The sequence below is a fragment of the Synchiropus splendidus genome, chromosome 5, assembly GCF_027744825.2.
Source record: "Synchiropus splendidus isolate RoL2022-P1 chromosome 5, RoL_Sspl_1.0, whole genome shotgun sequence".
In the NCBI taxonomy this organism is placed as follows: Eukaryota; Metazoa; Chordata; class Actinopteri; order Syngnathiformes; family Callionymidae; genus Synchiropus; species Synchiropus splendidus.
Window position 1 is genome coordinate 11499965 of NC_071338.1, and position 259831 is coordinate 11759795.

General features: G+C 42.9%; 6 protein-coding genes across 12 annotated transcripts; 1 reads left to right on the forward strand and 5 right to left on the reverse strand.

Annotated features, from left to right (window-relative positions):
• Positions 1-13637: 13637 nt before the first annotated feature.
• On the reverse strand, positions 13638-29225 carry LOC128759085 (ubiquitin carboxyl-terminal hydrolase 31-like). The gene is made up of 16 exons (XM_053865752.1): positions 27971-29225; positions 25706-25843; positions 25540-25628; positions 24004-24096; positions 23645-23780; positions 22060-22210; positions 21734-21917; positions 21548-21659; positions 21387-21481; positions 21079-21156; positions 20878-21007; positions 19594-19713; positions 19300-19525; positions 18788-18946; positions 18574-18726; positions 13638-18013 (listed from the first exon to the last, which is right to left on the reverse strand). Exons 1-16 carry the CDS (start codon positions 28511-28513, stop codon positions 16539-16541), a joined length of 3882 nt encoding a protein of 1293 aa, XP_053721727.1. The 5' UTR covers positions 28514-29225; the 3' UTR covers positions 13638-16538.
• A 329-nt stretch (positions 29226-29554) lies between these two features.
• Positions 29555-36027, reverse strand: cog7 (component of oligomeric golgi complex 7). Its single transcript, XM_053865753.1, has 17 exons — positions 35600-36027; positions 35108-35256; positions 34839-34955; positions 34584-34752; positions 34238-34320; positions 34023-34145; positions 33756-33954; positions 33559-33686; positions 33314-33468; positions 32230-32346; positions 32085-32150; positions 31822-32008; positions 31198-31338; positions 31032-31115; positions 30794-30908; positions 30580-30723; positions 29555-30504 (listed from the first exon to the last, which is right to left on the reverse strand). Exons 1-17 carry the CDS (start codon positions 35760-35762, stop codon positions 30338-30340), a joined length of 2307 nt encoding a protein of 768 aa, XP_053721728.1. The 5' UTR covers positions 35763-36027; the 3' UTR covers positions 29555-30337.
• A 777-nt stretch (positions 36028-36804) lies between these two features.
• On the reverse strand, positions 36805-39206 carry LOC128759320 (putative protein MSS51 homolog, mitochondrial). Its single transcript, XM_053866195.1, has 7 exons — positions 39190-39206; positions 38427-38576; positions 38126-38250; positions 37496-38056; positions 37104-37197; positions 36910-37009; positions 36805-36849 (listed from the first exon to the last, which is right to left on the reverse strand). Exons 1-7 carry the CDS (start codon positions 39204-39206, stop codon positions 36805-36807), a joined length of 1092 nt encoding a protein of 363 aa, XP_053722170.1.
• Positions 39207-41041: 1835 nt separating this feature from the next.
• Positions 41042-50471, reverse strand: LOC128759299 (putative protein MSS51 homolog, mitochondrial). The gene is made up of 7 exons (XM_053866171.1): positions 50334-50471; positions 49238-49411; positions 48917-49066; positions 46648-46772; positions 46017-46580; positions 41647-41740; positions 41042-41321 (listed from the first exon to the last, which is right to left on the reverse strand). The coding sequence occupies exons 2-7, from the start codon at positions 49393-49395 to the stop codon at positions 41120-41122; spliced, it is 1293 nt and encodes a 430-aa protein (XP_053722146.1). The 5' UTR covers positions 49396-49411; positions 50334-50471; the 3' UTR covers positions 41042-41119.
• An 837-nt stretch (positions 50472-51308) lies between these two features.
• Positions 51309-96069, reverse strand: capn15 (calpain 15). 3 transcript variants are annotated; one of them, XM_053865235.1, is made up of 13 exons: positions 95938-96069; positions 95410-95529; positions 73427-75095; positions 65258-65466; positions 63910-64093; positions 62574-62797; positions 62074-62199; positions 60700-60852; positions 56637-56798; positions 56317-56552; positions 55899-56068; positions 54735-54913; positions 51309-54125 (listed from the first exon to the last, which is right to left on the reverse strand). In XM_053865235.1, the coding sequence occupies exons 3-13, from the start codon at positions 75071-75073 to the stop codon at positions 53948-53950; spliced, it is 3468 nt and encodes a 1155-aa protein (XP_053721210.1). In that variant the 5' UTR covers positions 75074-75095; positions 95410-95529; positions 95938-96069; the 3' UTR covers positions 51309-53947. The 3 variants fall into 3 exon arrangements, with proteins under 3 accessions (XP_053721210.1, XP_053721211.1, XP_053721209.1); XM_053865236.1 differs by lacking the exons at positions 95410-95529; positions 95938-96069 and adding an exon at positions 95020-95299; XM_053865234.1 differs by lacking the exons at positions 95410-95529; positions 95938-96069 and adding an exon at positions 90486-92376.
• A 1333-nt stretch (positions 96070-97402) lies between these two features.
• On the forward strand, positions 97403-239194 carry LOC128758571 (ankyrin repeat and fibronectin type-III domain-containing protein 1). Of its 5 annotated transcripts, XM_053864653.1 has the most exons (24): positions 97403-97593; positions 101792-101866; positions 127211-127392; positions 136910-137148; positions 186625-186656; positions 200038-200160; positions 215476-215695; positions 215922-216129; positions 220906-221103; positions 222793-222906; positions 224494-224591; positions 225372-225462; positions 227982-228089; positions 231159-231258; positions 231785-231917; positions 232194-232313; positions 232593-232808; positions 233502-233668; positions 233735-233885; positions 234567-234735; positions 234815-234981; positions 235072-235279; positions 235350-236083; positions 236685-239194. In XM_053864653.1, the coding sequence occupies exons 2-24, from the start codon at positions 101850-101852 to the stop codon at positions 236982-236984; spliced, it is 4095 nt and encodes a 1364-aa protein (XP_053720628.1). In that variant the 5' UTR covers positions 97403-97593; positions 101792-101849; the 3' UTR covers positions 236985-239194. The 5 variants fall into 5 exon arrangements, with proteins under 5 accessions (XP_053720628.1, XP_053720627.1, XP_053720631.1 ...); XM_053864652.1 differs by lacking the exons at positions 97403-97593; positions 101792-101866 and adding an exon at positions 118073-118587; XM_053864656.1 differs by lacking the exons at positions 97403-97593; positions 101792-101866 and adding an exon at positions 118553-118614.
• Positions 239195-259831: the final 20637 nt, after the last annotated feature.

Here is a 259831-nt window from a genome sequence, read left to right on the forward strand (position 1 = left end):
GCTGAACCGGAAATCAGAACTGCGCAAGTAAAGACAGCAGAACTCAGTGGTATGATACATGCAGGTAGTTTAAAAAAGAACAACAAACAGAAATGAATGAATCACACATTTTATGTCTGTTGTAAATGTAACTTAAAGAGATATATTACCAGCACAAGAGTGGCGTTTATTGTTCACCATCTTATGCTTTTAGCATGTCTTTGAGCCTGGTCAGAGCCTGTGAGGTTATTCTGAAGAATGATCTGTTACTGCATGTTGGGTTGGTGCAGTAAGCTAATGTTTGCATGAGGAATGGATCAATGTTGATGACAGCGTCTTTTAAGCTGCCTCAACAAAATACTAAATCTGTCATTAGTTTGCCATTAATCACGAGAAAACTCAGCTTCAGAGCCATTAATTGAAATAAAATAAATGAATCGATCGACAGTTATTAACATTAGATTTATATATATTTTTACATCTGATTAATCATGATTGACCTCCAGCATAAACTCACACTTGAAAGCTGCAGAAAATGAACACAGCTTTGAAGGCACAAGAGAAACGGATCAAGGAAAACCATATCTTCCAGTTACTTTGTCTCTGCGCTTGTCATTAAATGTGTATTTGTTACGTACACTTGTTGTCCGAATCTGAAACTTTGTGTCCTCTAACTTGGAGGGAAATATATAAAATATCTCAGTAAATAATACAAAAAAAAGCTGAAGCAACTTCACCGCAGGCTGAGGAGACACAGAATAGATGGAACTGACTGTCAAAGTCAAGCATGTTCTGCCAAGACATTGGGGACTGAGTTGAGGTGTGTGTTGTTGCACTCATCTTTGAGGAGGGAGGCATCGACACTCCGACAAATACCTGTCCAAAAAATATTCATTTCACATTTTTAAGAAATACAATGGAGGCCAAGGTTTTTCCATTGTCCTCGTCCATCCTTGGTCTGCCCCATGTTCACGTCCTCCTGGCTGACAGTGTCCTTTCTCCCTCTTGGCCACAGCTTTACGAAGAAGCTGCTTCAGTCCACCTCTATGTGATGAGATGAACAGGTTGATAAATAGTCTTTGGGACTTGCTTTTTAAAATGGTTTTCCGATGCACCTGAGAGGCGCAGCATTACCCAAATCCTTCTTCAGACACTCTTGTCGATATGTTTTACGATCCTGTTTCCACTCCGCAGACATGCTAAAATATAATATGTACCTTGGCTCTACTTAAGATGCAGGGAATGGAAATAGCTCATATTCACACGGCAGCGCTCCCTCTTTGTATGGGATGTTCACAGGAGAGAATGAGGCTTGGTGGCAGTGGAGCGAGACAGTCGCTGACACTGCAGAGGCGCAGACTCAGCTCCTCATGCTTCAGAATAGTTAAACTTGTGCGGCCGACAGGGTGTCCCAGCGGTTGAAATCACCAGTGGCTTCCGAGCCAAATTAAAACCAAGTGCTGACAACCTTGGCCGCTCTCACAACGCTAAGATACATGTTGTACAACTATTTGCAGAGCGCTGATAGAAGGGAACTGCAGTCTGCGGGGATGACACTTAATGAGGGCGTGAATGGGATGTGCTCTAGTTGGAGAGCCAAGGAGGACACTGAACTTTAGGTGTAAATGAGGAGCATACTTCAGCATGGTCCATTGTGTAGAATGCATGCGTATATTTTTCATAACTTAAAGTATAAACTGTCCTACATGACATGAATTTGGTGGTGTTTTGAGAAGACGTGTAAAGTATGCCAGTCTTGAAAAATGGAACAGCTGAATTCTACGGCTACCTGCAGTGCTATTGACCGGTCTGTGAGCAATGATATTTTAAATGCTCAAAAAAGTATTGAATTATTTGGAGTGGATTTCATGAATGGAGTGACATCATTTTTAGTGTAAACAAGTGGCTTCTACTCCTCTCTTCTAGTGGTGGCAAGATTTGGATGGATGGATCTTTTTAGTCAGCAACAATGGAGGAAAAAGTCATTAACAATTGCTGTTTTTAGCATGAAAAACATCAACCTGATGCTTCACCGTTATTAAATGAGCTGTTTTTAATTTTTCTCCCCCGAGGTGCAATTCTTTCCATCAGATCCATGAAAGGCCTAATGAGCCAGTGTTGTTGGGTGCCATCTCCTTGTGGTTCCACAAGCTTGTCAGACAAGAGAGCGACTGAGGAGAAGCTAAAGTGAGGTGGGGAGCTGATGAGTTCCGAGCAGTAGTCAGACCTCAGCATCTCCCTCGCCAGGAGATGTCTTCTAATTAGGGTGTGTGCCTCGTGTCTCACTGAAGGGAATAACAAGGCCCATCCCCAGGAGCCACACATCCACAGCACACCCGCATATACACATGAGCAAGCCCTGTTTTTTGTGGCACCTACATTTTCTTTTTGCTACGACCACAAATGAAGGATCATTCCGATCACACGGGACTGTGACATGTTATGAATCACAGCAGTTCAAAATTATCATGAGTCACTCTTCTACACACTGACATGGATTTAATGTCCGATCAATCTTGTTCTCCTCCAACGGCTGGATGAGAGACAGGCCACACCATGAACTGGTCGCGCGCCCATTTAGACAAACATCCAGAGACACACACACTTAGACTTTGATTTCCTTTATTGTCATCGCACAAGAAAACACAGGAGTGAGACCTTGGCAACAAAATGTCGTTGCTTGGCTTCTGGTTCCAATATTAATACTTGCATAATAATAACATTGTAATAATAATATGTACAATAAATATGAGTGCAAAACTAATACTACAAAGTGCAAAAGTAAGTGTAAGTACGCAAAGTAAAGTAAAGGGCGAAAGAGAAAACCGAATGACCTGTATGCACACACAATATCTGAATGTTTAAGGACTCTGGGAGGAAACCAAAGTGCTTAGGGAAATCCACTTGCCCATGCTGGAGATGAACCGATGGTCTGTGTTGTGATGGCTCTGTTCTGTCAGATTTAGTATTAACTAGTGGAAACCTGTGCTGAAAATAGAGCTGCAGGAGCAGGAGATCCTGTCGGAACAGTCTGCATTCATTTGTGTCGCTTCTGCCTCCACATTGCAGCTGATCATGTTGAGTGATTCATTCACATACTGCACACCTCAAGTTCACAATATCTGCGTTTGAAATACACACACGACCACTCACCTGCTGTGATTCAGGCTCCTGTGACTGATGTCTGTCAATCCTTGCCTCAATTTTTGTAACTCAGCTATGAAATAAAACAAATCAAAAACGCTGTATTAAACAACAACTAAAACAGCAGACATTTAAGAATAGTTAGGAGGCAGAGATAGAGCCTCAAAAAAAAAAAAAAATAAATAAATATATATATATATAAAATTGCACTGCAAAATCTACTGATCCAAACTCCAGTCCAGTAGGTGGAGATAATGTGCTTTCAAGACGGTTGGCCCCTGCAGGATTGCAGAATACCACTCGCCCATAAAAGCAGGTGTTGCAGCAGTACAGTAGCTTGACACTGGTGATGAGGAAGCGCAGCAGTGAGACCATTCACATTAACACACAGTAATGAGGAGCAAAACATAGGTCCATGTCACTCACAGCCAAGCGATGGGGATCGCTTTTCAAAAAAGGCGCAGAGGTCAGCGAAAAGTCTGTGAGCCACAGAAACAAGTCTTTCAATTTGGCGACACAGCTTCATCTGATGTTTGCCACAGAGGCCTATTCAGCAGGGCAAACATGAAGAGCCACATTTACTGTAAGAAATGTCAGGCTGCCTTCAAGCAAATGGCCGCAGCTTACATTGGTTGTAGAGCTGTTTTAAAGGAAAGTATGGGTGAAATCATTTGTTTGGTGCTTGTATCTTCAGATGTTCCCTTTCAAAGGTGGTCATTTAAAATGTTCAAACAATGAACATGGTTGTTGCAAATGCCTCCTCACCACGCGTCGGCTGCTGCTCTCCTCTCCTTTTTCACGGCACACAATGTTCTCGCTCACTAAATGTCTTCTCACTGAATCCATTTGCAGAGTTTAAATCTGGAATTAGATGCGTTTGTTGACTCTGCTGGCCACCTTTTCTATACTGTGAGTTAATGAGGGGTTTTTGTGATGTAGGGATTGTCAAAAAACATACTCTGCCCACACGCATAATTCGAAAAAGGCCTTTTTGTCGACATAATGGTGATTTGACTGTGAAAAAGTGGTGGCTTCTAACAGCAAACAGCAAAACTAGAGGTTTTTCACATCTGTCAAAGTATTATTATATTTACAACTCCTCTTCATGAGGAACTGAGTATCTTTTAAAATAATATTGGTATGTGTCTGTTTGCACAAAACTCTCTATGACGTGTCCTGCCCTGGCTGCATGCTTGGCTGTTTAGAGATGAAAACACACAGAGCTCCTGCATTGATGGGCCAGAGAACGGTGAGCCGATGACATCATCATCGGAGGGAGACGTCAACATTTGAGTCATGCATGAGTCAGGTGAGTTGGAATTGGAGATTAGTTGCTGTGTAAGCATGAAACACTTGCTGAAGAAGTCTTGAAAAAAGCATCTAGATTAGATCACTGGGATGTTTACATGACTGTGGCATGTGCCAAGGAGAGTTAAGTGCAGGATCCAGTTCCTGAACCCATACCTGCCAACTGTTTTCCCCGTATCCTATATGGTTTTTTTTTTTTACAATTTCAAATCATGTACGCCGTATAACAACTTTAAGAACAAACAACAAAAGAATTCACTCGTCTGACTGGTAACTGACGACGGTCATCGCATCATACCAGCAAAACTTATCCTCAATCTCATATTTATTTTTCTCGTTGCTTGCGGCTTTGAAGATCGGTGTGTTGCGTGTGTATGCGCGTTGCACTGAAGGTTGTTTTGAACTGTGTTGCAAGAGGAATCATTCAGAGAAAAATCATAGAAGTAAGCACGGAAGAATCAGAATTACCACCTAGTAAGAAGAGAAGAGTACGAGGAAGAATTATTCATTTTAAAACATGCTGCACATGGTAAATGTAATGAAAAAGCTTTTATATATGTTATCTTTGTTATCATTTTCCAGTACATTGTCTGTCTTGTTGTGATGTAAATAGTAATAATAAAATATTAAAATGCGCCACGATTGTGTTTGTAAGGTTTCTTTTCAATTTATAAGGGGAATTGCACCACTTTATAAGGGAAGTTATTGGCAGAGGTTGGCAGGTGTGTGAACCTGTCACATGGTACAGCCGGGTGTGAGGCTCCATCGCCGCGTGCTTCTCAAACCTACCTGCCAAATTCTCGCTACACTGGACACAGAGGGCACGTTACTACAGATCTTCCAGCTCAAGGAGATGATCTGTTGTGGCTGTCATGCTGCTTGTGGTCTGTTGTGTGTGAGGACACATATTAAAGTAACTTGAATGGCATGCATGCTGATCGGACCAAAGACTCTGAAGCTGTTTCAGTTGTCTACTGTTACACCCTTATTTCAGAGGTGTCTGGTAGTGTAGATAAAACAAAGGTGAAGATGAGCTGCTTGCCAGAGGTCTGCGCTCTTTGTGTGCTTTGCTAACGTTCTGGACAGCAGAGACAGCCAATGGCATAAGGAGACAATAGACTATTCTAAAATAATGCCGCGCAGCATTTTAAGCCATATTACCACACAAAACTCACGCCGTGGAGGATGGTCCAACCTCCCCAGGCGGAGTGTGTCTCAAGCTGGATGTCAGATGCTGCAGACAGCTGCGCTCATCACGGCTCTTATGAATACATTACCTTTTATGTTTGTCCAAACACTAATTTATCTTCCTCGCAAAATCAAACGGGACAGACAATCTGTCAGCGTTGCTGAGGAAGATTGCAACTTCCAGGCTTTGCGCTGCACAAATAACAGCCGACAAAATAGCAGCGGATACATCAGCCGGTTGATAACTGGAGCCGTATTTTTGACAGCGTGTCTACAGATGTGTACGTCTTTGTTTGTCTGTCTGCTCCCACTTTTTATGTGTGGAGCAGAGATGGCTTCTGAAATATCAAAGTGTGTTATTTGCCTCCGTGAAACCCCTCAACATCAAAGACTTCTCCTCACTCCCCCTAGAAAACCAAGAACCTCCTGTTTTTTTTTCTTCTCCAGCGCCGCTTCTGCTGTCTTCTATCAGCGCGTTGCTCAAAAGGCGAAAGCGTCTAATGATACGCGATTCGTGATGGAAATTCTCCTGCCAACTAAATCTGTGGAAAAAAATTATAATAAATCAACAACCGAAGGTTTTGGGCCGATGATTGACACCCCGGCGTCTCTTTATTATTCCTGTGATGTTGGTCCAGGCTTGCCGTTGCCAGAAAGGGTGGCCTCACACTTTGGCTGATGCAGCAAATCTGGTGATGTTCGCCCTGCTGGCTGCCAACCACCTGGCTGCAGCAAGAAGCACAATCACGCTCTCAGTCAATCACCGCTCACACACACACGACGGTGTGGGACGAGTGTGAGGGGAGGCATGGCTGACATGTGCTGGCTGTGCGTCCAACTTTGTTACCTCGCGCAAGAATCCTGATGAGTCTGCTCTCCTGGCCCGACTCACTCACTGCTGCGCTTATGAGAGAGGAATAAATGAGCTGCATGAGGGAGCAGAAGAGAAGGTAGACATTTGCACAATATAAACCAGACAACGTCCAGCTACAAGTGAGCACATACCGTATGTCGTGACGGACAAAGGTCACGGCAGACGTGGGCACGGAACCTCCTCATTGTTGTCTTCCTCTGCTTGCTTCCATTTCTTCTCTTGCATTTCTAAATGACTCCTAACCAAAACTCACTATCCTCAAACCAGACCAACTGACTAGTGTCTTAGAATCAGTATAAACCGGCAGACGTCTCCATAGACCCGCACTCTCCTTTTCACCTCTCTCCATTACTCTGTGTGACTGATCCCGACGACCTGAGCTCATCTGTTTCTTCTCCTCCCTGCATCTTGACCAGCCTCCCTCCCTCTCTCCCACTTACACACGCCTTCTGTTTTAGTTCTTCATTGCAGTTTCTCCTCCACCTCCCATGACAAATGACTATATCATCAGCAAACATCATGCTCCATGGAGACTCCTCCCTGACCGTGTCTGTCAGTCTGTCCACAACAGCTGAAAACAAAGACTTGATCTCTGATGTCATCAGTCCTACAACACCTCGCTACTGTCTCACTGTCCTGACACACGTCTTGCACATGAAGGCAACATTTAAAAGGCAATAAAACTTAAAACTTTTTTTTTTTTAAAAGTCACATATATTGACCTGTCAATAACCGTTGTGTTGTGTTCCTTGAGTAAGAAGCCACTAAATGTGTTCATTCTAAAGTGTCTCTGTAGTTAGTTTCAAAACACGTGTGTCCGTGTCTCATTGCAGGAAGAGACACTTTAATCTCTGATCCGCAGGAGAAGGAAAAAAAAAGAAAGAAAAATCTGAGACAGTTTCCCACCACTGCTCTGGAAATAAAACATGTATGTACATTAGCCGCACTTTGCATCACACCGAACAGATAAATATTAATAAAGCTGGACAGAGTTAAAATATGCTCATAAAATAATGCTGAGAGGACAAAGGTTTTATCATTTTAAGCAAATCCTGGGCAGAAGAGATACAGTAAATGGGAGGGCTACACGCCACACATGCACCTGACACAAGCATAAAACCAGGTGTGATTTATACTGAGAAGCTACATATGGTAAGGTGAACATAAAACAAATTTGTGCAATCATAAGACAATATAATGTCTTCAGATCACATAGTTTTTGGTGCACTTCAAAGTATTGATGGCTTCAAAATTGACAGTACAGGAGGCACAAGCTGAGCCGCTCTAACACGGCATCCATTCAAACAAGAGAATGACACTTGAATTCCAGACTGAACTGACAATTGTTTCTCCTCTGTGATTACGTTATGTCGGTGGTGGTTATTTAGCTACTGATCGTATTGGTCAATGATCAGATTATGATATATTACACACTAAACATAACTTGCCCGAGCAGGTTTCACCACACACATTTGTCACTTTGTAACACAAAAATGTCGCGTGTTTGTGGCCGCCTTAGCTGCGGAGGTATGTTTGCTGTAGTGCACAAATAAAGACTTCTGAACTTTGAAAAATGGAGCTGTTTCCGGAAGATCCTGCAGAGCAGAATCAAAGATGCAAGCTCATGTTTGGCATCTAACTTTGCAGTATTTTGTGGAGCTCATTCTCAGCTTCAGAGCAGAGAACATGCTTCTCAGCGCCGAAAGGGACCATTGAAGTGGATTTTGTACTCAGTTACTATGCCAGAGGAACGGCCTCTACGGTAGGTCACGACCCCAGCGTGCTTGTTTGGTTTATCTAGCTGTATTTCCTTTAGCTCACAAAAGTTACATCCTTACAGAGCGACATTCTTATTCTCTTTTAGTTTTGCAAAAATAATCTTTTAATTAACCATGACCCACATTAGCTATTTACGGCATCGTGAGTCTGCGCATGTGGATCTCCAAAACAAGGTTTTGTAAAGCCGGCACTTTGTTTGATGGTTACTCTTTGTTTTCTCACACATCACCTGGGGAGGTGGACTCAGTGGATGGCTGCTGGGGTTCAAAATGAATTCAGACGATGATAAATAATTAAACTGCTGTTTTGTTTGGAGCTATCTTTTGTTTCTTGAAGGAATTAGACCCAACTTCAGAGAAGTTGGCAACTGGAAAGGTTACATTTAATTTGTCTCATGGCGGCATTCACTCGCTAGGTTTGCTCGCCGAAAACAGAAGCGAAAATGGTTTGACTGTTATACATAACGGGTGTCACGCAGAGTCTCTGATTTGGTCCTGGAAGAGGTTGATGCAGATTGGATCCCACTGTAGCTACGGCCATTTCCTTAAACCCCTAGTGTATATACGGTGACATTCCTATGAAACACTCTGGATGTCGACTCCAGAAGCCGTATGTCAGTGAAAGCAAATATCAGAATTTGACTCTGTAAGTGCAGGTAAATAACTCTCTTTCAAAAGATGTGCTGAATTCCTTGACATGAACCCACATTGATTTTACACTCTGCATGGATCCACTTGAGACGCAGTTCAAGTGCACTCGGTGTGCAGCGACGTGACGGCAATGTCTGTAGAAGTTTCATTGAGATCCGGCAAACATGAAAGACTCAACGAATTACCTTAAATCATCCTGACCACAGATGGAATCAGAATCCAAGTACAAGTGCACCTGATACTGGTATTTGTCCATCACATGGCTGCCTCCACTGAAGGGGACCAGGACCTACAGTCAGGCCAGTGCACACCTATGGAAATGCAGACTCAGCAATAAGACATACTGTCACTGACTGTCATCAGGTGAAGGTTTGAGGCCTGTGGACCACATCTGTGTGGCAACACCAATTCCATTACTTTTATAGCAGCTATAAAATATAAAAAAGAACTACAATTCACAGCAGTACATAATACAAACAAATAAAAAAGGTGTTTTTTAAGCAAAATGCTACACATATACGGGACAGAAAAACTCAAAGGCTCTATTACTGTGTAACAGCGACAGCAGGGCTGCACAGAGACTGCTGATGTAGAGATGAATGTCACAAGCACAAATATATTCTCCATAGGTAGATATATATCAGAACACTCTGGGAATGCTTTGTGTGTACTCTTCTCAGAGTAGTATAAGGTCTCAGACCAATGCTGACAATACAATGTCACTGTTTGGTTCGAGGTTCCAAATATAGTTATTTAATTTAAGGGTTCCCCATTGTGCGTAATTTCTTCTCATCAGTTATCAATCCCACCTTTGAATAGAGGAGCATCACATCAAAAACATTTTTAAATGTTTGGCACTTCCGAGTTATATCAAGTTTACAAGAGGACTGGACCCTCCTTGAACATACAGAGAAAAGAAATCCATAGCTTTGAAATGTGTACAGTAACGTGTCTCTGACATTTACTGGGAATAGATCAGAGGATCAGGTGAAATCTGGGTTTCAGTACAGACGAGCAGCAGACATTGAAACAGCAGAATGGAAATATCCAGATAACTTTGTATCATGAACAAATGCAAGTTCTATTTGGAAGAAACAGCACTCTACCAAGTGCAGGGTGGGGGAGCATCTCCCAAAGTAATACAAGACTACTGCTTCTGCTGCAGAAAAGTTGTCAGGTTTAGAGCCAGAAACGGACTGAGATCGTGTGGATCATCTCCAAAGACTGTTTCAACTAACACCTGATGAGGAGGAGCAGAGAAGAAGAGGGGTGGTCTACCAACCACATGCTAGAACCAGACTGAGACCAATGTACGCTGCAATAGTGGCAGTGAAGTGGACTGGAACCCAGGTGCAGCGATATCATCACTCAGGAGTGATGCACAATTGAGTGCATGCACAAAGACAAGAGAGGTATGTATCAACTAGTCTAAGTTCAGGGAAGAACATGGCGTAATGTCCTGACTATTAGCCACTACTTTGTTCTCACTGTATGAACCCTGTGGCCAGTACAACGACGCAGCTAATCCATGGATTTTACAGGCTGAAGAGCGTCATGCTGCCAAAATATTGAGACGCGTTGCATCAAATGCAGGTGTTATATTTCCCATAAAGTGCTCAAAATGCACTGTTTTCACCCACGTGTCCGCAGCTCCTCCAACAGAGCCGATGTCCTGGAGGACTGGAGACGAGAAGCAGCAGCTGAGACCGGCTGTGGTGTTGGAACTTTAGACACACGGGTGAAATTTTGAGCTCCTTAATGTCAATAAAAAATGTGAGGAGTTCATGATTCAAGTTCAGTTTGTTTCATGAGTCACTCTCCATGCTGGACCCTGTTTTCAAAGCTACTTTATGCATTATTAAGCACCACTGACTGGTCTACAGTGCAGACAGCACCACTGCACCCACGGCTTATAGACCGGTGTGACTTATTTATGAAGATCTATTTTCCTTTTTTTTTAAAAAATGGGGGTGCAGCTTATATTCCAGAATGTATGGCATGTCATCATGGAGTGGCGCTAGCATGTTCCTGTTCAGCAAAACTGAATCCAGATCCAGGACGAGTCTCTGAAAAACCTCCTGCGGGCTTGTTTTTGATAACTTAACTATTCAGAAATAAATAGTTTGTTCTTTCATGCTTCAATACAAGTTGAGGTGACACTTCATCTTGCGAAGGCTGCAGATGACTCTTGACTCAATAGGGCCCTTTTAATGACACACGGTGATGTAGTTTGTTGTATTTAAAATGATTGGACATTGTCCTAGAATCACTGCAGCAATTCATCACGCAGGTGTTCCTGCTGGAGGAAACTAAAATGGTCCTCGCAGGCACGTTCAGACTGCTCTGGTGTTTAGTTGTTTCGTGGCACCACTCACTGCTTGAGGTTATATAATTCCACTATAGATGCCCTGCGCGACACGTCATGTATATTGCATTGACTAAAAAGCAGCGTTGCCTCTCCACGGCTGCACTCAGCGCGCACGCTTCATCTCCAATTAAAAAGGAGCTAAAGTATCACGTCACTGTACTCAAGAGAAGGGTTGAATAATTCAATTTGTTTTTCATCTGAAAGAGCCAAGTGAAAAAAAGGGCCCTACATCAAGAATGCATGTTGCCGCGGTGTAATGCTACATAATGGAGAAGGCTGAGTTGGAAATGAGGGAGAATATGTTGTAAGAGCGGATGACAATGTTCGCAAAGACAGAAATCAGAGCCGCGCACACGATTCAGGAGGAAGCGATGAGTTTTCTCGCCTGGCTGCTTCACAGAGGGAAGCTGTTCTTCACACGAATCGTTTCTGTTCAGTGAATGGATTAAGAGGAGAAGGTCCAACGGCAATAGAAGTTATGGAAGAAGTCAGCAGGAAAGAGACCTGCGCTGGACAATGAGTGACCTCCGAGTCACCCGCGAACTGTCCTCTTCACAGCTATTCACACCTGGTCATTGACGGGGCAGCAGTCTTGAAGGGGTCCTGACTTCCTCCAACACAGGAGTCTGATCTTGGAGGAGAATCAAAATGATTTTAGGAGGACAGCGACTGGTGGCACTGGTGCACCAGCCCTTTTCCCCGCAGCACTCCAGAGCCACGCTGAGCAGCAGTCAAACGGCTCCTCCGTCCTCTAGCATCCGACGCCATTTTTAATGCCACAAGTTTTAATGCCTTTTATTAGGATATTTTGGGATTGTCCTATGCATAATAAGGCTAGTTAATTAGCATGAAATTTTGAATGAGCTCACGATAAAATGCTTTTAATTCAAAAGATTTTCACCAGACACCAAACATCAGGTTCCACATAATGTGCTGCGACCACGATGAAACAGTATCACTTCATATAAACCTGCTCTCGATCTGTCGAAAGTAATGTTGAATCAATGTGCACACCATATCTTTGTCGCCACGGACACCTTAGATTATTTCAGTGACTCAATTGAATCTTACAAAAATAAATTTGTATCGTATAGTTGTATATCATTGTAATATCACTACGCTACAACTACAACAGTCGGCCAGTAAGGGAAATTGTTGTGATTCTTTTCCCCCCTAAGAGCAGGCAATGATAAAAGAACATTTGATATGGGTTAGTAGTAGAGCTACTGAGAGAACTAAACAATAAACAACAAAAATGTAGAAATGTGGAAAGGACAAAACTGAAGTTTGGTGTCTAAATACATCATTGACAGGAGGATGAAAAAAGAATGTTGAGGTGTAGTTTTTCGTATTTCAACATCATGTTTGATAGGAGCTCAACCGGAGCCACCACAGAGTTGGTGATCTGAAGCCCTGTCTATCAATCCCTTTCATCACTGATGCGTCCTCTGAATTCTGTTGACAGTGTTGGGGTGAGACGTCCTCCTCTCGAACACCCTCCGCGCCGCGTTTCAGTAAAGTCTGACCACTGAGCAGATCATGGCAGTGCAACTGATGCTGTACGCACATGTGAGGAATGCGTATGATCCATAGTGACATGAATTGATCGATTTACTGGAACAGCAAAAGAATACAATGACAAAAGTGATAACCAAATTTCGACCCGTCGCCTCCTTCCATCATCGCACCAGAGAAGGCCTCCGTCTCTGGCGCGAGGGTTGGACTTGACCCCTGGAGGGACTGATCAATAACCTTTGACTGCCTGGCTCCGCAGCGTCTCGGGAGCCGAAGATAAACATGTTAACTCATTCACCATGTTTAGTCCATGCGCTCCAGAGTGCAGGTCATGGTGTGTGTTCATAAATCCTCATAAGGCTGAGGTCCTGCTAATGTTGTTGCCCTGGAACTGATACAATTGGCAAGATTATTATTGATCTCAGCGTCTGGCTTCAATATCTGTGCCGGCGTGTGATTCTTCAAATGACATTCAGACATGCTTATTAATTCAGAGGAACGCTCGGAGCGAGACGCTGCACCTCGGTGTTTATCCGCCGCGGCCTCTGTTCAAATGTCATCACTCCTCAGCGCAAGAGGCGCCAAGTGAGAGGGTGTGACTTCCCAAACCGATGGCTCTTACACCAAATTACCAGCGGAGAGAGAGAGACAAAGAGGCCAAATAAACTCTTAATATTCGCTGCCCTGGGCCAAACTAATAAAGCGGCAATTGAATCAGCCCTAAATAAAGGATGGTGCTCCAGTTTAATAACACATCGGACAGCGTTACACGTGACGCGACCATACATCTCAATAAGGCCCAGAGTTCACACGGAAGGGCATTTTTCTGAACCAAATTGATGTTGAGCGATTCCCAAATCTGAAAGTTGGGGCTCCGCGGAGGCGTCCAGGTTAACGTTGAGCGCCACCAAGTGGAGAGCAGGGGCATGGACGGAGGTGATGACAAACCCGCACGAGCCAACGATTGTGTTGACGATATGTTGTTTATTGACGAGAGGTGACTGATCAATCCATCCGTTCATGACTGACATCAAAAGTACCATTTAAAAAAGTGAAGCGCTTCTGGCAATTGGACATTCAAATCACCACAAATACTGCAACAAATACTGCATGTTATCGAAGAGCACAGATGTAACACACTGTCGCCAGCAGGCACTTCGCACTCGCCGTCGATTTTAGTCTGGTATGAGAGTCAGGAGACCAGCTAACTCCGGCATAAAAAGAACAAAAAATGTAGCATGAGTTTATTGTTTTAATTGTTCAAAGAAGTGTATATTGCTATTTTGTGCATACTATATGGTGTGAACAAAACATAATGTGGCACAAAAAATATTTTATTCACAAAATCCCAATTCTAACGCTATAAATAAAATAGTTTTAACATATTTGCAGAATAGACATTTTTTAAATAAATAAAAGAATATTAACATTAAAATTAAACACCCGTAAAACAAATTTATTATATTTGTAAACAATTTAACTGAACATATTTAACTAATTTTGATGCACATGGCGGTACAAATATAATTTGTACAATATAAAGAGTAATGTTTGAGCACTATACATGGATCAGATGGTTTTTTTTTATTATTATTTCTGTTTGACACTTAATAAAATAAAATGGAACTTTCTTTTCTATCATTGTTTATACATTAAATTGTTTTTACATGATTCAGTTTTCTGAATGATATTAACATCAAACACATACATGATATGATGTTGCACTCAAAATTGTTCCAACTTCTGTTTTTAAATTTGCTCATTGTAAATACTTTGTGTAAATACTTGACATATAATGCATATTACTTGGTAATACTACAACCTAAAACGGCATTTGTGACTTTGGATGATCCCACCAGCCTTTGGTTCCATTTCTCGGCCATTTAAGTTTCAAGTTCCTGAGCATTTTTGTGCTTGCTTAAAACAGTTCTCTGAAGCACTCCAAAATGCACTGATATACGAACTTAAAACTTTACTTTTTAAAGTTTAGACTGAAAGAATGTCAAGTTGAATGTGTAGTATCCAGAGTAAATGTTCTAAATTTAATTTTCAGGATGTATTCACTGGCCCTGACACTTTTTCACTTGACATCTCCATTGTTTTTGTGACAACACGGGAGCGTGCACCACCTGAGGATCTTTCTCATGACTTGACTCTATTAAGCTCATAATGCGTTTGAACTGTGAGAGAGAAACTAACTTTCCTCTCACTCCTACAATCACAAGGGCTTGTCACGCACGCTGGCATGTTAAAAACGTAGGTTGAACTCCACAAACATGCTCCGCTGAACCAAAACATTCACGCCAAGAGAGACAAAGACCCGGACGTTACATGTCGCTTCTGTCCACACCGGCTACCAGGACCGTAACAAACAAGGCATTTTGTTTCCGAAAGAATAGCGAAAGCCTCCTTTGAGCACTGAAAATTCAAATCCTTCATCAAAATGTGATAAACCGCAACCTTTTTGTTGTCATTAACGTCAGCATGCTTCCAACAAAGACACAAGCCAGGGGACACTTGCATGTGAGGTGATTTACTTGGAGACGGTGGCTGAGCAGATTCATTCATACAAAATGTCTATCTAAAGGAATGTGCAAAGAAAGCTGGACATACAGCCGTAACTAAAGAATGCCTGGACATGCTCTCAGATGCTGGCATTTTGGAAAAATATACAGATAGAAATATATACACATCCAACGACAGCATACCTAGTGTGGGCATTAGCAAGGATTTGCTTGCATAGTTAGGTGCATGCATAAGCAACTGATCATGCAACACTTGCTGATTAGAACAGTGAGAGTTTTCAATCCAAGTCGGTGTGTTTGGTTGAGATTGTGAGGCGACAGAGTGACCCGCTGCGTGAGACTGGAACTCAAATGCACCAGGTAGGTGTTGGGCAAACATTCCCGCCGTGCCTTTGTGTCAAGCCTGCACAGCGACCCCCGCGTGGGTCAGCTAGGAATGTTTTGGTGTGTCTGGCAGTCGGAAGGTGACACGTGACACGTTTGTCTGACATGATTGAAGAGAAACACAAACATTTAAAAACCAGTACAAAGCGTCTCCGGACGTGGCGCACCAACATGCTTCTTCGCTCCGCTTCCCCTCTGTGAATTTGGCTGCACGAAAGCACGCCTCGAACCACAACATCGAGGAGCGTATGTAAACAGCAGTTCAGGTTAGATAGGCGTCATCGTGTTTGACTTGGAATCACATTTTCAGTGCTTAGTAAATATTAAAATTGAATTATAAATCCCGTTATACAATTTAGAGTAAATACTATGATTATCTGAGGCACTGATGTTGGTTGTGGACATATGGCTCTCTATAGTGAAGAGCTTGTAAGTCAAGGATTTTGGAAATACACTACAGCGTCCGTGCGTTTCAAAAAAAACCAACAAATCGCCAGACACTTTCCTTTGGAGTATTTTTGTCGGACATCCGTCTTGTGCCACCTCAAATCCCTCCTTTCTGAGATTCCTTCTTCACAAATATGCTACAGACGGAACAAGGCATTCGTTTCAATACATGTGCAGCTCATGCTTACGTATAATACAGTAATATTCCTCAAAATCAATGCAATCCATACAAAGTGCTTTGTTAAAATTCATTCCTAAACAACATGTCACAATGGCAGCTGGTATTGCGTCACCAGTGAGGGGCTACAGGGGCTTTAAAGGTCTTCTTAAAGCACCTTGGAGCTGCACCATCGAGAGAGATTGTAGCCTGCAGGGCTTCACTTGGACCTCTGGCTAGTTTGTGTGGAGTTGATGGGGATCTTTCGGGACTGCATTGTCTTTTTCACAGGTTCCTTCTTCGAGAGGTCTTTAGACGACGGCTGAGCGGGAGTTTCCGCGCCAGACTGTTTGGATTTTGTGGAGGGCAGCAGGGAATGTTTTGCTGCCGAGGACGCCTTCGACGACTCCTTGTCTTTGGCTGCGGTCACGTTGTTTGGAGTCTCTGAACCTTGACCCTTTTTGTTCGGCCCGTCTCGTCCTAAATCAGCGGAGGTTTCGTCAGCAGTTCCCTTCGCCTCCGCTTTCCCGCTGTCTGAAGACTTGCGGGCATCTTTGGGCCTCAGAGCAGTCTTGAAGAAGGACAAACCTTTGTCCTCTGTCTTGCTGCTCCCTCGAAGTCCCTTTGAAGGCGGAGCACCATTTGTAGAGGAAACGCCTACACTTGAGGACCTCAGACTGGTCATGGAGGAGCTGCTGCTGGAGCTGCGACCCGGTGGCCGGTTCTCCACCGCGCGCCCGTTCCTGGCCTCAGCCCGACTGGCAGCACTGGTCCTGGACGGTGGAACAGACTGGTTGATCTTCTTCTCTGCCAGCGCAGTTGTCCGCGAGGCTTCCCGGCTAGCGCTCCTCTCTGCTAATCTAGTCCTTCCTGAGGCGGAGCCTTTCTCTCCGCCCCTCGGTGACGTCTTCCTCTGCGAGGTTTGCGACCCAGGAGACCCGCTCTTTCGCTGCTGTCCACACTCCTGCGTTTGGCCTTTTTTGGAGGGAGTTGCTGCCCGCGAGGATCCAGCTTTGCCACTTTTGGCAGAGCCATTGGTTTTGTCTTTTGGGTTTGAGCTCCCACTTTTGTTCTGCGATCTGGACGGCGACTTGGTGACTGGTGGGGGCGCCGGAGACAGAGAGCTGGATGACGTGGAGGAGGTGGCAGGACGTTTCTTGGGACTCCTTTCACTTTCAAGACCCGACTTCCCGGAGCTCCTTTTGACACCAGTGCTCTCTGTTGAGTCATTTCTCTGCTTCGGTTCTTTCCCGCTGACAGAGTGTCGAGGGCTGACTTGTTCAGCACCACTAACTACATTGTTGTTATCCCCCGGCTGGAGGGAGCTTCGCGCCTCTGCTTGTGACACGGCTTTGGAGTGAACCTGCTCTATCAGCCTCTTACTGCCAGGATTATTCTCAGAAGCTGCAAGGGATGATTTAACGCCAGGAAATCTCTCTGGCTTAGGTGACCCACTGAAGCAAGAGGATGACAGCTTGGTGTCCACCACCTCCCCTATCATCTCCAGAGTCGGGGAGGAGGAGTGGGACTCCAGGGAGAAGCGTGACGGCGAGTTAGAGCGGAGCTGGAGCTTAGCAGAGTGGGACCAGGAGGGCTTGCTGCCATTTTCGCTGAGAACAAGGGGACTCGCGATGGAAGATCTGGAGGAGAACGTCTGTCTCTGCATCCCTCTCACTGCAGGTCGACTCACTAAACCTGCAAGAAACAAATTGGCAGAACATGAAACTGGACTTTAAGAACCATGATGATCAGTGCTCGGGTTAGTGTGGACCCTTTGGACCCCATTAGAAACCATTTAATGAAGTGTGTTTGGAGATGCAAAACACAATATGAGTCAAATTTGTAGAACTTTGCCTTGACAAAAAAATATTTTTTTAAGTAGAATAACTGTCTGTTACTAAGTGAGAAACCGTTAATTCAAGAACTACTTTTATTTTAAAAAGTAAATGATTTGCATTAGCAAGTATTAGTGTTATTCATGATAATACAATGGCAGAGCGACAGCAATACTGGCCCTCCAACTGCGAGTACTCCATCCATCAGTGCAATGTCATTTCCTCACCTTCAACAACTTGTATTATACCGTGTTGTATACCAAGGCAAAAAATATAAAAAATATAAGACCCAATCCATCCTGCTCTTCAATATTTCGGGATCATTATGTGTCTACTTGGTGTCTTAAACCAAACGTCAAATGAACATTGACAACACAGTTTGTCAACATAGTCAGGCAGAGCTAAAATCTAGCGCCTTACCGTCATCTTCGCTTCTCTCGCCTGCAAACTCTGCAGACTCAGAAAGAGAGGCCAGAGATGTGCGTCGGGACGATCCGGAGGACGCCTGGCTCGGTGGCCGACTCCCCATGAGACGACTGATCCAGTGCTCACACAGGGACGAGCTCGTAGATCCTAAAGCAGCACGAGAGCGTCACAGTCCCCAACACACAAGGAGACGTCCAGCCGTCCTTACCTCCCACAGAACTGTTGGCAGACCAGGATGGAATGGTGGCACGCCGCTGGTAAAACAGGATGTAAGCAGTCTGCTTGCAGACCTCATCCTCGGATATCGGCTGGACGTCGCTGTCATCAAAGCAGTACCACTGACCGTCGATGGAGTTCTTGCACTGAGCTGGAAGACGGGTGAGAATAGGAGCTGTCAATCAATCAGCCCACTCAACTCCTTATTAAATACATATCTGCAGATGACTTCCAGAAACTACTGCGACAAAACCTCATTTATAGCGTGGAAATCATTCCTGATCTGAAGTAGCTGCTGATGCAGGAGACATAAAGGGTTACACACTGCCCTCTAGTGGAAGCATTTGGCTACTGCTTTCAAGTGGGTTTCATTGTCATCCCCCACTGGTATCCAAGGTGATGCATACTCTACTCGCTGCGCTATATTCTGGAATTACAGTTACTGGAAGGCCAATGATATGAATGAAGTTGTCCCTCAGTGTTTCCTCCAGCTCATGAAATCACCTGTGTAGTGTCCTCCCTGCATCGTCCCATGGTGATTGCACACTGCATACAGGTCGTAGAGGTAGTCCTCGGGGTCACGTCCCAAGCCATAAGGTCGTCTCCATGGCGACCAGTGGGAGGGCAGACTCCAGCTGCTCTGGCTCCTCTTCACCATATGTGGCGCCATGTCCATGCCAGTCAGCGGGAACTTCACCATGTTCTGCATTTTCATCCGCCGGTCGCCGTCCTGGTGGAAGCAAAGACGTCAGTCTCACCACATCCCACCACTGGCATGTCAAGAACTTGCACCCGCACTTGTCTGAAACGTTTCAGGTGAAGGATGAGGATATCAGGGAGGGTCCACAGGCTGAGTTTGATGCTTCCCTGCTGCAGCTGCTTACAGTGAGGACATCGCCAAGCATCATCAGGAGCGAGCTGGAAAGAGAGGCGCAAAATGGAGACTTCCAAAATGTGACCTTTTATGCCTAACTTTGCTGTTGGAAAAGGCTTATTTTAGTGTATATCACTTTCACTTAAGCAGCATTTTCTGCTGCATCAGAAATGGTAAAGACATGGCTGGATGTACAAGAGAAATCAGAGAGGAAAAATATTTCTCAACATTTATATTCTGTATGTTACAGTGAGATGTTGCAATTTCACATGATTCATACCTCTTCAATAATTAATCTAAAAGCTTTATTGTCTATGACAGACACTGCTTATATTGTCCTTGCATGTCTCCACTGATATTTTGTCCATTGATCGGCAACAATGAGCCCCACTCATCCTGGGTGGAGGGTCTTCTTGCCATCTCCCTGGTCCTCAGCCAGGACACCCCACCGTCCATTTCTTCACCACTTTCATTTGTTTTGGGTCATTTCAATGCCAAAAAGTCCACTGGTTGCCAAGGCAAAGATTCTCTACAGACTGCTTCATGTTGTTGAGAATATTGATGTATTCCTCTTCTTCCATTACTGTGACTAGATTCCCTGGACAAACACCTCCAAAGCTTTAGGTTCCCACAGTGGTCCAGGTGTTCTTTGGGTTTAAGGTTTTTTAACAAACAAATGAAATTATTGAAGTCATTGTCTGAACTGAATCAGAACTGGGAGTCTTGATGACCGTCAGCAAAACCAAAGCAAGTTTTTGCGTGTTATCAGCAGAAGTGGCACCTCATTGGTCAGCGAGCAGAGAACCCAGCTGTGTGTCGTGTCAATTGGACACGGCACCCTTGAGACATTGGCACAGCTGAGCCCAGATACACCAGAATGGCAGTGGGGGTAGGAACCTTACTGTTGTTCACCTCCCTGACCGTCCTCCTGGCCAGCCTCGGACCACGTCATGTGACATTTAAGATCTAGCATTTTTATTAATACTAAACACAGAGCCTTCCTGACTTGTGAGCTGTTAAGTGACTTGAAAAACATTAAGTAAATGAAGACAAAATTTGCCAGAAATATGTCACATTTGGGGCTTGAATATTCATAATTCAGGTGATTCCAGATTTTTACGATGATGACATGACAGCGTCAAATACAAGCTCAAATTCAGTCTGAAAATTCATGGCTGAATACATTCAGACCTCTGGCGGGGACCCACCTGCTCCTCTTTGGTGTAGAGTTGGAAACACTGGGCGAGCGAGCAGTTCTGAGGCTGGAGGTGCTGCTCCTTCACCTGCCGCACACTTTCAGCATCTGGGATGTACTCATCCTCCGTTCTTTTGAACAGACTGTGTGGGAGGGGGGGTGGGAATCTTGTCACTCAGGGAAGATCCAGCCAAGACTAAACTTGATCACTTACTAGTCCTTCGTTTCTTTGTCCCACTCAACGACGATCTTGACATGAGGCGGACCTCCCGGGCCACAGGACTTGAATGCTCTAGAACAGTAAAGGTCACAATAGTGACTCCACTCAATATGAATAAAACAGACCAAAATAAAAAAAAAAAAGCAGGAATTGAATTTTCTTGAAGGTTGTGAGAAGTGAGCGCAATTCTGACTGTTCAATTTGACTTCCAACAGACATAGTTCCACATACGTCTGTAACCTTGTTGCAGTCGCATAATAGAGCATTAGAAGCGCCGCGCTGCACTGCCCTCTTGTGGTTACCTCTCAACAGACGGGTGGCAGAGGGGCTGCTCCTCCTGAGGCAGCAGATAGGTAATTCCCACGACACCAACCACTCGCAAAGTGAAGGGCCCGACCTGATGAGGAGAAACGTAGAGCCGTCCTTAACCCGGTCGATCTGAATGAGGAGACAGAGGTCGTACCTGGACCAGGACTCCGGGTCGCAGGAGATGTTGCATCTTCTCCAGGATTTCTTTCTGCAGAACATCCCACGTCACCGTGCGCTCCAGATACAAAATGAAAGGATTGCCAAACCTACAAAAGCAAAGAAAGATTAGCAACAGAATCTAAAGTTTGCATTGCCTTTTAAAACCCATCCCACTGTGCACCTGCGTCCCTGCTGCCCTGCGCAGGCTCGGTTACACACCAACACAACTATCTTCTCCGTCTGCTCGCTGTTTTTGTTGGGACTTTGAGGAGGGGTGGTTGTAGGCTCCTGTAATTGTGTGGCAATCCTGTTGTTGTCTGTGCCATACTTTAAGTTGTTCTGGTTTAGATTGGCAAGTGGACTCGCTGTAATAGAAAGAGAAAAAACACGCGAGATGGTGAAACACTTGTGTACAACTCTATGCCGCTGAATACTATTCCTGCTGTAATTCAATCTGAGCGCCTTATAAAGTGAAGGGCTAAACTAATAACAGGGAGGAAGTTGTACCGCCTCGCTTGGAACGGATCTGGTCGGGTCTGAAAAGCTCAGGCGTCTCGAAGGCAAAGATGGAGTCGCTCTCCTGGATGATTTCAAGATCGTCATCGTCGTCACAGAAGGAGCGATGGAATCCGTCGTAGTACATCTCGGTGAGGGCGATCTGCGTCACGACCAAACATTGGAGACTAGAATTCAGTCAGTGGCACACTGCATGGATAACACTGAGGTACTGAGGAAGAAGTCCAGCCTATCAACTGACCAGCAGGAGCCTACGGCGACAGTCTATGTGAACACTTCAATACATTACATGGGATGAACAAGGTATAAACTAACATAACTACATGGTGGCCACTGCAAGACTATATAATAATAATATAAATAAATAAATAATAACAATAAAAAATACTTCAGAAGTATGCACTTTCCTTATTTATTATTATTATTATTATCATTATATTATTCCTTTATTTATTATTTCATTTGGAACCATAATGCACTGATTTTTGAGGAGGTTTGAGGATATTTTGGTGATTTTTTCCTAACGCTGTTTTTGTTTGGCCTCTACGTTCACCTGATTTGACAGCACCAGACTGGAAAGATTGAATTCATGCAAATATACCGCAAACAATTCAAGAACTTGAGGGGAACATTTGAGTGTAAATCCAACGGCAGGACCTAAATCGATCATATAACATGCGGTGGAAGGAGCCTGTGTTTGCGAGCTCAAACTTAGTGATCATTTCAGGGATGTTTTTCACACATCAAACTGAAAGAAAAATCATGATATTTAAAAATAAAATAAGAAAAATTAAAAAGGCATATGCTTGTACAAGTTGCTTTGGAACACTATCATAGGTTAAAACTACTTTACAAAAATGCAATGTTAAAAATATAGAAACTGAGAAGACAGTTAAAGGAATACAAAATGTAACATAAATACTTGTAAACTGAAGATTGGAAAATAGTGGAATCATTTGGCTCATAGTTCCACATGGTTTATACTTAATAGAGAAATAAAAAAATGATCTGGTGCTGGTTCTCTTCCTAACCCAGCTCCCAGGCAGACTGAGAGCACTCGAGCTGAACTCATCCCTGTATTTCCTGCATCTTATTATTAGCCATTGCCTCTGCATTTTTTCAGTTTCATCATTATCATTCCCTCCAACTCTTCTTGCATCTTGTCTCTGAGTACACCAGTTTTCACTGGACTTTGGAGGTCCTCTCAGTGGAATTATTAAAATGCAGATAACACAGAACGGTGCCAGATTATGACATTGCACAACCAGAATGAAAAACAGGTCTAAACAGAATAGGTCCAAACACAGATTGATATCATGGGTTTGTGCATATTTCATCTTAAACTGAGACAGGATGCAGAAGTCGTGTTTAGACATGAAAGATTGGTTTCAAACTATTCACATCATAAATCAATGGATTTGTAGTTGATCATTGCAGTCATGGTTTCAATGGCCTGAAGTAAAAGGATTGAAGGTTCTGCCAAGTTAAATCAAAACTGAATAATAATCCAACGATATGAATGTGTTGCCTTGAAACATTTTAATATCCAGTTGTTCCTGTGTTACAGAACTCGCACCTGTTCGGCAGGGATTTTGGTCTCCTGGGCCACAGCTTGTCTGAGCCTGGACACGGTACCAGAGAGGGGCACGGCCACACCGACCCTCATGCAGTTGGAGCACTTCCCCTGGTACACCACCGTCACATACAAGGGTCTGATGGGGAAAAAAAAAATAGATTTCAATGAAATGTGTTCCCAAACTCCACTGGAGTTACGTTTCAAAGACGGACAGCTCGTTCTAATTTTAGCCTGCAGCAGTCAGATCTGTCAGGACGTTGGTTTGATGCAGACAGGATCTTCTAGAAAGCAGAGCAACTTCTGTTTTGGAATATATCCTTTCTGGCCCAACAGGAAGATGAAAAGGAGAAGGCGCCTACCGTGTGTGAGGTACCGGGATTGGCAGTGAGATGCAGAGAAAAGGGTCAAAGGTGTTACTCTGTTTCTGGCAGTGAGGGCAGGTCAGCGACGACCTGCAGAAGAACACGTTCCAGCATCACAAATCACAGTCGTCATTGCCACACAGGGCAGACTGAGGAATGAAGACAGAAACACTCATTTGTCAAACATCACCCCACTCCCCCCGTTTCTCTGTCGGATCGCTTCTTTATCGGAAGCTTCTCATGGCTTTTTCTTCTTGCACGTTGCACTTCCGGATACAAGAGTCTAACGTCTTGTACGTGCACATTCAATGTGAGAAGTCATCCGAGCATCGGCTTGTACAGAGTGAGAACAGGAGTCGTGAGCCGCGATCTCCGATTCACTCGGACAGTATGAGCTCAATACCACGATTGAGAAAATCACAGTATCTGCCAGGCTCTAACCTGCATTGTTCGTCCTCTCTGGTCTGCCCTCTTCATACCATTCTCTAGTAACATGCATGAACCTCGCTCTTCCTCTACTCCTTCTACCTGGTGCCTCCATCCCAAACATTCCTCGTCCACCGTGTTCCCTGTCTCCCCCCTCCTCTATATTTAATATATAACCCTAAACTCACTGTTAGTGCAGGTCTGATTTAAGCAAGTATGCGACTCTATTATGTTATTTAGAACATGGTGCATGACTGTGTTGGTCTACCTAAACTGAGACTGTCTTGTTTTTGTAATGAGCTGTTTTTTATTTCTGGATAGAACTCAGAACTGCAAGACAAAAGTCAAATGTTTTCAATCAAACTTGATGGACTGCGGCCCCTAAAATAGAACAGAATAAAATAGTTTATACAACTGCTACCTTTTGGTGAACTGAACAGATGACGTTTACTAAATGTCATCTAATGCTTTTGTCGCTTACGAAAAAGAAGATATGGTGATGGTACTGTCAATTATTTCTCAAAAAAATAATCAAAATAGCTAATAAAGAAAATTAACCCCATCAACCAAATGATAGATATAATAGAAGATTACAGTACATATACAGAATAACAGACCTGGGCTTGAGCATCCCATGTTAAGTCTGAGAGACACCATGAAGAAATATGTTTCTAACTAACAGTGCTGCTTGTTAATAATTTCATGCTGTAGTTTTTAAATATTATTCATTATTATTTCCATTATTCATATGCTTGGTTGAAAATGCACACTCCTCTTTGACAAAGATCTTCATGTGAGTTTTAAGAATGTAATAGAAAAGACAATACACAGAACAGCATTATTTAATAACTAATGTTTGCTATCTAGTAGCAGAATCATAATCGCCAAAATACTTTTAAATCAAATATAATCTTGTAAAATACTATCAAGTTAAAAATATATTTTATATTTTTTCACTCCTGTCTTGTCTCGCCTCTGGTGTTTGGTGGATTTTGTTCTAAATAATTGTGTATCCTTTATTTGCAATGGTGTTATTTGACAGTACAAACATGTGGCAGTTGCTTTGACATCACCCAAAAGTGGCACTGTTCTGAATCAAAATCTCACCTGTATTGGGCCTGAAACAGCTCCTGTACAAAAGAGCCAGGTGCTGGTAGTGGAGACCCTTCAGGTGGGTTTTCTTCTTCCACTGGCGGCTGCAACATCAACACGGCAACATTATAAAAAAGTCGACCTATATATCTATGTAATATTGCAATGTCCCACTGGATACCTTCCTTGGAGGTCTGATGTCTGGGTGGATGATGTTGTTGAGGTCTTCGTGGACTCTATCCAGCAGCCAGAGGAGGAATTCCTGGGCATCATGTTGGGAGTTCCCCTTGAACTGAAGTGCACTCCTGGACACCACATTCTGCGAGGAAGCATAAGGAGAAGTCAGGTTTCTTGATGATACAGGACGGCAAAGAGCATCCTTCCCTCTTCTCAACCTGCCATTAAATATTCATGACAGCTGACCAGGATGATGATCAGCACAATTTGAAAGGTCAGCAGCGGGGTGGGTGATGGGGAGCGGTGGGACGCACTTTATGACAAGGACACGGGTTGAAAACAAACAAGACGACATCAACAAGGTTTACGGATGAGAATCATCCAGACTGGCAGCTATAAAGTCACCTCTGCTCGCTGGAGATCACATGTCGGCATCGTGTACGTTCTTCGAATGAGTAATGAGGCATCGCTCTGGAGCCACTACCAGGACTCTCTTGAGAAGAGAGCGCCTCCCGTTAAGTACTGGTACCATGCTTTCAAGGGTTCCATTCCAAAAATACTCATTCAGCTCAATGTGGCCTGGGGACAGTGCCACCTCAATCGTAGTCAACCCAGCGAGTACAGTCATGAAAAGTCATATAGATAAATCTGAATCACTATCAGTAGGACGAAGACTTGCAAAGACAGGCCAAATACAAAAAAAAATACAACCACAAAAGGAAGTTCTGGTGAGCCAGCAGCAACATGACAAACACTGTCCAAAGATCAAAGGAACTCCAGCGTGTTTATGTGTTTGACACTTCGCTGACTTGTTTTGCTCACAGATGACCGTTTTCACCTCTGGGACATTGTCAAAACATGTCAAGAAAATGTGCTCTCTCTTGACAAGCTTTAAAACTGTACATGCTTTTTGGAGGGAACAGGGAAAGCTCCGACAGTTTCCGTTTATGTCACCAGACATGCCATGACTTCCCATTCAGTGGGCACACCGACAGTACAGGCCAACAAAGGACGCCATCCCGACGTCGTCATCTGCTCCAAATACCATACAATTCCTCCTTCCGAAAAGTACTGGCTGTACTGTGGGTCCACTGAATACAGAACTAACGATTGGTTCGTTCCAATGATATCGTTTTGGTTCTGGATTTATTTTGTAAGATTCACTATTTTCTTCAGCAGAAATAAATACATGAGTAAGTCTACATGACTAATAGACTAAAGATCTATATTTTGTTTCAGTGTGTCTGTCGAACTCTTGGTCTTGGACTTGACTGTATGACTCGGTTTAGTTGGTCTCAACAACAACACGAGTCGATGGTGAGGGAAGACGAGGCGAACACCTCTGCAAAAGCAAACCGATCCTTTGCAACAAACAACATTTCTACTGTAGTAAATGGAGGCTTTTCAGAAGAAGCAGCCGCTGTTATTATAACAGATCTTCGAGAGTGCCTCCATTTTTGACTCTGAGTGTGGTCAGAAACAAGAAACCGCCATGTTCGTGTCCTGATGAAACGTGAGCCACTAATACAGAAACCATTAAAAGTCCAGTTGCTGGCATGGTGGAGTGAAAATGATGGGAGAATAATCCATTTACAAAAGTAAAATCATCCAGACACATGGCAGAACATGTAAATACATTTGGGAAATGTATCATTTGACTTTTAAAAAAAGCAAAATGAACATCAACTTTCATTTGGTAACATTTATAAACCATAGAGTTTGTTTAAAGATCACACCTTCAGTCAGATTTTTTTTTTTTTTTTTTACAAAAAAGCATCTATTTATATTCCACTTTTGGAGCGAGTCGAACTTAAATATCAGACAAAAACTCAAGGACGAAAATAGACTTGTGAATGTGACGATGTTGGACTTCTTGAAGGAGCATCAAATGCACGGCAACAGGGGACGATGCTTGGACAAACAACGTGGGACAGTAAGTGCTCTAGGTCCATGAGGCAAGGTTGTTTATGAGCATCACCACATGCTTTTGCACTGTAAACACGAGCAGTGCAACTTTCTATGCTTTGAACTTGTGATGTCATCCATGAAGCAAGTGCAGAATCTTTCATTTCTATCCATCACACCCACAGAGTGCAGCTTAATTCTGAGACTTTGATGTCACATCTAACATGAAATTTCCACATGAAAAAGAGCTGTTTAAATGCATCTTCAGATTTGGATCAACATGACCTGGTTTTCGTGTTTTAAAATCGGTTTGTGCACTATTCAACCACTCTTCCGATGGCAGTGTATTGAAGTTTGTCAATACCTTGAAGTCCCTGCTGTGCTGAGGGGTGTACTCAAAGGTCCACAGAGCTCGCACCAGGCCGGACAGTTGCTCGGTCACCTCTCCAGCATCCTGCTGCTGAGCCCCCTTCTTCTGGAGCGGCAGCACCCCGTTGGTCTTGGCCTTGTCCCCGCTGTTGGTGCTGGCCTCCCCGCCTCCTCGGAACTGCTCCAGGGCCAGGTACTCGGCGAACAGCTCGGTGTTACTCAGACACTGCAGGATCGCGTTCATGAAGCAGGTGTTGCCGTGGTTCTTGAGCCCGGCGACCCCCGGGACCTTGTCGCCGAACGGGAACCCCCCGCAGTCGCTGTCGTCGGAGGGCAGAGAACCTCCGATGGTGTTGGGGATCGAGGTCCCGTCGTCCGTCTCGTCGTCGGCGGCCTGTTCGTCGGTGCCGAAGTGGGAGAGCGTGGAGAGGGTCCGCAGAACTCGGTTCATGAAGCTGCCCACGGAGCGGACCGAGCTCCGCCGGAACAGCTTCTTGCTGAAGGATTTCTTCTCCTTGTTGCTGACAACTTTGGACATGGTGGCGGTGCTGATGGTCGACTTCCTCAGGAGGACGGAGTCAAGGCCCGAGTTGGCTGCACGGAAGCATCGCTGTCACGGCTCTGCCTTCGCGGTGGGACACTGCGGAGCGTTGCATAAACAGCCGCGGCGGAGAGTCTCCTCCGGGCAGCTGCCCGCGACCACCATCTCTAGCAGTGACTCACCAGCGACGCTCGCATTGTGTGGAGCACAGTAACACGGGAATCATGTCACTTTCCTGGTGATGTTCCTCATCATTAATTCAACGAAAGCTCCACCCTTCCACACACAAGTCCATGGTCCCTCGGAGCCGTGGGAAATGAGAACAGACTGGCTGCGTTTATTCAACGGAGAGATGCTGTTCCTAAATCGCCTCCACGGTGGAAGCTGGAGCTCCGCCGAGCTGAGGAACCCCACGAGCGGAGCGGCTCACCCCGCCGCCCCCTCTCGCTCGGCGACTGCGGAGCATCTCTTCTCCCGCCAAGTCCGTCGGTCTCGTCGCGGTCCAAGACACGAAGAAGGCTCGCGCAGGTGCGACGGATCTATCTAATTCAGCCTCCGGGTTGGATTTAGCTCAAGGCCGAATGTGCCGTCTCCATCTGTGGGCAGCGATACTGCGGGCAGGGCGGTGACGGCTGACGTCAAGCCCAAACACTGGTCCATGTTGCGAGCTGGAGGCATGTGATGCTGCTGGATGCTGCTCTGGTGCTGTCTCTGACCAGCATGGGCTCCGACCACCAATCAGAGACCGTGTTGACGGAAGGTCGAGATGGCTGTGAAATGAAGAATATTTTTGTCACTTCTATTGTCAACTGCCGACCTACTTCCACTACTGCATTATAACACGCATTTTCTCTTCAATATCCGTCTACCAAATAAACCGTGAGCTATATGGAAAATTAATGTTACGAAATGTATTTTAAAAACTACAATATCATGTTAAAAAAAGGGGGAAAAAGATAATTAGACCACCATTAATTGTTTGACTTAAAAAAGTACATTTTAATGAGATGTTTGTTATTTTACAAATTTGAATAAAACACTGACCTGTTACATTAAGCATGTCAAGTTTTAGACTGGTTCTACTTTTCTTTCTTCTTGTTTTTGAAGTGTTGATCCATGAAATGAAATCCTAACAATGTCACAAGATTAATCCAAATTAAAGTTCACACATCAGATTGATGATTACTTGGTTTTAGGTTGGTGCCCCAAAAAATTAGCCCAAAATAAAACGTCCAGATTTGATGATATTATATCAGCGGTATAAGTTACAAAAAGCCAAAAGAAAATGCAGTCTTTTGACTGAAATATATAAGTGTATATGGTTTGAAAAAAAGAATAAGGCAGGAAATCACTCACCATATGACAGGAATTAGGTCACGGTGCTGACCACAAAAAAAAACAACAGAATACAAAGAACATCCCTCATCCTTTTGTTGATATCCAGTCCAAGAGCAAAAGTCTTCATCAATTACAGATAAGTTATATATAGGTGCAGAATAAACTTGAAGAGACACAATACAATTCTTTTGAGAAAAAAAACACAAAAGAAAAAACTAAACTGAATCTGTTTAATTAAAATATACAGTTTGGTATTGGTCATGAGCACGATACATGATAAAGAAGTGTTGGGAGACAGAGTATTGAACTTCAAGGCCTCATCATCTGTGGTTCCTTTTCTTCCAAACTCAAGTGTTAAAAAAATAACTGACCCTGATTAGAGATGAATACACCCCCATAAATGCCATTCCAAGAGTATCCACTGATTGACTCCAACACTGTTACAGACATGAGATGTGACGGCAAAGTTAACAAAGTTGTTTGTTAGTAGTCGATGCCTCGCAGGGCAGCAATGGTGGAGGCCAGTCGCCGTGGCAACGGTTTAGCGGTTTGTCTGTAGTCTTCTGGTTTGACGCGTAACAACGTGACGATCTGCTGGAGGTTGCGAGAAGGCTGCAGGCCCAGAGCGTCCATCACATTACTGAGGTAATCTGCAAACAAATCGAGACAGGTTGTCAGGAATTTGCGACTTCATTTGCCTCAGTGAACTGCAGTTGCTCACTCACCAATGTCAGTGGCCAGTTGTTTGGTGGAATGAGTGTTCAGCTGTGGGATGAGCAGGATGGCGTCGCAGTACGTCTGCATGGTTGCGCGCGCGATGGAGCCAAGCCAGTAGTCGGCCGTGTTGTCCAGCTCAGGAAGGTCATCGCCTGTGTAGATTTCAGTTTTGGCTGGTGAGAAATCTCCTCAGGTGTGTGGAGAAACAGTGTTAGCGGCGACCTTGTTCAGGAGGAAAAGGCAGTTTCCCAGCATGAAGAGCCATTTCCAGAGCCGGATCTTCCTGTGCAACAAATGGCTCCAGGTGAAGAGGCAGGGACATCAGGTACTGACCGATCTGAAAAAAACACACAGACACACACACACACATATACATAAACATACCATGTAAAAAGGTAGATTTAATGAAAAATTAAAAAGAACTTTACTCAGTATTCACTGAAACTCAAACTTAGCGCACATTTGTGATGTATTCTTGTGGTGACAAGCTGAAGTTCGGCAGGTCGTCTGTGTAGCCTTCTCCCAGAGCAGCAGACTCTTTGCTCTGCGAACACACAAACAATGTTTTTCACATGCAAACAGCAATCAAACCGTAGGTGTTGGTAATCACTCTCATGCGGAGTCACCTCTATTTTGGAGACGAGACAGAGTTGATGTTTGATCTGGAGGAAAACCGAATCGAAGGCCAGCTGGTTGGCCTGCTGGTTCAGTCTGGTCAGAGCTGATCTGGGTTCAGCCAACAAACTGGAGTTACCAGTGCCCTTTTCCTGCAAGGCAACACACACAGTTGAAGCATGTGGATCTCTGGAGAGTTGATCCAACAACTGATGGAAACTTGGGTTGCTACAGAGCCGACAATAATGACAATTACAGTGTTACGATCGGTTAGCAGATCAGATAAGGTTAATGATACAAACTGTCCACTTCAATGCAAAGAGTTTATTTACTGTCATGATGAGTCAAGAACGTCCTATATTTGATTTGATAAAAATTGAAAGGTTTCTTTCCCTTGTTACTTTTGTAAGTACTGAAACGCAACCAAACGCAGAAGCGCCACAATAAATAAACGAAGGCCTGTAAGCCTCAGGGTTTCGCCTTGGGGTGTTTAACACCTCTCTGAATTATACACATTTCGCCCTAGACTGAGCAGTTTCCCACTGAAGCATTACTCACAGTGTTGTATGACAATTGTAGTGTAGGTACAATGATGTGGCTAATTTGATACAAACCCAACAAGGTCAAACCTTCACCTTCAATGAGTAAAGCACCTCCATCAGGCTGTTATACTCAGCCATACTGCCTCTCTGAAGATAGTTGTATTCCTGCAACGGATTTTTGGTGGCGCTCTTTCTCTCTGAAGAGCTGACCTCCTGGATTCCCGCCAGGCTGCGGGGGCTGTACGACTCTGACAAGTATTTTCCGGCCGAGCCCAGAATCCTTTTTGATAAAACAACAGACCATGTGAGGTGAACTGCATTCAATTCATTCTCATCACGCTTAATAGTTTACTTACTTGTTGGACAGCTGCTGCTCGAACGCTCCACATTGTCTCAGCAGCTCACCACAGGTGGCTATAATTCTGCAAATCATGAAGGTTGGCCAAGATGTTACATTCACTACACCTCCAACTGAACATCCCGACACCAGCAGCAGTTCACCTGACTGAGTTCTGGAAAGCCGTCCAGTCCTCTTGGAAAACACCTGCGCTGCTGTTGTCCTCCAGTTTGCATTTCTTTCTGATGGACTGCAGTGTGGTTGAGAAGTCAGACACGTACCTGGGAATAACAATAGAATACTTTAATAAAACAAGTAGAGCCACCACAGATAACTTTCATGAGACCTTTAAAGGGATAAATATTCGCATGATGCCTCATCTTGATGTAATCCAAGGAATTAAACATATATGCATCAATCCAAGGCATGGATTGAACTTAAAACTTGACTGACACGTTGTATACATGTGCAACCCTGTTGCACCCAGAAGAAGATCACATCTTCTGTCTGTCTCAGAGTGATGCAGAAGCAGTGATTTAATGCATTTTGAAGTCTCTTAACCTCTCCCTCTTGTCAGTGAGGTTCAGAGGTGACAGTCAATGACAAGTCTGACTTAACAACAATAGATCTGCGACAGGCACAAGTCTGCTTATGAAACACAGATGAACAGAGACCGAAGTAGAGTCTCTTCACAACCCTTTTGATCCAAGCCTCTTATTTTCAAAAAGTAGCCACGTGTGCTGTGCAGGTGTGACTGGATGCAAATGTTTTTCCAACATCTGTGATCAGATGTGAGTGTATTTTGGGGCTGCAACTAATGATTATTTTGGTAGTGAACTAGTCAACGGCTACCATAACAATTAGTAGTGTTATATGCTGTTTGGAAAATTTACATTTTATTTTACACTATTTCACTTCAAAAATTTGTTAGGTCTCAGTGGTCCCTGATCCTCAGCCATCTCTTCTCTTATGGTGGATTGTGCTACGAGAATGATGACATGTCGACTAGTCGACAAATTAACCTGTCGACTACTGATTTAATAGTCGACTTTGTCGACCAGTCGTTGCAGCCCTAGTGTATTTACACATGATGTGGCTACAGACACTAGATAAATATAGCGAATAACGCAGGGAAGTGGTGTAATTCAAACATACACTGCCCTCTATGTCACATGGTGTGAGGCAACTGACTTCCTCAAATATTTGAGTGCTGCTTCAAGTGTCTGTAAAGGAGGGAGCATTATTTACTTGGTGAACAGCGCTTTCAAAGCTTTGAGGAGGCCACAGACAGCCAGTCCATCTGTCAGTTTGACGCAGCGGTCCACAGCAGCCCCAGCCAGGCCGAACAATTTACCCACAGAATGGCTCAGCTCCTCGACACAGTCCATTACCTCTCCGTGCTCCTAAAACAGTAAGATGAATGGATTGTGACAGAGTAAGTACAAACAATAGCAGAATAAATGGAGAAGAAAGGTGTTTACAAATTGTCTTACCAGAGGTATGGCACTGATCTGTATGAGGAGGTGCGCCTCCTCGAGATCCCCATACTGTAATAAATACGGTTTATAGGGATCGTACAGAGCGCACACAAGCTCATTCACCTTCAGCAGGTTATTCTCACCTGAAGCAAAATCACAGACAAAATCAGAGAACCAGCCAAGTGAGCTCAAAATGCTCTTTTTGTACAGACCCAGATGAGGGGTCAGAGCGGCGTCCAAACTGCGCCCGAAGGTTAACGCAGTTTGGTAAATCTCCAGCAGAGTGTCCAGTCTCTGTTCCTGAGGCGCTCGCTCCATGGCTGTGCTCAAGCACACAGGAATGGATGGCACCATGGCCCCCAGGGTCTGTATCAGCAATACTGTCACCACCTCGTAAGGATTCCTGAACACCTGCAGCACCAACGTAAATAATGACGCCGTGGAACTAATACAACAACTAGTCATATCTAAGTATTTACCTGGCTGCTCCACTGGAGCTGTGAGTGCCATGTGGAGAGCAACGTGTCGTAGAATTCTGCCAGCTGCTGATTCAGACTGAGCTCACTCTGCGACAGATCCTGCCACATACCAACTAACTGGCCCTGGAGACGCACAGTTCATGAACAGGTGAGATGAAGACTGTACACAACAGACGTGCTACAAGAATGTTATTTAAAGCTAATCGACAACAAACCTTATGACACTTGTAGTAATAGGCGAGGAGCTGTGGCATTCTGTCAATTTCAGTGAAGACTTTGACAAACAGTTTTGCTTGGTCTATGAACAAACATAACACAAAAAAGAAAAATGATGAGGGATCTAAACCAAGATTAAAATGAACCATCCTCACAGAAAACTCAATTACAAGTGCCACCACAGTGAACGTTCCCCCAAGTTTAAAGAACCTACAATTCCATACAACTAAGCAAATAAGAATGGGGCAAGTGGGGCAACTTTTGCTTTGTAAAGAGACATATCGTCAATAAATACTTTAAATTCTAGACGCTCAACAACACAAGATAGCAAAATGGGATGCTCACCAATGGACATGGAATTAAATGTGGCCACTATCTGAGGACTGGCGAGGGCTTCAAGCCTGTTTTTCAGAGCTTCAAGATGAACACACTTCTCAGAGTAGTCAGGTGTGTCTACCAGCATCGCCAGACTGTTCTGCATGCTGGTCAGCTTTGAGGATATAATTGTAAAGTCCTAGAACGGAAAGGGAACATGAAGTCATGTAAATACCTGCAGAAATGTATGTTACTAAATTGCAACAGACAAAAAGTAAAACTTACCTGCGTTTTAAAAGTGTCCTCAATGTCTGCACTGAGTGTGCTCCATTTGTCGGCCTCCTGCAGAGCTTCCGCTGCGAGCTGCATTCGACTCTTTACTTGATCGATTTCCACCAAGACCTGAATGCGGCAACCACACAAAGCATCATTTCAGAACTAAAGTAATATAAAAAGATAGCGGAAATGTTGCTGTCCAATAACAATCGGCACAATGTAAACTAAATTACATTATGGACATTTTTCATAGTTACACTGATGTTTGGTTGACAAACCTGCATGGATCTCACTGTGTCCTGTTCAAACTTCTTGATGTCTTCCTTGACCAGAATCATCTGCTCTTTAAGAAAGGAGGCTTCCTGTTTCAAAGCCTCAACATCCCGCAGAACTCGAGGCATATTTTGAAGAGCCTGATTACTGGTCTCTGACAAGAGGGGGGGAAAAAACAATAGTTGGTAACACTTCAAATTAACTTTGGGATTTAACCACCTTCTAATTTACAAACCTCCCAACAAAGAAAACATCAAATCTCTCCATTTGAGAGAGATATATGTATGTCATATTCGTTCCATATCCAAAGGCGCATACTCTTTCAACGAAAAGGTGTATCATATTAATACTGTTACTACGGTCTTTTTTACTTGATACTTTTCTGCATACGTTAGACGTTGCCAGGGCGACGACGATTGATACAGTACCTTCAAATGCTTGTGTTTCACCTAGTGTCCCATAGAATACTTTCAAAGACACGTTGACGTTTCACTCACCCTCAATTGTATTATTTACTTCCTGGATGAAGAGCTGTAGCTTCATCACCAGAGTAGCTGCGTGTGTGTCCGCTTTCGCCTCGGCATCCTTCTGCACCCTGAAGGCGCCATTCACCCAGTCTTTCACATCGAAATCATCGTCCAGGAACTTCGAGAAATCCATTTGGAGGCCGTGTTACGTTCAAACAAACTTGCGGCGTCTATGTCATCGAGCCATTGCTAATTCTTCCCCATCAACGGCTTCGATATGAACATAAAATAAATTGCCCAAGAAAAAGAAATAATCATCACAACTAAATAGAGCTCTAGCAAAGCAACCGCTTCCTCCAGAGTTGTTCTTAAACGTCAACAGGATTTAAAAGAAGCAAGAAAAAGGGCATAATTCCTCTGCTATCTGCTCGTCTACCCCGGCGACGGCTGACAACAACTTCCGCATTGAGCCCTTCTGTTTACCTTCCCCCGGAAACACGCTGCTGCTCGGTAGTTCCTGCGATGCGACTATCTGAAATATTCATTCATTACAGTTAATTACGAAATTGAACCTGAATGGTTTTAACGAGAACGTGGTGTGCGTCACGTTAACAATGGTCATAATCTAGAAATGATTAGTAAAATTATTATGGTGTTTTTACCCGCTCATCATTTCCATTTGATAACAAAAAAGCAAAATAAAAAAACAAGTAAATACATAAAATAAAATAGTTACAATAATAGATTTTTTTTTTAAAACTATGATCCCTGCCAGTTGGAGAAAAGGAAATATTATGCCAACCAGCAAGATAAAATCCCTGAGTCAGTAGGACGCCAATCCCTCTTTCCCATTGGACTCACACTGAGAAAACACTGACTTTTGAAATATGCTTGTGACACCGTTATGCATGCATAAAATATATTTGAGAGATGGATGGAAAATAGTGGACCTACATATTATTTAGTACTCGCATTAGTGTCTTCTAGTTTTGTTATGGCTCACTCAAAGCCACAACTCAATGGATGTGTGAAGCTAAATGAACCATGGAGACTTGAGTTGTGCATGTTTCAGTCATGACATACATTCAAAGGTAGTACAGCATTGACATTTGTTTTGACAGAATTGAAAAGTTCTTGACAGCATCTTACAAAGGTTAGGCTTTGTTTCATCATAAAAAAAGCAAAAAGACATTTTTTTCCCCCCTTATTTAGAGTGACTCTTGTCGCAGAACATTTCAGGATTCATCTGGCTCCTCAAACTCAACAGTCTCTAGTAGACCCTGAAAACAGAAATAGTGGGAGTTGCTGTAGACTGGAGGCTGATTCGGTCCTGATCCCACCACTTCTGGTTTCAAAGATGCAAAAGGGTTGATTCCACTTCCCTTCATGTCCATCTCCAACTCCAGCAGAATCTGCAGGGAGTAGGTCATCTCTGTCTCGCTGTTGGGGAGAGTGAAGCACACTTGAATAACTCACAGCTTAAGGAACGAAACACTCCAATTGGTTCACGTCACTTTGAGTCTGCATCTCTTACCTGAGCGCGGTAAACATGGAAGGAATCTCATAATCTCTCAGCAGCAGAAGAGTGGGAAGCCAGCCCTCCTCCAGCCCTTGACTGGCATCAAAACCTTGAAAATGAAATGAAGCAGAATAAAAATTATTGATGAGCCAGCATTATTGAGCACATCGGTTAGAACAGCAACGGCAGTTTTCGGCGGATGACGGATGGTTGGGTAAACCCCTTTTCACTCTTTTCTGTGGGTGATAAAACACTGGCTGAGGTAAAATCAATTCCAAGAGAAGTAAAAGCAGTTTCCGCTCACAGCGCACACAGTTCTCACACAGGGCAAAAGTCATTATCATCCATATACTAGCTATTTGGGGGGAAAAAAATGGATGGCCAGGAAGACTGGCGCAGGTTCTCACCGGGATGAAATCCGACCACCAGGTCTGGTTTTGCAGCTTCCTCTTTCTCAACCAGCTCCTCCCAGAACTGGTGATACAGCCCTCTGTAGGAGCTCATGTAGACCCTCTGTTTGGGACCAAATGCTCTCAGAGGGGGTCTGCAGATTGGCCCGTCCACGATCTCTGGTCCCACCATCACTATCTCTATGCCCTGATGTCCAGGGAACATGTTGTTCAGCTCATCGTAGTCTGCCAGTCTGGCTCCAAGGGTCTCACTGTGTCCTGCTCCCACCAGGTGGATGGTGAGGGGCTTCTTGGAGGGGTTCAGGCCAAACAGCCTCAACCCGCAGGCGATTGTGAGCGGCCTTGAGAAGAACTCGCTACAAACCCTCCAGAGAGACTCCTTCAGGTCCTTATCTTCAGGCCGTGGTCTGCCAGCATCAGTCCACAGGTTCTTTGTGTTGTCTGCATCCAGGATGGGTTGGAGACGATCTGTGAGGTCCCCCTGCATGGCTAGCCAGTCCTCCCAGTTCTTCACTTCTGACTGAGGTCGGGACCACTTCTCAGTGGGGAACGGAAGGTCTCCTGGAAATGTGCTATAAAATTAAGGTCGGTAAAACTATGTTTTTACCTATGCAATTTTGTTTTTACCTTTGAAAACAAGCCACTCCACAACTCTGTCAAGAGCTGCCAGGCGAAGTTGTGGGCAGAATCTCTTGTGCTTTGGCCAGTCATTCTTCTGACATTCTCTGCAGCAGTAGTAGACATTCAGACACCTGCAGACAGAGACGCCAGCAAGGAGCCATTATCATCTCAGTCAAGGAGAGAAGGCTTTCAGTTGAAGAAATGCTCTTAAATAACACCAATATAATAGAGGAATGGCAATAATTCAATAAAAAAACAAAATTCTTTTTAAATATAGAATGAAATAAATGGATTAGATGTTCTTTACCTAGAACATCGCTTCAGGCTTCTGGGGTCTGGAAGCTGATTTGGCTTCTTCTCACAATAAGCACAGAGTTTAAAAGAATCCTCCATCTTCTCAAACATCTCCTTTTGGGAGTGAAAGGCTGTGAGCTTGTTTTTGGTGGCAGACGGGGCTCTAGAATGAAAGGGAAAAAACAGTTATGAACTTTCTAAAATTCTCACACCGTTAAGTTATGAGTCTTTGATTCTAGCATTTATCCTTAAAGCTCATGACGGCTCTGCCCTTGCCTCGTGTGCATAAGGACCATACAAGCAGTGGAATAACTCCATATTTTTGACATGTTAATGCTGCCATATAAACTCCATGAATGGCTTGTCTTATTGACTTCACACACTTTCATGGATGTTTCACTCTAACATGTGAGTCTCTTCAGCACAGTTAACACAGACAGCAAAGACACCACTGATCTATTTCTGGCTCAGGTCATCTGCAGCAGCTGAAGGGGGCATTAAAGGCACAGCGTGTCCATAGTCACTCCACTCTACATTAGAACATGTGACAAATTACAGGTTCGAACGTGAGACGGTACAGAATTTAAGCTGAAGCCGAAAATTGAGCAGCAATCTCTTTCAAGGTTCGAACAAAATACAGTAATACAAAATACACATTCAGTTCTCTTTCTGCTGTTCAGATCAAGCTAAATATGTTCAGATCAAGACCTTAACATGCAAACAAGTTAACATGAACTTTCCAAACTAAAAAGGCTGTTATTGGAAGACGCACTTACCTCTGGGTCTCTGTCATCTTGAAGGTTAAGCCAGTCAAAGACAGAGCTGTACTTCTGCTGCTCCTCTGGTTTGTTACGTGAGTGTGTTTCGGGGGCTGCTCCCAGCTTTTACCCACCTGTGCCTCTCCTTCTAGAACGGTCTGACATCTCTAGACTGTTCCTGGACCAGGCAGAGAAGTGGAAACCTGTGAGTTGTACAAAGATTTTTGAAAGAAAATCGGTACATTTGATCACAAGCACAATAGCATCAAACATATCCAAATGCACATTGTCTGATTTCTTAGAACAGAGCTGTAAAACAATAACATAAAGTCAAACATAAAAAAATGTGATTTAAACCTTGCTAACTTATGCTACCTTCAACAGTTGTTGTGCAGCATGGGACCGATGGTGGGACAGGCTCAATGATAATAGTCACTATGAACTTACAATTACATTTGAATGAGAATATCATTCTCATTGTAATGATAATCATCAAAAATAATGAGTGTGTGTGCGTGTACATGTTAATCTTTGATAAGGCGCAGACTTGTGAGGATATTTTGGCCGGTCCACATAAGGTTTTGAGGGTTAAAACTTCAAAATAACTAGCTCATTCTAATTCTATTTCAGTTAGGTTTAGGGTGAGAGAGGTTGGGGAAAGCATTGAGAGGCAATGAGAGGTCCTCACTAAGACAGATATACCAACGTGTGTGTGGGTGTGTGTATGTTTGTGTACGTCTATCCTAGTGTAATTTTGAGGTAAACACCCCCTTGTGGGACCCTTGGGGTTTGTTGGGCCCTTTTGCAGGACCCACAAGTTTAAGTCTCAATTGGAGGATGAAGACTTCAGAATAACTGGGTCATTATAACTGGGTTTCAGTTTGGTTCAGAGGCCTGGTTAAGGTTTGTCATTTGTTTTGGATGGTCAGGTTCAAGGTGAGAGGCTGGGGAAAGCTTAATGTCAATGAGAGAAAGCCAAGAACATGTGTGGGAGCTTGTAAAGCTGTACCTATACACCACCATGTGGGTACCTTTTGCCAGTCCCTATGAGATTACGCCTAAATTTGAGGATTAAAACTTCAAAACTGGGTCATTATGATTGAATTTAAGTTTGGTTTAGGTCCTGGTTAAGGTTAGCCATTTGTTTTGGATGGTCAGGTTCAGGGTGAGAGGCTGGGGAAAGTCAGAAAGTCAATGAAATGAGCCAACAAAACATGACAAAAAAAAACTACATGTGTGTGCATGTGTCCGAACCGTGCCTGAATTGATTTAATATGAATATTTTTGGGAATGAAGGCGAGTGCTTCAATGACAGAAAGCAAATGATTGGTGAACTGCACTTACTATTATTTTTACATTTTTCCAGTCAGCACAACATGAACGGAAAAGAAGGTTAGTGTTTCACAGAATTATAACCAGTTCAGGAAAATTATAAATTTTTGTATTATGAAAGTTAACAGCGTAATCTTACTCCAGTGAGACAAGTTCCCACTGTCACCTTCTCCTTATCAAATTCAACCAACAATTACTGCGTTTCAAAATTGCTTTAAAAAACCTCCAACTCGTGTGAGGGTCTGCAGTTCTTCCTAATCAATGAGCGGCAAAGCTGTTCTAAAAATAGACATTGTATTTGTCTCCATTTCTCCCTCAGTCCTTCCCTCTCTGCTGCTCATCTGCATCACAGAAACACCCGGTTCTAAGTAAAACCACATCACAGTTATGGAACAGATGATTTCTGATACTGTTTTAATACACATTTGCACATGGAATTTCATCGAACAATAGTTTCGGCTAGACTGATGTGGACATACAGTATATGCAGTTGGCAACACAATCCTAAATAAAACTCAGACAGCAGTGATGTCAAATGTCCTTTGGAGAGTGGACGTAGACTCATTCATGAGGCCTCCATGTTGACAAGACCTAAATACTTGACGACAGCAGACCCTCAAAGATCTGAACCCTCGAACTCCTGACGCGGCAACAGTCCTTGGAAACGGATGTAGTGGGAGTTGCAGTAGACCGGGGCTTTGTTGGGACAGCTCTGCACCTGCTCCGGCTTCTGCGACGTGAATGGGTTGCGACCACTGTCCTGGATGTGCATCTCTAGCTCCAGAAGGATCTGCAGCGAGTACTGGAGCTCCATCTCGCTGTTGAAGCAAAAATGTTGATGAGATGGTGCTGGGTGTTCGCGTCATGAACGTCTTTCTAGTAGCTGTTTAATAGTATTGCGACGGGTCCCACTCATTCGTGGTCAGACCATGATATTGTCATTCATTTCAACGCACAAGATGGACGGTAGTCTAACTACGTGGTGACCCCAGTTTTAACACCAAAAATGGCTTTTCAACTGGTTTCTTCCCTTTTGACTGACTTACCAGAAACATGGAAACAAACTGAAGAAAAGCTAAGAATAAAGCAGCTATTTGTCAGCAGGAGATTCTCTAGATTTGCAAGTTTTGAAAAACTTTTTACCTGTAGACAGTGAAGAATGAAGGGATGCTGAAGTCTCTGAGCAGAAGAAGTGTCGGCAGCCATCCCTCTACCAGCCCCTGGTTAGCATGGAAACCTGCCAAGAAGACACAGTTAAAGGCTTGTTCCTCATCCAAAGGGTTTGTGCTGCAGAAACATCCAGTCAATCCTTTCAAAACAGAAGACATTCTGACCCCGACTGACGCTCACAAAAACACCATATTAATGTTGGGAGATGCTCCGTGATCCATCCTGTATTTTTTTTTTTTTGTATCAAACCATTTCGCAGCTATAAGCATCAGAAGAAGGAATCTTAATCATTTAATAATCATCATTTTAATCATCTCAAAATTTTAAAATATTGTATCTGCCACCAGGGGGCAGCAGACACCGACACCGCGGTGTGGCTGGACGACAAACGCCTCACACCTCTCTTTACACATGAAGCAGAGAAATGGAGTTCAGAGCAGGTCAGGTTTGTCAAAATCTGCTGGATCTAGAAAGTAAATGTCAAGGTCTGTTTGCATCTCCACGGGAAAAGGAGAAAACATTCATGCCCAGATGGTTTCAATGTTGTGAAACGTTGCACTGTGGCATTAGTTTATAGTAGAATACATTCAAATTTGGTTGTGTCAGATTTCAAGTTGACAGGTTGAGTTTTCACGGTCGTCCTGCAGCACATTCCCTAGGAAAATACTGAAATTAGATACAGTTATTATTATTATTATTATTATATAAGAAGAAGAATATTGGGGATTTGTTCATCCCCAAAATTGTGACCGAAAATAGTATTCAGACTGACAACATCACTTCATTCTCACACATCAATTTAAGTTAAGAAATAAGCTTAGCTATTAGCTATATAGCTATATAGCTAACTGTATAGCTACTATTATTATAATCATTATTAAACTTAAAAAAAGATAAAAGAATAAAAAAAAAAACTAATTCACTCCACTCTTTTTCTCTTTTCAACCTGAGAGGTGTCTTCTTCTGACTTTAACTAAAAGCACTACATTGACATGATTCTAGGTTCCAAATGACTCTCAACAGCAATAGATTAGATTAGATGCCCTTTGGGTTTACAGTATATTCCCTTGATTCACTGTACCAGACACAGAACACGCATGACAGATTTGGTCAAGTGACGCCATTGTTTAAATGAAGTTTTGAACAAATAGAGCCTCCAGAAGTGTTACCTCAGGCAGGCTGGATGACAGTGAAACGGGGTCATTGCAGCCTACTGTACGAACTGGGAGGCCCAGGGAGAGCCCCATATGAATGTGTGCTTGCTACTATGAAAACAGCTATTCAGTGGACTGATAACAGCCATATCGACTGTTCAGGGTGTGTCACGTCTCCTGTCAGCCATCTGGAAGCAGTACCGCCGCTTCAGTGACGTCTGGTGTCACAGCCATGTGTCTGCGCGCCACAGCAAAGACCGTGGCCTCACGGTGTCAACATGTCGTGCAGTTCACTTACGACTCATTTTCAAAAGGAGGTAATGAGAAAAATGCAGACTCAAGGTCACTTGGATACGTCACTTTAATAGGGAACTAGGAACTGGCGGAGTGAAGCATTGTGTAGTATAAGATCTCATCGCTGGTCATCATGTCATTACGTTTGATACAACTTAAAACATCTATGCCCCCCTCCACTGCCCTTATCCTAGTTGCTTAGTATATTTATTTAGTTTCGCCTTCCCTCACAACAGTCACATTTTGTATCGTGGCCCCTTACTATTGCCTCATCCCACTGGAAAGCATCTTAAAAGCACCAGAAATGAGCATGTGGTCAATAGTCAAGTCAAGGCCAAGGCTGACAGGTGAACAGACACTGGCTGTTAATATCAAAGAATGTGTGCGTACACGCTGCATTAATCATTAATATTGAGCACACATAAGTCATAAATCATGAAAACCACATTTAAAAAATGCTGTTTAAATGACATTATCTGATGAAACCTGCCTCCTCCAGGATGTTGATGTAACAAAAGCTCATTCTTCTCCTGGGACGCGGCACCACTTACCACCATAACACAGTCTCTCTAAATGAGTCCGTTGAATGACACAGACAGTAAAAAGCACTTACTGAGCTGTCGCTTCGTCACACTGCAAACAAAGAGACAGCGAGGTCTCTTTCCTCAGCGGCACACAAGTTTATGCTCAATTTGTCTGATTCAATCATGTCAGCGACACAACTCTCCCGACGGTGTTTGAAGTCTAATATAGAAATGCTTTACATATATATATATATATATATATATATATATATACTCAGATTCACAGGGAGCAAAACAAAAGCATCAACAGGCAAACTTGCACAGATTGGGATGAATTATTCAGGCCTGTTATAACACAAGTCGCCCTTCAACTAGAGGAGTCTGAGGGTCAAGCTGGGCAAAACAATAAATCCACCCTGCAGCTCTCAGATCAGTTATGAGACCAGGAGTCAGGTTTTCCCCGGCGAAGGATTAATAACAGGTTCATAAGTGTTGAGGTTAAACCACCAGTGTGAGCTGAAAACAGAAAATGCTATAAAGGTCTAAATGTTTCAGCTGTTCAGTGGCGTGTGTGTGTCAGGTGCGTGTGAGTCCAGGCGTAAGGCCTGTGACACAGCCACACAGATGGTGTCATGTTATCGCCTCCTCGTCGCACTTATACATGGAATCCAAGCGCAGAAAGGGAGGATTTGTGTTGAATAATAGATGCCAGTATATGAGCGGGCCCGAGGTAACACTTCTCGTGACGATGAAACATTTACCAGAGAGCAAGCTCTTAAGCAGTTAGGCCTTCAGGAGATAAGGTGACAAAGCGACTCCACAGTTTGACTGTTAATGACCGCAGCGCCACTTGGCACCACATGTTCGATTCAGTTCCACAGAAGGTAATGGAGTCTCTTCTGGGTTTGTGGGTGAGTGAGGAGGTTTGGAGCGCACAAATCGGTATAATATGAATATGACGCAAAAAAGATTATTCCAACCTGAAAATGGACCCAAAACAGTCAAGATTATTCAAAGTTACTAACACCACTATAAGCTGGTACAGAGTTTGTGAAAGGCGATGACGTACAATTCAGTCTTTTACGAACATAAGTATGAAGACGTAACCTTTGTGACGTGGCTAAAGATGTTACACTGACGGATGGAAAAGAGATGCAAGGCCTGTACAACATCAGAGATTGCTCCGACGTTACTTGACTGAAATGTTCACGGTAGCGTAAGGTTAGAATAGCAGGGCTGACGACTGACCATGCTACGTTCTATGAAGATGGAGATGGGAGCCACTTCCATAACCAAGAGGCACATGCATACTTTTGTGACGACATAAATCGGTCGATTCTTGAAAACAAATTCATTTAAGTCCCTCAACTTATCCTATCCCTTACACATAGTGGGCAGGTTACCAGCCCATTTCCACAAAGAAAAAACAAGGGTCAACCTAAAGCCAGCTGGATTTGAACCAATGACCTTTGCTGAAGGCAGTTGGTCTTTGCATTCAGTTTCCACTATTCAAATCACAAATGACGTCGACAGTGAAGTCCACGGGGACTTCGCGGTCAAGTCTCTCAGAGAGAGCCATAAAAGCAGCTCAAAAACAAAACAGAGAAAAGGTAAAGCCCATTCTTCTTTATCATCACGTCCTCTGATTATCTGAATATCTGCTCTCTAGTGCCTCCATCATACCTTGGGTCCTGCTCGCCTCCTACTCATAACGCTGCGGCCTGCCAGACTCGTCAAAACGCAGCCAGGTGTCTTGGCAGTTTAGCGTCAGGATGACGGATTCCAGTATATTTAGCTCCAATGGGCCTTGTAACGATCACCGCTCCCGGGGTTATGAGTGCACCTGGGCCAGAGCTTTACTGCTGCTTTGGAGGTTATAAGGTCGGGGAGCAGATTCGGGTTGCCACTTGAGCCACATAAGCTCCAAGAGCTGTTTTAATGAGCTGGCACTCATAGTTTGGGCGAGTCTCATAGCTGTTGCCACAATGATATAGACGTCGCAGTGGGCTATTGTTTGCTGCAAATATTGCAAAGCTGAAATTCATATGGTCTCTGACTTCCGAGAGAAAAAGCGGTTTCATAAATTCTCATCTTTCAGATCCCTCAGCCTCAACTGTTCTCATTTATCACGCAAATCCCCATTAAATGTCGGACCTGCTGCAAATAACCAGCTCAAATCCGGTGAGTTATGTGTCTGTGCTCCACTCCCTAATTTGCCTGCATGCGGAGAGAGGAGGCTATAAAGCAGCCCTAAAAGCTGAGCGGCGACTATTTATATACTGATCATTGATGATATCTGCAAGGTGATTTTTTTGGTTTTCAGGTGAACTGCAAGCATCTGTCTAATACTGTCTTACTTTCCAGAACATACCTGGATGGAAGCCAACCACCAGGTCCGGTTTGGCTGCTTCCTCTTTCTCCACCAGCTCCTCCCAGAATTGATGGTAGAGACCCTTGTAGGCACTGATGAAGACCTTCTGTCTTGGGCCAAAGGCTCTCAGAGGCGGCCTCATGATGGGCCCATCCACCACTTCTGGTCCAACCATAACAATCTCTATGCCCTGATGTCCAGGAAACATGTTGTTCAGTTCGTCATAGTCGGTCAATCTGGCGCCCATGGTCTCGTTGTGCGACGCCCCTGCTATGTGAATCGTGAGCGGCTTGGCGTATGGGTCCAGATTGTACTGCTGGATGGCCATTCCAACCGTGAGGACTCGAGATAGGAACTCACTCTGGATTCGCCACAATGACTGCTGGAGGTCAGCGTCATCAGGCCTGGGTCTGCTGGCATTCGCCCACAGCGCTTCCATGTTGGCTCCCGACAAAATGGCCAGCAGACGGGGAGTGAGGTCCCCTTGCATTGGAAGCCAGTCGTCCCAAGTCTTTATCTGATCCGCCGGCTTGGACCACTTGTCTGTGTGAAGCGGAAGATCTCCTGTTTGGTCAGATGAAAATATTAGTCGTCTATCTTTCAGCACACTCTGTCTGCTCCACTAACCCACCAGTAAACATCAGCCACTCCACCAGCCTGTCAATGGCCACCAGGCGGAGCATCTTGCAGAACTTTTTATGTTGTGGCCAGTTGCCCCTTTGACAGTCCTTCGTGCAGTAGTAGACATTAAGGCACCTGAAAGACGACAGTGTGAGGACCTACAAGAGTGAAACACAAGACCTACGGAATGGATGCCTCAAAGTTCAAATGTTATTGAGCATGATATAGGCTGCGATGTCCAACAGCTTTATTTAACACCAAACACTAAACAACATCGTCTGCCACTTATTTTCTGATTTCCATGTAAACAACCCTCAAATAGCTTCTAGCATTCCTGCAGAGCACTCTTCAATATCTGACCTCAAAGGTCAGGAGCTCACTTGACTCTAGAAATATTTTGGATCTCGTGGATGCAGGAATTTACGACGTATTGTGTGACCTGCTGAATGAATGCGGGTTTTGTGGTGAGATAATGTGTAAGACTGCGGGCCTGATGGCGGCTGTCAGCTGGAGGTTCAGGGGGGACTGTAATGCTTTACACTGCAGTCATTTGCAGCTTTAAAGGCTTCAGTATTTACACTCAAACCATCAGCAGCTGCTGAGTGCTGTCACTGCGTGTATTAAATGTACTAATCCAGCCAGAGGAGGCTTACCGCGCAGGAATACTATGGTGAAATAGAGAGGAGTCTGAGCATACCAATCATCTGACACTGTTTTGGATCTATAGGTGTAGTAGTAGTTTGTGCAGGGTGAAAGGCTTTATGCATTAAAAAACATTTCTTGGAGCCAGTATCGCTGGTATGGAGGTAATACAAAGTAGTTCTGCAAGAATATTGATCTTGTATGCCAGTCCGCTGATCACCCATGGTATAAACAAAAACATATGGAGAGGCCTCTTCTCAGCTATTATGGCCCTTGAGTTGTGATATTTTCATAGCAGAACATAAGACTCATCTTTTTAGTCTTGCTTTTATATAAACTATATTACTTTTATTACATAATTTCTGCAGGTTTTATGGTGTTTTTGAGACTGAAACTGTAATGCATGAATATATTATCTGTCTGTATTTACAAATTATTTTTCCCATATGCATGCTTTTATGTTTTCTTTCTTTCTTTTCCATCTTTTCAATTACCCCTGGCCGTTTCCCCATGAAGGGGCCATTCAACCCAATGTCTGGTCATTCGCAATGTCTCATTATGCACTGCAACAGTTGAAACTGACAAAATATGCATTTGTCTTTTAGATTTCCATTCATTAACTGATAAGATGTTTTGTGTTTCTTTACCACCAGGGTGGGTGAACTCAAATGATCGCCATAAAATGTGATTATTTCATAACTATTTCAAATAGTCTCTCATAGTGTTAGACCATGAGAGAACTACAGAGCAAGGTTTAATGTGTTTATTTATTGTAACTAAAAGATTGGTGTTACAAATTTAATGTGCAACATTGGAAATATGAACATTTTGACCAGACTCCAACGGTCAATATTGTGGCGACATTTTTCCGTAAATATGATACTAATAATGATACTATCCCAATCCCAATCCTTGATCCCCGAGGAGTATAATATGACAGTTATTTTAATGTAGAAAGGCTGTTCCTCAACTCACAGTAAAGCCTTCTGTAAATGAAGAAAACAAGATGTATATTCATGGACCACGGTTTTAACTAGAAACATATTTACTTCGAGTAAACTACCAACAAACGAGAAAAAAAAGGCTAACCTCTAATCTCATCTCAAACAATGCTGTAAAGAAAAAGTGGAAACTCTGCTTGTCCAAACTCATCTTGTCACATCAGATCGGAGTCATATCCACACAACATTTCTCCAAATGAGTCTGCCCAAACAACTGTCGCTACCAGTCACTCTCCAGGGAGAGGGAGTGACAGCTGAGGATTTCTGACAAATCCATGCCATCAGAACAGCGAGAAACAAGCCCAGAGAACTTAGAGCACAACAATACGATTGTCAGTGTCGTAACGTTATTACACTGCAGGAAGCTGCCGTTAATAGGCGGCATTTGACTGACAGATGGGAGGTTTAGCTATATTTGCACCGGGCTATTGTCCGTGCCCGCAGAGCTGTCCACACCAGGGCTGCTTATCATGCGGTCCCAGATATAAAAGCAACTGGAGGCCTCAGACTTGACAGCAAATGGGCAGCGATGCAAAAACGATAGCCTGGCAGGGCTCTGTTGCTACAAATATGTCATCAACGATTACCGCTAATCGCTTCTTATTATTAAAGGAGGTGAGAGTGTGAGAGCCTCACTTGACACAGCGCTTCAAAGTCTGACCCTCGCTGAGATGCTCCGGGAGTTTGTTACAGCCAGTGCAGAACTTGAAGGTCTCCTCCATCCTCTGGAACATCTCCTTGTAGTTTCGGAAGGCGATACCCTGGCTTTTCCCCTCAATGGCCGCTCTGTTGGGAACAGTTTGCATTAAAAGCAGCGGTTAGGAAACGGAGGATGGTTGCAGAAGGTCACTTGTTGAGTTGATTATACAGTATATCGAGATTTTATGGAGTACAACTCAATACTGGCCTGTTTAAAAATGTATGTGTACGAGTGAGATAGAGATCAGAGAAGTCGACCTGTATTGTCCATAGTCCTTCATGTTGAGCTTGTTGAGAATCACTTTGGAAAGTCCAGGGACGTTTGAATCCAGAGAGAAGAAGCCGGACTGGTCAGAGAAGACACTGTCAGTCCCTGGAGCGTAGGACTGTGGGAGCGCCGGGATCTGGGAAGCCATATTTCAGCTTTGCTTTCTGTCAGAAGCGAGAATGGAAACCGGATGCAGCTTTCAATGTAAAGACTTGATGATAAAAGGTTATGGGGCTGATGCTGACGCCAATGCAAATTGATTGATGTCTCCGAATGGGCTTTCCCATTCATCGTCCAAGGGTTTCAGAAACGTGGGACTAAAAATAGGGGTTTTGTCATGGGTAGAAGTATACTACATCCCTCAGACTCTGATCTATTTTAGGTGTTTTCACAGCCCAGAATTCATAGACGCCTAAAGAACCAGGATCACTGTGTGCTTTTCAAAGACATCCCGATGACAGAAGCCCCCACAAGAGGAGGCCCAAGCAAATCTCAAGCTAGCTCCACCGCACATTAAAATGCGTGACCGCGTCGCATGCCCTTGACGAGAAACCATCTGTCACAACAAACCTGCTTTGTCTGACAAGCGAGGAGAGTAATGTGATCATATAGCGTGGACGACACTTGGTCATCCATCGTCTCACATAGCTCAGACTGCAGGTTTCACCAGGTGACTCGCTCTGCCGTCATATCATGTCTCTGGAACATTAAAGGTCCTCACAGTAGCTGACACAAGACTGCCTTCACTGGCTGCCGCTGTGCAACTGTTCCAACAGGCCACATTTAAGGAACTTTATCTTTGCAATTTCATACTGAGTGAATGATTTGGCCTTATCAACTTAACAGGCAAAATTGAAAAGCCTGTGTCTAATGAGTTCCTTCCTCCGTACCAGCAGAGCACCACAGGGGATTGGAAATGAAGAGATTACGCACCAGAGGCTATTTTTTAAGTGCGACTGTCACACTGCATTCATCCACCACAGAGTCTGGTGCTGAATCGACACGTTGTTATCACGTTGATTTCCTGATCCTTAGAGGGAAGACGACCCAAGGACAACAGCAACAGATATCTTAAAGCAACCATACCTTTCAGTTCCACTTGAACAGACCTTCTCTTCAAGTTGTGCTTCTGAGGTCTGGAAAGCAGTGAGTGACAGCTCCTTGTGCACGGTGTCACTATCTTTCGGAGCCTTCACGTCGTCTCGTCGGGGGTCGTAGAAATGTCCCCACTTTTAGAGCAAGGTGGGGGAAGGCTGGCTCTCAGAGGTTCAGAGGGGGAAGTTGGAATGGGCACAGACTGGAGAGCAGGCTTGGCTGGTAGGATGGAGGGGGCCATACAAGATAGGAGGGGGTGACAGCAGGCTGGGACAATTTTTAGCAAGGAAGGGTGAAGAAGGGAAAGGGGTTGGAACTCAAGACAGGGAGGGGTCATAAGAGGGGCACCAACACTGTCAGATCTGCCTTAAGATATTGTTGACTTTCTTCACCCTTTAATATAATCTACGATTAACGTTAGAAATACAATTTAAGAGTTCATTTAAATCTTGCTTGCCTATCTACATAAATGTACGAGATTAAATTTTATTTATTTTTAATCTAATTTTTATTTTATTTTATTTTTTTTAGGTTCTCAGTGGCCAAGGTGAGTCTATTGTTCCTTGAGGCATTTATGGTTGTCGAGTCCGTGCAGAGGAGGGAATATTTGGTGCATAGTGAAGAAGGGAGTTCTTTCAACACTCTCCTTTGATGCCATCAAAGCAGAGTTGCAGGGGTTGGGTGTGATGTCTGTGTCAATGAAAGCTTACGTATATGACCCAAGAATAAGAAGGCTTTTGTTTTATAGATGAGAGACGTGGCAGTGTGGTCATCAAATCTCTTGGACTCTGCTTTGTTGACCCCAAAGAGATTTTTTTTCAGTTGTTTTTTCAAAAAAAGGCAGTTTTCATCACATCACTGGACGCAACATTTTTGAAAATATATTCTTGTCAACATAACATGCTTTGGAAAATGAATGGACAAAAAAAGTCATGGCTTAATTGCAAAAGGTTTTATTTGGTCCATAGGAGCCTGAGATTTAAAAATTAAAACATACATATCTGTACACATATATTCACCCCACTCCCCCCAAAAAGATCAATAAAATATATCACATTCGTCAGAACAATTTTCAGTATTAGGCGTCTCTCAGAAGATTCTTAGTCATTTTATTATTATTAATTGTGAATTAAAAAAAGTCCCCGTTTTCAGCTTGCCGCCACAACTTCGACCCATTAGTTGACGCAGATTTGAAGACTGTACAATTAAATAGGAGCAGACCGGACGAAGGACCAAAAACAAAAATGCTGGTCTGTTGGTTGAGTGGCTTGTATTTGACTTCGGCCTCTTCAGCAGCAGGTGGCGCTCTGTAGCACGAGGAGGAACAGCAGGAGGTTGGCAAAGCAAAAGGAGCCAAAGTGACATTTATGACAGAGAAAATCAGAACAGCGAGTTTCAGTGCAAGTTCATGTCATGTCTACGGTGTTGCCCCACATTTCACATAAATCACATTCTCTCACCTGTCAATCACCAGACAGCAGGAGCAAAATTAAATAACTTCACAGCGTCAGTGACACACTCGCAATGACAGCGGTCATCTTCTTTGGAAAACATATATACAGCTTCCCTCACCGAAGAACACGGTCATCTGTTCAGGTGACGCGAGAATGACGTGACGGTGACAGCCAGCAGATGTCAATCACCCGCGCCGCAGACACTGACAAGCAGCAGCCAGGAGGCGACTCATGTTCTTGTTTGACTGTGGCAGAGCTGAGGCGACAGTCAACTCATTAGGGAGCTCGACGGCAAAAATAAGCAATTTGTGAAACATTGTGTCGCACTTTTCAAGTTGTTTTCTGCTACATAAAAGTGAGATGACTTTGAATATCTTCAATCTCTTATTATATGGCTGCGTTGCCATGGTGAAGCCTGAATGAATGCAACAGCAGCATGAGCACGAAAGAGATCTCAAAAGCTACACAAAAAGAATCCTGTCAGAGCGCTGAAGGCAACATAGCTGAGCTGTCAGAGAACTCGGTGTGGCAGCGTGAATCACTGGTCCCATCTGCCACTTGTTGGAGAAGTAGACATTTACTGTGACGCAGTGGCACTGATGTGCTGTTGGTGTCTTTCAGAGAAAGGAAACTGGGCAGAACTGACCTCCAACAACCCGCCTGCACACTATATTATCCAACTTGCTGTCCTGTGAACACCTATGTACTGGTATCGCAACCAAAGCAAGCAGCTGCAGAGCAGAAGTCATGGCTTCCACAAGGCCAGAGATCACACTCAAAACCAGCAAAAACAGTGCAGGGAGACAAAGGCTGTGCCTGTTGATACTTCATTGTAATGCTAAGCAACTTGTAAATAACCGGCACTTTGATTTCACATCGGATTAAAAATAAAAATTAAAAAATATTTTGACATCAGGGAACATTGAGCATTAAATTGTAAAAATCTCATGTTTGGATTAGAATCGTCTTTAATGTTATAGTAGCAATTATCTGATTAAATGTTAAAAGAATATGTAGACATTTAAAATCATTTAAGATTTTAAACTTGCAGTTATCATCCTTTATTTTCATATTTGCACTCCACCGTTACTACCTAATAATGGCTGAAAAAAGAAGAATACGGAACAAGATGTGCTTTAAAATGTCATTCGTTACTTGGACGTGTTGTGGTGTTTTTCATAACAATTTGACTTCTTATTATTCATTCATCTGTGGTGTTTCCAAAGCAAACCTCAAAGTGTCACTTAGAATGTGTGTTATCTGTGTTTATGAAAAGAATTTTGGTCTGATTCATTTCGTGCTGAGGGGGGGCGGGTCATCAAGTTTAAAGTCTGCCACAGGCGACTCCAGAACATACAGCGATACCAAACTGAAAACTCAATCTCAAAGTTGCAGAGAGATTGGTTTGAAGATAGGAGGGACACAGACACGGTCTTACGGGTAAAAGCACGACTTCAAAGTGTCTTCCGTGGGTTCTACCCTTTGCTGATATTCCATGGCAGGGCTGGGGGTTTGGTCCTGAGCTGAGGTGTCAAGATGGCGAGCATATGAGGGAGCTACATGACAGAATGGATGTATAATGGCTGTTGTTCTGACTTTAAACATGCGACAAGTACGGTAGTAAACAATAAAAAGACTTGGTACCGTAAGGTAGATGTAAATGTGTGTTGCGATGAATGGTTTGGCTCTTTTCGTACCGCTGGGATGCACACACGGCCCCGGAACACTTCAAGACAACATGGCTGGGAAAGTGTCTGTGTCAAGTGCTTGGCTCAAAGTTTGTGGCTCAGTAGTTACAGCACTCCACCCTGACGTTGCTGCAGGTCATGGGTGTCACCCAAAATTCTGTTCAACACAGATTCAAGAGTTAAACGGCTCTTTGCAGAAGCCTGGGGCTTGTGGTTGAGTCGCTGACTCTCAGTGCAGCTTTCCTCCCTCATCCCATTCTGACATGGCACATCCACTTGGCAAAGAAGTGAAGGCGTTTAGGCAAAATGTTGGAGCGTCAGAAAGGAGTAGGACTTTGGGGGCGTTACATTCAGGTGTGATGAAAAAAAACACACACACTTCTCCTTTCGTTTCTGTTAATGCCACGTGCCATTCGCCTGATGTTCCAGTGTTCTGACGTGTGGGACAGTCAAAGGACGGTGGTCATAGTGGCCGGGGCCGGTGCAGGCCATCAATGTCCGGGGTCAGCTGAGGGCTGTGTGTGGCTTTGGTAGGGGTCCAGTCGCCCAGAGAAGCTTGAGCAGCCTTGCGGTGAGCAAGCCGGTGGGTGATGGAGAAACCAGCATTTCCTTCGAGCTGTGACAGCACAACCAGCACTTGCCTGCAGGTGGAGACAGAGGAAATTAAATGTCAGGAAAGGCAGGACAACACGTGGAGACTTGATTCGTGGACAGGGTCTTGTTGATATTAACAACACATCATAGAACAATCTTGAAGTGTGGGCATATTTACTCCTGAAAATGAACAGATATTTGGTGTCGTGAAAATGTGTTGTACCTGACATAAGCATATCCAATTCAGGAGTTCAAGGCGTTGTTTTCAGCAACTAGCTTCACCGTTTATTACTTGACTTGCTTTAATTTGAGTTTAAAGAGAAACTGAACATGCATAGCTTATGTTATCTAGAAAATCAAAACACTACTGCGAAGCAGAGAACCAAGTGTTGGCTGATAGCAAAACACCTGACCTGAATCACACTTGATATGTTTGATATAAGTTTGTTATGGTTACTATTGTGACAAGGGTAACAAAACTACATTTAACATTTGGTAATTAAACTGGTTTTGCTACTAAAACTGTTATCGTTTCTCAGTTTCCGCTGAACAGTGGAACAAACTAAAGTAATGGAAAGATAGTTCCTTCAGATTCGTTGGAACCTCATCATCTCTCTTTCTCTTCTCTTTCTCCTTCAACACAGGACAGATCGTACCTGTGCAGAGGTGGCACGCTGTCGATGGTCTTGAGGCTTCCTCGGGTGGAAACCACATTGAAGCTGTCAGTGCAGTCGCAGGAAACGTGGAGGTAGTACTTGGGATGGCGGTTCTCCACCACCACGATCAGCCCCGCCCAGCCGTGAGTCAAGTAGTAGCATGTCATGCCTTCACGGCCCTGGGGAGGAAACAAGAAAAAAAAAACAGTGAATCACCAGAACACACTTGCTTTAGTCATGCAGGTTAATCCAAGCAGAATTGATTCAGAATATATGACTCATTTTTAATGACGCGAGTGCTCATAACGCCCATGTGAATAATAAACCCTTTGTTTCTAGGACCAAACACACATGAAACAAACACTTTAAATGGGAATTTTGCTCAATTATTCAATAAATAGACACAGAAGAAAACTGTATGTAACTTGTAACCTGAAAAATCAGTCAGCTACACAGCCATGGCGTCTACTATTTTTTAAAGTTTTGTAGAATTGACTGATGTGTCGGATGACTGAAATCACCTTTTTATTCTAAATGCAGCGTGTAATGTGTAATGCCCAACAGGGACTGAAGATTGACCTCCTTGGTCGCCTCCTATTGGTCCCGTCAGAATTAAACTTTAACGTTCCAGCAACACATTCACGATAACTTCCTTCAAATTTAAATAGGTGAACCAATGATCACACACAGCTTTCTTCCCACACTGTAAAAAAAATTGCATTTATATGTGCAGCCTCTTGAAGTGCCATGTTTAAAATACACAGAGGGTAAATGAAATAAACATTACAGTTTTATTGCCATCCTGCAAAGTATATTGATGGTTAATCTACTACAGAACAGGTGGTTGGTTCCTGTTGACCAGTGATCCCTAGCCCGATTAAAAAGTGTTACATAATGTGTTGCAGGTAGGCAAAAGGTGAGCAAGGACGATATGCTTCAGTGCGTCTGAATAAACAAGTCCAGGAATATTTGTGTTTCTTTAACCAACAAAGAAACAACAATAGAGCTCTTTCACTGCCATCGTCAGATTGACTTAAAAATGAAAGTCTCTCAAATAAAAACCACGTTCGGGAGTCCTCACAGATAAGGAATGGGCAACTGAATCGAATACATTTTAAAAGAGAGCGCTTTCGAAACTAAGGGACATGATAAAGAAAGTTTCACCTCATGTCGTTCTCCTTTGTTTTCAGTCAGGAGGATGATAGCGTCGGCCAGTGTGGTAGGGGTCGCTTCCACCTGCTCCACCATCACTTGTCTGGAGCTGTAGATGGCCAGGATGTAGCCGGGAAAATCCTGACTGGGCCGCCGTGCTGCTCCACTGGTAGGACTGGATACTGGACGGAGAAGAAATAAATGTGGATTTAAACAGGAACAAAAGAAAGGAGTGAGCTGCAGGATGGTGTGAGAGTGTAAAGACATAAGCTTATGTAGAAGATGAAAATATCTGCCTCAATACAAGTGATTTCTGGGACAAAAAAGCAGGCAGAGAAGAACAGGAATAATTTCCATCTGGCCGGGGCAGCGGTGAAAAACTTGGCTGTTTGCTGCATCACCAAAAAGTCTAAGTGGACGAGGATCTTACTAGGTGTGGGTGGACCTCCAGTCCCGCTGACGTTCATCTGCCAGTGGTTGAAGGCACAGCAGACGACGGCGTACTCCCCTGGTTCCAGCATCACATCGCAACCCACAAACTTCTTCACTGCACGCTTGCTGTGAGCCAACAGGCGACCCAGGGTCAGTTTGTTACTGCTGCCAAACGAGGCTCGAAAAACCATGATGCACAGGTCCAGCAGGTGACTGTCTGCTGTGTCGGAGCGTCTGTGGAAGCAAGCGAGATGAATGAGTCAGCACAAAAATAGAGGCGCAGAACTGCACTTAGTGTCGTGTGGTGATGATAATTACCTGCTCCCCTCCTGGAAGAGGGCAAATTCTAATGCTGTCCTTTCCAGAACGGTGAGAGCCGTGACAGTGACCGGACCGCTGGCTTTACTAGGGAAGCAGCCCTGCAGTCGGACCTCCTGCCAGTCATGGTGGATCTTACAGATGTCCACTGAGTCAAAGTACCTGTGGGATGAAAAGAGTTCAGATTCTGTCGCAGATGGATCATAAATATCTATCAAATAAAAAAAAAAACTGTCTCAATCTCACTTACTGTCGACATGACAACCAGGTATAAGTAAGTACATGGAATGTGCCGTGTTTGTAATATATTGGCTACATGACTTTTCAATCTGTACGCTTCATTTATAGCATCTTTCTAACCTTTAAATTATTTTTTTCAGGAGAAAGAATGGTGAAAGCAACAACACAGAAGTCACAAGGTTGTTTTTTTGTATTTGAGTTGCATTGTCATTTCTTTAAAAATATTAACTTCAAAAATATAAGATTAATGTATTCCAAGAATTAATCCTAAACCTGTACGCAGTTGTTAACTGCAGAAGTTCATATTGGCACTTGCTGTTGTTTTTGCAGCATTATTTTACATACACTTTTCCCCCTGTATGGCTTAGGTTCATCTAACTTAATTTTCACTTCATTTCACTTCCAATTTTTTTCTTTTCATTTTGTTCTGCTTTTTAAATCACATTCCTTCAACAAGTGATGTTTGTAGGCAGTATTTCTTGTCCCTCAGAATAGATGGCTACAAGATATATATATTTTTAAATACCTTGTAATTCAGTGCCTTAATGTGACATTACACATTTTCCCCATAGTTCGGTTGCAAAGATATTCCACTATGATTTGTATTGAGGCAATCTAGACAAACAATATATAAAATGAAATACTATCAACACATTTTTGGCATCTGATGTCTTGGCGTTACTGCACCTTTTCTATTTTTTTCTATTTCTATCTGTCGGTGGGCTTGAAGGGCGGTCAGTGGAAATTGAAGTGCCTCACTTGTACGTTCTCCTCATGCTCGTTTCTCCAGCAAAGCATTACATATGTTTCAGGTTTGTACGTCACATCATATCAAATGTGGCTTCTAGGAGTAAACCGTGGTAAATATAGAAAACGAAAGAACAGTTTGAACCCTTAATCTCTGCTGCCATAAGTTAAGCAATGTCAAGACCATGTGGAAATAACAGTCAGACACGAGTCGGGCCCTTGAGGATGAAGAGGAGTAGAACCATTACTTACAAACAAAAGACCGACGTCTTCAAAGAAGAGAAAAGTCCCAGAGGGACATACATCGCTTTTCCTCTGTTCTTTTCTGTTTCATCACTGTCTGAACCTTTTTGACAACCATCTTACATCTCACTGTTGTTGTCCTGACAATCAGGCAGATGGAGGAGAAGAAAGAGCCATGTGTGCTGAAGGTCTTCGACAAAACAGTTATCTCTGGATAGAAATACGTCTGCTGTTTATCACTCCTCTTGTTATCTTATGGCCAATATCTGTTATGCTTCTGCACTTGCAATCCACACTACTCTACTAAGTGTATATTCGACAACACTAGGAAGACAAATGCGCTTCTCACTGGAGAAAAACATATTCCTGGAGTTACTCAGGAGACACCAGTGTCAGGACTTATTACAGCTCTAATTCTACCTGACAGGAGAGCCATAAATAAAAGACGCAGAGGCACATATTTACATAATTTATGTTTGGGTGAACCTTCACACCTGATTGATTTTGCAACACTGACCATCAGTCAGAAGGTGGGTAGCGAGGGAGGAAAAAAAACAAGTCAATACAGTTAACAAAAGCAGCTGCCCCATCTTAATGTATTAAAGAATTCCGTTTTCATGATTTTATTTAGAGACACTGTCAGCAGTCATTGCTTTGTCTTCTCGCCACTTGTTCTCACAAAAAATAAAATTAGGGCTGCCACAGATGACAGTTTCAAGAGTCGACTATTCTATCGACTACCCTAAGAACTAGTCGAATGCGGAAGTGAAGCCCGTGGGCACGGAATTTACAATTTAAACAGATCTAAATGGTCTCTGAGGAGACTTCGCCGACATGCTGCCGTAACACTAGTGGGTGGCATGATGCAGATAGAATGTTGGACGATTAACTTGAGAATAAATGTATGAACTTGCATTTTGTTTTGAGTAAGACGGATCCAAAAAGCACCCAAGAAAAGTCTGCTGAGGTCACGTGTGGCTCCGAGCTCTTCTGCATGCATACAGACCCGACCATCACAACCAAAGTTTTAGCTTCTCAAATGCAACACTACTGTCATTAAATCAGTCAAATATATGTTGTTGCTGAAACACAAACAGTACATCTGCTTATCAGCAGTTGTACAGCTCATAATTATTATCATTACTTCAGCATATGTGTAATTGGAAGTTGACCTCTTCAGATAAAATAATAGTCAAAGCTATTTTCACAACTTTTAATATTCTCACAACTTTGGATGTTGGACATCCACTTAACAATCTGAACATACCGTTATAGAAAGCTAAATCAGACAGACAATATGTACGGAAAAGTAATAAAATTCAAAGTAACTGTGTAATGGCATAAGTACACAGGTACTGGACAGTATTCAAATGTAAGTACTCCTACACCACTCGTTTTGTTGGCACATCCCTAGTTCCTATGCTTTAGATGTTTCAGACAAGGGCCGCAGACATTTTTCTGTTTCCGTTAGTTGCCGGTAAATCCCACACACAGACTCGCACGTGTCCGTTTTCCATCACAAAAACGAATGCATCTGCGACTAATTTTCTCTGTGATTTGATGATGTGTACTTCTGAATAAGATGTGCGAAAATCTGGTCAATGGAAATCACAAATTTGACCAAACACCACAGTTAAAATAGTGACCGTAACAAAATTGTCAAACAGCTACACAATTCTATCAACCTGGTCGACACCACAAAACCGAATCAAAAGACAAAATACAATATAGTAATAAAAACAATGAACAAAAAAATTTATTAATCTCAAGTTTAGGAAGAAAAACTAGATGGCCAAAACCTAATAATTCGATTATGTCGCAATTTAAATTCATAATCAGTTTACAAAACCAAAAATAACAATGAAAAGTGGATAAATACTACGACATGGTCAAAGGCCTGTAAAACATCCCCCTGAGCCTCAGGAGAAAAATCTCCACTAGGGGCCAACATTCCGCAACAATGCACCCAACTCAGAGCACCAACCCATAAAGCACAACCTCAAATGAAACAACAGTAAAGCAAAACAATCACTAACTTTGCCCTTCCACTCGAGTCATAATCCCATGAATGTATTAATCATAAAACACCACAACATGGCAATCCCTCAACAACAATCTACAATGGGAAAACACTAGTGTCATAATCTGGCAACACAATCCCACAATGACTTCAAACCATCTTCAGACAAAACACCATCATCAAATGAACTGCATCAGACAAACAACACAGTAAGAAAAGATCACCACTGCAGTCGATGACAAGATCACAAATGACATTAAAGGGGCACAGACATGGAAGAAAACCAAAATAGGGCCATGGCATCACAATTTGATAAATAATCCCCAAAAGGCTGAGAACAGTTTAAGACAACAACAGAATGACATAATCTGAGCAAAATCTTTTGACACAACAGAATCCCTAGACAATTTCACAACATCCTTATCAGAAACATAATATAGTCAAAATAGGAAGAAAAGGCAATTTCACAAAACAACCCAATCTGAACAGCTAGAAAAAAACAAACAAAAAAAAATGTTAAAATGCCAGCTCTGTTTGTGACGCGGCTCGTGAAAACAAACACACCCGACCAACTTTGGTGTCCAGATGGTCAGTGAGCTGTGAGATTACAAAACAATGGATCATCTTCAGCCCAAAATGAGCTCATACCAGGAGTGTTGTAAATCGTGTTGGGAGTCAATCTGTGCTCAGCAAAGGGATGGCACCTCAGTTAATCAGTCTTAGATGGAAGTCAGCAGCTAGTTGAGTGACAGCAGCCCTCAGATTATGAGAGATTATACATAAGAGAGTCATTGACACGTAATTGAGGCTTACTTTATGAAGTCAGTGTACTCCATCCAAAAGACCCCCTCACTGCTCCCGTGTGCCATCAGCTCGTGGCGCAGATGCTGAGGCCAGTCTGTCCACTCGTCCGACCAGCTGCCGTTCCATGAGAAGCGACCCCAAGGGTTACGTAGTCTCAACAACCTGAAAGGGCAGACAAACAGTTTCCAAGTGAACCTACATTGATTTTAAATAGCATCAGCCCTTAAACACAAAGGGAGTCTCTTCTCCTTAGCAGCCCTATTAACGCATGCCTCACTGTGAGCGGGTCATGTCAGTCCAGTGTCAGACTGTGGTCCGGTTCTTCCACTCCAATTGCTTAACAGCAGAGAATTAAAGCGACTGTGGGCCTCTCCATCAAATGACATGGGGGATTTACAGAGACTTTCAACTTCCTCTCACAGGTGGGAAGGAAGAATAGTTAGTGTGTGAAATGACATCAAAGTAATCCCACTCAAGTGGCGACGCGCCAGTGTTGGCTATCAGAAATCGGATCCGTCTCTTACTGGTGTATTTTTCAAGTGTCAGCTTTAAACTTAAGGACCTAAAATGCATGTTTTAGCTCTGCATTTAAAGAGTTTTAAAGAATACCTCTAAATGTTTCACACAGCAGAGCGTGAGGTGAGACATTCAATCGATTCATGGATTTGGAACGCATAAAAAGCACCATACAACTATGTGATCTGAGCTACAGTATGTACTTTAAAGGTTCAAGGTTCTTGCTGGAACATGCGCAATTATTAAAAAAAAACACTTCATACAGAATTGTATACAGATTCCCATGAGTGCGACTTGTTGAGATATGATAATGCACAGCACCTCACTGCTACGCACCATCGGAAAAGAAACCAATTGCCAAATTTCAAGCTGTATCCACATAAGTCTTTGTTAGCAATCCGCCGTAGCATTGTGTGTCCTGAGGACACATGCACCATTTGGACATCACACACCACACAATGACAATTTGACGATAGTTCAATAAAATAAAAGCAAACTACGTTTTGTCCAGGAAAAGGCCTAGGTCTCGGACAACACCATCGTATCACTGCCTCATATTGTATAATCCTAGTTTAGAAATAACAACGTCAGGGATCTCCCTGGAATGTTTGTACATCTTCCTCCTTAATGTTCTGACATTGCAACACTTCACTACAGGTTGACAAAAAAAGCTAAAAACTCCCGCTTGGGGAGAAATCCCAGCGTACCACTGTTTTATAGTAGCATTGTCATTTCTTGACCAGCATATTTTGATCAACGATTATTCCCAAAGTTCAATTTAGGGCTGCTCACCTTAACTTAATTTAAGATTAAATGGAGCTCAATCCAAAATATTGCCAGAAAACACCAAAACATATTCACTCATACCTGTAACCTTGTACGTCCCGCACATCCAGGATGGAGTAGGCATGCCGGGGTCGCAGACCAAGAGACTCGTAGACAACATCGTCCACCTTCATATTCCCTCCTCCACATGAAGCACCCATCAAGAACCTGGAAGAAGAAAAAGGGCTTTAGGGGTTCATCATCTTATTGAATTTCTCAGCTGAATACTTAATAATAAAATTGAAAGGCAGATGGATCCACAGTGGAGCCAGTGATCACTTCACCTGTTTGGGTTGCTGTGAGCTGTCGAGTGCTGCTTTGATACTTGCATATGAAAGGGCTTATCAGAACGCCTCTTTTATTAGCGACATGCATTTCAAATTCATCGCAGTTGTAGCTTTGAAAGAGCTCATTGTCATTTCCCACTGATGTTTCAAATTCGTCGTTTGATCTTTACAAGTGTTTGTTTAAATATTCTTTTAGATGACAGGTCGGGTAATAATAGAAACACAAGTAGCCGTCAGGTAGGCTTCATGTCTTACCCAGCTTCTTTTGAGCTGAGCATCTTTGCCCAGATCAGGTCTGTGTCGATGGGCTCCTCTCGAGGGTTGGTGGAGCTGACCTGTAGCATCAGGGAATCGCACGGGGCCCCCGTCAGCGTGGCCAAGCCCTCAATGGCACGCCCTGCCTGCAGGGCAAAGTAGGAGCCGTGGAGTTTTGCCAAGGCTTTCTCGATCAGCGCCACCCACAGCTGCTTCCTTTGGGCCTGAAGCACAGGAGGAGGATTTCTGTGTCAATAGCAGTACGTTTGTTGAAAGAGAATCGTTAGTGCCAGGATGTTCTGATGTCGGCTTTTGAGCTGCTGATAAGGTGCGGAACTAAATACTTGCTCTAACTCATCTGCTGATTACAGCACTGTCTCATAACTGTCCAAATGGGCAAAAAACAGACTAGCTTTAACAAAGATGCAAATCAGTGCTCTGTAATGACTAATACACATATGAAGAGGTACTTTATTTATGGTAATAAATGTCATCATCACTATTTAAATGCTTTACAAGGGAAGCCAGACAAAATGCAGACCCAAAATAACAACCCAAAAACCAGAAAAGGTCAGTTTTGCATAATGCAGGTCTGTGGTCAACAAATTACTTAGAATCATGAAAGAAAACCGGCTTTCAGGAAGGCAGATTTGCAGATTCTTAACAACAATCTAAATAAAAAATGGGCGCAAGGATGAGCCTGCGTCCACAGAAAAACTCACAAAATGGCTGATGTTATATCACATTGACTGAGTAAGTACTCAGTACTCACATATCGTAACAGCAGGCAAAAGTGACAATGACAAGGCAGATTTGAAAAGTGTGCTGAAGCTACAGGATAAAGGAGGACTACCTCCCAAGCACATCCTGTTTCTTTCCTGTACTGTGTGATTAGCATAATTCGACTCAATGTCTCCATTAATTAAGAGTTAAATAATTAGATTTTGACATGCACTGCTTTCATTCTCTGTCAGGTCTTAAGAGACAAGCGGGTAACGGATCAGGAGAAATGAACTAATACTGATTCGAAGGAGATGCTGTTTCAGCTATGTAATAATGTGATATTATTATAAAGAATCGACTGAATTCCATTATCACGGTCCACTGCGCAGAAAGGAGTTCACGCCTCAAGAGCCATAGTCATGCTTGGTGGGCCACACGGACGACTCTACTGTATTTATTCTGCTGGAATTAAATGTATACATTGTGTGGTGGCTTGCAGCTCATATATGTCAGATGCTCACATATTTATTAACTGACGTACGGGCGCTGTCTATTCACATTTGCCATGTCCTTAAGAGATTTTTTTTTCTCTGTTTTTAGTGTCCTGTCCCACCTGAGAGAAAAGGAGGTAACCATAGTCATCACATGGCAACATGTCATCCACCAGCACCGTGGTCCAGGTGCCATCTTTACATAAGCGGACCTGGTAGGCTCCCTCTGTGCAGATGGTTCTGGTGATCATCACTCTTTCCACTAACTCTGGACGCTCAGCCAGCACCGCTAATGCACTCAAGAACCTAGGAAACAGGAAAATGGGTCAATAAAAAAAAAAAAGAGTAGAAATGGTCAAACCTAAATGAGGATTTAGAAACCATCAAACTCATCGCAAATAACAGCGACAGACCTGATAAACATTACAACAGAGGTAAAATATGAGCACAAATCTTCAGCAATAAACTATAAATGTTATGTAATGCTTTAGCTCTTCATTTAATCAATGACGTTTTAGTGAGTTGTAACTCAAATGACGGTGCAGCTATTAGCTGGAAGTAGCTGCTGTCTTGAGTGAAATAAAATAATGAAGTGGATGCCAACCGAAACTAAAACAAAGATATTCAAAATGTGATTTCCTCATGAGAAAAGGCTTTTTTAAAATGAGAGAAACTCAATTTTAAATCACAAACATGAATGGGAACATCTCAGTAGTCTTAGATTTGAGGCAATACTCGTCACAATATATATATGTATATATATATTGTCTAAGTCTAACCTTGTTTATGTTCCTGATTTCATGTGTCATTGCGTGACACATGAAACAAGTGCCAAAAGAAATGTGCTAAACAAGAATATTCACATGAGAGTAAGGGAGAAAGAAAGAGGGCTGACACTGGAGAGAAAGATTTAGGTTACATCCTGTCATGAGCGGGAGAATTTGGCACAAGGGAGGTTACTCCTGATAAGAAATGTGTGCTTGCCACGGAGAAAAACGTGAACTGGGAGTGTGTGAATGTCGGCACTGTCTTGTTTGTGTGCAAAGACACTGTGGATGCCAACACAAAGACACACACCCCGAGGACACAGAACAAGGGCAAAGAGATAAAGGATGAGTCCGGAACTACACCCCCAAGAATAATCTTCCTGTCAGGTGCAGCGGTACATGTGTCCCCTTTTTGCACTTTCATTCACTGTTCATCTTCTGTTCTGTTTGCATCCTCCTATTCTTCACTTTCTTTTTCTCCTTTAACACTAGTCCTCTGCTTCTAGCTTTCGCCTTTATTTTCCTTAAGCAGAAACAAGCTGAATCATGGTAAGTACTTAGTCTCTTCTACAAAGGATTCACCGTAAGACGTCCCAATTCCCTGTTTAGGCTTAGCAAATGGTCAATGAGATTCTTGCCACTGTCATTACGTCATGTGTTTGTCAGTTGGTGGATGTATAGGTGATCTGTTCTGACAGCTCACCAGCAGTTTCCCAGCAGTCCTTGCAGGATGTCAGAGGGTCGTGGCGTGCGGAAGACAGACCACTTGACGCCTCGGTCTTTGAAATTGCTGCAGTTGATCTCGTGCGGCCGAAGCCATTTTTTAATGCGTTGTTGGACACTGTCGCCCTCTGGAAAGCCAACTGAGCGAGGTCCGGGTGGAAAACTGTCGTCCACGAAGTTCACAGAGTTCTGAACAAAGATAGGAGAAATTAGAGTGAAGCAGAGATGGATCACAATGTTTTCATTTCATTCAAATGTTGTCATTAAAAATAGGTCACACTGAAACACATACAGCATTTTTGCGCTATCAACAAACAGGACATATGATAGTCCTCTGTCACAACAAATTCACAAAAACATTTTATACAGCGACTGGTGGTTAATGGTAAAGGATGGGGAGCTGCGAGCTCTGTGGCATGTTAATGGCATTTCTCATTTTGTAGCGCAAGTCCATTTTCTAGTTGTTCTTTTGTGTATAAGAAGACAATATACATTTATATGCACCCCTACATGCCAACAAAAGGAGTTCTTTTGACAAGTCCCTTCGTTTAGGTGTCCTTACTTTACCTTAAAATGTCAATTCAAATTAGTACTATTTGTTACAACAACAAATGTGCATGGAACACTTATCTGTATCTGCATTCAACTCTTGCCTCAGTGGTATATAAATGAAAAATTATATTCGGCCAAGAAAACAATCAGACGTTAAAGATACATACTGTAAAAGATATATCATTACATGGTCCACTGTGCATATTAATACTGACAAGTCAAACTTTCAGACATCTTATTTCAGACATCAGCAGTTGCATTTTAATTTCCATTTATGATGGTTAAAAACAAAACATTTTACCAAAACAAACATCCCAATAGTCACACAATTAACATGTTAATTGCACATCCAAGTGCATTTAAGGTCTAGGAGGAATTTTGTACAACCTCTGATCAGGAAGGAAGTCTATGACAGTAAAAAGTCATTGTTTTGGAAGTCACAAATAACCCTCAAGACTTTTCCCTCAAGTCCAGAGTCAAGCCTCAACTCTTTTGTCACTTCCATGACCCACCATTAACGTTTGAAGTTGTTACACTCAAAACTTCTACAGTTATATACAGTACTCAGGTCATGTACGTGTGGAAGGTCTGTAACCATCAAAACAAGAACATTTTTCAAACACAATTGAATACAGTCAAACAGAATTATGAGAACACGAAATACAAAACGAACAGGGTTGTGTATTTCCTGACTGTGCCTGATGCAGCTATACATTTTCCCAAAGTCTGTCAGCCACTTGTGCACAATAGAGACATGACTGAAAGGCAGTCAGTAGTTTTTTTAGCAACACCTTTAGTACAATTTCTGCTGACTGTTGTTTGACATCTAACTAACTTTCCCAGCAATTGTTGGATGCCAGGCCAGTAGTTGTTGCTGAAATACACTCACAAAGGCCGCGTTGTGCACAAGTATAGGACGTCTGCTGCATAGTGGAACAACAGAGTGCGGAAAAAGAGGTTAGTGTGGACTGATGTCGATGTTGAGCTATTATTATGAGTCACACTGAACTGCAAAGGTAGGGACATGACAGAGCGTACAGGGATGTCAAAAGTTTTTGTTTGTTTTGTTTGCTTTAACCGTGTCTGTACCACACTGTGATTGATAGCTGCTCATTGTATAATAAAAAAGTAGCTCAAGATTTTGACTTACAATCAGACAGATGTTGCCAAATCATCACTACTCCCTGTACTCCGCTCTTATTGTTGTGAAGTGACGACTTTCTGTAGAGCACGCTGAGATAGACAGGAATGATTCCGTGTCAACGTGGCCAGGGTTTGGGGAAAAGTCAGGAATAACTGATGTTTAAGTCCAAGTCCATAAGCATTTTGTCAAGTTGAGTCTAAATTCAGCAAATAGATGACTTGGGGTCTTTATCAAGTCCACATCTTCAGCATTACGTAATAATCCCACAGCCAATGAAATTCATAAACAAACTAAGAAACAAAAAAAGTAAGGTAACTGACAATCTTATTCATTTTAGTATGTGGCATGGTCAGGAAAATATAACTGCGCTGCAGCATTTGGAACCTGCACACTGTATCTGAGAGGGTCATTCATTTTCAGTAACTGGAGTACACACAGGTAGCATTATGCACTAAATCCGGAAATACATCCCTGCCCAACCACAGGCCAACCCTTAACACAGGGAAATGTTGCATTAAGTATGACTTAAAACGAACTAACAAGATGTTACTGTGGACATCGATTTCAGTTATCCATGAAGACCCTTTTTATTAGATTCTATTAGACAGCCTTTATTAGCCCCACTGTGGGAAAAATTATCAGGATGAAAAAACAAAAGTTGCAAATCACTCGAATAATGTAATGTACATTACACAAGCCATGAACGTCAGAATAATTCTGTACTTTTGTCACACCAGAAGACCCATCTAGTTTCCCAGGAAAGGCAGATAAGTGTTATCGCAGAATAAATTCTAATTTCCTCCAGTGCAAATGTTGGAAGTTCAGTTTGTTTTTAGAAACCATGCCTTCCCAACCCCCCAAGTGCACTCTATGAACCAGCCAATCTGGGGGAAAGCACAGAAACTGCACATCTGACAAGCGCAACAGGAGTCTAAATGTGTTGCCATGTGAAAGCCCAGAGACAGTACACTGACAAATCAATTCCAAAAATTGAATGCACCACATTGTGACATAGTTGCTCTACATTGGCAAGGTTCACTAATGGATTTAGGAAACGTGTTCTCAGGTGCTAGCATCATTACTGTGCTGATAACCTGAGCACAGTGGAACGCTATCAGCTCATCTTAAACGCTTCTGTACAAACCTGAGAGGACAAACCGCCACACATGCAGGAATATCTAGTTTCCAACTTGCGGTGTCAGATTTGGACCCAGGCTGTTGTGCTGCCAGACAGGATGTGAGCGCCCCGCTGGTGGCTCACAGTGAAGCCAATTGATTAGTCGCCATCTCCCACAATCCAATTTTGCTACTTCGATTCAGCATGAGCTACCAGACACAATCACTTCAACTGTTCCTCCACGCCATCGCCATCCACTGTAGAGTGTTTATGGATTGTTTATCTGGCGTCTACGTGAGCCTCGTCCTAGCTTTTACGACACTGACTTGTGAAAGTGTGAATTTACTGTACCAAAAGGAACAAAACACTCAAAATTAATGAGCCAGTGCCACATTTTAGTGCACTGCAGTGAAATAAAATGAAACATTATATGATAAGTGACCAAGGGACAAGACCCAGGTTCAGGGAGTCAGAATAATGAAGTCCAAATTGCTCCTTAAGGAGATGAACTTTAGCAGTAATAACTCGTCTCCAAGGATGAGTATGACTGTAAAATATACGTAAAGCAAACGCTTTCCTCAGCTTCTCTATAGCAGTGCTTAAAGAGGCTTTCTTGCCATTTTTTTGTCATCAGTGATCAGATCTCATATACTCATAGAGCAACTCAGCTTCGAAATAAAAAATAGTAATATGTGCATTTACCAAGTTATATCTATATTCAGTTTACAAAATGGCTGCATCATTTGAAAATTTAAAGGTTCCCGATATTACATGAGGAAAGAATGGAAGAATAAGATTTTTATACTACTTAGATTATAACTATCCAGTGAGATACTGATACAATGAATGTGTGGTGAAAAATATGCAAAATAGGAGCACAACAATCAAATAATCTTAAAAGAAAGGAAATAAAAACAAAGTGAGTGAGGAAAAATATAACATTATGAGTAATCTAATCAAACAATATATTAAAATTGAACAGTCAAAATCATTATTGAGCACTAATGATTTCTACTGTTGCATGGTCAGACTGTACTGTACATACAGTTTCTTCTGATTTTGATATTCCGATGAAAGCCAATGACAGCTCCAATCAAGGACTCAAAACGTTTTGACGCTTCAACCCCTGACACCTACATTTCTTTCAGCCACAGACAGGTTCTTGCTGTCTTGACTGATATCATAATGGAAACAATAGAGGTGATGGGTATGAAAGGGTTAAACAGACCTTTGCAATATTTTCTATGATAATATCATCAAAATATTACACCGTAAGCCAATACAGTAGGTTTACAGAACTCAATATCACCACTTTTTCACATCAATAATTTTGACAAGAGTGAAAAAAGATTTTAGTGGAACTCATCATGACCCATATTTTGGGTCACAAGTGCATGAAGAATGATGGTGTCTGTCACTGAGCACTGTGGTGGGTGAGACAGGATCTTTTATAGTGATGAGAGCTTTGCAAATGTCCTTCTGTCCCTCACTACCTCTGGTCGGTCAAATGACCAAACAAGGACAGAATCAGCCTTTTGATCAATTCATTGTCCACTGTTGTGAAGCAGCTACTCCAGTGGGCCTACAGAGAAAACGTCTGATGCTATCACACGCTCATAAAATGTCCTCTGGAGCGTCCCCTGGGCTTAGAAGGACCTGAATCTCAAATAAATTTGTAATCTGGTCTTTCTCATGAAGAACCTTATTTATAGCCAGAGAACATCTCAGCAATGGTTTAAATAGCTAGTCAAACAAAACCGTAGCAATTATCATTTTGAACCAGAAAACGCCTTGAATGATGAATACATTTCAAATGAACACATTTAAAAAGCAGAGCACACATTTATTGTACAATGATGAGTGAACTTTGTTCCAGCTTTAACACACCTTCAAAGGGACTACTCCTAAAGTGAGCCTAAATAGCATTCAGTCTTGTGTTAAAAATACATTAGTACATTTTGGATATGTCAAGACACAATATTTAGTGACTGCTTCTCAGAAGGGAATCACACTGCTGTGTTGTGACACTCACTTGAACATCTACCGACCCATAGGTTGACTTCTCAACTCTTGCTGCAAGTCAAAACTCCAGTTCAGCATCAAACAAAGAATCTCTGGTGTTTTTTTTTTGCTTCTCACACAAGAGTGGCAGAACTTTTTTTATACTACTATATGTTGACAACCTATTTATCCACTAAAGAAGCTGTGATAAGAGACCACCGTGCTGCCGTTCTCACTGCAGCTGTCATTAAATTCAAAACAAAAGTATCAAACAGCAGCACTACTGCCACACACTGAATCCTTGTCACGGCAGGGAGTCCCATGCATGAGAAAAAAAACAAACACAAAATATCATTCAAAATGTCAACAGAACGGAAGCAAGACGAGTAGCACCAATTGTGCACAATGAATATTAATGATATTTCACTGTGGTGACTTTTTTTCACTTCAAAAGAGGTCCTGATGCACAAATAGAAAACTAGAAAAGCACTGAGGCAGCGCATCCCTCTGCCAAGGAGCTTGTTTCACATGACTTCATAAAAACAGTATGCAGTCAATAAAACAACTTTCATGATTCAACATTGCTGGTACCAACACCAAGGTTCTAACACAATAACTCCAAAACATGATGTTGAACGAACAAAAACAACACATTTTGTCAGCACAGACACACAATTTATTTTAGAGTGTTAATTCTATGCAGTGTTTCATACCCTCAGGCTTTTGGATAGTTCCTAAAAAGAAAACTTTCAAGAGTGCTCTACGTATCTGATTGAAGAGTGGCAAGTGTTTTTGAATGGTGTCTTTTTTTAAACATTTTGAATGTGATTTTGTTTTTTGGGGGGTGTTTTTTTAATGAGTGGGGTTGTGAGTCGGGTTATAAGGAACCCAGAATTCTTGTTTTTGATCATCCTTGAAACAAGCAATTAAAACATTGTCTGGTCTAGATACAAATAAATTGAAATTAATTTGTAACAGAAATATCTACTGACACATACAAATGTCTTCTTATGACATCTGTTTATATTATATGCTTGGATATAATATAGTATATATAGTTTGTTCTCCTAGATCCCATTAAATTCCATTTAGTTCCTATAATTCCAATTATTCTCAGGATAGTGTCCAAAATGGAATATTCGCAAAAATCCCATCGAAATTTAACAGATTCTTTTCAGATATTTACCGGATATTTTCCACCCATTTGCAACACTAGTCAGGAGCCACACATTTGACTGAGGAAAAACTTCCAAACCTTCCCAAATACACATGGAACCACAGAACCCCACAAAAAATCTAGTCACTTCTAAGTTCCTGAATCTTGAAAAAACATTCATCCAAACAGCGAAAAGGTAACCTCTGTCACTCCCAGGCAGGGAAAATTAGTAGCATCAGATATAGACAGACACAAATAACACTAAGTATGTAACTCTAAACAGCGTCACCCAAGAAGCTAGTACATTACGGCCAAACCTTAGAACCATGCACTGTGATGTAAAATGGTCCATGTCCTATCAGAACGGTTCATTGGAAGATAGGGCAATGGACCAACAATGGCTAATTGGCACACCTGGGGATCATAAAGTGAACAGTGTGGGAAAGGCCAAAATGTAGCCAACTGTGATGCACTGGGGGCAACACCAATAGGGTTAGGCTGCTAATGGACCCATCCATTTCCATAGTTGGACAAGCTGCAAAGAATCCTACACACTGTGGAAACTAAACTTAAGATTATGTCCGAGACTATGTAAATATTTTCATTTTATTATACCATTATAACATATTCCTTCAGATGTCAAGCTCGTGTACCATAAATATGTAATGGATGGATTGATATGTAAAGGATGAAGAAAACATTTCAGAAGAAATAAAATACATAAAATATACAGTACATTTTCGGTCACCTTTTTCTTTGGTTCAAAGGGAATTGCTATGATGCCAGATAAAAATCCACAATAATTGTGTACTGAAAGTGCCCTCTCCCTATCTAAACTCCTACCATCCTAAATGAACTACTGCAGTCACTGTTGACGATGATTACACTCACCATAGGGAAGACCATCATATCTGTGTCACCCTGCAGCCCCGTTTTAAAAATAGATCACCATCCCCGTGTTGACCTTTGCATTTGGACGCATGCACGCAAATAAACTTGCACGTTCTCACTCCCACACAAGAGCATTTAGGGCACAAGGGGAGGGTTGGATGATGGTGGGATAGACGAGATAGAGTCATGAAAAATAAGATAGTATGAAGTAGAAAAGGCCAAGAGAAAAATTCATGACAATAAATGTAAAAATGGAACTGGAAAAACATTACAGTACATTTGGCCTCTCACATCCTTTCATTAATTCCTGTTTTGTTTCCTCCAGAACTAACCTTGTTACCAAGCTCCAAGCAGCGAGCCTGTGGCTTTCAAAGAACACACATTAATAATGCAATTAAGAGCTTTAATCCAGGGATTGTAAACATGCAACGCAGTGTAGCAGTGCATGTGAAGCCAGCATTTCAGTCAAAAGATTCCGAGCTAAACCTTACGTGGCACCTTACAACACAGATTTAATGATTTCTGATTTAAAAAAAGAGTCAAAAAAGATCTCACTGAGTAGCAAATAATTTTAAGGGCTGGAATACACTGAATTGCAGAGCAATGACATGGTTCCACTGTCTTCAGTGCATTTGGGGAGTATTCACAACCGTCAGTGTCAGGTTACTGATACAAAACGTTCTTTCAGGAGAGATCAGGGATAATAAAATGCCTAATGTTTAACCAGAATTAACCAAAAAACAAGTTTTCTGAATTATATTTATCAAGAGTGGGAAAACACAGTTGTTTAATAGGCTCACTTTCAAATTCAGTGGCCACAGCCCCTGATGCCAGAGCAAGTGTAGAAGGCTTTTAATGGCCTTAAATCAGAGATTGTGGAATCAGGGAGCACAGCCGATGCCATTAAAAAAATAGGCAGAGGAAGGGAAGAGTGCACTGGAAGCCACTGTGCACCCCGTGGTGCTGAACAGATTGAAGACTTCACAGAAAACGAAACTAAAAAATATCAAACTGAAAACATTATGGATGCTGATAGTCTAGAGTTTCCCGCGACTGATGTTGACTGTGCTTGAAGTTTGCTGAGACTTAAGAAGTTATTTCTTCATAAACGAATGTAAACGCAAGACAATGAAAAATTCAAACTTCTTCAGAATGATTAGTATTCTAGCAGTGGAGAACTTCTCTCTACACAAAGCTTCAAGTTCACAGAAGCCAAAGACAGAAAGAGTAGTTCAAGACCAAAGTGGCCAGAAAAGTTGAAACGTTAGAAAAAAGAAATGCTTTATACCTCTCTGCAGAAGCTGACAATGTTCTCCCAAAGCTCCTTGGCTACACCCTCGTCATCTCGTCGACGGGCCTCCACGTGCATGCTTTCTCTTCTCTTCAGAGGCTTCACCACCTTGCGAAGGGTGAGGTACCGCTGGGGTGTGTGGCATGCGGCACAGTTCTTGGCCTTTATTTCATTGATCAATGTACATGCTGGACAATTCCAGTGTCCAACATGCTCCTGAAGGCTAGTCGAGATTGACGTGGAAGAGGAGGAACTAGGTGCAGTTACTGCACAGGATGAGGAGGGAAATGCTCTTCCTTGTTTCCTTGTTTTATGTCCTGAGGATGACAACGTAGAGGAAGGAGTACAGGAGCACGAAGACCCGGGCCCAGATGGAAGGCCACAATGCGCACAACAGCGGGACAGGGGCGTCTGCTGCTCTTGAAAACCATGCAGCTTAGAGGAGCCACAGGCCGAGCACTTTGGGGCGCCTGTTGGGTTGCGCAATGTGCACTTGGAGCAGGCCCACGTGCTGAAGTCTGGGCTTGAGGGGCTGGCTGGAGTGAAGCGTACCGTCTCACAGCCCACAAGATCAATAAGGTCAGCACCACTTCGCGAGGATCGACAGCTCTCACACTTAGATGAGTTTCCTGTGAGAGCCGATGAGCAACCGGGACATTTCCATGTAGGCTCAGTGGAGGAACTAGCAGGAACGTGATGGTTGTGACGGTGATGTTGAGAGTCCTCCTCCTCTAATATAGGGAGGCGCTTACTAGGGTATGAGGGTTCCTGGGGTTGGGCATGTTTGGGCTTGGCTGGTCGCTGTGGGCCAGCTTGAGGAGGCACAACACAGATGGTTGATGGGGAAGTAGGACTTGGGGTGTTTGTACCCACATTAGGTGGGCGTCCGGGTGGTGGCACCTCTCTTCTACTACGGGGAACAGGGTTGTTTTGGAGGGAGGAAAAGGGAGAAAAGGCAGACGAGGTCTGAGAAGACACATGGGGTGGCTCCTGGGGGTCAGTGGGTGGGGCGGGAGGAGATTCATCTGTTAGATCTATGACTAGTGGGGCAGTTCCAGCTGTGCTAACAGGAAAAGCTAGCTCTGGCGTACGGACCTCAGGGACCACTAGGGCCTCTGGGGGGATTTTAGGTAGAGAAAGTTTCCTTGGCCCACCACAGGCAGAGCAGGACAGAGCCACCGGTGTGTTGAGAAGTGTGCAGCGTGGGCAAGCCCAGCCAGAATGCTGTCCTTCTAAGCTGGCCACTTCCCCATTGCTCTCAGAACGCCGCAAAACTTCCTCCTTAGCAGGATGCTGTCCTTGCGGTTCTAGTTGTACTGCTGATTTGACAGTTGGTGTCGATAGTTCTGCAGGAGCAGGTGGGAGACCGTTGGCTGTGGCAGCGATGGTGGTGGTGGGCTGTGTGTGAGTGGCGGGAGATGGTCCGAAACCACAAACAGAGCAGGCTCCAGATCCCTGGGGGTTGTTGAGGGTACAGCGAGGACAAGCCCACCGGTGCTCCTCGGTGCTGCTCAGCCGAAGGATCTGGTTGAGGTCAGGTTTCTGTCGAGGTGCTTCACAGATTGAACAACGTGGGGCCGCTCCCGCATTTAAAAAGGTGCAGCGTCCACATGACCACTCAGTGCCTCGCACTGCTGCTGCCATGGAGCCCGGAGAATGGGAGTGGCTGGGAAAGAGAAAACAGTGAGTCAGAATTAACAGAGTTGATTCATTTGTCATACTACAGAGAGGGTCAGTTGACATGGTGCGTTTCCTTAAAGACTTATTAATGACACACACCTCAGGTTATTACAGCAATTTAACAGTTATGGTGTCATACAGTAACTTCATTCACTGATAGCACCATTATTGCTGTGATGGGGGAACCATTCGTATTTCTGTCAGAGTAAAAGGAAGCAATATTTACAAACAAGAACATTTGTTTAATTCAGAATGATGGGTCACCTGAACATTTTAAGTAATACATATTACAATACATATTACAGTATTTTAGTATTAGCTTATTATTCAACCTTTGTAGCAAATTCTGTGAAGAAAGATAAGAAGAACTCCCCCATGGCCTGTAACATAAACTGTTAAATTCAGATAAGTAGAGACATATTAGAATTCTAATCCAAACAGGAATATGTATTAAGGAATAAATATTGAATCAAAATAGGTCAATCACAGATTAACAGCACACATCACAGTAGAGGAAATGGCCAAACAATTCTCTCCTCACATCGACAGTATACTAGATATGAGAAATGCATAAACATAGTGGACACTGAATGAGCAAAGGAAGACCAAATTGGAATAGAAAAATAGTGCGTGAGAGAGAAAGACTAGTGAGTGGAGGGGGGAATCAAATCTCTCTCCTGGGGATACTGAAGGCAGTAAATCTATAGAAAATGGCCACATGATTAGAGCCAAGAAGACAGCAAGAGGAGAGTGGAGGAGGAGAGGAAACGGATTTCCTCCCAATAACAAAGTGTAGTGGATGGACAAATTCAAATCTAAAACCATTAAATTTAGTCATGCATGGATGCAACATGGGTAGTAGATTGGTGAGACCAGAAGCCATGTCAGTTCCATGCTGGATTGAGTTTCTTAACCAACTTGACATGCGTGGTGGCTCTTACGACTAGCATATTTGAATGCCACACTGGCCAATGTTTTCAGTAGTTCAAGAACAGCCTCTGTCAATACATATTTATCACAACCTACTGAAAGTGGTGGGAGCAGAGAAGACAGTGGAGAGCAATAAGGAACTCAGGACACCATCTGTGGAGTGGAATTTCTTTGGCAAATTGTTTGGCATGCACATAATTATCAACAGCAGATGCTTATATTTTAGCAGCTTGACATTATCGGCATGGTGAGACACCCTTCGAACATAAGTGGAGACTGGAAGAAGAAGTGGTGAAATCCATGTGTGTTAAGGCAAACTGTTAATGTCACTGCCACTCAAGCTGTTCATGTGTGAAGACAGAAAAGGTAGCATGGGGATGGTAGGGTGCGGAGAGTGCTCACTGTCCTCTGCTTTGGCCAGATATTTACTTTTGATGAGAGGACTGTTCGGCATGGGGCATTTAAATGGCATATGAACAGAGCAAAAAATAATAAACAACACCAATAAATGTAACACTATTTTAGATCAAATTTAAATTAAACTGTCAAAGGCCTTCAAAAGACCTGTCAACATAAGAGGAAACTCTGGTTTAGGGTGGCGGCATGAAAAAAAAAATTCTGTCACTTATAAAATTAGGTCACCAAAAATAAGTTCTGATAAGTCTTCTGCACTGTTGCACTGAGTCCAAGCCATCTTATTGTCCTCATTTGAAGACCATTAAACCTTTTGAAAGCACACAAATCTCAGAAACCCATGGGGACCTCTTAGAGACGCACTCACAAAAGCAAGGTTGGAGGAGCAGCAGCGCAGCAGGGGAAGGACACATCTTGCTGCTGGCTCTCCGTGTGCTCTTGTCAGTATGCAGGCATGCAGCTCTATCTATATGTAGACTCTGCAGTTACTTGTTATATCTTGAACTTTTTAGTGACTTTGTGTGCAAGCTCAGTCCTGGGACGACAGATTGAAAAGGTGGAAGATTCTTTGGTTTAGTTCGATGGCCGTGAGAAGCACTGCCTAGAATTCCTAAATATGAAATATCCTCCAGTGATAAGAAAAGTACAGAAAAACACTTGCACTTTTTTTTATTTTTGTGTGTGCAGTCAGAGGTGAATGAGTCAAGTAATAAATGAAATTCAGATATTTATACAAATGTAATTGATTAAACAAATGGCTGCAAGCAAGTATGAATAATTACTGTTAATTTATTGTTAATTATTGAAGGTCAGAGCACAGAAGACAAAGTCAAATAGTTTGAAGTGCCTGCAGGCAAATGATATTGCCACATATATTGGAAGACATGTTTTAATTATTTCACACTTAATGCGTTAAAAAGCAATAGACAATTAGTTTAAACCTTTTTATAGGCCAAGAATATCTCAAGACACATGGTCACTGCCAACCCTGCTGGGAAATGTCCTCCCACAGTGAATATGAACATGCTCTGATAGGTTTTTACATTTGACACTTTTATCTACACCACCCTTAGCTCTTCAAACTCTTCCAGGCAATCTGAGCTGTAGAACAACAACCAGGTAGACAACAAGTGTCAACACCTCATCCTTAATGGCAGGTTCTCACCAATGGCCATTTTTATAGCTGTCAGGCACCTTTCATCTCAGACGAGAGAGCAAAACAATAGTGTCTGCCACGTGAAGGCTCTTTCAAAGCAGTTGATTCAGGGCTGGCTAAAGACAGCAATTGCACATTCATTATGTGTCATGAAAAAGGACAAAATATACTGAGATACAGTCACAATCAATCAAACAAAAGTGGAAGGGAGATGTAGCTATGTTGTTTATTTGATAAGAGCCATTGATGTCGGATCACTCACGAAACAGTAAAAGACGTCACAGTCAAACATTTGCATGAACCTCAACACAGCAACAATCGATCCACTTTCTTAATGTTGGCTATTCTAACCACACACAACCTAGGACATCTCAGTATGGAGGAATGTACCTTTAATACTTCAGTGACAAGTGAAAAAGCAAGTTGTTTACAAAATAAATAAATCTTACACTAGTTCCTTTAAATGCTTGCTGTACATAGTTTCAATTTAGGGCGCTAGCACATTTATTCACACACATTGAATGCTATAATGAATATAATATTTTCACTATTATTCACTCAAAACTATTTCAATAATCATATGACAATGGAGTTAACACGTTTGTAGATGTAACTCACATCAAGGTTTAACTGTGCTGCCTGTCCTCTTCTTTATATTTGAATTCCAGACACCATTTTGAATGGGACAGCTAGAGCTAGATGGAAAACACGAACTTGACCTTGTCTAGAAAGGTGTGACCACATCAAAACTGCACATGCGCACACCACTTTCAGTTCAACAGCAAGTGATTATGGGACTGTCACATAAAGGGATGTTGTCTGTTGTGGGGTCTAGGTGTGCACACAAACACTTGAATGTATGCACGCACACACTTATTGTCCTTGGGCCTGTGTTCAGTCAAGCGGCTCCAAAAGTGCCCACTTCAGCTCCTCAGTGTCGCAGACCTGGGCGGCCTGCCAATGGCTTACAGTGGAGAGGGAGTCAAAGAGGGACTTTACCGACAGAAAGCCCATCTTTCTGATAAGCAGAATTTCAACACAGAAGTCTATGATGTTCTTCGTCATGGTCTGAATTGACCAATCGCTTGATAGAACTCAAAAAAACAGCCCGATAAGGTGAAATAATGAAAGTGAATTACTGGTTTCAGACCAGCCCTACATAATCTCCGAATTAAAGTATCCTTTAAAAAATCCCTGTATCAAAAAGCTAATCAGGCCCAAATGCCGAAAATTGTCAACAATCCTTACAAGATACAAGATTCCTGGATCCATGCGGTGATCCAATCACTCCCAAAATTTAATCACTTGTTCCGTGACCCATTTCATACATTTTCCGGAGACTGGAGAATCAAAATCCATACATAACTTTCCAAATTATTTTGAACGCACACAGACAGAAAACAGATGCACCAATGCCATCGAAAGCTGAAATGAACCGATGGAACTACAGTAAAAGCCACCCACACGCTATATGGAGTGGACATAAACACACATGGCTGACTGCGGGAACCATCCATCTCCATGCTATTACTGATGCGGCCATACTGAAACTACAGTACGCTAGACTGCCAGTAACTGTTTTAATTTACTGTGTTAATGAACCATAAACAACTCCGGTCATCCACATAGAAACATTTGCCACCTCAGACAGCGCTCAACAAACGTACGTCAATCTCCGTAACATGAGCACCTCCGTAACACACCATGCGCTGTCATGGAAAGTACATAAAGAAGATTGTAGGAAAAAAAGATGCTGCTGTGTCCACCCCTGGCAGTTTCTGATGTTGAAGAAGGTTGAAAGCATCTTCTTGGCGTGTTGCTGTGGGCTTTTCGAGAATCGTGTGTTGTGGGAGTGCACTCATTTGTTAGCACTTGTGAGCTCTACATTGAATGTAACACACTGACATCACCCTTCCACACAAAAACTGAAGTAAAGATGGCGTGGCAAGGACAAGCATTGAGGAAGTGTGTCAAGTCTGAAATTGTGTGTGAAATGGGAGAATTTCCGCTTGGATATGAAGACAAACGCATGCCTGTGTATACAGTATTGAATCCGCATCAGTCGATACCTCCGTCAGCCCACGTATCAATATCAGGCCCTTAAAGTAGGATTGGTGCATGTCTAAAAATAACGCTATAATTCTGTTGAGTAGTGTTGAATGTGTGGCTTCTTAATTAAGACAGGGACCCTCGTTTGCTGTTAAGATCAATGTGTTCTGGAAAAAGTCAGCGCTGTGGAGTGAAGAAGATGAAAGTAAAAATATGACGTCAGCCAAGCTGTTATCAGCTCAGTCAGGTATGGTTGGACACTTTTAACACCGTGTGGTTTGGCAACTTGTCTGTGAAGTTAGTAGGCCATCCACTGTGAAATAACATTTGAGACATTCTAAAGAAACTTATCTTTCAATCACCAAGTCACTGCTAATACGGTTAGCAATCTCGCATATATTTGATGACTTATGCACATCAATATCGCTCCTCTAAGGATGGAGACTTGGCTGATAGGTCACCTATAATTATATGAAAGTGTCTACAATGTGACACACACAACAAAGTTCATTTAGAGTCAGGTAAAAAGCTAAGCTCATATGTTATTCAGGCTTAGTAATGATTTTCAAACAAACTTTTCAGCTTGTGGGGTAATACTTGATTATTTAATTATATTAAATATTATTTTTTGTTGTGTTTCTGTAATTGTTCATTTACAAACAAAAAAAATATATATTTTTGTCTGAATACTCAATTAATTACAAAAAATATTCGACAGAATACTCTTGAATTATTATATAATTATTATTTATAATTTATAATTATTATTATGCGGCTCCAGTTTTTTTTTTTTTTTTTTTTATGAGACTGATAAACATCTCCTGAATCAGTGTTGGCTTGTTATTATCTGCAACGAGCTTAATGAAACTGTTGTGAACTTGTTTGCAATAGCACGCCCAGATAAACCTCATTCTGAAGTAATTGAAGCAAACATGAAAACACATTCTCTCACTTTGATGTGAAAAGTGCAATGAACATTTATATTTTTGAGTGTTAACCAAATTTCTGTGAATAAGAGAACACTTTAAACATTTCCATTAGTTTGAAAAAATGTAAAGGAAATAAATTAATTACATTATTTCTCTTTGTTTTTTTGTTTACGTCACCAGTGAGATGTCAAGAAATTAAAAAGAAAAGATGAGAATTGAATTGTTGCCCCTCAATCATAATTAAATTGTGAGGTGCCTTAAAATGCCCAGCCCTAACGACTTCTGTACTACAAAAGAAGATGCCTTTGTTTGGTTTTGTTCTGTTTGTTTTAATGCTTGTAATGGATTTCACTGCTAAATTAGTTAAACGTCACAACAACGCTGTGTGAAATAATAATATAGAAACAGAAAATGTGGACAATGCGGACATATTTTCACAACATTTTCCAGGCTGGGTTCATTCACGAGGTCCCTCTTTTTCTGGACATGTCATTTAACAATAAAAATGTGGGGATAAATGCTAAAAAATAAAAATAAAAAGAATAAGTAAACTAGACAAGTAAACTAACCAACTAACAGTCTCTGCTTTACAATCTCTACACTCCTGAAAAACAGCGTGGGTAGTTATCCAATCATTCAAGTTAATGTTCTTGCTTTAATGGTGAAAATGAATGTGGAACAGTCATCCCCCAATTGTTTTTGTTGATACTAATAACCAAACTCATGAAGACACACATGAACTATTAAACTACCGTAACATGACACTGCAGTAATTACATTTGTGTATCATTAAGGCAGCAGCTTTGTCAAAAACTGTCTTGACTACATTCACAAAACAGGCAACAGATTGAAAATAAAACACAAAATCACCTCCTTCGACACAAAGCTACAAACACTCTGGCCTGCTCTCTTGTTCCATAACACCGCCTTACACAGCCACAACGTAACCCCAAATGAAACTGACAGAGCAAAGTCTGTCAGGTTACCAAGACAGCAAGGTTCTACACCGTGCCCCAGTTTCAAGCCTCATGGAAGATATCGGGGAACAATCCCTGATCTGGCCACGCAAAAGCTCTGAAAGAACGTGAGTCACCCTTGGCTGCTGGCTTGGAGCCCGTCCACATAGAAAACACTGGAAGATCAAGTGAGCCGAGTCTCGCCAGCATTGCCCTGTCTTGCTGTGAGACATTTGGCCTTTGTGGATCAGCCATTAGCACTGCCTCTCCAAGTTTGGCCCTCGGCCCAGGCCCTGAGGGAAGAGCGTGGCATCGTGAGCTGTATCAGAATGCACCACCGTGTCTCGTCTGATATCACACACTGATAATTAATTAAAGGGAACAAACACACAACCCCAGGCACAAAGGAGATGATCTTGATCTGGCTAAGGTGAAAAAACAAGTGTGCTCCTTTTAGATGTCATGGAACTGATAAAGAAGAAGTAAACATGTGGACCCACATAAAGCAGCTGAAGAATCGTACATGTTATTTACACTAAACAAGTCCTCTGGTTAGAGTAGGGATCAGTGACATGCACTTTAAACAGCTAACTGTAATAAGGTGTCAACTATCAATCTTCAATGGCACTAAACAACCCTGCCTTTATCATGTGGCCATCATGAGGCTAGAATCGTGCATGGAAGAAAATGCAGCATTATGACACCAGAACAGTCCAATAATATTTATCGTATGATGTCAACAGGCCAATGAATGATGATAGACTTAAATTTAAAGATAATCTCCGACATCTGCCAGCAGCACGACTGGAGGAATTATCCAGGATTAAAGATAAACCAGATGAAGATGCATTCATAATTCCAGTAACTGCAACATTAACCTATTCAAAGTCATGCTTTTCAGCTTCAGTAGTACATTTTGTGTGGCGGTATTTTAACATATTTGACTGTAACATGAGTCCGATTCATCTTTCCAAGACAAATCACTGTTCAAACTTCAACAAACTTCACAAGTTTCTGAATTAAAAATATCTATGAATGATTGAAGCTTGAACTTATTAGAAGAGCAGTTTGCAATCCTGCACTATGCCAACGCACAATGCCAGATGGCCTTGATCCAACCCAGTTGATAATAAATGTAAGAGGCTTCACTAATGACCACAGCTGACAGCATCCCAGCACCCACACTTACGAGCATTTGTTCAACAACAAGACACACTACTACGGTGCAACAACAAAACACAAGTATTATGAGCATAAGTGCTGCCTCAGGAATTGAATGACCATAAGGACGAGGGATGGAACAATGTGAAACACAACATTGGAATAATTATAAGTCATGCAAAATAGTGCTGCAATTTGTATTTCCTGAAAAATACAAATGATGAGTATCGATTTATTTTCCACTTCCACTTGCTGCTGATGTCGCTGGTGTGGGTGCACAAGGTTATCCCTACATCCTACTGCGTTGGACACCCATTTAAAGGAGTGTCCGAAGACCAACGGCTTAATATAAAGTCCGAAATATCTTAGAATGTTACAATGTTTGCACTTAGTCAACCAATGTATTCCCTAGGAATTGTGTTTAATTTAACATGTATTTAACACATCATAGTATTATCACAAATGAACCAAAGTTTCAAACAACATTCAGCAAACATTCAAATGTGCAACTTTTCCGTGAAGCATACGAACTTCACCATGCTTTGGCAGAAGAGCTTGAAAGTCAAAGAAGCAAAAGATCATTTGAAAACATTTCCCAAGACTGGTGCCTTTCTCCAACAAGACCATCTGACTTTATATGCTGTGAGTACTTCATTACTCAGAAAATACTTTCCCTGGGGTGCATGGCAGAAGACATAATTATGGCAATGTTTGAATAATATTAGTATGTATTTTGAGCATATAATTCAGGACAATTTAGATCAGCTCGACCTGAATGATCACAGAGCTTATGATGAGGGACTAATGACAATGTACAGAAGCACAGAAGACAAGCAATGCAGGAAAAAAAACACCCAGTATGCAGACACGCGAACACTACCGATGAAAGGAAGAAGAAAGGGAAAGGATATTTGTTGACCTCTAGCCATGCCCCCAGTGAATATTTCAGGACCAGAGCTCATTTTTGACGAGTGAATCTGTCAGCGGTGGAGACAGCATCAAATTTTCGAGTCTCGAAACGGAAGAAAATGTCTGCCTGGGTTTATGCGTGCTTCAGTAACGTAAAGCAATGTGAGTGCAGGCAGGAAGTTGACAGGAAGCTTCAGAATCAGATAGGAAGAGGGGAGGACAAGGCAGTGTAAGTGCTGCTGCCACTGCGATAATCTAAGAAACCTGCAGGCACCAAAACCTGGAGGGAAGGAACTCTGCTGACACTGCACTGCCCTCAGCAAGAAGGGAACTTTAAAACAGCACAAGTGTGTGATATTCTTAGTGTGGCCATGACGGTATTAGCTTGTGTGCCCCAACAACTGTCAAAAAACTGTTTCAGTTATCAGCAGCGTATCTTCATCATACACTCAGTGATATGCTTCAGCAACGTTAACAACTGTTGCCCTATCTAGAGCCCACAGGAATTAGGCTACAGATCATATGCCGCACATTTCCATGGCAATCACGGCTGCTTTGGCCACTTAACACTAGTTCTAAAAGAGAATGCTTTATAAGGCAAAGCCTGCAAGCTAAATCTATGTCAGATGCATTGTAGACTGACCTGAAGCGGCCTTGTCTTCATCAGACAGCAGGCATTAGCTTAGGAGGACGTGCTGAAATAATTCAGACATAAACACGGGCAGCAAGCTTGCTGGTTGGATCCAAGTGGGCCGGTTTTAATCCAATTAAAGAGAGAAAGTCAGTGGAAAAGAGCGAGGATGAATGCAATCATCCATCATGCTTGGACAGTAAGAGACACAGGGATCGACTCGGGAACCTGAGGGACTGGATGCAAGGACTCGGGCTTCCAAGGCCATTTGCAGGAAAATACAGTGAAACAAAAATCATTATCCATTCATACCTCAGTCACACTGGTGGTGGTGAGTAGGGTTGTCAATGGGTGTGTTAATTCAATCCCAACACACACACAAACAATGATAGGAGCTTTTTTCATCAGTATCGAATATACATGTTGATTTTACGCCACACCAACAGAGGCAGTCTACACAGGTGCACACAGGACTATTTGTGTCAAAGAAGACACCAATCACAAAAATGATTGTTGTTGTGGCCCAAATTGTTACCAAAATACTCAAAACTATCCATGGTAGTCAGAACACATTCCCATGGCACATTAAGTTGCTAGTTTGAGTCCCGCATAAGTTGCATTTTATGGCAATCCATTTCAAAGTATCAAAAGAATAAGTCTAGTTAGGGTGTTTTTTTATGACCAAGACTTTTTTCTCAAAGCAGCTCCATGGGGGCACTTTTCTATTAAGGGAAAGAAAAGTGCTCAAGCACCACAAGGGTTCCCCACCACCAGCCAAGCAGAATCACGCACTAACAGGAGGAAAAGAACTTTTACTACAAACCTAAACAAAAAGTAGAATATCTATCAGAGGTTATGGCCATGATGGAAACTGGCACTCCCACAAAGTGAATGCAGCGAATGACAACAAACGTTGTTCTTCTTATTTCTGTTCTCCAAAATAGTTATTGATAAAAATTTGTTTTTGTTTTCTTTGTATCAAATTGGAAATGAAAGTTGGTATCACAACCTAGTGGTCAGCTACATTTTCAGCCACAAAAGAAGCATTGATGTTAGTATGCATGGAACAGACCCTTCGACCCACACCATGATCATTCATACAAATTCACATGAGGCAAGAGGGGGAAGGTGTTTTGCCCAACACGATAACTGGGATGGAACAGGATTCAAACCACCAACCCTCCCGATAAACATGAAGATGCAGGCTTCAAAAGGATAGCTACAGAGCAAGGACCGCAGATTTGTATGATGTTTAAGACAGTCGACAGATGCTTTTTGATAGGTTACAGCTTGTGTTGGTGGACCATGATAACATTTAACAAATGGATGCATCAATGCCCAGTTGTAATACGCATTAAGCAAATGGGTGATTATAGCCACATTAGATAAAATGTCACAGGATCCATGAGCAACTTCACTCCTTATTTCTAATAAATGGCTCCATTTCTTCCACGATTTAAAACTGATGTTCCTGCAAATAAACACTTGCTAAAGTCAACAAGCCACTACTCTGTGAAAATAAAATAAAATTACCCCAAGGACAGGACTTTCGGTGCAGTCTGTGTAAAAGAAAACCAGCACAGAAACCCTGAGTGATATATTATACAACAAACAGAGAAAACGACTGGGGTTACACTGAGCTCTTGAAGCTGCGTTGGTTCTATATTTCATGCTCTGTCACAGATTGGAAAAGCTTGCCTAACATTGTTAGGATCACACCACACTGTGGGTGAGAAAGAGAAAGGGAGTGGTGCTACAAATGAGGGCAAAATGCAAGTCTCATTTCACCATGTTTCGAGAATTCCATTGTCAGAGTCACAGTGGGACTCCCGCTCTCCTGTGGAGTAATGAGTCTTCGTACGGCTTTTTTGTAAATATGATCAGCCAACAAAATGGCTGCACTTTTTGCTGCTGCAGAAATTTGAAAATTATGAATCTGAGATATGAGGAACACAATTGCTAGTAATTGTAAGACATTATGTTCTTTCAGCAGGAGGCACACCAGGACTAAAATAGAGTGCTACCAATGCAAAGTTTTTAGGTCCCAAATAATGATGCTAATTAGTATTAGCCAACACTCATCAATATCACTCAAATTCTTTCAAGACACACAGAGGGCAGCCGTTTCTACTGTACTATAACCACCTGCAAAGAGAAAGTCATGACCCGGCAGTCACATGGACAGACAAAGAGCAAGTGCATGCCAAGCTTTGACTTCAAGTAAGAAGGATCAAGGAAGACGAAAGCTTAACTGGAGACTGATACTGAATAAATAATTAGATGTCTTGTGGGGAAATGTGATCGGTCTCTGGGAAAATCAATAACAACCAGACCATGATGCCCTGAGTGACTAAGCAACAACCTCAACACACTACAGACGGTCGATAGCACTTGACTTATTCCGGTAAGAATGACCTTAGAAATATAAAAGACAGACTTCTCAAAGATTTCTATGACCACATTTTGAAGGTCCTTAAACACCATGAATGTCAGGCAAAATAGCTGAATTCATGGTGAGCACCTTACATCCGACGGAGGAACTATTCACGGCGCTGACAGCAATGGGTGAAAGGATGGATTATCATCAATGTTGGAAATCTTTATTTCCAAAGCATGTCCAGCCACAGCTAGGTTGCTAAGTAAGAGTCGACCTTGATCAATTACACAGCTCCTGCAAGCTCTGAAGAAATCAGGACACCAAGTGACTAAATCAAAACAGGCAGCACAATAGCTTGTTCAGAAGGTGAGACCATTCATTGAAAAATCTAAGCTAAGCAAACTGAGACATGTTCTCACACAGTTATCTTGACAAATTCACCAACAAAAAATGTGTGTCACACAACGTCTTGGTATGGTGAGTGCAACTTCTCAAAGACATTGTAACTGATGTACAACACCTGGCACGTTTTAACCTAGTTTTGTACATGGTATGTCCGTTACTTAGATTTAGATTTAGATTACATTACAACCTCCTTCATACCCAGCAGTCAGTAGTAACTAAATGAGATGAGTAAAGAAGGCAATCTGGGACGACAAATGGATTTGTGGACAGAGGTCAGCGATTGCCTGTCCCCTCAAATAACATGAAGTGAAACTTGTTGAGTGGACAAATTTTAGGATTGACTCAATAAAAAGTAACAGCAGCGCAAGTAATAGATAATAGATGGAGCTGCTTTTTGCTTGAAATAGCATGATAATTGACCAGATATATTATTTCAGTTAAGTTTATAACCCGTAGTCCAGTATGAATGCCAACCCATGGATGAATTTTGACAGTGAATATACAGTTGTACTTTATTTACTCTGCTTTACTCTACCACCAATTACCTTTAAACAACAATCATTACCACATCTGCACATCACACACACACAGGTAGATATACTGTATAGGCAGATAGCTGCAATGAAAATGTTAAACTCTGCATGGAGATAAGTATGAATTAGCTTAACAACAAATATTGAGCTCATCCCACTAGAATGGATCCAATACCAGTACCCTGATATCCACAGTACGGATACTTGGATCCATCTGTCCACCCCATAACCAGAAAGTGTTATTTGGATAACAGCTATTCAAATGGTTTAAAACAATAGGTGTCCATGGGCATATTTATCAATTAATGGAATGACCTGTAATCTCCAGGCAATACAGGAGATTCCCATGCCGGACAGACTTAATGGAATGAAGTCCCTTTATTAACGCACTCTTTCAACCGGCCTAACCAAATCAATGTCCGTCCGGCTGCTTGATAGAAATCATGACAGTATAACACACTCCAATTAGCCCAGGGCCAGTTTTCATTGAACTCGCAGTGGTCAGATCAATCTATCTCTGGGCAGTTTAGTCTCTCCTGCTGCCCAGATGCGCTCAGAGGTTGCAATGCGCAGGATTTGGTTTGATAAATCCAGCTTATGCCAGATTTAAAGAGCATAACCAGTATTAAAGAAAACATGATTTGATAAGCCTTTATGAAATACTGGCCTTGTGAACTCACAAAATGACTACTGCAACCGGTCCTGATATGACGGCACCAACAACCAGTCCGTCACTCACCACAGATATTCTGTTTTATTTTTACTATGTGACAAACAACATAACAAAAGAGACTGTACTTGTTGTACTTGTTCCCAGTGTAATACAGTATACATAATTACATGTTCATATGAGCAGAAATGACAGCTGCTTAGCGCACTGAGGGCAGCAATGTCAGTAAAGTGGAAAGTAGTTAGAAGGGAGTCAATGTATGCTATGGTTGCTATGAGATATGCTAAGGTTTTTCTGTACAATGCAGTGATTCCGTCAACACACGCAGCCAATCAATAGGTGATAGAGAAAAAAATGAAGCCAAGGGGGAAGTTTTGGCATTTACTGAATTGGTGACAATAAAAATGCCAGTTAATAGTAATCTCTCTCCAGTCTGCAGCCGTCCTCACTCTCTTCATATGTCGTCGGGAATGTGCGACTTAAGTTCAACAAGCAATGGACTTCAGTCACTATGAGGATTCTTTTGCGATTTTTCAGTAAAAAAAAACATGCAGAAAACTGTGATGTTCATGTCCACATCATGATGCACGTGTTATCCGTTTGTTTTGATGATTTTTAGATTACATTAGATGACCTTTATTTGTCTCACAGTGGGGAAATTCCACTTAGTTTAAATGCGTTTTATCATGTGAAAACTCATCTTTAAGAAGAGATTATTTTTCTGAAGGCGTTTAGGCTCTCATTTAAGCCGTGGTGGTGCAACCAGGGTTTTAGCTAGGGGGGCGTCTGGACTGCATAACATGAAAAATGGATGCCTAGTTTTTCACAGCAGGACACCTGAAATGTCCGATTATTAGTGTCTGTTTACTGCCCTACTCGTAGTATCATCATCATCCGTTAGTGATGCGATGTCAGACACTGATGACAAGAGGAAACGCAATTAGATTCCACACTTTAAACAATCGTTTACAAATCAAACTCATAGCTTTTCAATCTTTTTCTTTTGGGACAAAGCGGTTCACTGGGTGGCACTGTCACTGTGTGTGTGTGGGTGTGTGCTTGTGTGTGAAAGTTTAGAAAATCATCACAAATACACAGCTGCTACATCGGAATGCTTATCTCACATTAATATATAACAGAAGATAAATAGAGCTGTGGACACGATAGCTCGGAGTAAGGGAAAGAATCACTACAAAACTATGAATTTTCCTGTAATTAATCATGGTCAGCCAAGTAAAATAACTGCCCAAGAGACCCATGCATTTGAGTGTTATTGTGGCAACAGCTCATTGTTATTGATACAGATGTTCGTTTTTATGAAAAGTTGTTTCGTACAAATATATATTTACAGCTTCTTTTTACAAAGCAAGTTGTCATGTCAGTCAACAGAAAGTTGTTAGGTCAGTCGTTGACATGGGTTGGGAGGGGAATGGGTTGGGCAAGGGGTTATGGGCTCCTCGCTATAAGCCTGCGGTGCATCACACTTGTTTATATGTAGCACAAACCCTGCAATGCATTTTTTATATACTATAATGTACCCAAGCAAACATTATAGTGTTATACTTCCTTCCATTATGGTGCTTTAACTAGCGCTAGTGAACCCGGAAGGTAACCCCAGTGATAAACAAGGGAACACTGTATACGTAAACCAGTAGGGAGTGCCAGGATCTCAGATATACATCAGCATATGCAGAGATTGCCCAGGCTAAACTCTAAATTTTCCTAGTGAAATTTGTGGCAGTGGTGTTATGCTTGTTCTGGGTACCCCCGCATTTAACACTGTATAAATCCAGAAACCAGTGTACTGTAGCAAACATAGAAATGAAACACCCTCCCTACTTTTTATGCAAAGCTGCCAATTCTAATCGTGTGTATAATGCACAACATGGTGATATTGTCTTTCACTGTGAAACATACTGCTTTTGTTGAGTGCACTAAATCTGTCTGCAAAAATATGGTACATTTATGATACAATGTTCAATTGAGAATAACATATACTTTGTTATGCTTTTGCCAAATAAATAAATAACAAAAGTTTGACTTTAAACAGAAATTTTCTAAAAAGCCAATCAATGGAAGCAAAATTTGCTCAATGTGTCACCAGGGATGAGAACGCAGATTATTTTGTCTGCTGTGTAAACAGCTTCAAAAGCCAAAGTAATGGAACACCACCACAACCAAACCCTAGTCAGCCAGACCTGACTTGTGCCACATGCGCACTCGACAGAAAGGTTTGGGGCGAGTGTTGGCACTTACCTGCGCTCGCGGTGTGGGTGTGGGTGCTGCTGCTGACGTGTTATAAAGGTGGTACCCCAGACTGGACTACTGTGGCTGTTTCTAAGCCAACCCACAGGGGGTGAAGATGAGTATGGGGTGCTATGAAAACCATGGTCCGACTCAGTCTCTGCGGTGAGAGATGAAGCAGAGCTCCCCATCACGGCACCGGTGAGGATAACAAACAGAGTGTCCAGAATTGAATGTCTTCTACAGCAGTGTTTCAAGCCAAGTTGGAACACAAAGCATTTTTCTTCCCAAAATGAGGCTTGCAGGCCTGTCCGTCACTCCATTTCCCAACTAAAAGTTGTGAGAGGATTTCCATGAGAGGGCATGATTCCATAAATGCTTGCTTCGACGTTGAAATCAATCCAAATGTGGTGAAAAAACATTCTTCCTATGTCCACAGTTTAGGATCTTCTCTCTTGTAGAACTTAAGCCTGTAACATTCTGCGCCATGTTTTCCATAGTGCCACTCTTAATTCCTCCGGAGTGTCTTCTGACGCATCTCCACAGCCTGTGCACTCTCATGTCCGGTTCCTCTTTCCCCGGCACATGTTCAGTTGATCAGCAATAAAACATGATGACTCAAATAATGGCAGTCACCTTCACTGCTGTAAAATCGGAGAAAGACGAGACTGAACAGGAATTCAAGTCAGTAGGACTCTGCAGGGTCATAATTTGAAATACGGACACAAGAGTAAACAAATGTCCAGCGCTTCCTTAGGAGGGTGTTGGTGATGATATAAGCAGACTAATATCCAAGTGTCATCTTTCAGAAATTCAGTCTCAGGAGCAGCTGTTCTCTTGAGTTCCCAGCAGTGAAAACTACAGCTGCTTTCGCCATCTTAATAATATTTGGAGCACTTGAGAAGGGATTACATTGCTCAGGATAATATTATCAAATAAAAAAAGTAGCTCTGGTGGAGCTCTGTCAGAAAGGATTGAATATCCATGTGGAAATGTTTACTGTTTGTTCTAGTTGACATTCAAAAACAGAGAGAGGAATGCCCTAGTTAAGGCTGTGGAGCCTCACAGCACCAGGACTGACGTGAATCACAGTTTCTGTCTGACACCACAGTCAGAGACAGGCCGATCGAGTTTTACAACTTGACTGTAAGTGGACTCTCCAGCTTGTGCTTGCAAGTTTCTATACACGAAGCAGCTGTAACAGAACGCATTCCTGGGTGGCGGCGGCGGAGGAGGAGGACGCGCATTTGCATGCATGTGGACAAGTAAAGCAGCGCGTCACCGGCGTGTTTCTCTCCGAACGACATGGAAACACTTCACACACTAATTACCAAGCCCTGGTCATGAGTCCAAATACGCATTCGGGCGTAAGAGTCACTTACTGGTTACACAACCACACGGGGGATTTCACAGGATTTGATTAAAACCACTGGATGGTATCACTCGTGGAGGAAGGTGATGTGTCCGCGTCTCCGCAGCAGCACTGAGGCCAGGGAACAGTTCAGCGCAGCCGGCGACAACAAACAGCAAAAACCATCCACCAAGCGCTGATCCACGGGGGAGAAGTTAACGCTGCTTTTCAAAACCATCCTCCGGTTGACCGTGCAGCGTGTGTCCACAACATTGGTCCGTCACGGTTCGGGCTGTAGATGCCGATCCTCGACGTATCACATTCATGGATTTCCTCGCTCGTGTCTTGCTACCGTCTTCGGATGCAAAAACTCATACTGTGTTGCTGATCAGCAGCATCCCAAAAATATCCGGGGTTAATTGTCCAATTGGGATCTTGTTGTGACTCCGGCACTTTCGTGTTAGCTCTGTTTGCCACGGGATTTAATTCTCCCACACCGATAGCCTGACGAGGATGCAATCTCCTGACAGAGGATTACTGGAGTGTCAGCAGCGCGCATGCGCACCACCGCTGCAAGCGGAGGGCTGAAAGGCTGCGTTCAGATTTCACTGAATCTCAGTGGATGTTCCATTGATGAACAACATACCGAAGACACGCAATGAAATGGACTGAATTAGTCTAGAAAAATGAACTAATGTTCGACTGACAGCTAAGATCTGTTATCAGTAATCATGCATGTACAGACACGAAGAAAAGCCGCTCCCCTTTTCCTTAATTTACCCACATAGTGAGTAAAGAAATACAGGACTGAGAATTGTGACAGGAAACAAATGAAACATTATTTTAGTCCTATAACGATCAATTACCTGTGTGCTTTTTAAAAACATGAGTGAAAATGCAGAAATACCCGATTGTAAATATTTAAAAAAATGTATATAAAAATGACTGGTGTCAGAAACAAACAAACAAAAAAAAAACAACAACAACAATCACTTTTGGTTATAGACATAATTCTGCTGAAGCACAGGGTTAACTAGAAAAGAGTGCAACACTCATCATTGCTCTGCTGTCCCAACACATTACTGCAGTAAGCCTTCAACATTTTCTTCCACATCATATCACTGTATTGACCTCATTCCTGGTATCTCGCTGACGTTATTCTCCAAAAGAGATTGAAATTATGTGATTGAGGAGCTACCAAGCACAAATAACATTGAAAAATCACCTCCATTCTTGCTTACATGTAGCCGAGTACAGTTTGTATTTTTATTAAATACTTTACCACTTTACCACACATCTACCCAAGGTATTAATGCTTCAACCAGTCACAATGATATATATATTTAAATATGACAGACATTTTAATCTATAAATCACTCTAATAAATTCGCCTTTAAAAAAAAAAAAATAAAATGATACAATTGTGTCACTTCTGTAAAATCAAAAATATATTTTATATTTATATTTCATCTGCACGTGACTTTTCAGGAAAATTATTATTTACTGTAAAAACAGGTTTGTAAAATAGATATGAAAGTGCAAATAAAATGAACGTACTCGAGGGAACAAAACAAAACAACAGATCTAACGAGAGTTGTCAAGAAAAAAAAAATAGAAGTAGAACTGTGAGCGAGTTAATGATCCTCGAAAATAGAATGTCATAAATCTTTAATGAACAAGCGTGTTTATCAGAGCTTTGACAGCAAAGCCCTGAACAATAAATACAAGCATAGTCACCTGTACAAGTGAACACCACCTAACATTAGCACTGCAAGAGCTGTCGCGAAGAAGTCTAGCTGGAAGAGGAGGGGACTGAAACTGGTTTGTTAGGAAACACTGGCCTGCAGTTTACTTAAAAGACTTAGTGCTACAACATTCTGACATAACTTTTGTTACAGTTGGAAACTTAAGGCCAGCTAGCAGATCAAGAGTTCAAGGTCCATGATACTCAGAACAGCCTCTCGATCTATCACATCTTTTCATTTTTGCTGAATCATGCTTGTTTCCCCATGAGCCACGGTTTTGTCATAACTGCCGTCTTTTATTTCTTTCTTTCTTTTATTTTTATGCAACTACAAGTATTAGAGTTCCTATGTTTTCACAACATAAATTATACTAAGAAGGACAGGGCTTCCTAGTTTTTCAAATGAAATAAAAATGTATAACACAACAGAGGGGGACAATGTAACAAGTTGAAGAAATACGGTTAACAGTGCTGTCATGACAGGGAGAAAATGCATAGTATAAAGCCAGAGGACCCAACGCTACCCTTTTAAATTGTCTATGTTCACTCATTCAATAGCAAATAAATTGACGTAAATGACATTCTTCAGTCATAAAAATAGCTTCCTTACACAGTGGATCTAAAAGTGCTCTGTGAATAAAAACTGTTTATTTCCCCTCTTTGGCCACTTGTCGGACGCTGGAGTTTGACATCATCTAAATGAAAGTGAATGACCCAACTCCTCAGCGTCTTAAACAGGCTGGGTTACCTCAATACTTATAAGATGTAAACCGATACTTTAGTACCCCCCGTGTCTCCTACCATCTGGGCAAGTATGACACAGCTTCTCCACACACAACCAAATAAACATATATACGTTGTGACAATAGTGATCGTCACAACAACCCTGGTGATATTAATTTATAGTTCTTATACTTAATTTGTTTGGTTTTAGATTTCCCACCACCTGTCTCAGACCCACCTGTCTCCCTTCAAGCCAAGTCAGGGAAAGAACAGCTGATAGGGCAGTGTAAAAGAGATTGCATTTCATTCCTATTCTCCAGGGAAACAAGAGTTGAAGACGGGGAAAGGAAGATTCGAGTTGATTTTCTGCACCACCCTTCTGTCACATGCTTCATCTCCCATCCTGTGGAACATATCCCCATTCACCCTGAACTCAGCTGCGTTCACCTCTCATGCATGATGTGTGGAACCTCATGATCCAGGCTAAATATTTATCTTCTACTGGGTCCGATATCGTAGTGTCATAACACTGGAAGGACCTCCGACAGTTCTTATACTGATATTAATAGATGACAGTAGCTTTATAGTGAAACGGGGAGTGAATTCTCAACATTCCCATTGAGACAACGAGAACCGGGAACATGTAAACAAAGACACCGGTGGTGTTTTAAGCTTTATCATAAGGCTTGTATCGTCACAAAGACCATACAAAAACGGACCTTTCTTACCTCAAGTCAGCTGGGGAGGAGAAACTCCTATTTCTCAGTCGTTTCAGCGTTAACTTTTCACAACCATCGAGAAGATAAGTTCCACCGGTGTTGTACCTTAGCTTCCGTAACCTTCCTTGTTTTAGCCTCGAGCTCTCGGTTACCACCGCATATTCGTGACATTTGGGACGAAGCCCGACTCCTAAGTTGTATTTTCAGTCTGCGAGGCAATAAGGAACTGATGCGACCGCGAAGGTTTGTCCCAAAGCCCAGGAAGCAAGAAGAATCTCCAAGGAGGCAAGACACGGCGCAATTACGTCAAATGCGTAACCAACGAGAACAATTCGCAACCTTGCGCCCATTATTTAACGTAAACGTTTATCAAGAATAGAAAGAGAAAAACTACATTACCCATGATTCTCTTGAACGATGTCAACAAGGATATCCGGATTCAAATGCAGATGCTGCTGGTCGGATTTGATTTGTTGAGCTCTACGAGGCAGCGTTGTGTTCAGCAAAATCCTGACATGGCTGTCAAAAAGGAACCACAAACCATGTTAATATCGTTATATTCATATAATGCGATTCTCTGTTCAACCTTATCAAACGAAAGTACGCTGTCGCCATCTAGTGCTTCTGTTATGGAACCACCTATTTTTCTCATGTACGAAATGCTTTGGACGTTAGAAGCTTTTTTATCTCCAAAAATTGCATTGAAACACCATATACATTACTATTTGGGGAAGCTAATTATTAGTATTAAATATATTTTTTAAAAGACCCCCCCCCCCCCCCCCCCCCCCCAACTTTAAACGAGCAGACGTTCTCTTAAAAAGACTACATTCGAAATATGGGTTTTTCCTTATTAATATGATTTTACTTATTAATATTTACTATATATACATTTTTTCATTCACAATCATTCACAAGGATACTCACATTCAATTATTGTACTTTGACACCAAGGCCATCACAAAACCTCCTCATTTTATGGGCTCTACTCCCCCCACCTGTGTTGATAGTTTCCATCTTCTGTGGGTTATACAGTAGCTTGCTTATATGGTGTTGGATGGTGATTCGGAGCTGGGAGAAAAAGACATATGACATCATACACACATGCCTTTCAAGTTGAGCACACCTGTTTCGGATGTTATAAAATAGACAAGAATCTGAAAATGTGACACAAACAAGTTTTCAGGAAGTATAGCTCTCATTAGCCGTAAACATGTCACTTTTTTCCCACTGAATATTTTCATCAGTTAAGGTTGTCCTTCCCTACAAATAAAACAAGGGGATGATTCCTACAGATTCTTAAAATCTATTATAGAAGAACAACATAATCCATTCTGTTACACATTCTGGGGGGACTCTTTGGCCAAGGTAATAAATCATGCTGTTCATAAGAAAGTTTGTTTGGCTTTTCCCTGTCTTCAGTCAGTGAATAGATGCATTCACTTCAAGAAGCCTCAAGCCAGGAATCTTTCACGTAACTTAAGGTTTTTGTTTTACATTTTTGTTGTCTCCCAGAGTACGAATGTATGAGAACAGCCTCCACATTCAGACAAACTTGATATCTCCCTGAAAATTAAGCTTTTATTTGGATTAATGGTAGCATGAGAAACATTCAGGAACTCTGGATTATCTCCAGTAATGCTGGTGTCACCCAGGTTGTTTGAACTGCGGACGTACAGAGGATTAGTCCAGTACCAACCAATAACGCAGAGTACAGACCAATTCAATTGTTATTAAGATGATTGTCGTGTGCACAATCAGTCAGTGTGATTAACTTGTCGGGATTGTGTGCCATGCTCAAGAAAATGAAAGGGGGAAAGAATGTAGTATGGCCTAGTCTGTTTTAACACAAACATTCTGTCCCGCAGACACTCCAAACCTAGTGAAACAGCAGGTTATACTGAGTTACTTTTGGTCAATAATCCAGAACGGTTGTTTAAAACACAGAAATATTAAGTCTTTTTCAGAGAAAAAAAAATACTTATCGGGTTGATGATACAAAAATGGAAAATGACATTTATATGTATGAAAGGTGTGAAGATTTCTTACATTTCATCAAACATATAGTGGTCACAAAGTTAGACACAATACCCCAAATATCTCACAAACCTCATTAAAAATTGTAAAATTATCCAAAACCAACAGCTATAAGGAAGGGGGACAAACACTGAGAATTTACAGCGGTATGTTTTTGTGAGTCAACATACGTATTCCACAAGTTAACATCCAGAAGTAGCAGAAGTAAAGTAAGCCAAAAGCGAGAATAAACCATTACGAATGACTGAAAGTGCTTGAGTGTGTCTACTTTCCCCCACTTCTGGGGTTAACGCAGACGTATCTCTGGGTTGAAGGCGGAGCGAAGCATCCTTTGATAGAGCCAGGCGGTGTAGTAGAGTCTGGGCGGAGGAATGACTGCTGGACGTTAGGTCCCACATGTCGTCTAAAAGGCGAAATTTGGGGTGTTAATGCTCGCTGTGTTGGCATGAAAAACACCAAGATACCAGGTGAACATGTTTAACGTGACATAACTGGGAAACCACGCTGGAATATTTGCCACCGAAAGGAGATTCCTTCGTTGCGACGGTATGTACGCGAACGCATCATGATACTTATGCACTTGTTCAATGGCGCCAATAAACGGCAATTCCGTCGCATACATAGGCGCGTTCCTTCTTGTCATGTCACTTCTTCGAAGTCAACTAGCAAACAGAAGTTAACTTTCGTCGCTTTGTTTTCAAAAGGCCAGCGTCGGTGCGTACACACACACTGTTGTCATGACAATGCTCGGGAAACCCAGCTAGAGGCACGTTGGGAGACACAAAAGACACCAGTTGAGTGCTCACTTGTGTCCCAAACTCTGTCATTTGGAACCCGGACTCTCACTAGAAATGCCAGTGGTAGTTTCATTTCCACATGCTTTCTTAACCTCAGCTGGCGTATTGACGTGTTGTTTTTTTTTTTTCTTGAATATGCTGAAAGACAATTGGGAAGTTCGGGTCAGTCGGATATGTGTGGTGTGTTGGGCTAAGGTGTGTCCTGTGTTTATAGGAGACAGTTTGTGACCCTGCTTAGTCAGGAAAGGGATGCTTTTAGTTGGCTTTTGCTGTTTCACGTCCAGCGCACATGTGGAAATGAGTGACTTCCACAATAGAGAGGCTCCAACACAATTGTCCTAGAGGGAAAAGGAAAAGATCTGTGTGTAGGTGGGAGGGGAAGGAGGGTGAGGGGGATGTGTGTCAGTGTATAGGAAGGGGGGCAGGAGGGAGGTTCATGGACGTGGTTCGTGTTCATGAACTAGTGTAAGGACAGGAAAGAGCAAGTGTGCTGTCTGCGACCAGCACTTAAGTTACCACATGAATTCAACACAAACAGATACACAAGCACATGTCGCCACTGGCATGTGTGTGATCAGATGAATCAGTATTGTGAAAGAGAAGCTTTCACAGCCCCAGGTGCTTGAAGATGACAGCTGAATGGACCAGTGCCCTGCAGTAGTGAAGTCATGTGCTCCACTAAATGTGTTTTTTTGAACCAGCAACTGTCCTCATTTCTTTCCTTGAAACACACTCATTACTTCATACTTTTGATGACACGAGTCGTTTCTCAGTTTCAGTTTTTTAATATTAGACACCTTTGATCTGAAAAACCACATGGATCCAATGTAGTATAGAGACATAATTTTAAAGAGCTAGCCCAGTGTTCCGCTGTTACCTACCTGAAGCTTCACCCCAAGATTGTGAAATATGATCTGAATTTTGTGATTATATCCAGCAATTGATGGAAGATAATGATAACATTTCACTTGAATGCCAAAGTCAATATGTGGATATGGAAGCTTGAAGAGCTACCCTGGAAACTGAATGACATTTGCCAAAAAGCAACGAGTTTGGCCCTATATCACAGAACCGGTGAGTGCATGGCCCTTTGTATTGATCTGATTCTGGCAGCTTTTGTCAGGTGTGACTCTCACCCAACCTTTCAAGCAGACATTTTCATCACCTGAATAATATGAAATAGCTATGCACATTACTCACATCACGTTACTAGTCGATCACTAGGAATTGAAAAACTCATCAAGAATCCTATTTTTTTAGTCAAAGGTGGCCTGAGTCCATTAGAAAATTAAGTGGTTTTAGCGTTTTATTGGTAGTATAGTTAAACTCCGGTGCATGCTCTGCATGTTGGCAACCAACTAAGTGCTGCATTTGTCTTTCCAATATATCTCCTACCAAGTCAAGACAGGAATCAGTTCTTGCCTTCTGGCAGACACGCTTGGAACAGATTGGTGAGTTTGAGCCGACTCCTCACATTGGCTGAGCTGCTAGGAGAGGAAACCTCAACATCCACAAAAAAGGTCAAAATGGGCCTTGCTGAAAAACAGGGCGTCGGAATGTCAAGTATCGACAGCTGAATTCAGAACCTTTAGTGCAAGCAGGTGCCACAATACCAACAACTTAAAACTGAGAAATGTTCTGAACCAAAGTTTTTGGGTACCGTTACACCCCTAGGACCTGAGGTTTCACGTGAGCTTGGTGTCATCCAAGGGAGGCCCCACGATCAGCTAGAGGTGCTACTTCAGGTGGCATGGGTATCTAGATTGACTTGTTTGGCTTGTCTAGGTACTTTGTGGAAAGAAACATCTTCTGCTGAGAATACTGACCTAGGATAAGCAGAAGGAAATGGGTGAATGTTTGTGCCAGTTAAGGGAAAACAGATGGCTGTCTAGCTGATGGAGTGGAGCTTTCTGCCCTATGGAGGCAGCTTCAATAAATGTCCCCAGTGATGGCAGCGCATCTCCATGGGGTCATAGGGTATTGCTGCAGGTTGCCAGACAGTGACGGAGTACATTAGTACTCAAGTCTGCATCAACAGACCATCACTCAGACGTGGATGCCAAGGATCAGTGTCAGTTTGTGCTGTATGTCGAGGTGTACTGTTGTGTTGCTGCACCCTTAAGGCCGCTAGCACCTTCGACGGCAGGAACAAGTCTACATCAAACATACATCTGTTTCCTATGCATGTTTGATGGGACTAACAGCTGCTGGACACTCGAGTTCACAGCTCGGATCAGTTTGCAGGATGAGAGCAAAGCTAAGAGGTGGATGTTGTTGAGGAAAATGGACATGGAAATATGTGGTTTTAATGAGTCAGTGATTTTCAATATTAATAATTAATTCTATTATTATTCTAGGTATTTAATGTAATTTTTTGTCTTAAGGCTCCAATATTAAGGCTCCACATTTTAATTGTGATCATGATTTTGCCATGGTTACACTACACAAGTTGTCGGCGATTAGTTTGCCAACAAATAGACCAAATTTCAAACTTAATGGGTGGCACGGTGGAGCAATGGTTAGCAATGCCTCTCAGCTAGAAGGTTCAGAGTTCAAATCCACCGCTGGACCTTTCTAGGTGGAGTTTGCATGTACTCCCTGTGCCTGTGTGGGTTTAGGAGTACACCGGGTTCCTCCCACAGTCCAAAGACATACTCACTCGGTGGACACTCTCAAATTGCCCCTAGGTGTGCGTGTGTGTGTGTGAATGGTGTGTGTGCCCTGCAATGGACTGGCGACCTTTCCAGGGTGTATTGCCTCTTGCCCAATGGCTCCAGCACTCCCCACAACCCTGAACAGGACGAAGCAATGTATGTGTCTATGTATTTCAGACTTACTCTTGCACTTCCGTTGTGTAAGGCCCATACAGTTTGCAGAGGTTTCACATTAAAAATAAGAAAATGGCACTGTGATGTCTGAAAGAGACCTATGAATCATTGACGTATGACCCGCCCCCTGCCTGAAGAGTGTGGCTGATGCAAACATGGCTGCTGTTCTAGTAATAACACTATTTTTTCTCTTGAGTTCACTTGCATATATATTCCCATTTTCCCTGTGTAAAATCCGAAGTTATTGGGTAGCTTTATTTATTGTTTTTTTTTTTAATAACCATGATTATCATTGTGGCCATAACCATGCATTCCTACATTGTCATGGTTTTTAGAAAGGCGGTCTGAATATATTACATTTAATTGGCTTGGTAAGCGTTAATACAGAAGACTAAGGAGCCGGGACATATGTCTAATGTCTTTGGCGATGTGCGAATTTCATGTGATTCCCCAAATATTCATGGCCACAAACAATCCCATTCTTGGCAGTGTTTTAAAGACCGTTTTTGCCTTTCAATAAATGCATTCAGTGTTACTCATGACTTATTATCAGGTTTTGGGCTGACAGAATGAACAGTGTAAACCAGAAAGTTTGGATTTAGGGGGTATAATTGAGGCTTGTCACAGAGTATGTCTGCTACAAAAGTTAAGATGAATTAGCAATGAGCCCTGAGGTGAGATGTGTCATGGCCTCTCCAGGTGCTGCACCTCTGCCTCATCTGAACGTCAACATGGATAATGCTAATGACATTCATATAGCGTTTTTTGTTTAGGCAGCAATAGTGTGAAATTGTTGCGAATTAGGAGCACCATGCTTCCACAATGTTGCAAACTCACTTTTTAAGTGCAGTTTGTGAATATAGCACAGGGCCAATGAAACAGAGGGGACCTCATTTAACTTTGTCATAAATCAGACTTTATGAACTTTGAAACTCAACTTTGACAGTAGAGAGCTTTCAGTGCCGGCCTTCAAGAGACAGAGATGTGAGACAAAACCAGGCCCAGAAGTGACGGGAAGATAATAGTTTTAATGACAGAGTGAATATGTTGGCATACCTGTTCATATTTTCCTTGATCTTTTGACGGGTTCTTAAATTGTATTATTGCTCTCTCTTTTAGGTCATTTTCACGAGCAGAGCTTGGCCCTGGGGAGCCTTTAAAGCTGCATGGTGCTGGAATGGAGCAACTCCTAGAGTAAGAAACATCATGTCTTTATTTGTCTGGCAGCTGCTTTTTAAATGCTTTTAAACAATCTATGTTTTATCATGTTTACTAAATGGACTTCCTGGCTCTATTCTGAGGCTTCCTGCAGTGATTGTTGCCCGCACTGCACGTGTTCATGGTATTGTGTGGTACTAAGGCAGTTTGCAGTATCATAAACACACAAAGCTGCAAACATGGTGCTCTATCTCAAACCAGAGTCACTCTACTCTGATTCTCTGTACTGAGATCATCTCATGCAGATAGTGGGCATTCAGATGGTCTGCGGTGGGGCAAATCACACAAGCATACCGACAGACATACTTGTAATCCACATTAACAAAAATGCCTTTAGGCGCTTACCCGTACAGAAACACTTCTAACTACAAAAATGACTGACACAAATGCATGCCTTCACATGCTGTCTTACAGAGACGTCCCCGCAGTAACAGGGCTCCAGTGATTTACATTTTTTCTATTGCTGTCATACATGGGTCCTGTAACAATAGTTCAATATAAAATGAAATGTCCACTTGAGCTGGACTGAAAACTATTTTAGCCATTGATGTGTGCAATACTTTCATTTTATCTCAATTATCTTTGATGATGATAATGAGAATGTTGAAGTGTTTGATTAAATTTTACGCATATTAATTATATGCATACACCATCTTTGGGTCCATACCAATGAGAAAAAAATATAAGGCTGTAGGCTGGGGATGATGTGCCTCTGTCCCAATTGGAGTTGTCCCGATACAAAGATGCCTGTTTGATGAAATCATACCAGTAAACTACCAGTGAGATTTCATCTTTGGGATTTCAATTTCCTTATGTTCCTCACTTCAAAACAAAGACACTAATACAAATATGTATTGTTAAATAGTGTATGACTCATTGCTTTAAAAAAAAAAAAAGCAGAAATTGGTTTCCTGCAGAAAAATAGTCGCGGTGGTGATAGTATTAATCCTGCGTAGACGGCCTCAGGGGAAGGATACGTAGCAGCATAATATGGGTTAGCATGTTTCGATTCCAGCCACTGAGGTCCAGGTCCAACCACCATTCAGGTTTGAATTTAGAAACTATTAACTTACTACTTACAATGATTCAGTGGAGAACTATGAAGAAAAATACAATATGTATTTTATTTTTGTTTTCCCCTACATTTTTCCCCCTTATTAAGAAGCAACTGGAAATGAGTAAGTGAATCGTAAATATGATGTATGTTGCATCAGAAAATGAGTGCTTGTAAACACGGATCGTGCCTGTCTGAATACTGTTGTTAAACTGAAGTAGTGAACACTCACTGCACGATAGTAATTAATGGACTGCATGTGAAAAGTGACCGAATTCACCTTTTCACATATTTTCTTGCAGCCATATATTTTGTATCAGCTGTTTACTCCCTCTGAAGTTTTTCACAAATGTAATGTTCGCTTTATTTTGGAAAACAACCTTGACAAGACCAAATATAATTGGTTGAATAGACACTTCAGTCAGCAGCTAATCTCCACCCATGATGTGATTTTCACCCAATAAAAAAGGTGATTCTTGATTGGCAGACTGTGAACGTGCGGCATTGAAGACGTGTCGGAACATCTGGTTGGCAAGCCTCTGGCAATATTCTGTAGGGCCCTGTCGCGATTTCGCAAGCATATTGTAAGTTGATGTATAAAATGTCTTTTAAAATTTTCGAGTTAGAGCTCTGTATGCCGCTATAGTGCTACCGAGAAACCTTAAATGGTGTGCGATATCTATACGCGTTATATGCTGCGTTTTTGAAGGGATTCAGCTTTTACCGTGAATTTTCGGCCGCAGTGTGCAGCCCGACTATGCGTAGTGTGTTGCAGGCTTTGACAGCATATGTGCTGGTCAACAGGCTGGTCACACTGTACATGTAGTGCTGCCTGCAAGTCCACACTGACCTGTATGGTGTGCTTGTTTAGACAGTAGGGGGCGTTCTGAGCGAACGAATTTAATACATGTGGCAGACAGACCTTGTCTGCCAATAACATAACTTTTAATACTAAACAAAATATTTGTGGTAACCTACAAAGTAGTTGTTGGGTGACTGAATTTCCCTTCAGCGACTGGAAATTTGTCTCATTTGTGTTGTCTATCATGTTTTTAGCACCACAAAGTTTGTCTCTGCAAAGCGCAATTGTTGTAACTGTCAAACCTGTTTAGTCTTAATGAAAATGGATCAGTGCTGGCAATGGTTTTCCTGAAAGTGTATGGATAAAGTGTCTGTCTGGATTTTCTTTTCAAAGCTTACTCAGGCTCTGAAACAGGTACTAAACTGATGGTGGTTGGGGGTTGGGACCCGTGTTATCTCAACCCGCATACCTCCACAGTTTGGAGGTGTATGGATAGTGACTCTTTTTTTTTTTTTTTTTTTTTTGTTTCTCTTCCAAACTCTAGCAGAGGAGTTATCCGGGCTTGTAGCACACTTTCAAGAAAATCTCGATTCTTTCATAATTATATGGTTTATGACACAGAGGATCAATTCATAATTTTGTAGTGAAATATATTTTCCAACAACTTAGTTGCCATCATTTAGTACTTATCCTCACACCTCAAGATAAAGGATTTAAAACTAACCCTAACCTTCATCTGCATTAGTTGACTTGTTGTAGTTGGACCACACCATGTAAAGTGTCACTCTTGTATTACAAAATGAGCCTCTCAGAAATGTGAACAATTTTTTATTGGTGCCTTAATTTGGCATGTGCCTATTAAAAAAGAAATTGTGACTTGATTTATAGGCATCATGTGGGCTGTGTTGCTGCCAGCTCCTGAGTTGTGATGTCCACACCACGATCCTCGTGCCATGTTGCACAGGTATAAAGCTCAGCACTCTTGGCTTTTCTGCACATTTTCTGCTCAGGACTTGGCAGATTGCAGAGAGGGGATTGTCATAGCCGGAGCGATATATGCACGGTAGCTGTGAGGTTTCCTCATTCTGCCTGCATTCCTGTGTGTGCCCGTGTTATCACGCTTTCCCTGCACCTTGTTACACTGCCGTCTGTTGGGTGAATCATGCATTATTCACGAGAGACCCTCCTTCCTGTGACAACCCAACCTGTCAAGTGAAACCATTAAGTCAATGGTGGTGTTGGCTACTTATATCGCTGCGACTATTTTTGCCCTAATGATGAGGTAGCCTTAGATCTGCCATGGCAACATGTCAAAGATGTGTGTGGTGAAGTCAGACTTCTCACTTTCGTAACTTTCTGCCCTGTGAGTCACCGGTGAGTCATCAGGAGACCAGAGTGCTGATGAAAACTTCCCAGGTACACACACACACACACACACACACACACACACACACACACACACACACACACACACACACACACACACATTGTCTGTTGTGTCAGAGCACTTTTTATATAGACAAATCGTTACTTCTGAAAATACTTCTATTTTCCTGCCAAAATGGACACAACATTCAACCAGTGCTTACAAAAATAAATAAATAAAAACAACGGGCTCTGTCTATTAGAACGAAAACCCAATAGTTTGACATTTGCAGTCCAATTACCGCTCTGTTTACAGATAAGATGAGGCGGAACAAAATGATGATGCGGTTTGGGGCCTCTAGAGGGAGACATAGACGCAGGTTTCATTTCTTAAACGGTTGGGTTCCCAAGGTGAGTGGATTTGATGTTAATGGTCATTAAAGTAGTGATGTGCGTCATCACAAAGCTGCGAATATTTAATGCATTGTTGGTTTTCTTGTTTTAAAAGCCTTGTGATTATATTGAGGAAAATGCTGCTTGATTTGAAGGTCATGGATGTTATTTGAAAATGCATCTGAATTATAATTTCTTTTCTCACTTCCTGCCCGTGAGTGGGAGCGTTTACAAGTTGATAGATTTTTGTGCTGTTTAATAATTGTGAAGTCTGTTTTCAACCGCAGAGGTTGAAGTAAACACTAATGGCCAGATGATCAAGAAGGACGCCGTATCTTTTACAGACATCGGTCCTTTTTGAATTATCCATTGATTTTAGTCGGCCATTTTTAATCACCAATTAAGATGAAATGAGAGACATTTAGCTCCAGCCAAATCTAATTTCCCTTGTTTATTGGGCAATTAGTGCACTGATGTCACTTATTTCCATCTCAGAGTTGAGATTATTTGCTTGGCTGCGTGAAGGAGGAGACAGTGCTGGGAGAGTGGAACATACAACTGCGTAAGACCATATGGTTTTAAGTGAGTATGAAGTGTACTAAGTAGACGCTTTCAGACATACACAGAGCTAAAGAGAGGAAACGGTTGCATTTGCGCGCTTGTGGTAAACAAATAAATTGTTATTGTTAATACTGAAAGCTCTGTGTTAATGTCCAGTTGTGTTTACCTATTGCATCTGTGTGGGTTGATATATAGTACACCTGGTGTTCAGTTCATACAAATTTTGGATTTGCATTCCAACTAAATCAAATTTAAGATCTGATCGGTGCTTGTTCAACAATGTTGAAAATTACCGTCACAGTATTGTGTCTTTTTCTGAAACATCTTCTGCATCCATTCATAGCTAAATGTGAAGTCCCAAAATTAATGGAAGTCATTGCGACATTGAGATCGGGCTTTAATCTGGTCAATGGTGACGCTTATTGGCTTTGTCAGTTAAGCCGAAAACCAAATACTTTGATCTTTGCATTCCAAATACTGCTCAGTTTACACGGCATTGACCAAATCAGAGGACGCAGATCAATGTCAGATTTTAATCAACTGGGTCAAACATTAGGGTTGGGAAAAAAGAAATTAAAAAAAAGGGATTGTGGGCAATCCAAGAGATGTCCGATCCGATGAGCCGAGTCTGAGCGTCATGTTGTCCTCTGGAATAACTTCAATCAGCTGCTGTGCTCATTCACTGCAAACTGCGGAATGGATTTTCTGAATCGTGGCGCGTACTCACCTCCATTCCATATCCATTCCTCTGCTGAAACCTGCCATGATAGTCTGAGTGGAATTACTATGCTTATTTCAAATTGCATCGTGCTCTCACTCATAGAATCAGTCGCAGCAGTAAAACAAGACACTTGGCCTCAAATCACTGCATTGAATTTGAGCGCCACCAAGTGGCTAACCTAGCGAAAACTAGCCTGAGCACACCGCAGGTGAAGCCAACACTAATGGAGTTTTTTGTTTTTGACTTTCTGCTGCTATACTGCAGAAACTCATTCCCTGAACATGTAGTCGATGAAAAGAGGAGCAGTCTGTCACGGTATAAGGCAACAATTCGGTAGCAAGTGATGAATGAAGTTTAAATTTTTGGCTTGATCTGTTCATTGTTCATTGAAAATTGAATAAAAGTTATTTATTTTTATCTTAGACATTTTTTTGTATTTTTTATTTGTTTTGCTTTTAAATGTTTTCTATACAGTGTTGTTCGGTATTTTTGTTATATAGTAATTTTTGTGTAATTAATATGAGATACCGTATTTGCCAGTGAGCTTGGGGACAATTCACCCTTTTATCTGGGGCATGGTGATCCACCTGCCATAGTTCAACATGGTGTATGAGGGGAGGAGGTGTCATGAAGAAATCCAAAATACTAGTTTTGCTGTCCTATCCTTACATTCTCCCTTTTATAATGGTACGTATCCAGAGGATTAGGTTCTACTGGCTTTAGCTACTTGGTTTCATATTCATCCCAGACTTCACTAATGTTGACAAAAGATATCCACCCATGTTTCAACACTAAAAACACTGTCAATGGGAATGTGTTGGCAAAACTAAATTAAAAGAGAAACTGTGAATATATTACATGAAAACAAAGACCAAAGCTCTTCTATTCACCAAGTAGGGAGACGAAGGGCTTATCTCTATAAAGGCTGAGTTTCTTGCAGCCGTCTGGTGAGCGATACTAAACTGTCAATCTCTTTCAATGGGCATCTGTGCGTGTCAAACTGACAAACTGGGATGTCAGATTTTTGCGAGGTCTTCTGTTGAGCCCATCTGGAGAAACTGAATTGGACCATCTTTATCACCAATTAAAAGCAAACATAACTGACATGAATCATTCATGTTTAGTGTGTTTTTCTTGAACATCCAAGTGGTTGTTAACAATGTTGATGCTGTAGTCGAACAAACAATGGTGGATGTTAATTTTCAGTTGAGGCTGTCAGTTTGCCGATCTTCAGATCAACACTGAGATTCATTGTTTCTGGGGAGGAGACTGTGTTGACGACAACAGCTCATTAATTCCCTTCTTTGTTGTTGTTCGCTTCATTTGTCTGGAACAAGTGTTTCAAGCAAATGCTCCAGTTCCAGTTTGTAGGATTAAATTACTCGCAGTCAGACTCGGCTGGCAGTGACCTAATCAGGTTTCATAATTAAATTTATTCATGCAGTCTGTATGCGAGGAAGCAAATTGTGATTAAACCAATGTCTGAGCTTTTTTTCCGTTTTTTTATATTAAAAATCATTATCTTCAATAACCCAGCACAGATTTTTCTCCTGCAAAAATGTTTGAAACTCAATCAGGTTTCATATACGTGTCTGAAGTGTCTTTTTTACAGCGGTGAGGGTGTCTGGTCTGGAAGATTTCACTGAGACAGTTCTCACACCGGCCACGTGTCACGAAAGGAGTGACAGCTTTGCAATACAAGAGCTCCCTGTGTGGAGCTGAAACTTCAATGAAACCGAAAGTCTGGAGTCTTTTCATGATGGTGCCGTATTATTTTTACGACTTGAATGACTGTCAGGATTAGGTGTTATGGTTCACCCTAACCTGACCACCGATGATGCATAGCGCATGCTGTCGTAGCAGGCTGTTGTAGAAGGCATTTGTGGATAAAGGAATGTACTTGGCTTCTCACGGCTGTACATGTTGAAGTTGAAAAAAAATATATATATATGCTGTAAGAATGACAATTACATGACGATGAAAATTAAACTCTTGAAGTGTGGAATTGCAACAATCTCAGTCTCTTCCTGACAAAAGAGTTTAGAAAAACACCCACACTTCTTATTGTTTTGGTTAGAAATTAACAGATCCTTTGTTCGATACAATAACAATCATTTTAGTATGAATTAGTCTTTTGCTATTTGTTACTTGCAACTGGTAGCTGTAGAGAAATATGCCGACAAGTACCATGTCATCTATTCAGACACTTCACTTTTTTCTGAATCATATACTTGCATGGCTCAACACAGGGCCCTTGCTGCAGACCACTTTAAAACACAACCTTGGCAGCTGCTGGCAATGAAGGTCACAACGTTGCCAGACAATGTCAGTGCTAAAAGTCGAATTAAATGTTTGTTCGCTGTCTCGTTTTACTACAACTCTTAACAGACACTGATAATGTGAACCATTGGGATACAGGTCCGACGGTGACAGACGTGATCTAGCTCCTTCGTTTCTTTCTTTCTTTTTTTCCATGTGTATTTCCAGATGCCTGACTCCTTCATCCACACGACCGTTGGAGAACAGACGGATAAATAAATGTCATCTTGTGGAAGCTTAGAATCTGGCAGTCGATGCTGAAGCTCTCACCTTTTCTGGAGTCAAACGTGTTTGGCTTTTTCTGACCTGAAATGCACGCTTTTAGAATGAGGTGTGAATTTACTCCTTTGAGCTGTGGATTTTGTTTAAGCCATTAGATTCACACTGATGTTGGAGTGCAGACTACACTTCCTTTACACACGCGGTCATTCTGTTGCGGTTTAACCTTCGGCTCCTTCATTGATGCGTTTTTTTTGCACATTCATTCAGTCTCACCTGCATTTACTCAATACTTGATTCTATTGAGGCAGTCTCTGCAATTTTAATGGCGTAGACTTCGCCAGCTAAAAGCAGTTGAAATGATCATTTTGTATGTCCAGCAAAAGTTGTCATCTTTCAGTATGAATGAACACGCACACACTGCCCCACATACCCACACATATGAAAATTAGGAAAAAATAGAAATTAGTAATACACTAACGAAATATGGTAAAATCCATAAAAAATAATGTCTGAAAGAGAATATATATGAACCATCAATTATGGCAGTTGCTCAAAGGCACTGCAGAAGCCCCCTCAGAAGAGGATTAAGCATTAAGTGATCCATCAATGAATAAGGCAGGAAATAGTGTCGTCCAAGGAATGATCCAGTCAACAAGTTCATTTGGGCAGTATTTAAATATGTTTACTGGACTTGGGTCATGGAAACAGGCGTTGAAGCATGATAGCCCAAAAATCTGCCGTGATGACGAATGTGTCCGGGTTCAATATTTGTAATATGTAATATGTAAAAAAAAATTAAGTACAGTACTTGAAAAATGCAGGCTTTGTGAAGACAAAAGGCTCATTTCCATTTGGACAGGTACTATCACCTTTCATCTACTAACAATTCTAATTATGTAATAGTTTAATAGTCCTCTTTCTGCTGTTTTCACAGTTCAGAGTTTCCCCACAGAAAATCAGTTAGTGATGGTGGTGAGTGGCCACAACTTCAGACAACGCAGAGACAAAGAAGTGTGCACACCGATTGTAGCATTTTGGCTCTGTAGAACCTTGTGTTTGTAATGACACGGATGCACTTCATGGAGTGACGGAATTGTGTTTTTTTGGCTTTCGTTTATGACGTCCTCAACAAGAATGAAATCAAATAAATGAACTGAGTTAGTGGAAGACTTGATTGAATGTATACGTGACAGTGATATCCTCAAAGTCATTAAGTGGTTTAAATAGGGCTTACAACCTAACGGAAAACTGTCAGACAGGCGACACTGCAGTCTGTCTTTAGATTGTAATTCTCATGAGTGAGGATAGCAAAGCTACCGCATGCGTGCACAGGTTCTTATATTCTCGTGGTGAACGACTGTGTGTATGTGTGTGTTAGTGAAACGAAACTGCACGACTCCTGGGTTTCGTTCTGCTGTCTGACATGATCTTAGCAAACTACCAAATCCACTGCAAACACTGGTGATTATGCCAGGACTTCATCCTGCTTTATCGTGGTTGCTTTGTGTCTGTTATAGCTTGGTGTGTATTTCCATTTGCTGCTCTCTTTCACAAAGCTGTTCTTTCTCATTATGTTGTGGCGGCGCCAAAGGAGCACTCATCCGGTGTCGAACACCTCGCCTCCAGATATGCATATTCCTGCAAATATATTATGCATGGGAAGCAAAATGACTCCCTGGACAGTGATGACGGTGACGAACGCCACACAATGTGGATCAAATTCATTGAATCTGCAGCATAATGACTCACAGAGGGTATGTATGCTGGACAGCACGTCGCAAAAACAAAACCTGCAGTCAGCCTGCTTCATTGAGTCTGTTCAGATACTGCTTTGGAGGGATTATGTTATCTTAGGGAGAATGGTAACGGCAATCAGTTTTCCGAATACAGAGAATCTTTGGCTAAACATTTGGCTCAACATGTGATCAAGGCACTGGACTGCTTGTCAGTCAGTCGTAGAAATTAATTTGCACCTCATCTGTGTTACGTCATCTTCTACTTTTCTGCACAGTTGGGCTGTGGCAATATGGTAAAAATCTAAATCATGATCACTTCTGTGGAAATCACAGCGATTCAAACGATTGATTTGAGAATATGCTTTAACAGCTCTAACATTTAGTTGAATATTTAACTGCCAAAAACTGAATGACGACAAAGTGGAAGATTATTATCAAAAAATTGCAAACCTCTCAAACTGCTTTTGAGGTAGCAATCTCGGGGGACAAAAACAGGCTTAATCCGGCATCAATATTTACACGGAATATTCCTCAATCCACTTTTGAAATGACTATTTTGGGAGCCACCCAAATACGAATGCTTCTGTCTTGTGGTCAACTCAAGTGTCGTCTGAACCGTTTTGCAGTATCAAACAAGTGACTTGTGAAGGATGGTGAAGCAGCGGTCAAGGAAGATGGACCACCTCCTTTGGGCACTGTTGGATCTTGTTCATTTTTCCTCTGTACCAAATGTTTAGTGAAAGTGAATATTTGAGTGAGGTCTATTTCTTTGATCGTGGGAAGCCCTAATCGAAATCAAATTTTGATCAGTCGATGAATCATATCTGTTGTGCAACCTTCATTATCAACTGTCACTCTTCCGTGGCACTGGGATTACAAATTTGATTCAAGCACCTTTCCAGTCTATTCCGAGCTGTAAGTATCCTACTTAGCTCATGAAATAGTTCTTTCCTGAAACGGATGATTCATCACAGGGTTAAGAGCGAAAAGTTCAAAGTCAGCAGACGACGTCGCCTCATCTTTTATTCAGTTGAGAGCTCAAGAAGGAGGTTTTTTTTTTTCCGTAACTCTGCGTCTGACCTGCAAACGACAAGAGGAATGAATCATGTCTATGCAACTCGAAGTGGTACTTTATATATTTTAATATACCCTGTTTCTAATTAGTTAATGCATGTGTATTGATCTATTGAATTAAATAAGATGGAACATGTCAAATCAAGCTCTATCCTGCCGTGTGATGCAGAATATCATGTGAGTTGAGTGTCACCTTGTGATTTCGGTGTCTTTTAAATGATATTGGGCACCTATTGAACACAATGGAATGTTGGATTATTATTTGCAGTGCTGTTATTAATAAAGCCAGTGCTACTACAACTAAAAAAAATGTCAGATTTGTGATATGAAGCTGGAGACAATAGTGTACATATCGTGGATTCATACAGTATATCCTGCATTTAGTCTCATAATCAGAGTAGAATTTCAATCCTGCTCTCTTTTCTTTCAGGAATTGTCGACGTGCATTCTCCAGTGCTTGTACATCCTTGCGGTCCTTCCATCTTTTTCTCACTGAAATGGCTATAATGTGGTAGCATCACTACAAGATGGTGTACACAGCTTCTCTAAATGTAACGAATAGATCAACATTAGAAAAAACTAGCTTCCCTGGTGCTGAGAAGCAAAAATGTAATCTCTACATATATAGGGGAGATTTCATTGTTGCTATTGTACCATCTGGAGATTATACATTTTAGCTGGCCTGCAACTAGGCTGACTTAACATTTTGGCCCCTTGTGTGATATACTCTTGTATTTACGCTCTGTGTGATGAAGTGTCACTTGAACTCAAATATCTCATTGTAACCAAGCTAACTGAAGTCACACAGTCTGACAAATAATATAATGTGATGCCATCTGAATAAGATGTTTGAATTCAAGTTACAGAAATGAATGAGGAGAGACCACAGTTACATGCAGGATGTAGCCTGGCTACGACAAGTCTAAATCTGATTGTTGTGGGTTTCTGTGGTTTAGATGCAGAGGAAAGATAACGGTGAACTCTTTTGTCCTTTGTCAAAGTATGAGTGAAATCTTCAAAATGACCAATAAAAAACAACTATTTTATGAGAGAGAATTGGCAAAATATTTTTCATCACACTTGATAAACGGACTGATGATAATTCCTTCACATTCTTACAAAATCTTCAATAGCATCCGGGAAATGTGTCCAGATGGGTCTGTAGTTTAAGTAAACTATTATAGAGACATTAGAATTCATTGGAGACAGCAGTCAGACAGCTCAATTAAACCCCAAACAAAAGCTGGCCGAGCAGGGAGACGAGAGATTATATTTAAAGATAAACAAATTTAAGGCAAACAAATTTAACTCCATTGATAAGTATCATTATAAAATGGCTAGACTTTCTAAATTGGCTCATTCGAAAGATACTGTAGTGTGTTAAACACGTGTGATAGAAGGAAATTGTGTTTATCATTATCACCAGTAGCAAGAGTTCTTGTCATAGTGTATTTTTTTTTTGCCAATACCGCCATCCCTAATGGACACTATGTCTTCTGCAAAAAGTTTGGATCTGGCCGACTGAATTTATATGGTTTATGGTTTACAGTGGTTCCATTCCGCTACAGCTGCTTCCAGGTTCCGACTGTTGGGTGTGAATTCGGTTCAAACTGACTGACGTTCTGCCTTGCTTCAAAGCTGGCTCTGGTCCAAAGTAAGCACCAGATAGAAACACAATTCCCGCACAGAGAGTGATGAGGCACTGGAAGAGGATCAAAAAAGGAGAAGTGTGTGCATAAAACGACAGATAATGATGATATCTGTAGATATAAAGTTTACAGTGATCCCTAGAAGACACTGGTCACCCAGCGCACGCATAGTGTGGTCCACTTAAGTGAGCGGGCATGCAAGTATGACACGCAAAAAATGCTGAGCTCAAGACGTTGGGGGGTAATACCATAAACCTATCCTCCCTCCTTCGACTTCGTCACCCTGAAGATTTTGCGACGGCAGAAAGTGAGTTACATGAATAAGGAAAGTAACTGTTACAGTCGGGTCCTGATTGGTTTTTAATATAAATACATTTCATAGCTATTGGAGTTCTTAGTATTTTCTCTCCTTGGGTAACTTGAGAGAAAATACAATACCACAATAGTAGCAAACAAGTAAAATATTAAATTGAATAATTGAACCATCATTATTTACATTTGTTGTCAATGTCAAGCAAAGCTGATGTCATGACAGCCCTAGTCCAGCATCAGGTCCACTAATAATGCCAATAGGTAATAGTTGGATTTTAACTCTCAGTTCACTGACTTTCATTCAGATGAGGTTGCACGAAAAGTGCAGGATAGTATTATACATAATTTAAATATTCTGGTACCTAAAAGCTGCCGAGGATAAAATATGGGGAAAGACAGATGAATGAGCGAATGACTAAGCAAGGATAAATGAAAGCAGGCTTGGTGACACACACCAGCATACGAGATTAAGACAGGAACACACTCAGTTTTGTCCCACAGAGAGAGGGATGAGATTAACCCAGGGCTGTTTTTCAGATGACTCATAAGGACATTATTCTCAGTGAGTGTGCGCGTGCATGCATTTGTGAATCCATAAGGGCATCAATTGTTCTCATACCTCAGTATGACTGTGGTTATGTGGCTGTGAATAAGTTGTATATTCTGAATGTGTTTCTTGTCTGGTGAGTAGTCTTGTCAGGGTAATCCTGGTGGGGACCGCTGCTGCCAGCTGTCGCAGTAATTATGTCCGAAAAGCTTTCTTAAAATGCCTCTCACTTTCTCCATGGCTGGTTGTTTCCCTTTTTGTGAGATAAGCTGTTGAGGTCACTGGTGTATCGCTGTTATTACTAGATGCATTAAGTGTGTTATGTGAATGTATTATTCTTTCATTGTCTGTGGGGCACAGTGCTCTGTGACAGTAATCCCAAATTAAGTGGCAGATGTTTCAAAAATTGGTCAAGATATTATCCAGGTTTGCCTTTGCTGGCTTCAGATCTTCCCAGGGACTTCGCTATAGTCAAGGTCCTTTTTGTAGGAAGTTGTCAGTTTGTACTCAATTTCAAATTACATGACAACAAAATGTAACCTCTGGTGGATCAAAGAGAAGTAGCCCTTATGTGTGTGTCATAAAAGTGAAGATTCATTTTGGCTTTAATTGTTCAGGAAAACATGAGCACCTATGCATTCTGGCTGGGCAGTATAGGTCTTATCTGTATTACAGTAGTGGTGGGCGGCAAAATTTTAGACACAGTCCAAGTCACAGGTGGAACGGAATTAATGCTTACTGTCTCTCTGAGCTAACAAGAGAAACACGTCCCTATTTTGTGACAAAATATCCTTCACTTGTCGAATGTGCTTCCACTTTCCGTCTTTCATTGGACTCCCAGCTGATCTGTGTTCTCGGGAAAACACCCAGTCGATCTGCAAAGGGTCAGTCACTTTTATTCTTGACAAATCATCGTGATGAGTAGGTCAGCCGGATTATGGCATGTAGTATGATTGGGTCATCCCGATATTTGGACCGCGTCAAACAACCCTGCAATTTATTAAATTGGGTATTTATGGGAATCGACCTTGGCGTAGCAGCTGATCCCATGTCTACCTATCAACAGTTTGTGTGAGTGTTTCATTAGAAAGAGTTGCACCTGGTCTCTAAGAATTATTCTGTTACGTCAGATCCAGCAGATGTCTGGTTTGACTACCGTATTTTCCGGACTATAAGCCGCAATTTTTTTCTTGTGATCTGAACCCTGCGGCTTATACAACAATGTGGCTAATGTATTGATTTTTACGAGGGATGCTCCTATCGATCAGCCACCGATTACGGAATGCTGATCTCAGCGTGATCGGTGAATGCCGATCACTGCCTGTCATTGCAAATCACAAAATCTGATCACATGTGACAGCCGGAAGTCTGATGAAGCACCGCCCGCGGTTTGGGATGCGTCCACTCCTTTCCCCATCCCTGCCGACTCGCTTCTCGCTTGGCAACAGCTTGTCTACTGCAGAGGTTTTTTTCATGTAAAGTTTGCATCCTTCAGCACATGCATGTTAAAACGCCACAAATTAAATCCGATCTTTAAAACTCCAGCACTGAGAGTTTTCCATGCTCATGAAGGTGAAACAGCAGGAACCAACGGTCACTCGCAGACACTCGCCGGTCTGAGCGTGACATTCGGAACGCTAGGGATATTGCCCAAGAAATAATCATTAATTTCACCGAGCAAAATGACCAGCCTTTCTCGGGTGTCATTTTAAGACGGAATCGACCAAGTCAGCTTCTGTTTTTTTGTGTCAGGTGCCGGGTTCTTTGGCCACCTGAATCTGATGCTTATGCAAACATCCAGAGTGGGAACTTTCATGAAAGAGGTTGAAGACAGCTGCTTCTGCTGCATGCTCTTCCTGTCTCTCGAAGCATCCCTAGTTTTTACAGTCTTAAGAGCGTTATGCTGGCAAAAATATTGAGCCTCGCATCACCTGACATCACAGGTGTTTTATTTACCTTTAAAGTGCTCGAATTGTTTTCACTCGCGTGTCTGCAGCTCTGCCAACAGAGACAATCTTCTGGAGGGTGAAAATGGCGCATTTTGAACACTTTAAATGTAAATCAGATGAGAGGAGTTCATGATACAAGTTCAGAACATTGCCAAGAACATTTTCTGCCGCGCAGACAGCACCAGTGCACCCGCAGTTTATGGACCGGTGCGACTTATGTACGAAAAAGATCTATTTTACTTCTTAAATTTTGTGGGTGCGGCTAATGTTCTGGTGCGCTCTATAGTCTGGAAAATGCGGTCATTTGCACACTGTAATTTTACTGAACTGTTTCAGTTTCTTTAACAAGCCTTGAGGCAGTACTATCAGCTACTATTGAAATCACTGGATAGTCTGAGAATGGGCGTGATAAATCAGGTAAGACACTGCAGCAGAAATGAAAATAATTTGTATTGCATAGCAAGACAAAATGATCAATAAGGCACACTTGTTCGCTCAGAATTCTCCAGAAAGATCACACAGCCCACACCTTTCACGCAACATTAGCTGCTATGTGGGATAACAAAGCTGAACTAAAGCAGTCCAAGCATCTCAAAGAGAGATTGACTTCTGTTAATGCAATTCAGAAGTGGCACCAGTATAGCGCACGCATTCTACTAGCTATTATGAGACGAAACAGGCACCATTGATTGCTTTACATGCGGCACTGTAATGACCAGTCACTAATGTTAGATTAAAATTCAGGCAAAATGGTCCGAACACAATGTCCTCTCTTGGCTTTTTATGGACTCCAGCATCTGTGCTGCAGAGAGAACCTGTTAATAAGTGCTGTGGGGTGGAGACGGAAGATGCGGAATTGTGCATGTGTGGTAAAGGTGCTGCGAAATGCTATAGACAGTCAGACGTATGGCTGGTGTCTTGGTACGCGTGTGACAATACATGCTTCCTGTCTAATGAGCACTTCGCGCGGAGTCCTCCTTCATACCCTTTGCCCTCTGTCATCTACCTCATCCTCTGTTCACCACTCATGCCCCTAAAGCTATATTTCCATCATACTTTTCATTTGCGAGTGCAGCTTCCTCTGAAAATGCACTTGATCTGATTGATGGTGGCGGAATCCCTCAGAGGTTTTTTTATTTTTTATTTCATTATTGATGAAAATACCAAGGAGCTATCCCTGTACAGCAGACCAAAATAAGCATGCGGTATAAAGTTGGAGGAGCAGGTGTCAATTTGCGCGTGGGAGAGAGGGGGGAAGTGTGGACGAGATGCCGATACGCACGTCTGAAGCGCTGCCACATGCTCTCATGCTCAGATCAGAGGTGGGGTCGATGTGAAAGAATTCGCGCAGAGAGAGAGCAACACAGACGGTGTGCGCCAAAAATACAGAGGAAGACATTAAGAGAGATGCAGAGGGGGTGGGCTTATACACCAGCATCATAGCAACTCACATTCTCCCACCATCTCCTGCACACAAGAGGACCAACACAGAGACACCACCTCCCTCCTCTTACTCTATTTTTTTCCCTCTCTCTCAGTATTCTCTTCATTTGCTCTTTAGTGGGGGCACAGCCTCCACTGTCGATTGGTAGCCAGTTACAAATGTTACTATTTTGAGAGACTGTGCGCAGCAGCAACCGATCGAAAACGAGGCAGAGAAAAGACAGCGCGAGCTTTGGCTCTCTAATTGTCAACATTAAGTGTGCAAGGATGAGGACTCGCAGTGGGACTTGAACCGGCAGCTGACGCTTAGATGAGCCATTGACATTTAAGTAGTGAAAGGCGGACACACGGTCAGAAGGTTGCAGGTGGATCTCCCAACAAGATTTTTGCAAAGGGGAAGGAGAGGGGGAGGCAGAGGTGAAGAAGCAAAGATGGCGAGTTTTGGGAAACTCACAGACTACTTTAATCGGCGCAAGTCTCGGGAGGAGTTACGAGTGGACAGGAGCTCACGGAGAAGTGGCAGTTACTGCTGCACCGTGGCGGAGGCCAGGTAACCTGTCTGTGTTCTGTCGCACAGGTGTGATTTGCTGTCTGCCTGCTGTTGTCTGCATGTTGGATCGAAGTTAAAATGAAGTCATCCTCACTCAGCATTTGAGTTTTTGTTTAGTTGCATGAGTAGCCCGAATTAGATGATTGCTTTCCCTCTGCGTTTAAACAGGTGTGATTCACACAGGTGTTTGTGTGCCCGTATGTTTAAATGAGTGCCTCTATGCTTCGGTGAGGGGGGATTGTGTTACATAAGTGTGTGGAGGTGCAGTGGATGTGTACTGTCATGCATGGTGCAGACCACTATAGATTCTCCCAACTGACGCACCGATGAGCAGTGAGGGAATTGACAGATCAAAATGGAGTGACGGGGGTCACGTATCATACGCTGGCACATATCACATCTCATCTGTCAACAGATGCTTGCTGTGGAGCTCTGGGACGATTCGATGTCAAATGTTTGAGTACCTGATGTCTTGACTGTAAACAACTGTTAAATGAAGGATGCACACTGTATGGCAGCATTTACATGCGCATCCTCACCCCCCCCCCCAACAGGATTGTTTATCCAAATGTCAAGCTCTAAAAATTGGCATTTAAAACAACCGGTCTGAGTTCTCATTAGATGTCCAGTTACTTTCCCCTGTGGAAACACTGGTCAATGAAAACATAATGATTTGTGCAACGAAAACAAGCTGTTATGTAAAGATATATTTATTCCATTAACATTTTTTGATCCCAATGTCATGCTAATAAAAGTCTTATTCATAGCGTTAAAAAATGTATGTAACATAATTTCATGGTAATAAAGGAAAAGCAAACCTTTGGTTTTCTCTGTGGACTCGGCTTTCCTTCTACCGTCCATAAACTGAGGTCAATTGGACCTAAATTGAGTGTGGGTGTTTTTGGCTGTTGACATGTCCAGGGTCATGTGTCCCCCCTCTCCTGGCTTTATGCGGATGGAATTGGCTGCAGCCCCTGTGACCCCTGAAGCAGAAGATAATGAGATGAATTCAACACACTAACAACGTCCTCAGACTCCTTGACCTCCAAGTCTGTGCTGTCTTCCCAATTCTTAAATTATCACAAGAATTGCTTCACACACTTCAGTCAAGCTGTCAGACACTTGGATCAAGTTTGAAAGGAAGTGACAATGACATTCAGCTCTTTTTCAAGCTACTTCAAGGTCTTTTTTTGAAATTCTAATTGAATACAAACACTTTCCAATTATTTATCAGTTATTATACTGTTATTTATGGGTTTTCTTTTTATTTACAAAATGCCCAGTTTATTTACTATAGACATTGTTTGAACATTATATATGGTTTGGTTTTGAGTTTGTAGAATCGGAGCTAGGTATAAATAAGTCCTAAGTCTGAGGCAATAGTTGTCAGAAGGGAACTTTGAAAGATCAATAAATTGAAAGCCTTTCTTTTGCTCGGGCAAATCTGGTGTGTCTCACTTGTACAATACAATACAATATAAACAATAATGATTTGGACTGATAATTTTAATTAACTCCAATGTGTTTTTTTTCTTTTTAGATTTAAATTATTTAGATATTTAGATATTTTTATTATTTTTTTGGTGAGTTTTCATATATATATATATATATATATATATTTTGGATTACTTCAGTCACCTCCCCCTGGAACTGCAACCTTATCGTGGTGGGGGAGTTTGTGTACCTTGAATGATCCTAGGAGCTATGTTGTCGGGGGCGTTATGCTCCTGGTAGGGTCTCCCATGGCAAACAGGTCCTAGGTGACGGGTCAGACTAAGAGCAGTTCAGAAGCCCCGATGACAAAACCAAAAACATCGAGGACCGTGACGTCGCCCGGCATGGCGCAGCCGGGGCCCCACCCTGGAGCCAGGCCTGGGGTTGGGGCTCGAATGCGAGCGCCTGGTGGCCGGGCCTCTGCCCATGGGGCCCGGCCGGGCCAAGCCCGAACGAATGACATGGGCCGTCCCTCCTGCGGACCCACCACCCACAGAGGGAGTCATAGGGGTCGGGTGCAAAGAGAACTAGGTAGCAGTCGAGGCCGGGGGGCCCGACGACCTGGTTCGTGTGGACATTCTCTGGCTCTTGGGACATGGAATGTCACTTCGCTGGGGGGGAAAGAGCCTGAGCTTGTGCAGGAGGTTGAGAGGTACCGGCTAGATATAGTCGGGCTCTCCTCCACGCACAGCCTGGGCTCTGGAACCCAACTCCTTGAGAAAGGCTGGACCCTCTACTTTTCTGGAGTTGTCCGCGGGGAGAGGCGGCGGGCTGGCGTAGGCTTGCTCATAGCCCCGCAGCTCTGCAGCTTCGTGTTGGGGTTTACCCCGGTGAACGAGAGGGTCGCGTCCCTATGCCTACGGGTTGGGGACAGGTGTCTCACAGCGGTTGCGGCTTACGGGCCGAACAGCAGTGTAGACTACCCGGCTTTCTTGGAGTCACTGGGAGGGGTACTCGACAGTGCCCCAACCGGGGACTCCATTGTTCTACTGGGAGACTTCAACGCCCACGTGGGCAATGACAGCAAGACTTGGAGGGGCGTGATTGGGAAGAACGGCCTACCCGATCTGAACCTGAGCGGTGTTCTATTACTGGACTTCTGTGCCACCCACAGTTTGTCCATAACGAACACCATGTTTGAGCACAAGGGTGTCCATAAGTGCTCTTGGCACCAGGACACCCTTGGCCGGAGGTCTATGATAGACTTTGTGATCGTGTCATCTGACCTTCGGCCACGTGTCTCGGACACTCGGGTGAAGAGAGGGGCAGAGCTGTCAACCGATCACCACCTGGTGGTGAGTGCGATCCGCTGGCAGGGGAGGAAGCCGGTCAGACCGGGCAGGCCCAAACGTATTGTGAGGGTCTGCTGGGAACGCCTGGCGGAACCCACTGTCAGTGGGGTCTTTAACTCCCACCTTCGGGAGAGTTTCTCCCAGATCCCGAGGGAGGTAGGTGACATGGAGTCTGAGTGGTCCATGTTCTCCTCCTCCATTGTCAGTGCGGCTGCACGCAGTTGTGGTCGCAAGGTCTCCGGTGCCTGTCGCGGCGGCAATCCCCGAACCCGGTGGTGGACACCGAAAGTAAGGGATGCCGTCAGGCTGAAGAAGGAGTCCTATCGGGTCTTGATGGCCTGTGGGACTCCTGAGGCAGCTGACGTGTACCGGCAGGCCAGGCGTGCCGCTTCCCGTGCAGTCTTGGAGGCAAAAACTCGGGTCTGGGAGGAGTTCGGAGAGGCCATGGAGGAGGACTATTGGTCGGCCTCGAAGAAATTCTGGCAAACCGTCCGTCGCCTCAGAAGGGGGAAGCAGTGCCTCACCAGTGCTGTTTACAGTGAGGGTGGGGGGCTGCTGACCTCGACTGGTGATGTTGTCGGGCGGTGGAAAGAATACTTCGAGGGTCTCCTCAATCCCGTCGTCACGTCTTCCACTCAGGAAGCGGGGACTGAGGACTCGGATGGCTCTCCCATCACCCGGGCCGAAGTCACCGAGGTTGTTCGTAAGCTCCTCGGTGGTAGGGCCCCGGGAGTGGATGAGATCCGTCCGGAGTATCTGAAATCCCTGGATGTTGTAGGGCTGTCGTGGCTGACACGTCTCTGCAACATCGCGTGGCAGTCGAGGACAGTGCCTCTGGATTGGCAGACCGGGGTGGTGGTCCCCCTGTTTAAGAAGGGGGACCGGAGGGTGTGTTCCAACTATAGGGGGATCACACTCCTCAGCCTCCCTGGAAAGGTCTATTCCAGGGTACTAGAGAGGAGACTTCGGCCAATAGTCGAACCTCAGATCCAGGAGGAACAGTGTGGTTTTCGTCCCGGTCGTGGAACACTGGACCAGCTTTATACCCTCCACCGGGTGCTCGAGGGTTCATGGGAGTTCGCCCAACCAGTCCACATGTGCTTTGTGGATTTGGAGAAGGCGTTCGACCGTGTCCCTCGCGATGTCCTGTGGGGGGTGCTCCGGGAATATGGGGTGCGGGACCCTCTGCTAGGGGCTGTCCGCTCCTTGTATGACCGGAGCAGGAGCATGGTTCGCATTGCCGGCAGGAAATCAGACCTGTTCCCGGTGCATGTTGGTCTCCGCCAGGGCTGCCCTTTGTCACCGGTTCTGTTCATCACTTTTATGGACAGAATTTCTAGGCGTAGCCAGGGGTCGGAGGGGATCCGGTTCGGGAACCACAGAATTTCATCTCTGCTATTTGCGGACGATGTTGTTCTGCTGGCCTCATCGGACCGGGACCTTCAGCATGCGCTGGGTCGGTTTGCAGCCGAGTGTGAAGCGGCCGGGATGAGGATCAGCACCTCCAAGTCTGAGGCCATGGTTCTCGACCGGAACACGGTGGTTTGCTCTCTCCAGGTTGGTGGAGAGTTCTTGCCTCAAGTGGCGGAGTTTAAGTATCTCGGGGTCTTGTTCTCGAGTGAGGGAAAAAGGGAGCGTGAGATTGATAGACGGGTTGGTGCAGCGGCAGCAGTGATGCGGTCGCTGTATCGGACCGTCGTGGTGAAGAGAGAGCTGAGTCACAAGACGAAGCTCTCGATTTACCGATCGATCTACGTTCCCACCCTCACCTATGGTCACGAGCTTTGGGTAGTGACCGAAAGGATGAGATCGCGGATACAAGCGGCTGAGATGAGTTTCCTCCGCAGGGTGGCTGGGCGCACCCTTAGAGATAGGGTGAGGAGTTCGGTCATCCGGGAGGAGCTCGGGGTGGAGCCGCTGCTCCTCCACATCGAGAGGAACCAGCTGAGGTGGCTCGGGCATCTGATCCGGATGCCCCCTGGACGCCTCCCTGGGGAGGTGTTCCGGGCATGTCCTACCGGGAGGAGACCCCGGGGAAGACCCAGGACTCGCTGGAGAGATTGTGTCTCCGGTCTGGCCTGGGAACGCCTCGGGATCCCCCGGGAGGAGCTGGAGGAGGTTTGTGCGGACCGGGAAGTTTGGGCTTCCTTGCTCCGAATGCTGCCTCCGCAACCCGACCCCGGATAAGCGGCAGAAGAAGGTGAAGGTGAAGGTACTTCAGTCACACTCATGCTGTAATTTCTTTTTGTGTTAATGAGATAAATTGTTTGCATTTTTTTCGTTCATGTTTTTTTTTTATTCTACCATTATCCCAGCAATAAACATAACTAATTCTGTAAGCAACTATCCATACTATCCAAAACAGAGTGATTTATCTCCCCTCAGTATATGTGGGATTAAGCTGTAATAAATAGTGACAAGCTAGTGAACTGGCAATGAAGAGTGAGGGCAGGTGGCTCTAGAGGGATCAGAGTGTGAGTCTGCCTTAGCTGGAATCGTAGCTGCCTGTCACTCCTTAAAGCATCTTTTTTTCATTTGTGTGAGAAATATCCCCAGAAAGATGTTCATTTAGCCAATCCTGAGTCACCCCACACTTGAATGTCTCTCTCATATCATTGTAAAATCCAAGGATCTGTGTATTGGCTATGTTAGCAATAGTATTTTTTTTTACACTGCTCACCCACATCTCTTCATTAAACCCCTTTAGCTGCCAAAATGGTAGAGCATGTTTCAGACATCTGAATTGTCAGGTTGGTCATCAGAACTTTACCCAAACTGTTCGAATAGCTGAAGCAAAAAAGAAGAAGAAAAAATATAGTCAAAATTTGATTCACACACAAAAATACTAAATATACTATACAAAATATATGTACACACACACACATGTATATATACATACACACACACACATATATATGTGTGTGTATGTATATATATATCTCGAAATAAAGAAAACATTTTTAAAAACTATGTTGCTTTCAATCTTGGGATATGACAAGAACTGTTAAATTTTAATCTCAATTAATCACACTAGACCTGAGTTAAGTTACTTAAAGGAAGATGTTATCAACACAAGAGTGGCCATTAATGCAAAACAAAAGCCACTCTGGTATTGATTTAATCTTCCTTTAAGTTGCATGGAGAACACACAAAATAATGTGTGATTCATTTGCCATTATTCCGTAGTTAACTCAGCTCCAGTGCAATTAATTGGGATGTGAAAAATAAATCTATTGTCCATGTAAAATGTGAACAAATTCACCTGACTAAGGGTGACAATGCAATAAAGCCATTTAGATATGGCTGCAGGTGAATATGCTCATGCTAATGCTCACTGTGCTATGAACAGCCTTTCGATCGTCTCAACACACGCGTCTTCTCTCAACCCTCTGGAATGAGTTTTTTTCAAGCAGCTATTTATGGCTTTCATTTGTAGAGTTTGTTTGTGTCAGCAGCGTTTGATTCGAGACCAAGGCTTGACATTGTAACACACACGCACCAGCGAAAATGCACACGAACGCACACTCAGTTTAGTGTTAATCAGCGACGTGGGAGCAGCTGTGGCGATCAATAGCCAAACTACTTCCACCTCAGAATAATCAAGCTGAGGATTATTTGGAAAACTGGCGATAGAAATGGCTTTGTTGTAAAGCAGCTGATACCAAACACTCTCCAGGGAGGAAACAATCAATGGAACAATCGGGGAAGCGGCACAGTGGCACACTTGACTCTCACTGTTGCATCATTTTGTCAATTATTTTCCAACTTTATGAAACTGCCTATTTTATTGGCAAATATGCTTCGTTTGACAAACTAGCAATTAAGCACCATCATATTTCAGCATCTGACCTACTGATAACAGCAACACAAGTAAAGTGCGGCTGTGCTCGGTGTAAAAGTGATGATGCCTGAAATGTCAACCAATATTCCTTATTTTGTTACGCAATTAAAAAAAAAAAAACATGTCATGGCAGAATGTATCCGACATCTGAGCTCATTGAACAACAAGTGAAGTTGGTGTCTCAGATACATTTGGGTGGGTTTGAGACACCAGAGCCATCACTCACCAGAGCTGTATCAATTAGTCGGACAGTGAGTTGTGAGTCAGCTCATCTCAGAGTGAAAACACTGACATCTGCCTTCCTACTGACAAAGCACTCACCGTGGCTAGGTGGGCGCTTCATCTTTAGATCTATGATTGGCTCAAAGAACTTCTGGAGGGACGGGGGATTTAAAGATGGCTACTGAAGACTGAAGGCGGTGTGGTGAGAACAGACACTGACTTTGATACGAATAAGACACTTTTTTTTTCACTCCTCTGCGATCAATACCAACTTTTCTTGGCAGACTCTCACTACACATTCGCACACAAACACAGATTTCCTGTCATTTATTTTTTCTGGCTTCATATAACACACTGGGCTGAACAGGCGGCCAAGGCCACGCCGACAATTTAGGCTCCATTCCACCTAGATTTGACAGCCATCTACCAAGCAGCTCCTAAACTGATTTTAATGTGAAACTATGGGTTTGTTATATAATAATAATCAGTCTTTTACGGATAATATAGTTGCTTTGAATCCACCACTAGCAACAAAGAGTTTCTTATGTGAATTTTGTATTCCACAGTTCAGCTAGCAAATGATACACACACTGACGGCAGTAGCAGCTGCAATGCAGCGCACCATCTGATGCAAACCAGGGTTAAGTTTCCTGCTCAGGGACACAACAACACAAACATTTCAGAAGCAGGAATTGAACCGGCCAGCTCTCTGTCACAGGACGACCACTCTACCATCTGAGCTATGTTGCCCGATGACTCATATAATCTGTCATTCAACAGATCTGTCAACATTTTGATGTTTAATGATTTTATTAGAATTAGTGTTAATTCCCTCAGTTTACTTATTTTAGGTGAGACAATGCTAGTTTTGAGTCCAAAAATAACTGAAGACTTGTGAAATTTCTGACTTTATTAACTTCCAAAAAGTGGAAATTGAGGTGTTGCCACAAAACTACTGTGTTTACGGGATACAATGTTAGCAGTTGCTACCCCCAAGTTGCTTCTGTTTGCCTTACTCGGTTTTAAATGGTACCAAGTAGGGGTGCACAGAATTGGAAATCTGTGACTTTAGCCAAATAAATTTTTTCCCTGCTTGGCGGAATACTGCCCAATGTCCAATGTAGTTATTCAATCTGACATCTCTCAGACCACACTACTCTGACAACAGTGCACACATTGTATTTTGAAAAGCACATTTTCCAGCCTTCGCTGTCATCAGTCAGATTCAGATTACGGCGGCCCCGGGTGATGAGGGAGGTGAGGTGCATCCAATTAGCCAGTGAGTTCATGTTTAATCGAGAAATGGGGTGGCAGACAATCAAGGTTTACCAGAAATTATTATTTATTGTGATTGATTAGTTGCCTAGCACTACTCTGAAGTGTGAGTGGATGATGGACAGGCAAGCTTTCCAGATTGTACTGTGTCTCTCGTCCCTAATAGATGGTGGACGCAACCCCACAGAAACATTGCTGCCTGTTATTTTTCTTTTTTATTAAACTAAATAATAATAAAAAATAAAGATGACAAAAACTTTTCCTTGCACCTCTGTTCGCTATTTTTCCAGGTAATTGTTAACATTTGATTCTTGACTACTGAAGAAAGATGTTCTAAAAAACAGTTTCCGAAAGTTTGGTCTTTTTTTTCAAGCATTCTTGCAATTCCAAAAAAAAAAAAAATAACAGTAAATAAAATGAAACAAGTCTGTGTTCACAATTTAACTTTGACATGTTGGTAATTTATTTCCTAATTGGATTTCTTTGCTGCTCTTACCAGGTCTTTGGAAAGGAAGTTGCAGAGACCTCTACTGGCGAAATCCCGCACATTACCCAGCATCCCACAGTCCCCTACAGTGTCGAGGGTTCATCCCACTGAACTCATTGGTGGAAGTCCTCCGCGCAGAAAGAACCCCGCTATCGAAAGCAGCAGCCCAAAAGCCTGTACTCTTCCACCTGCAGGTAAATGTTTGTGCAGGGACTTTTATTCATCAACATGTTTGCTGAAGAAAGGCCTACAGTAGGTCAGTGTATTTTTCCGGAGGACCCTGAAGTGATTTTAGATAGATTTCTCTCCACTCTTTTGAGCCTACCTTTTCATCCTGTACTGAAATTGCCGGCAGTCCTCTCACAATTTGGTCTGATAATTTTGGGCCCATGGTGTGTCCTTAGATTCACCGTCATTACTCATTTAAACACTTGACCTGAGGATAAGTGCATTGCTTTTCTGGCACAAAAGGAGAAGCAATTTCTGTCAGACGTCCTCAACGTTTCACCTTTTCCCTTTGACGGTGGGGTATTAAGCTTGTTGGGGTAACGTGAAGCTCAAGGACACTGAATGTGTCCTCTGAAAATAATGATTACAATTTATTACACCCACTGAACTCAGTTTAGGTTGACCTTCATGTTACGTGTTTTTTCCTGCTCTCTCCACTTTAGCCCAAGTTGTCAACAGTTTGAGCAGCAGCTTGTGTGGATGCACAAAGCTGTGGCGCTTTAGTCTGCCTCAGACTTGATCACTATTCTCTTGCTTGATGGCAATGTGGTCACAGCCATATGTTGCCTCAGTGACAGAACAAAAGGTAATCTTTGATGTGATCACGCGCACCATGTGCTGTCACCTGAGAACCTAACAGTGTAGAGAAGAAGGTAGTGGTTGGATACAGATGGTAGCTGGAGGAGTGGGACAAAAGTGCCACAAGGCAACTGCCTTTTTTGTTCAGTAGCTTCTGTAGAGTTGTCCTGACTGATTTTGTGTTGGATTTATTTTATTTATTATCGATATTTATTTATTTTATTTTTATTTAATGATAGACACCATACCAAATTCATTGTACTGATTTGTGCATGGCAATAAAAAAGAACCGTCGTGTGACCTCACAAGTGGTTTCAAGTGAACTTCTTAGTAAAGTCATCTTTTAAACTCATCCACATTTGTGAAAGCATACATCATGGATGTTATTTTCTCTTTTGTTTCTGTGTCATACAATCAGAATATGTCTGTTGAGACACACTTTAAGGTTGTATAAATCCACACACCAGCTCAAAGAATAGAACTGAGGCTTTGCACTCATAATGTATACATTATGGCAGCCCCCAGCATTTGAGTGGCCCTAGCATCGTTGTGTGTTTCTGGGTCTGAGCAATTCATTTCATATAGTAATCAGTATGAGGGTGTTTGCACTGCTCAACGTGGCTGAAATAACCGACCCAACCCAGACTGATTCAAGGGAGGTACATATAAGGGTACAGTCAGTGGCCAGCCTAGGCCTTCAGTGATGTCCTCCCGTGTCCGACTTCAAGCAAGACCTCTCATTGTACCATTATTAATGACACCACAGCTGGAACTTTAACAAGATTGTTTGAGCAGTTTGTTTTGTTTTTTTCCACTTTGTTTCAGTGCCTTTGATCACATGTGATTTCATCTTTAAAAAGAGATCATTTTTCTGATGGCGTAGTTTACAATAAATGTGGTGGAAACCCTGTTGTACACTCATTTGCAAAGTGGTATCAAAGTATCACTCCAACTGGATGGGCACATATTGCAGACAGCTGCTGCAGCGCGCCCCATCATTAACATATTAAACGTGAAAAAAATAAATGTCTAAAACGTTTGCACTCACAAGCAAAAAGCCTGCCGTAGCTGCATGATTGGAAGTGGTGAAGTGGCTCAATGAGGGCTGGAATGTCACTCAAAATCTGTGATTTCATTGGTTGTTTGCCCATAAAATCCATATATGTTGAAGCCACATGGCTCTGAGAGCAAGAAAAAGAGTAGCAGCTGGTCCTGAAATTACTGTAAGAGTATCCAATCACAGGACGCGTACGCTGATTCGATGGGAGTGAACGGGCAAAATCTGAGATGAGTTGCGATGGCAGCCGTTGGTTACAGAGTGCAACTGAAAACTACAAAAAATCCGTTATAGGTAAAATGAAATCGTGGTCGAATGAGGTGGTGCAAGCAGAGGAGAATTGAAGAGTCTGTTTTATTGGATTGAGTTGCACTTGAGACACGTCCTCTTCAGATCCAGCGGAGGTGTGTGTGTGTGTGTGTGTGTGTGTGTGTGTGTGTGTGTGTGTGTGTGTGTGTGTGTGTGTGTGTGTGTGTGTGTGTGTGTGTTTAAGCATATCTATACAAAGTCCCAACTTTGGCGAAAACACCCCCTTGTGGGGACCTTAGGCGTTCGTGGGGCCCTTTTTCTGGACCCCACTGGGTTAATCCTCAATAACCCTCAATATGTGTGTGTGTGAGAGAGAGAGTGTGTCTGGCTTATTGTGGCCAGACAGTGGGACAAATATTAGTATGTGAATAATCACCAAACAATCCATTATCTGGTTAGTCAGGTGGAGCCAAAAATACATTTGAATTAAGATCTGGAGGGACGAGAAAAGCTCTTGCTTCTTGGCAGTGGAAAGTTTTTACTTCTCAAACATAACATTGCTGTCTTTAAATCTGTCAAATATAAGTTGTTGTTGTAACAACAGCCATAAAAACAAAATAATCTCGCCCACTTATATATAATATTATTATTCATATAGCTCACTAAGTGTGTTCATTTTCACATAAGTTTTCTCCGCCTGTGTTATCTCTCCTCAAACGTCAGCATTGTATGCATGGAATCATTGTTTACTATGCACTTGACCCAAACTTATTGGCATGATCTATTTCGAAGCTGAGTTTTTGTATTTCACAGCTTTCTTCTGCATGTTTATTCCGTCCAAGTATTCTGCTACTTTGAAGATTTTCCCAAGCATAATTCAAAAATGGTGTCATCCTACAGTGTTGTAATCAAGAAACAACGTAGCATTTACCTTTAGGCGAGGTATGATTTGCAGCAGTGGCAAGCAACGATGAACCAAGCATAACATTTCAGTTGTTAGCCAAACAACACAATTAAACAAGACATAGATGAAATCAAATATGATTTTCTTTTAAATGACATTGTCAAAACATACACTCTATCCTTTGGATTTAGTCTTCTCTTGATATTCATTCAACAGTTTTGCACTGACCTACATTAAAAAAAAAATCCTTCACACTTTCCCTGGATAATTAAACACCAGTCAATTCTGCCTTTAGCAGCGTTCTTTCTTTTCTAAAATGGGCCATTCGCAAGTCTATCTTCCCTCAAGTCTTCACATCTCATCATTGCCAGACACTGTTCCAGCCACGTCCTGATTCATAAAACGTCAGCCATTGACTGCATCAATGGGGAGGACAACAGACACATTTTCCACTTTTGTAAAATGCCTTTTAGTTTTTACTCAATTCCTCTTCAGTTGATATTAAATACAGCAAGAGATGTGCCAAAACAGAGGTGTTTACAGTGGACCCAAATAAGGAGTCTTTGCAGACCTGGTCCTCAAAGGGCAAGGTGGTGCTGGTTTTTGTTCCAACCAAACAAACACACACAGTTTAGCCAATGAGGTGGGGGTGTAGCTGAAGCAAGCAACACCAGACTATCTAATTGCCCCCTGGTTTAATGTACAGTTCTGGAAGGAAAAGCAACGGACAGTGTGCTCACTGGAGGTTCGTTGTGGCGCCGCATAGCTGTAACCAAAAGAAATTCAGTCACCTAAATGGTCCGCACAGTGAAAATCGCTGACTATGCCACCAGAGCTGCAACACGAAAACGGTAGGTCCAAGAAATTGGAACTCAGGGGAGCAATGGACAAACTGGCCAGTATCTAGTCTGGAGACGAAATCATCAGGGACTCGTGCTGCTGATAACGCTGCAGTGGTCTGATGATTGTGCAATAGCCTCCAGCCGTGCGCCTCCATCTGTTAGAACACAAAAAAACAAGCAAAGAAACGGGAAGCTGCACTATAAAATAAAACAAATTACACCGGTACTATGACAAAAACTCTGATATCCATAACTTTTCTTAATTTTAAGCAGAGGAAGGCGACATGCTTTAAATAAATCTTCAATAAAATCATCAAGCAGATAAATCATACTTATGTTAGAAAATGCATGTGATTCCTACATTACTGATGTTTTCAAAAATACACACATACCACATACTGTTCTAAAACCTTTTGGTTTAATAAAGCTATGATGTTCATGTTGTCCATAAGAAGAAAGAGGAATAACAAATATAATAACTGAGGGAGGAAGAGCACATCTTTTGTATGAACAGTGACAGTGCTTTTCAATCTGTTACAGTTTGAGCACACGAGCAGAAATGTGGTAACTAACCATTGGCAACATGACATGTGAGTCAGCTTAGTTTTTGCTAACAAACAACTCCATTTCAGCTGCTCTAAATGATTACGTGAGATCAGCAGGAACAGAGTCGCAGGCACCACCTGTTGGACATTTTTGTAGTTCTTGTCACTCTTATAACGTCGTGAGCTGAGTAAATAGAAGTATTTCAAATTTGGCTTGATGCTCAGCTTCTCTATGATTATGTGAGATTGGATTTTGAAAAGGAAAGACATTGACTTGGGCCTCTTTAACTAGTGAGAGAAAATGAAATGAGTTGCAGCGCATGTTTAAGTTTAACGTGACTGACAATCCAGGCAACAAGGCTAGATTGGTCCTGTGAGATGTGAGCATGCGCAGGATATATCAGCACCTTAGACTGTCGACATTGTTACCATCCAGCTGTTGTTCTAAACACGATTTAAGTCATTCTCATTCTTTAACTGAGCCCTCCTTGGTGTGATCTGTGATGAAGTTTTACCTGCACAAAAACATCATCTTCTATTTATTATAGTGGCTGTTTCTACTGCAGAACCACGGAAATGCAGGAGACAGTTTGCTTTTCAGATAAATAATATGGTCTTTGCTCTGCTACATTTTGATACCCATAAAGCAGGCTGAGGCACAGACTGAGGGATGAAACATCTTTGGTGAGTCAATGTCAGATAGAAATGATCCCTATCCCTGATAAGTGTTGTTAAAAGCAGTTGCATTGACCGAATTTGTCTCTCACAAATCTAATCGAAGTTGATGTCTTCAATATTGAATGCGCTGCGGAACTGTTGGAGTTTTCTGGATGTGGGGAGTCCCTAAGGGACCGTTGGAGCTGTTGGATAGACATTTCTGAAATCACAAAAGATTATTAAGACTGCTGATACTGCACTATTGAGCATGATCAATAATATTCATCTGATCATGTTGTAAAGACAGTGTCAAAGGTTATAATGGGTTTTGTTCTCATGTTGGTGATGCCCCCTCCACAGAATTCTTGTGTGCCTTTTGTTTCGGCCCCAAATGTAACATTGACCTCGAGCAACCAACGGTAATGTGAAGTGTCCTCTAGACTGCACGCCAGACTGGCAGTCAACACCACTCGAAAGGGTGTTTCTCGCTGTATAGTTTTAACCCAAATGACTGTGAGCTAGTGTGTCTGTGGCTTTGATTTTATTATTACCAGGTGTATGTGTGCTTTCCAGTAAACAACAGCAGGTTCAGACGAATCGATGTATCAATGAAGGTTTGGTGAATAACTGAATGAGGCACTCTCCCTGTCCTCACTTGAACCCGCGCCGCTGCTTTCTCGATCTATGAGGATGTTATTTTCTCGGCAGAAACTCCTCTGTCAGAGGGAGCATCATGTCAACACTGGCTGCTTAAATCCAATCATCCCCGCCGTCCCTCTCTAATGAGCCTCGACTTAACAAGCCAGAGCTTTATTTATGCTACGGTCGCTGCCATCACCCGAGTCTGCCTCCTGCTTTACCTACGCGTTGCTCACTTGCAAATATCATTTGAGAGTCTCAAATCTCACATGGCCCCCTTGTTGCCTAGCAACCGCTGTCATCTACCATAATGCTGCTAAGTTTCCCCATCTTAACCCCCCTTTTCACCCACCTCCTCCTTTGTTATTCCTTCCTTGATGCCAACATTTCAGCAACCTTAAAGTTTAATAACCTGACTTTATTTACTGATTCAGTTATAATCTGGTATTAGCAGCAGATCTTGAAGTGTGAATTTCTGTATAAATCTGTTTGAAAAAGGAGCCGTGTGCAGCACAGATTTGGTCTTTTTTTTTACCCCTCGAAACAAGCACGGTAATAATAATATCTATATATATTTAATAAAAATATTGAATTACTTCTATTATTATTATGATCTCAAATGCATTCGAATTTTTGCATTGTTAGTTTTGTGTTGCTTTCTGAATGGAGCTGCAGATCAGTGCCGACGCAGCAGGAGATAAACAGGACACATTTGAACAAGTTCCCCTTACTCATTTGACATGGCGTCTGCAATCATAATAAGTGTCTTTGGAGAGAAGGGTGTCCTTGATTGCGAGATGTTGACCTTGAAAAAGACATCCAATGAAGCCGCTTTAATTGTTTTCTTCATCATCTCAGACTTTGGTCTGAACGTCATTTTTGGACCATGAAATGTTATTTGAATTTACATGGCGAACATGTTCTGTTCTCCTAATCAGGTGCATGAGTAAAGTCCTCTGTCTCTGTGTTGTCTGTGACTTTAAAGACCATGACCACAGATAAGTGGCGCACAACAACTCTGTTCAAGCTGTTACATCATGTTAAACACAATTTCTAAATGCAGCCATTTCATTCCTTGCTTGATCTTTAAACAGGACCGCGTATGGGATCCCTTGGTTTATGAATAGATGTAGAGTACTGTGTTAGCAAGATGAAACGTAACACTGACGTATGCTGAAAGGACCATGTTCATCCATTTCCGAATAATTCATTTTTAAAAATAAGCTCACACAACACCTTACCCTATACACATACTTAGTGGCGTACACGACAAGAATGAGGACAAGCGTGAACTGAGGGAGGAAGAGAATATGTCCTCTTGCTAAAATGACTGACATTTGTGATCCATTGAAAGCAGGTGGCACTCACAGGTCCAGCTCTTCTCCCATGTTTGCACTTCTTTGTAGTCCATGACTATCAGTCCATGTAAAGGGAGCATTTTGAGCAAGGCAGTCATTTTGCAGACTTTCATTTGTTATAACTCTGAAGTTACAAACATTTGCAACTAACTGGTTGGTGCTATTCTCTGCATTACTGGAGTTTTTAGATAACAATAGTTAAGTGCATGTGAAGATGGGTGGTACAGTAAATCATATCCACTTAGTTATTGCCCATTCCTGAAAGCTTTATTATTAGTATGTGAGATTTTATTAGTTAGATGAAAAACTGGATCTGAGGGGACTTTTAATTGTTATATCACTGAAGGACGTTTTTGCTCAAGTGTGTAGAGCATGATAGTGTGATAATTTTCACAGCTTACGTATGCTGCTCGCAGTGGATAATTTAGGCTCAATTTCTATCCTCAATGTGCCACCAGTAATTCTGCGATATTTGCTTCGACTTTGGGGGAGGTTAAACTGCTGTGCCTTGTAAGAGCAAACACTGGTCAAGCTAGTTTGGAATTGGCATGGCGAGTTTTAATTAAAACTGATGCAAAACAAACAAACAAAATCTGAATAAATCAAGGGTATCAAATACAGCTGGCCCGATTCAATGTTTTCCTGGTACTTGGGTGCCAATTTGATTTATATTGCAATTTTGTTTATATTTTTCCAATTCTTTGTTCACGTCAATGTATATTGCAATTGTGATTTATAAATTAAAAAATAAGTAATAAAAATTAGGGATGCTCCGATTGATCAGTTAGTGATCATGAGCGGCCGATTTCAGCGTGATCTGTGAATGCGAATCACTACCTGTCATTGCTGATCACAACAACCAATCCCGTGTGACAGCCAGCGCTCTGATGGAGCCCCGCTGGTTGTGATGTGACCTCTCCTCCCTACTCGGTGCTCACTCGGCAGCAGCATGTCTGCTGTGGAGGTTCTTTGAATCTGTCATTTAAAGTTTGCATCCTGCAGCAAATGCACTGAAAAATGCTGTGCAGGGAAGTGCGTTAAAATTAAACACGCCATTTAACGCAATAGCATTGAGAGTTTTCAGATTCACCAAACTGCGACGTTTAACGTCGAATTAAATGTTTTTTAGTTGTCCTTATGACTTAATAGTTGCTGCATTCTGCAAGGCTTTTTTCACCTACTTGAAGAAGTGTATTAATATGTGTCTGAATTAAAATGATTTCATTGTTCATGTTTTCACATCATGTACGCAGAATGTCTCATCATTTTGATTGCGAATTCATTGTCAATCCATGTGATCGGTATTGGTGATCAGTCGCAAAAACCCTGATCGGAGCATCCCTAATAAAAGGTTTTTTTTCCTACCCAACTAGGATACACACCTTCTCCAATCAGGTGTCTGAAGACTATAATACAGTGGTACCTCGGTTTTCGAACGTCCTGGACTTTGAACAAATCGGACTTCAACAAAAATTTTGAGATTTTTTTGCTTCTGATTTCGAACGAAAATGCGGAACGCGAACGCCCCCGTAAAAAGCCGGAAAAAACGTGTAACGTGTTGCGGATCGACCAGCTGACCCACGACACGCTTTGTTATTGTGTATAACGCAGCCTCCTTATTCAGACTTGTCCCGTTAGCTACATTTACGGACTGTTTTTTCTTCATATTGAGGTGTAAAACCTTTCCTGTCTCCGCACTGGACCGTGGTAGAGTGTCACAGGGGAGGTGCTCTCGACACCTCTGAGACTGGAGCGCTCACTCCAGGGTTTGATGTCCTGTTGTCAGCTGGAGCTGGGACAGGGATGAGGCGAGTCTCTTGGACAGCGCGTTACTTGGTTAATGACTTTGTCGCAGCCAAACTGCACAGAAGCGCACATTCAGAGCTGGACACGCACCGGGCACCTCTTCACTTCTGGAGAGACGTCACTCACTCGGCAACCCCTCCCACATGCAGCGGCCACACACATAGAGGAACAGTGCACCTGCAGCAGACACTCTACATTCACTCCTACAAAATTTTAAGGCTTGGAACGCATTATTTCTTTTTCCATTAATGGTAATGGGAAAAATCGATTCAGATTTCGAACAAATCGCTTCTGGAACGGATTGTGGTCAAGAACCGAGGTGCCACTGTACATTGATTGTCAGTCTGGTGCTGCTTGTTTTGCCTGACAACAGATTGGTTAAACTGTGTCTGCTTGACCGGTCGGAACACAAACATGCATCCATTGCGGCCCTTTCTGGAACAGTATGGACACCTCTGTTCTAAGTGGTGGCCGTTGTTGTATTTGTAAAGAGTATTATTCACTCTTGACAAATATACAAAGCACTTTATATACAATAACTAGGTGCCAGAACAGGTTCTGACAGTAATATTTTGGGGGCTAAATTGTTTCAGTGATTGAGAGCCTGCGTTATCACAGACCAAAGCGCAGATGCAGAAGGCGAGCGAGACGCCGTGGGAGCTGGATAAAATAAGCAATATCCAACTACTTCCCCCTTGGTTTTACAGCCCAGGACCATCGATCGCATAGATCAGGAGTTCTTGACCTTTTTGATCTCGGTGCCCACCTTTTCCAGAACAAATGGGCCAAATATGACTGACTTTGTCTCTCCCTACTTTATTCATTTCCCTTCACTTGTCTCCTCAAGGGGACCTGTGGCGTTTGGAGGATGACATGGAAGGCGAGGACGAACCGGGGAACAGTGGGAGCTCTGAGGTCCGGCCTCGTTCCCAGTCGCCCTTCTCTCACTTCCGAGCCCGTGCTGCCTACCTCCGCAAAAGTGTGTCGGCGGACGACAACCTGGACATGGGTTCGGACTACAACTCAGCAGCGGCTCCAGAGGTTGTCACTCGCAGAAGCAATAAGGGAAAGCTGAAGAGAAAATTTGTAAGTTTAAATTTTATTGTTCAATGGTTATAAGGTGACCCGACATGGATAAGCGGCTGAGGATGGAGTGATGGATGGTTACAAGGTGCACATCTACAGAAATTCTGTTGCCTGAAAATAAATATTCATCCCTATCGCAAATTGATTACTACTACAGTGTTTTACTCCCTGATAGTGTTGTAGTATTCCAGACTGATCTTGGTCTCGTGACTGGTCTCAAGGCCCCTTTTTTTGGGTCTAGGTTTCATCTTGGTCTCAAATGCATTTTTACTTATTCTTGTCTCGGACTTGGCATATTTATATTCAAGACTGGTGGAGAACACTTATTGAAGTAAACGGTTTTCAACAGCACCGAATCAGGCTTCTCCTGTTGGAGTGTGCATAGCAAACTCATATCAATAAATGAGATGAAATGTATTCAGCACCCATCAATTTGTCACAACAGTATTTGTTTGCTTCTTCTATAAATCATCAGGAGTGTTTACAAGAGTGGTCTGTGCCTAAAATGAGATCAGGACAATACATTGTTCTTGGAACAGATTGAAACATCAGTCATCAGGAGAAGCCATTCATCAAAAATAAAAACCGCAGATGTCCTTTAGTTTCGGGAGTCTTTCCGTCTATTATTGAATTGCAGCGAAAGATGATTTAAGTCGAAATCGATTATTGATGCATTTCATCTGCTGCGTGAAGGAGCATGATTAAGACTATGGAAGTAAGAAGTTACCTTGATACTTAAATGCAAGTGCAAGATCAAATATAGTATCATTATGAGTGAGAATTTTTTATCTTATTATTTTTTATATATTCCATTTTCCCCCGGTTACTGTTCCAGAAAATCAAGTGTTTTTTCATGGTTGAAATAACCTCTGTACATAGCTAAAAAAACACATTTTCTTCATACACAATCCTCAGCTTACTTTGTTTTGCTAAGGAAATATAATTTACATTTCTCATTCTTCAGTGAGTGAGTGCGGCGTGAGGCCACACATTCTCCCCAGCATCAGATAAATAACATGACAGATGGTCTGGTGGAGAGCATTGGTGTATATTCCCGCTGTGATCATGCTGCTTCCTCCCTCTGGCTGACCGGCACACTTCAGTCCTATATTGTGTCAGGCTGTAAAAACATGCACCAATAAAACCATTCTACTGCCTCATTATGAATTTGGAAGTGTTCACGGATGAGGGGTTTTGTCAGTCACGTGTAACATGTCTGCAGTGCAGACATTAAAATTTGAAGACGGCTGTATTGTTAGCTGGTCATTAGATCACGCAACCTGAGACCTCATTACCAGCATGAGCTTTGTAATAGCTTCTCCGATGTCACTGATGCAATGGAACACCGACAAAGTTCACGTGGGACATTCTCATGTCTCTTTGATCCACACAGCAATGAGGATGTCCGTCAATACTGGATGACAGAGCGATAGCCATATAGATATATATTGATTATAGCCGGTCTTTGCTGGTTAAAGATCAAACCAGGGAACACACAGCAGTCTACTTCTCTTTTAATCATCGAGACTGTGAAGTCAATTTGTAGCTGTCTGGAAAAATGGGAGAAGCACTGGACCTGATGGTGTGCCGCCTCTGCTTTGGGGTGAGACATCATTTTGGTATTTATTTCGCTTACTTCTGACCATCCTCTGTTCAACTTGGAGTTTCTTGGTGACGTTATGAAATTGTCTGTGAGGTGTTTAGTACCAAGGTGTCTTCAAGCTAATCTAATCTAATCTAATCTAATCTAATCTAATCAATGACGGTAGTCTAATTTATGTTATCAATGGTTGACCTGTACTATAAGTCCCACCAATGGAACTGCAGGTGCCTCAATGAACTGCCGAAGTTGAAGCTACAGTGCCAGCTAGCAGTGTGAGCCAACATTTCCACAAATTTGTGTATTTACTTGGCTTCATTTTCAGAAAAACTGGCGTGGTGTACGCGTTGAAACATGAACATGTATAGTCAATGTCGTGGCTATTCCATGCAACAGACTGTCACGCTACAAGATAGGGCTGGGGATGCAGCATGTTTTGGCGACAACAAGATTGCAGCTTCCATGCAATTATCTGAACTATTAAACACTCACGTTGAAAAACCTGAACATCAAACACACAGTGATGCATAGAGAGGGAAATTTCGTCAGCATGCAGGTAAGCAAAATGGAAGCGAAGCAGATGTTAGTGGTTGCTGGCATTCTATGATATTTCTGAACAGTTGATAGACCCTGAGATGATGGCTTTATTCGTTGAGGGGATACAAATCTGCCTCTCTAAGCTGCTGTTTTCACCTTGTCACCAACAAGCATTGCAAGATCGCAGTCAGTGTAAATGTACCTTTTGACCGTATTTGTATTTATTTATTTATCAATTTAATTCCCTTGCCTATCTGAGGTTGGGTTGCAGGTGCAGCAGCTGGAAAAAAGCAGCCCAGACTTCCCACTCCCCAGAAACCCCCTTCTGCTTTTCTGGGGGAATTTGTAGGCTTCTCTTGATCTGGTGTAGCGGCAGCTCTATTGTGAGTCTCTCCTGGATATGTCTATTGGAGGAGAGAGTAGTAACATGCATTGGCAGGAAAATCAAGAACTTTGCCTTTTGTCACAACTCTTGGCCACAGAAGAACTCCTTGTGACAGGGGACATCAACCTCCTCCTCCATCTTTCCCTAACTTGTGAATCCAGTTCTAAGATACATTAACTCCTTTACGTGGGGAAGGATCTTATAAACCTTCTGGACAAAGGCTAAGATTAAGCACTTCGACAACACAACAAATGCGCAGGCTTGTGTTGAGGGTGATCTCCTGGAGATCACAGACACACACCAAGTTTCACACTCAGACAGCTGTCCTACAACTTCACCACCAGACTGAAAGAATGGTCACCAGTAGAGGCATTTTGCTCAGAATCTAGAAGGGAACGTGTTAAACAGTTTTTGTTTGTTTGTTTAAATAAAGAGGCACTTATTATTTTTGCTTTTTAAGCGGTATGTGGTATTGCTTTTTCGTAACAGTTGCATAGTGATTTAATAAACGCAGGCAGGTGGCTTAGCCAGTTAATTACCCATTAAAATATTGTTCTCCCAAGGTGTTCAGGCCTGAGGGACAGGTGCACTTCAGCTCTGTGTGAGGAAAGTTTCCTGTTGACAAGAGAGCCATTAAAAATGTGTTCACAGCGGTCGGCTTATAATTACATTGAGTAAGTTTTGTTGTAGTTTTATATTCTAGGCATATACAAATTGCCAAAATAGATAACTTTGTTGATACATACACAAGTATAAAAGAAAAGAAATATATTTATTGATAGTTATTCTTTGTCTGGCTGAATGTTTCACGTTGTTATATGTGTCTGTTTGTCTGTGAAAGCCGACAAATACAAAGTGTTCCCGCATCAAGTTAAATGGCTGCGTCTGCTTGAGTACACACTGTATCATTTGTGTTGAATGGACGGCTGTAATGACATAATGCTTTATTCATGCATATCTGCAGCACTTTAGTCTGACACACTCCCTCTCTCTTAGCCTGATGACTCACTCGCCTTCTCCATTAAACAGAACAAGGGGGTCTCTGCAAATGTATTCATGAACTTGGAATAGTAAGGAGCTCAATCACCACCGGAACAAATTTCAAACTGCTTAGATATATACATAATCACACACTCCAAACAACACGGCAGGGCGCTCAGCAGCTTGAATGACACCAATAATATCTTGCCCATAGCTTCGGTCAGATGGCTTTTTGCTTTCTTCATCGGTTGAAGAGATGCGCAACTGTTTCCTGTGGTTCGCTGTCGACTTTGTTTGACTTCAGTAATGCTTTGAGGAAACTAGCTTCACAAACGCTCGCCTCATGATCCAACATCCCACAATAGCAGGAGAACGGTCTGCATAAATATAGCTGTTGGGGGCTGAATAGACAGCAGAGATTTGAGGTGACACAGTGTTACCTTTTTTGCTGATGTTTTCAGCTCAATATTGAGCAAAGTCTGACTACGCTGACACACCGCCCTCCTGTTTATAGTATTTGGTTGTTGTGACTGGTAAAATTGAAAAAAAAAAAGCTTCTAGAGCATCTAACATACTGATCATCTGAGTGTTTTGTAAAAAGGATATTGGACCCACATTGAACACAGCAGAATGTTTCTCTTTGTTCTCAAAAATCCTCCGCCACACCCACTCAATTGGTCAAGAGCAAACTTTCATGTCTATGTCTTTGCGCACGGGTGCGGTCAGGAACGCCTCCATTAAACTATGAAATAACCACACCTTTCCCTAAAAACCTTCTCTGCCGGACAGATCTTTCGTCCACAGGAATCCGGCTTTTTCAGTTTTTAAATGAAAAGAAATCATTTATTTCAGTAGTTCAGCTTTTTAGAAATACACAGGTTTTGTAACAGCAATCCGCAACCATCATCATCAACACCAACCCAAGAAGACTCGTAATAATAGTGCAACCTCATCGATCCAGACCATTGTCTGTGTCCACGACTCACTCCTAAGGTGCCACATAATGGATTGTCAAGTGGACGTTTTCATCCCAGGGCGACGTGGAAGACAGCCTTCTGAATTGCGTGTTGACACACTAGTGTGCCTCCCTCGCGGCATTTCCTGACAGCATAGGTAGAAATTTACCAGACTGCAACACGTAAAAAATGGGGAACTACATATGTCATTGTTGTGCTTAATTTGAGAGCTTATGATTATCATCCCCGGTCCTGAGCTCAACCACTCTTTTTGAGTGTCAGGAAATGCTGTGTGAGGAGAAAGGTGCTTCCTTTGAAACCCTAGTGCGTCGACATTGAAAGTGAAAGGCTGACTTCTGCATCAACATGCCCATTTGACAACCATTGGCTTGTGACACCTTGGGCATGACAATGTGTTGGTTTTCCCTTTCCGAATTTCCCCACTGTGGGACTACATCTGATCTAATACTATTGTGTGCACAGTGCTCAGCCTTCTTAATGCACTTTCACTATGCTGTCTTCTTTGTTTGTTGTGAGAGCCTTAAAATGCCACTTTCAGCGCTGGCATGTGTGCCACTAGTTTTTAGGTCATTCTTTGTTGATTCGTCTGCCTGAAACATTTTTTGGAATGGCAGGGAAAACGATGTGTCTCCAAAATACGCCTCTCCATGTGGACAAGGCCACAGTTGCTAGAGCCAGTGCAACTCCTAGAACAGGGGTTCTTAACCTTTTTGATCTCGGCGCCCACATATTCCAGAACAAACAAATCTGGGGTCATACAAGGAAAACAACTCATTCATTACCACCATATATGTAAACAAACCAAAACCTTGTGAAATGACATGAAACCATGTGATCATCGCAAATATATATATATATATATATATATATATATATATATATATATATATATATATATATATATATATATATATCAAAATTACTAAAGACAAAAAAGGAGAAAAAATACCCTCTGTGCAAACTGAGAAAATTGGAAAAAACTGTACATCATGAATACAATTCTGAATAAAATGAAAGTACTAAAACTACGTCTAAATATCATAAAATATTTTCTTTTCATATATAAACTCTGAAGAAGATAAGTGAAGTGTAATCACCATAAAATGTTCTAATTAATTTTAAAAACTACTCCAGGCGAACAGTGTTTACTGTTGGAGGCGCCATCACTTCACCATTTTTTCTTTTCAAGAAATTCTTCATAGTTGGTAACTATAGTAACAAATTTGCAGCTGTCATACTACTGTCACCATATGTGGCAAGTGTATCAAAACTGAACATCTCACAGCCCAAAGGTGTAGAACAAAAAACATCTAGCGGCCCTCTAGGGGGCACTCGCAGTGGTGAAGAGTCACTGTCGTAGATGACGCAGGTGAAGCATACACTTAAACCCGTGTGATGGAGAGGGTGGACACCTTTACAGTTTGCTGTTGTTATTGTCAGTTCGGCTGGGTGTGTTTGATTGTAGCAGGCTGTTGTGCTCACTTTGTCACTTTCCTTCCACTGTTATGAAAAGGCTGTTAAGGCAGTGGGTGCGACCAACACCAATGCCTTATGAAGCTAGCACCGTTTCCTGTCGACCTTTGCTGACATGCAAAAGGGTGACTGACATTTTTGTCATCTTTTTGACGTCCAATTTATGGACATCAAGGCAGAGTTTAATAAAGACGCAGCCATGTGGCCTTCAGGTCGCCATTGCACAGTACTAATTACCTCTCATTATTAATTAGCCGCAAGCTGGGACCTCTGTGGAGTCAAGCCGGTGGCATCTGCCCCTTCAGTCATCTTACACTTCAAATGCTTTGTAGGCCTGCTCTTTGTTCTCATAACCAAGACCTTGGCTACTTCGTTCATTAATAAGTAAGAATTGAAGATGAACTCCTCGTAAATTTGTCCTTTGGGGTTTGGCAGGACATGTATGTATTATACAGTAATTTCTTTGTTATATTACAACCTATTACATCTGAGGAATGTGTCTTTTGTTATTTATTATTATTATTATTATTACTATTATTATTATAATACCTTTAGTACATGTTATATCATACAATACATATAAATATATACTGTGTAGTGCAATAGTCTATAATTGCCTATAGAATTGCTTCAGTATACTACTGTAGTACTAGTATCCTTCAGTCAGTTTCGGTTCTTGCCACTTGAGGGCAGCACAGTTCCACTCAAGACTGAGTCCTGTTCTGGCTCCTCCACGTCGCTCATCCCAGTGTTGCCTGGTGTGTGTTTGTGGCTCAACTGTTACCTGGGTGGTGCTTGAGGTTTCACGCTTGTGACTCATTCATTCTGAGGTGACGAGCACACAGACGCCACATTGAAAGGCTCCAACAGTCACCGGAGCCGGTGTTTACAGCGGAACTCCCGCTAGTGTTAGTTATCTGTGAAGAATTATTGATCAGATTGCACCTCACCCGAAAAAGTGTAAGAGGAGACACATTGACTTGAAAGTGAGGCCGTGGTCTTTCTCAGTCAAGAAGTCAACTTCAGGAATTGAATGGAATCAACTTTTGTCAACGATTCCTCCCAACTTCTGCACTGAGCTTTTTCATCCCGTGTTGTTTCAGGCAACAGATGTCAGATGTAAAGGCTTTCAGATTAAGACTTCATTTATATGTTATCGAGATTTAACAAATCACCGTCTCTCCACTCCTCCTCCGCAAAAGTCCTGACCCAGTTTAGCTGCAGATTGTCTTGATATGGTTCTTAATAATTCACGACTTGTAGGAGTATGCAGAACTCCTGCCCTCGGGCACAGGCTATTTTTTAAAGTGGTGCATAGCTAATTCATTCTGGCAACTGTTGTTCCAGTTATTTGACCTGTCTCAGGTATCATCACCTCAGTCACAACAACCTACCTGAACTTTGAAGTGTGGACTTGGAGGTGCACCTCTTGGTGCGGTCTGTGTTGCCACCGTGTTTCAATTGCTTGGGTGTTTGTTTCCTGTGGAATCTCTCGGCTCCTGTCGATCCACAAGATTACAAGCTGGACTGTTGCTGCAGTCCATCACCACGTCGGCGTGTTTTCTCCACTCTTGGTTTCTCTGCTCCCTCCACCATTCAGAATTCATCCAAATTGAGCAGAGGAATTGCATCATTTGTGTGTAATGTGTGCTCTTGCTGCTATATAGAACCCAGTCTCTCAGCAGCTGTTCATCTGTTTTGATGATGGGGCTCCGAGCAAGCCCTTTTCCAAACAGAGGCTCACACACTGGCTGTGTGAGGTTATTTCACATGCCCATGAGCCAGCAGACTTAGACCCCGCGGAGCCATTTGAGCATAGTCTGCCCAGTTTTAGAGGCGCTGTCGAGTGGAGCATCAGGAGAAGATACCTGTTTGAATGTGTCTGGGTACTCACCTCACACCCCTTTGATCAGCAGGGTATTCCTGGATCATCTCCAGAGCCACGCTCACTTTAGACATCGCCGTTCTCTGTCAGATACTTTGGTTCGTGCCTTAATACATCCTTATCCTAAATACATTCGTAGAAATCCTTCAACGCAAAGTCTATCTTTTCTGTGATGGGCAGCGAGCCAAAAAGAGAGCATATGTCACTCTACAGCCGGCAAGTCGAACTGAAGGCCTCATCCAGCTGGCTCTGTAATTATATATGGGCTGTGAAATAATTCCATAATGTTGCTCACTAATGGGCTGCCAGGGAAATGCACTGCTGCCATTCAAACATAATATGATAATGAGAGCGAAATGTTCTGATCATATTGGACTAAACTCATTTAATCTTCTCCTAGTGATATTTAGTGCTATGTGTCCGTCCGTCTGTTTGTCCGTTCGTCGCCATCACTGCTGTACAGTTATAATGAAAAGGTTAATCATTGTCTGAAGGTGGCCCCATGATTCATCTATAAAACGCTATTAAGACAATTTGTCTTTGCAATCCAATTCTGCCAGTGACCCACTAACTTCCTTGCTTCGCAACGGCTGGAAGATCTGACCTCCTCACCCTTCTTGAACTTCACTGACACAGGTCCGTTTGAAGGAGGATGTCAAGCTTAGATGGGTTGATGTTTGAAGCCTCTACCGTTGAGGCTGAGGTTATAATTTGTTCTTGATGTTCTTCAGTGTCTCAAAGGCCTTTGACTCTTCAACATCCTGTTTGACACTGAGGCAGCCTTGGAGCTAAGCAGTTGTCCATGGGGACATGTTATTTTAGTGGAGAAATATGGAAGTTTGTGTCGTTGAACAGGCAAGTGTTGGAGGAATTTAGGATTGTTGGTTTGGTTGGTTGGGTGGATAGAGAAGGTAAGAAGTTTTTAAAACTGTGGCGGACCCCCAACACAACACAACACAAGTAGTGATAGAGAAGGCAAAGTTTACTGAAATGATGAATGATGATTTTAATGATGTTATGATGTTTCTTTCCGTAATCACATCCACCTCCATGATGCATTATATGCTGTCCGGTTGTTTCAATGTTTTCACTTTGTCACTTTGTCAGTGGGGCAGGAGTGAAGCTGTATGGCCAAGGTTTCCACTCTCTGAGTGCTTTTCTTGTTTATTTCATTATTTTATGTCCATATTTTCAAAAATAAATAAATAAAAAACCAAATGTACTTTTGGGACAGCAGACACAGGCTTGCCGGCTCAGATAGCCCAGTACTGCCCGAAGACGGTATGTGCTTATAATGAGGCATCAAATAACTTTGTTACCGCAGTGAAATTTAGTCCATGGTGCTGATGAGGTGGCTCAGATGTAAAGCTATAAATATGCTTTCAGATAAACATTTCTCAAACTCTTGCGCAAAAGGCCGAGTGAAACATTTGTGTTGGGAGTGGTGCTGGCTTCAGCAGCGGTTGTTTTTTTTTTCACCCCTTTTGACTTTCTTGCTGAGAAATTATTAACATGTGTTATTATAAGACACATTAGCTTCCTTGAACTTCCTTCTCTCCCTCCTCATTTGTTTGCTTTAGAAGCCACCGTGTTTTTGAAGCAATCCAGTACAAAGCAAACATGATCCGCATCACCTGCCCTGCTTGCTTCATGATTCCAAAGAGACGTCACGTTGCTACACCTTCTGCCTGTTGATCTGTCTCTCTGATTATCACCGCGGACTGTTTCCTGACTGCTCGCTCTGACCTGGGCTTAATTGCCCTGCTGCAGTTTCAGCTTCAGCATCCCACCAGCTGTCAAACAGATCAGCGCCAGTTGAAGTTGACCTTAAGTGGTGCTGAGTCAGGGCAAGAGCCCCGATCTGGAGTGGTTCTCAGGATCTAGGGCCCTCGGGCACAGAAGGAGGGCAAAAGCAGTGTTTTGAGTGCGCCAAATCTCCTGTCCTCTCTGCTCCGCACTCTCAGCTCTCGCTCCATTCTCTATCCCCCTTTTCACTCTCCTCTACCCCCTCTAGACTCTCTGTCTGCTCTGACACTGGCCCTAATAAGGGGGGTGTGAGCTGGACTGTTTATTTGTGTGGTGCGAGGTTAAAAACTTCCCCCTTAATTGACATTCCGGTAACACTTTCCAATAATGGGGCGAGCAATTTCCTTGAAATTGATGTGTGTCCACCACAAGGAAAAACACTGCTTCTAGCTTTCACTCACCCGTAGTTGACCTGCACTTGCGCTGTGTTTTGTCTAAATGCAAGCCTGTGTGTGTGTGTGTATGTGTGTGTGTGTTCTCAGCGTGAGAAATTGTGAAAATGCTTCATTACCAATGATACCTGTAGGTTGCAGTTGAATTTGTGAACTGAATGTAAAAAAAGTGACCTTGAAATCTTATCATTATTGCTTATAATGTTGTAGATGTGTGTGTTACATGTTTCACTTATCACTTTTTTTCAACTATCAGCTTTTTTCCCAGTGCAAACACAGTTCGAGTCCAAACGAAACTTCTTACACTGCCAGTATTGTGTGTTGGATAACCTCTTGAGACCCAAGTTCTCTGTGCTATCGGTCAATGGAAACAACTGAAGTGGTCAAGAATACCTGTGTGCATAGCTTCTGGGTTATTACTACTTTATTACTATTATTATCTTCGTCACTGCTTAAAATAGTGAGGAAATTTTGCATCATGAAACTGTTTTTTTCTGAAACATTCAATGGCATCTTTTGAACTGGCCTTTGGTAGCTACTGTAAAAGTGTACTTTCTACTGACATGGTGGTAAATCTTATTGCACTGCAAGGTGGAGCAGGGCAATTTCTAAATACAGCTATCAGAAAAAAAAAAGATGGATCTGAAAGTGTGCACAATGATCATTTTGTTGTGACGTCACTGCCACACATTCTTTTGAGGCATACAAGCGAATGAGGGCGGTGATAGTATGTAGTCATGTAACCTGTAAAGTAGCACATTACGCATGTTTTAATGTGTCAGAGGATTGAAATAAACATTCATTCATCCTCTTAATCCATAATTACTTTTGTATTATTGTACCTTTTTGATGCTGATGTGGCATTTGCCTTGGAAGGATTGAGTCATTTTAATTTGGATGTTTTGTGCCTTGGAATGCAGTATCTTAGATGCCATATAGCAACACAAACAGCAGTCCTGGGCTCCAGTTGATGTCATCACTTAGCTTGTGTGTCCCAGACTGATGATTAGTACTCATAATTGTCCTTTTCTCAGCACTGTGGCAAGTGAGAAATACACCAGGTGTAACTGTGTAACAAATGAAGAGTCGAAAGCCTCTGAGCTTCTTTTGCTGCCGCGTCCATGGCTAACTGAAAAGGTGACCACTGGATGTGACCGGCGGTGCAGTGATGGTTGCTTTTAAATATGTGTGTGGCGTGGAGGGTGAGGAAAAAATAGGGGTGGGATTAAGACACTGTTTCTGACAATAAGTCGATCGGTAAGTGTGATAGATGTGCGTGGAATGTATGTCTATGCATGTGTGTCTGTGTGTGGCTGGCTGGTTCCTGTCCTTGTCATTCTGTCTGCCACATTCCCTCTGATGTGGTCTGCGGCTGCGGCTTTCACTATGGAGGGGGATCGCCACTGCACACACTCATACTGTTCTCACATGTCTGTGTAAACACACATTGCACACTGGTATGCAGTCACATTCTCAGAATTGGAGAAGCACATGCTGCACGCACACACACACACTTTCAAAGTCAACCCCTGAAGGATGTAACACACCAACGCGGCATGCCAAAGTGTCTGAGCGGACGCCGAGGCGCACTTGTAGACTCACACACACACTGCGCTAGACGCCATCCGTGGTGCTGGTGGGCTCCCACAATAAGTGGTTAGTTAAATAATATCAGAGACAGATGTTGGCTTGGATCCCATCAAACTTGTGTGCATGTGTGTACTTGATTTGTGTGTGTAATAGACAGGACTGGTGCTGGGAAACACATGTCCGTGGAAATATCGCGCATATATATTAACAAATCCACCGGTCATTCGGGATGTAAAAAGTATAGCTAGGTGTATTAGATGGCAACACATTTGGACATTTTAAGACATGCCAATTCCAAATATACTGTATGTATATTCAGTATTAATTCTGAGGCCAGAATTTTTACGATGCTAATTCACTGGAAATATTGTGTATGCGCTACTCTTTATTGTTCATGATTCTTTCTATCTCTGCAACAGGCTCAGAAAATATGCAAGGCAATTTCAAACTAATGAGAAATGCTGAAAAATATCAGAAAAAAATGTTATTAAATTTAAGATATTTGTGTCAAAAAATAAAACAAACGAGGAATAACACTTAACATTTCGTCACAGAACTATCAATCAATCAAAACAGGAGGTTGCATGGTTGCAGTTTCATGACTGCATGAATTCACATTACACCGTACTAATTTCTCAATTTCTTACGCATTTCTATGTCAGGTTAATTCGGAATTTCACTCCGGCTGTCCTCAGAACAGCGCAGTTTTTGGTGACAGTGGCACAACGCTCCTCCCATTCAGTACGTTATTCTACTTGTTCAGGAAATAACATGATAAACAGCACGGACTATGGTGATATTCAGCTCTGAGATTCTGTAATTTATAAATGAGACACAAGTGAATACATGATATAGATAAGGTATGCCCTGTTGTCAAATACTGACCACTGTGGGCCAGGTGATGAATCGATCTGTGAAGGAAGGGCTGGGTCAACAGGCAAACCTTTCTATCTCTTACAGTCACTTTTGGTCACAAGTTCTGGGGAGGATTGGCAGAACAAGACTGGAGGCACACACAACTGAATTCGTTTTTTTTAATTATATTTAGGAGCTTATTCATTCTGGAGAGGCTCAGATTAGAACCGTTGCTCCTAGATGTCTCAAAAATGCCTCCCTGTATATATGAATAGGAGGTCTCCTGGCAGATCTAGGATGCACTGGAGCAGTCTATATGTCCAGACACAAGAGGCAAAGCTACAGTTGTGTTCAAATGGGAAAATGAGCTGCGATTCGTACTGGAGACTAAAGTGTGGGGTCCCTCAAGGATCAACCTTAGGTCCAACATTTTAAATTAATACATGACTTACTGAATTGAGCATTGGGATTATAATTTCTTGTCAACTCTCATGTATAGTGAGGTTTTTTTCTTTTCTGTATTAAAATTTTTTTTAAAAATTTTATGGATTGGTTACAGTTCACATGGCCTACTACCAATTATTAACCCATTAATGTCCTAAAGTAAAGGGAGAATTCTTGCTTTTGGCGTGTCTGCTGCAGTTAATATGAAGGTACCTATCAGACTTCCATTCTCATTATTTTGGCATCATGGCTTTGACATGAACAGTTTTATAAAAACAGCATAGTCATACTCACATGCACCCACCAACAGCCCTGAACACATCGTCTGTTTACTGATGCCTGGTGGTCACATGGTGAATTGGCCATTTGGTGTGCTGTATGTTTATTTAAACAAATCTAATTAACATCCACTTTAATGAGATTCCTGACTCCAAATGCACCAGCGGTGAAATATGATGTGTATCGTCAGGCGGCAACAGAATGGAGAAGAAGGATGGAAGAATTTATAGCTAACTACGACTAGACTTGCTCAGTTGACAACACAAATAAACAGTGTTGAGTCTTTACCGACCAGTGTCCAGTCATGACCCCCCCATTCCTGCGTCCATTCATTCGTCATGTGATCAGCCATCCATCTTTTTTAATATCCCTACCCCACGCTCCTAATAATTTTGCTTATGCTTACTTACCTAACCATGTTTGTGTGCGTCTGTGTGTGTCTGTGCTGTCGTACAGAGGCTCAGTGTTTCCCTACTCTTGGATTTGTTTACTCTTATGACATGTTGAATTTAGGCTGTTGATTAGTAAAGTTTGTGTTCACTGAGTCACGATGCTGCGCCGTCTGAAATGTATCAGGCTTTCTTGTTAGTCCATGTGACCTTTCTTAGCCACTTTAATGACAATTTGCTGAACATGAAAACAGTTTAGTGCAGCAGATAGGCAATGTTGGTCACATTTGGGAACCATCTCTAGCTGGGCAAAGACTGAAAATATTCCAGTGCATGTGTAATTTATGTGTTTTAAATTCAGGTATTTATTATGTATCTCTATAACCCAGGCGTGGGCCATTAAATGTCCTCGAGGGCCACATTTAATACTGTTGTAAGGAGCCATCAAGTCCAATAATGGAGGCATCAGGAAAAAAAAAATGGTGAGATGATGGGAAAACTATATGGAAAAAAAAATCAAGTGAGGATGTGATGCATAATTCTGAAATTACGTAGTACAAGATAAAAGGAAATATTGTTGGCTGTGTCATTTAAAACACGTTCCATGTAAAGATCCTCAGCGTGACTCATCCATTTCAAAATGTAATTTCAATGTATTTCAAGGAACAAGAAATGGTCTTGAAATAGTTAACTGTTAAGATGAATAATTTCAAAAAATAAAACAAGGAAGTTAGATTTCAGTTGCAGTCACTATTTTATAAAATACACTGTTGTCAGTTTTAAGGTTGTACTCTGACTCCAGAAGGGCCGCATTTGGCCCAGGTCTGCAATGACCCAATGCTAGTTACACTTTACCCTAGAAAAGACGACAACTACTCTCTGAGCACTGCACATAGCTGAGCATGAAGAGCATGAAGTGGCACTGTGTGTGGGGTAACAACTTGCTCATCCAGATTATCATTAGTTACGGTTTCATCATCAGTTTATCATTTGAGTGACACAGTTCATTATCTGCTCTATAAGTCTTTGTTTGGTGGAAACAGTTATAACAGCATGTGTCAGGGCGGATGTTGATGATCATCATCATGAATGTCTGCTGTCTGAAGCATCATCCACTCCTTGGGGACCTGCTGTTTCTCATATTCGGCAAGCCTGTCTCTTTAAGGTGGTGTTTGTTTATGCTCGGCTCAGTGAGACCTGTGCAAGCTCAATGCTAGGCTCCTTTCATAGGGGCTCCATTTTGTTCTTAATAAAATGGCACTCAGTGGCCGAGGGACTGGCAGGCACCCAGCTCCCTGGGAAACCAAAGAATGCTGGCCTTCATTTAGCGACAAACAGTCACTGCCTGAGGAGGCTAGTCCTCCACTCCTCCTGCTCAGCTGTGTGTGAGTATTTGTGTGTGTCACTGTGGAATGGGGCCATGGTTGAAGGAGCGAGGTATGGTTTGCTTGTAGCTCTCTGTCTTGTTTGACCCATGGTGTCTATCTGCGTGCTCCCCTGTTCTGTCCACTTAAAAACAAACAGCACCACTTCTCAACGTCCTCTGCCACTTGTCCACTCATCTCCGCATCACTCAGTGTGTGAATGGTGGGAACAGACAAGCTGCATGTTAAGAAGGGAACAACCTCTCCCCCTACCATCTCGAGTACAGTCTCATAATTCTGTAGATCAGAAGTGTGCCGATCAGTGGGCGACTTAAAGGGGACCTATTGTTCTCATCTTGTGTGTTCTAAAAGTTATCTACAGTGTTAGCAAGAGGAAGCACCATCTCTACTTATGTTGTCGTTTGAGCGAACGATCCTCATACCTTTCAGAGTAGTTTTAAAATTAAACCTACATGATACGTTACCTCCTATGCGATCCATTTGTTTCGTGACATCGTGTGGAGGATATGCGCCCAATATGTTAAGGTATTTGAATAAACAAAAATACATTTGTTTATATTTAGTATATATAGATTTTTTTGTTGTACATCTTTCTGATATTTATTTATTTTTGGACATTTTTGGAAACCGGAGGCCTCAGACCCAAATTTTGTTGCCATGATATAGTGATATGTTTTTGTGCAATGACAATAAAGAAAGTCTAAGTCCAAGTCTAAACCTAATAAAAAACCATTCCTATAAAAGGGAACAGTTCTTCTTTGTCTTTATTTCATCTTTTCTATCTGTCTCAGTGTTATGTCTTCTCCGTCTTTCTTTCTTTTCCATCTGGGGTTGTCACAATTCGTCATCCTCCTCCACCTTGACTTATCATCCTTACTAGTCACACCTCTTTATGTCCTCCTTTATGTCATCCTTCAACCTCAGTGATTGTCTTCATCCTCTTCTTTTGCTTGGCTCATGCATTTCTAACCTTCTTCCTCCAACAATCTGCCTGTTTCACTCTCGTCTCTCTCATCCGGGCCTACTAAACTTTGTCTCCAGACTTTTCACCATGATCTGTCACCCTGATGCACTTGTTTCTAGTCTTGTCCTTCCTAGTCACACCCAATGATTCTCTCAATGTTGTGTCTTCTTATTTTCTCTCGAATTTGTGTATCATTTGTGCAGCAAAAGACAGTTTTTTGATACTTTTTTAGAAAATCAAAAACATCAAATTACATTTTGCTCAGCGGGATGACAGGAGGCAGGAGTGCTCCGGATCTTGCCAGGACAACCCAGTCAAAACTGAGAAAGTAACTTTCTCATACTTACATTATGGGTAGAACTGCGGTGACTCTGGGTTATTGGTTCCGTAAAGGGCCATAGCAGGAGCAGGTTTTGGTGGTTCGCCTTAACACCATCCAGGTGTCTTCATACTGTAACCAGTGGATTTTCAGTCTGGTGTTGCTTGTTTCAGCTTACACCTCATTGATTAAACTATTTGACATTTAAACAAAAATTTGCACAACCCTGGCTATTGGTGGTCCAGGTTGTCCAGGTCTGATAAATAGGATAGTGTCTGTTTCTTATTTCATTATGACCCTAAAAATGTCATGAATACCTGTACAGAGTTACTTGGCTCACAGAGAAGATAATCTCAGGCAAAAACACAACGTCCTAAGCAGAGCTAATAAAACTGGAAGACGAGATCATCTATGCCACTCACTATCAAAAAGGCATGAGGGATCAATTAAAAGAAGTAGGAAGGAGATGGTGAAATCATGATGAGGAAGATCCGTGTGGAACTCTGTTTTGTTTCAAACATCTGCTAATGTGACACAGAAGACAGTCTTGGAAACAATGAGTCAGCCTAGATTGGGCCTGTCGCCACTATCTGCGCAAAATGAGACTGTCTACACACTGGAAGTCAGCAGCTTAAGCAGCGTAGTGTAGCTTTCCACTGTTTTCCTTTCTTGATACGAGGACAGTGTGACGCTGGTGTGGTGAGTATCGCTGGCAGATAAAAGTTGCGGCTTCATTTAGCTGAGGAATTGTTATGTGCCCTAGTTTCAATGCCTTCACTTGTGCTGTCTCTCAGATTAAGTCAATTTCAGAATAGCTTCTCAGTGTCTTGCAAGGTTAAAACAGCCTTCAAATAAACCTGTGGACTGTCTCGGAGTGAGCAAGGAATTCAGTGCCACCGTTAAGGCGCCAATGTTGCAAAATTTTGACAAAGCCAAGCTGCAAATATCAAACTAGATGCAGTTGCTACTTCACACAAGCAGATGGTGGACACCCATAACTTCAGTCAGAGCAACATTTGTGGGCGTGGTTCTATGAATGTTTTGGAGTGAATGAAGGTTGAGGTTGAGTCTGGGAAAGTGACCCATGGAAGCAGCATTCATTCGGTACGTAGTGACATCGAGTTGCTCCAGTCAACAAGTAGCACATGCTGATGCATCACTGTGTCCGGAATGGGGTGATGGTACGGTCGAAATGGTGACAGAGGCGGGAATGTTCAAAAAAGAGGGTTGAAGTAGTGGAAGATAATGGACTTTCTATAGCAGCAGAGGTGATGCACTACAGTGATGACGCCCAACCATCATCATCATCATCATCATCATCATCATTGCTGTTTGAGAGATGAGGAAGAGTATTTCCAGTGGATTAGATTAATAGCTGTAAAAGTATGTTATGCACTATTGCCACTGTTTGGAACAGTTTTCAAGGAACTACCTTTTTAAATACTGACATCAAAGTTGAATATTTCATTGAAGAAACACTGACAGACAAAGGGTTAATAGCAGATTTCACTTGCTGCTAACCCGAATTTGTAATTTGACATTTCATGGTGAGACCATAATAATCATTGATAATGCCATTAACAAAATATCTATCATATGAGCATCAGTTTTCTTCATGCTAAACATCCAGAGAGCAGAATAACACTCCCAGAAAGTCTGTTTCCGCATGTCTACACAGATGTTGGGTTTTTATTTAGCCCATGGAGGAGAACTGTTAAAACTTAGCGGGACTGGACAAACGCACTGATCCAAGTTGTCACTGGACAATCTGTCCTGCCACAGGTGCGATAGCCAGGCAATGACCTCATCACACGCCTTGTTGGTGATGACAGTGACGGACATTGATGTATCGACAGACAGGTGGCTGAAGGAGAAAGGGGCTGCAACACCAATGGTAGTGAGATGTCGCTTCTTTACTTGAGTTGTGTGTTCAAATCCATCACTCTGTTGCTTCCTAAATTTCAGATGAATTGATTGTGAAATGGTGGTGTTTTTCTATCCTACTTTTATTCAGTAATCTCTTCCAGTAAACCTCTGCTGTCATGGCAGCGACAGATTATTTGAACCTCACAAGGTCATAGGGGACTTGAAGTAATCAGGAGAAAGTTGCTGTAGGCTTGCTGTGGCCTTTAACGTCGCACACATTAAGAGGGGAGATTTCCCGACAGATTGTGCTAGATCCGCATTTGTCTGGTTCTGCGCTTCAGTTTGATCCTGTGAAATTAGCCTGAAAGAATAGGCCAAGGTCTACAGCAAGAGCCCTCCATGCTGTTTGTATCTACAATGCTTGATCTGCTGTGTTCCTTTAATGTTCCTTTCATTCTCGAATTGCTCTCCTTATCTCAGCCCTGCCCTCAGGCCCTGGCCTATCTTGGGTACCTTCATCTTTCCTGGGATTCCACTTTTGCTGGCGCTACTAATCCTCTTATGACAGTCTGAATTTGTCCACATATTTCTTGCTTTTTAACAAGAATTAGTTGGATTCACCTGTGTGGCATTCAAGATACATGGTCAAAAACCCAGCCACAACTTAGAAAACTGTGAAGGTGGAGGTGAGCAATGGGCAGGCATGGCAGTTAACCCATGTCAGAGGTGTCCAAACCGCTGCTCAAGAACTGAAATGGAGGCAGGTTTGTGTTCCAACCCAACAAGCACACACCGCTTCACCAATCATATTTCTGAAGACACTTAATGAATTTAGATGAAACGTATATCGAATGGAAATGTTTAGGGCTGTGGCCAACCGTTGGCCGTTAGGCTGCACTCGTATCGGTTAAACAATAATCATCACCCAGTGTGTTATTACAGTTATGTGAAACACGATGTGTTTTTACTGGATCGCGTGCACCAAGTGCTGGAAACACCCCTGAAGATGATGGATTAGCTGGTAAAGCCTGATGACTTTGTAAGTCGTGGAATTCCTTGACTTTATTGCAGATTTAAGTGGCGATTCAGAGCTTTTAAAGTGCACTAATGGCCAAACGTACACATACTTTAATGTCCCCTGGACACTTTCTTCACATCACATCAGTTCTCTACACACCTGCATTTACTTAAACATGTTTTGGTTTTTTTTTTGGAAATTTTCCTTTCCACTGGAGACAGCGCTTCCCATGGTCTCATTATAATTCTTCTTTCAGCCACTGTAAGCGTTGTCAGAGAGGCGCCGACACGCACACACACAAGCTGCTTTCTTTCGCTCCTATTTCGCTTTTTTCTTTTGTTGTGTGCTCTGACTGAAGATCAGAAAACGCGGCATACCTGCATCCATTAGGGCTTTCCAATCACTCAACAGCCGTATTTTGATACAGGAGAGCAGGCAGAAGGACATGCTTGTCGCTCACCGGCAGCCTCAGGGTGCGATGCTTCCACCAAGGCAGATATCTCTTCCCCAATGTTCCATGAGGCCTGCTCTTCTGCCTCAAGCACAGAGGGGTGTGGCAGTGTCAGGAGAACCAGAAAAATGCATACTAGGGCTGTCTCAATACTGATACCAGCCTCGGTATTCACACTGATACTGGCCTATTCTACTCACTCCTACTCACGCCACACTTGTCCTTTCTCAAATGACAATATACTCCCTGATGCGCACCGTGGTGGCGGACCTCCTCTCAGCTTCAGATCGGCGACGGTTGGACTTTTTATGCACTGACGATCGTTTAGACACGAAATCAACCCGTGAAAAGTGACGTGAATCGAACATTATTCACATTTTACTGTAAAACAGATCCGATCAATGCGTCTGCCCTGATGAGATTACAGAAGCGCCATTGTGGATCAGCTCCAGCGCTACTGTGGAAAAAAAGACTGCGATACTGGAGGATTTTTTTTACCCCGATATCGCATTTTTAAACATGTTTAATTCAAGAAAATGCTCAATAATGAGTTGCTGTTATTGTTACTGAGACTGAATTTATCTGATGATCTGCGCTACTGCGAATTCTTTCCATTATGATGCTTCAAGTGTCGTGTGTGGTCCTGGAACGTCACCACAAATGAGTGAACATTGTATGCGTAAAGTGCATGCAGTACAAGGAGCATATATTTTATGTTCACGTCACCATATGCATTGATAACCCATGCTTAACTTGAAATGTTCAACATGAAATCTGTGGCATTATGTGACTGTCTGTTTGCCTCTCTTTCCTTTCCTTTCCTTTCCTTTCCTTTCCTTTCCTTTCCTTTCCTTTCCTTTCCTTTCCTTTCTCTGTATGTCTATCAGTACTGTCAATACATTTAATGTTTCGTGTCAATTAATCACACTGAAGCTGAGTTAACATGAGATTATGGCAAATCAATTCATCATTTTGCATCTGCTATAAATGTCACTTCATCAACAGAAGAGTGGCCAATAATGTTTACAGTGAACCTATTCAGTGCCTCAGAATTTGTTCTAAAGAATGTTCTCGAGAGTATCTTTATGTTGGTTATTGTAGTAAACAATTATTATCATTTTCTCCAATATGTACACCAGTATTTTTTTAGTGGATTCACTGATCAGGCCTGACTTTGAAGAAGGCTGGATGCAGCTAATGTAGGAATGTTAAGGCAGGAATCTGAAGCACGCCATATGTCATCGGTCCAGTCGCTTTCTTGTTGAAATGTGTAATAACAATGCAATGGGACGCTATACCATTCTGAGCAAACATAATAGAAGAAGATTCTTTTGCGCTGCTTTCTAATTGGCTGGCTGGTTGCAGAAAGACAACACTGTCTCTCTTTAATGTGGAAGAGGTCAAAGATCACTGTATTGCATTTGTAAGGTTGGCAGTTGAGGTCACGCTGAGCTCTGGGCCTTCCTGCTGCAGACAGCTGGGTCATGCCACCTACATAGATTCCAATTATCCCTACCAACTAATAACTGCTCAGCTCGTTCCACTACACAGCACATACACAGAGACACACTCACACACTTGTACCATGAAATTTCTTTTCCAGTCCTGCATGCTCTTGTTGCTACAGCCTTCTGTTTGGTAACCTGCGCTGACAGTTATACAATCTGACGTGAAGTGTTTTATTTATCGCTGCACTAAACTTAACATCCATACTGATGGTATCCCCCAGAAAGTACAACCAAATCCTCTCTTTCACGACCTCTCACTGCTCTGAAGTTGGACTAAAGACAACTGAGACGTATTTCCTTGAGAACTTGCAAGTTTCCGCTGAGTTTTTACGTTTTATAATTCCTTTCCGTGGTAAATCTTTTACTTATTGTCCCCTCTTGCCATGAAGGGTTGGGGCAGGACAGGTTCCTTGTAATTTTTGTGGGACAGATTGTCATAATTAGTAATCATAAAACAAATAATGCTATTAGAACGGGTACAACATTAACGTCTGTGAAGCTGGCATAAGGCCTATTTGGTGATCAGGGAGAAAACACTAAAAGGCAAAGGCTTAATGAGAAAATGCCAGCAGGTTTTCAGGCTCTGGTCTTCTCTGGATCAATTTCAGTCGGGTCCCTTCACGATGAGGCGTACTCAGTGCTTCCACAGAAAAAAATATGTTGGATTCTGAATTTTAAATGGCACGCTGTACTGTGGCGGCCATTCCATCAAAACGCTTTCTGGAAAAAAAAAAACAAAATACAAGTGAGTTGGAGCAAAGAAAGTAGATATATTGGGGTGCATCCTGGCCTCTTGCTCTGGCTAATGCTCTCTTCATTGAGGTGGAATGGCACATAAGCTCCTATTAATACAGGAATGAGTTGAATTTAGCTCTGTCTGCCTGCACGGCTGGTCTGGCCAACCCCCCGGGCTTTCCATGAAGTGTGGGGGGCAACACTTACTGAAAAGTTGTGCCCCAGCGCGGCACACCCTCTTGACACCCCCTGCACTCGTCTTTGTTCTCTAACTATAGCCACAGCCGAGCCGAGGCTCCAGGACTTATATATTCCACTATAAAACAAGTGATAATGAACATGAAAAGCACCCATTGTTGGTAGTTGACTGAGAAGCCAAGCGCTTACGTGCACACGGTCTAATCAGTACGACATGCATGTTCATATGAAAGGGTTTCTACCGGACTGGTGCGCCACAGGTGCAGCTATGCACGTTTCCAATAATGCACTAAGACTGTAGATTTAAAAAGGAAAGTGCGGAGAGAGGGGATGAGAGGCATTGACGCTTGTGAGTGGAAAATGATTGATCCGTTTTAAGGGTCTTATAAATCCACCAGCTGATGCGAGTATAAATGGGTGCACGAATGTGTTTCCTACCTGGCAACCCAGCTGACCAACACAACCAGGATATTTATATTGTCTGGTCTGCCGCAAGTCCTTGACAAACCGTTTACAAGTCAAGGACTGGAAACGATGTTTGTTATCCTGCTTGGAATATTTGTGAGGTTCACGGGCCTGTGCTGCATTAATATGCGAGTTGGCTCGTCACTTCTATGTCGGGATTCATGAATGTTGCCTTTATTGTCTACTTGGGTCTACAGTGTGACTACATGTATGGAGGAGTTGAGTGCAGCTATTGATGAGGACTGAAGGCTGTTACTGTAAACTGTAGGTGATTGAGCGACGAGCGTCTGAACCATGGAGGCTTCATCTAAAGGTTGTCTGTCTCTGGAGCTCCCTGGAGTGCCGAGGCAGTAAGCACCTTTAACCAGGACTAGGCCCCCTCAGGCCTAGACGTTTGCACCCACACAAACATACAGTCTCATGCACGCACACCTACACGCACACCCCTACACACACACACACAGATACCTCTCTGTGGGCCTGGCACTCTCCCTGGGGTGAGATGAGCCCACCAAAGCCCCTCCTGGAGCAGTTCCCTCAGCAGTCCAAGATCTCCACTTCTCTTACAGAGCTCTCCTCACAGATGTGGATGGAAGCCAACAGATGCCCCTACTGAAATCAGTGGATGGTAGAAGATATGCAATGTGTGTGTAAAACTGCATATGTTTGTGAGCATATATATATATATATATATATATATATATGCACGCAAGATGGAGGGGGGGTCTATTCTAAGACACAAGTTGCTCAGTTTTTTGGAAAATCTCTGGCCCACCCAAGAGGAAAAAGAAGGAGGTGGCGGTTGTGGAGGAATTGAGGCCTTGGCAGAACAAAGCCTTATTTCAAACTCACCGAAAACAGGGGTCTTTATGCTGTGATGCTGGGGCCCCCTCCTATGTAGCGAGATGTTATCGCAAAGATGCAATATCCACCTCGGCAATGGGTTGGGAGGGGGGGTGTCATAGGCCTCCAGTGTTACACTAAGTACCCCAGGGCGCTGACCTCTCTTATGAAGTCTCCCCTGGCTGCTGCTACCCACTACTGTACCCTCCTTTGTCTTTCGCACGGGGATCTCTCACCCGATTTGTCTGTCTACTTCTCGGTCAGCCCTACTGGCTGGCAGTGAAGAACAGCTGAGTGTGTGTGAGGCCATATAGGGCTCATTGTAACTGGCTTTTGTCCTTGCATGGGTATGTTTGTTTGTTTTGTCTGCAGTGTCGAATTGCTCGATGATCCTTTTTGTTGAGTTTGAATGTCTGTCATTTTTGATGCCATTTGTCCATCTGCGCGGCTGTCTCCACGGCTTGCTTTGAAGTGTCTCTCTGATTTACCGTCCGGCTGTCTCTCGCACTCACTCCACTTTGAAGCTTTGAGTTGTCCAAGTCTTTGAGCCTGCTCTCTTAAATTTGCAGTGACTTTTATACGTGGAACCCGGTTGAATTTAAACCTCTTCAGGGATTTCACCAGTCAGTAAAGGGAAATTTCGTTTTGCAATACAGAGATGGAGAGTGAAGCCCTATTACAGAGGACACTTGCATTCCTGTGCAGAGCCAGCCGCCTGGCATAGGATTTGGCTGGTTTTCCTGCAGCCTCAAAATATCAGTGCTTCTCACCGTCACCCCCACCTCTTTGTGCATCTGTTAACCTAAACTGAGGAAACATACATCGGTTGATTAGTTAAACAATTGCAAGAAAGTTGCTGGCCACAGTTCATTTACTCAAAAAGACTCGAAACGGACGCTAGCCAATTTTTACCCATCCACACATAAGGCAATATGCTGTACAAATCAGGACACGATAGGAAGTTACCAATATACTGGGTTTTGGACAGGTTGAGCTTTTTTGCAAACATCTGATGTCACATTTAAAGGGAGGGAAACGTATATTCCCAAGCATTTTTGCATCAAATCCCGCAAAATCCTGCCCCAAAAATCCCTTTACGTGTGGTGTTATAAATCAAGAAAAAAGGGTTTTAAGTTATCAGACGTTGCATTATGTGGTAGAATTTACTATGTTTACGGTTGGGTTTTTGGTAATGGATGCGATTAAACTAGGATTGATTTTTGCTTTATTGCTAACACTGTTTGATTGTTTTCGTTTGGAACCATAGCTGGTCAGTATTTCCTGATGCTGTCATTTCTTGTCTTGGTTCCAACCTGGGAGAACTGGCAGCGTATTTTTTCAAAAAAAAAATGTGTTTGTTTTGTGCTTGTTGTGTTAAAGTTCTGCAGGTGGTTATTGCCGTCAGTGAAGGATGTTCAAAAGCCCTAACTTCTCAAAATGTGTGTATGCAAAGTTTACTATGACACCATCTTGAATTAGCAGGGCCTTTGATCCTGCAGAGCTTTATACAGTCATCATGTAGGCTGGATCCCCCAGCCTCCTGTTGATGCCGCTAAGCTGTCACTGGTCTCTTAACCCACCCATCAGTGAAGAGGTGTGGCACCCATTCTTTGAGGCACTGAGCTAAAGGAGGACTCTGCAATTTCACCATGTCCAGCCCCCAGAGAGCCAAAGTGGAAAGTTTGCTTTAGCACCCACTGGGTTAGAAGATGAAAGGTCTTTTGGATGACATGGGTCCATGGGGTGGAATAGGGGGGCTACAGGACGTCGAAGGGTTGGGGTTGAGGGTGGGCTTATATCTTTTTATCCCGTCTGGCGTGCTGTGGCTGGGCTTGACCCACATCAGCTGTCCACTTTTCTCCAGCTGCCAGTCCAAAGCTGGCTTGTCTGCTGATGGATTACCTGGACGAATGAGTGTACCCCTTCATCTCGCTTTGCTTTAAATGCAAAGCTCAACCTACTCCGCATAAAAGCCCTCACCTGAGTGTCCTGGGGTGCTGTTATAAAAAGATGAATGGCTCTGAGGCTTCGTCAGGGTGGGGCTGGACTAGAACTTTGCCAGGGGTCTGAGGTGGGCCGCTGTAGTGGTGTTTATGGGGGCTTGCCAGGATTAGCTGGCGGCTGGCGGTTATTGATTCAATTTGAGATGCTTTTTTATCTGCAAGCCTCCTAAGACCAGTGCACATGCTAGGTTCCTCCAATGGGCCTCGGCCCCTGCTGCTTATAAAAGGAAAATTCCTTTGGTGGCGGAGGAGATGCCCTGGATGCCTGCATCGCAGCACAGGAGGCATCTGTCATGTGTGTGTTCTGTGTCGTCGGCACTGGGATCAGTGGCGCTCGGCATGTTGGCTGTAGGTTTGAGCCCGTGCTGAGAGCTAGAATAGAGAATGAGCCGACGTGTTTTTGGTATGCACCCATAATTTGCTCTGCTGGTGGTATACATATTATTAAGTGGGCTTCACAACCTTTTTTTCCCCTCTTAGTATGTCATTTGGTATGTTTTTTTTTACAAAATGTGGAAGCAGTCATTGATAAATTTAATGTGAAAAACCTTATTCAATCGTGTCATTATTTCAAGTGTTTGTGGAGTGATTACGAGAGGGTTTTTTCATGCAAAAGGTGTGAATGAAAATGAATAGAAAATAGTTTCCGTCATCCGTAATTCCATCATTTACTCAAAAGAAAACATCTGCTCATAAATACCAAACACTTGCGGAGATGTTATCTCTGGTCTTGTAAATGAATATGAGGAACAATAGAGAATAGGATAATGGCTTTCCCTTTTGAGATGACATTTTTAAAGAAGGAAATGTCTGAAACAAATGAACACAACTGGTTCCCAAACTTCTCATTTTGCCTGAAATGATCACTTCAGACCTCCAGTTGAGGCATGAACTCAGCAGAACTCAACTCTCAATATACATTTTTTATGGCTGTCACCACTCATCCTGCAAGGTCCAAATTACAAAAGTTCCAGCTCTTTAAACATTACTGTGCTTCTCTACAGCTACCTGATCTGTATTTTTTGTTCTGGAGCTGGATCCAGTCGCTCCGAACAACACTATTACTAACCCAATGTATCAAAAACAACGTTTTAGGAAAGAAGTTAGCACCCTCCAGTCTCAGATATGGCTTTGTCTTCCTTCAGATATCAATTTTCATGTACTCATAGAGTATCTTTGGATCAAAATAAAAGGTTTGTAATGCAGTCCAAAGTTATAAATAAGTAAAAGTTCACTGCTCGACACAAATTGAAAGGTCGACAAGGACAACAAAAGTGCGTGATGCTCTGTGCATGTGACTCTGTCACTCTGTTCCTGTTTGACTGATCGAATGTATCACCTCCCCAAGCCTTCAAAGTAGCTTAAACAAAGTTAAAATAAACTAATCTGATAGTGATGTCTTCACAGTAAGAGATTACTGCTGCATTTTAAGACTTAACCCTTTGAGTGCCAAAGTCACAAAATTGTGATATGCAGTGTCGCAGCATTTATATAAACCAAGCTGCAAATGTGGTGCGGAATGGAGGTACTACTTCACACAAACTGATGGCAGACACCTGCATCTACACTCTGAGCAGTGTTTGTGGGCATGCTTCTATTGTGTTTTCTAGTACGTACAATATGAAAACTGCATAACAGTCCAGGATGATGAAGTAGGCACTAAAGCAAGAGAACAAATTAGACTGACTCAGATTGAAGAGGAATATCAATCCTTGATGTATGACACAGACTGACGCTACTTGACAGCGCATCTGCTCGCATAAGTCCACTGGAAAAAACAAAACTCCAGCAGATGCAGGAGAAGGTGCGGTACAAAATACACTGCGCATGGTAGCAAAGACACTACGGTCCATGTTCACAGCCTGGCCATGATGAAGAATGTCTCCATTCAAAATGGCTACTGCCAGGTGACATCGTAATATACACATTAGATGAATTAATTTACTTCCATCCCAAACTTTGGGTCACGCTGAAGATTCCTCTCTTTTACAATATGCCTTTATCTTTAGCCATTTCAAGCTGTAGCCTTTTGAAATACTGATGTCAAAGTTCAGGTTTCATTGAAAAACTCTAGCGCCCAAAGAGTTATATAGTTATATAGAAATAAAATTAATGGTTTCATTCATCTAAAAGGTATTTATTGGTTTTGGTACGTAGAGGGAGACTCCTACTGCTGCCGCTGCCATCCTGAAGAACAAACCCCACTGAGCTCTGGTAGCGGTGTCTTTTGGAAAGGCATGGTCCCTCTCCCTCACTGCCAAACACACACTTATTCAAGACAGGATTCAGGTAGCCACAGTTAGAAGTTGAAGTCTGTAGGCGCTGTCACTGAAGCAGTGCGGTGTGTCATCCAGCCCACAATCCTTGGCAAGTTACATGAATTAATGACATAATGAGATCTTTTGGCAACAGGAATCTGCGGAATGTCGCGTTTTGTGTGGTGTATTTCAGGGTGACATTTCATCTCCATAACACTGTAAATCATTCACACTATGGAAAAGCTTTAGGAGTTTTATTAGCTGCCCTGTAATGACGCCTATTACCAGAAAGCTGGTAGTATATCACATGTTCATTAGGAGCCTGACACAAGCTGATAGACGATGAAAGAGTGATTCAGTCGTATTTTAACAGCCCTCCCTCATTTGTGAGTTTATTCTGAGCACGTCATTGGTCGGCTGCCTTTGTGTCTGTGCTGCTCAGTATCATGCGCAGACAGATGGAAGAGCCAGCACCTCAAATAGAGAGGGATTGAGGGAAAACCCATAGCACCATCCCACTTTTGATGTCCCCTCCCCGGGGCCCCATACTCTCTGTCATCCTGCTGGACGGTGGTAACAGGCGAAGCCTTGAGACACCAGCCCACAGGGGACAGTCGCAGAAATCTGAAACAGAAGGAAGAATAATGCGCAACATTTTGATGAATTGAGCTTGATTCATGAGTCTGTGTGAAAAGTCTCACCTTTTCATCCTGTGTAGTACACGACTCGGATTTCATGTACTGCAGCTCTTTATTCTTGCATTTTGGATGATCTAACAAGACCAACAAAAAGGCCGTTTCAGTTTCATGGTCATCAGTCATTCTGTCTGTGAATTTACATTGGTCAAATCGACACGGAGGAGTTCTCACCGCACCAGGACTTCAGCGGCATGGACACATGATCACTAGCTTTATTGAGGGGAAAAAATGTAACGTTAATAATATCTAACCCAGTTTCGTTGAAACAGCTCGTGTATCTGTTTAAAATAAAACAGTTGTTGTCTATTACACTTTGTTCCAAGGGTGACCACTAGAGGCTGACAAACTGCTGTGGACAGCTCAAAGACATCAGGGACCATTCTCCCCATGAAAGACAGAGATAAGTTAGTTTAGTGGAACCTTTAACAGTCTAACAGTATTTGTCTTACTAGGCAGACTGGTATGAGGGACTATATTTCCTTATGCAATAAGGAAAATATCAAAATCAAAAATGTAAACAATGTGACTCAACATTTCTGGAACCATGAATGACCTGCTTCATGCTTGTCTGACTTTATTTCACATCACACTGATTGTTTTCAACACAATGGTTCAAAAACAACACATTCTTTGGTAGTGCTGGTTTGGTATCTCGGACCCGTGTCCGTGGGATTGCTACTAGTTGTATGACTTTAACTTTTGACGGCGATAACTAAGTGCTTGGTTGACATCAGTCAACCTGCTGTCATGTTAAACCAACACAATAGTTCAACATCGCTGTTGACAGCATCTGCTGTCTGTCCCTGAACTTCATGGCTCATTACCGCACAGTGATGGATGCTTTTTAAAATGTCTTTGCATGTAACCAAAGAGGATTTATTCGACTTGTTTGATGAGGTTGTTTCAATCTATTCTCCTCTGGTACATCAGCTTGTGCTGACAAGAAGACCTTCCCTCAGTGTCAGAAATAGGTCCATCTCCAAATGACATCATGAGTTGAACAGAACAGCATAACTGAAGCATTTTTCTGACGCGTTTGTGTTTACTTTACAATGGTCTTTACACATTGTTGACATCTGATGGAATCTTCCTTTCAATGCTTTTTATGCCTGGGCAGAATCGCAGGGTTAATCTGCTTGGGCTTAATTTGACATCCCGCATTCGCTGTTTGACTGGTACCACAGCTGTAAATGTATTTAAATATTGGCTCACCCAGTGTGTGTCCTTGTGATGCCTGGACTGTGTGATCGATGGACCTTTTAAGCCACACCAGAGAGGTTAATTACTGACCTTTCATAGGCCTCTCTGGCATATTTTACCCCTTTATATTTCTAACTCCCTGTAGTGTCTCAGCAGATTTTCTTGACTTTGCATGTCTCCCCGGCTTTTCTATTTCTATCCCTAATTTCCCTGTGATGTTTGAGCCTTCTTTCCATACTCACCCAGACTCTTGTCTAGACCATAAACATTTCTTTTTTTGGAAGTCTATCACCCGGCAGGAATAATTTGTTATGACTTGTTTGCATCTTATGTCATGGAAAAGTAACTGCATTTCTAAATGTCTTGTCTCAGCATGACAGCTTTGATATGCTTTAAAATGTTGGAACTGTGGAATAGATAAGCATGTAGCTTTCCACCAGGGTGAAACATATAGATACCTTGATATGCAAAATTGAACGTCGCTAGCATATGTGGTTTGCATATTTCATGCACAGCATCTATGAGGTACCTTCAGCTTGTATAATTGAAAACTGAAAAACGATTATAACAAGACTAGGAGAGCACCCAGCTGTTGGGGGTGAAACCGTAAGGACGGCCAGTAACTTTAGCTTGGCAGTATTTTGGCATTGGTAAAACACTTAACCCTAGAAACTTAGAGACCTCGAGAAAAGATCAATCAAAAGGTCCCATCATGCACTTATCAAGTGGTCCTCAAATTTTCATTAAAACCTTTTTTTTGTTGTTGTTTGGTGTACAGACAGCCAACTGTCAAAATCCCAAATTCTTGGCTCACTTAAATCATATTCTACAGTGTTTAGCTGGACTAGTTACTAGTACAGTTCCATTATAGAACAGGGACCAGCAGTAGAGCATGGTCCAGGGTAACTTTCTGTAACAGGTGTAGGATAAGTCTTAGCACATGTACACTTGGAAAGGAAGACACAACTAACATATTTGTAGCTCTTACTAACTGTGGTTTTTATACATCCAATTCCACGGTTACTACCCCAAGTGATAAGTAGTTGCACTGCAATGATGAAGCCAGGATACAGCCTCCCTTCTCATGTATCCCCATCCTCCGTCATCTCTCCTTACCTCACTCTTTCCTTTCTCAACCACCCTCCCCCTCCAGTCTTAAAGTCTTCCCTCTGAACTGACATGGCACACGTCGGGACGGGGACCAGGCTGGGGGAGTCTGAGGTGGCGCCCAGACTGGGATTATTTACAGGATCTGTAGCACACCATAGACTGTGGTATTTTATTTTTCTAATTCACATGGATGATAATGTGAAATACAGAGAACCGACCATGCTCCAGATCAGACATATTCCTGATGGAATCTTTTGAATGAAATTAAGTTTGGTTAACTGCTAATTTGTTTATTTAACTTTTACAGTGGTATGTAATATAATATAATTAGTATTATTTCCAATAATTCACGACCAAAACCGAAAGGGAAGCCCTTTGATTGTAACTGAGACATTATTCTCGCAGTTATTAACTCCATACTCAATACGGAGAAAATGTACGTATATAAGTATAATGACCAGACCACGTGTCAACTCGAAGTCGGGGGGCCAAATCTGGACTGCCAAGTAATTTTATTTGGCCCGCTGTAGCTTCAACGACATGTAGATGCCTGAAAATTCAGTCATCTCAAGTGCTCCAAAAACTATATCACTTCAATGTTTGCTAATATATAAATGTCAACAAAGTGACCCAAACCCGGTTTTAATCTGATCTTTAAGTGACAGTCTGAACGACCCATTTGCAGTTTTTTCAAATGAGAATATGTTGTCCTACTTCCAATGCGTATCTGGTCTTTTGACATGTGACTTCAGTCTGAATGACCAGATCGCATTCATCCACCTTACATGTTATCGAACACTCACAAACTCACATAAAAGTTCTTTTTGTCGTGTGTAAATAATGAATGAATTCACGTGGCTTCGCACCCACACATTTCTCTCTATAGATGTTTCTGCCATTGCCCCACAAAGCACTGTGACCAAAAACATGATAACCTGCACCTTAAAACAAATATGTTACACATTTGGTAAAAAAGAAACTTAAAAGTTGCCAGACATGCTTCACCGCTAGCGTCCTTGTTTAGAAACACTGAGCACACTCACTGTGTATGATGTCCAATGCGCATACTGGACACTTTTGGGGCATTTGAAGGTCGTACTGGACACACATGCAAGTCACATTTGATTGGATTATGATTAAACAAACATAAAAACATTTAACTTGAAGAACAGAAAATAATGTATATTTTCAAAGCTTCAGGAGACCTGGGATCATATTTTTGTTGTTTTTCATACAGCAGTGGAAGAGTTGGCCATAATGTCTTAGTTTGAGTGGCCAGTTGACCTCTCTCTGCTTTAGTCTGCATCTTTAATAGAAGAAAACTCGCTTGAGTCACGTTACCGAACTACAGGCTGCTAGCAGAGGCTACTGACTGACAACCAATCAATAAGTATTCAACAACAGTCAACCACTATTACCCGCCTGACTAACATTAGTAGTCAGTTCAGTACACTGAGCTCAGTCAATAATGGAGGGTCTTCACTAACCTCTTTCTATCTGTCATGATGGCCAGGGTGCCGGTGTAGGTCTGGATCTGAATGCAGTGTTGGGTGTTAATACTTTTCGGAGTATCAATATCTTTGATAACCTTAATCTAATCTTAATCTTAATCTTCAATAACTCACTTTCCTGACCTGTGCCTATCTTTAAAATGCCCTTCTCTCCATGGTGTAAGTCCCACGTCCATAAATCTCTCCCCTGCCCGAATTCTCTGTGAATAAGAAGTTACAAGAGCAGTCAGACAGTGTGATTGCCTCAAGTGGCAGAGACGTATCTGCTTTGTGTCTGATCAAAGCTGGAGTTAGTTCAGTGTTTCACATTGTTATGATCTGAATTAACGCCGGTTGTAGGTGTGCTTGAACAATTTTGAATTTTATTTTATTTTATTTTTTTGTCAGCACTTTATTCCATAAACTTTCCTAGTTGGTGGGATCCCATGGCAATAAATTTGACTCAGATTCGGATTCGGATTCATCACTGGCAGACGCAGAAGTGAGACTCAGTGACCCAGTGAGTTCACTTTAAGGAATACGGATTGTAATGTTTACCAACATTTATTTCAAAATTGCATACCTGCTGCACCTTTAACCAGTTGTTCTTGACAAGTACAAATTTTTTAGTGGCTTCCTTTTGAACCTTGCACTTTAAGAGGAACTGTTGAGGTGTGACCAGGTCATATTATGCACCGGTGCTGCTGTACTTCACAATTTCAGAAGTCATTCATGGTGGTGTTGGACTACAGGGAGAATGGTTTGTGTTTAGGCAGAAAACTGACTGATGACACAATATTTAGAGTTCAGTGTCAGGCCATAGTCATTTCTGGGGAACCAGAGGCGATGCGGAGTCAGCAAGGGTCAGGTTGTCTGTCTTGGGTATCAGCATCCGGACGCCAAGGCCAAAACAGCCCTAGCTGCAGCAGTGATTAGATGAGATGAAGAGGGGAGATCCCGGCTGTGGGTCACATTGCTTCACGGCTACTGTAGCCTCCTGGAGAGATCAAGACTTGGCAACAAGTACGGGAAGACCGGTTGATGAATGGGCACTGAGAGAAAACCGGTTTGGTGTGGGAGAAGGTCATGTTATGAAATAGAAATCCAACCCGCTTGGTCATGAGGAAGGCTATGACCAGAAGAGTCCCGCCTGACTGCCTCCTACCTGGTGCTGGTCGGAGCCAGGATACACAGAATGAGCCTGTCACTGAATCCTGTTTGTAAACAGACTAAATACTGTGCGAATGACAGGCTGTGAAGGAAAGGATGCTGCTGTCTCCATGTGGTGTCTCCCTTTCCTTCCTCCTCTCAATAGTGACTCCTCAACCTTCCCCCCCGTGTCTCAGCATGAAGTCAAATATCACCTGTTTCCACTGCCTCTGCTTAAGATTTGTTTTGTGCAACACCACTGACAAAATCATTCTCGTGCTAAAGTCACATTTCTCATCAGTTTACTATTTCAAGCTCAGAAATAGACAATATGGTGGGTGTACATGGCAGCTAGGGAGCTGGCACGCTGGAGACAGAACACTTTCAAGAGTCAAGGAGGCAGGCTGGCAGGCTGCGGGGACGTATTTAACCTTGACATTTTTGGAGTGGTACCATTACAAGTTAGTCCAATACTTCCTAACACCATACCCGACCTGATCTCTGCTCTCAATGTTCTTTTCATTTTTAGATAGGGGACTATTCCCCCTCCACCCTATCGTCTTTCCCCAGACTGTTCCTACAAACACAGCCAGTCATTTACAAAAACATACCGTCCAGCCAACATTGGCTCTCCTCCTGGAGGATCTAGAAATGACGAAGCAGTGGCTCATTGCTGAGACATTCTGGAGAGACCCTGAGGTGAGGGAATGGAGCTGGCCCCCCAGACGCCTGGAGGCCGTCGGGATACACATTGGCCTGGCCACAAAAATGAACCTTTGGCCAGGGCCGGCAGCCCCTCTGGTTTTATACAAATATACTCGCGCTGACACACATAGCAATGGAAAAGTGTGACTGGAGAGAACTTAAGAACATGTAACGCTGAAGAAAAATGATGGGAGAATCTGGGATTTGAGGGTAAAGCAGGAGGCTTGGGGTGCGTAAATTCTCTTCTTTCTTTCTCTATCTTCAGGACAAGCCAAACCTCACTGGGCGAATCACAATTCCTTGTAAACAGACCACAAGAACACATGGCGCCACATTGCAAAGCAGCATACTGTAGAGTAGTACTCAACAACAAAAAGGCCTGTGCAGTTAACACACTTGTTATTGTTACATACTTTGATCGCCCATGTTCATACCTCATTTTATCACTAGTGCACAAATGAACTGAGCTCATGAGTTGCATACCTTTGAAACAAGATACACAACAAACCCAAGGGAGATACTTGATCCCTTTTTCCTTTTAAATATTGATGTGCATCATGGCTCACAGTAACATGCATGTAGAGCACATGAAATGGTAGGTCTTCAGGCATGGAGCTGTATTTACCTAACTCCAAGAACTTATCGTGGAGCTGCACCACTGTGTCCTAGTTGAAACCCACCATTGTTACTTTGATCTGATCATGTTCAATTTAAGTCACACACTGCCATAAAACAGATGTAATTCTATTCAGATCCATGTTTCTTGATATTAAATATTGACGGGTACAGTTCAATGCATGTTTATTTTGTCACAACTTTCACTTTGGCATGTCCAGTGTAGATAGAAACTCACACACACTCAAACGTGTGCACACACACACTTGGAAAACACAAATGTCTTTATTTAATGTTAAGAGCACTGGAGCAACATGAGACTTAAGCCTTCTCCTCTTACATGTGTTTAGCCGACTTGCAAATAAAATCAAGTATTTGAAGGCTTAGTATTGTTGAAATTTATGGCAATTATGGCTTATTACAATTTCATGGCTTTTGAGTGAGACACACATTTACTCAGCACAGGTTACATAGCGGGATGTAACGCTTGTGAGGAACTGACATGATTCTTGGACATCTTAATGAATTCATATCCTGTCTCACCTTGAAGATCACAGTCAATGAGTCAGCGTTAAAAACTCATGAATTCATTTGCCTCCCTTTTAAGGGAACCTTGTGGTCATAAATGACACGTTTCTTCTTATAAAGCAGACTCTGATTGCTAGATCTAACATACAGATGGACACAAAAACCTAATAATTTGGTCTTGCACATACACAGCACGTTACTGTATCAGACACTGCATATTACTCAGGGTCTCCCTTCTGTGTTGGTGGAACATTTCAAGGTAAGTATCTTTAAGCCAGTTTGACTTCAATGTTTACGAAGAACACAGACAGTAGTTTGAAGACAGGAGTGATGGAAATGCATTCTCAATTTATGGTCCAAAGGGTGATTCAATTCTATTTGTGTTTGTTAAAAGACTGTTAACCCTTGAACTCACTCTGCACTTCCGTTTGAGAAGGTTCAGACTGTTCAGAAAGACCTAGTACAGTGGCTTCAAGCATCCCCTAACTTCGTTATCGGCATCAGTTTCACTCCTACTCATCATATTCATATGAAAGTGAAGTGTCTTGCTACGGCGGTTGTAACACTCCAACTGTGACAAGGGATCAGGCTCTGTCTATTTTCCAGAAGAAATCTGTGCATGAGAAACCGTGCTAGTTAAATGTAAGCTGACACAGCATTTAATTATTGCAAGCAAGATTTGCTTATTGCTTTCTGTATCTTATGTGTCATTCTCATAATTATATTGTCATATCCATAGGATAGATGCTAAATTCCCCTGGCCATTGACGTCCCGGTGTGATGGGATTGTCGGTATTCTCTGTATCATCTGTCTAGCGCCTGCCAATTGATCTCTCCAGCTTATAGCAAAGCTGCCAAGTGACAGTCACTTACTGGATTCTACACCACATTATCAAACTCCCTGGAAAGAGCTTTGCTGCTTCCCCCAAAGGGGATGCATGAATGGATAGCTGTGTGGCGTCGTCCCTTTCTGCTGGACGATATATTTAGGTGTACGGTTTGAGATGGGAAGAGGTGTAGTGCTGAGGTTATTTGACTGCTTCATTATGGTCATATATATGGTCATATATTTATGTATACTTTGTTATGTATGTCATTACATGTACACTCAAGAGTATTTATTTGTTTTTTTTTGTGTAGACGTGTGTGTTCAAACGAGTGTGTCTGTGTGCGTGTCTGAGTAAAGAGGCCTCAGTGTTCGGACCACCCTGCGAGTTCGGCTGAGTGACAGCGTGGGCCTCAAGACTCTCGTAGTACACACACACACACACTTGCTCAGACACACGCACATACAGTATTTAACCACACACATTTTTCAACATGTTTTTTACCCTATTAATGTCTCATGACCAAATCCATGTCACACTCCAAAGCAAACATGCTAACATTAAAGGTAATGAAATCATTCGGTGACTAGGAGAAGAAGGGCGGTTCCAGCCTCACACTCAGTGACTTCATCACAATGTCTGATGTGTCTTCTCATGATCAGATTTTTTTTTTTTTGTCCACTCACATCCAAGATCCTGGTAATTATGATTCCTCGTAACGTATTACTGTTTGCTTTTCAAAATTGATTGCTCAGGGCTGGAATTAATGATGTTTAACTACTTACCTCAATGAAATGTTATCCTTGCTAATAGTGTGTACTTAGGCTTCTGATGTAAAAATTCTACTCTGGTCGGTGCTGATCTCATTCACTTTAGGAAAATATCGTCCTCTCACCAACAGACTCCAGGATGAAGCCAGTGTCTGCAGTTTGTGGGAATCTTTGTGTCTCAGTTACTGTCTGTTTGGTTACACTTTAGCTTAGGGAACATATGTTGCCATAGATGAAATGCTTTACTACCCGTTTGTGGGCTGGCCGTATATTAGCTATTAGCATATTGTGAAATACTTGATTCGCGGAATGGTCACCGAAGGTTCACTTGTAATGATGCCGTAATTACTGATGATTAATTATAAATAAGCATGTATTTCGTTTATTAATGGTTACTATGCGTTCCTATTTAATTGTTGCTTGTCAATTCAGAATTTATCAAATTGAAGCCTCAGGTCCACAGCTCTGTTGCTACTAAACTCTAACGCACCGATATGATCATGTGACCCATCACTCTGCTCAATTCATTTTGCCAAACCTATTTTCACTATTATCGTACACATCTGGGCCACGATTGTTTTTTTATTTTCCAATCAAGTGTTGCAGCTAGCTTTTTCGGCGTAATCATGACAACTCACTCTCTAGAGTTTCAAGCAGCCCCTCCTACCACGGTTTTTGGAATTGGTTCTGTCAGGTCTTGTTTTATTGCAATATCTATGTGCATCTATTGTGCTGAAGCACCCACCACTGAGCCATACTGGAATTGGTGACCAGAAGACTTTTCCGTGGCATTTCTTTATTCTTGTAAATTATCTGTTGGACTCTTTTTCATCGACGCCACTTTGTAAATGTATAAATGTGAGTGAACAGTATTTTTACTCCGTAGTGTGTAACTTAGGACATCACTCTACATTTTGCAGAGATCTGCCAAATTAACGACATTATGATCAAGGTATCATCTGCCACTTGACTGAGTTTGGAGACATTTTACTGCCTAGTTTTCTATGCTAATTTGTTCTGTGGTTCACAATAAAACACAGTTAAGGTAAGTCACTCAAACCAAATTTACTTTCGCGGACTTTCATGAAGTTCAAATCCTCTAAATGTTTTTGCGGATTTGTACCGATGTGTACTAAACAGGATTAAAGGTCCTGTTTAGGGTTGCCGGGGGCCAAACCATCACAGGGCACAGCTTGGGGCAATTTTAGAGTGTCCATTTAACCTAGTAAGCAGTGGGAGGAAACCGGAGAAAACCCACGCACACACGGGGCGAACATGCAAACTCCATGCAGAAAGGAACCGAACCTACTCCCTCACTGCAAGGTGCGAGTGCTAACCACTTGTACAGTTTGACTTTTTTTTTTTATTGACTCAGTTTGAGCCTTTGCTTTTTCATTGCTTTTATGAAGAAATAATTGGGCGATATAACCAATGAGATCGGTAAATTAAAATGTGTTTTCATTCTTTTTTTTCTTTTTGCACTGAAAAACTGCCTGATCACACAATCACTATTTGATTGTAGCCCTTGAATTTACAATAGGGCTTTGCCCCCTGTGAAGTACTTCATTTGAACAGCTTGGATTCATTTGACTATAGATGAATTTAATGTTGCATTTAAGTTCATTCTTTATTTCCTTTTCATTGAAATACATTGTATCAATTAATTTTACTCTTTTGACTTCACTACCGACATCATCGGTTCTTTGAAGTATTTTATTTATCTCCGTCATGTTAATGTACTTCATTTTGCCATCAGTCAAATACATGTTGTAGAAGCAAGACGTACAGAGCATGTGCAGGCTCTGGTAGTTCTGTTTATTATGAACCAGAGGTGCCACACACACACACATAATTGTCATTATTGTCATTAACGTGTGTATTTGGTGAACGTCACCTGCGTCTCAGCGGAGGATGAGATATGGCAGGCATCCAAGTGTTTTTTCTATTGACACTTTCAATTCTTGTTTTTCCCCTTTGTAATTTCAGTGTCCCCCCCTCCTCCCAGAAATTCCCATTTGTTTTCTGGTCAAATTCTAACCTCACTTATTCAACATTGGATTGCTTATGGTAATAAGATCATTCGAAATGAGGCGATCCAGTGACACGCCAGTGACACACGCCGCTGTAAACCCTTGAAATCCTTGTTCTTTGAACTCGAATGAATGCTAATGATAATAGATGTGTGTATGATGTGTGTCCCAGTCTGACCAACAACTTCAGTGACTAATTGAGGCAGGTCAGTTACGTGTCTTTCTCCTTTTGATTTCATGAAAGCGTCACTGAGTTAGTGCCCCTGTCGACTAGTTGTGACTCAGAACCGTGCGCACGAAGTGAGGAGGATGGCAACAAGTGGAATTGAAGTGCGTACGCAGGAGCAAAAAAATCTGAAGAACCGATGGCGCCGAGAAGAAAACCATGTGTCATGATTCATGAGTGATATCAGTGCAGGATCTACAGTAGGCGTGCATTAGTCATCATCGAGTCTTTTTTAGAACTTCACCTCAAATATCAGTCGTACTGTTGAGTTTGTTATATCTGCTTCGACAGTTGGAGATGGTCATTGTTTTTCTATAAGTAGAAACATTAGTTTCAAGGAACTGTAGTCTCCAACACTTTCTGATTTCCTCTGACACTAAGTATGTCAACTATGATATTTTATAATTTGATATAACAGCAGTGTCTCCACCGCTCGACCAACATCAACGTCTCAGATATGTCCATCTAAGAAAAAGTAGTAGTAATGTGTGTGCTACATCTTCGACAAGGTGGTCAGGGCCAGAATGCTACTTATATCATCCATCACTTGTAGAATATAGCAAACATTGCTCGATGGCACCCGCCCTTTTGTTTAATTTGCTCAGTAGGTTCCTCTCAGTTGTTGGCATGATGCTACTCCACAGGTCCTCAGGAGCCAGATGGACTTGTCAATGTTATGCAGTGAATTCTGTTGCGTGGCCATAGCGTGAACACCAAAATATTCTCCAATAAAACATGAATATTGAGAATAAATTGAAAAATGGGAATGTAATTTCCAGGGATGTGCTGTGCGCTACGCTTGCGTCACTTTCATTTTTAGCTTATTCATACTTTGTGTTGGCACGCCAAGCTCATATATCTGTCATGTAGTTTGTCCTCTTTTCTGTCATCATCGGTTCCATGTTTGCAGCAGAGGACTGGCGATGGAGGAGGTTGCAGAGCTCCAGCACTGAGCCATAGTTTTCTTTGTTGATAATCCAAGGACTTGGCAGGGCGGTGGTACGAAAAAGCCAACCAGTCTTAACAGACTCCAGGCTGCTTTCACAATGTGACTTTTTTATGATTACAAGTTGCATTTAGCCTCTGAGTTATTTCTCCAGTCCGTGCTCTTCCAAGATCTAATGGGCAATTATCTATGGAGGAGAAGTTAATGGGTGTCCAATTTCACAAAGTCCTGAGTTATTTATGTCAATGAGTGCCATTGTGTGGAAACATGGCAGACTTGTGCAAACCGCTCGTCTTGTTTAGAGTTTGTCTGTGGAGCGCCATGCTGAGACCATGCCAGAACTCTTTTGCCCGTCTGCTGAGATATCCGCCAGTGTTTGGACAGGGCCATGTGCCGTGCCGTGCGCGCTAATGCCTGATGAAAGTATGTACTGAAGACAAATGTGCGTATGCTATGGCCACCCTGGCCTACAGGAACCCACCACAGACACTTACACAAGCACAGCCATAGACCTACCACCAGACACACACGCATATACAGCAATTTCCTAATGCGCACTCGAACCATAGACCCACCAGCAACGTCAACACCCTCCAGCTCAGTGACATCATGGCTTAGATGACAGCACGTCTTCCAGCCCTATTAGTCTGATTGTAGGTGGCTCCGCCACAATGATTTATGGGTAAATATCCATCGTCTCGGTCTGTTGTGTTGATTTATAGACCGTGCTTAGGCCCCCTTACCACAAAGTCTGGGAGGGGGAATCCTGTATAAATAATATCATTGTGAAAGAGGAGGCAGACTGATGAAGAACCGCCCTGTCACTTTCCCAGTGCATAGAATGACCACTGAGAGAGTGGAACTGTTATCAATGTGATCATCGACATCAACGCCTCTTCACTACAATTGTCTTGAGGTTGTTTCTGATTCATTTCGTCCATCTTAAAAAGTTCGTATATTTTGCTGATGCCAAGGTTTCTTTTCAGTTTAAAAATGGTTGCATATTTTGACAAACTTGTGCTGCAGATGGATGGATAACGCATTTAAATAGAACATGTATTGGCACTGTTTTAAAAGGTTTTTTTGTCTCATATCTTTAATTTCTTTTCAATATAAATCCAATGAATGCATGCATTATATTAATGTTGACGTTGCGAGGGTCACGCACAGGCAAACAAACGGTCGCACCATCCTTGGTTTAGAAAAGTTGACGAGGTGCAGGAGGTTAGACAACTAGGTCTTCCAGAGACAAGGAAGTGTGACAGATGATGGAATTAAGCATTTTCAGCCTTAAGAGTTGAAAATGCTGGTTCTTAAGGAGGAAGATAGAAACGTTACGGAGAAACTGTAACATCTGGTCGCGATCAGATGTCATTTCAGAGAATTGTGATTATAAACAAGGTTGGAATGGAGCGGACAGTTTGAGTTATCCATCTTTTTTAAAAGTAGGAAATGAAATAAATGTTCAGAAGGAGCAAAATTAGTCATATAATAAACAGGTCTTATATACAATTATTACAGCCAAAGAACAGACATTTATGTTGCGTAATCTTGAGTCATTTTGTTTGGTGAGATGACGCTTTCATTTCCTAATGTGTAGTTATGTTGTCCCTTAGGTCCCCTGTATCATTGCTTATTGATCCATGTGTTTTCCCAGAGCTTCTCTCAGACAGGAATCCACTGATAATGATGCAGAACCTCACCTGACTCTTCCAGACAAGGTTTTATCTCAGAATATGGATATCAGCGTCAGAAATTAATCTGTAAGGTATTCAGGGGTAAAGTCAAACCCCTTTTCTCTCTTCCCATATGATCATGGTGAGGGACAAGTGCACCCAGTCGGCTCCCCAACACAGCATAGTGGTCCCCCACACTGAGATACTAGTACAGTTTTCAGCTGTTTTTGTCAACATTGTTGTGAAGCGTGACCTACGTTGTTAGTGCTCCCTCCCCGTCTGTCACCATTATGGAGGATTGTGAAGTATTTACTATGAGCTCCGATTTCTTTGTCAAACTCTGACACATCGCCCGGCCCTCTATGCTGGGATCCTGCAGAGACTCTGGGTGCACCATATCCTTGATACTGCACTTGAGTCGACTTGGTTGGGCACCAGTTTGCAGAAAGTCATTAGCGTCAGCAGACTGACAGATGCTAACGCAATATGCTGCACGCCCACAGTGGTGCAGGCTGTTGTGGTGCAGAAATTGGCTTGGGGATGTTTTTGATGAAGAAAGCAAAATTTGACCCAAGGATTAGAAGTGTATGTCGAGATTGAAGTGCAGAACACAAAATCCTTGTCAGAGAAAAAGAAAGCAAATTTTTTGTGGTAAATGATTTGAGTCAACAATGTCCAGAGCACAACACCAGCTGAATGTTACAGAGAAATCTGTCACTTAATGACTCACAAGAAATAATTTTATAATCTTCAGATAAGATCAGCTCACCACCGTCTGTCAGCTTTGTCGAGATTTTGCAGGAGATCATTAGTATGTTTGAAAATTCTTGTGGTAATTGAAACTTATGGGATATTGATCCACAACGACGGAGGTACAGTACATTTTAGTTTTTAGTGAATTAACCTTGGGATCTACTGATATGTCCAATCTGTTCAAAGCCAACTGGTAAAAATCATCAGTGTGACATTAACTCACCACACACTCAACTCTTCTTCATAACCAAAGGCTTGTCCACCCAAAAAGAACATTTTGTTTTTTCATCTGATCCTTTTCCCTGTTATTTTAGAAATTCCTTTCTTGATGCTAGAATGGTGTTTGGTGACCTGTTTTCATTGTAGGATTTGTCTAGTCTTTGTGTCAAGGTGACCTTTTAGTTTTTGTCGCATTCATACTCTTAAGTCGAGTCCTGCATTAGTTGACTGAAAGGCAGATGGAGATGGATCTGTGACCTCTTAAGTCCTTCCGGTTCAATTGTCAACTGTTTTACTGTCAATGAGAACTGCTAGCCTACAGCTAGCAAGATGTTCTGAGTAAGCCATATCAGCTTCGTGTGTTGAGCCGAAGGGAGAGATAAGAGATAAGGTGGTGAGCACTTTTTTCCGTCATTTTTTATTTTTTTTTTGCATTGCTAGCATCCACCTTGATGCACAGAATGTCCTTATTTTTCTGTGGGAGTGGCGTCCCTTAGTTTGTCACTGTCGTAAACATTTAACTCTAGGCTGCTCCCCCTGATGGATATACTGCGGAACAGCAGTACCAATGGCAAGAACACATGGAAGCATGTGATCAGTGATGGTAATGTCGATTCATCGTTTTGTTCTCTCATAGTCGAATCAAGCTATTTACATGCATTTTAAAAGTGGCATCTTAGCCGCACCAAGGCAGTAATTCAGTTTTCTTTGTGTTTATTTTCTAAACTACAGTGACTGGAAATGAATTTTGTGCGGATGAAAGGCCTATCTAACAATAACTTTGTGTTGGCCCTTAGAGGACCTCGGAATTGTGCCTTTTCACGCGTCCTTCACACTGAAGCACAATCCAAAACAGTACTAGAAAGGCCATAGATAGGATTCACCTAATTCGATGCTAATCTGTCACGTTGATCCATCTGTAATTGTTTTTCTTCGAACGGCGCAGCATTTCTGTTTTGTGTCTTCAAGTACATTTGCATCTTATTGGCCTTTGTGACAGATTCTAATGGATCATGCTGCTCGCCCTCACGCTGGGTGCTTACATTCCTGCTAGCCTCCGAGTCAATTAATGGGCCAGGCGACGTAAGCAGCACTGGAGGTGGTAGGTAGTAGGTGAAAAGAAATGTATTGACAAAATTCCTATGTATTATTTTAGAAATACGTCAGCCTGCTTGACATTTCCACCGCTGGTGAGTAATACCAGTATTCACTGGAGTTACACAAAAGAAACTCACCGGACAATGAGGTGGCAATGATTTCCGTTTGCCCACTATCACAAGCTGATGACACACAGTGAGTCACGCACAAGAATGTGAACACATCCTGCATGTGTATATACTGTACGCAGGCAAGTGGATGGACGTTTGCTGCGCATCATATAGTGTGACTCACATGTTCTCTCAAAGCGCAGGCATGTTTATAGGTAATCCAAACACGGGCGGTATGATATACAATATATAACCCACAACAATAATTGGTTTGTTTAAGTGTTTGAATGATGGTAATGTAGCGGTTAGTGTTGTGTTGTAGAGAGTTATTTTGAGAGTTTGCTTGTGATGTGCATGTTCAGTTCAGTGGTCTGCAACTTTGTGTGTGCTTGCTGGGATTTAAGGAGGCACAGAATTATTGAGCTGAGAAACAGTTTTTTGCTCCAACAAAATGACTTTTTTTGGTATGGTGGCATAAATGCTCGAATGTGCTTTTACTCCCATTATTTCTTTAAGAAAAGGATGGGTGCTGGGTTCTTTATGATCTTATTGATCGCCTTATTGGTGATGGAAAAATGATCTTTTTATTATGAAAGTTAAAGTAGCCTCCTGCCACTTCTAAAACACAGCTGGAACCTTGGGCAACAAACTGTGAAACCTGATCAAGTCATCAAAATTTATATATTTTATTATATATATATTTTTTTCACAAAAAAAAGAGTGACTTTTTTCTATTGTATGTTTTTTTTTCATTGCCCAGTTTTTTGCATTATCCATTCATTATATATATATATATATATATATATTTTTTTTTTTTGTCTTGTTCTAACCTCGACATAGAAATCCAGAATGTGTATCAAATACATTTTCACGTATTGGAAATAATCCTCCTCAAGTACCAGTAGCATTGGTTTGCTTTCCCTAAGTGCGACCCATGATGGACAACGGCTGGGTGCACCTGCTGTGTCACATCCCGCCAACTTCCGTGTTGCCTCCTGTCGCCCCCCGTGATCATTCACTTCAGGCTACTTAGTGTATAATGAGCGTTTCCTTCTGCCCCCTCCACCTTTTCTCTCACTCTCTTTTCCCTCTGTTTCTATCCTCCCCTGCTCACTATGTGCAGAATTGGAGAAGCTTATCACCTAGCAACCACAATTAAAGTACAACAAGTCAGTGGCGGCAGCAGCCACCACCGAGGCGAGCTTTGCAAACCTCCGTGTGACCGCCGGCTTCCGACAGAAAGAGAGAGAAGGTAGACTGCGTGTGGAAGTTGGGCAGGTGAATAACAGTTAAAGCCACCCTTGGAACACTAGCGGAGGAACAGAAGCCGGCAGAGTGGAAAATTATTTAGCGACTCTGGAATCAACAGGTATGTGATGGAATTACAGGTGTCCTTGCTGTTGGAGTGCTCGCCAGCTTTAGGATTGATTTGAGATGGCACGGTCTGCCCTGTGTGACGGGAGGGTAAGTTAATGGGAAGGAATTAGTAATGAGTGTGACAGCACAGCTGTGAAGGAACGACTGCCACCTGCCGCAACGGTTCCTTCACCTGCTTTGAAACAGAGACAGGCTTAACATGGATGACATAAAGGACATTTCGAAATCAGTACCACAAGATTTTATCACAAACCACTTCGGTTTGAACACTAGTGCAACATACTTCTGTGAAGTCAGAATTTATTGAGTACATTTCAGTTTATTAATTTATAGTTTTTGTGGAATTAGTGTAGAATTTATAATGGAATTCTATTTTCCCAGGTGCGACTGATTACTCCATTGGATCATTTACTCATTGCTTATGCAGTATGTTAATATCTAACTTGACATTAATGCAATAATTTTGATTTTCCTTCATAATAAACTGTATTTTAAAGCAATCCAGATGAAGAAGAATGGACACTCATCATCTTCTATCCTCCAACCAAACCTCACATAAAGCAGAAATGCCAGGAAATAGAATATATATATAGTGTCATAGGTCAGATCATTGGAAATTTCCTAGAATGCACATTGGGACATTACTGGAAGTTATGTCATTGGGATTATGCTAATGTCTCATGGTGGCCATAAAGTTGTGTAATTCTCTTGCTATTGATGTTTATTCATTTATCATATGTTTGTCAACACTTTTACTCCATTCTTTTTCTTTACATCAACTTGTTCTCAATTTTTGTTTGTTGCATTTGTGTCAACTCAGATGGGTTAGTCATTGCACTAACTTGATTAAACATCACCTTGCTGATGCATCCAAAGATATGAATCTATGACCAAATGTGCTGAGTCAGTGCTGCTCTGATAAAAAGTAGTGATGTTGCACCACTAAATTTCTTTTCATTTCCTCACCCACTGTGATGACTGTTGTGCTTGAAGGAAAATGGTCATGGAAAGATGTGGCTGAGACAGGTTTCTAAGGTGGCAGCTATGCCCCATGGTGTTGTATCAGAGTCTGTGGTTATCTACAGAGAAAGCAGACAGTTGCGGTGCAGTTTCAAAAGGATGTCCCTCTGTCATGTTCTTGTTGGGCTCTTTAAACATGCCAGGATGAAGGCTTACTCATGAGTAGAGTTCATCAAAGTGACCAGGGTGAGTGAAGTCTGGAGTTCATTCCTGCTTAAATGCATGAATTTCAGCTCCTTCATTCCGTTGGAAAGGTGTGATTGTTGTCCATCGACCAGTGTACGAAACGCTTAGCTCGATAAAATTAGCATCCTTTCATAGCATCTAGCCTTTTCCTCCCTCCCTGAGCGAACAGTGGGGAACCCGCATGGCATATCCTGCCCCCCGCCTAGTGGATTTATGCAATGGTAAAGGCACTTACAGCGAAAGGTCACTGCCTACAAACGGACCCTCCAAACAGCCACTGTGTGGCTTGATGGTCAAAATGTCATTGCACTCCTCACATAAAAGCCCACACCCATGGTGGAGACACAAATTCAAAGGGCCGGCTCACCTATGCTTTGACCTGAAGTCCTGAGAGAAACCGGTGACCTAAAATCATTCTCAAAACAACGTCCTATAATATCTAGTGGCTGTCTTTCATTTTCCATGGGTCTTCTATGGGTAGGAGTCCAGAGGGCAGAGCAGGAATGTCTTGGATCCAATGGCTGTAGTCGAAGTGGCTGAGGGAAATGGCTGACTTGTACGATCTTGACTTGGGCAGGCGATGAACTTGTTTAGTAGGTAGTTTAGGTAGGCAGTAGTTTTGTTTTTCCCATTATCCCTGACGAATGATTGGTTTTTAGGCGTCGTGCCTCTGCAGGTGTTCAGATTTTCTTCATGAGAAAAACTGTTTATTTCTGTCAGAGGTGACCAGTCTGATGGGTTCATAAAATAAACTTCAGAAGAAGACGACCTGCTCTTCGAAAGGGTTTTGATATTCGTCTCTGTTGGATTATAATGTCAAAATAAATCACATATCACGTATTGCAGCATTTTACAGTCCAAAGACCAAACTCCTTGGTTGTGGCACCTTCAGATCCAGAAAGCTGAAAAGCAACAATTGCCACATCGCCACGCAACATTTCAAGTCTGTGAACACTCTTTTACGATTCCTTGACATTCAGGTCGCACATTTTCCACTGATAATTGGACGGATGGCTCATGTACCGAGTGGTGATATAACGGTGAAGATACAAGGCTTCAGGAAAAATGTTCTGATGACAGATGGATTACTAAGAAAATGTTACCTGAAATAAAAAGTGCTGTCGATACGGCGTGTGATGACCTCAGTTAGAGAATGAATCACTGGTGAAAAGGCTCAATAGCGCCGCCTACTTGGTGCCCATATTTATCATCACTCAGGAAGAGCAGGGGGCGGTGGAGGTCATGTAATATGGTATATATGTGTTTTTAGAACATTTTAATACTGTTGTGATGTAAAGATATGATTGAAATATGTGGTACTTTTGATCAGGTTTTTCCAACTTTGTAGTAAACACAACGTGGTTTTAGAGAGTTAGTTGGAAAAATTGGTCAAGACGCAGTAGACCTTCAGACTCATCAGAATATAATCGCATTTTATCTGAATATGCAAACGAAAATAATCAAACGAAAAATAATGTGTCATGTGTGGGATCTCAACTTTGGGGGAGAAGCTTTTTTGAATAACTTTCTTATTACGAAACAAAAGGAATCACATTGAAAATAAATTCTAATATATAAATATTACATGTATGTGTGTGTGTGTGTGTGTGGTGTGCGTGTTTTTTTCCTTTTTTCTGTGTGTGGTTTTTTTTAGGAAAGTGTCACGTCAATTAATATCACATGTATGTGTCCCACATTAAAAGTTTTTAGCATTTCTTGGAGACATGACGCAGTTTACTCATCAATGTGCATTAGTACCAGGAAGTGTTTGGCTCGGGGCGTCTGTTCAAATTCACAACATCAACTAGTGCAGGTTATTTGTGAAAGTGATGCTATGGGTGATGCTGCAGTGGTTAAGAATAACACACATAAATATTGTTACCTCATTAACCTGATTGAGATGAGCCCGATGTGCCCGTCAGGGAAATGCAAAACAGCAAGTACAAATCTGAAAATGTCCCTGTAGCCCTCGCCACTGGTGTTTTTGTTAGATCCCCAGTCTATGCCACCTGTGAGTTCTGATCATAGGAACATCAAACGTGTGTCCGCATGGCTTTGAATGCATTTGTGTCCAAGCCGTATTGCTTCCGGGAGGATCCGCATGGTTGCAGGAAAACTCAGCTGGCAGATGTGAGACCTTATTTTGCATCTGGCGCCATGACGCAATTGACTTAGTCATTGAGGAAATGTCTTTAAAGTTTGTTTCCGGCTCCACAACTCAGCATCCTTTACTATTCTTTTTCATCAAGCACATTGTCCTCATTTTGAAATTAGGCCCGGGCCGAAATTTACTATGATAACCGACGCAATTTTGCCCATGCAAATTCCTGTTTTTTAATGTCAACGTCACTGGTGCACTGTTCCCTCAGAGTGTAAATAAAACAGCAGCCAACCACAAACCTTGTTTCATGTTTGCTGCTGAGCGATAGCTGCAGCCAGCCGGACAAACAGCTTTTGTTCATGTCTGTTGAAGGCATCACAAATACGGTCAGGTACATGCTCAACTGAGCAGCCCATCAAAAACACGTACCATAGATGCCGCAACCGTTTATTTTCAGGCCCCAGTCAAACAGTAACTTGAGGCAGCATATACCACGACCAGTTGTAGATGGTGCTCTTTCTGATACTGGTTGAATAAAGTTGTTGATGCACATGCCGTTTAACTCCAAATATTTACTGCCAGGTGTTTTTTTTTCTTTTCTGAGAAATACTTAGTAGACAAGTGCAACATTGAAGAGGTTGACGTTGATTTAAGATCATAACACCCAGCCCTATTTGGAATTATTTTATGCCATTTATGTTCACTTTTTAGACAGACATTTTTTCTCAGTTGGTCAAATTCTTTATGTATTTCTTTATTAATTTTAATAATTATAATTTGGTCCAGATTTCAGTTCTTATTGAAGGAAACAGATTATTATTTAATTTCAGCGATGTGCTGCAATATACATTGGGTGATAACGATCATATTTATTACTATTATTTTTATTATGCAAAATGATGTCACAGATTTTTCTTCCATTGTTGTTTTGCTTTAATGATGGCCGTGAAAGGTGTTGTGTCACAATGTTAAACTTCTTTTTCAACAGTTGAATTGCTACATAGTACATATAAAATTTTCCTTTTCTGATTTTCAGAGTCTGGGTTCTGCGGAGCGCAAGGAAAAAAAGTGAGTCCCATTAATTTTTTTTTATCTACAGCAGCTAGCCTTTGCACTTTCAGCAAAGTGACATTGTTGCACGTCCCCACGATGTAGCTCCTTAACGCATCCAAACGCAGGCTTCCCAACCCATACGGGCAACAAGGATGTTGACATGTAAGAAACAAGAACAGAAACAAGCGGCAGTCAACACTGGAAAGCAGGGAGTCAACACAGGGAGCAATAGTCTAACAATAGAGCAGAAGATAATGTGGAGGTCGGAACACTCGCACGCTCCAGAAAATAATGATTCATTGCAAACAAGCAAGCAAGTGGTGAGCAGGGGAATCAAAAAGGAGGCCCGGATAACGCTTGGCCGTCACAACTAGTGCACAGATGTGATCGGCATAAAATCAAAAAACTGTATACAGACAGCACATTGCAACAATGGCACCATAATAATCATGTGACTGTGACCGTGACACAAAATTTTCAGACTGTTACCTCCCTAAGTGTTGTGGCGTACGGCTTTATTGTGACACCAAAATAATGGGTCTTACTTACTTTTCAGTCACTGCGTCTTATCTTTTGTTTAGCGCATAGACCACCAATATTGGATGAGGCTATATTGTTCTTGTTGTGTTCTCTGGTGCTGAGATAGAAACATCTCTTGCATGGAGGCAACAATCTATGTTCTAGACTGGCCTGGACAATTCACGGATTTATATCAAAATGACAACAGGTACATATCAAATGGTCATTTTAATCTGAAAGCACAGAGCCTTGGAATCATGTAAAATGTTACATGCTAAAAACATATTTGAGAAAGTCATGGATGCAAACTGTACAGAAAGCTTTCAGAAAAGAAATATGTGTGACTACAGTAGGACTTCACATAAGAATATCTCTTTGTAAATAAAAAAAAAAGTAATAATAATTTTGATAACTATGCTATCTGAGATTTCTCAAAGCAGTTCTTATTACAGGAATTAAATTGATAATAAAATCTCGGCATTTCCCATTCTCATAGTGTACAAAATGAGACAAGAATATGATAAATACACAGAATTGACCCAGTCCAGAACTTTTGCAAGCTTAAAAGAGTGCGCTGGGTTCCTTTGTGTGGTTCAGTGGACTTAAAATGACCGTGGTTATCATGGAATTCTAGAGCTGCCAAATATTAAGAAATAATTGTGGGGTTTGATTTTATCTGTATAACATGGAATGTCTTCAGCCATGTACTGTTCATAGCTTTGTGACATCGACCATTGAAGCATTAAGCCACAATCTACAGCCTCTGGAGAGGCAATATTGAACAACACAACAGAATTATTAGTTACTAATACTAAATTATTCTTACTGTGAATCAGGACGCTCCAGGTTCCGGTCCTTGCACACCATACGCATATTTTTTGTGAATATTTCCCATTTATTTTTTGCATAGACAGGCATGTCAAAATTCCCCTCCGAATTTTTTTGAGATTAATATTTGTTAATATTTGCCCCAAATGTTTAATTTGTGTTTTCGATTGACTTGTTTGTTGGGTGTGTTTCTCAAATCATCCATGATCAGGCATTTAGCTAGGACTTTCAAACAGGGTGTCCAAAGCTCTTCCCTGAGCCCATTCCACTCCCGACACGCCAGGTCATCGACTGGATCAAAGTTTGGTACTTATCTGCAGTTTCCTCCTCTCACCAGAGTCACATATCCCATAAACAACAGCGTGCCTCCATGCTGTGAGTGTCATGACTCGTGAGTTGTGGATAAGTTTGGCCGGTAAACAAACATGGCCACCGCAATGGCCAACTTATGGCTGCAAAAGGGTTGAGAAATGTCAATCATATTCAGTGAAATTACCGGACGGAAACACCCCTTTCATGGAAACCTGTGAGATGACACTTTGAGCAGGGCAATCTACAGGCTGTTTCAAGATATATTATACCTTAAGATATTTTTCAGGATGGCGACTGACAATCGTTTGTTGCTCATTACGAAAAGGCAAAAAGAGGCAAAAGCCCATTTTTGCTACGAGAACCTAGCTTTTGCCGTTGCTCAAGTTGTTCTATTAACCCTTCAGGCACCTAAGTCGCAAAATTGCCGCAAGCAACATTTAAACCTCTTACTAGGCATGTGTCCATGAATGCTCAGGAGTGAATAAAGATTGAATACTTCCCCCAAGTCTAGGAGAACAGGGAGGTGCAAGTTTCATGGCCGGACCATAGTGGAGGCCTGGAGAGCAGATTTGACTGACTCAGATTCTGAAAAGGAACAATCACACCCAAATGATGATCATGCAGTGAAACAGATAGTGACACACAGAAGGAGTGCACCTTCTGCACATAGTGACAGAAAGTCTGTTCAGTCCACAAGCAATACTGGCGATTCGCCATATTCAAAACGTGGTACAGGGTATGGTAAAAAACAAAACAAAAAACATGGCAGATCATTGTCATATAGTATACACTGTAAACATCTGTAACGGTATGTAAATGTATGACAATCAATGACGGGAAATGTCCAAAAAAAGTTTTTTTTTTCACTTGACTTTTATACAGTATTTAGAAAAAGCAGGAATGTCCAACTCAAGTTTCAAGAATCACTCCCACCGCTGGTACAGTTGAACCGAAGTCGGATATGTAAAGAGGTGTCACTACAGCTTTACAGCTAGCTCCAGTTTAGCTAATGTGCTATGACTCACATATGTAAATGAAATGTTTTTTCTGCCTCTATTTGAGTTTCATCTGGTGCTACTTTGTTAACGTCTTTGCCGTATTGTTCACCAAATATTTGCCTATAAAGAGATGTTTTGTGTTGTATTTTCTATCCGCTAGATGCGCGGCAGTCATGACTAGCTCGCCCTAAAAAAGGAGGACGGAGGGATGTAGTCAGGGATTTTGGGGCAGATGTCAGTGAGAAGAGAACTTGATGAGACTCATTTATTCACAGGAGCAGGCCGTGTAATGGTTCTCATATGTGTTGACGTGGATGTGATCGTGGCTGCAGGAGTCTTTGTGCCTTAAGTTGCAATGGTTCACAGTAGATCGTGGGCCTGGGTCCAGAGAACAACCTTGTCACTAATGGTTTGAATCAAGTTCAATATTATGTTTAGGATCAGACGCAGAAGATGAAGAAGGCCACCAGCCACTGAATATCCGGACCTCATACACAAATATCCAAATATGATCTAATACCCAGCGAGTTATTCATTCGAAGCAGTGACCTTTCTGTCTTCAAATACATCAGCTGGGAGGAAAAACGCCGCGATCGTGGGAGGCGACAGTTCTTTGATTCTCAGTGAGGGCCCACCACGTCACCGCGTCGTCCTCCATCCAAAGCAAATTCTGGTTGAAAGATAATCAGACTGAGGTTCCTACTGTCTGACCAATGTGAAACACGTTCCTCCGTTTTACCAGACTTTTCCAGGATTTTGAAACCCAGTGTAAATACATATTGAGGAGTATTTACAATAGTGGTAATGGTGGTGGAGGAGCGAGCTGACTCAGCAAGCCAGAGGAGTCTTCCTCGCCTGCCAATCTCGACTGTGATTATCTCAATCGTTTATCTAGTGTGTGCGCGCGCGCGCGTGTGTGTGAGTATTTGTTCCTTTGTTGTTGGTCTAGTTTGTGTTTCACAACAGTATTTATCCCTTTATCTTGTGTGTGCGTGGGCCGGTGTGTGTCAGCCTGTTTGTGAAAGTACTTGATGTGGCTTGGCCTCAGGGACTTGTGTTCTGTTAGAACTTCCCAAGTGTGAGCTTGGAGACAGCCATTGTTTTGGTAAGGCATCATAGCCACAAGTCTGTAGATGTGTCTGTGTGTGAAATTGACTGATCTGAGGGCACGTTACTCTTTGTAGCGTAACATTTTCCATTTTGGTCGGAGAGAAAACACTCGAAACGTGGCTGCGCGACACTAATTTGCCTTTAATCCAGAGATCTAAATTCAATCAAGAACAATCTGAATGCTTTGCAAACTTACATTTTCCGTTAAACAGCATCAGCACAGCTGGGGATGCAAAAATGTCATGTCAGCAGTTCCACAACAACGACTGACATTTAGTTGACTTGTAAAAACACACACTTCAAACTTCCAAAATAGTTTCAATGGCTGTTCTGTTTGTCCAAAAACAAAAAAAGGAAAGAAATGACTAACAAACAGATAATTACTGACTAAGATATCACATTTTATTTGATAGAAAATAACGATTTAAATGAATAGTCCTTGACTCATTTTCTACTGCTTGTTCCCTGTAGAGCAGTGCTCTCAAATGTACGGTCCGCAGGCCCACACTTGCCATCTAAGGGAAGTTTTGGTGCAGATATAGAGCGGGACTGGAGCTACAAAGCACTTTTATTCATGATCATACTGTACTTGGCGTGTCTGCAGCAGTTGCTGAACAACCCATCCTCACTCACATGGTCTAATAGATAATACTGAGGCACAGAGGAGACGTTTGGAAGCTCGCTTCTCTGAATTTTGTTGGGTTCCGCCAGCTATACATAGCCATCTACATGGTTCCGCTTAAACTTGTATGAATGTCGGCTGCTTCAATAGACAGCACTAAGGTTCTGAGGCTCCAGAACGGCACCGTGCCAGTGTGAAAGGCCGGGGTGTAATACTGTCTACTGCAGCCATGTTATTCATTAAAGGTGGATTTCCTCTGGGACTCAACCTAGAAACTCACCACTGCAACTTAGTTACAAAAGCCCATACTTTACATACTTTACTACTTCAATACTTTCAACCATTTATTGATGCCACCAGGATTTGGCTTGCACATTTCAAGCTAGCGTGGTTTGTTTATCCAATGTAGTTAATCCAAACACGGTCTGATAGCAGAGAACTTGTGCTCATGTACAGGCGTAGCACTACTCAAACAAGTCCATAAACATGCATCAAAATTTATGCAGACTCCTCTGTGTAACATCTCCTGAACCATTAGTTCAATTAAACAAATTCAAAGCGAAAGCAGAAATGGGTTTTTCCTGTTACCTATGTGTGCCTCAGGCAACCTGATGCTAAACATCCAACAGTCACACACAGGTACAACAATGCCTTTGAGGAGTTAAAACACCACTTAGTGTTGTTACACTTCTCGTTTTCACACGTTTCGCCCATCCTCATGCTTTCATCAATGTTAGTTTCAGATTAAACATAGGTCCTAACCACACCCAATAAAACACCTTGACATTTCCAAAAACATCAAACAATTCATTTGTATTCATTTGTAGAATAGTTGGAATACATTTTCTCACTTTACTTGTTCAGGCTATTTTTGAGTTTTAACTAACGTTATATAGTTGAAAAATACAATTCCACTGCCACAAATCCAAAATGTCATTTTCATCTTGCGCATTTTTGAACAATCCTACAACTACTGAATCAAAATATCCCAGGTACCCTGGATGTGTACAGTCATAAATTGGTGGTTATCACTGGAATGTTGCAGTTATTACGGCACTAAGGAGCTACCCACACATCACCCATCATGAATGAAGAATAGTGGGAGGTTTCTGCCACAATTCTGTGAGTGCGTTATAGCCAAATTCCAAAACAAACTGGATATTGATGGTGCCTCTCTATTATTATTATTATCATTATTATTATCATTATTATTATTATTATTATTATTTTTAGTAGTAGTAGTAGTAGTAGTAGTAATAGTAAAATAATGATAATAATAATAATAAGTATTATTCCTTGTACTGATTATTATATCATTTTCCCTATTGATGTGAATTGTTCTAATTTTATATTTTTCAACCCTCCGTGTCGGCCCTTTTCCAGTGAATGTGTGGGTTGGGAAAATAAAGAAAATGTAAGGTATGGCTGTGTTAGTTTCCCATAATTCAACAATGTCTAGCTTGTGGTTAACCAACTAGAAATACGTTGGTTCATTTACATTAATATTTTTATTTTACTCAAAATGGACCTCACAAGAGCCGCTGGGGGAAAAAACAAACATCTCTTAGTTTTCCTCATTTTCGAGGTTTCCTTTTCCCCTCCAGCATCAATAATCCACCCGTCTGCTGGCTCAACGCTGATTGGTGTCTCGACGCCATTCTCAATTGTGGGCTCATGAGAGAAAGTGGGGTGTGTTTCTGCGTTTACAGCCTAGCCAAGCCATCAGTGTCCTACTCTACGCGTGGGATGGCCTCTTTTGTCTCAAACAAACTTATCTTGGCCAGGCAGTTTTCATGACAAGACCGACATAAACTGCATATGTTCCTGCAAATTGCACAGATCTAATTCAGTCTGAGGTTTAGAAAACCAGCGCAGGGGTTAAAAACCTGGCTCCACAAGGTTTTATCAGCTTTTCTGTGTCTTACTGGGGGGCCGAGAGAGGTTTACTGGGAAAATAAAGCCATATTTTCTAGTTATTATTGGATCAGGGTGTGGGGTGATGTATTACAGCAACTGGGGGCAAAAGTCAGGTGAGTTAAAAACAAGTTTATGCTGCTCTAGACGCGGCAAAGTAGGCCAGTAATAATAATAATGCCAGTATTGTTTAAGATAGACAAGACACACCTCTGCAACCATTCCATTTCATGATCCACCTCTATACATGCAGGTGTAATGTGTAGGAATGTTCATCTGTATTGCTGTTTTATCCTGATGATTTTCATAACGCTGTTACCACGCTATAGGTCAAGATCTAAGTAATAATGAAACTTTATTTATGTTGCGTGTTTTCACTCAAGTTGCCAAAGGAGAGGAAATACTGTAAATTACAGTTGCTTTCCCTGCTCATGCAGCTCACTACCTCTGCTGGCACTAAATGTTCAAGGTGATGAAGGCGAAGATGGTAGGACAGGTTTGTGGTAATACCCCCGTCACTCAGCGTTGCTTGCTAACTGCTGTATCATCAAACTTGCCCGTTCACTCAAGTGCAACACACTCTCCTGGTAATCCCTGTAAACTTTATCTACACAACATATCGTCGCTATATATTCTTCTCTGCTGCATTTGGGCGATGATTTCTGAGGAGGTAACTAGTTCTGAACTCTTGTGGACTCTTACAAACGTGCAGATCAAATCGTTCCAGTGGCTGTTCACTGAGCTGACACCATGTAGTTCTCATGGCCTTTTTAGCTCCATCTGAAGAGCAGGGTCTTTTAGATTGTTCGTACAGGAACCATCCTCACACAATGCTTTAGAATGTGAAAGCAGACAACACAACTAAGCTGCATGGAGAAAATCATTATAGTTTTAAATGTGGTTTTATTGGGTCGAGCTGTGTGTCCACCCAGATCAGTATTTGGACAGAGTCGTCTTATTTGGATCAGATCAGTTTCTTCAGTCTTTCAAATTGTGATTGATCATAACTGAACTTGTGTCACGTATTTCTGTCATTGATGACCACCCAATACTGCGGCTGACTAACTCTCAGGTCTTGAATTGAGCCCATAATCATTCAGAAGGTTTTGTCGCTTAACTGGTGTCGCTGCTGAGGTAACACCTCTCCACATAGAGGCTTTGTCATGCGCCCGCCTGCTGCCCGACTGAGCTCATTGCATTGACATAAGAAATCCTTAAATGTCGGATGATGCAGATAAAATACATGTAGGGCAGTAATCGTCGACTACTTGCAAATCTGTTTAACAAAAAAAAAAAAGATATCGTAAGTATATTGTACATTAATAATTAACATTACTTATATAAACCTTTAGTTTCCTTTTAAAATCATGAAATGCATGCACCATGATTTGAGGACGGGACCAACAACATCATATCAAATCCTAATGTTAATATCAGTCCTTTTTATTGACAACAGTCAGTCAGTAAATGCAGCCTCCGCCGCGCACTGAGACGTACGCCGAGACATGGGTTTGGACTAGGATGGCGAATGGAAAACAAGGCTTTCTTTGAGCTGCTTTAATTAGCAATGCTCATAGCTTGGCTGCTTTCTTTTATGATTGGACCAATGAAAGCCTTTTTGTTGCTCTAATGAAACACATTGAGGGGTACGTTCACCAATTCAAGCTTGTTTTTACGTGCTTGTGTGTAGAAGCCATTACGTTCAGTTCTGACTGTTCACATTCCTGTTTGTAGTTTCATTTGGCAATGGAGGCCATTGCAGGAGAGAGACAGATGAAAGAGGCACTGTGGCTTTGTTTTCCCTCCATGGTTGTTTTAGGTAGACAGCCATTAGCCATAATTGCTTTTACAGGGTCGAGTATTCATCTGCATGTCTTATGATTTAGTACAGCGTCAGCCGAGCAGTAATCTGAAGAATGACTGAGGGCTAACCTGACCTCAGAAAGACCGCAAAGATTGGATAATTCTTCACTTTGTGCTGGCTTCACTAGGTTCCATTTATAAACCGATACACAAGAAAACTGTAGCTATGCAAAACATTTTCCCAGATTTATTTGTTATTTTTGATTTTTCTTTTTTTTCTTGATGCGATGCAGTGTATTTCACAATGTGGCGCAGGATTTAATCCGAGTAGTTACCCATAATCATAATCAACTGCTGTATCATGTGTAAAAGTGGCTGCAGCACCGAAAATGTCTTTGAGCGCTGGCGGTTTTGCTGGAATTTCAGACAGGCTTAACTTTCTTCTCAAATAGCAGTGGTTTAGCAAGGCCATGAGTGGAGGTCAAAGTGCGCAGTTGATAGCTTTGAGTACGGAGAGAGGGAACAAGCAGTTCTTAAGCAGAAAATTGTTCCTTACATGAATGCCACTGCACCCATAATTGCTGCCATGGCAACAGAACAGAGGAGGGAAGTGGCCGTAGGTTTGCTGCGTGCTGGAGAAGTGTGTCTCACAGCGTGTGAATCTGTCAGTGCAGGTGTGCGACGTTAGGATTGCGAAGCACTGCAAATGATCTTAAAGTGATGCGATACGACTGACAGATACATTGGAAATATTGAGGAGCCACTTTTATTGGAAGATTTATGTAATGTTCACTAAGCTATTGGGGGCCCACGTAAAGTCACTTTGCTCTTGCCAACACGACGATGAGTCTCTAGAAGAAAGGACAAATGGATGTTTGTCCACCGCTTAACTTTATATGTTTGCTTAAAGAAATAAATAAATAAACACTTAACAAATGTAGATATAGATTGCAGCAGCATCGCATATGAAGTTTAGAGAATAATAAATACTAATAAATGAAATAAAACTTGAACATCACTGAAATGACATATCTTTGTTATAAATTGAAACAAAGTCAAAAGGGCAGTTTTGAGAGTCAGGCTGGGGGTGATGCACTTGCTTATCATACCACAGGCTGGAAGTGTTTTTACTTTGTCTTACTGCTGCTATCATGCTGATGCACATATGTCTGTCCATAATACCAAATATCGGTGCTATAAAATAATAATAATAATGATAAATATATAATATCAAAAAAGGTTACATTAAAGTTCATGTCCTTAAACAAATTTGGAATAAACTTGTGATATATAATAACTTTAAGCACTTGAACCTAGATTTCTGATCTTCATGATTAGTTTCATAGTTGGACTTCAATAGGTCCAGATGAATAGAGGCAAAGGGCCGAACCCTGCCCAGCTCTGGTTTAGTTACATGGGGTTACATGGGACTTTCCCATGGCATCACTGAAGAAGTCCAAACGTTAACACTGATTTGAGTAGCCATCATGTTTTATCTCTTTCATGACTTCTCCGCATATTAAATGTCTATTAGCCAAGGTTTTCTTGGCTATAAATTGAATGAACGACATGATAAATAAATGAATAAATAAGCGGCTTTTTGGTTCAACAGATATTTTCACAGCCGTTTTGTATCCGTTTGTTTTTTTTTTCCATGTGAGAGGAGACCTTGTGTACGGTTACTAACAAAAAAAGAAAGGGACGTGATGCTGTCAAAGATGGGAAAAAACACATCTGTTAAGCACCTCCTCCACCTGCACGAGGCGTTAAAATGTGAGCCGCTGTTTTCATGATTGTCCTCCATTGTTCGTGATGAGCAAACTTTCATTCTGAGAGGAAATCCTGCGTGGACTTCCAAGGGGGTTGCGTCACTGCGCCATGCCTGCTGCGCTGATGTTATCGCCAACAGCTGCATGAAGCGCGGCCAAGAGGCAGCCAGCTGCCAGCAGATCCCCTCCATTGTGACCCAGCTGCTTCACATGTCCAGTTTTCTCCTAAACCCCTCAAAGGGATTCCCTGAGTCCTCATCTATGTCCGCTGGCCCCCCACGCCTTTGAAGTCATGATCCTATGTGTTTTCATGCCATTAAAGTCATTATCCGATTGTCATGTTGTGTCATATGCTGGATCCAAATGTGTGTTTGAAGTCTTACCGGTGACTCTTTTTGTCACTTGAGGTCACGGCACTAGGATCCTGCAGCCAAAATAAACCTGGACATTTTGTGATAGCAGCAGTCTCTACCTTTGCCCTCTTCTTCCCCTTTCCATCAGATGTATAATCGGATCGCAGTCATAAGAGAGCAGTAGCTGGCAGTGACAGTGTTGCTAATTACATTTCAGGTCCTTGAAGAAGAGAACGTCCAGTCCAACTTAATACCATCTATCAGGGGGCTGCTCTGCCATCTGACAGAAAAAAAAAAAGAATCCCACACCCCATTTGTGTGAGTCATACTGGAAAATATGCTTCTTTGTCTTCGAGGTCGACCAAGTCTTTGGAGAAACTGGCACTGCGTCAGGAAACAGTAGTTTGGGGTGTAGGAGTGGGAAAGAAGACAGTCGGGTGGGGGGTTTGTTGGACCAGATAAGCTGGAGTATGAGGTCATCTTAGTGAGGACTTGAGTGGTCATAGCAGCTTATCAGCAAAACAGCTGGTGTTTTTATTCCTTTTTTTTTAAATAATAATAATAATAATAACAACAATAATAGAATGGCTATGACTCATCAGCCAAGTTTTGTTTTTCTTTTGTGAGCTCTGTCCTCATTTCGACTTGTTCGTCCCATTGAAGTTAATCATCTTTAACTCTGACCCTTCCAACTACTTGTCCTTGTATCTGAGCTTGTGTCTCTAAACCATGCATCATGACAGGTCGCACTCCTGTCCTGTGAAGCTTCCTTTTCTCTCTGGCTATCAGTCGCAGGTCACTGTCATCAGTGCTCATTCTGCCATACCTGCGCTCTCCTCTTCATCTCCTTTAAGACAAGTTTGTCCTTCCTCCACACCTCCAGCTCATCATAACTCTCATTACAGATCACTATATCATCAGCAAACATCATCGTCTAGGACAGTGCTTTCAACCTTCTTTAAGCCGAGGCACAGTTCCTTCATTGAAAAAATCCAGAGGCTCACCACAATTGTTCTTAGTGAAACATTTTGTAGAAAATACCTTGTAATCTGTGAAAATCTTTTGCAACTGACACTCTGCTGTTTTTGCATGGTATTTGCAGATATAAATTTCAGAAAATGTATTAAATATATATAAAAACCTCTACAGAAAGTGGTGGGCAATATACCACGATTTATCAATTTATATTAAATGTTTATTTTAACTGTTTAGATTTCATCACAGTCTCACATGTATTTTGTTTTGAGACCAACTAGCAAGTTTCTAGCAACTTAGGCCTGAGAACTTCTAGTTTGGACAAGTAAAACATTATTTGCTTCAGCTGGCTTCATAACTACAGTCATTCATTCGCTCTATACGTGTTGGAGGGCATTTGTTTGATTCTGCGATTGGTTTTTAGCCAACTTTTAAACAACAAAGCAAACTTTGATGGTCTACGAGTGTTAAGGTGGCACGTTAGCTCTGTTTGTTCTGATGACAGCCTTTGCCGTCGCGGGTCCGGCAAGGAACAATCCATCATTCCATCACAAAGGTGTATCCGGTCAACTTCGAGGCGTACCAGGTTTAGAAACAGCTCAAAGTTTGAACCGCTTTTTCGCTTTGAATGTCGTGGAGAGCTATGTGCAGCTTACGGCAGCTGCGACTCCGTGAGTGATGGACGAGTTGACGCATCAGTATAGATCTATAGGTGGATCATCAATATGCTCTAGTTGTCCATGATCTAATGTCTTCATATCGCCCACCTCTGTCTCCAGACAAATCAGGTGAAACTAGGCAGCACAGCTGACAGTCTAGTGGTCTAGCCGGTTGATAAATGCTGGTCTAGGAGAGTCCTCCCTAACCCCATCTGTCAGTCTGTTCCAAACAGATGAACTGTCTATGGGCTGATCCCTGATATAATCCTGCTAGTTCTGTCCCAATTAATGACAAAACAAGTAGCAATGCAGCTCCAAAAGATTGGACCCCTTCAGTAGTCGGTCACGCTTTTGTTTTCCAGCCCCCTGTATCTCACACTGTTCAAGTTAAAATAAAGAGGACTTGTCCCGATAACTGCCAACCCTGCAGCGCATTAATGCAATTTCCATTTCAAGTGAAACAGAATCATTTTAAATCATTACTTCTCTTTTAAATCTGTTGACTGGCCCAGCATAAACCCGAAAAGAAACTTTTTCACCCTCCATCCTAGGGTTCCATGATGCGAAGAAATGTCATGCTTTGCAATAATCAGTCTCCCAAATCTTTCTGATCCCTCCAAGAACCATTAAATGAGACTGTTTTCTTTGTGGAGAGAAGCACTTTCCTGGAAGGCATCTCCTGAGTGACTTCAATCTACTGTCCTGCCTCAGTATTAGGATGGCAGAAAAATATGCATATATTGTTATGCCAATTGAATTTGGAGCAAATGGCTACATCAGCTCACTGCTGTTCCTTCATCTGAGTCCCTTCGCTGCAATCAGAAATATGCCTATATGTGATTTCATCAGACGTTTTTATGAAAGCCTGATGTGAACAGTGATGTGCTCAGCCTCTGACCTAAACTGCAGTGACAGTAATGGCAGAAGTGAGATCAGCAGCTGAGTGACAGCGTGCTCCCTCAGTCCGCGCCATCTCTGCAGTCTGTCCCTGACGGAGCTTGCCATGGAGACTAAAACGCTTTTTGGCCGAGGTTGAGAGATCCATATATGATCGCAAGTATGTATGAGTCATCATTAGAGAGGGGTTATCATTTTATATTGCAATGAAAGCAGCATGTGTTTTTTGTGACTGTTTGTCGATGCTCTTGCAGTATTAATAAGCACCATGAGGGAAGAAAAGTCATACTTTTTATATAAAAATATCTTTGTACATGTCGACTTACTGTGCATATATCCGTGGGACTGGTGTCAGAAACACTGACTAGCTCTGCTGGACTGCAATGAAAACATTTCATATTTTATCAATGACCCAATTATTAATTGAGATATCACAATAACACAATATATCAATCAATACATCACTGGCAACAGTGGCCAAAATTTGGAGAGCTATAAAAGTCAGCAGCCAATCAAAAAAGAGGTATTTATTATTATAAGTTTTTATATACACATAATGTGGAATTCCGACCTTTGTTATCTCTTACAGTGTTTCTTAAGATGTTCACCAGAATTTCCTTCTTCTTCTCACTTCTAGATCGGAGTCAGGAATCTCCAAGTTCACTCACCGACTGTCTCTCAAAGAACGTCCAGCCAAAGTTGAGAAGACATCAGCTGACAGAGCTCCAGCCTTCCGTCGACGATCTCTCAGTGTGGATTGGTGAGTTGACTCTTGTCTCCCTCTGGGCCTCATTGCATTCCAGAGCTACAAATATTATAAATCTTGGCTTCTTAGGGTGGCACCAGACAAGACTAGTGTTCTGCTCTATAGGAAACTTCTTTTTTGTCTCGGGAACATGGTGGTTTTTCACCTTGCACTTCTATTTATACATGGTAAATTACCAGGTGCTGAAACCGGCAGAAACCCAAAACTCAAAATGGATCAAGAGCTGAGGTTTACTTTACCGGAATGAAATCAATAAATGACAAAATTCCCCCTTTTCTACCATAATTATGTATGATAATTATGTTCGATTAATTTAAGAAATTCATGGACTCTATTTTAGTGTCTTCAAGAGTGATCGGCCTTTGTGGGCTTCACACAGAGAACTAAGGGATGGAAGACTTGAATAAAACAATCTTCCAACTCAATGTTCTGACTCTGCATGGCTAGATAGGCCACAGTGAATGTGGGATTTTAAGGTGTTGTTGTAAACTGGGTCTGGACTCAGGAGGAGACTATTCATTTGAACACAGCAACAGTTGAAGTGCAGCTGTATACAAGCTGGTGCTGTGTTGGGGAGGTGTTGTCGTCACAGGTTCCCGCTGTTTCCCCCTGGCTTGATTTAGCTAAAGTGGGCCAAGTAACTCCAGTGGCGCCATCTCATTTTACTCTTGTAAAAATCTTACTTGTCATGCAACTGATGACAGGAGTCTGAAATCTTTCCAGGCACTCGCTTCCCTCCTCCAGTCGTGGGATTCCTCCTTCCCACTTTCTGCTCTCTTCCACCTCTTGAGTCTGCATATCCAAACGTCGGTCTGTCCTTCGAGCATCCCCACTGAAGGCTTGGCAGTGTAGTTGACTGTTCCTCGTCTCTTTGGTGAAGCATAACACTAACCTGTCACTTCCTTCACACATCAAAAAAATGGGCGTTCATTCACCGATGAACAGTTTTTCTCACGAGTGCGTTGGGACCACTGTAGTCATTTTGCAGAGTCAATTTGTGGTTTGTGGATTACAGGTGCAAGATTCTCTGATGTCCCAGTGAATAATGCAACAGCCAACTGTGAGGTCTAATGAGGTCTTTGTCAGCTTTAATAGACCCACTGTGTGGTCTCCAAGTGATGCTTGCACTGTGTGGTCCACCAGAAGAAATGTGCTGCTCCATATACAGGCGTCGGCGTGTACATGCAGTGTGAGGTCTTTCACTTTACCAGCACCATGTTTTTCTTCCTTGTTGCCAGAGAAGGGGACCTGGCCTTTAAAGTTCACTCCCCGACTGATGTGGTCTGGTTTTAATGAAACGCAGTGGGTAGATTGGACATGCTTATTTACGAGTGGGATGGGGCAGGGGGGCTCTGCTACAGCTGGATTCTAACTTTCTCCGGGGTGAGCGACCATTACAAGAGTGTGACCGGTCTTTTGTGACATAATAAACAGGAGACCCCAGGAGGAGAGATTCAGCACCGAAGACTGAGTCATGCTACACGGGGGTGAAACAAGGTCGGTCCAGCCTCTGACAGGACCGGCACTGCTCCTCTGGAATGCACTCAGCAGAGAAACACGTGTGCTAGTTGCATCGATTGAAAACACTCATGAGTCCTCACATTTTTGGAATAGTTGGAGGGTTTTTACTACTTCCTGCGTCTTGACGGTGTGCTGTATTGATTTACAAGATAAGGAGGAAAAGAGTTGAGAAATTAGAGTTGAAATTTCAGAGAGGACTTTTTAAAAATATTTTTTTTTAAATTGCAAAATATTTCGACTAAGAAACACGATGGTTCTGCATTACCTGATCTAACTGCGAAAGGTTTTTCTTTTTTTCCATTATTTTCCAAAGGTCACTAATATTTGACAGAAATATAGAAATAAACCCTTCCCCTGAAGTTATGTTTTGAACTTCCCATATTCTCGAAATGCGCCGATACAAAATTAGACAATGATCCATGCCCAAAAGACTGTTCATCTCTACAACAATTCAAAACACTGAAACATTAGGAGCTGTTCAAATGAACCATAACACGTCAACTCTGTAAGACGTTTGTTGCAGTGCTTCAACGCATGTGACACATCACACAAACTCCTGAACACTCTCAATGTTTTTGTGGTGAGATGTTCTCTTGCTCTTTCACTTCATGTGTTTGTCCTCATAATAGTTTTTCATGGAAAAATCTGTAAAGAAACATCATGATAAATTAAGTCCATTGCCCGTGGAACTCAAGTCGCGTTCCTGGCCAGACGTATGAAGAGACGGACCGCTGCTGATTGGAGAGAGATTTACTTTTCATGATTAAAAACGTTTTTGTCACCAATTCACTAAATGTCAAAACTCCCCCCTCTGATTCATTGTTTCTCTGCTGCATCTTCATTGGCTGTGTTCCGTTCCGTGTTTAGTTTTTTCTCTTTGAGTTGCAGCATGGCTTTTCATAAGCCCGTAAGTAAATCAGAACTGTAGGCAAAAAGGAATACACAAGATTCTCTGTTGTTTTAGGCCCCAGAAACATTGTTCTGTCACTCTTCAACTAGGTGCAGAAACCACTGCATCACATTTTGCTGGTCTCTCTAATAACAGCCTGCGTTTAGGCTCATAGCTCCTTCGTTCACAACCTCTAAAAAGTAGTAATATAGTGAAGTAAGTGTATGAATATAAAGTGTTTTTACTACTTTTCCTCTATAAATCGGTGCTTCTGAGAAAGCAGGAATATAGCCGTATAAAATACCAATCTGTGAAACTACAGCTCTGAGCAGTAAAACAGTCTGACAACTTAACTTTTCTGCCTCGGTTTTGTGGAACGCAGCCATGCATGGTGTGGTGGCTGCATCAGATATCAGCCAAACACAGAAAAAGGTACTAACAAATACATTCTGAAAATGTGAATTAAAAGATGAAATCAAACTTTAAAAGAAAAAGTGTGCACCATTCCAAATTAGCAAACATTAGTTAGGCATGAAAGTCTTTTATTGAACAGATCGTTCCTGTACTTGTTGTTGTACTGTGTTATTCTGATCATTGAAGTAGTCGGTACAGTATATGCAGGTACAGTAATAACAGCGTTCTCAGGTGGTTTTAAATCAGCAGGTCTGTGCTGGTCTTCGGGAGCTGAGTTGCTTGTGCTCTGTTCTCAGAACTCAAGAGTTCTCTGCAACACAGGGTGAGCACAAAAACATGCCTTGATTTCAACCATTTATTGGTTTTGGAATATTCTCACACTTCAGTGGCCACTGTTGAATGATCTAATAGTTTCAAGGGGTGTGTGGTCATTTGTGCATAGCAGGGGTGTGATGGTACACTGAACCGATGAGACTCCACACTGGAGAGTATTTTACAGTACTTAAAAAGGATGTTGACAATGTATGACTGGACATGTGGACGTCTCTATTTTGACCATATGATATTTATTTTGAGTCACTGAAGGTTGGCACCTATGCATGACCTTTTTAACATCTATTCACAACTGGAAATAAAGATGTATTTTTCCAGATTTTTTTTACAATAGAATATACCCTCTACAGCTGGAGTTGCACTGCAGGTGTGATGGATTTTGGCAGCCAGCTGCGTGTTCGCCCCAGGGTTCAGTGCTATTTTCTTTCACTGCCTCCATATTATCCATGTCGGTTTATCATTTCTACTCTGTACCAAAAATGTCAGCTCACAAACGATGCACTCGCTGATGTACGTCTTGCCACCTTCAGGTAATCTTGCCCCTTAAGTTTACTGACGTCATCATTTTAGTGGGGAGTCACCTTTGGACACAACACCTGTTTCTAATTGACACCTCAATCCGGAAGGAAGTGAGGTGGCTAATTATTTCTGAAGTACGTCTTGTGCTGCTGCTCCTGCCCTCCACCTCCTCCTCCTCCTTCTTCATGTTGCCAGGGACAAATACACAAGACTGCCCCCGACAGGTCGCAAATGGATGTTTGGATAACTTACTGTCTAGAACAAAACTCAGTCACTGACTATCACAGTTTATTCTCCTGAATTCTCATCAAAGCGAGTGCATTTTTCTGTATAAAAAATGTACGTGCGTAATTCTATTGCTATGTTCTAACTTCTTCAGATCGGTTCTCCTTCCATCTCTGTACTTGGCAATTTCTTATATTTTAATGTCACACCTCCACTATTATCACGATCAAGTGGTTGTTTTCGATTTTTGTTTTTCAGAAGTGCTGCCAGATTTCTGAAATGCTGTGATGTGCCCGTTCTTGTGTCACTGCATACTTTCTGCAGGCATGTCTTGCACTCTGTGCTCTCAGTAAATCACACATGATCTATGGGCAAACCATTCGCTTAAAATTCTAGAATTTGGACACAAATTAGTGGATGCAAAATAGTTTAAAAGAGTGGTGGAAATCTTGTGCAGCTGGTTGCTAGACATTCATGTTCATTTCATTGTTTGTTGTGTATTACAGAGGAAGTCCAGACTGTCGAGGCCTCACTGGTTTTCCTTGTCATCCACTGTCATCACATCAATCTGAAACTGTCTGTGGAGTCTGTCTCATTCTCACAGACACATGTTGCAATAGTTAGCCTGTCGAGAGCAGCGTTTTGAAGAGAATCAGGTTTGCTAGGCAATAATCCTCATCGGCTGGATTCAAAGAATCAATGAAGGAGATGGCTCATTTTTTAATCACCAAAGTCTTAGTGGAAAAGACAGCAAGCCTCAAGGGCGTAAAGTGGTTTTGGCCCGAGTGCCACTCGCCTCATTTGGTTTAAATTTGATGTAGTATTCCCAGCTTTTTCTTTTTTAGTTTTCCCTTCATTTTCTGTGGCTAGAGGCTGTCGCTTCAAACAAACGGGACAAATGAGAAGGTCTTCTGACGCCACTTGTGCGAGAATAGCTCTTCATTATATGGAAAGAACTAGTTGTGTCATGAAATAATAATCAGTTCCACCCAAACCATGTTTTCCTTGGCTTGATGTTATCTTAAAGTTTATTTGGGTTTTGCATCAATTCGTCTTTTCTGTACAACATATTTGTGTGGACAAGAGCAAGGGGCAGATACAGGCTGATGGCTGGTGGATCTTTAAGTCATGGTGGCAGTTGATAATGGCATCCAGAACATGGTTTCAACAACCCATCCATTGGCTTGCAGGAGAGATACAGATGTTCAGCTCTCCTCATTGCACCAGGCACCTTCTGCCATTCTCCTCATCACCTAGTTCCAAGCCCAACCTCAAACAATGTCACCAGTTAGGTCATTTGTCAGTGGTCCATCATACACAGGTTCACCTTGTCACATCTTGCTAGGAATTCATTTAGTGAATCATTTTCTGGTGCAGATTCCTGTTAAGGCATCACCATGGCTGCAGCCAGCAACCTTGGTCTGAAGGCTTGGTACAACATGGAAAGGTCATCAGTCCATCAGTAGACGGACAGTCACCGTTGGTCCTTTCTGCGTGTAGTTTCTCACCTTGCTTGTTTGTTTATTAGTTTTTTTCAGGCTGTGCTGTGGTTTTCTCCCGCAGTGTAAAAACATATATAAGTCGCTCGATGACTCCATTGACCACAGGTTTGAATGTGTGTTGCTTTGTCACGCTCTGTCTTCCATTTCTGCCAGATCTGACTTTCATTAGTTCTAAAATGAATAAAAAATGTCATGAAGATGGACCCTGCCTCTGAGAACTCTCCGTGAATGTGGATGCTGCAGACTGTTCTGAGGAAGATTTATGAGCATGGCTCCCCTCCTGACCTGTTTGTCTCTGACTTGATACTCTGGTTTCCACTCCAAACCTGGACTCGCACACGGACACACAGAGTTGCGGCGGCGATGAGGAGACAGTTTATGCGATGTAGACTGAAAGAGAGAAGTACCAGGCAGCGAGGGGGAGGAAGGGTGTCGGGGGAAGCCTGAAATAGGAGGGCTGTAGCACTGGGGTCGGAAGAGGAGAGAGTGAGATTGATTGACATCACGGTAGATGAAGCGACGGCCTGAAAAGATGATGAAGAGAGACGGCAAAGGGGGAGTTACGAGGAGTTCCTGAAAGTAAACTAGAGGGAGATGACAGCAGGAGTGGTTGCGAAAAATGGCGATAGGGGAGAAGTGAGGTGTGTGGTTTGCTCTCTTGGTAGGTGTGTACGTGCATACACAGCCATTGGGTCAGGGAGCGAGCACAGCTACATGTGCTGCCTATGAGATGATAAAAGACGACCAGGACTGCGGGAACTGAAGCCCTCAGTCCACTTGGAAGTGTGTGTGTTGTGTTTATGGTCAGTGGCAGAAAGAAAATCGGCTGAGGACCCAAGAGGTTTGTGGTTTGAAACTAGTTTGGGGGAAATGGTTTCCAGATTGAGATAGGAAGCTCAGGTAGTATAGACGCGAGTGCCTTTGACAACTTCGGAAAAAAAAAGAATCAGAGCCGCCAAAACACCCTTAAGTCTGCGTGGAGAAACGGACTCTTCCGTCCAGCCTCATATTACATGAACCAACTGTCTTTACGTGTGACGATGACGGATTTGACGGTTGGTTTTGAGCTGACTCGACATGACTGCTGAATTCTGCAGAGATCCTCCGGGTGATGTCCTGAATGTATCAGCCAAAACGGCAGCACAAGAGCAGGTTTTTGAAATGAAATGAATATTGAATGAATTTGAGCAAGCAACAGTTTGAAAGTCGCTCTTTCTTGAAACTCTGTTCCATATCCAGAGCTGCTCAGCAAGGATTCTCCAAGTTTTGTTTTTTTTCACTTTGCAGTGAGATTGGAGAAGCGAGGCCAGGGCAAATGGCGGTTCAGATTGATAGAAGTATCACCATCGTTGATTGAATTTGTTTTGTCCACAGTTTTTTCACTGAACAATAGAAAGTCAGATTAAAGGTCATAATTTTTGTTTTTGTTGCATATATCTACAATATAGGGCACACTGTGAGTGGCGCACCTAAACAAGCATACCCTCAACGTGAGACCAGTGAATATGAATTATCATCGTTCTAAGTGCTGTGTCTGTCAGTCGGGGGCCAATTATAGGAACCAGAAATGGTCCATCGCAAAGTATTAAAAAGTTGCCAAACTGTTTTTGGGTGAGCAGACATAGCAAATGTACATGTCACAAATAGATGTTTAGCTACTGCACAGAAAGATAGGACTCTGCCCGAGAAAGATCTTGCCATGTGTCATAGACCGATATCTCATCACACCCCATCAGTTCTACTTTGGCACACAAGGGTCAAGCGTCAGTACCACAGTGCTTCTCAAGATGTATGAATGTGACTCAGACTTTGCAACAATCTAAACTTACCTACCCTGGTAAGCAGCAGAGCTTCATGAGCGTTGTGTCAAATTATGCACCGCCAGAAATGATTAACTATGAGATATATCAAATTACACTATTCTCCAACAGTGCAGGCCTGTGAAATGTGGTTCATAATTTGATTTTTAGAGTTGCGTTCCCCGTTTGGGAGGGGCGCACGTGCATCTTCAGAGAGCACACCCTCCTCTTCGTCACATCTCTCTGCTGGATAAACAGCCGTGGGACTTTAAACATGGCGCCCGGACGGCGTGTGACTGAGAGAACGGGCCAACTGGTGGCTTCAGTGGCCAGGGGTCACCTCCGCCCCTCTCCTCTCTCTGGCTGGGTGGGTGGCATATGGCGGCCTAGGCAGGGACCCCTTTGGTGTGACACATACACTCACACTGAGAGACACAGAAGGCCTGGAGCCACCCAGGCTGGGCCCACCATCGCCATGGGAGACATGGTGTCACCAAGGCTCTGACAGAGGAGGGGCTGTGTGTATGTTTGTGTGCGTGTGATCCCACCTTGGAAGCAACCCCACCCGCCACCCCCATCCTGAGAACGTCAGACACTGCCCTACGCCACATCCCCATGGTGACTCTGCTGTTGTCTCTGCTCATCAAAATTAGAGAGATTTACCTCTGCCTGCACACACACACAGAGCCAACAGGTGGCAAGCCTTGCTCGGCACAGCGGGCCACTTCAAAGGTTAAACATACAGCGGACCGCCCACTCTTTCCCTGCTGCTCTCCCTAGGGAGACGAGAGAAAGTGAGAAGATCGGGACAAGATAAAAAGAGATATGAAAAAAAGCCCCAATGGCAAAGATAAAGGGCACCGTTCATGAGAGCGTGGTCTGTACGGGCGCTCACTTCCCGAACGCACGCTCGGTTCACACTTCAAAGACTTGCATATATAGGTTGCTGGGTTTTTTTAAGCTTATTAACAGTAATAAAAAACAGATGGGCTCCAACCAACAGCACGAATGACGATAATGGCGTATTAAAATTGTGCAGCAAGCCAGTGTGAGATTTTTCTGCAGCGTGGTGATCTTGCGATGGAGGCGCCTGACATCCTGATTCAATCAAAAGGCACATCCGTAGAGGATCACAGAGCAGCTACAGCTGACGAACTCGAGACGGCCGCGGAGAACAACAGAATCTGACGCGCTATCATGTCTGCTATCAGTCGTGCAGTCTCCTGCCTGTGGTGCAACAGGATGGATAATGTTTTCGCGGCGCTAATGAGCCTGGTTGTTATCAAACAGGCTTTTGTGAATTCCTCTCTTCTGGTTGAGCGCATTTCTTCTCTTGTTGCAACTGCTGCACATCTGTGTGAATTATAAATAGTGCACCGCGAGCCCCAGCACCTGAGCGCTCCCTCATAAAGTTATATTTATACACAATAACCTTAAACAGTTAGAGCTGATCTGGCGGCATCGCTGCCTGCACATGTGTACGTTTGCGTTTGTATGTTGTGTTGCCATGCCAACGGAGTGAGTGAGGAGCTGCCGGCCGCTTTGTTGGCGCTGCATCATATTGGCCATAAGCTGATAAGAGCCAAACAGAGGGGACGACTAAATGAACTCAAGTAATAAAGCCCCACCATCCCTCAGTTCTCACTCTCTGGCCCCCTCTCTCTCTCAACCCCACGATCCCCCTCGCTCTCCCTCACTCTGTGTCCAGCAGCCTCCCTGCTTCCAGCCTGTCTGGTGCCAAGACTCAGATTTCAGAATTTCCTTCTACAAGCCACATTTAGAGCAGCCAGCGTACTCTCGCTCAGTGTATGTGTGTGTGTGTACGCCAACAAGTTTGTGCAACTTTCTCCCCACCACTCTCCCCCACCACTCTCCTGCTTTCAGTGCTCGCTGTCATACCAGCGACGTTTTTTCTCCTTTATGTTGTGGTACTCTTTGTCTTCTTCATATTTGTCTACTTCATTAGAAAGACGTGTTCAGAACTGATCACTGTCAAGCTGAGAGTCAAATCTGACGAACGATGACTGTGGAATCTAATGGAAATCTTTATTTGTCTAATGGAATATGTATTTCTATCCTGTTTGAATATACCATATATAAAAGAGCAAATTAAGAAGAAAAAATGTCAAGAAACGTGTAAAAATGATTGAGTTATTTGAAATATGTGTCTATCAATCGCGTGTTGCGTCATTTGAAATGTCATCTCAATGCGTTTGCAGTTTGTTTACTGAATGAACAGCAACAATTTCTCTGACTGCAGTGACTGGTGAGCTCCATTGGGAGGCATCTGTCCTGCATAATAACCTGTGTGAGCTGCTCTATCTTTTTTCCACTCTTTTCTTGTATCTCAGTTGTTAATCCTTCCTGTGTTGTATTCAAGTCTATATCTAAATGCTACTTTTGGTTATGTACTTGAGTGTACCACTCCTGGTCAAAGCACTGCCAAGGAGGTTTATACACCTGGGAAAACCACTTAAGTCACATCTCCTCGTGGACTTCATTAAAAATTCATACTTATTTAGATGTATTGTCCCAATGAACATGACTACAGACAGAGAAATTTGAGCAGTCAATGCATGACAGACAGACAAAGTCAGTCTGAAACTGCATGCATCACTGCATCTCTACGTGGGAAGATGTTGTGACTTATACTTTTTAATTGACTGGTTTAACATTTAGCTCAATGCTTCTCCACAAGCAGGAAAAGGTCTTAGTGGTTTGTGATCAACAGTGTTGACCTGTTGTGCCAGCTTGACATTGCAGTTGCGTTGAGTTGTGTTTGCTTTCCGTCTCAAGTACGTGCTGCGCTACTTCACTGGACTCGCCTCGCAAAATCGGGTGGAGGGAGTCCAGTTTCTTTTGATCAGAAAATACACAAAAAAGTGATATTTGTTTTCTTTTTGGAGTGAAATAAAAAATGGAAGCTTTGTGTATCCACACAGGCGCGTTCCAACGGACACAACTCATGGAGGAAGCTGGTGTCTGTAAATTATTTTCTCAGTTACTGAGGCGTGGCCACAAACCAAAAAACGCAGCTCACCATTATATCGGGAAAAAAATAATGCATGACAATGTAAAGAAAACATTCAGAAGATCAGCTTTTCTTGTGACATCACTGTTCAGCGACACTATGTTTTTGCTAAACTCTATCCACCAAGATGTGTTTTGAACACACAAACAAATAGCAAAGTCTATTCACATTAAAGTGCGAGCAAATACATTAGCTACAGTCTTAGATACGCACTTTAATGTGAATATGCATTCAATATAAAGCTTGCTATTAATAGTTTAGCAAAATGTCGTCGGCGCTTATCACCGGAAAAGCAGCGTGCAGTGACTTCTGAATATTTTATTTACATCGTTGTGTGTTTGCTGCAACAGTGATGTCTGATGTTTTCTGTCTGTAAATTAAAAAGGTTAATGCATCAGACATCACTGGTGGTACAATTGACACTGGTAAGTGGGGTTTAGTAGCTCAGCTTTGTCGTTTATGAATTTCATACATCTGCATTTCTGTGGACGTAATGAAACATGTCATGAAAAGGACTGTGGGGCGCCGAAGGGCTGCAAAGAGCCCCAACACTGCACTTCGGACATGTCTGCTTTAAACTTAAACATGGTGGAAGTACGAGACGTTAATCTGTTAGTTGTTCTTGGAACTCGTTCTTCGAGTTGGACATTACCAAAATGAAAAATAACAACGCTGCAGTTGTATTTACTATTAACTCATTTTAATATGACATTTATTAGGAGCATGACAGATTTTATTGTCTACAGAAGTAATGGAAACTGCGTTTGCTGTATAAATTAAGAGTGCGTCACATTTCGACAACCATTCACCACTGAGCTGATCCATCGAAAATGGGGCCATACTTATATGGAGACAATAACGTAGCCATACAAAAACATAAAGATTGACAAGTTCCCGAAAAAAATTGTGCCGTGAAATGTCTTTTTGGAAACTAGCAGCAGAATTCATTGCTGTACTGTTGTTTGCCTTTGAAGTGCTTCTGATTTCCCCCAGTGTTCGCCAGCGTTATGAGCTGTTATGAGCATAGTTGCGGTTCCGTGTTAGCTGGGCCAAACTCTCAGAAACACAGGCATTTCTGCAATGTAGCACTGTATTGGAACAATCTTGTAACATTTTCTTAAATTATAGGTCTTTTCACATCTTGAGTCTTAGTTTTCACATTCAAAAAGTCAACGTCTAGACTGTGTCTCCACGCTCTAATGTAGTCCTTATTTTCATGTGACTCACTGTCTGGTGGAGCGGGCTGCTGGTATAAAGTGGCTGATACGACCAATAAAGGGGCATGTTGTGCGAGTGTGTGCTGGCAACTTGGGGTGTTGATTATTTTTTGGGCTGATGCAGGCTTGATTGCTTACTTGGTGCATTTGATGTGGTATTCATCGGGGGCCAAACAAGAAGCTGGGCTTTTGGGTAGAGACTTTCCCAGGACAACAGCTTCCTGCTTTCACAAAATGGTAAAACTGGGTTGCGTGGGGAAAACGTCTGTGGGAAAAAGAGTGTATATGCAAAGGTTTCTCCTCCTTTTTCCCTTATTTTTTTGTGGTGAAAATATGTTCTACTAGTGAATAAAAGTATCGATAGAATTCTGCCTACATTTCCTTAGTAATTCTAAATACCTTGTATAACTTGCCTTGGCTTGTTTAAGTTGTTGATTTTGACTTACATTTGATCCCGTCAGGTTTTGAAGATATTGCTGACTTTTGAAATTTGCAATACAATCATTTAAGCTCAGTTTTCCTCTTTGTGTTGTGAGCCGCCCAACACCTCTGTGAATAGGATAAGGAAATGGTCCCTCGCTGCTCAGGCTTCTCCTCCTCCCACAGAGGCCATATGTGCGAATACAGAGGTGTCAGTCCCGTCACAAAGTGGTTCAAATGAATGTCTAAAAAGTCTAAAAGTCATGTGCCAGACAGGCTTGTACTTCATTGAATTTTGTGTTGCTGCTAGTTAACTAATCACTTGCTTATTTACTGCTCTTTGTTGTCCTCTGAACAAGACGCTAATAAGTGTTTTAGAATGATCAATAACTGCGTAATAGGCTGCTAATGGATAAGTCATTTATCCATTATTGATATCGTGTGTGTTAACAGGTATGGAAATCGGATGAAGTCTTTCGGTCACGATATTCTAAGACTTGGAACTGTTGCAGTGCAAGTGTTGCCTGGCTGTGAATGATGGAGAGAATGTGGGCCACATGTGATTGTATTCTGGGCTGGATGTGGCCTGCGGTCCTTGAGGTGGACGTGGCTGTTTAAAGGTTAAAACAAATGTCTGATTGATTCTTTGTGGTGGTGTTATTAGTCTGTACACGAGTCTGTCCCTGTCACTGTGGTTGTCTACATGTGGTGAGATAAACGTTAAACGGCAGCATCGGATGTTTGTAAAACTCAAGTCCATTCGTCGAGACTTTGTTGCAAGTCACTTTGGAAGGTGTTTTTTTTTTTATATATGTTGTCACACGCAGCAGTCGTCTTGACTTTACAATAATTCGTGACAGAACTACAGGAAGAGCAAGAAGCGGTTACCTAACAACATGTAACAACAAACAGATCCCTCTTTTACAAGTCACTCACACTGCTCTTTGGATAAGCGCTTGGTTTTGTGACTGGATGTTTGTATCCTCACAATGTTTTACGGGATATAGGACGATGATGGTCTTGCAGGGACGGAGAGTGATGCCAGAAAGACTCTCCATCCTCAATTGCAAAGCTGTGGACTGGGCTTGTTTGGGGCAGATCTCTGCTATTTATCCGCAGTGGTCGATAAGTTTCAGACTTAAAATACCACCGCTATACGGTTTTGAAGGTATCCTGAAAAACATTTGGTGGGTGAAACTGAAACTCAAGTAGCAATGGCGATAGTTTCTTGGAGAGAACTGGTTTTCCCCCTGAAAACAACATACCCTTGCACCACAGCATGTCCTCCCAAATATCGTCAGAGAGTGATGGGTCTCTGTCCTGCCGACAGAAAAAAGTCCTCTGTTCCATCTCAAGCAAATAGCAATAAGCCCTGGGCTGGATTCCAATAGGCTTTCTCTTTGAAATGGGATACCGGCATACGCATTACAAATATATCTCTTGTTTTATCTTCCGGGCCAGGCCCATGGAAAAATTATTCCAAATACCTGCCACGCTTTATCTGGAACCCTGGAATAGGTAAGACCCAGTCGGGAACACGAGGATGTCTAAAATAAGGCATCTATTACGGGATGGAGTGGAGATGGATGGGACAGAGCGGGAAGGGATGGGGATCGGGGGTATTTTTGGTGTATCGGCCAAGTGAAAAAGAGCTTGTTGCGGGGGCTTTGGGGTTGCTTTAATGTCTATAATGTGGGCCGCCGTCAGCTGTTGTACAAACTGCATGTGCTCGTGGAGGCTCACACGTCCATAGTCCAGCAGGAGTATAAATAACATTTTTCCTACAGATGTTCTCAAGTTGACAAATTTGTTCTCGGCCGTCGTGCTACGTCTTGGAATAAAGGAACATTAAGCATACACTGCTGACATCATTTGTTTTCCTCCATCTTCTGTTCGACTCCTGATTTCGTCTTCAATAAACAATGTTTAGGTTTTGTCTCCATGGCAACCGATAAGCATGTGTAAAACCTCTCTTGTATCACACCCAACTCAAGAAGTAAAAGAGAGATAAACACACATGAGAGAAAAAAAGAACTGAGAGATGAAAGGACGGGAGACTGGAAGAGGGAGAGCTGTTGAAAGTGAGCCCTCAAGGACCGCCTTTATCTTTTTGTCTGCGTTAGGTGCATGGGACAAATCGCATGGTGTGTCGCTATCACTTGTAGAGTCCTGCTGACATTTCCTTCAGCAGCTGAGTGTGTGTGAACACCACTGAGCAGACCAGGCCCAAGAAACTCGCAGACATCTACATAGCTCTCAAGGCTGAGTGAAGAGTGAGCATAGTCTACATGCCAGCGATACCAAGTGCTCCACAGCAAACGATGCCAAACTGTGTGAAAGTCATTCTGTGAGATGAGCTTTAACTGCCAGGTTTGAGTCCTTTACATACATGTCACACCATGGACAGTGTCAGTCTGGGAGTTTGACCTCAAAACCAGTGGCCTCAAACCAGAGCAAGTCCCTTTGGCCGAACAGGATTTCTATCTTCTTTGCAAATGTGTTTTAAATCTTGGACCCTTACTGTTGTAATACTGAATATCAGCCATGACTGGAGTTGTCATACATAGTCATTGCACCAATTCTCCGTAGTATCTATGTCCTCTGAGGATCAATACATTTCAATATGTTCTAATATCTTTGAATTTCACTAATAAAATGAAATATTATTATTTCCCCCGAATGGGTTATGTTGTTGCCTTCTGTCTCATAGCAAGATTTTAACCAACATTTTAGGAAATGTGAATATTGAGACCAAGAACAGATGCTTACCTTTTGGTGGTGATCCATGTGGATTTTGAAAAGTTTTCACGGAATTGTCACGCACGCATAACTGCTGACACAGCTCTCTGTTCAGGAGATGCATAAAATACAGTTATAAAATATAACACAACATGGGAATGAAGCACTAAAATTAATCAAACGCCATCTGACTGTAGTGACAAAATATATTATTGTCCATTTGACATTGTTGTAAGGATGCGAGATGGTCACTGGTGGTACTAGGTTTGCCGTAACCCAGAGCAATTCTGGAGTCACAGAAGTTATTGGATTGAACTGATGGTTGCTGTGTTATCGCATATGGAAATGAGCTCCTTGGGGAGCTCTCAGAGCTTGTACATTCGGAGCGCAAACAAGTTTTTATTACTGACAAAACACAAGCATTAATGACTACAATATGAAGATCTCTGCGTTATCCAGACATTCGCCATATTCTGAAGAATGCGTACATTTTGCTTTTTCGTTTAAAATGCAATTGTTCGACCTTTATGTTTATCGTGATCAGCTGTTCAGTGTCCATAATAGCTGGATGCTGCATGTTTGGCGTGATTAATATTTCAGGTTGATTTTAAGTGCCCATACTTTCTGAGCTCCTAATAAGTGAAGACACAAAGTGCCTCCTTACTGGAATCTCTCTAACGTCTCCCGATTGCTCCTCCAGGGCTGATTCTGCCAAGATGACGCAGCCAATGAGGGGAGACCAGGCGCACCAGCCCGTCCCAGCCCGAAAATCTGCCAGCCTGTCGTCGCCAAGTGCGGCTCGCCGGCTCTACCGCAACTTGTCTGGAAAGTTCCGTGTGGGCACCAATCCTCATTCCCTGGAGGACAGTGTTGGGTCCGGACGGGGAGGAGAGAAGGAGAGGCTGAGAAAAACCACCATAGTAAGTCGCAGGAAATGTATAAAAGCTTTTATAAGCCAGAAACAATGTAGTACTACCCAAAATAGAACATCAGGTACTTACAATAAACCTCACGCCCGTCCATCTCAGCTAATGCGGGGTAAAGAAAACTAAACTGAAACAAATGGGAGCATTAAGAAACTCCTAATTGAGGTTTCTCAATTGGATTATTCTTTATGAACTTCCTGAAATGCTCTTTGTGCCACAGTTCCAGAGCAATGATGCTTTGTTCGAGGCAGTGGAACACCAGGAGTTGGACTTGGTGCAGCTGCTTCTCTCCCAGTACAGTCTGGAGGAGCTGGACCTCAACACCCCCAACAGTGAGGGTCTCCTGCCGCTGGACATCGCCATCATGACCAACAACGTGCCCATGGCCAAGCTGCTGCTGAAAGCTGGTGCCAAGGAGAGCCCCCACTGTGAGTAGAAGCCGCCGAGGAACGTACTCCAAATACGTGATTCTCTTTGAGAGTAAAATGAAAGGTTCTGTTTGACCCCTTAAAATATTTGGACACATGATGACTCCTGAACAGGCTTTTAGCTAGGATTTTGACACGAGATGTCCAAAGCACCATCCCCAGCCCATAACCCCGCCCCCAATTCTTTGCCCTCCCTACACGCAATGACAACGAAGTGAACTCAGTAGCTGTTGCCTCAATAACACTTGAAGACGCGGGGTCTCCTGGGCAGCTGTTGGACTTGACTGACCCTCATTAGTAAAAAAAAAAAAAACTTATTCTTATAATGATTCTTTCCATTACTACAAGCTAGCATGTCTGCAGTTACATTCATCTTCTTTCATATATTTATGCGAGACACGCACACTGTTGTATCAGCTGTGTGTCTGTGATCAAGTAAATAGAACCACATGAATTTTGTTCACTGTTAAGCCATTTTGCTCACATTCGGCATGCGCTGTGGGATCCTGTGCTCCCCAGTGCCGTACGCTGCGCTGCAAAGGGGGAGTGGGCTTTAAAAAAAAAAGCAAAACAGTCGTCCGATTAAAAAGCTATAAGTTAGTTTTGTAAATGGTTGTTTAAAGTTTGGAACTTATCTGCGGTTTCCTCCTGTCATCAGCATCAGGCATCCTATCACTAACAGCACTTCCATACCGCGACTCGCGAGATGTGGATCAGTGCGAGATTATGGCGGTAAACAAACTGACCGTGATGGCCAAGCTATGACTGCAAAAGAGTTGAAACTGGCGAATCGCCATCATATTCACATCATCCTTATCATGGAAACCAGTGGGATGACACTGCCAGTTGGGCATTATACAGGCACTAATGATCAGACATTTTTCAAGGGTGGATCTCCACATTGGACAACTTCAGTGTCGAGTATACCCTGACTGTTGTTCATCTCTGAAGTTGTTGCAGGTTAGATGTCCTTGAGCACATGCTTTCAACCAGCAGTTGGTGCATGACACTGCAGGACAACAGCAGAGTGCTACGGGCAAGGTGGAGTTGAAAAAGTTTGTGGAGAGACGTGAAGACAGCAGGGCAGGCCATGTGTAGTGAGACGATCCTCTCAATGAGAAGTTGGTATGATAGTGCAGAGGAGAGTGGCTGGGTCGGGTGTCAGGTGGGTAGTGGATTCTTGATTCAAATGCATTAAATCAATCAGTTGCATTACACACTTGATGTTAGAGGAGACATTTTTGATGTTGACCAGAGTTGACCTTTTCTTACATTTATATTTCATAAGGTGACTCACGTGAAGGCTTTCAACTGAATCTATTATGATATCATGATATTATACAGAGCCCTCTGAAGAACACAATCGATGGAAATAACTGCCCAAATTGACAGAACTGGCTTAACAGTTTCACATGACTGAAGCCACAAAGTTGGTGAAAGATTCTGAATCAAATGCCCTGCCTCTATTTCAGTGCGTGCCAGCAAAGTAAAGGCAATCCCAGACTCACTTTCACTTTGGATCAAGTGGTGTCTGCCTGGCATTTGTCGGCAACTCTCACATGTTTTGGACTCCTGCCCCTGCCTGTCTGTCTTCCAGGCTCCGTGTCCACTGCCCGCAGGTTCACGCCCAGTGAGATGCTAATCGCTGCAAAATAAGAAATGGAAAATCTAACTAGTCCTGTCTGCCAGCGTTTAGCAACTGATAGCAGATTTGTTTTGGTTGGTGCAGCTCGACTCTGGGAACCAAAGTGTCAAACTGCAACCAGCACGTAATCAGATGTCACCACAGCTTCCGCAGAGGCTTATCAAAGCAGCAACCTACGCCTCGGAATCTTCTGCGGTTCACAACGGTGTTGCCGTCACACACCACCAGCAGTGCAAACCTATTAAATCAAATGAATAAGTGCTCATTATGATGCAATATTAGTCATCTCAGGCAGCGCTTTTCACTGTCTGTACTCGGCCGAGGCTCCTCTCCCGTCTTCTGTTAATGATTAGAACTCGCCAGTGAGGCTCCTCGGCTGTTTATGTTTGTGAGCACACACGCTCGCTGCTGCACTCGCGCCAGATGACTTATAAAGGTATTGTGAAATTGAAAACACATGAATGGAAAGCGTTGTTTACTGAAGTTTGCTCTTTGATTGTGCTCTCACAACTAACTACCTGACGGAGAGCATCAAAGAGGGAGGAAAAAAGCAAAAAAAAGAAAAGCAGAAATGAGATATTCAAATTGTTTACCACGCTTCTATTTCTGCCTCTGACTTTGTCACAGAAGAAATTGTTAGTATTTTGAAGGATGACTCTCGGCTCAATGAGCCATGAGCCTTATTTCTCCTTGATCTGTTTCTAGCAGAGAGAGTTGCACAACGCCAACAAACAACCATCCTGTCTGAGACCATAGTTGTCAACATGAGAGGATATCAACAGAACTATCAAGTCTGAGATTCGAGTTTCCAAAAGAGCCATAGAAATGCTGCCTTGTGGCCGTTGCTTCCCAAGGGAGAAACCAGAGCTGATTCCTTTGGAGAGGAGCTGGTGTCACGTTGAGCCAGGATGAAGTGCACGGTCATCAGCAGGTGACTTGGAGTAGATCTCCTCGTCTGTTCTGCTGCTTGAGAGGTCAGGCATCCAGATCTAAATCTGAACGTACAGCAGTGGCGTCAGCTCATTATTTGCCCAGGAGAGTCAAGGATGTCACACATGGAAGTACAGAGAGCTGCAAAACTGACACTCAGAGGAGATACCTACATTCACAGCCACAGAGGAGCCACGAAACGAGGCACAGAATTAAACACCCAGATGGACATTTTGACACGAAGCTTTAAACTTACCGTCAACAGTGGAATCTAACGCTCAACAGTGGAATCTACAAAGAACAAACACAGACCACACAGACTAAACACAGACTCACACCAGTCCTAAACACTTCACGAATGACCAACCACCAAAGAAGTCCAGTGTGCTACTGTCCTTTCTGAACTTCACAGCTTGACATTATGCCTTCCCTGAAAATATATGGGATCCATACATGCACTGGTTCCCACCAAGCTGCACGGTGACTCCAGCTAAAACACCGTTGTTCACATTGTTATAGTCACACTCTCTGACGGAGGCTGCACTATACGATATAAATAGATCCGCTGCACAAATTCTTCCACTGTTTTTTTCTTTCTTTCTTTCCAGAGAAACGGTTTTACGTCGCCGTGTAAAATTATGCTCATGCACGTCGTTCCCACTCCTTTATATTCCCTTTTTACCGCATCTGAGCACTTCTTGATGTCAGTTTTTTGGCCTTGTCATCATGCATGTTGCTTAAGATGCCAGGTTAATTACATTGTCTGCTTATTTATTCATTTTTCCATGGATCTGAAATGGTTGCCACTCAGAGCGGATCAGCTCATTTTAGCGTCTCCTTGCCTAGTGTCACAATATAAACACTCCTTCATGAATAATCCTTTAGCCAGCGCACATGCATCCACTTTCCCCTCTCTCGTCGAAATCTCACCCATCCACATCAGTTTTTTCTGTTTTCAGAAAGTTTCCAGATTAGATTAGATTGATACAGTAATTATTGTCAAAATATGAAACTAACTTTAATTAATCATTCATAAATTCTTTAATTTATTAGAACTATTGCAGCCCTCATCTAGTAACTTGGCGGGTCGAATTTGGCCCGCCTGCCTTGAGTTTGACACATGCTCTAGACAAATTATCTCCCGTTGTGCTTCCTAAACGGGTTTGAACTCAAGCATTCTTTCCCGAAAGGATGGAATATTTTGGTGGGAATACGAAGAATCATGGGCCACAATATTAAAATAAGTAATATCACGGTGACGCTAACCAAAGCCGTAGTGGATTGGGTTGCAAGAATACAGATGTTTGCTGCTGAGTAAGTGTGCACCTGTTGTATTGCGAGTAGCTTAGTTCTGGCCATTGGAGTATTCCCTTCCATGCTCAAGATTAGTCGGGGTAGTAGTCAGCGCCAATTTCTTTATTGGAGTAAAATGATCTTTTTACAGCATGTTTCTTGTCTTATCTCTCTAAAGTGTTTACTGCATATGGACAAAGAAGACATTGTTCTTCTAGATGTCTTATCCATTCATTCATGTTATTATGATCAGTAATAACCTTTTGTCCTTATTGATACAATGCACTCGATGAATGACAGTACAGCAGTGTTTTTCATCCAGTGTGCCATGAGAGATTGTCCATCTACATCAAATTTGTCTTTTTTTTCTGCAATTCATATGCAGTTTTTGGGTAGTATCATAAAGTGGTCTGAAATTTCGACGAAGCACAATTATCCTTTCCCACTGTTATTGTTCTGTCAGTGTTCACTCACTGCATTTCTTCAAGTGTCGCGGGTGATTTCAGAAACAGTCCAGCCAATCAAAACACAACTTTAATATTGGAGGCAAGCCTTTATTTTAGCCTGATAGAACTTCTCGCTGAATGAAAGACGGAGCATCGCACTGTGAGGTTGGAGACATGCAGCTCTCTTTCCTGGGCTTTGAGTTGCACAAGTTTTAAATGATATTCATTGGAAGTCCATTCTTCAATGGTGAAGTTTCATTACGTTGAAACACTGGTCTCTTTTGTTCATAATTCTCAGGAAGCTCTTCTGATTGAAGATCACATGATTCCCCCCAATATAACCCCGAGTTTTGGTGTCAAATATGCAGCTCACGCTGTAAAAGGTGGTTGTGCTGTTTTCGGTTTCTTTGATTTGTAGCTGTGCATAACTCTACTGTCTCTCTGCTGCAATTTCTCTTCTAGTTGTGAGCCTGGAGGGTCGAGCGGTCCATTTGGCCACTCTGGTTCAAGAAGCCGAGCAGCGGGTCTGCGAGCTTCAGACCCAAGTTCACAGCGAAGGCCCAGGAGAGCGGGAGACCTCTGACAGGGAGCGTCAGTTGAAAGCCTGGGAGTGGAGGCTTCGGCTTTTCAGGCGCATGCAGACCGGCTTTGAGCATGCAAGTAGGTTTTCAAGACGACTTTGATGCTCGTAACAAAGACTTCTCACATGCTGAACAGTTGAGCAAAGTTTGCCGCTCCGATTATTCCAGCAGTCGCCTTTGGTTTTCATTTCTGCACCCGGTTTCTGTGCTGGCTCTCTGTCTGCGCTGAGTTAATGGCTTCCACACTTGGATGCTTAGCACACATGACACGGTCTCTGTGTGTGTGCTTGCACTAACATAATACGCTTGTATTCTTGCTTTAATTTTTTATGGGCATTTCATGACACATTTAGTGGCATGGTAGACAGCCACCCCCCAAAAAAACATACACGCTCTCACGCACACACTGCAGCTTCACACCCAAACTAGTCTGGTCTTTGATGACAAAAAAAAAAGTTATGATCATTTTAATAATTCTTCACACTATTGCTATTTGAATGTGGTTATTAGTGACGAAGCAAAATGTGATTTTTTTTTTCCATACCATTTTTGCTGTACATTTAGTCATGGGAACAGGAAGACTTGGTGGAGAGCTCTCAATAATCCATGATCCAAAATTAACCCTCAAAATGAAAGTGAAAAAAACCCTCCGTCAGCAGCATTTTAGGAAGTAGACCACTTGACATTTGAAGAGAGCACCACCGGCTTCATTATATTCAAACCTCCTTTATTGTCCTGTGCGTCAAGTGCGTCATCACCCGCCAGACTCCATGAACATTCCAGCCACATGATGGCAGCACCAACTGTTTTAGAACTTAGAGTAAAGCTAGTTTTTTTTTACCCCATACTTGCATGTCTGAGGCTAATATAACCAGAAGAAAGTTGAAGACCATTTTTATTTGATATTTCAGCCAGTATTGCTCCTTTGGCTCACCATATGCACACGTTTATTTAAATATTCTATTATAGTTTACACTGACTGTGATGTTACTGTATGTTATGTCATCTGCTCGCATGTACATATCAAACTGACCAATGAAGTCACTAAGTTGAATAGTAATAATAATTTCATCAGTGATGCAAAGTTCTCAGTTTGTCAAAAATAAGTTAAAAAAAATACAGATTGCCACCTTCATGCCAAACTTGTGGAAAAACACTGATCATAAAACACACCAAAGCCACTTCTTATTTGCCTAAATATCAAATATATTATATTTATTATTGTTATATTTTATATACCCCCTCTTACTGCAGAGTTAGTGTGCTATTTCATCACCGTCATCTAGCATTAAATGGTGATCACTCGCAAAATGTCATCCACTACAGGCCTGCTCATCACACACGATGGTGAATCAGACGGGTGAGCTGGGCACCTCTCGTTCTGATTTCTTCTGTGGTTGAAGTGGCTGTTGTTGGATCCAGATGTAGTAGATGCCACTCTTAAGTTCTTAAATTTGATTTAATGGTTCTGCATTTACGCATTTTCTGACTGCAGCGGAGCCTCATGGTGCATAATAACGCATGAATTAAGGCCAGTGTGACTGCAGGAACATGATTTGTAACCAGTTTACTCAGCACTTGAGAGTTATTCTGAAGTGGCACCAGACTGTTTAAACCCTGCTGCAGTACAGTCGTGCATCACACGTATAAATAATGTCACAACACAACATAACTGAAGTGGTCATAAATGCACCGGAGTCTGCGTCTGTTCACTCTGCTTCATTTCATAGATTGTTTTGCCATCGTTCTCTTCTGTTTTCCTCCTCAGGTCCCCCAGATGCTCCCAGCAGAGTTCGGTTGTCCGTCAGCAGCAGCGGCAGTCTGCGAGTAGATTTCCAGGAACCTCTCTGCGTCAATTCGGCTGTTGTTACCAAATACAAAGGTCAGTGGAGGAAGCAACCGATGCAGCTGGAATGATCGCAGGAGAAAATCCTTTTGTTGTTGCTCGAGGTCGTATCCCAGGAAGAAAAAAGCACATGCTTCTATCCGGCGCTCTGTGATGCTGTTAAATAAATAACCAGAAACGCAAGTAGAGTCGGCAGACTTCAGCAGCATTGCACATTATCGTACAATTCGCTCGGTTGCCCAGCCTCAGGTGTGTCGGAGTCAATCGCACAAGTGGCCGAAAACTCTCATCATAGTTTACAGACGTTTCCGTAGCTTGCATTCTTTAACAGGAAAGAAGAGGCTCCACAGAATGACAGGCCTCCCATTCAGGAGCAGAAAGCTCATTTTAGCACATAGCAAATGAACTGATTCCTGTACATCTAATGCATCTAGACTCTCCACTTGCTGTGCAGTCTCTTGTCGAATGGTAGGATTGTAATCTCCCTGGTTATTATGCTACCAACAGTGATCAAGGTTTTATTGCAAATTGAATTACTCTTGATGGATTTTGATTTGGAACCTACTTTGCATTACTAAAGCATTTCCAAGCTACATAAAATGAAGGACCTTGAGTTGGAACCCACACGCAAATGGAAACTGCAGCAACGAGACTCAACAACAACAATGAATTTATTAATACATCAATCATTACCAGGCATTACCAGAAAACATTTTAGATTCAGAATAAACAGAAATAAACACACAGTGACATGATGATCCAATTGGCTTGAGCCAGTCAAACACAAAAGTCCTACAAAATACAAGTCTCAAACCTCAAGGATCAGGAAGCGATAACAAATAAAGAACACGGAAAGTTGGTATGCAAAATATGACAATAAAGGCGGAGCATGACGTATACAGTGTATAATTAGTAGACAAATCCAAAGCTCAATGGGGCAGCAGGTGGCAGAAGCATCTAGGAACTTGCAGAAGTCCATGCCATTGCCTGATCTGGTCCGCCTGCCCGATGTGGTCCGGAAATTCGGCTGCTGGAAGCAGACGTTAGTAATGCGCATGTGCGAGTTCTACCAACTGAAGGTTACTGGTCAGCGCACTTAGACCAAACCTTAGACAGACAGTCGGTCAAACATGAGCCGTATGGCAGTGGCCATGTGGAGTCCACAGGATCCAGGATCAGCTCATTTTCGGCAGAGGACGTTGTCTACTGAATTCAACTGTGATCTTCTTTGTTATGGAGCATGTGCACAGAGCACCACAAAATAGTAGCAGTCTGTCTTGACCCAACTCTGGCCACAAGGCGGAGGGAATCTTGAACTTGTAAGATAGATGCACTGGACTTGGGCTCTTCCCGGAAGTCTCCACAATTTCCACTATAGTTCTAGGCATACTGCTCAGATAATTGTGTCGCTGTATCTACAGCTTTGGAAAGATTTTCACGTACTGTGTCAGCAGACCAGAAGTTTATGCCATTACAATCTAGTCACATTTAATAAGTGCCCTCTCTCAGACAAGGCCATGCAAAGACACGAACCAGCTGTCAGACGTGAACGCAGCGGACTTGGATGACACTGAAGAGCTGCCGTTGTATTTGGTTTAAACAATTTCTTTTTTCTGATGACAGTGAGCTGGAGCAGTGCCCCGTCATTCACCCCTCCGCTGGGCGAGATGGTCGTGGAGGACACCAGCCTGCTGCAGTGTGACATCACAGGACTCACATCTGTAAGGCTCCACCTTTCTTCAGCAGCAAACTTCAAAGGTGGTGTTTGTGAAACAAAGGCGCGGTCATGGCTATGTAACCCGTTGTGTTAAGTAGTTTATGGGTGACAAAGTAACACAAAGAGCTGCGGCTCTCCATCCCATCTAGCTGCTGGTGTGGCGCCATAAAACATCTCCAGCCTTTACTGCCACACACTCATAAGTTTTCGCCGACGTTTAAAAGTGCCCATTCTTCAGTGAATTTATCAAACTGCACACTCGAGTAATGGTCACCATTAGTCCCCGATGAAGGAGGTGACAGACTTATGACCCCGCTTCACACAATTGAGAGCGCTCACTTGCTCTTGGCCATATACAAACAACAGTTGCAGAACAGCCTCCAAAATAATAATAAAAAAAAACGAGCAGCTTGGTAGCCTGCCACCTGATTTATGTTTGGCATTTTTAAACGGGCATGTAGACAAATAGACGCTCCCTTGGTTGTTTGTGTGTGAGAAGCCCCTTCCCCCCCCTTTTTTTAGGAACCCTGCTGCTAGCCAAGGCTCACTCCTGTTACATGACAGGGGTCAAGGCAGGGTCAGGAAGTGTCGGCGGCTGGCTTGATTGATCTGGCTGAGAAAGGGGAGACAGGGGTCTGCTGTCTGCTCACTGGGCACGGAGACAGACAGCGCTTCCCCGCAGACCCCTGCCCTCTTCAAGCACGCCCTGAAGTGAAGACACGGGAGAAGTGGTTTGAAGCACATCAACAGGTTATTGTGACATTGAAATGTAATGTCATTCTAGGGGAGCCACTACTACATCCAAGTGTCGGCCTACAACATGAAAGGTTGGGGTCCAGCCCAAGTGTCCACCCCCACCTGTGCCACCCCTTCTAGTAAGTCTGCATTTTGCATCTGTGCGCTCGCATTAAAGGAAAAGAACAACATGTAGCGCCAAAGGCTTCTTGGCTGGCGTCACTGCATTGACACCATAGCAGTTTTCACACCCCATTTAGTGGATGATGAGTGTGTGTTTTCTGTGTCCAGACCGATTAGTTTCATCAGCCAAATATTCCTCACACATTAGCGGACAGGAGCTGTGCGTCATTTCGCGTCCGCTCACCTGATTTGGTTGTTCCAACGTCATTTCGACTTTGCCTTGACATCATCCGGGGGCGTGAAAGCTGCATCGCGCGCTGCCAGCAGGGTGGGTGGGTTTTTGGAAGCCCCAACGCAGACGTCAGAAAGTGTAACTGTAGCCTGCGGATGGCGTTTGAAGTCATGTGCAACAACAGCTGAAGCGTTGACTCACCACAGCAGCTTTGACCCGCTTTGCTCGTTTCTCAGAGTTCCCTTATCATCCATCGATTCGCTTCTATTCTCTTTATGTTGCGCTGCATCATGACCTGTCGCCTTCTGGCACGTTGATAGAGAGTCAAACTTCATCACACAGTAAGCATATGCCGGAAAACAAGTGCTTTTGCTGGAACTTTTTCCATCACATATTACACAGCAGCAACGTTCACAACATTATTTCCCAGTTGTAAATGTAAAAACAGCATAACACAGGTCTTTTTCTGACATGCTTCAGTTCATAAATTTGCAGTGATATTAAGAGTGAAACAGAATATACCTAAAGACTCCCCTGGTGGACGCACATTTGGAAGTTAATGCCGAGCCAAAAGCGGAAAAGCAGATGTCCGCAGTGGCTGTTTGTGTCATCAAAACAATGAGGAAAAGATGGAATATTGCAACGTGATCGAAAATTAATTTGATCCGCTGAGGTCAATTGGTGAGCTGTATTTCTCTCTAGGTTCAGTGCGAGTGTCATGCAAGGGATTCAAACCTGCCGTCTCATTCGATACGTACCTTTATCTGACAGCGTCTACGCTTCGCTGTCAGTGGGGTACGGAACGCAGACGGAGAAAACAGAAAGTTGTTGGTTTCACAGTGTCCTCAGCTGATGAAAGGGCAGCCAACGGGGGTCATCATTACTACGGCCAGAATGGCTGTTCCCTGAGTCCCCACGCAGCCAGAGGCACTCTTTTCTGCACTTTCTGTTCTAGTTGTTCTCACGCCCCATTTAAAACGAGAATGAGTCAGCTCTTTTGTGAAATGTATATTTGACACTAAAGCTTTGGACTTCTGTTGTTAAACGTTGGATCCAACAAAACACTCGTTCAGTTTCCTTGTTGCCAAACCGCAAATCAATCCCCTCCTGCACACAGACTTCCTCGGCATGAAATCACATGGAAATGTGGCTGAAAAGTGAAAACCTCTCACTTGAGTTTTGGTTTTTTGAAGCGGACCCCTTCTGTGAAACAGCGATTGCATCCTGTGGAAACAGGTGCAACCACTGACTCTCTGCTCTTGTTGGATTCAGCGCATGAATCTAGAGCCTCACCAACCAGGGTTTCTGTGGGCAGCAGATAAGCGAGGTTCAGGTTAGCTGCTGCTGTGTGCATTGTGTACTAAGGTCAAACAGGCGCTTGCCCTCATCTGTCCACAATGCTTCAGCGAGTCCATATGTGTCTTCATTTGAAAGGACTGGGCTTTCCCTCTTTCTCTCAACTGTCCACCTTCCTCCATCTCCTCCCTCGGAGCTAATTTCGATGTTGCGTGTTTGTGTTTTCCATTTGGGCCTACCACTGGAAATATTTGCATGTCTGTGCTGTAGCGCGCGGTGCGGCCCCAACAGTGGGGGCCTTATACCGGGCCGTGGACGCCCATTAAAGGGCCCACTTGTCCTGTCGGGACAGACACCTTTCCGGGAATAGAGCTCACCGTGTTTCAGTCCCATGAGCCCCCCGAGGGGCTCTGGGAGAGGGAGAAGGGGTGAGGGTGATGGGGATGTTGGTGGAGGGTGATGGTGGTCGGAGGGTGGGTTATCGCTGACACATCCTCCAGTGAGCAGACTGGAGATGCGGGCTGCAAACAGAAACAATCCCGTCCTGTCAGCCGGAGAGGAAAATGAGTGCGTTTATAATATGTAATCCCGTAAGTGGTTCCACAATATTCATGTTCATTAACGTCTCTGGAAAATTCATTTGGAGGGAAAGGAGCGGCACAAACACGGTTGACTCTTACTTTTATTTATATGTGTTATTTTTGAGGCTCCTTGCTTGTGTCTCCCGTCGTGTGTGTGTGTGTGTAGTCTAGCTGGTGCTAGCCCAAATATGTACAACAGAGCGTGAAGCCTCCGTCTGCAGACGCTCTGTCTGTCAACCACGTGCACATCCGAAAGCACACACTCTAGGCAATGTCTCACGTTTATATTTAGACTTCACGCTGCAAGACAAAGAAATTGCTCAACCCTTTTCGTTATCCAGTGAGTTAAACATCGCTAAAACTTGCGATTACAAATTGTTATAATAAAGGCTCATCCAGTGAAATGTTCTGCCCTTCCTGTCCACAGGCTGGAGGGATGTTGATGGCCGTTCCCCTCGCCAGAGTGGCCAGAAAGAGGCGTTGGACCAGCTTCTTGGCCAAATAAAGGAAGCTCATCGCAACTGCCTTTGTCATGGTAACCTCAGCGTGCTTACTGCTTCAAGACATCAACTTTTTGTTTGTCTATGTTTGTTCACTGCAACCTTGTCATGTTTTTTGTCCAACTTTTTGCTGGTCATCCAACACTATTTACTTTCCGGTTTGTCCAGTTCCTCCATTAGGAGCCACTGAATAAGCATTGGTCATTGATGGACTATGTTGTTTCGATCATTCTTACTCCTGAGGAGTAACAACTTGACAATTGTCATGTGGACTTTTGCGACCAGTGTGGACAAGTTGATCCAGTAGGAGTTTGAGATGTCACTCCTCCACCTACATTTGACATTCAAGAACAGTGGTTGGGAATCGGATGTGCAGAGGTGACAAGCCTAGATACCATACAAATATTAAATGTAGCATTACATATGATAATGTTGTAATCACGCAAGATCAAATTCACATGAAATGATATTCCAAGAGCTGAACTCAATAAGCGCCACCCCATGGCTTAACCCTTACCTCATCCATGTTGCTTTTGGGGCTGACAACATTTAAGAATAATGGCATCCACTTCTGAGGGAGCCAATAGCTGGAGAGCTTTCACCAGATTGTGCAAAGCTTTTTGGAGTCGACAGGAATATTCAGGCATAAGTTGGTGATGGTCGACAAACATCATCACGTGATGCCGTTGTTGTAATCATTTTTCATAAAGTCATGAAGAAAAGAAAATACATTCCTTTCCATTTATGAACTGTACTGCCACAGTCTTTGCGTGCTTCCTGGAGAGTGTAACTCAGCATTGTGAATGGCATTTCAGTTCTGTCGGTGTGCGCTGCACGACTGTCTGCTGCTGTGAACTTGTGACGCTGACTGTGAGTGAGTGAGAGAGGTGCGGCCGATTACCTGAAACAGCTGTTTTTGTTTCTAGTCTTAACACAGGATCAGTAATGAGGCTGTCGCCAAACTTTCCCACTCTGATGCCGGCGTACAACGTAGCATCCGGTGCTGAACAGTGTTATATTCCAATGTTTCAGGCTCTGCGTAAACAGGATCTGACTGTAGGCCTAAATTGACTTGAAACATGAATGGTTCATAAAGCTCCAATTGTTGCAGTGCATTATGGGACTTTTATGAGTTGAGATGCGTTCTTTAATAATGGACTTAAGTTTGCTTTGAAAATTCAGGTATATCGACATAAAGTCACTTCAGTTTTGTTTTGCATACACTGCCATGAGCATCACTGTCATGTTAGACTCACCCACACCCATCACTTTAAACATACAGAATTTTTTGAGTTTATTGAGGCCACCAAGGCGCCTGGAAGGGCAGGTGTAACGCGTCTCACCGATCGCTGCTTTACTTCTTACCTTGACAGACACTTTACAATCTCAGGCCCGACAAGTACTTCAGGGGTTGCACACCCTAAAACGACATGCCCCCCCCCCACCCCTGTCTCAACAGCCCCCCCGCCACTTTATGTGTCTTTCCATGACTCAGGCCTTCCTCAGCCAAATACCTCTCTCTTTGTGACGAAGTGCAGATCGACGTCTCTCACACTCCGACTGTTTATGTCCCCAAACACTGCTGGCTCTAAGTCAGTCCCATAAGTGTCAAACCCTTTCCACACTGACTCTTTTACATGATGGGAAACTTCATTTAGCGTTGAGCAACTTGTCTCTATTTCTCTGACAGCCACATCAGCAAACACACTCGCCCTCTGACTATTGTCGGCTGTGTCCAGACTAGTAGAGGTCGATATAATAGTCAGTATTGAGTTGCTCTGGGTTTCGCAGACGGCGACTGATTGAGCTTGAAAGTTCAGGCACGGTAGCCGAGGTGGCGTGTCCCGGGGTCATGTTTGTTATTCCTGTAAGAGACGAGTTCTAGGCTCGGGTTGGGAGAGAGCATAAATTAACACTGACTACTGCTGCCCCCCCCCTCACCAACCCGCAAGTCGTCCTGTCCACTGTCCATACAGGCGTGAAGATAGACAGGCACACACATCGATACACGTGTACATGAACAGACAAATATTCATGTACATGCTCAATTCTGTCTCTGCCCCTCACGTCCATGTACGCACACCCGACGTCCAGCCCCCCACCGTCTCCCCTCTTGTCCAAACACTATTAATTAAACTGTGAAAGAGGCCTTGACTAACCCAGGCACCCCAGCAGTCAGACTTACTTGTCTGTCTTACTCAGTGTCAAACCTGGACCAGGGCCTGGACGAGCGGAGAGAAATTTGGGGAGGTGAAAGGGGTCGGGGGGGGTGCTGTTTTTGCACGTTACTCCACCTCGTCTTGTCCACCTGAAGAGAAAATTGCTTCTTTCGAGCGCTGAATGGGGGGATTTATTGACTTTAAGTGGCCTGGGGCATGATCACCTGGGAGGGGAGGGAATCTGCGAAGGGTTTGGGACCCAAGGTTTCTAATGAGTTGGGAGGTGCGTTATCTCACCAACAGGCGCCCACACAAACACACACATACATATATATATACACACACACACACACACACCTCCCTCTCTGGCCGCCAACCCCCTCAAGGCCCACTAAAAATAAACATGTCCCCACAGACTTAACTGACCTCCCTGTCAGTGAGTGGCGAAGGGTTAAGACACACACACACTCGCACGCGCGCACACACACACACAAATTACTACAGCTCCTTGACTCCAATCATATGGATGTAGCTCAAGACATGCCCGCAGCTAAAGTATGTGCAGGTAAACACACACACACGCACACACATATATACAGTTAGTGTCCCACTGGGAGCAGAGTGGTTCCCTCAAGGCCCGTAGTCTGTCTGCTGGCAGGCAGCGTGACTGTCAAACGCTGCTGCGCCACTGGAACGCATGAAATTTCAAAAAACATTCCACTTCGACCATGTTGTTGAACGTGTCAGCTTAGTTGTCAATTAGCTAACGGCCTGTCACCGGGCGGTATGTTTGTTGAGCTGATCGGGACAAAGGTCCATTGGTGTTAAAATCAGCCGGCTCCTCCAGAGGTGTCTTGAGTTTCACACCTGTGACACCGAATGAAAATGTTGATATTGTCCAACTGTCACTTGTACAAGAGCTTTTTTTCTGTCTTTTTCACACAGAACAGTGCAAAGCGCCTTCACAAGGCAGAAAACACTCTGTGTCCAAAAGCCTGCGACATCTTTTCCAGCCCACCAGCAAGTTCGTGAAAAGCCTGAAGAGGTGACTCTCTTGCTCCATTATCAACCATTATTGGTACATAGAAGTGCAACACTGTGCAGTTTCCTTCAGTGACACAGCGGAGCATCCCCAATTTTATAAAAATATTTTTTAGGTATTAATTGTACAATGTTTGTAATGATGCTATATATATATATATATATATATATATATATATATATATATATATATATATATATATATATATATATATATATATATATATATATATATACTCGACCAAATCCAGCATGCTAAGTTGTTGAGTAGAATATATATATATATATATATATATATATATATATATATATATATATATATATATATATATATATATATATATATATATATAATCGACCAAATCCAAGTTGTTGAGTAGAATTTAAGTACTGAAGTCTACCACAAACATAAAGCTCACGAAAACGTAGATGACCTCTGATGTAGGTCAGTATTATCAGTAGTAGATGTGAAATTTCTTGACTTGTGCAATGTACCACGATTTGACTGCTCCTCCTGTGCTTCTGTCCAGAGGGCTCTATCTGACCACCATATTCTACAGAGACGATAACGTCCTGGTGACTCCAGAAGACCAGATTCCCATCGTAGAAGTTGAGGACTGCTACTCAAGCTCACTAATGCAAGACTTCTTTTGGTTTACAAAGGTATGCAGGTCCAATCTGGCGGCCGAGTCATTTCATTCGGCCCGTGAGAGAGTAACATTAAATGCAATAAATACACCAAAAAACTCTCGATGTTGTGAAGAGGACAGAGTTCGGAATTTAACTGGCTGTTTTTTGAGATTATATATATGAATATTAAATCAGGAAACTGGATTCAAAATCCAGAAGATGGGTTTCGACCTGTTCAATAAATACCCATTGTGTTCAGCCGCTACTTGGTGTGGTGCCGCTTTTAAGCAGGGTCATTCTGTGTTTCAGGTCTCATACCTGTGGGAAGAGATTCCATGGCTGCAGCAGTGTGTCAATCCTTCCCAGTCGTCATGCTCCTGCACTCTCCAGACCCGCCTCAAGATGCTTCAAGCTGTCTCACTGCTACAGGTTCAATCTTCTCTTTATACATCATTGTGGAGCAGTTACCTGCTGCTGAAGTCCTCAGGACTTCCACATAAACTCTGCGGATTTAAAGCTTGCTCAGCGAGTCAGTAGGTAATAAGGGAGTAATCCGCCAAGCATTGTCTATAATAATTCATGGACGGGATTATTGCCCTGTGTCAGCCCTTCACAAACCCTCAGATGCTTTATAGTAAACACATAAAGGGAATGGCTTTATTGTTCACATGGGGTCCGTGTCTGAGAACAGGTGTGTGTCTTCCTCAGGGAATGCTGGGCACACAAGACCTGGGCCAAGTATATTACGAGCCCATCAAAGACAAACATGGGAACGCACTGCTGGTGCTGTTGAAGGACATGAGTTCCTGTCCCAACCTGGACGGTGTGCACTGGACACAGCTTTGCAAACTGCAGCTGCAGCGAAAGTCCATCTCCTCCCCGGACGAGCCCACCGCCCTGGACATGCTCCTCATCACCCTGCACGTACGTGTCTCCCTGGACCAGACCAGCAGTTATTGGATCGTAGCTCAGTTTTGACATTGTGGTTATTCATGGCTGTTGTTTGGGAGACATGCTGCCTCCATCACAGTGGGGAATGGTTTTGGGGAATCGACAGCAGTGGTTGTGGTTATTATCAGGCTCATTCTTCGCATTTTTTGTTCCTGCGGATTAAACCGTGCGCTCGTACCCTCCAGTTCACAACACAGTGATTAAGCTGACACTTTGGTGCCTCGAGTTTTTTTTGTTGTGGTAATTTATTATTTTAAGACAGCTGAATTAAGTCATAAACATTGATGCCAAGTCATTTAAAATATCTCCATAAAACCAATTTATCTGTTTTGCTGCATTCATCTGAAAGGCTTCGCGAATGTGAAACAGAGTTGTATCAGTGTTGCTTCAGCTGCTGTGTGAGACGGTTTGGTTGTTCAATGCCAAACCCTTGTGCCGTCTCCAAGACTGACCGCAGAAAACTGAAATATTTGCTTTGTGGCCACTGAGGATCACGCTGTATGATGAAATACTAACAATAATGTGCCGCACTTCAATTTCTTAATGTTGACTATCGTTCCCGATCAGGATTGTTGAAGAGCAAACAAGAGGCGCTGCAGTATTTGATTGGCTTTAGGAAGGATTCCTTTGTGACAGATCAGCTGAGCAGAGTCTGTCTCTCCCCAGGAGAAGCTCGCGTACCACAGACGCAGCAGGAAGATATTGTCTCCGGGACTGTATCTCGGCTACCTAAAGCTGTGCACGTCAGTGGAGCAGATCAGAGCGCTGGTGCCCCAGAAACTCCCCAATGTCCTCTGTCATACCAAAGTCAGAGACAACAGCAACGTGTCCAGGTGAGAATCATCAGGCCGACTACACATAGAGGGTGATGGACTGTGCAAGATAATCTGCTGTTTCAGAGAGGAGTGGCAGTGGCTGCAGGCCCTCAGCTCCCTGGAGGAGGCCGTGGAGATGGATGAGGATGTGCAGAGCGCCCCACATCTCCTCCTGCAAGATCTGCGTGGTGCCATCAAGGACCTGATGGCCCACATCAACGTTCCAGCCAACCAGGTCAGTAGCAGAAAACGTTTTTCTTGTGTCTCACCAACCTGAATGTCTGGGAGAGTCGGAACTTTATGACGTAAGACTGAAGGTCATATGGAAAACAGTAGCATAAATGATTTCAAATCTTAATAAAAGTTCCTCAATATCTTGCTTAATTTCAATTTCATTCAATTTCAGCTTCAATGTTGTTTTACAATAGTTTGTGAAAAATATGCCTTTTTTGCTTTTTATAACTTACCTGAGAGGTCGACATTTGCCAGAAACAAAATCATTGTCGAAAACTTTGGTCAACTAACCTTTAAAAAAATTGGCAATTTGTCTGTGTGTGGATTTTTTGTTAAATTTCACCAAAACGTCTCTTTTTCCGATGCAAATGATGCTTAATAGTCGCCCTCAGTGTCGAAGGATAAAGTCAAGGATGAAGACGAGTTGCTTGCTAGCTTTACAAATTGCTCCTTGGTGAAATTTGTGTAAGGAAAAGTAAGGAGCGAGCAACTTGTCAAACATGACTATCCACATTTTACTTTCCAAGTGAAGCTCTTTAGTGCAATAGCTATGTTAAACTCACTCATATAGAATATTTTAAAATGTATTTTAGGTCCTCTTTTACAAACCACGACCACAGACCTGTTCTACCAAGGTGACGTCCCCTCTCATCTGGTATTGTTTCTTATTGTATGATTCTAGGTCCAGGACTTCCGGATCTACAGCCAGGAAGTGTTGGAGTTTGGAGACAAAGTGTCCTTCTTACTCCTCCTGCCTCCGGCAGATGAAGTTTGCACTGCTCCTGGTCAGAATAACCCCTACACTCCCCGCTCAGGCTTTGTCACACTGCCCCTGCAGATCTTTGAGCTAGGTCTGCACGCCTTCATAATGTCCTTGTGTTTTCCGCACAACCCTTGTCTGAAGACCTCTGACAAATCTTTCTGTTTTAGTTCACTTCAATGCCTATTGTCCAAGTTTCATCGGCCAGTACTGCCGAGTGTCTGCTCTGCTGGAGCTGGAGTCTCTCATGTCCCAGCAGGCACTGAGGGAAGCCTTCTCAGAGTCGGAGCTCATCGCCGCCAGGAAGAAGCATCAGCAAGTCCAAGAGCACATTCAGGTGAGCCTGAAGGGACGGGGCCAGGACAAAGTGCGTTTGTGTGACTTGTCATCGGTGGAAAGTGACCCTGGCTGTTGCCTGTGTGAGCAGCAAATGGATGAGGTGTGGCGTGATGCCCGGTGGATCATGGAGGCGCTGCAGTACGCCCGCTACAAACAGCCAACTGGAGGCGTCTCCATCAGCTGGATAATTGACTTCTCCAAAGAAGTGCTGCCTGACAAGCCCGCGTCCACGTCCTCCCAGCCAGACTTCATGCCCTCTCCTATGCACTCTCCAGACCACTGCCGCAAACACTCAGGTTCGACCTGCTGTAGATGGACGCACGGCAAAATTCCTCTTTTTCCTTAAACCACTGCTTGTGTTTGCAGATTTCACCGGCTTGTCCGACGAGGAGGGGTCCTCTGAAGTCTTCTTGACCACTGACAGTGACTACGACTCAAGTCGGGCGCAGAGTCCCCGTGAGCTGGACCTGCTGCCCTCCTCTCCGCTCTCTTCATCCGCGCCGTATGAGTCCCGCGCGTTTCTTCGTAGCGATGGGAGCGGCTCGGGCCTAGTGGGGTGTCCGAGCAGAGGCGGGCGTGGAAGCGGAGGACTGCGAGACTCCACTCCTGATGTCCTCCAGGCGTCTGATCCGCAGCACGGACAGGAAGCTCAACTTTGTGGAGGGGTGGGAGCAGTCCGTTGTGGGAGAGACAGGCGACGGGGGGCTCCGGAGCTCTTTGACAGTGACTTCATTTTACCCAGCAGGCAGATCGAATTGTTGCACATCACGGAAAAGAGACAAGCTTTTTGTGTCAGGACCAGCAGTCTGGAGTTCCCCCCTAGTGGCACAGCCCACCACCAGCATAACCCCCACCACACAACCTGCTCCTCACCACCCACTTCACCACAGCGAAGATGGCACCGGCCTTCGTCTGTGGAACGGTGCTGCTCCGCGGGCCACTGCCAGCCTCATCGTCCACCAGCGCGGACGCTATCGGAAGACAGCGGCACTCAGAGGCTCTCGTCGCCTGTACCGGCCTCTGTCAGGAGGAGCTGCCACGCCACACTCAGAGTTTACCCTCAGTACAGCACCGGCCTGCCCAAAGAAACCAGCGTCAAGGTGCGTTTTAGTATCGCCAAATCATCGATAGGCAGCAACACTGAGATCTCATCCTCCAGTGTTACATGTCACACTCCAACTCAAATGAGGAAGTCGTTCATACTCTACGTCGGAGCTGTCAATCTCCATCACACAAGAGACCAAATGCTAAACACGGTCCAAGTCACAGGCCCAACTCAATGCACATTTGACAAGAGTCATTGTCATTGGTGGAGGCGAGTTTTGACTTAAAGTACCGTACCTGTGCGGTTCACTGTTGTTTGTCTTTGAGGGTTCTTGACATTTCCAATCTCTGCTTGCTGGGAAACAACATGTTGAAGGGTAAAGCTTAAACACTGCTACATGGGGAGGTCACCTGAGATGGGTTTTGATTTGGAAGCTGCCACGCAATTTGAGTTTGTTCTAATAAAAACACATTTTAAAACACAAGCCCACAGTCACATACAAATTCTACATCTGAATCACTCAGTCATGGAGACACATAAAACGTAGATTCACTGAAGAATGCACAAAGAAAGGAAGGACTTTTTTTAGCTTGTTAAAAGCAGTGTTTGGACACGTGGCCATGTGTTGACCATCAGCTTCTGCTCCTGTCTTGCAGCTCTGTGTGACCCCCTGTACGTCTGCGAGGGAAATGGTGCAGCTGGTGGTGCAGGAGATGAATGTGGTGTCTCGCCGCGTGCTGGGGGGCAGCGGCGACCCGGATACGTGCGTGTACTACAGCCCGGAACAGTTGAAGCACTTCGGCCTGGTGCTTGTGGTGGACAATAGAGAGAAGTGGCTACAGGATGACTTCTGCCCGCTGGAGCTCCAAAACCCCTGGCTGAGGGGAAAGCTGTGCGTCCGCATTAAAGAGTATTCACCGCTGGCTCTGCAACACAGCCGCGCCACCACAGTGTGACATTTTAAAGACACTTATTTGGAAGAGACGTTTATACAAGCTGTCAATAAATTGCACCTTTTCCTCTGTGGTTTGGTGTATGTGCGTCGACTACTGCAGCTGTCATTGAGCCTCTTCTCCACTATTTCCATGAAGAGTTCTCTTCGTCATGTGACCTCTTTTTACGAACATCAGCGAAACTCATATGGGGACCAAATGAACAATCACTAAATGGAACAAAGAGGAGGCCGTTTTCTGTGCTGTCAGAAGCCATTCCACTGAACCTAGTGATGGCGAGAAAGATGAATGGAGCCCTTCCCTGACGTCCAGCGTGAGTGACGCCAGCGCATCAGGCCAGAATTACACAGGCAGCGTCACCGCCTCCACAGTCACACGTGGACAAGGTTTTCCCTGTGAGCTCCCCCAGCGTGTCACTTCCAAAGAGCTGCAGCTGCCTGTCCCCAGGAAGTCGACCAGGCCCACGGGCCTGGAAGAAGCTGCGGTGAAGAGAGCTGGCATCTCTAGCAGGAATGAAAGTGGACTGAGGGTTTGGGTCACCGGTCAGCCGTCGGCTCTTGGCTGTACAGTCCTGTCGAGTAGCAACGGAAGTCGTGCTGTGTATAGTGGACGCAATTTTAGCGTAGCTGACTGATACTTATTGTGGGGTAATAAACGACTAGCTAATTTTCAAAAGGAGGAGAAAAAAAACAAGCAATACTTGACTCATGTTGTGTTTCTGATCGATGGCAAAAAAACGCATGTAAATCTTCCACAGTTGTGCCGAGTCCATCCGAAGTACTGTATTCCTGCTGTGCTGAGAAGTTAACTAGTTCAGTGTTTTTCTCTGTTTGGTTCAGTGGTATTCCCAAAACGCATCAGCGTGTGGTGCCTGTCAGTCTGGAGCAGCGTGGCCCCCAAAGGGATTGATTGTGTGGAGGTTCAGCCGAGCTGACTGACTGTATCTGCAAACTGTCTTTTCCAAAAATAACACGAGGGCTTGACTGTGGTGGAGAAGGTCCAGAGAAACTCTTCCTCTTATATGTAAATCACCTCCAACACACTGACGAAGGTGCTGTCCAACTGAGGCGACGTCCACACGGCCAGACGGGATTAAAAGCACATTTCTGCGCGTCGACTTTAAAAACAGGGCGACTATAACATATGACTGACACCTTTCCAGCAACTCCAAATTACACCCAGTCTTGGAGGTGATGCTCCCTATACTGAGGTCAGTGAGCAGTAAACTGCCAAACTGAAGTCAAACTCACCGTTTATCATAAAATGAGAAAATGAGTTGCATTAATTCCCTTCTTATTAGCTCTTAGATCTTTGTGAGTATTGTGCTACAAATGAAGATTTCACCCACAGTTCACTCTTATAGTACTTTAAAATAAAGGCCTCCAGTTTCTAATCCAGAGATCAATCTTAATAAATCAAGTTGTTCATGATGAAGTCACGTTTATCAACAGTGTAGTTTTGAATTCTAATGCTGAGGAAAGGAATGAGGAAGTGAGGTGGTCAAAAGGAAATCAAAAATATCCTTTGTGGATGTCGCCTCAGTTGAAGACCAACAGTCTGATTTTTTTCTGCCTTCAATATAATAACTGTTTATATGGATTTTCAGAGAGGGGAAAAAGGTGTTTCAAAGCGTATTCTATTTTTTATAAAATATTCCACTGGACGCCACAACCTTGTAGTAAATGTAGCAGCAGTTTAGAGACGGTGCAATATGGTCCGTGTTATTGTAGCATTTCAGTGATCAACGATGGCTGCGCTCACCTTGCGCCTCCACCCTTCAAGATGTGTTTTTACCTGTAACTGCTGTATAAAAAAAAGATGCTGATATTGTTCATTTTGTTTCACTGATGGTTGTGCTAGCGCTTTGATGTCTTCTTGGTTCATATTGTTACAGTTTTTCTGAGGACCAACATGTACAGAGACAAACAAGGGGGTTGTTTTCTTCTTTTGAATGTGGGGCTGCTGCTTCAGAGGTGAAAGGTCGCTGAAGGTAACGGAGAGAGTGAGCCAACTACCCAAGAGAAGTTGGGGATAAATCCTCCTTGCAGTCAAGAAGAATAAATAAATAAAAGCCTCATGTTTACAAGGAGCTGTTGGCAGATCATCAGGCAAAGTCATGAAGGAGACATCACGTCACTTTTTAAAATTCTATTTTTATTGAACAATAAATGAATATTACGGAATAAAAGTCGAGGTTGTTTATGTGGGTTTCTTTTAACAATACACTTGATGGCCCCGTTTGTGTTTGTCCCGCTGGACAATTACAATGTTTTATATGACATTAAGGTTGAATAAAATACTACATTCATTAGGGATTTTATTTCAAACACATGCAAACATTTTACATTAAAGCTCCCTTGTAATTGTCTTCTTGTTCTCTAACTGATCCAGGGTGTTAAAAAGAGGGTGAATTATCATCCAGGAAGAATATCAAAAGAGATGAGTCCACGTACGGCGGATTAAAAAGCAAAAGAGTTTTAGGCTGTGGAAAAGCACAGGTTTGCTTTTATGCATCCAAGACCAGGGAAAGTCTATGTTGTGAAATTCTCTATACTCCAATGAGGACTACCCATAAATGCGGTCTGGACCAAATAGTGAGGACGTCTTCGCTTTGTTAGACAAGTGTGACCATCACATGTCACTCAAATGATGTTCCAAACTGACTAGGCTCTGCTAATGTTTGTCACAAACATCTTAAAATGGGCTTTTCTTTTTCCCAAGTCAATTCCATAGAGGAAAAGATTGTGTTGACAGCCCGGCAACACTGGCAATTTGAGACAAAATGACGACAAGGACGTTGATATTTGTTGTGAGAGTGCTCGTAGCCTGTCAATCCTGAGTGCACACACTAGTGTTTTGGTGTGTTAAAATGATTCTCTCTTCCTTCCGTCTGAGATGAGGCAAGAAACATGCTTAAAATATAAATTCAAGATGCCCTTCTTCAAACAAAACAGTTGCTTTGGACGATTGCAGTGCCGTAGATCGGATTTTAATATGGAAATAAATACGTTGAAATGGGAATGAAAATAAAAAATATCCACTTTCCGGGCCAGTGACTTCAAGGAGAAACATTGTCACGTTTCTTCAGACTAAAAAGTAGTTTTGATCCTAACAATCAAAAGGTCAACGCAGCTCTGATGGAGTAAAAAACATACCAGGAAACTTTGGTTTCCCTGAGAAAAACACTCTTGCTCAAGGGGAGCACAACAACAGTGAGGGTGGGCCGGACCTGCCAACTTGCAACCTGATCATTTGTCTGAAAAAAAAAAAAAAAAAAACTCAAGCAAAATCATGACGTAAAGTGTTGTTGGTTATTAAATGAAATGAAATGATAAGATTCGTGTTGAAATGAATTCCCATGCTTGATGAGTCTCTTATTACTGACCAGATCTACACCGCTGCCATTTTAGCCTCGCTTTAAGAGATTGAAATGTGGTGGCTGATTCTCTTTATTTGAATTTTGGAAATAGCGCTAGTAGTATAATAGCTAGTTTTCACCTGTGACGAGTCGGTGGTTTTCCATCTTCAAAGTCAGGTGACGTGAGACAGTTTGTTGTCCAGAAAAAGAGCGTCAGAACTTTTGCCCATGGCAGGTGAATACGATCAGCTCATGTTTGCTGTCAGCTGTGTTAATGCCTGCTCACATTTTAAAAGCCAGAAAAAAAAGAAAAATCCTGAATTGCATCAACATTAAGCGGCAAACGCTCTGTGTTCTTTAATGAAACGTTCTGGAACTTCTCATCCACACGAAGGGCATAGCAACTTTCTATTTCCAGTGTGCAGAGGTCGGGTTTTCTCTGGGGCTTATTCTTTTCTCTGCGTGCATCGTGCCACACCAAGGCCGACTTGATGAATGAGAGCGGATGAGATATAGAGGGCACTTGTTCCTACAGACTCCATACTGCCATGACCTCATCACCGTTTGCCAACCAGTCGATGAAAACTGAACAGAGGGCAGCTGCACACAGATTCTCAGTACAAATAGTGGGCACGGTCACCCGAGGCCTGCTGAGTGTCACTGCCAGGATGAACAAAGATCTTAGTATTGTTAATGTCAGCATTAAGACGGATTTAAATTTGGACAAAGTCTGGCGTCAGTGGCACTTTCATTCTCTTGTGCAACAGTTTGGACGTTCAGAGAGTCAAACTACCCTTCAGTGCGGCTTCGGATGAGTCAAGAAATGCCTGTATAAATTTGAATGTGTTGACTAGTCAAATCTGCGTGGCAATTGGCTTCCTCACTCCAGAATATGAAGAGGATGCTAGTGTGGATTGCCACACACGGCAATAGAAACAACAGAAACAACATCAGCTAGTAATCTGTTGTAGCAGAACATAAAGACCGGCACGTTCCGTTTGCTGCCTGCAAACACCATTTTCCAGGATAAGAGCTTAAATAACTTTCTCTAAAAATAACTAAAATTCTCATGAAATTGTTTGGGTTTTTATATCGTTCATTGCCGCCATTCCCGCCTGGGGGGGGAGGCGATGGACAACCAGTCTACACACAAAGACTTGTTCAGATTTCTGTGGCTGTTTTTGGAGCTGCTATGTTAACATGAGTGCTGAGGCCTCATCACACAGGTAACTGAAGTGCCACTGATCAACAGCCCCGGATTGTGTCGGGAAGCACCAGAGCTAACAGACAAGATAGTCAGGAAAGCATACAAAATGTCTTAACACAACTTATCTTTAGTTCATGTTTCAAAATATTGACGCTCTGCTGCCCCCTGGTCAGAGCAAACAGATCATAATAACTAGATGTGATGTTGGTGTAATAACGTGATGTTTCTGTTCTAAACCAAAGAATAAATATTCAAGCAGAGGCGCACGTTTCGGAGAGGGTTGCGGGACAATAGATAAATAGCTGGTGCTTGGAGCATTTTTAGAGCCAATGAGCGGATCATAAAATTGATTTTCAAGCTCGCAGGAAGCCAATGCAGAGACTTGAAACTCTCTGTGATGGGTTGCCTCTTTCTGGTCCTGGTCTAGCCAGCATGCAACAGAGTTCTGTGGGAGACAAAGGTGGTGAATGTTTTCTTCGGGACACCAGAGTGGAGAGCATTAAACAATAGTCTGTTCTAGGAGTGATAAACGCATGGATAAGTGCTTTGGCCTGAGTGGAAAAATGGCCTGACTCTGGAAATGTTGTTTAAATGGAATGTGCTTTGGTTATGTTTTGGATCAAAGCTTAAAATCTGTTCAACATCAAAATGTTTTGGCTGGGACTTTATCTTAAGTGAGGACTTATCTTTGAGACCCAGGGCCAGTCATTAAAACCTTTGTCCTGGTTGAGCTGAAGATACTGCTCTGCAAATACAGTTAAAAAAGCGTTAAGCGCAAAGGTCTTCCACAGACGTAGAGCTGGGTATCATCCGCGTATACGTGGACATAAAGTCCACAGCTCCTGATGACATCACCAAGGGAGAGCGAGTGGATGTAGCACTGGTCCAACAACTGATCCCTGAGCGCCACTCGTTCCAGTTTAAAGGTATTGGACCAAAAAACTATGTGTTAACTTACGAAAGACTGTCAGCGAGGGACGACTCAAGTCGGTTCAGAACAGTTCCAGGGAAACTGACACGGTTCTGTATAAAATAATCTGATGGTCAACTGTGTCATATGCGGCGATCTGGTGTCGTCCATAACCTTGAGCGAGGCGCTCTCAGAACAGTGATTAACTCTGAATCCAGATGAATGAAATTCAACAGGCTCCTTTCAACAGGGACATTCTGCACAAAAACACTTTGTAATGAGGGATTTCTAAATGCCCTAATCATCCATTTCAATGTCTATTTCTATCTTTTACAATCTTCTCAGGGGCGATTTGGCTGCAGTGTCTGTGCTTCACTTCTCTTTCAAAGGTGTTTTACTTCATGGCCATAGTAGGTGCTCACTTTCGCCTCCCTGATGCGTGAAACCGATGTTCTACTACGAAGCTGGAAGGCATGAATCATCCATATTATCTTATTATACTCATCTAAACTGAAAAGAACATAACAAAAAAATCAGATTTTTTTTGTCTTTTTTGATGCCATTCATGTCGTGAGACTGTCGCTTGAAAACAGTTAAGAGATAAAGGCGCACTGAAATGAGAAAACTCTTCTGCGTGACCCCGAGTGAGTGATGGGAGTAAGATCACTCATCTTAACTGTACATTAGACGTCACAGGCGCCCGACCATAGAGAATGACTTCATGTTTACTGACGCTTAACTGATCCACTGGAGAAACTCTTCCCCATCTCTCAAGCAGCGATGGCGATGTACTGCAGCATCCTCGGCAACTGGCAGGGTATTTTCTGCCTTACATTCTCGACCACGTACACCGTGATTTCTTTTTTTTTTTTTTTTTTTTAATTCCCACTGCCTCTGTCAGGGGTTTTTAACTATGCTTGTGGACTGTCACAGCGCTGTTACTTCACACACATGCAGCACAGCCACTTTCCTTCTCACTGCACGATCTTCATCAAAATCTGAGTCAGTCACTTTTGCTCTCTGTTTGGCTCCCTCTGCGTAACTACTATCACCTTTGTCTCTACAATGGTTTTCAATTTCCAATTTACTCCAAACTTTGATTGAAACGCCCTCAAATGTTCAGATAGAAGTTGCGTTGTAAAGTAGTAACTACAACTGGCTTCATATTTGCTGCTTGGCTAGTTTAAATGCCGCGATGCCATGAGGGCACATTCTTACATCATGTTAACATATAAACATTATTGTAAATTATTATTACAAAATCTTATTCCTAAACCTTCCTTGTTTATTTTGCAGAACCCCACTAGTATCTGCTAAGGTCACCTCTTTTCTGAGAAGATCCAGTCCAGGCAGCGCCACTCCAACATGGTGGAGTGTCAACAATCACGTTTTCTAAAAAAGTCAGCTCAAGTTGGTGAGTAAGCCCAAGATCCTTGAGCGTCTCCTGGGAACAGGGCCTGTGACACCTCGTGTTCTGGCACTGATCCTGGTGGTTGGGGATGCAAAGTTCAAGTCAGCACAGAAAGTGGAAACTGGACACTGACACAAATCGCAGCCTCTGATGTGTGCTATACTGCGGGGATGGTAGGTGGCGCAGCATGGCAACTCATAAGTGATAATAAAACACACATAACCCTTAAGCTTTCTATCATCATATCACAGCAATGTCACACAACTCATGTATTTCTCAGCCCAGGAGTGAATGAAATATCAAATGCCGCCCTGTCAGCAAGACCTACGAGGCGTCACTGGATGGACAACCGTGCTCTGCAGGACGTGTGAATGCAGCATGTGCAAGACTTTCAGTCTTGGACTTAATGAAGACGAGCACCAGCTCCAGGCGTCTCCTGCACAAATCACGCCATAATAACACACTACACCTTTAAGAATGTCCCGTCACTGTTTATTGACAGTAACTTAAGAATTGTACTGGAATTCTGACACCTCCTAATTTTAAACCTTCAGACTCCAGAAGGACCAGAGCTAAATATAACTCCCCTGGCATATATCTGAATCCCTACAAAGAAAACATTCTGAAAAGAACCTGAATGGTGCTTTTCATGCTCGGAAGGCAGATTCAAAGTGGCGCGCACTTAGCTTCTACGCAGAAACATGCGACTCATCAAAATATTTGCGCGGCCCGGAGAGATGGGAATCAGGCGAATCACTTGATAGGTCACTTCATCAGAGCTCTGACTGGCAGAAAAGCAGGAGTCAGGTGCTGTTACGCTCATGAACGGGAACAGTGGGGGCCTGACCCACGGACACTTTTAGAATACAGGTACAGTGGTGCTGTTTTTGGCACACAGGGTCAATGTTAGGGTCACACAGAAAAAGTACTGGATCACAGCATTTTTTGGGTTATTGTGCTTATCCACCTTCATTCAACCTATATGTGGCATTATAATATATATATATATATATGTATATATGTATATATATATATATATATATATATATATATATATATATATATATACACATGGCTACATTTATCCTCCGGGTAAAATTTTATATCAGTTGATGTTAAAACATGTTGAATCACGTGATGGCCATACAGGTATTTAAAAACAGGAACAGCACATACATGCAACGTAAACACACCTCATGTTCCCAGCAATTCCACAATCCTGTGCACATTTGCAGCTACAGTGGTCCTTGTTGGATAAGGTGGTGAATAAAAACAGAATGGAGGCTAGTGTCCACTCGGCTTTATTTCTCCTCTCAAAACTGAATGGCACCTCCTGACTGAGATGCTGTGATCTACATAAATCACATTGCTTTATTATTTTGTAACACATTCATTCGTGATTTTTTTTTTTTATCAACTTGCAATACACCATGGGGTATGAGACCTTGAAAAACAATTGTAACCTATGGAGCCTTCACTATTGTGTCGACAGAAAAGACCACTTTGCTTTTGCCGAAACACACATCCTCATCATACAGGAGGAAATATAAATGTTTTTGTCACGTAAGCTGACATTTCATCTTGCTAACACAGTAGAAAACTCCTCTGACTTGCAGTGGCTTACTAGGGCCCCTATAAAAGGCCCCTCTATTGGCCCTGATCAGACCTCCTGCATTACCTAACACCAGGCGAATTTCCCTCTCTCTGCACCAGCCTGATGTAGCTCTTAATTGAAACAGTTAGTAAATTGGAGCTGAGACGTCTGAGTATTTTCCCTGACAAGGCCCAGTCACATTCGTGCTGTTTATTCTGCTACACAATGGAATCTAAACATCTTCCAAGTCCTGCGCGAGGCAGAGACAACCTTAATCCTTGCCACGAACTCCTTGTACCGTTAGGGTTAAGGTTCGAGTGGTTTCTGCGTCTGACAGGAGGCTCCTTACTCATCCTCCACATCATCTGTTGACATATTTTCATACGATGAATAGTCCTTGTTATCGATTTCAAGTTGTTTGACCTTTTCAGCTTGGCATGGTTTGAGTAAACTGCAGCTATAGTTGGATACATACTGGCTTGTAAAGCTGAAAAAAGGTTTGTTTATCCATCTCACGACGCCCTGTTGTCTCAAATGTGAGTGTACCATACTCTTGGTCTTTCCATGTCAAATAATAGGCAGGTAATGTGTGCCGTGAATGGAAAAATGAAAAACAAAGTCCACTGTTTTAAAGTCAATGAGCCAATTGGATGCCGGTTGTCTGAAGGGTGTGGGACGTCATAGGTCATGAGCGGCACAGTCCATGAAGACCAGTCACAAAAAATATCAAATGAGGACTTAAATCTTTATACAGAAGGATTTGCTGATCATGGCGAAGCGGCCTTGATGTTGCTGCCATCGCTGGACCTCCAAGGTGCTCCAATCTTCTGTCCACCAACAGACCTCCTCCCACGTTCATGCCTTTCCTGTCTCTTCTCTCGTCCCACAGTCAGCGAACATGTCGCACTAAAGTACGTCCCAGAGTGGTGCGAGGCATCCTCACACATGGCGTGCATGTTTCTATGTGTGCGCATGCAGTGGGTGGGAAAAGTGAAGGCTGCCACTACTGCATCACTCATTTCTCTCCCTCACTCTCCCTCCCTCCCCAGGGCCCATAAACCTTTAAAGCACCTATAAAACACTTGGCGAGGCCTTTTTGAAGTTTTTATGAAGATCTGGCTTTATTGTTCCCAAGAGATGAGCCCCGCTCCGCTGGCGCCTCGGAGCTTTCTGGAAGTGCCAGTGAATTCAGGAGGGGGTGCGGAGGGGTCTGGGTGGTAGCAGAGGAGCGAGTCCCAGGGAAAGAGGGCTTTGGTATGGGGGGGGGGCACTGTGGAGCTGTCTGTCTGTGCCCCGCTGGGCCACCGTGCGGAAGGTGGTGTGTGTTTGCTTGTCAGGGAGCGAGCAGCGAACCCATCTCCTCTCTTCCTTCTTATGGCTGCTAGTTTGAGATTGAGGCTACAGAATGAGGTAACAAATAATGAGCCGCCCTCTTCTAATGAAAGCACATGTGTGTGTGTGTCTGAAGGAGCGCACGCATGTGTTGCGCCATGTGTGCGTCTGCGTATGCTTTCGTATGCGTTCGCAGACGATGGGGCCAGCAGGTTGCGTCCTTGTTGTTTGAAGTGGGGCTCTGTTGTTCTCAAAGAGCTAAATGAACGGAGCCGGACCCCCCTCCATCTGTCTGATCCAGCGGCACCGGCCCTCCCTACAAATCCCGGCTCCGACGCATCGGCCCCTCAAAGGAACAGTTGGCAAACGGTCGGCCTATTAAAATTGGAAAGGGCGACAAGAGCTCACCTCTGAGCAACACTTGTGGGAGCAGAAGAAGTGCACGACAGAGTTGGAGAAACAATGGAGATACAGAGGTGGAAGCTTAGGGGAAGAGTCGAAGGGTGTAACCTCTGAGTGCGTGTGTGTGTTTGAGCTGGAGAGTGAATGGAGCGGGTGTGGCCAGTCAGTGGCCATGACATTAGCTGTGCTGTTGACTTTGACTTCTCCTAATGAAGGGATGCACAGGAGCTTAAACTACCAGCACTTCATTGCACGGTTCGCTCATTATCACAGCAAATGTGACCGTTTGGATTCATTTCAATGCTTTGTTGCGAGAATCAGCAACTTAGCAAACGTTGACCTCCAACCCGCACCCCTCATGTAAATGCCTGGCTAACCAGCCGCCTGTCCTTGGTGTCTGTATTTGGGGATTTGTGGCAATAATAAGAGTGAACAGTATTGTCATCAGTGTTTTAGTTTGCATCAAAAATGAATTACAAACAACATTAGGAGCTTTCTTCTTCTTTTTTTTTATGAATTCATGTTCATCCTGACTTCATGTTTTCCCAATGGCATCATTTGATGCACATGCATCAAATGATGCCATTTATTGATGTGCAGCCTCTTCGGTCTATTTCTCCATTTACAAGGACATGAGGGGGAAACTGTGGCTAATATTATCCTATTATGGTTAACTAGTACATACATAAGGCATTATATGTCATACAATTGTATGGCTTGATAGTAGATGCATGTACATGACACGTTGCCATGTAATGTGTCTCAAGGAAAAAAAACACTCTGCCTGACCAACCAGTCTGAATCATGGCTGGTTTAACTCTTCTATATCTCTCAACAATTTCCTTTCTTTGAAAGTGAGGTTGCGTTCCTTCACATCAGTGAATGTAACAGTCTTCTCTATATTCCTTTCTTTTAGCAGTTATTAAGGTCCTCGCTGAAACTGTTAAGGCACACAGTTGCCGACTGAAGTGAAGATTCTGATCAGTTTGTCTCTGGATTTATTAAAGGAAGGGCTGAATCACAGTCGCAGATCGGATATAGTTGGAGATTTTCGTGAGCATGTTTACAAAGCCAGATATGTTAGATCGTGTGTTTATTGTTGTGTCACGAGACAAAGATCAGTCTGTCAAGTGGAGCAAGATGTGATTTTATTTAAATTGTGAGTGTTGTCCTAATGTTTAAGGGTCAATCTGCCCAGATTATTTGCTGTCATCTGAGTTTATTGTGGATAAAAATTTCGATTATAGACGTTTTTATTATGAATTAGTGAATGATGATGATCATAGACAACAGTGTCTGTGCGAATATCTGCAGTGTTTTGGTGACATCATTAGTATTTGAGAGTTTTTTGTGGCTCTCATTCTCATTGCAAGTAGCTGCTTTCTTGACTTCACTTCATCTTAAAGTGGCCCTTCCTGCCAGTGGGGTTACATGCTGCACCTGCCTCACTCTCATGTATCACTCCTGTAAAGAAACTCCGATTGTTTTTCATGGATGCATAAGCCGCAGCTGTGTTTTCCAAAACGCCACAGTGGAAAGAAGAAGAATACGTCACACTGTGAACACATAAACTTGAGATTTTTTAAAATTGCGTGAAAGCTATGAACTCAGGAGCCACAACGTTAATGATCAACCAAGGCTTTTAATTTCACTTTTTTTTTTTTTTTTTTTTAAACTGAGTGCTAAGAATGTATTCTTGAGAAAAAAAGTTTTTTTTTCCTCAGATAAAAAAATGTCTTTGATAAATATTGTTAGAGAAAATCAAACGATCCTGGTGCACAAACTCTTCATCTCAGCCACATTCTGGGCCTGATGGGTTTGAACCCACACGCTCATACATCCATATTAACCTCTGGCACCAGCCCCCTTTGTGTGAAAGATGATGTCATGCCTTCTGAAAACATGTGGGGGGGCGGCGTCGAGGGGTTTTAGGGGGGATTCCTTTGGTCCTTTCAAGTTTGCCGGGGGAGCCTTGGGCCACTGCAGGGTAGACAGTACCCGAGCAGGAGGCTCAACGCCATCACTCGCCTATCTCACCCAACCCCAGCGAGCTGTCACATTAGGCACGCTCCGGCCACGCCATCAAAGGCCGGCCTCACTGCACACACACACACACACACACACACACACACACACTCTCATACACAGGCATTTGCGCGAGAAAAAGTATGCAAGCAAACAGTTGCGTCCCAAATGCACGAAGAAGCCACAGACACGAGTCAAACAAGCATGTTCGCACTTGGGCCCAAAACAAACACGGGCCTAAAAATAACACGCCACAAACAGACACAAAAGGACGCCGAGGCTTTCTGCACACATCCACACTGGCATGCCGACAGATCAAACATGCACACACTTCAATCATGCCCAAGGCCCACCCCCCTGGCTTTGTTATTGTTTTGAAAATATGATTGCGGTGACGAATGGTTGTGGAGAGTCGAGCGCTCCGGCAGGGGCGAGTGGCTGGGCCCCTCTATTGTCCCCGACCAGTGTGAGTCTGTGTCCATAGCTATAGAAACTGGGGCCACACTGGGAAGGCATGCTTTCATCTCCACCACAGGCTCACCACTGGCAATAAGGGGTCAAATAAATCCCCCTGGATGCGGTGAGAAGGGAGGGCTGGCGGGCACACACACACACACACACACACACACACACACAGAGGAGCGCGCAGGTTTATCTATCGCACATTCCTAATTGCGGTGGCTGCGGAGGAGCAGGCGTCAGAGAGCCTGAACGTATATGGCAGAGGATGACAATGTTGATCGTCGGGATTCACAAAGTCTTGAGAGATTCCAAGCCTGTTGACTGCTCCGACCTAAACACACATTACACATGATCTTTGACACCAGGCAGCCTCACTGGTGTCGGCCACAGTCTCACACATGAATTCTATAAACAACGTCCTGGCGCTTCTTGGTTGGGCCTCATCTTTCTCATGTTCTGAAAATATCTGCCGCTCTTTCACAAACATGACCGTCCGTGTCTTGGGCTACAACAACCAGAATGCTAATATTTTTCTCATCAATATGCGCATTTGCATGTTTGACAACCGGATCGCAACATTTCAAGTGTCAGAGCAAGAAAAGCCCTGTGATCATAGTCATGTTGTGTGGAACACTAGAGCTTAGCTCTAGCTAACAGTTTCCCTTTGGTAATGACTGCATAAGTACAAACCCAAAACGTTTTATTATTATTATTATTTTTTTTTTTTTTTTTTTTTTTTCATTTAGTTTTCTAGTTTCTCACTGAAATACGGAACACTTATATCTATCTCGGCCCCAGGCTGCGGGCCCGAGCCATGCCCTGCTGAGGAGCAAAACCCACAAGGATTAATGTCAGACTCACTTGTTATAATGCTCCGTGTGTGTCTGTGTGTGCGTGTGTGTGTCGCTGGATAGCTGGATCAACTGACCAAATATAAGACAAACAGACAGGTAAATAGCATCTGGAGCCAGTTGGATTACTGGTTTATCCGTCTCGCGAGCGCACACAGTTTTCAAATTGTGATATAATACCTCAGTAAAATGTTTTAATTTGGTTCTGGAAAAGCGGTGGCAGAAACTCATAATGCTGCAAGACGGGGTCCAACGCTGATCACTGGGCACATTTATGTGACATTAGGATTTCTCTTGACACCTTGGGGAAGGGCTGGAAAGAGGTGAGGGGAAAAAAAGGAGATGCGAAGAGCAGAGGAGTGGAGAGGATAGATGGGGAGAAGAGGGAAAGAGGGAAGGTCAGAACAACCGCATGCCACAGACAGACTGACGATACTTCTACTGAGCTCCACACCGGGAACCTGGCTGTAATTACACCGCACACACAAACACACAGCTCTGTGTTCCTAACTCAACACAATTTTGAAGGTTGCAAACATCTTTTCTCCCCCGCTAGACTGCATTATTCTTTTTACAACCAGTGGTGGCGGCTTTGAAGGGGAAGAATGTTAATTCCAGAAGAGCAAAACAGAAAGTTCACCTCCAAGGTGCTGATCCTGTGCTCTCTCGACATTCAACATAGTGACTTGAATATTAAATAACCATTTTACAAATGAACTATTGTTTTACTCTCAAACAGGTGAGACCAGCTTTCCTAGCATCACAAGTCGCACCGCATAGAATTAAGAGTTAAGAGTGAGGTCATCTGCACTTTAAATGGCAAGAATCAAAGATCAAACCCCAACCATTTTGCTCTGGAGTCTGCTGGTGTTTTACAACTTGTCTTTTTTAAAAGCATCACTATCATCGCTAAGCCTTCAGGGTGCGTATTACATGCTCATCCACAAGCATTTTCAATAACAGCTCAGGGTCGGTCATCAAAAACAAAGTCAGCAGTGTTAGTGACAGGGAGATGGCCAGACTGCTCAGCCTTATGAAGCCTTATAACCAGCTCATTGTTAAGCTGTCTGTCTGCTGCTTTACTGCTCAGGTCCCTCTCACAGTAAATATTCAGACCTCCCCTCACTCGGCCAGAAGAAACACAACTCCAGAATTCTTCACCAGTAAATGAGCCTCTGTTTTCCAACAGGTTCATCAACTTAATGATCTGTGTTGGCCTTTTTCTTCCTGATGTTCGGTGCATATATCAGACGTCCAGCCTCAATGAAAGTACTGTGGAGAGCGAGTGTCGAGTCTGGCTGCACCTTGTGAGATGGCTTGTGACCCGGGGTTACTGTAGATGACCTGAGGGAGTGTCCCATTCTGCATTGAGGACGGTGCAGTCGGTAGTCATCTGTTAGTTGACTGGGTGCCAGACTGATGACAAAATATTTAGTCTATGGCATGTGTCAAACTCAAGATCTGGGGGCCAAATACAGACCACCAAGTCATTTCTGCGGCCCACAGCTGCTTCACGTGCCGATAGTTGAAACTGAATTGGATACTAATTTTATATTATTCTGCAGTCCACATACCATGAACATGTTGCCCACCGATTATTAAGAAAGGAGGGTTGTAGTTATACAGGCGTTGCAGCTGGAAGGGATTTTTCTCTGCCTCATGTGTGAAAAACACATCTCATCTTCAGTCACACGGAATGAGGACCTTGAACTTTACTTACAGAGAAGTAGAAGGCATCTCTGGTGTACGACCTTGACAACTGCGGGGTTCCCACCATTGCCCGCACCATAGGCAAGCATATAACATGTATTTGTACTGTGATAGATGTATATAATAAAAATCGAAAATGCCCATAAACTGGTGAGCAGGGTCACCAATTGAATAAATTACATGACTTTACATATTTTAAGAGGTCACTGAAAATGTCCGGCGACAGACGACATTGTCGATGAAATAAGTCGTTTCACTGTCACTACCTCAAGTGTCTGATGATGTGAACGGTTCCATCACGCAGAGAACTTTCTCTGGACTTGAGTTAAGATGTCTAGAGGTCCACTTTTTGTCATCAAGGGCATGTCAACAGTCAAATTGACCTCATTCTAACTTGAGCTCTCCTTTGTGAATGGACACTTGTAGTCTGGGCTCTTAACTGACCAAATCCTAGGTTAAATAAGGTCAACAAGGTTATTGGCACAAACCACAATTGTAATGCTGTTTGCCTTCAGAGTGACACCAGCACACATCCCGGTATCAATGGCTCCTTGTTGATCTACTTGGCTGGGCAGTTTGTCGTCGCTCTCTCTCTCTCGCTCTCTTTCTCTGCCTCCATGACTAGTCTGACTTGTGAAAGTTATTGGAGTGTGAATGCGTTTCACAGCCTGTCTGCTACTCGGCGGGCCATGGGAGTGCTATCCTGTTGTCTGCCTCCTGCCTCCTAGGTGTCCCTTACTTAACAGCCAGCCAGTGAAGGCTCTATCCAGGACCCGTATCGTGGCGAGTTATTTACCTTTAGCGAGAACTGTCAAATGAAACCTGATACAAAGTGGAACATACAGACCTGCCAGCACTGCAGCTGACGGCGCTATCGGTTTTGGCAGACCTGAAGGGACCACTCAATGACTTTTCAAGGTTCAGATGCCAGCTTCACTTTCGTCAGCCGCCTACGTGTCAGTATCTGCCTGTTCCTCTCACAACTGATCTTATTGCAGTTTCTGTCTTCGTTCGTTCAGTGGGGTCATCTTGCACTACTTCTCTGGCAAAGGTTTATAGGGACTTGATGTGGCACTTGAACTTGCCGCATCTGTGTCCTCCTGGTGCTGGACTCTGGTCTCTTCTGGACTTGACTCCAAAGGAGACGTTTTCATCATGATGGATTTCTAGAAACGTCACTCTGGAAGAAGGAGTCCTAGAGATGTGGGACAAGGACCCACAAAAAATCCTTCAGTCAGATCCTGCAAAGGCCAACAATCGGATTTTTATGATACGGAAACAATTAAGTAGTCGAACAATGTTGACAAATAAAATAGATGAGACTGAAAAGTAAGGTGAAATGTGTGGTTGGAAAACAATTGTTGATAAATAATATCAAAGGGCGATGGATGGCTATTCTGTGATTCATGTCCACGCTCCAGCGTTGCGTGTCTTCATTACTCATCTTCAGGAGCTGCTTTTCCACGGCATCTCTTTTCCCTGTGGTGACAGAGAAAGGCAGACGCTCCTGTTTGCTCATGGCTCCAGGGGCTTGTGGCTCCCGATTAGCAAACCAGTATGAGTCAACATCTGGTACATGCTTTGGACAAACTATCTATCAGTGCACACTCAGCCTGTTGTCAGACCCCCGTCTCTTTTCGTCCGGTTCCCAAGCAGGAAGGCACCCCCTGGGCGGCAGTGCGCGCTCGCACATTGGCGAGATATTTCTCAAAGCCTTCCCAGGTCTCCTGGCATCTCAGCATGCCGTCACCTTCTTACCCTCCTGCATGTTCCACAAACAGAGGGCCAAAGGGCAGCAGGGGCCAACGCTGGCTGTTTTTCGACATGCTTGATCGAGACTCGGGGAGGTGGGGCTCGTTCTGGTCGCGACACCGATGCGCTCCACCACTGTCTGTGCAACCTGAGGTGATTATTTAGCGGCATTCCATCCAGGATAGGTTTTATGTGGTCAAACTGGCTGCCATCCTCAAACAGAGTTGCTTCCATCTGAGGCCGCTGGAGACTCCGTCGTAGAATTTCCCCTCTCTTTGTTTTTGGTCCGCAGTGCCCGTCTGAAAGTATCTTGGCTGCAGACTCAACAGAACACACATGCTGAAGAGAGTGTCGGCAAGCAACATCTGTTGTGGTCAGTGGCCAAACGCTTTCACTTTGACAAGACGGCTTGCGGCAAAACAATGGCTTCGTGGTTGGTAGGATGGCTGTAATGCCAGCGCTGTGGTCGTGCTTCACCTATGCTGGACAGACTCTTTAAGAGACAGACGGCCATGTTTTTAAGCAATTTAATTGGCTACATGAAGCGTACTGCCTTCGGCACCACTCTGTTATAATATATCAATGTAGTATTGTGCCAGGGGTATATTGGTTGAGGAGTTGAAGCAATTCCTAATTTTTTAAAGATGCTGGCATGTTAACACTCAGTCTGTCTCTGAAACAACAGAAACCTTACGGAGCTATACAATGCTTTTGTGTATACAGTGAATGGGTTTTTTTTTTCTGACTCTGTCTTTCAAAGTAAACATTTCTTTGTTTGGAATTATTTAGAAATATTGAACTATGAGATTGCTTCTTGCTTTTGTCACACAACATAAATCCATCTGCAAATCTCTTTTGTCTTCACTGAAGTGATCTGTGTGTATATTATCGACTGTTTTGAGAAATATTTCCTTTTCAACGGCGCTCTTCGTCAGCATCCAGGAGCAAAAGCAAAAAAACATATTTAGTTCTTGGGCTGACTCGGCTGTTAAATAGCTGAAACCTTCTGTACATTTCTGTGTTTGTTATTCACAATTTAAGGAGTATTTGTGCATTTGCACTGCATTCAATGACATGTTTGACGAATTAAATTGGAAGTGAATAAAGCATGCAGTTCCATTTCAGTGAGCATGAAGCTTGCACAAATGAATCAACAATATTTTGTCCAAAACCGAAGGAACTCCTGTTGCCATTGAGCGTGTCAGATCTAAACGGCATCCTTCTTCTGCCTGTTCTCTTGCTGTCTCTCTCTCGCTCTTGGCTGCTGTGCCACCGTGGAGAAGGCAACAGTGACCCTATTGTGAACGATGGGAATTGGGCAGCAGGCCAATGATGTCATCCTGCCATAGGGAAGACCAGGGGGAACGCCCTCCCGGCGTTGGGAATGCGCTGTTTTTTTCCTGTTGTTTTCCGGAAGATGGGGATCGATTTAATTCCCCTCTCAACGCGGCCTTGAAGAAGGGAGGGAGGACAAGAGGAAGAAGAGGTGCCGAGTGGAGAGAGAGAGCATGAGGCATTCTCTTGCCGTCCAAAAACGGGATTAAATAAGTGAACGAAGGGATGGGGTGGGGGGGAAGAAAAGAGCCTTCTTGTGATGGTCCGAAGTGCCCGGCTCTTTTTTTATTTTAATTTTCAAAGAGGTGAGTAATGGTAATCACCCGGGAACGCCATGAGGTCACAGCAATTAAAAGTTGCTGTGCATCATTACAGAAGAATAGGAGCGATTCATCTCGTGGAAGGGGGGCGGCCCACGGAAACTAACAGTCTCTAAGTCCAAGTAACCCCACTGGGCTGGAACAAATGATTCCGAGCAGACGCGCATCTAACTTTTATCAAAGACAACTCACCAAACCAATTCAATAACTCTTTGTGGCTAGTCAAAAAAAACGCCAAGTTAGCTGACAAAATACAAGCTTAGCGGTCACTAGTGAGTATTATTCGTAAACTGTCTCCTTTATACAAAGAGAAGCATCGATTATCCTGCAAACTTATTGAGCATATCGACCACATTCTCTTTGTTAATCATAACGGCTGACTGTAGGCGGAAAAAGAGTCACAAACTTTGTTTACCCTCCAATATCCAACCCATCTGATGTGTGGTGAAGAGAAGGATGCAACCAGGTAGTGAACCTCTGATTCAACAGGACCAGGTTGCCTCCTGGTCGTGGAACAGTGCACTCGATTTTCCCCGGTGGAGATTCATGAGAGCTGGCTCAACTGGCTCTGGCGTTTGTTGCAGACTGGGTGAAGATTGAACTGTGCCCTGCAGAGTACACAAGGAACAGCAGGTGCTCAAGGTGTATAGGGATCAAACATGGCCGTACGGTCCCTGTATGGCCTGTGTCGCAGTCCTGGTAATAAGCTGACCTTCTGCCGTGTGAGTATTGCCCTCGGCCAGAGCTGCCTTTGCTGCACAGCCAGCAGATGATGTGTTGTTGTTGGCTGCACCAGACCAATACTTTCAATACCGTCTGTGTGAAAGTTTGCAGTTGAAAGTGGATGGGAAAAGGAAGAAGTATAAGGCTATGAATCTCAGTCACTATGGACTGGACTTTCCTGCCCTGTTTGTGATCTGACTCCAGGGGCAAGATGACATCTATTGTATGGGCTTGTTCACAAAGAAGGGAGCAACAGCGACAACGGCGTCTTGCTAACTGATGATGCTGCACTGACAAGTGAAGATCCTAGCTGAAGGCACATCTGGGAGAGACTCAAGGTAGAACCGCTGTACGTCTGTTAATAGTCAGGATGTGTCTTGAAGCCTCCCGCAGTTGGGTGTTAGGGGCGTATAGTGTACAAGAGGCAGAAGGCCCCAGTCATGTTGGAGAGATTATATCACACCCAGAACCTTTATATTCATAAAGTGTGTGTGTGTGTGTGTGTGACACTTGCTGGGGCTGTACGATTTCTTTAGGCTCTTGCATCAAACTGGGCCCCACAATCACATCAAAAGACCAGCCAATGGTTTGATCATCATTAATCACAGCTTGTGATCAAGCACTAAGTCCTGTTTTCTCCATCACCAGTGGAATGTCACGCTGGAAACACAAGATGCAGGGCTGCTCTTTCATTGACCTCAGATTGCATCAGCGTGAAGGACTTTCAGTGACAGACTCTTGGTGCCATGTTTTTACTGTATCATTCTCTTGTCGAAACGCTTGGATTCCTTTGACTGTATTTTTAGCAAGAATAACTTAATGATGAATTTCAGGGTGGAGGAGAGGAAAATAAAGGGGGGGGCATCAAAAGTAGTGCTAACAGGAGACAGATTCAGACTTGGTTCCCAAGCCATCTGCTTTGGGTTAGGCTTGGGAGACAGACTTGGATATGGGCTAGAGAAGAGAGCTGGGGAGAGGATGGTGTGGGCAGTGGGGAGTAGAGGGAATGCAATATTGACAGGCCACGGTGAGGAGCGATTTATCGGTATTGTGGATTTGTTCCTGTTATGGATTGTTTCAGAGTTGGATGAAGCCTTTTCTGAGAAAACAGATCAGTAACAACAAAATCATTTAAATATGAATTGTGGAATTTCAAAGCTGTCATGTCCTTCTGCATTGCAATCACGTTGCTTGACTTGTTTTGCTCCATGCAGCCATTCATATTCGCACAAATGGAAACAGTAGTGAAGAAGCTGGGTCGATGCCAAATGTTCAGGTGGGCATGATGAAGGAGGATGTAGATTTTTATCCTCTCATTTTTGCAGCTTGTTATGTCTGGAAAGTGCCATTGGAAGGAGGTGATAGGGATGGTCTGGGGTATCAGCAAATAAGCGAAAGAAGTGATGAATAAATAATCTATGTTACCGCCCGTCTCCTGTGCTGAGCACTTGTGGGGCCAGGGTGAAGTGCCAAACATTGAAGCAATACATCCTGATGAATTATTTTGTTTTGATGGTGGCGTGCCTTCACCTTTACTTTTGTCTTCATTTTATAGGAGCGAGCTGCTATTTTGATCTGAAGATGATAATGTCATTTGACTGCTTCTATTCTCATTTAACAAGAACAAGCCTTTTTTCCCGGCAGAAATTCCAACTCTTCAGAGGCCCAAATATTTCTCGGACGTGTTTTGGCTCTGAATTCTGACCCAGCACTTTTAAACGTGCTGTATTAAAGATGACAGATCACTCTACTCATTAGGATCCTGCGGGAAGCATATCTGTATTAGCCAGGCAGAGAAGTGGAGGAGCTGAGTTGTGTGCTATTTCTGCCAGTCAAGGCTGTTTCCAAACAACCACGGAGGTTTGTTTGCCAAATTCTTTTGCTTTTCTTATCTCCTGACATTAGGCCTTTAAATGGAGCGAGAAACAGATATGAAACACAACGACTCTATTTGCGAGTTCAGCTGCGTGTTGTGATGTTTTTGTGTCAGACCTGTTTACTTCATTCTCCCCTCACTGAGCTATCCACCCCCCTGGTCCATTCTACCGAAACTCAGTGGGCACAGTCAGCCAGTCTGGCCAGGCCTGCCCCTTGCTGTGCCCCTGCACTGGATAAGCTTTTGCCGGGACCTTGGGTAGAAGCCTTTGTATGGAACCGTGGGGGTGTGAGTGTGTGTATGAGTTTGTGTATGTGTTACGTGTGGGTGTGGATGTGTGTCTAGCATTCACAGCAAAAAGAGAGAAGGGGTCCTATCTGTGCCTAAGGGCTGCTCCCCAATGCACCCTCACCATGCGCCCTATTGAGACCTAAGGGAGCGTGAACAATCACTGCAAAACCAAAGAGCTAAGTCCCCTTGTTATACAAGGCCAATTTTCAGCACCCGCCCCGCCGCTCTCCTCCATCCCACCCCTATCTCACTACCTCAGCCCCACTCGTCCGAGGTTGACAGACTTCGTTAAAGCGAGCCAGGCTCCTTTCATGGTGTTATTTAATTAGCCGTTCCACAGCAAACTGCCGTCCAGCACCGCTAGCCTCCCTTCATCCTCCTTCTTCTTCTTTATCGCCTGGTCTTTTTACCCCCGCTCGCACAACATCATCATCAGCCATGCTCATTGTGGTCAGCGCTCCCCTCCTGTCTCCTCTCTCCGTCTTTATCTCCAGTAATTAGCCAGAGGATGGGGGTGGACTTATTGCTGGGTTACCCTGTATTCATTTTTTTGGAAAGAGGAGGAAGGGGAGCGCCTCCCCTGCATGGGGTTCTCACTCTTATTTCACTGACATCCAGGACCTGTGGAGGAGGACAATGGAGATGCTCTGTCCTACAGTAGCCAGCTCAGCCTTACTGTCCCTGCTGCCCACTGAGCACCGTCTACGCTGGCACCTCAACCATCTCGCGGATTATAGCTCGGCGTGTCCGCCTTAAGAGTCAGCTTCACTGGGAAATTACACATCAGATATGAAGCACGGTGGTGGGACTGCAGGATCTCATCATTTAACCCATGGCTTTCCTCTCCCCCATTTGTCTGCTGGCATGTTTGTGAAGTCCCTATAAACTACTCTACATTCACCTTTCAGAACAATGTCTAGTTATGCCTGGAGTACACTTGAAGGTGCGCTTTCAAACTGTGTTTCTCAGAAGGGCCTGCACTCTTTGCTTCATAGAAAGAGCAGAAATATTAGTAGGGTGGAGGAACGCACTTCTCTTGCCATAATCTAATCTGATCTTTGAGAGTGGCTCTTTCTTTGACTCCACTTTGTCATCTTTAAATTATCAAAGCAATGTAGGTCACATACAGCGAGTCATGGTATGGACCGCTGCCATTCTTTTTCGAGAACCTAGCCAACACCTTAACTTTGATGGTCACCTGGGCAGATTATTTTTTTATATTTACAAATCTGTATGCCAGGCAGAGTGTCCTCTTTTAGTGGGAACATTGTTAATAACATCTTTGAACGCT

Excerpts from the sequence above, each read along its gene's own strand:
- LOC128758571 (XM_053864652.1), top strand. The coding sequence starts at position 118,469 with ATGGCGAGTTTTGGGAAACTCACAGACTACTTTAATCGGCGCAAGTCT. Across the intron at positions 200,161-215,475 it reads CGATCTCTCAGTGTGGATTG|GGCTGATTCTGCCAAGATGA; the intron begins GTGAGTTGACTC and ends TTGCTCCTCCAG. Across the intron at positions 216,130-220,905 it reads TGCCAAGGAGAGCCCCCACT|TTGTGAGCCTGGAGGGTCGA; the intron begins GTGAGTAGAAGC and ends TTTCTCTTCTAG.
- capn15 (XM_053865234.1), bottom strand. The coding sequence starts at position 90,664 with ATGGGGAGCTCTGCTTCATCTCTCACCGCAGAGACTGAGTCGGACCAT. Across the intron at positions 75,096-90,485 it reads CACCCACACCGCGAGCGCAG|CCACTCCCATTCTCCGGGCT; the intron begins GTAAGTGCCAAC and ends TCTCTTTCCCAG. Across the intron at positions 56,069-56,316 it reads TGGAGGTCCACCCACACCTA|TATCCAGTCCTACCAGTGGA; the intron begins GTAAGATCCTCG and ends TTCTCCGTCCAG.
- LOC128759299 (XM_053866171.1), bottom strand. The coding sequence starts at position 49,395 with ATGGCTTCCCAGATCCCGGCGCTCCCACAGTCCTACGCTCCAGGGACT. Across the intron at positions 46,581-46,647 it reads GGAGTGGCTGATGTTTACTG|GAGATCTTCCGCTTCACACA; the intron begins GTGGGTTAGTGG and ends CTGACCAAACAG. Across the intron at positions 41,741-46,016 it reads GGTGGTTGGCTTCCATCCAG|GTTTCCATGCTAACCAGGGG; the intron begins GTATGTTCTGGA and ends TCTTCTTGGCAG.
- LOC128759320 (XM_053866195.1), bottom strand. Across the intron at positions 37,010-37,103 it reads TCCATGTTTACCGCGCTCAG|CGAGACAGAGATGACCTACT; the intron begins GTAAGAGATGCA and ends TCTCCCCAACAG. Across the intron at positions 36,850-36,909 it reads CATCTTTGAAACCAGAAGTG|GGTCTACTAGAGACTGTTGA; the intron begins GTGGGATCAGGA and ends TTCTGTTTTCAG.
- cog7 (XM_053865753.1), bottom strand. The coding sequence starts at position 35,762 with ATGGATTTCTCGAAGTTCCTGGACGATGATTTCGATGTGAAAGACTGG. Across the intron at positions 34,321-34,583 it reads ATTTAATTCCATGTCCATTG|ACCAAGCAAAACTGTTTGTC; the intron begins GTGAGCATCCCA and ends GTTTGTTCATAG. Across the intron at positions 30,724-30,793 it reads GCCTTTTCCTCCTGAACAAG|GCGATGACCTTCCTGAGCTG; the intron begins GTCGCCGCTAAC and ends AAATCTACACAG.
- LOC128759085 (XM_053865752.1), bottom strand. The coding sequence starts at position 28,513 with ATGTCCAAAGTTGTCAGCAACAAGGAGAAGAAATCCTTCAGCAAGAAG. Across the intron at positions 25,629-25,705 it reads ACATCAGACCTCCAAGGAAG|CCGCCAGTGGAAGAAGAAAA; the intron begins GTATCCAGTGGG and ends TTGATGTTGCAG. Across the intron at positions 19,526-19,593 it reads ACCTGAAACGTTTCAGACAA|GACGGCGACCGGCGGATGAA; the intron begins GTGCGGGTGCAA and ends TGCTTCCACCAG.